Source organism: Scomber scombrus, chromosome 12 (assembly GCF_963691925.1).
Source record: "Scomber scombrus chromosome 12, fScoSco1.1, whole genome shotgun sequence".
NCBI classification, from domain to species: Eukaryota; Metazoa; Chordata; class Actinopteri; order Scombriformes; family Scombridae; genus Scomber; species Scomber scombrus.
In genome coordinates this window covers 6992961-7272722 of record NC_084981.1, presented here as the reverse complement: position 1 = coordinate 7272722, position 279762 = coordinate 6992961, and the positions used below count along the sequence as shown (strand labels likewise).

Sequence of the window (279762 nt, the reverse complement as noted above, 5' to 3'; positions counted from 1 at the left end):
CTCTCCTGCCTCATTAAAATCCTGTTTCCCCTGTCTGACAGTCACTGCACCCTGCTGTGACAATAAGGTGCAGCAGGAAGGAAGAAACATATTCTGAAAAAGAACAATGTGGCCGTAATGCACATGTAATTAGTTCTACATCACATTTCGTTACGTTTGCAGCTCAGACTTTTTCTTTCTTCGGGCTACAGCAAATTGTATTCGTTTGCTTATGTGAGGAGATGTTAGATGATTTTTGAATGGATCAGGCTTTTCTATGTAACGAGTCAGGACTATACTGTGATATGTGTTTTATTGCTGGAGCTTTCAACTATTTAAATACGTGATGTATTAGTGTCATACATGCCACATAATACACTTACTTTAATTAATTGAGTCACGTAGGCTAAGTAGCAGTCTCATGGGCAGTTCTGCCGCACCCTGTGTCCAACTCATTGTTTGTGTTAGACTGTTGTTTTAAGCCCTCTATCAGTTATGAGTTTGACAGGACTGACATCTTAAAACCAACACTGTATAGATGTGTATGTAGAGGTAACATGTAAGGCATTGTTTCCTAAACTCATTATTGTTTCTTAATCGTTCTTAAACCTGTCTTAAGACCTCTTTCTTTGCTTTCAACAGTCATCATAAGAAGACGTGACTGGTGACACTGTTGTTATTACTTATTTGTTTTCTGTGCAGTGTTGCTACGTGTATTCTGTTCTACACTTTCATTCATTTTCTTTTGATTCTCATTATTAGGTCTGTATTTTTTAAATATTTTTTTATTGCAATTCTCAGTCTCTATAAAGCACTTTGGTCCACAGTTGTTGCTTTTAAATGTGCCCCTATGGATCATTTGACTTGATGTGACTATATGGGCATAATCCACGTTCCTTTCTTTCAAGTTTATGTTGATGGAAACTATAAAAAAATCATAGCTAGGAAAGTGTTGCGTGGAAGGCCTTTAAAAAAGGTTCCCTCATAAACCAGTATCCGCCGCTTTACTTTGATGCATTGAATATTTGGAAACAGCGGTGAAATGCATGTTGTTGTAGTTATGGTAACCATAGTCAACCTGAAAGCGTGAGTAAGATTTGGACACAATGCATGACTCCCCGTCAACTCATGAATGCTGGGAAAATTCAAGCCAGACAGATTACATCAGTGAACTCTCCGTGACTTTTGACTTTGTGGTCTAATGATTTCTTCCTTCCTCTCTGTCCTCCTCTGCTGTGACTCGGGTACACAATCAGTCATGCCATCAGACATCATGCATTTCTTTGAGATGCACAGATACACATCACTTACATAACAAATGTGGCTGATTTATCTATCTCTTACAACAACAAAAAAAACATCTTTATTTTTCTAAAAAAATGGAACAGTTGATACAAAAACACGATTCTCAAACAAAACGTTCAAAAATAACACCAACACATTTTTCTGGCCTTGAACGTCAGACTTCCCTCCTCCTCTCATACTGGTAAGTAAATACATGAGCAAATAACTTATGTTGTCTCAGAAATAAATGAACTTTACCCACTAAATTTAGTTTGAGTGATAAAAGTGTGTTTTCCAGAGTTGGTTAATGGATAACTTTTGTGCTACAAGTCACTGACACTGACTTTTAAATTGGGTGATATCCATTTTTAAGTTACATGCAGAACATGGCCAGCAGGTGGCGCCTAAAGAGTTAGTATTGAGCTCATCCTGTGTGCATTGAGCATGTGAGGAGCACAGGTACAGGACACATTATAGAGATGTCATCCTCACCATCCTTTTTATAGACCAATTGGATTTCATCACTGCTTCAACCAAGACACAACAACTCACTGTGGTTGTGGGTGCAATAAGCCAAAGATCAAGATAAGCTGCTCTTAAATGTGGTCTTGTGCTTTATATCGACGGCTCCAGATACATTACATTACAGTCTGCATCTCTGCACGTGAAGGTGAGGAAAGCATGAGTCACGTCTCCTTTGGCAGTTACATTATGTCTTGCTCTCCTCGAGTAGACCAGACCATGATAATTATCTTTATAATCAAACTAGACTACGTGACAGGTGGGAAGGAAGATAAATTGTCTGATATACCGGCGCTTTTGTGTGAGCACAAGTCAAAAAAGAACAATCTGTGTGTGTTAATTTGACGTAAAGGCTTCAAATCTCCTCTAAAATCTGTATTGTCACATATAATAAATCAGAAGGCAGCAACTTCTATATTCTATATAAAACATTCTCAGGCAAAAAGAAGAAAAAGACTCAAAACGACTACAGAATCATTGTTGTACATATTGATTTCAAATGAAACTTTGCACAATAAACTGAAATAAAGTTGAAACTTGCAACATCACAAAGACAAAGGGATAGGTGTTATTAAAAAAAAACAAAAAAACGTGAACCTTACAAGCAAGATGCATGGAATAAAAGCAGCCAGAAAGCCTCTGTAGTATAGTCTCAGGAGACACTGCTGTTGAATTTCCATCAACTTCAAACAGCATCTGAATTTGTTGGTTCTTTCTTCATTTTCTTTTGATCAATGTTTAATCTAGTACTCTGAGGTAAAGCTTTGGTTTGATATGCAGCAAAGTCCCTCATAGGAAAGTAGAAAAATACAAGCGAAAGTGCTGAAATGTGTCACAGAATTCACCGCTTTCAATGATATCTGTGTTTCTAAAAGATCTCTTCCATACTGATGAAAAATGCAGGTACAGTTCAGAAGTTCATTTACTGCTAACTGTGACAGAGCAGACAACGGTGAAGTCGTTCTCATGAGGCAAACTGCAGAGGGGTTGTATCAGCAAGACAAGTTCACTAGGTAGTTGAGAAGATGGTTTATTGTACGTGATACGATGATCTGCCCCAGCATCCAGCACGGATTTGTACTGTCTGAGGTCAGTGAGGCCGCACAGAGGACGTGTTGTGTTATTTCTAAAACGTGAGCTAGTAAAAGTTGCCGGAGGAGCACACGGGGGCGATATAATGGGAATATAAATGCTTCGTGAATGCTCAAAGGAAGATAAACACTCATTGTTGTGTAGAACATGTGGCTGTGTTGCCATGTGACATTACAACTAACAGAGGGATTATACTATGTACGCCTGGCAGCAAAGATACTGAAACATTTCAACTTCATGAATTGCTACATCAGCAACAGTACATTAATGTTCAGCCATTGTGTGATGGCTGAACAAAGGTGCAGAAAGGTTGAAAGCATCGGTGGTGCCAGCCCCACCAAATGACCAGATGTTTGACAAAATTCTGTCTAATTTACTTTTTCGGCTGCTGTTTCTTCCTTTCTGCAGATGTGTTTACTTCTGCTGTTATTGCATCTTTTTCTGCAAAGGGTCTGCTGCATCTGAGTCATGCCGAATGATGTGATTGTTACTATTATTACTTCCCTGCTAGTTTGTTCTACTTTTGAAACATCAAGAAGTATACATGTAATACACCGTTGTCTAGCCTTGTTAACTCATAGATTTACTATAAATTCCAAATCCCCACCAATATGGTCAAGCAAGCATGAATCTGTAACCATGGATGAGACTTTTGACTTGTGGTGATGTTGGCACACACGAGCCACAGTTAGAAATACAGGTAGTCACATGATCCCCTCTGGCCCCCAATCAATATTAGCAAGACTGTTTTTGTCTTTTGTCTTTTTGTCTAAACATCCCTAATACTCCACATGGCTCTTATCAAAATTTGAATCATTAGACCAAATAAGAACCAATTGAGGAGATTATTTTCGTGTTATGTGTACAGACAGTCAGCTGGCTGAGCCAGACACTCTAATGCTCTTTGGGCCTCAAAACTTTTTCTTTTTTTTTTGGTAAATGCGCCAAGTGACCAACTTTATGTGACTGAATACAGGGCCACAAAATGCAGCTGTCAGCTGTCTTTAAAAAATCCATGATTATTCCATTCTTGATAACTCATTAGTCATACCTGAATATTCCCTATCGGAGACCATACCACATACTATGGTGTCAACTCTGCAAACAGTATTATCTCCACTGTGTGGGAATTCAACATGACAGACAAAAAATAGTGAAACCACTCACTCATAAATGCATTATATATATAATGCATTAAACTGATAATATTCAGGTAATAATTATTATAACAGCAGGTAGTAACCAGCATAAAAACTGGGTAAAATAAAATACAACACATAAAAACACCATTGATCAAACACTAGTACCTGTGTAGAAATTACACATCAAACAACCTGCAAGATAAAGTGCTTCAAGTGCATGAAAAACATCTGCCCTATTGCAGTAATATGATGGGAATAAGCCAAAAATCATTGTCTCCTATGTTCTGAAAACAGCCTTTCAACCCTGACATGTCTCCATATTTCCCCCCAAAAAGAAAAATATTGCCAAAAAGTCTTAAAATCACAATTAAGATTTAACCTGGGTGGTGCTTCCTTAAAGGATCATACTGGATTATTACAATTTGGGTATTATTATTGAAGGTTTGGTCATCATTCATTCCAGTTATAATAACACTGTACTCACCAAGTTAATTGCTGAGATGTGGGAACGTAGCGACACCGCTAACAAAAAAAAAGTCCACCAGGGCAAAACATGAGAAGTCAGTTTTAACAAACCCCCAAAGAAGAGAAAACAAGGGCAAGCTGTAAAATTATTATCCAATGTGTATACAGATACACCTCCTGCTTCAATTTTGACCTTTGACCTTGCCATAGTTGTATAGACTGTTTTCGTGTGCAGTGAAAGTGGATGCACTTTTAATTTTACCTTTAAATAAAATAGTTTATTACTAAGATACTCTTGTAGCGATGTTCCTCTGCACATCAATCCCAGCAATAACTTTGGTGACTTTTGTTTATCATAGCCAATAGAAATGATGGCAAAAACAATAAAAATGAGACCCAGGTTGTAATAAACTGGAATTATCCTTTAAACAAAGGTGCCTGTGATGCTATAGCCAACGTATTGTGAACTGGATCTGGATATCTTTGTTTACGCGAACGCCGCAGCCTCTTAAATCAGCTCAAACACCATATGATTGCAAGAGGTCATAAAGAAAACAAGACAAACAGTAAACAATGTATTCCCCCTATTTGTAGCCTAAAGCTTTCAGTTTCTCATGTTTTTCTCTCTCAGGCTTTATTTGTGTGGTTGCTGAGTGAAAGCCACCACAGTGGCAGAGAGGCCCAGAATAGCCGAGGGTGGGGAAGGCCAGGCGGACTTGCATGTGGGCTGCTGAGCTGTGTGCTCTGTAGTGTCTCTCAACCATCCGCTGGCCTGTGGAATGGAGGCTGCTTCCTCATGCATGCCAGTGGTCAGAGCCGGGCCTACACACCCTCAACTATTTCTGTCTTCTTCTCTCGCTCTTTTTCATTTTCCCTCTCTCATTCTGTCCCTCCGTTTCTCACATGCAGCTGCCTGTTAGCGTTATGAAAAATATTTAGACACACAGTGGAAGCACACAGGAAGAAGAAAATTGAGTTTAAGAGGGAAAATAGAGATTCACTTTGTCCTCTCCCCCGTGCTCCTGTGTGACGTGACTGTTAAACATATATTTTATTATACTCTTTTATTTCCACCATTCCCATTCTATAATTTAGTATGGGGTGACTACATGTTTTGGCAAATGCTTTTGACTTATTTATTCCATATACTGTCAGTTTTGAACCATGCACATCTTATTTTTGGCTGCTTTGCTGTAATTTAATACTGGTGATGGAATATTTATCTATTTTTTACCTTGTCGTAAACTGCTCAGGGGAAGGAAATGCTTAAATGTAAATGTAAGTGTTAAAAAATAGCGCATGCAAGGAGTTAGATGGATGATGCTATTTCTGGATTTGAAAAAAAAAGAGTAAGCAGTACGGGAAAAAGGGATAAACACACCCCCGTGGCGTTGTTAATCACAGCATCAGTCATCAGAGTGAAACGCACGTTTAATGATAACACTGACATTCCTGGGGCGTTAGTGTTGCTGATCACACTATTATGTGTGGCCTGTTAAGTCTAATTCAGTGACTAATTAATGTTTAGCTCCCTCGAGGCAGAGCAGTATAATCTGAAAAAAATGTGAAACATTCCTTTTGTCCTGTATCTGAATGTGTTGGTGAACTGGCCCGCTGGGAAATATAAATTCAAAACAACGTAATGACGGGCTATCAGGGAATTCTTCAGCCGTACAGAGAGTGCTATTGTTTTAGGGAAGGATTTAAGTTAACATTTGTTATTGTCCGGCTCTCTTTCCTGACTTAAATGTGCAGTATTCACCGACACAAAGGACCATATGAGTGAAATATTGCCTGTTTGTCCAGATACATTCCAGGCACCTGGTGAAGCACAAACACAAAGACACTCACTGTAGAAGAATGCGTTGAACATTGTATAAAAAACGCTCTTATATCTCCCAACTCTCCCTCTATCTCCTTCTTTCTCTCCCACTCTCCCACTTACTGTATTTTAGTGTCCTGGAAACAAGCCAGCTACTGGATTTCTCTACTGTGCATAACATACATGACATTCAGAGGCCCACTTTTTATGATTTAGTGACCTAAATTGCCCATGCTGTCAAACCCAACACTTTTCAACTCAGAGTTGTAAAGAAATCCCCCCCTTGCCTAACATCCCCTTATAATACACCCCAGTCTTGTCTTCACATCTCTTTTTCAGACTCTTATGTCTGTGTTAGAGGCTGAAGGCTCTGATTGACGGTTAGCCTTGGCTCCAGAAAGCAAGAGATAAGCAGGCCCAGATGGGGCAAGTTTGGTGTCTGCCCACATGATTTAACCCAGAGTCTGGGACAGTAGAAGGGACTGGCGGCGAGCTGCGTCCACCCTTCCCCCCCCCCTTCCACGCCATGTCAAATACATACCACATGGGAGAGGTGTAGATCACCGTTTGATCCGCCCTGTGGGGGGGGATCAGGATATCCAGGCGGAGTGGTGCGTTACCCTGTCCTCAGCCTCTGTGTGACCCAGCTGCTACGGGCAGAGAGGATGAAATATATGACTACTCATTATACCACATGCAAAAAAAGCTGATGGGCCGATCCTGTACTTAAGTCTCATCACTTTACAGTCGTGCGCTCTCTCTGTGACCCTGCTGACTGGTAAGGTTAGGAGGTAGCATTACATCCTGCTTCAGCAAAGCAGAGTAGGTTGAAAAATGTCCGGTAATCATGCCACGGAAGGTGAGTGATGGCGCAGTAGTGGTAGCAGATGTTATCTGGTAAGAATAAGGGTTTCTGTCTGACCTGGATGAGTGGAAGGTTGGGAGATCATCATCCATTATTTTGCAGTAAACTGTAATGGATAACAAGTCAGTGTCAGTGAGAGGAGTGGGGTTAAATCTGTGAAACATGATTGTTATGGATTTACTTCGTTATACGCCTCCATACCCTACTTCAACTCCTTCTTTATCGCTTATAACTGCCTCACATGCCTTCGCATTTCACTGACTGCAGCATTTCAACATATTTCTTCTTAAAATATTACAACACGCAATTAAGTCAATATATTAGAGAACTCTTAAAGCGAGGTAAGATAACTTGTAGCCAAATTGTAGTTCTACATTATTTCGGTCCAATCTTAATAGTTTTGCAATAGCTCAGAAAAAATCGCTCCAACAGTACCTTTCTGCTTAACTGATGTTGAAGGAGTTCAAGCCTAAAGTGGTGATTTACACAATGTTTTAGCCTGCGAATTGCACACAAGAGGGAAGTGAACCAAAAAAGATTACTCACACACAAGTAACACTCGCCAAAAGTGAACTCAATCAGAAGTGAAATGACTTGCTGTTAAAATGTAGAAGAGATATAAATAACTGGGTTTTTTTTATTATTGATCACTCCCAGGTTTACTGACTCACTACTCCCTGTGTTACAGACAATAGTTTACTCAACAGTGAGCGGTAAATTAAAGATTTTAGGCATTTACTAATCATCTTTTGCGTCACCATTGACAGCTGTGGAGTTGCACAACTGTAATTCTTGCATCTAAATGTGAATTTCTTTTTCAGTTAAGTCTGGATTTTTTTTACTTGTGGATAGATTTACACACAGTAGTTGGACACCTAAATGAAATGGCAGAGGGTTAAACTGTGCACTACAGAGAAGAAAGGGAGTGATTTCAGACACAGCCTCAGGGTTAGGGTTAGGGAAGCTGCACTTTGGCACACAGTGTTGTTTTGGGCTAATTGCCACTAAGACATTTAACTAAATCCACAAATGTCAACCTCATAGTGGTGCTAGTAGTCAGAAGGAGTCATCTTCTGGAAACCATGAATGTTTAACAAAATTGAACAGCGATCTAAGCAATTGTTGTTTAGATATCGAAGCCTGGTCCAAAGTGGTGGACCAGCTGACTTAAAGGCTAACAAAAGGAAAAATGAGGGTAAAAATGCAAAGTAGGTTTCTTTCTTAAAAGGAGAACTTTGTCAAATGTTGGATTAATTTGAACCCAGGTCATTTTAAGTAAAACTAAAACGTAATAAGTTAAAAAAAAAAAAAAAAAAGAAAAAAAAAGATGGATTCAGGTACTGTAAATGATGGTCTGTCAGTTTCCAGTGATTTGTACTTTTTAACTAATACATTTATATGCCTTTGACAACAAAGTGCAAATACAAAACCAGCCTTGACCTCATTTCAAGGTATCCTTTGTGATCTGAGGGCTCAGATCCTTCCAGGACTTTCATTAACTAAACCTTTAATCAAGAATATTGGATGCTTACAGGCAACATTAGATCATAACCTCAGTTAAATTGTGTTCTGAAACTACTAATTTGTTAACTGAAAAGATCTTTGAAAGATGCATTTGTGCGTTAATTATCAGTTTGGCTTTCAATCAACGACCTCTTTGATGGTGGCGGCGTTGACTCCGCACACGGTCTGTGTACGAGCTATCAAATGGCCTTCCTTTCACATGATCAGCTCTTTTGTGGCCTCTCTGTACCACAGTCTTTTTGCACACGCTCAGTTTCATCGCACACGCTCGGTGTCTCAATGCTTCTGGACACGCTCACTGGCTCTGAATACAATAAAGGCTGAGGTATCCGTGGTATTTGTCTAGCCCCCGCAGCAGCTCCCTCTGCCTTTGACACACACTGGAGTTTGTGAGGAACAGGCCATTATTAAAGGCCTCCGCACAGCTCTTTCTGTGGTAATTCCAGTGTTTGAGTTGAGAAATGCAGAGTGCGATGCTGTGTGTGGTATGGATTGATGATACATGAAGCGAAGGGTCAGTCTGTGAAGCTGAGCAGAGGCCGAGAGGAATGTCTGGGACAGTGAGCTTCATTTAGTTGGAATAAGTGAAGAGGTGTCAAGTTTAACTACCTGCAATGTTCTTCACTTTTGTGGACAGGTTTGGACAGGTCGTCCACTGTGTTACCACTGTCAGCTTGTAAACTACAATGTCAGCTTTACTTAACAGTCAAGGCTGTAGAACTGTAGGTTAGAAGTTCTGGGAAGAAAAATATTTCACTTCATTTCCTCTACTTCCACCACTTGTATTTGTTTTTTGTGAAGATTTTTTTTATTTTTACACTATTCTTCAGTGAGGCACTGTTAAGACGGATTGCATCTTCAGATTTGTTCATTTTAGCTCGATTTCCATGTGACTTTGGCATCAGTTGCACCTCTACTCAAAATGTTGCAAAATGCACATTTATACTCCTTCAAAGAGAACTACCTTGTTCCTACATACTTCAAATAATAATTTACATATTGAGAAAGTCACTAATTTCACTTCAAGTTTCACTAATCAAAATGTAGTGTTAACAATGGATCAATTTCAAATTGGTTGCTTCTAGTGACAAAAGAGAATTAGCATCCTACTCTGCAGTTCCCCTCAGTCCTGCTAAATATTTTAGCATCTTATCAATTTATTTGGTTTTAAAGCAGACTATTTACCAGTTTTTTTCAGTCCTAATACTCCCATAGCATTGTTTTCAGCAAAATGAGTTCTGATAAAATGACTGTATGATCCCTACTTACACAGCAATGAGAGACAAACAAAGTTAGCAACCAGCTGGTTGCCAAAACAGAGCTAAAAAAGACAATAAATAATTTATTTATTTTTGTCATGTGGCCAGAAACATGACTTCAAATGAATGCTTTGTTGCTCTGTATCTGCTGGATGTTTAAATAGGCAGGACAGTCAAGGTTTGCTAACACGTTGCCATGACAACTTCCTAATGTGATAATATGTCCGTGTTGCTTGTTCTGTTGCCTTAAAGTTGTAAAATATCAATTAATGGAGCTTTAAAATGCAGTGGTCAAAGTAATTCCTAACAATAATAACCTATTATAATTTTAAATGGTGCTTAGTTTTGAAAATGTTGAAGAAAGATTATAAACTATCTGGTGAAGGTGTGTTTTTCTGCTAAATTGATCCCATAAACGCCCATTAAGTGAACAAAGTTGGTGGCATTATTCTACGTCTTGGTTCTACAGACTGAATAAGGAACCACAAGCTTCTGTGACCCTGTTGTCACATGAAAAATATCTTATTAAAAGTTGCTGGAACTTCTATCAGTTGTCATTTTGATATAAAACACACACAGTACTGTATGTGGACATGACGTAGCCTACACTGTCAACTGGCACAAGCCTTTATCTAATGTCTTCTGGGAAAAAAAGGAAAGCCAGACACAAAGATAGAACTTAGTTGTATTAACTGTTTAAAAAAAGTATGAAATTCCCAGATTAAAACTGTTGAGATACAAAGTGCAGCAGATGGTTTCTGGGTATCTTTAAAAGTCCTGGCTCACATCTTCCCTTGCCTTCCTGCCTTTCCGTGCTCAGCCTGGTTTTGAAACCAATCATATTCTTTGCTGTGGGATGCTTGCCATACAAAGAGCTGCCACTAAAATGAGCAACAATGCCCAAGAAATCCTCAAAAATGTGTTTCTTGTTTCAAACAACACAATTAAGCAATTTTATAAGAAGTATGAATGCAATCAACTTAATCAAAGTGTTTCTAAGTCGGCAGCTGGAAACCTCCAACGTTCCTAATGAACTGAGCTTTCGGAGATAATCTCACCAGATGTTACAAAGCACATTGCTGTTGCTGGAAATGAAACCACACATACTTCTATTTAAAGCTGGTAGAAAATGTAGCCAACACACACTCACTCTGATAATGTACAGTGCTGCAAAACACTCCCAGAGATCATAAATATTCAATATTATTATTGGCATTGTCAGCTCAGCTAAATGAAATCAAAGACATTTCTGACCGTAATTTACAACTTCTTCTTTGGTAAAACGTCCAGTAGCAACATAGTCTGTTTTTTTAAGTGTCACCTTCGGGCGGACAGTTTTTGTCTTCACCCATGGAATGTTATTTACTGACCAAACAGATAAGACTGTCGTAAACCAAACTGGAGCGACACATGATTTCCCAATGGACATCTGAGAAGGGCATGAAGAAAAACAGGAAGTAAGCTTTCAATCAGATTGGAGGTAACCCGACAACGATGTGTTTTAGCTGAGGTCGCACCCCTCCCTAACTTGTCATGCAACAACCATGTAATATACTCCAGGTTCAAAAATAGAACTGAGCAGCTATTCACTCAGTATCTCGCTGGTATCTCACAAGGAGCGCTGAATGTTTTTCTTCGTCCCCTTGTGACCAGTGACATACATCTGCTGAAAACTGTACTGTCAGGGTAGTTGCTCCGTAATTGTACCCAAACATCAGTTTACTCACATTATCTCCTCATGAAGAAGCATTATATAACCAGTGCTTTGTACATTCTCCAAATTCCAACATGGTGGAGCATGTTCCCGGAGCCCGAAACACATTTCTAATGAGGAACAGACTCTGCCAGGGGCCGAAGAATAAATCAAAGATCCGCTAAGGACATATATGTACAGCACACTGTGTCCCTTAAGCTAATCTAAAGATCTCCACCAGCACATGTTACATCTACGTTATCTCTGATATCCCCCTCCCAGAAGATGATGTGAACGCTACTCAGGTTGAGGCCTCGAGCTGGCCTCAGTTTGACTCTAGCGGGTGTCCCACTCTGCTCACCGCTCTATGATATGGGCGAGGGCAGCCTGCCAACTCTCAAGGACATAATCTCGCTTTGGATGTGGACTGGGCAGGATGTAGACTGGTGGAAATGGAAAACCGCAAGCTGATTGCAATAAGGTGGCTTGTGGCACAGCTACTGGAATTCCAGTGGGAAGACTCACTCCTTACCGAGTGATGTATCACTTGCTCTCTTTCCAATGGTGTGTGCCAGACATCGACACACTAGCGTGGATGTGGTCAGATAGTCTAATTGTGGAAGAGGGAGTTTGTCTCTGCAGGTTGAGACAAAAAAACCCTCCCCTAGGATAGTCTTACACTATAATCAATCTAAGACTTTTAATGCATTCCAGGAGATATTTTGTGATGAGATGCTACATTAAATCACTTTTGCTTGTCGTACATTTTCCTCTCAAAGTTGCCTGTTTACATCTTCCAGATAACATGTTCAATTTGCTGCAATCAGTTGTGGTTTACACTTGGAGATCACATTGGTGTGGAGTAATGATGGTGGGCAATAACATTAATGAGCGAATGCTGGCAAGTTTTTCCTATTTACAAAATTGAAGAGTCACGCCCCTGTACTCCAAATGCAGCGTGACTATGGCTGCATTGCATTCTGGTCTACTGAGGCCAGAGGTCTGTGGAAAAGTGGTAAGGTTGGTTTCTGTGCGGCTCTTGTGATGATCTCTCGCTGTTTGACGGTTTCAAGCAGCATGTTTGATTTGTTAGCCGAGGCTGATGGGAATGTCATGAGTCCTGCAGGTATTTGGTGGTAACAAACATATTAGACAACGTCATTGCAATTCATCCCGATGAGACCATGTACCAAACTTTACATCATCCATTAATTATAGAGACATTTCAATGAAGAAATGAAATGTCTAGAGGAAAAATCTGAGTATCACCAAAGCCATTAGAATACATCATGCGGAAAGAATGAATGCACCAAATTTTTATGTCAATCCATCCAATTGTTGTGTTAACCCACAAATGTCAACCTTAAAATGGAGAGAGAACATCAGAAGTCATCTACATTTGGCCAATTACACATAAAACATTCCAAACATAGTGGTGTATAATTGTAAGGAACACTGCTTGAAAACTATTTGTTACCAGTGTTGAAGAATTTAAGGGTGAATGTTTCCTTTTAAAAGTTTGAATCCCACTTGAAGCTCATTTATTTTTCTTAAAAAGACAAAAAGAGGTTTAGAACTTACCTTGACTATAAATTGCCAAATTGCACATAAAAATGAATGACTGAACATAGTAAATGCACTGACAAGTTACGTAACAAAGACAGATGTGGACAATATAAAATTGAATTTGATTGTTGACCTCTTGCCGTCCTTGCTGTTGAACTCCACCTTTCACCTTTTGTTCAGTCACTAAAATAGACACCATAGCTGAGGTGCTACCTCTGGTGTGTGTGGTCTGCTGTAATTCAGGATGGTGCATCGCCCGCGCACGCACACAAAAAAACATTTTGGGATACGGCCACAGAGCAAGACAGTGTTTAGACTACCCACAATCCCCTCCTTCTCTCCGCTCGGCTACACATTTCCTGCATCCAGAACATTGGCCAGTGCCCTGAGTGTCGGGTCCCTCCCTGTGTGCTGCCTTCAGGCCTGAGAACATTGTGAAATGTTTACTGTCAGGAGGGAAAAAAATGTGCACGAAAGGGCCGACAGTGAAATAGTGCGAGCCTGAGAGAAAAGCTTTGATAAGAATGTAAATGGAGCAGTTATAGACAAGCCTGTCAACATGTGGCGTCAGGTCTCCAACTGTTTACAAAGCATATTGAACATGCATGCAGAACATGTTGACGAATGCCATGAAACACTCTCCAGGGAGTAGTAGGGAGGAATTTTGTTGTTATTGCTACATATATCTTTATTATTTTTAAGTTGTTCCTTTTGGAAACTAAACCTTTCAATGCCCCTCTCTGATTTATTCACAAACATGAACATTTACAAGATGACATTACTCTGTGTCTACACTTGGCCCCCGAAAACGGCGGCTGCAGTAATGGCTGCAATTATTAAAGCGCCCGCAATATATTTTTCCATATCCTCTCTCCATGTTGTTTACGTCGGTCACGTGACAGATGGATTACATACATACATAAAGACTGGGCAAACTTCCATAACACTATCACCAGTTTCAAATAACTGCACTGAAAAGCCAACAGCAGCAGCTTTTTATGAAAGATATTTACTCCCACTCTTGAAACTGGTGCTTTGTGTTAGTATTTCGTGTTTCTCACCTCGTTCATTCAACTTCCCTCAGACACCAAGTGATAATGATGCAGCCTATTCCATAATGGGTGTGAACACTGTGTAGGAGCTGGAGGAGGAAGGGTGGAGTTGGCTGAAATATCAACTGAGGTGTTAACATGAGATTAAAATAAAATCTGTGAGACAGAAAAACGTCATCAGCCACGCATGCTGTAGAAGCAGGTCGCACCTCACGAGTTACAAAAAGCGAGAAAGCGGCAAATATTGTAGGTCAAGTGCTGAGAATGCTACTTGAATACTGTTTTTCTCAGTTGATTTCAGTAAAGGCTTGTTGACCTGAACCTAGATCAATGTGTGGTGTGTCACTTGGAGAGAAGTGACCTCAGTGGAACACTTTACACTTCAAACTGTAGACAAACCTTAACAGAGAGCTCTCTTGTGTGAGGGTCAAAGCAGACCAAGGCAAATTAGTTTTGAACTGGAATAAAATATAAGTCTAATTCCTCTCCTAACACAAACCAAAGCACAAAGTTGTGATGGAAAAAAAACAAAATAGGTTGACAAGCATATTCCTGGCAGACAGTGAGCATTCAGCAGGATAGAGCATACAGTACAAGCTTATATTGCTGCCTCCAGTTTGGTGAAAAGTATAACTGAGAGTAGTCAAAGAGGAAAATTCACCAAAACACTACAAATGGGGCTCACCAAGGAAACTGAACTGTCAGGGCTATAAATATCTAACTCTGGGTGGTTGGGACATTTTAGAAAATCATAATAAGGCATCATTTGGAAAGCATAAACTGAAACTAATAGCTTTATTAATGGTCAGGAAGTAATTTAATAATGCCACATAGATCAGTACTAATGAGGACTAAGTTTGGTTTGCTTATCCAACTCCGTCCCTATTAAAATGTACACCTGCTGAGTTTATGGGTTATTAGAAAGTGAGATTTTATCATGATTTACTAACATTAAGTAAATAACTGCAGGTATGATGGCTTATTAGAAAGAAAATAAAAAAACTGAGAGGAAGAAAGTAACAAAAATGGTTGAGTTTCTTACTTTATAATAGATCTGCAGTTACACGCACATAGTAATTATGATATTCTAGTCCTGAATTAAAGGTTCTTCTACTATAGTTAGAGGAAATGATAAAAAGTTACTTATCAATGCATTTTCAATCAGACAGACTTTAATTTAAAAATCCCTGTTAATGACTTAACTGACCAATAAAGCTATTGATCTATTAACTCTCCTTGCTTAACACTGCTTTGCACAGCTAATGGGTGAAACATGCAGTTATTAACAGTGTGTTATTATATGTTCTTTCTTGCTTCATATTGCTTTGCATGGCTACATATTCTCAATAGTGGATGTTGCTAGAGTGCTATTAATAATGAGCTCTGCATGGCTTGTGCAATATCTCAAGAATTCTGATTTTGTTATGGGTGTCACACTGTCCTATGTTTCTATTTCTGAGCCTGTCAGTTAATGGGCCTTTTTCCCAGAGGACATTTTGACATGTAGCAGCAGGAAAAGCTCAGGTGTAAATAATACAATTAATTATGAGTGAATTACATTTAGCTGCTGCAGTTTTAGGGTTCCTGGTATTGTGCATGCTGGCTCACTGTCACACTGTAATATGTTACTGGAACACGTGAATCATACGGAGCCATCGTTAATGTTATTAGTAAGACCTGTGCTTTGTATTTTCTCATTAGGACCAGTCAAAATGTCTGCTGTGAAAAAGAACATCTTGCCAAAGAACTGCAGTTGAAAATTAGCCAGCTGGCTAACACAGGTACATTTCCAAATGTGTTGATCAATGTGCATCCGTGTAAATAAGTAAATAAAATAATCATTTGTAAAGCAATTATCTACAACTTATAAACATTTTATTCCCATTATGCCTTATTAGGAAGTGGTATGAAAGTTATCAGTGACTAAATTTCCCATGTCTCTACTACAGAGCTATTTATCTTGTCGGGGGAAATTACTTGCGGTGCCTTTTTCAAGCAGTAACTCTGGAGTTTCCAAGGTTTAACGGTCTTCCTAAATGAGAAGACAGTGTTGTGTGTTCCACTTACAGATCATGTGCCGGCCACATGGACGCCGCGATGACATCACCCCAGGGCGACGCGACAAACACCACGCTAAAAGGGCTTCATTCACAACTGCTGTTTAACTGGTGCTAAATAACGCCTGTGTGAGTTAAATAGAGGGTGTCTCAGCGACTGTAAGCTGTCCACAAACAGACACAACCCCGCATTCAATTTTAAGTGTAAGACTTTGCAAAGCATTATATATGGCTCGTTATTACAGTCGTGCATCGTGAAATATAACAGCGGGGAGAAAGCGGATTAAGGAAAATGATCTACCCAGGCCAAATTTACCGAGGAGGAGGAGTGGGAATTTGTGGTGTTTGCAGAAGGATCTGCTGCTTGGTAGCTTGGACAAGGCAGGATTATTGTAAAAGTACTAGGCAGGCTTGTGAGGACATGCATTCACCCCTTTTCCTACACACACACACACACACACACACACACACACACACACACACACACACACACACACACACACACACACACACACACACACACACACACACACACACACACACACATACATACAAGCACCCATCCCCCAACAGTTATCTTCTTTCCCCTGCTTTTGCAATACACTGTACACAGAGACACACACCTCTATTTTTCCCCAACCTCTTTCGGGGGGGAACTACATAGAATTGAGTGACATCACCTCTGAGCTGCACTGGTTACCAAGGTGATGAGATTTTTTTATATACAAGAATAGAACTGGGGGAAAAAAAGGGCTTCGCAAGGCAGAGGTTTGCCATGTCCTTGACTTCAGGGCATCAGGTTAAAACCTTCACACCATGTCTCATGTCTGTGCATTTAAAATCACAACAATTCCCGGTAAGGAGATCTGTTTTGGCTGCAACTACCGGTCCATTAGCCTATTTGTAAATGCCCTCCACATGTGGTGCAGTGCTGCAGCATTCTGCGGTAATTAGTTCATTCACAGTGTCGCCTCAGCCTGCTGCAGCTTTCAAAAATAAAGGACTGTGCATATGATGAGTAAAATAAGACAGTAAAGATACAGAGAGCAGGAGCTGCAGTTTGGGAAAATAATGGTTGTGGGAGTATTCTCCGTGTGTGATAGACAGATAAGGATAAGAGGCTCAGAAGAGACAGAAAGAGTCCAATCAAGTGTCTCCGGGCTGCTGGCTGAATTTACAGAATAGCTCTTATCAGATGTGGGTAGTTGCAAAGTCAGACAGGGTGAGGCACAGACACACACACACACACACACACACACACACACACACACACACACACACACACACACACACACACACACAGACACTTCCTGTACATATGAAGGACTGTTTTATAGAGGAGGGAAAGCCAGACATCCCATGAGGCATCTGCCATTCTCCACACAGAGCAGGCTTGTTGCGAGAGCGGAGCTTGTGATCAGTCATCACCACAGCTCCAGCAAGGCACAGGAAGCACGGAGAATCCTCAAACACCACAGAGCTGCTTAAAAAAATCTGAGCCCTGGAGAGGAGAGAGGACAGACATGCACAGGTGCTGGTAGAGAGAGAGAGAGAGAGAGAGAGAGAGAGAGAGAGAGAGAGAGAGAGAGAGAGAGAGAGAGAGAGAGAGAGAGAGAGAGAGAGAGAGAGAGAGAGAGAGAGAGAGGGAGAACAGAGAGAGAGAGAGGAAGAAGAGGGGGAGCGCGGGAGGTGTAGGAGGAGACTTGACTGCTTCAGAGGGGAAGAGGAGCCGGAGAGCAATTCCAAAACAGCTGTCCGGCAGACGTCCCAGTCGACAGAAGTGCAGCCCCAAGGCAGAGACAGGAGGCAGGGCAGTGTCAACAAGCCACAGGAGCAGCACAGCAGCCACTGAACACACACATCAACCTGGGTCAGCGATCAGGAGAGCCACCAGAGGAAGGATCAAGATCTCCCCATCGATATATATCTGAGGTGAGCGAGAGCAGGAACATGTTTTATATCACACTCTGCTGGTACAGTCATCTGAATGAGAGGCAGGGACAATGGTGCTGCAGTGTTAAGTGTTGAGGATATTTTTCATCAGTCTTGGTGGAACGTCTGTAGCAGAGATTTCTCAGTAACAGTGAAACGTGTGAAGGCGTGCATGCGTGGTAAGTTAAGCTCGTACAAGAGCGTCTGTGCACCAGACTGTCTCCCATACATGTAACACAAGAGCTGAACTGTTAAGAGCAACATGATACGCTCCCGGCTTTCCAAGAGAGAAATTTTAGTCCGTCTACACACTTAAAGCATGCTCCTCTGAAACGCAGAGCCGACTTTGCCTTTATCTCTCAAGGGGAGCATATTTCGGAGTAGGGTTTTTTTTATGGGTGACCCCGGGGGGGAAAGGACTTTTTTTTTTCTTTTTCTTGCCTGTATGTGTTGACATTCCCTTCATGTTTCGTACGCTTTGATTTGGTTTCCTGCTCATCTCTGCCAAGGATAACTCTGGCAAGTGCTGGCCATGCTTGCGGGTGGCACAAGGGGAGCGAGAAAGAAAGACAGAACAAATACTCCACCCTGCTATTCGACAGAGTCCCGGCATAGCCACCAGGCCCCTCGAGAGTAAGGCCTTTGCCTGTAATTGAGGTTTGTTTTTTTTATGTAACAAACAGCTCAATCTATTCTGTAAGGCTACCATTACCCTCTGTGGTATGTAGATTTTTTCTTTTTATAAAAGCCCCAAAGAGAGGGTCTTTCTGCTATTAAAAGATGTGACACAAGTCAAGGCCACAGTTAGATGTTAGAGCGGTTGCCTTGTAGGTGCCATTATGTCCCACAGTAGGCAGATTAGAAGTTTGTCTCCCACGCGCTGATGATGTTACACTGACCGCTAGTACTAGAGAAATGCAGAATACCATGCTATTTTTCAACAGCTCTGATGTGAAATGTCAGCGCAGTAATCCCGTCACGAGAGGAATATTTAGGGGATGCATGGTTTCTATTTTAAAGAATGAGGAAGTGATGTACAGGTCATATTTTGAACAGCTGTTCCTCTGAGTCGCACTCTGACAATCCTTCATCATCAGCTTTGGCGCAGTTTGGCCTACGATGAGCTTCAAAGCATCGTCAAGCTGCAACATTTGTTTAGACTACAGCAGGGTTAAACTGCCACTAAGAATATACTGACCCACTTGTATCACACGTGACATTAAGGTGCCCAGAAATACCCAGACAAACCACAAGCCATGCGCTTAATTACCAGATACCAACCCGCTCATTTATCTGCCCTCACGCTCAAACTTTCATCACCTCGCTCCTTCTGCTGCCCCCTTACTAATAACTAGCCCTCTCAACACGAAGGGATGAGGCAAAGCTCCATTTTTAAAGAGGTTGGAGTGGCTCCATATCACTTCATGCCCAGACAGATAACTGCTGCTGACCCAATGACACAGTGGTTTTATCTTGCAGTCCTCATTGTGACTGGATGGCTGCTCAGGCAAGCAAAAGGAAGGTGCCATCAGATCCCCACTTCCCCTGAGGTGTAAATGAAATCTGTGACAGCGTTCTGCAAGGGTGCTGCTGTCAGGTTCGGACCGGTCGACACGTAACATGACACCTCTTTTTTTGGAGCAGCTCCAAAAGAAACTGCTCCAAAAAGATGCAAGTGATTTTAAAGGAAGGTGCCATCAGATTCCCCATTTCTCCCGAGATGAAAATGAAATCTGGGACAGCATCCTGCAGCGGTGGTACTGTCGGGTTCGGCCTAGTCAACACGTGACCGCCTCTTTTTGGAGCAGCTCCTAAAGGAGGGCTAAAATCTAGGCTTCGCTTTGAGCTATACCAGAATACACCTGCTCAACTAATAACAGCCTTCAGAGACACAAATGGATTCATTGGGTCAATAGGCCATAAGGGTCCATCCTGGGATATCCTGAGCTGTTGTCCTTGATTCATTTCCTCTTGGGTCAAAACCCAAGCTCAACTAAATTTGCTATGACTCATGAGATTCTCCTAGTTTACATAATCAATGCTAATTTACTTAATCTTTCATTGATCTAACCCACATTCTGGTTATGCAGTGGACCTGTGGCGGCCGAGACCGAAATGAGCATATTGTTTTCCTCATACTTTGCTGGTGGCCTCTGGAATTCCTCTCATGTTTGCCATATGAGCCAAACTGAGCCACCAGCAGGATGTCTGACGTGAAGGTCAGACCGGCAGGCTTTCACTGCACCAGCTGACTTCTCACGGGCCATAAGTATTGACCTTGGGTAGGATGCACAGCAGATGCCCCCACCCCCAAGTGAGCTGCAAGAGTTGGGTTGCTCTTCTGCGAGAGGATTTCCTTTAAGTTCTGTCTATACTATTGATCCCAACCAGCATTATCACCTATAATTAATGCCCAGTCTGCGTGTTTTTCATGCCACTGGAGAGCAGAGGGTCCACACAGGCCAGGCAGTTGTTATATTTTCATCAGTGCAGACCGATAATCAATAGGTACCGTATGTTTGATAGCAAGTGTTGCAGCCAGCAGTGACCTTCTATTCTTGGAAGAGCGCTGCAGAAGTTAACACAGATATAGATGCGTGCACCCACAGGAAACAGCTTTTGGCTTGGTGGAGCATTTGTTTCACTTCCTATCCAAGCCCAATTTCCCACTGCAATGAGCATCAGCTGTCAAGGTCAGAAAGGATTGAGGAGCGGCGAAAGGGAGAGATGCTTTAAAAAAAAAAAGAAAGAAAAAAGAAGTGGGACAATGAGAAGGGAGAAAAAAAAGAGGAAAGCTTGAGCTAAACAAGTGGAGGATTCTGCTCTGCCCCCCCCCCCTCCTCCTCCTCCTTCATCAAACACTGCAGCATTCCTCCTTGCCCTCCCCCTTCTTTTTTTTTCTCTCCGTCACTATTAACAAACAAACACGCTCTCCTTCGCACACATGCCGTGCATTCAAAACTGCTATCTCTCACGAGCGCAGCCAGGCACCTCTCGCAAGCACTTGAACACACAGGCACCCTTGGAGAGCGGTGTTGCCATTCACCACACTCACACATGTTCTGCATCCCTCAGTGTTTTGTCATGTCTATATATAGCTCCAAAGCGCTCGCCGGGTGACAGGCTTATTTGTGTCATAATGGCATTCCCCCCCCAAAGTGAGAAGATTTCACCCTGTACCTCATATCCACACTTTATCGACGTTTTAGCTCTTATTAGGCTGATACTGATGGTGAAAAGGATGTCGAAAATGGATGTCAGCGCGGCGGATTCCAGCCTGCTATTTGGATCCAAATACGCAGCAAGTGTCTGTCTCTATGGCTCCACACTAATGTGCCTGCTGAATAAACATAGCCTACTTAAAGTGTCTCTGATAAGGCTGATGCAGTGTGTCTCTATGGGGTCTGTTGCAGCAAGAATGTGGATGTTTTCTCAGTCAAATCTTTTTTTTTTGATGGGGGGGGACTTGACCGCCCAGGCACTTTTTTGTAGCGGTGCACTCTGTCAGACGGTCACTGCTGACAGACCTCTCATAAGTAAATATGTCTATAAATGGGCAAGCTCTCTCTTCACTTGTGCTCCCTCCCGCCCCCCCATCACACACACACACACACACACACACACACACACACACACACACACACACACACACACACACTGTCAACTCCCTTCCTCCACGGAGTGTTTTTCTCTTTCTCCTTGGTTGCTATGTCGGTCAAACGGAGTCTCTCCACTTTTTACAGAGTTCATCCTACACTAAGCTGGCTGCCAAGGCGGTGACATTTTCGGTTGGGTTTGTAATGGAAAAGCTCTGAGAAGGCAACATACAATCAGGCACCTTTAATCAAATCCAATACCACTTAATGATGTTAACCCATTCCGAGGTATCGAGGAATCTATTTGGTATCTCAGCCGTTATTAAACCCGAAGTCGATCCTCTGTCCATCAACGCCAAATCAACTACCAAACTGCATCACCTTCTTTCTCAAGATTCACTTGCTCTGTAATCCCTCTCTATCTCTCTCGCACAATCCCCCTAAACCCCTTAAACCCCTTTCCTCCCCTCTTTCTCTCCTCTGGTCCATCTCTGTCTATCTCTGTGCGTGTCTGAGCAGTAGCTCATTCCTAAAACAGGCTGCCCTGCTCTGATCCTACTAAAGTCCCCCTTTGCTTCTCTTCTCCCAATCTGCGGTCCAGCTGTTCCACATTAGCACATCCAAAGTTGTGGAGGCCAAAGGAGGCTCATGTGTGGAAATGTGAATAGAGCAGCAAAAAAACCTTAGACCCAGGCCTCATCCACCTCTGCTCTGGCTTCTTAACTCACCAGATGCAAGAAGAGAATGATTTTTTTTTTTCTTGCAGGATTCAGAGTTTATTTCTTGGACTTGTTGTTGGTGTTCAGATTTATTTTACTCTATAGTAGGTCAGGAGGTCTGTATCAGCAGCACTCATCAAAAGAACTTTTATCAGTGTTGTCGGTCATGTTTTAGAAGAAATGCTGACCTATTCTCTATTTGTCTCTTATTCCAGGAAATTGGAAGTGACCTTTCTACACTGCCAGACATCACCGGCCGAGCTTGGAATCCCATTTCCTGATCGATGCCACAATTCGTGAAATTATATTTGGAGTCCTGTCTGACCAGTGTGTTACTGAGAATGTAACTCGAGCCTCTCCCCTGGGGAACTGTAACGTCCAGAACTTATAGAACCCTTCCGACTCTTCTGTCCTGTATATTTGAGTTCTCCTCTGCAGTTACAGCCATGCCAGCAAAAGCACCCATATACCTGAAACCCACCAATAATAAGAAGGGGAAAAAATGTCGCCTGAGAGATATGTTGTCCCCAGACATGATCAGTCCACCGCTCGGGGATTTTCGCCACACCATTCACATCGGCAGAGGTGGGGGGAGAGATGCATTTGGAGACATGTCCTTCCTCCAGGGGAATTATGAGCTCCTACCAGGGAAGGCAGACGTCCACCCTCAGTATGGCATCCAAAGTGAGTTTATGCGAGCAAACAGCACCGGTGATGCTTCCTTTGCCGAGACCCCATCTCCTGTGCTCAAGAACGCCATCTCCCTCCCGACCATTGGTGGCTGCCAGGCGCTTACACTCCCCTCGATCTCCTCCACTGTGTTCTCCATGCCCCCGGAGTCCTTGGGGGACATAGTGGGGCCTACACCTCCAATGAAATCTGACAGTGATGAGGAGGTTGAGATCCTGCAGATGGATGCTTTGTTGCGCTCAATGGACATCTTCAGCAGCGAGCCTTTGTCTCCCTCCACAGATATCCAGTCGAAGCCGGACGTCCTCCTGGATCTGGTGGACAACACAGATAAGCCAACCTCTAAGGCAGTTGCCAAGGCTAACAAAATAAACAAAAGTGAAACTCGGTTTGACAAGCCATCATCCTTTTACATCAACGGTCACAGCAACAGCATCTACAAACCTAACGGAAGCCTGAACAGCAACACAAGCACCGAGAGCTTTGACAGCTTTAACGGTAAAGAGGACTTCAAGACCAAGATCTGCAATGGCAGCGGAGGTCTCAATGGCAATGGCAACTGCAATGGCTATGGACACTTTAACAATGACATTACCATGGGCTTTGAACAGGAGCTCTCCAAGTGCAATGGAGAGTGGGTGGACAGAGACAGTGGGGTGGAGGAAGGCCGCATCTGTGATTTTGAGTTTGAGTTTTCCAAAGAGAAGAGCACATCGCAGGATTCCCTCGCCCAGATCACGGGGTCATTCCTCTCCCTCGAACTCGATCTGGGCCCATCCATCCTGGACGATGTGCTCAACATAATGGATAAACCTGCAGCGAAGAGCAGGCCTTGAGCTGCAATGAGGCCCCGAGAGGAGAAAGGGAATTATTAAACTATAGCCATGAGGAGAGAAAGACTCAGAAAGCAATCAAAATGGTGTCTGGATATATCATTGTGATGAAAATGAGCTACAGTAGACAGAGCTGCTTATGTTTTTATTGTCAAAACATATAACTATTTCTAGCTTCTATGGAGTGTCGGTTCTTCTTTCTTTTTGTTTGCCATGCCAGCAGCATGTTCATGATGCATGTGCTATTGAGTTACAGCTAAAACACAGCCATTGTGCCTTTTGATTTTAAATTACTGTAAAATGCTACATGATAGATTTGTGTTCTTATATTGATTTCCACGCTATATACAAAATAACTTAACGAGTATTGAGGTCATTTGTTTTTTTCTACACAGTCGTGAGTCTCAGGCTCTCTTTGAACATATTGCGTTTTGTGACTATTAGCGTGTTTAACAAAGCACTATTTTGTTTGTCACATCATTCATTTGCTATTTCAAACAACAGAACTCTATGCAGATTTGTGTTTTTAAAATTGTAACACAAATAAATTCATTTTGTCCTATCCGGCCCCATTTCTTGCAGGGAATGTGTGCATGCGATGGATTCGAGAGTCCTTTCCAAAAACGATTAAACAAGTTGACTCAAGAGAGGCTGAGAATCAGAATAACACTGGAAAAAGAAGTAGCACGAGAGGGAAAAGGCTAACAAGGAAGATACTAACGGAAGAAAGAGCTACAGATTGACGGAAAGAAGGATAGAATGGATTTATTTTCTCGCCTCTGACATTCCTTACATTCTGCCTTCCTGCCCTGCAGTGGGAGCACCGGTGGGCCTTCATTTGCCCAACCAGGCGCCTGCTCCATTTGTTTGCGTGTGGACGGGACAGGCAGAGGAGGGGTCTTTGAAATTCCCTGCATTCCAGCCACAGAGCACAAGTGTCCAGGACCAGACATAAATCAGCTGTTTCAAGTGAGGAGGGAGAGCCTTGGTCTTAGAGCCACACTATCCATCAGTCCGACTGTATAGACAGATAGGGTTATAAACCACACGCTTACAGCCCACAGGCAAACTTTGTTCAGTGCTGCGTGATAGATGAGTCCTCTCCTTCTGTCTAGTTACAATAAAGAAATGTTGACCTAGCAGCATTGTACAAAACCTAAAAGAGCAGGACAGACGTTATTACCCTTCCATGCAGCCTCTTGAACTCAACCACCCCTCAGCGGTGGCTTTCTCAGCCGGATCCTGAGTCCCTTTGGACCTATCAATGTAGACACATGAGGGGAAAGTCATAACAAGACCCCATCAAGGCTTATGGCAGGCTTCTTCTTAACACCCATGTGCTACTCTGCGTTTGTAAGGAAAACCTTGATTGTGTTAGTAAGATAATTTCATATGCAAATAATTATACGGGTTCTATTGCACTTCTGTCATTGAGCAAGCCAATGTGGCAAACCTCTCCAAATCCCTGAAAGGCCTCAGAATGTCCATAAACAAACGCAAACAGACCAAGGCATCTAAAGCTGTTGTAAAACCAGTAGTGTTTTTCCATTGGCACTTTTGGCCATAACAAGACAAACCATGCTGCATCGATTTGTGTTTCTATTACCAATTAAAACACCAAGTCGTGCCGAGTCGCTCCCAACTTCAGAGTTGGGTCAAAGTAAGCCCAAACCGGGTCCAAGCAGGTTGCAGTTATGTCTTGCTGGCAGAGCCCATCGTTGCCAACCCGTGACGACCCCCCTTCTCTTCCTCAACCAAGTTTTGCGTTGCCAGACTCAACTCCAGTCTGTGCAGAAGACCAGAAAGACAGATGTTTTTTTTAAAGTTCTCTGTGTGTTCAGCTCTTAGTACTTTTGTAACTTCTAATTGAATCTTATGGGTTTGAAGTTTAGTTTCTCTGATGTGTCCCTGTTTTTACTTTCAGATATTTTATTATTTTATTTACTGTTTCCTGTTTGCTTTCAGCCATATAAGAGTTGTGTTACTGCTGATGAAAACCTATTTACTTCTTTTTATTTTTGCTTCATATTAAGTTTAATGGGGGATTTATATAAAGAATAATTTGTAGGAAAATAATTTACTCATGGAATAAGCCAACAGATGTTAGAGGAAACATGAACATTCCCCAACACAAGAAAATCCATGTCATGGCAAATGCCCCAGCCATGGAAAATCCCAACATTAGTGCTAAACACTTTGCATATGCTGAGCTGAAGTATACAACCTCCAAACGGGAGTAATGAAAACCTTTGCTGTCAAGGTAATTACTATTTTCATACCTGCAATGGTACATCATTGACTTGATGACAGCCTTCATTTTGACAGGCGTGGACCCCAAGCAAACTCCCTTTAGTTTACAAAAGACGCCGTGACCACAGAACTTTAGCATGTTGTGTAACATAGAAGAATTTCTGAAGGGATGCCAAAGACCTAGGACACAAAATACCAGGAAATACCAGTGTTTTGTGAAATCCAATACAAATACTCGACATATGTTAGACTCTGAAGACTCCCTCTATGTTCTCTGACTCTGAGTTCAGTGCTCCTCATAGATACAAAGTGAAGGGATTTATATTTGTTTGTTTGAAGGGCCAGTTGGCTTTGAGCCTTCATAGTTCTAGAGGTTTGTCCTATGTAAGATTGATGTGTCCATTATGCCAAAGACTAGATAACAAATCACTGCATCTGTATTGCGCAACTTGAACAATGTACTGGCTACTGGCAGATGCACAGTGTCTTGTCTCGTTTCTGGCTGTAGTCTCTTTTCTAATAGCCTGAGGGAAGAGGAGAAAATACCAGAGACGGTAGGTAGAAATAGTCCTGGTAGACTGTTTCTCATTACCACAGGGCCAAGGTGGAAGTTTGACCTGAAGAAACCCTGACTCCAACTGCCTCTGATATTCCAAGTAAACGCCACAAAGATGCCATAGAGCAACACAATCAGGCAATTTATTGTGCAACACCCACAGTCTCACAAGCAGCACAATGATCCACTTGTTTTTACAGTCACAGCTTAACTTAGCCTTTCCGTATTTGCTTGATTTTTTTAGGAGGAGAAATAATTTACTTGAAAATTTAACATTTTTCTTTAGAAAATCCTTGATCACGTATTTTGTGTAGCTAAACTAGTGTTGTTGAAAACAGGGGAGAGATTGCCAAACTGGTGCATCAGTTGAGAGAGGGAGGAGACAAGGGTGTTGCCACTACCTGCTGCCTTGTAATTTCCCAACTTGTTGCCTTCTTGACAAAACAGAAAAAAACCTAATTACAAAATTCTCTCTCTTGGACTTTTATGATGTGGTTAAGTGCAGTGGTGCCAAGGGGGAAAAGAACATACCCCAACCTTTTAAGCATGTTCACATGTTTTGGGTTATGCTAAACAGGAAATACATGTTTGATGCATTTTGTGAGGAAATTCTGTCATAAAAAATATTAGAAAAGCAAGACAAAAAGGCTACTTTTTCAAAACATTTGCCTTTTGGTTACAAATAAATCATTGGAGCATTTCATGACTGTTCCTCCAGCAGATCGGTGATCCGGGGGATCCAGCTTTTCAGTTTCCTGGGCTAAGGTGAAGCTGTCAGTTCACAGATGAATAAGCTTTGGCCCAGAGGCTACTGGTGCCAAAGAAAGCACAGCTCAGACCCAGCAAAATTTTCCACCCAAGCTCCACAACAGAGCAGCATAATGTGCACACTGTCTTTCACGTAGAGGTGTTGGTGAAGGAGCCCCTCATAGCCGGACTTGAGTTGTGTAAGGCAGATGAGAGGGGAAATTTTAATAAGATGTTTCCCTGCTCACTGGCCCTAGATGGAGACAGCAGAGACTTGAGCTGCAGGATAAAGATCCTCTTGTATTCACCTGCTGTAAATGTTCTACCACACAAATTGAGCCCTAAACCCAGATAGAGTACTTTCCCTACAGCAAAAAAACATTGGCAGAAGGAAATATCTGAGGTATGAGCACAGCTTTTCTCAGAAATATTATTGTTAAATATTTCCTCTGCTTGCTGGAGCGATATCATTCATTGTTGATACATACTGTGCGTGGTCCAAAATTGAATGCCATGTCTATGATAATCGGGGCCTGAGTAGTAGAAGTTTCTTGGAAACATTTACTTTGGGATGCTGAGCATGGAGCTTGGACTCAAGTGTTCTTCAGATCTGCTGATTTAGCAGCATAGGGCCGCAGCTCCCTTTCAAAAGACAACAACAGCAGAGTGTAGAGAGAGCTTATTCTCAGGGGTGAATAAAATGAGCTTGAGTAGGGGTTGATGCAGTGCAGATACGAGCGAGCTCACATGCAGTTTGGTCTGGCAGGCAATGGATATGTTAGGTTCACTGCACTGTTGACTGTTGTTTGGCTGACAGTAACCATAGCGAGTCCAGTTTGTATCTGCTGCACGTGAGAGCTGCACTGAAAGGAGGGCAGAGAGGGGGCAACAGTTAAACAGAGCAGTGTCACCTCAGAGGCACCAGAATACCTCCATGACAAAACCCAGGCACATTTAATCGTGGTGCCATGCTATGTACAGCAAAACAAGAGCTACTGTACAAAGGCGTGGGCAATATGGCAAAAATATCGTATATCAATAAAGATCCTTGAGACTATATTGTAAGTTATTGAATAGTACTCAATATTCAAAAAACGTTATTGTCTATCCAACAATAGAAATGTGGGGTCATAAACAACATAAACATACACCCATTAAAGATTCACATATTACCTTAAAACACAATTCCATAAATAAATAAATAATGAGTCTATTTGGCCTTGTTTAAAATGGATATTGCAGTGTGAAACCAAACTGACAGTAAAACCAAACTGATTTCACAGCTTAAAAGCAAACAGTTGATGTTGTGTAGAAGCCTAATTTCTGATTGTGTACCGTTCAAAAAAGGCACCAGCTAATACAGTCAGCCCAGGTGGGCTTAACATGTAGGGCCCACAAAATGTGCCCAGTTCAAGCCCACATATCCCGCTTTTAACCCATGTGGGGCCCACATGGACATACTGGCTGGATAATTGCTGTCTTGAGTGGAGAACAATATCTTTTAGTTTACAGAGTATGCAGTATGCTAATTTCCATACCAGCAAGGTACAGAAATACACAGAATTTTCCCCTTTTTTAAAAACATATTTTAAATGTCATTATAAACTGTGCTTTTTTAATTTTAATTTTTTTTTAAAAATATTTAGTTCATTATTGGCCTCCAAGCAGCAGTCCACAAACCAATAGGTGACGTCACGGATGTTACGTCCATTTCTTATATATAGTCTATGAGTACACCAGAGCTGAAATCATGTTAGTTTGCAGCATGGCAGAAGTTAATGCTACCAGTTAGCAGACGGGCTAACCGCTAAATGGTGGCATTTAAAGGTAAATGTCAAGACATAAATTCCCCAGTTAGTGGAGTTTGTCCCCACCTATTCCATTAGTAGATCAAAGCAGAGCTAAAGGAACAGCAAGTATTAAACTGCATTCATCAGAGTGAAACACCACTTGAAATGAATGCTGTGTGTGTCTCCTGGATGTGAAAAGAGGCAACTGTTTGCCAACACATTAGTCATATTAAGCCAACTTAATGAGGTGATTTTATTCCATTTTATTTTTGTGCTTTTAACTTCTTGTGTTGTCCAAAGTGTCAAAAAAAAAAAAAAAACAGATTAAAAAGTTATTGCAGTGTTACAAAAATATTCATTATTCATTCTTATGTAGGCTACAGTTTAAAAATTGGTGTAATTTGTAATTGAAAAAATGTATACATTTTCAATACAAAGTAAAGAAGTCAAACCGTTTTGATACAGACAGTTCACTGTACAAAGCGACCCTGATAAAGGTTACAAGCTGAAACAAATTGGTAAAGACCCCGACTCTCTAGTGACCTGCTGCCGCCGCTTGAGATGCATGGGGTTCTCCAACGCACAAGCACTGCTGATGCATCCTGTGTGTCCCAGCCCTTACTTTGTCTGGTATGTCCAGTCACTTATGGTGACTAATGTAAGCTACCTTAAAATAGATATTGTTGTAAATTACATGATTGACTTAGTTTGTTGGCTCATTGACACTTTTCTACTTGTGCTACTGTTTTACAATATGTTTTAGCAATTTCCTTTACCATATTATTATTGTTTGGCAAATTTGCATAGTTCACAAAACTAAAGGAAATCTACCTTTTGAAAAAATGGTCATGTCTGATACCAAAACTGTAATGTATTGTCCCCCTAACTCAGATACACTGGTGTTTGATTATGTCCTGCAATTCGAAGCCCATCGTCAGATATAGCATATTTTTCTACATAGCCTCCAGATTCTGCACATTACTGTGTTGCACATACAGTTCATAGGCCTACAGCTTGTAAACAGTGACATTCACTGTCCTCCTGTCAGCTTTATGATAAATACTGCAAGGGTTCTCTGAGACATCAGGGTGAGCACGAAGTCAGCTTAATCGGCTTAATTTACAACAACCCCCACACTCCAAACAATGCATGAATAATTCATATTTATTCATTTTGATTCCAGTTCAGGAAGAATGGGTCTGTGACTGAGCCCAGTAGGATGGGACCGTAATGTATGTATGCTCTTTGTCCTTCTAAGGCAGTGCAAGGGAATGAAACCAAAGGCTGTGATCATGTGAGTCTTTTTAAGATCACCCTTGTCTATTTTTTGTCACTTTTCAAATGGCATACCCCCAACCCAGGGCAGCAACTGCCCATATGGGTGCTCTCCTCTGGTGCTCTATATTCACCCATAGGAGGTATTTATACATTAGCTCTTCATTACATTTCCTCCAAACAACCCTCTGGGAATTCCTTCAATGCCATGCTGAGGGTGTCTCCCCTTATAGATGTAGTTGACATCACTTGCCATCTTCTCCTCTCACAGATCAACAACATCTCTGTCTCCCTAATGAAATGCTTGTACCCAATCACCTTTTGAGATACATTAATGAGGTCAGGTCGTTGAGTTGCACTGGGAGTGGTGTTTATTGGTGGATACATGTGACTCCTATGAATAGGTTAAAGGTTGTTCATAAGATTTAAATGTAAAATAGTATTTATTTTAGTACTATGTAGTGTATATGTGATTTTTCAGTGTTAGCACTTTTAATATATAGTATAGTCTAGTATATGCACATGAACCAATATCTATTGTTAATACTGTCTTCATTGCAACATTAAATGAACAGTTCAGTAGTACATTTCACTTTATTTCCACTATCATCGTAAGTTCATTCTAATTCTTCCTAATTCTTAGTTATGTAGTGTTACGAATTTGGAAGTTTTCAAAAACAACTGAAACCAGTTACACGTAATGTCTATAGCTTACAAGTGTATTAATGTTAATATTGGATTGGATTTAGATAACTGTTATTCATTTCAACAAATAGAAGATATTATTGATGTCAGAAACTCCATTCCTGTCCTACAAATAATTACAACTCAGAGGATGACATGAACCGTTTTTAAATCTGAGCGCAGTACAGAGCTGGATCTGTACTCTACTGTAATCTACTCAAGTTGCTAAACTGATAATGGAAGCTGCATGCAACTGTGCATTAGTCACGCTGCTCATCTCTATTTTTACGTGGCTGGTCTATTTTTTTGTCTTTATACACAGCTAGGCAGCCCTCCAATAGGTGAAAACTACATAGAACTAGGTAAAAAACTGTTTAAACTGTATCTAAATCAAATTAATATGATCCTGTAGTTAGAACAATCTAGTCAAATAATTAATTTCAATTTAATATACAACCATACTTCCAAACCCTTCATAACCAACTTAATTATCATTAGGCAAAACTCAATATGCATGTTGCGTCACGTAAAGTTAGCTCATAGACTGTATAGCCTAGCATAAAGGTTGGATACAGGAGGAAACAGCTTGCTCTCTCAAAACTTCCAAAATTACATATTGAAGACAATTTCTGGTCAGAGTTACATGTTGAAAAGTAACAAAAAAGAACTTACCTATCTGCCCGGAACTAATGTGTGGCATTTTCGGCGATATGTGGATGACTACCTACTGTTGGTGAGTACCGTTTCAGTGTAGGGCTCTGCACAGGGCTGATGTTAGCACAGCTTGCTACTTCACTGGGACAAGACTCCAAGAAATCACTCCACCAAATTGTTTCTTATTGTAATTCTGTGTATACTTTAAAAAACAAGATAATGTGTTAATTAGTGAATTTGCTGTTGGTGTATGTTTGAACTTTGAATGGGAAGGTGATTCTGCCTGCCTCTAGTCTTTCACATCAGCTAAACTAATTGCTTCCCAGCTCAGACATTAGAGTAGTATCAACTTATCATCTAATTATTGGAAGAGAAGCAAATAGACACATTTACCAGAATGTCATTTTATAAAAGTCGTATCTTCCAGAAAGGTTGCTCCACAGATAATTAGCAGTGAACTGACTGTTGATTCATGAGCTGTTCATATGGGCTGTTACACCCTGATGAGCATTATTTAGTGCTTATAGCCCTCTGAAGGCCTTTGTAAAGCCTACAGCTCTGAAATAGCAAAATGATACACATCGCCAGAAAAATATCTTGGCTCCAGTAAGTCAGCCTCCTGTTCTTTTTCAGTGGAACTGCTCCTGGTCATGTCTCTTGATAACATGCTGAATTCTTGGCTGTCTTATTTCTTCAAGAGGGATGACTCAATACTGAACTGTCCAAGACTATGCAGTAGTTAGTTACAGTACATTTTTAATGTGGGTTTTGAATGTCTTTCCTTACTGAGGCCAGGAATCTGCTCATATTTTATTTAATCAGTGTCTGAATGTTATAACAGGGGATTTGTTCTTCTACCTGTATGGCATTACACAGCTGTAGAAAGTGAAGTGCATGACAGCACAGAGGACTCGGGTCAGAGGACTACATTCTTGCTGTTATGGTCTACTGCTTTCAGGATTCTGCCTTTTAAGGTAAGACCCCACTCTGTTTCTGCTTATCCCCATGCAAGCTTGATCCCTCTGTCTCCCTGGGGTTCACTGGGTGCCCAAGAGTGTCCTTTTATAAGTTGTCACCAGCCAGTCATGCGATCACATCTGCAGGAAATTTCCGAGCAGGTTCCTTCTCTACAGCCCTAAAAAGAAACAGCAGCTGGCTGCCATTCATTTTATGCTTTGTTTGGAGGAGCTTTTACACATCAGGTTTGCACAGTTGAGTTACGGCCGGGCAGTAAAATGGAACAACACACAGCATGGAGAGAGCTGGAGAAAGCAACACACAAGATCTCCAAACTTCCAATTTTAGGAAAAAAAGGGAAGTGTTATGAACGAGTGCTGATGATATTCTCATTGTGCTGTGACCTCTGTCTCGCTCTCAAGAGCTGCATTGTGCTTTCACCTGAAACACACCAAGCTGTGTCTGCGAAATTCATCTCATTTCCATTTGACACCATGGGGAGTAAAGCAATAAAACAGCTTATACTTCAGCCTCTTTCACTGGATTGTCAATCACTGTGAGGACTGAGGAGCCCTGGCTCTCTTCATAACCCCTGTCAACATTAAGAATGTCTTGGCCGGAGTCTTGGTATGCATTCAGGACAAACATTAAATGACTACTAAGAGTTTTAACATTGAACAATACAATAAGAGTCAGTGTCTGGACTCAGACATCTCAATGGATGATTCAATAACTCAAAGCAGAGACATATTTTATATTTCTCTAGAAAATACATACCTTAAAAATGTCTTCCCTTCCTGAGAGGCTTATGATTAATGTTATCAATTTTTTAACTGAGGCTGGCAGGGGTAAGACAGTAACTCAAGTGAGCCATCTATAGGCAAGTTGTACCATAGCACTGAATTGCACAGTATAATATTATTTTGAAAGTTTACTTTCCCAGCAATATAGCACAGGTTTGCTTTGCTGCTGATGGCAAGACTTCTTTGTTGCACAACAACCCCATTAATCCCTCACGCCAACTATAACTGACGTTTCCCAGGGATCACAGGTCACAGGGTCTTCTTCTTGTGAGAGGGGAAAATACCAGCAAAGAAGTCTCCCAGATGCAAACTTTGTTTTTCGGCTGTCAGCGGTTTGAGGCACATAGCATTTATGTAAGAGTTAATGACCTCTGAGTGCTCATGGCCTTCAGGAACTGCTGTCCAGATTTTGAAAAATGTCCATATGTGAAATTGATGAATTATTGATAGTTAATCAGAATAAGAGAGCCCACCCACATGAGAAGGGGTAGTTATAGAAGTACTGCTAATGCCAAAAAAAAAAAGTAGTAATGCATCAATGGTCACAAAACTGGAAACACATAAATTCAAGGTACAACCAAACAGGTAGCTTCTGTTTTTGGAAGCAGAAATTAGCCTTAGTGTTATCACAGTTAACCATAAACTGTAAATGCACAGTCCTAACCAGGCTAGCAGCTAGTGTTAGGTTGAGCTCTACGCTCTAATCCAAATATAGTCCTTTCTGGTTCCAAAGATGGCCTTGATCTAATCACTAAACTCAAGGCTTCAAAACAGCAGTCCACAAACCAATGGGTGACGCCACAGTGAGTAAGTCCATATTTTTTTTTACAGTGTATGAGTTCAACAAGGACACTGTTCACACAGAGACACTGTTAGACACTGAGGTTGTGGAAAAAACACATTTTTATTGAGTTTATTATATTAAATATTGCTTGAGAAGTTGGGAGGGCGTTATTAATCTTGACACTTTATTCACCCTGTTTGGCACTATTTAAAAGTAATTAACATAAGCATTTAAGATGAAGGTTTTAAAGCTTATGTGTCCCAGTGATTTAGTGGTCTAAGATGCAAATCATGTGACTGCAACATCTCTGATTCAATAGACCTGTTTAATGGTAGACTTGTCAAAGCAGAAAAAGTACAGGTGGAATTAATAACATTAATGAGCCCGTTCCAGGGCTCTGGTTATTGTGCATGCTTCACTCACTGACATATTTACTAATACACTTAATGGGATGGGGCCGTTGTTAATGTTATTATTTACACCTGTGCTTTTCCTGTTTTGACTATGTCTGCTGTGAAAATGGTCTATTCTGGCTTTGGATTTTTGTTATGCATCATCCCTTAAGCTCTTTGCTCCACATTTGCTTACAATCTCTACTGTCATATGTCAAAATTCAGGCAAAAACTCCCCCCAAAAATGATGCAGAGTGGATCCAGTAATGGTTAGGAATGTATACTTGTTATGAGAGAAAGGAAAATACTCTTTATCCCTATTGTAAATTAGTGGATTACCTCAATTACATGAATCATTTAGGCCTTAGCTGCTTCAGTTTTGTAGTCTTGGTATTGTACATGTAAGTTCATTGTCATACCGTATTAGGACACGTGACTAAAACTCAGCCATCATTACTGTTTTAGTAACACCTGCAGTTACTGTACATCTACTTCACTCATTTATTTAATGATCAAGCTGCTTTAAGTTTTTCTCTGTGCCATTTTCCCCCTTCTCTGTCTCCTTTAATACTTCACAGTGCTTTCAGTGATATCAGGATGAGAGAATGGTAAGCAGCACCCCCTACTGTTATCACATGGTGTGTCCAGACCATCTAACCTCATCATTAACAATCTGAAGGCAGACTCATTTAACAAAAGCCCAGAGATTTAACAATCATAGCTCTAACTTTATTAAGAGGATTTTACCTTTTTACGGCACATCGCCAATCGCCAGACCACCCAGATTTGTCTCAGCACTTGACTAGAACATTCCACACTTATGAATGTCAAACACAATTAGGGTCGAATGTGTCCTCAGTTGTCCCTGGAACCGAGATCTCCTTAGTTTAGAGAGATTAAAATGTCTAACGGTTCTTAAAATATACATCAGATACAAGGATCCGTTAAATCCATATGTTCTTTAGTGTTTGTCCTGTCAAAGTTAGGTCAAACCATTGTTACTGCTCAAAGAAGGTGTTTTAGTGATCAAAGCATGTAGATGACAATAGAGATCAACATTTTTTGTGCTTTGACCACACAGATCAGAAGATTTTAAGCAGATCATGGCACCTCATGGGTCATCCAAGAGCAGGACTGCATCACATGAGTATGATATATAATTATAAGAACGGTAATCAGATTTTATTCAAATTTAAGTTAAAAAGCAGGTGTGTTTCAGGCTACCGCTACTGAAAATGTTCAGTCAAGGGTTACTCGAAAGCTCTTTTACAAAAGTTATGTTTTACTAATGAGATTATCTGCATTTGCACTTCCCTCAGAGGGCAGGGAGAGGGAGAATGAAAATGACTCAACTATTTTGTGGTCTGGCCCCATCCCAAGTTCTTTTGCATGCAACCCGCTAATTCGTCCAGCCAGCTAACGACCTGCTTGCGTGCCAGTCGATCATTAGCGCCCCATCAGAAACAGTCACCAAACATGTCACATGCCCCATGGTCAGTCTATTCAGGGCCGACCGCTGTTGGCCGTGCGTGAGCAGAGGTGGCCACGACACACACAGCAAAGACCTTCAGAGAAATAGAAAATGAATTAGCAGTGAAAAGCACATGGCTATTAAAAGCAGCTTTAGTGTTTATATGATTTTTTTTTGCCTGTTTTAAACAAATTAGAAGTGCAAATGCAGTGCTGCCAGATTCAAAGCACCTGGTGGACTGTGATTTACAAAATATCTGTTGGATGGACAGATTGAACTTTAAGAGGGTCAAAAAAAAAATTAAAAAAAAAAAAAATATATATATATATAGTATAGTTATCCCAGAAAATCTTGTCATTGATAAATTACAATAAGTATGTCAACATAACCACAAGGTAATGTCAGCTACTGCTGAAAGCCAACTCCTTTTTAAATGTATCGCCATAAATCATAAAAGTAACTCTAGAAGAACTTCAGTTAGTAAAAACAATTGCTACTACATGTATTTGAGACAGGCTGTAGCTCAAAGGCAGATGTAAATGAGAAAAGACAACAGAAGGAGGAGGGGGCTGTGGCTTGGTGTTTGCTACCGTTTGCAAATCTCAACTGTCTCTCTGATGCACTGTGAAGCTGATTGGTGAGACTTTATACTGAATGTCAATTATTCTCCGTCTGGGAGTCTCTCCAAGAAAAACTCAATGTAAAAAGTCTATTTTCTGTTTTGCAACATGAGAGGAAAGAAAAACAGAAAACTCTCCCTCAGTGTGGTCAAGACAGTGAGTTTGAAATCTGATTATTACTATTTTAAAAGCTTATTCCACAGACTTTCCTCCTTATCATATGTGAAACTGAAACTTGTTTTTTGAACAGTAATTATTATTATTTTTTTGTAACAAGCTAAAAGGAAATAGTACACCTATGTCTGTACACTATGTTGGGTTGTCTTTTAACATGTGGAACCACTGGGTGGCACCCTGCCATAACTGAGTTCTCTGTAAAAATGACCACAAATTATTATCTATGCTGTCATGAAATCACACAGAGCTGTGTTGTCTCAAACACACATAATCCAAAACATTGTGAGAGTTAATAAATGTCTTAGCATCGGAGGAGGACTATCAACTCCTAATGGTGTGTTTTGAAGAAATGTGCATATGCATATGACTGTATACATGATCATATATCTCTTCCAATTATAAGTGAGGCAATTGTTAAAAAAAAAGAGACCCCTTTACATCACTGATTAAAAAGCTCTCAAAAGTAGCACCAAAAGCGAGTCAACGTCCTCTCCATCATTTAAACATATAACAAGCTGTATGCTCTTTAACTGATATTGCTCTATAAGCTATATCAAAATAATGTTTTTGCAACAGTGTGTGACCAGTTCTCTATTTGTCACATTAGCTTTATCCATCAGAATTTATCCATAAATACATAAAGGTACCTTTGGAGGTTTTGAATAATGACTAATATGAATGGGTCCCCTTTTTCGGTTCTCATGCATGTACACAAAGACAAACATGTATGCAAACATGGGTGATATAATACATACTCCTGCCAATGGTATCACTATTCAGTTGGTGCAGTAACACACTAAGAAACACAGCAATGCTCCAACAAACGCTGGAAAGAAGAGGACTGCTAACTAGCATAAATGGAAATAATGCAAGTTTAAAACTTTTCAAAAAATCTGCTTTGCAAATGTTTTATGAAGAAGGGAACGCATCCAACATATTTGTTAGATCTCAAGCATACACAGTGTATTTTTGCGAGAAACACAGGATGTTAACATCTCTTTTGTTTGTTTACAACGAAACCATGAGGCAGCTGCTTTCTGGGGCAGTGGTTGCCAACTTTCTGAACTTGCGACCTCTTATCACAGCGCCCTGAGTTGGATTTATAGTTGTGTATTACGGGGTGATTGGCTCCAAAGCTCTGCCATACAGAGAAACACAATTGGAGCTGCGACAAATATGACTGGCTGCTTTTGTTTTCTTCTTATCTCTACTAGTTTCAGATGTCATCATCCTCAGATATCAGAGTAAATACAGCTTGAAGCAAGCTATCTTCTTTTATCAATAACAAGCATCTATCAAAGCCTTTCGGGCGGACCTTCCCACTATCACTTCTATCACAAAGTAAACGACAGAATGTAAACAATGTAATTAAAGTATGATACTTTCTGATAATGTATGATACACCCTTTGTGATATAACTGGGATTTTTGCTTCACATATTGTGTTTCCCCCCTGTTTTTATTGGGTTATACCAAGGTCCATACAAAGTAACCATTTTCATAGGCCTTAAAGTAAATTATACATACAGCTACACAAATAGAAAAAGAAGGGTGAGAAAAACAACAAACGAGACAAAGAAATTCACACTAAACAAATGATGGTAAAAAAGAAAAGAAAAAAATTATTTCCATTCTAAAAATATCATAAATAATGGCCATCCAATCATCAACTGTGGGATTTTTTTGGTTGTAGCCACTTCAAGTAATGGCTTTCCTGCCATCTGCACTTAGAATCTGAAATAGATATCCACCATAAGACTGATGACAGGGCGCCCAAATACAGGGTCTCTAGTTTAAATGGAATATACACCTGGAGTACTTTTTGCATAACTTTATAAACCGAAAAGGAATTAATAATGGGCAAAACCAGCATATACGATAATGATTTGCCTTGGAGAACCCACACTGTCTCCAGCAATTGGAAAATTTGGTATAATTACTCTTTTGAACCAGAATAATGAGAAACTTTATGTGGTTTTTCCAACAAAACTCTCCCCATAAAGCTGAACTTGAAGTTTTCCATTGTAGCAAATAAATTCTCCCATGTCTCTTCCATCATACCTAGGGTTCCTTGTAGCTTGTATCTGGGGTTTGGCTGCATCAATCCTTTCATCCCAGTTTTATTTATTAAGTCGCTAATTCCTTTTGGCCTCTGCCTGTCATCTTTCCTAAGCCAGGTCAACCTGAAACCACTGCTCTAGGAAACTGATTCCCGGTCTAGGGGTCCCAACCCCCATTCAGGATGGCCAAAGCTTCACAGGGGGTCGCAAGCCCTTGTTGATTTTAAGGCATGTAAGAAATATACAGTAAGGCTATATCTCAGCACGTCATTCATTTCTATGAAAAAAACTAAATAAAATTGTTATTTTTAAAGTTTTAATTATTATTTAGGATACAAACTTAAAAAGTGAATCTCAAAAGGATAAGGGCATGGTGAAGATCTGAACACAAAGACTTACCTTTGCTAAAAAGCCTTATCCTATATTAAAAAAGTATGCAGTTAAAAAAAACCAAAGAGCTTATAGAACAACAGCTGAGCATCAAGGAGAAAAACACACTGTAAGTATGCATGTATTAAGTATCTATTAAGTATGTATGGTTGTTACATATTGTTTAAAAAATACTTAATACAGACAGATTTGTATAAAAATGAAAACTCTGTGAGGAAATAATCTGCTCAAAATGTATTCAAACCAATTTTTTTACACAAGCTTCCTGCAGTTATTCCGTTTACTATTTGGCTCAATTGTACAGTTCATCCATTTTACTGTAGTGTTATTGTTATGCATTGAAGATAATATGAAATATCCATAAAATATGTAACTTAGTCAGGAATTATCAGTTTACACAATGATATAAAAGGGGTCACTCGAGGAAAAAGGTTGGGAACCATTGCTCTAGAGATGAGTAAAAAAATATCACCATCCTATTGACCTAAATCAAACTGTTTTTCTGTTGCTGAAAAGTTTATTCTGCAAAAGAAAGTAAGTTAAATGTTTACTTTCTGAGTCGCTAGTTTTCCCCTACGCCTGCGGTATCTGCCCTGGGAAATCTTCTCCACCCTCAGGAAGAGACGAGACATAAACATTGGATCTCATTCCTCTCATACTGAAGATATTCAAGTGTTAACGGTTACTAAAGTGTAATAGTCAGGTTCACCAGGGAGCAGTCATTTCATAGTGTTTTACTAAACTTAAAATTCACATAGTCAAGTTTATGTTATTTTGAACCAAACTGTTTGAGTTCAACACCATCTTATGTTCGTATTAGCAAGGGCCCCCTAGCTGGCAATAATACTGATAATTACGAGGGAATATTCCAGCAGCTTAATCCTTGCATGCTAACTGATCCATTAAAGCCCTAAAATGATCCGATCCAAGTCAGCTTTCCTAAATTATATAAACCTTCTTAGAAGAGTTTAACGACTCAGAAAGTGGAGCAGTAACAATACAGTCACCATATGACATGAAATCTCATTTGTGGACGCTGCAAAATGATGTTGTTTTTGAAATATGCCCTGTAATCACACACGAAAACCCTTTGTTTCATATTTAAACCAATTGCAATGACTTAGCAAGCCATGTGGAAAGTTTTGGTTTGTTCTTAAGTGGTTGCATTTCAGTTTTTGTATTCAAAACACTTCAGCAATTTATGTTTTTCTTCTGTGTGTGTGTGTGTGTGTGTGTCTGTGTGTGTCTGTGCATACACTGCACTGCATGTATTTGTCCAGTATTTAAATGTGTCTGTCATAGTGCATCAGAGAAACAGAGCTGACATTTGACTTATGGCATGACTAACACATATATAACTGTGATGAAGCCGTTATGTGTTGTGAACAGACAGTTTGTAAATCCACAAGTTCAGCTTCATCTTTCAAAATGATGAGATCAAGAAAAGCTCTTCAGAGCAAGCAGTTTCAGTGTTTGAAGTATTGCTTTCCTTCAGCATATAAAGGAAAAGTAGCTGAAGGAAATCTGAGGGAGTGAATGTATCACAGTGAGAACCTTCCAGGGAAATGGTCATATTTACCATATTTACTATTTCTCACAGCCAGATGGTGTTGATTATTAAACCTCATGTGCCATCTAGTGTTCAAATAAATATGGTGCAACACCAGCTACTGCCTGTATAGCACACCAGTAGACAAAATGTTGTAAACTGAGAAGATTCATGTAAATGGTAAATGGCCTGTACTTATATAGCGCCTTTTTAGTCTTTTCGACCACTCAAAGCGCTTTACAATACATTTCATTCACCCCATTCACACACATTCATACACTGATGGCAGGAGCTACCACGCAGGGTGCCAACCTGCACATCAGGGGAAGCTAATCATTCATACAGATTCATACACCATTGGCACAGCAACGGGAGCAATTTGGGGTTAAGTGTCTTGCCCAAGGACACATCGACATGTGGACTGGAGGAGCTGGGAATCGAACCGCCAATCTTCCAATTGGTGGACGACCGCTCTACCTCCTGAGCCACAGCCGCCCCACTATCATGTGAGTTTTTAATCAATCAGGTGCTTTTGGATTGAACTGGAAGCATAATTAATCATGTAATGTAAACTCTAATTAATGGCTGTTGTTTAAAGGTGAAAAACTCAAAACATCTTTACAATGTAGCAGTAGGCTGAAGATGAGAAAAGGCTATTTAAAGCTGATATTAAAATTATAAACCCAACATTAGTAGGTTAAATAATAATATTAATGTCATTATTGTGTCAACACTTGACATAGCTTCAAGTCCCTGCCATGCATTCCCATACATTCCTTATTAAACACCATACCATCATCACACCTCATAATCAACCCATAACTGATATTTGGCAGTCAGCAATAATATTTAATCTCAGCCAATTAGTCAGTAACTTGTGTAACAGGAATTACAAGCTGTCTGGAGGTGTGGTTGCATGTGTAGTGTGTTGGCTTGTGTTGTCCCTGGTGACTTTTCATGACAACAGCAACTTGCCTGCCATACTGATTGGGATTAAAGTCAGGTGTTTAGTGGTGCCTTGCATACAAATTCGCCATCAATAAATAATGACACAGTGAAGGTTACACAAACGAGGAAAGTTAACGACTTTGCAGAGTTGGATACAATGATGGGACTTTAGTCTGTTGCCATGAAAGTGTATGTAACAGGATGAATACAGGTATATGTCTGTTTTTAAATCATTGCAGGTCAATTAATCATATATGTTGTAAAATGTATAATTAGTATGCTTTGTATATGAACCCACACATTTGTTTCATACTACATAGTATTATACAGTACATAATATACTGTATGGTGGGGAGAGATCAACCAAATTTGGACAAAAAAATTCAGAATTTTAGACCAGCTGTATCATGAGATGAAGGTGCTTCCTCAGCACATTTCCATTGTATAGCCTCACCACTGATAGACAGGTGATGGCAAGCATAGAAATACACAGATAAAAGCAAGGAAGAAGAATACTGCAGGTTATAAACCATAGATGTAAACAATGCAGGATATACAGTATTCAAATAATCTGCAGCTGACTTCCCTCTCTGTGCCACAACATGAGCACTGATCTCTCTAAATGCCTTAATGCATCTGTCAAACCCCAGTTGGAAATACTCCTGACCTTCTATGAGCCAAAGGTAATTATACATGCATTTAATTGATTAAATGTTTTACTGTATGGCTTCACCCTGTGTTATATCTGACAGCTGTAGGAGGTCATCACGTATTCCCTCTGCACTGCTTCAGAGAAGGTCATTAAACATATGGTTGCTTCGCTATAGGATGGAAGGTAATTGCATTAACTATGTGGCTTAATTCAATTAAATGCTTTTAAAAAGGCCAGCGGGGGAAGAGAGGGAGCATGTTGAAGCTCCATCACTCCAAGGTTATCTATCAACCTGCGTGTAGCAATAATGCAAACTGTGGTAAGAGGTTACTACATCCTCCAGCAAGGACTCACAGTTCCCACCTTCACTGCTGGGTCACCCTGGAGTCATCAATCACTCCACGTCAGAAATGATACACGCTAATATATCGTTACACCTCTTCCTTGACTGATCGTTGAATTAGTGAGGGTGATGTCCTTTAAAGGGAAATTCTGTTTTTAAATGTATTTATTTATATATTAAACTTCGGATGCCACAACTTCGGCAAAAGATTGTATAGCAAAGTCGACTTTTAAGGAATTTAATAAAAGGTATTAGTGTATTTTCCAATAAAGCTGATTCTGAAAAAACAAGATTGTTACCATGACAATAGATGATGCTACATGGATGGATGCTGCTTCAAAGAAGCGGCAAATTCTAAAATGTGGATGCTTCACACACATCTTCAACCCGGCAGCACTGAAGATCTAAACAACCAATCTGACTAAATGTTAAATATGGTCACAATCTGCCCTTCTGTTCCTGAGTTATAGCTGAATAATGGCCAGAAAAGTGTTTTTGCAGAACATTATGATGTAACAGTGAAGTTGACCCTTTGGATATAAAATGCTTCATCATTTTGTCCTATTAGACATTTGTGTGAAAAGTTGTCGTAATTACTGTATGAACATTGACCCATGAGCACCAAAATATAATCAGTACAGAGGACGTGTGTGCCAAATTTGAATAAGTTCCCTCAAGGCTTCTCTAAAATATTGCATTCACTACAATGGGATGGACAGACAACCCAAAAACAGAATGCCTCTGGGCACAGCCATCACCAGTGCAGAGGCATAAAAACACTTTCTCTGAGTCAGACTGAAAATAAACACAGGAAATTGAGCACTGGCATAGCTACTGCTACTTCCTATCCAGAGAACAACTGATGAGCCGGAGTACGTAGAAGTAAGAAAAATAACCAGCCAACTGAAGGCTTTTAGGACATATTTTGTAATATCTGTTTAGAAATGGAAAAGGAATAAATGTCCATTATCACTGTTATCATTAGGTAGATTTCTTGTTGGCTAACCAAACAGCTCTAGGTTGCCCCTGGAGTAGATCTCTATGCCGTTAGCAAAAAACTTAAAATAAACAATGTGAAATGATTTTATTTATAAAGTTTTAGGAGGCTGGTGCTGCTTGACATGATTTAAGATGTTCAGAAGTTTTCCCAAATCTGTAGAAGTAGTGCAAAGTTAGATAGACTCATATTCAGAACAACCACATTCATGAGAATAAGACCCACATTTAATTTCCCATTAAATGTTTCATATCCTTGTGTCCTATTTGATTATCTACCAGTGCTGTACAAAAAGCTGATTTCCGCAAACGGCTGAATACATTTTCCCCCGGATGCTTCTGTCGAGTGTCATCCAGCTTTGCCCGCTGGCCAAGTTTTTTTTTATTTATTTTTTTATCACTGACAGGTGGAGCTGGAATGTGGCTGGAATTACGGATAGTTGTCTGCACCAGTGAATCTCTGCTGTCATAGTGGGCCAGCTGCCTCCCTCAGGAAAAAAGCAATCAAAGGGACTCCCTCAGTGCTTGGGCCGGCAGCTGAGATTCACTAAAGCAGTGACAAGGCTGGGTCGGAAGCAAAAAGAGGCAAATGAGGGGAGAGCTGATGATAAAAGGAGTTCAACTGACTGCAATCAAGACCCCTCTTTGTTTCTCATCCAACCTGTCATTTGCAGGTGATTAACGGAGGGATTGTTCCAACAGACCCAAATATTTAGTACCGTGAGATGACCTAAAAAGGAAAGAGTAAAAACAACAAGACTAGTTGATTAATTCAGTATTTAACCCCCTTAATCCTCACACACATAAACAGAAATGCAGCAGCTCTAATATGCTATCATCATGAGGTCCACATAAGCACCCCTGTTGAATTTCAATCCAAGCTAGCCCCCTTCTGAGAAAATACCAATGAATGTTAATGTAGATGCTTAGTTGTCTGTGAAATAGCTATGAGGTTGTTCAGATATGACATGCTGTAATTTCATGGTAAGCAATTCCTTTGAGAACCTGTCCCACTATGCGGGAGTATGTTCTACCAGTCAATTACTACTCTGTGTTTATCTGCCTGCCACTCCACATTAAGGCTGTTTTTACATTTGATGAATTATGGATGCTTTGTTTAAACTTTTATCTTGTGTTTTCTGCACCTTATACTGTAAGGTGCAGCAGGGTTTCATTTTTCTGTATTTCAGAGCGAGCTGTCAGGGATGTGAGAGAGAGGATGCACAATACGGATTCAGTGACAAAAACACAATCAATAATCTAAAATTCTTCTCAAAACCTTTTTGAGCAACAACAACAAATCCACATCTATCCATCCAAGTTTGAGCATTTATTTCCACTCTGGCTTCTTGGCAGCAGGAAAAATGAGAAATGAGAGCAGGCACAATCCTCTGGGATAATGAGATATATGAGATACATCACTGCTCTGTAGGGCTATGACGTATCTGAGAGATGACCTCCTGAGCCATTTAAGCCTGGGCTGCACAACCCAAATGGCTCGGGCACTTAGAGTAGCACTTATAGTGATTTATACACCTGGGTTAAATTAAGGGACAGAAACACGTCTGCTGCCAGAGGCGCCATCATCGGCCTGTCAGCCCAGCACTAAATCCAGCACCTTGGACAGGAGTTTACCAGGAAAGACATTCAGCGAGACTTAAACTGTCAATAATTCAGTTTAGTAACGTATATAGGTGACAGTGGTGTAGAGCAGTGGTAGGCAAATAGGGGCCTGTGGGCCAAATCTGGCCTTTCAACAAAAACTTTTGGCCCCCTTAAAATGTTTCCTGTTTTAGATTGCATCAAATCTTTTACACGACTCTTCATAAATCTACAGTAGATAACAATATGAATATTAGACTATCTAAATCCCAATAAATATGAGCTTGCAACCTCCAGGGTTGGGAAGGTAGCTTTGGAAATGTAATAAGTTACAGATGACTAGTTACCTTATTTAAAATGTAATTAATTGTAATGTAACTATTTAAATTACTTAATCAAAGTAATGTAACTTATTGAATTTGATTACTTTTCTAATTTTGTTTTCAACTGTTAGGGTAAGTGTACCAATTAAACCCACCAAAAATGTTTTTCATGGATACTGACATGATGTTTGAGGGAGATCATGAAGATTTATCTCTCATATGAAAATGTATTCATTAGTTCATGTTGATTTTGGAAAATAAAATAAAGATATTTTATGAAAAAAGACAAAAGTCTGGCATGGGCTTAATTGGTACTGTGACACCATTTAAGCCCATGTGTTCTCCAAATAAGCCCAAATTATGATTTATTTACAAAATATAATATATTGCTTCCAAAGAATTACAATCAGCAATATATGTATTCAGTTACATGTTAAATATTAAATAAAAGGAGAAAAAACCCCTCCTGAGCAAAATCTTAAAGGTCTGACTTCAGATGTAACCCCCTTTGTAATCATCGACATTGTAACTATCATTTAATTACACTTTTTTCCCTCTGTATGACAGTTATATTTATTTTATAATTAAATTACGTTACAGCGTTACATGTAACTAGTCACTCTCCAACACTGGTAACCTTTTACACACCTTTACAGGTGTAACAACATAACTTGTCCTTTCTGTCCAGAACAGATTTGTGTCAATAACAGCACTGTTATCTGTTTAATACAAACAAAAACACATTCTCACCGTGCCAGTACAGAATCAGCCTCCATATAAACAGTGCTTAAAAAAATCTGGCTCACAGTTGAAGTAAATTGCTGACCCCTGCTGTGGAGACATTTGTTAACAGTTTCACAGCATCAATTTTGTACATCCATCAAAAATGAAACACATCACAGCTTTTCTTCAGTACACCATTTTTTATTCACTGAGCTTTTCTGGCTATCTTGCCTTCATGTCTTCAACAGGAAGTGAATTTGTCAAATCCTTTGAAAAGTTCAATGCCACAGTGCAGACTCACATGGACATTACAAATCCCTGCCCGGTCTGGACTTTCCTTTGATTGTCACCTCATTTAAATGCAGCACACCAGACGGCCCAGGATGCAACTTACATGTCGGCTTCTTAAAACCCGGCGAGGAAGATAGAGCTGACACAAAACAAGAGGAGGTCTGGTGGCTCCCTTTGTCCCTGCTTTTAATCATAGTGGTGTTTTGAACATTGTTAGGTTGCTTGTGAAGCTGATCTGGAGATGGTAATGATTGCTTTTTTTTCTTTTTTCTTCAAATCCCTGACTCTCACAGCAGGAAGAGCAAAAGAAGAGACTGAAAAAATGGGATAGAAACAAATTAAACTTCTGGCTACCATTGTGATCATTACTCTAATTGTCTTCCATTGCTTGTTCTTTGTGTTTGTACTCTTGTAGGATATTCAAATGTTGTTCATAATTAATGCTCATAGTGATTATAGTGAATTCATGTTGTTAGTAGTGAAATATTGGTGGATCTGCTTTTCTGGTAGCAGTAAAGTGAGTTTACTTGACTGATATATGACTCACTTGGAGTCTTATTTTCAACTGCCAATCTCACTCTCCCACACGTCCTTCACAGCTATTGCTATGGGGCTGTATTTCATCTGTGAAATAAATAAGATTAATCTGCCTCTCAGAGTCTCGTATTAGCTTCAAACATGGCTGTAACCAGTCAAACCTCGTCACTAATCCCTCTGACAACATCGGGGTCAGAGGTCAACATTTCCTTGCATGGGTTTACCGTACAGACATGAGAAAATAAGATGACAACAAGAAAGCAAATAGGTATTTACCAAAATGTTTAACTATTTATTTATACTATTCAACTTTAGTTAGTTTCATTCCCCTGAACTGTGAATGTTGTCACTTTTCGAGCTGCCTGGGTGTTTTTTCACTCTTTGAGAGCAGCCGATGAACTGAAAGCTGTGATGATTTTAGCATTTTTTCCATTTTCACGCTTTTTGTGATTTTTGAAGTGGACATTTCTCTCCCACCATGTCTGATGATGAAAGTGATTCTGTGCCTGAGCTGCAGCCTGCTCCCACACAATGATAAAGGTGAGTGGACGTTAAAAGGAGAAGCGCTGTCCCTTTTGCCCCACATACTGTGTTCAGTGTGCTGAAAAATGGTCTTCCGCCTGCTTTTAAAGGAGATCAGACACAATCTTTCACAAGTTGGTCTCTACGCTTTGAAGTGGCACTGCAGGCTACGACTTCACATGCAGATTCACTCGCCTGGCTGATGTTGCATTTCTATACTGTGACAGCCTGCCTCCTTTAACCCAGAAAGATGATTTAGTTAGGGGCAAACTCAGGGATGTTTTTGGGCCAACTTAGTTTCTGCCATTCGCACAAATGAATGATAATGCCCACCCTCGTAAACCAGGTGAAAGTTTGGATGTGTACAGTGCAAAAATCACTCATCTTGTACTAGAAGCCTCTCCCAACTATGACCTAGAAGGTGAAAAGTTCTACTTCTTTTTTGCCAAGTTTGAAACCAACCGTATACTTAATTTATGAAATAGGTGACTTTTGCAAAACTTTTTAAAAACTTGAAAAACTTTTTTTCGTTTTGATTTAACAGAAAGCAAACAGTTTCACAAGTTAAAGTCCTGATCGGTTCACATAGTGGTATGTGTGCTCTGTGACATCAGCTCAAGTCCCTTTGGTCCACATTTCAGTTTTGTCACATTCATGTCAAAATGTGAACCATCATTTTGTACACCATTCACAGATTGGGCCCTTTAGAGAACTTACAATAACACAAGCATCTCCTTTCTCAATATTGAAACAGACATTTAAAAGGGGGCGTCAAAAAACATCAAGTGCAAAAGCTGCCATTTATTGTAACAACCAAACAGACGAGGCATTCACACTGACATTCACTGACAAGCTGAAAGCTCTTAACATAGCACAACACTGCCCAAACAGATACTTATCTTAAATGGAAAACAGGGTTAGAGGATTTAGAGCATTAAATCCTGCTGATACAATCAGACTGTTGATTACTAATGTGAAGATTCACTCAAACTGAGGATTATATTGTCAAACAGAATGTTAATTCCAGTCATTTGGAAGGAAATTTGTGTTCATGAGGAACTCTTAGATAATATTAGGCAGAAGAGAGATAAACTTTAAACGATATCAGCAGTGAAAGACCAAGGAATGTGGGCTAAACTTGTCCGAACTGCTTGCAATAATACAAACACTTATTTTAGACTCAACCAATATTCTTTGAGTGTTAAAGTTCTTTCTGATGTTCATTGACACTAGAGTAGCTCCAGGGTTTCTTTCCGTGGCAACAAATATTTAAACCTCAGCTCCCCCAGTTTCTGACTAACTGCACTGAATAGCTTTTCAATACGTGGATCTTGTCACGACTCGATTTTGCTCAAGCTTAAATGATGAATGCTGAAAATGTAATGTTTAACTGTGATTCATCTCTCATAGTCAGTATGTAATCCCTGACTTACCTTGATAAATACAATGCAAATATGACTTTACCTCTAGGGGATCCAGAGATCTTTCATCTTTTGCTGTTCCTTCCTTAAACACAAATTCAAAACACAATCAGGCACTGAAAAAGGATTTAGGAGGTAGATAGCAAATACAGGCTGAGTGTAGCAGAGCTTAAGAGAGACTGACTTGCTCCCTTCTTCACTATATGCAATTAGAGGCTGGACTTCACAGCTCAGGGGATGAATCGTGTCTCAGACACTTTCAAAGTTTCTAAGACCACGTGGCCCCGTTTGGCCTCTGATTCCTCAGGCTATTGTCCATGTGAGCATTTATCTACACAAACACTCACACATACAATACATTTCAGTTCATAGCTTGACCCTATTGTCAGTCCTCCCACTCATCAGGTCAGCATAGGAAGTATAGTTGATGAGAAGTGTTTTTTGGAGAATAGAAGAACGTCAGAAAAAGACGCTTTGCACTTTATAGAAAAAAGATATAAAGACAGTCTCCTCTGGACTGCCTCTGCCTTCTTCTTCTGCACCCCCCCGGCTGGCGTGATACCTTTAGGGACCCACACCCTCCTTTTGACTTCCTGGGTGAGGTTTCATGCCCCGGGGTGGCCGATGGTGATAGCAGTGGTGCCAAGACAGGGGTGAGAGCCAGACAGACATCCCCCACAGTGAGCTGGCAGCGCTGCAGGCCAGAGATGAAAGAAGAACAAAAATATACCAACGGTGCGATTAGACACGCTAGGGGTGGTGTTGTTCCATTTTGGAGAGTTTACTTGTGATGAGTTATAGTGAGAAGTCTTTAAAGATTTCAGACCCTGTTTAAAACCACCCACACACCCAAGATACAGAGATAGCTTGGGTTTAAATGCAGTCTGGAACTCATCAGCTTGCTGTTCATTTAACACACATACTCTTGTGTATCTCAGTGATTATCATCAGTAATCATTTTTAACTGCGTCAAATATTATAATATCATGCTTGAGGAAAATGTCATGATCATAACACTGTCTTATGTGGTAATATGCAACGCTTTGTCTTGGCATCATAGGCAACAATGATCTCTTCTACTTTATCGTGGTCTGTGAGGTCGCTTTCAATGTGGAGCAGGGTCAAAATAAAGCAACATATGAACATTACATAAGATACTTGATTGTTAGGAGGTAGGAAATGTAAGGTTTAGAAGTAATATTATAAAATAGTGTAATAATGCCCTGAATCGACCTCACATTTACCTCAGAGTCCTTCTAGTCTCTGAGTAGCTCAGTCACATGTGAGTTAGAAACGAGGCAGTGTTGTTGTTGTTAAGCTGATGAAGGGTGGAGAACTGTAAAGTGCAGCTTAAGAAAGTTATCTATCTTCCTCCTGCTGTGTACTCATTAAGAGTGATCCAACCATCACATATCGAACACTCAAGTTATAATAATTTACACCTCCAGCAGTTACGGAGCAACATTATTATTCATTTGATTCAAAGTTGTTTTTTCTGTTCATCTGGTGAATGTATGTCCAATATTCACTCTATTTTAGGTTTGTTTTTGGTCTCCATCAACTGCTGAATAATTGCTATAGCTGCTCAAATTTCCCCTATGTTCACCAGCTAGTTGTGCCTATTTGGTGCTGAGCAGGTAGTGTAGAGTGGGTTTTTAGAGCTTTTTGTCTAATAACAGCTCTCTGATCCAGCCGAAAATGATGCTGAGAGTGGTGAGAGTGATCCATCCATCTATCTGATATTATACATATTTTTGTAAAAAAAAAAAAAAAAAAAAATACTGATTACAGCTGCTCTAAGAAGACCAAATTCTGATGTCCACATGTTGTCTGGATTGCCATACATAAGGACAACCACTCCCAGCCTTGTATCGAGGAGTGTAACCCATGCATCTTAATACAAATATTTTTGGCATATACGTAACCATATAGTACCATACTTCATATGAGGCATATAAGTCAGGCTGTCCAGATGCACAAGTCTGGGTAGCTCCTTATGAGATGATTGTGTTTCCTTTGTTGTCAGACTGTGAAGATTACAAAAAGGAGAAACATGCATGTTGTCAAAGTAGCTCTACAAAGTTGCTTTGACTTGTAATGTTCTACAACAGTGCATGTATTTGAGTCCTCTGGGGAAGACAGGCAGTGAATTTTTAATGATGATAATGATTATGTTGTGCCATCACCTCTCACAAATCAAAAATACACAAAAGGAGTTAGAAAAAGGCATTTGGTTAAAACAATGGCATGAAAAACCCATTTGATTGATCACTTCTAAAGCAATTTAATGAAGGCCTATTCATGGCTGAGTGGAATAAATGTCTCACTCCAAACAAAGGGTGAAAATTAGGGTCAAGTTAGATAGCTTGCTTTTGAGCTATGTCAACATAGTGAGCGATCATTCATTGGTATTCAAGTTTACTTTTTATTTTTTTTATCAGCCTTGCATACATCAAAGGGAAATAAAATAATAGATGTTACAGCAGCATAACTTTTAAGTGCTCTCAATTTAAAGGCTGTGTTTTTCAGGTTGGGCATGAATCGTATTGTGTGGATGTTTGACATGCTTAAGACAAGAGAGAAATGCCTTCTTTCAAGGTTACAAAAAGTCCCTCAGTGTCCTGTCACCAGCCTGCCAGGGAAACTGCAGGAGATAAGATCACTTAATCAGAGCAAGGCTGAGTCCTCTCTGCTGGGGATTCAGCTGAACAGAGATAACTCCGGTGTGATGGCTTCAGCAGCATGGGTCACAGGTTCACACAGAGTTGTGGGACAGTTGGTGCATTTACTGACAATTCAAGGGAAAGTGCTATGAGACCTCACTGCTGCACAGGACCACACAGAGTATATATGAAACACCCTCCTACCATTATAAAAGGTAAAAAAATAATGAAAGTTAGGTTAAAGTTGCATAGTCTTGTTGTTGCCCTGCAGAGTTTGCATCCAAACACTCCCGTCATCATTCAACTTGATGAATTGTCTACTATGATACTCCATGTAGTCTGCTAAGTCCTAATGCTAAGAAAGCATGAAGTTACAATGTTCACCTTCTTGCTGCACATTTTATTGATTTCTGCTACTGTTTTCTGCACTCAGCTAGTTGATTGTGCTCACAGCCAATAATACAGTGTATGTGCTAACTATTATTGAAATGCCAGATTCATAAAAGAATGCCAAGGCCATTTGAAACCATCACAATGAAGGTTTTGTTTCATTGTGGTGGCTTCATTCAACAAAAACTGCAATACACTTTTAACATATTCACTGTGTATTGAAAATTAACATCAAGTCAAAGGCTGTATAGCTTGATTTGTCCTTCACAGGCTTCCTGCACATGTCTGATTTATACAAGTTAACTCTTCTGTACTTTTTTGAAAAAGCGACTGTCAGCTTTAAGTGTAAAGCTGCATGTTGCTGCTTTAAGAATGGATACAAAGACTATTGAAAACAGAACAAAAAGTCAGTGTATAAATGTTTTGCTGCTAGGTCAGGATGAAAAGCCCCCCCTCTTGCTGTGAGGGTGTTTAAATTTGTTACAGTGGAAGGAGTGTGATCGTCCCGTATCTTCCTGAGCCAAAAGGTAGTTGAAAAATTCTTTGAGCCATTGAAGCAAAATTAGATATGCATAGGGAGAGCAGCCATGGCCATCCTATAATAAACTCCTGTGCTTTTGAAGTTTATGTATCAGTGAGTCCACTTTACTCAGTTTTAGAGCAGGCTGAGGACACCCCATGCATTTGGCTGAAGTCAGAGGGAATCTTTGGAGGTAACAAATACGGTCCCAAATCTCAAACTAGATCTTTCTTGATGATGGGAAGGTTTTGCTAGCCTGATAAGGATCAGTATATTGCCATTGGATTGATAAGTGTGGCAGTTTAGATTTAATTACATTTGGGAGAGTGATAGATGAGTACAATCTGGTATAATGTTATATGTGTATGTAGGTATGTTATGTGGGACTGCAGAACAAGTGCACAGACAAGGCAGGAATAAGGTAAGGAAGGTAGGAAAATATATTTATTGCAGAGCTTGGGAAATATGGGATGCAAGCTTGAGCTGGTAGCTCAGACCCAGGAACTGAGGCTGGGGCAGTTAGGGATTAAGGAAGAAGGTCCGGAGTAAGATCTGATGAAAATGAATGAATGGCAGAGTGTACGATCTGGCAGAGTGGAAGTGGCAGGGCCGAGTGTTTGTAGAGGCTTGATTACAGAGATCAGATGCAGCTGGTGTGGCTCTGCACGGACTTCGGCACACCTGCAGGTAGTCACACACACACACACACACACACACACACACACACACACACACACACACACACACAGGAAGAGAGGGAGCGAGCCACTGAGGGAGTGGTAGCAGGTTAGAGAGGCTCTGATGATGTCCCAGGGGAAGATATAACACTGTATTATAGTCTTTAAAGCTGCACTTATAAGTATATAGAGAGATATATGGACACTAGGTCAAATGACTAATGTTAAAGGGGTCGCTCATAGTCACAAACCCATTGCAAACTCTTACCTAACTCTGCTGAACCCCACAGCTCTACGGAGCATTTCACTGTCTATCAGCTCTTTCAGTTTTGGTTTCACGGCCAATAACTTTACATTTTTGGTTCACTCTCATTGTTTTCATCAGCTTAATTTCCAGATGCAGCAGGCAGCTGTTTTCAATAAAAAAAAGCTAGCCTAGGACCAAACGGCAGAAAAAAGTTATTGGCTCACTGGTGAAGATAGTGAAGGATTTAGCAGCTAAAGAGCCAGATATTTCTCTCTGTAGTTGGTGGAGACTAAAACAGAGCTAAAAAGAGACCGTATATTGGATTTACATTCATAAATGTAAAGCTGGGCATAAATATGACACCAAATTAGTGCTAATGTTGCTTTGTTTGTGCTGAATGTGAAAAAGCCTTGCCTTTCTAACATGTTCGCCAAAATGGAATGCCAGTGTTGTGTTTGCAGCTATTTCCACTGCTCAGGTCAATCAGGTTTTAATATTTAAAGTTAAAGAAATAAAAAGTTAATAGCATTGTTTTTACTATTTTTATGTAGTATTTTGCAAGTTAACTGGAGCAGCATGTGTGTGTCTGTGCACTTCAAGTCAGCTGTCAGCAATGAGTAACACCAGTGAAAAAACCTCCCGGAGCACAAAATGCACACAGGTGGCCAGACACGGTGGGTGAACAGTGTAAGCAAAGAGCTGCACCAGAGAGGCACAACACCTTCAGGGTAAGCATAGCTGTGGCTTGTCAGTCCACCACTTCTCAAGTAGGCTGCCGGAAGAGTGTTTGTATTGATCTTGCACGCACCACAGGCATCAGCTGCCAGTGCCCCGCAGTCCAAACACAAGCTGGCACCTTCAGCATCTACTCCCTCTGTTAGCTGCTCATTTTCTGCCCCCCCCCCCCCCCCCCCCATTTCTGTTTCTTTCTCCCATGAACATGAACCCACACTTTATTTTACCAGATGACTGTATTGTAGCATTTAAAATCCTGGACTTGGAATTGTGATGACCGCTTATTTGAATTTTAGTTGATAAATGACTTTTTCCAAGACAGTGGTTACATATTTTTGTCATCTAATCTACATCTAGACTAAACAGACAAAACTATCTCATGCACCAGGAACTACGCAGTTTTTGGTCTTGTTCAAACTCAAGCACAAAGCTGTGGTTTACATGCCAAATAAAGCTTTCCCTTAACTTACACAGGTTTGACATCTCATCTGTGCAGAAAGACAGGGCTGCCATAGACATGTAAGTCATAAACAATACAGTTCAGACAGGTACTTTGTGTCAGTTTGCGTGTGTGCGCATGTTTTTATGTGTGTCTGGGCTCATTAGAAGTGGAAAGCAGGCAGACGCAAGAGGCTCCTTCTCCTTTGTCTCAGCTGTGCCTTCCTCTGCTCCTACTGATTACCATCTCCACTAGAGTGTGATGAAGGAGGAGGATCATGTGAGTAGAAAGAAATGAAAGCCAAGGTGGCAAATGAGACGGAAAGCTAGACTCAGCTCAAAGGCTGGTAATGGAAGTAATGAAAGTAGATGAAAAATCTATTGTGTAGCCACTGACAAACAACAGAAAATGCAAAAACAATTAAAAAAAATGCTATATGTATGCTATCTAAATGTATGATACTGAGCTGGTGTTAAAGGTCATCAGTGTAGCAATGTAGGGAAGTTTCAACACTGTAACTACAAGCATATGGCACCTTAACTCATCTCAATGTTTGTTTATGTGCATTTTACTCAAGTTTTGCAATCTTTTTAACCAATTTTGTTTGTTTCTCTTACTGTCCTCCCCTTCCCCCTCTCCCGTCTCTGTCTTGCTGAACTTGTCCTTGAGATACTGTACTGCGCTACCCCTCACACACTCCACGCCTTTTCCTGCCATTACTTTAACACACATGCACATGTGTCCTTCCAAGCCAGACAGACTGCAGAGAGACCTGCTGGACTCATACTGATGTCAATGTCATTGGCAGGTATTCTGTCACTTTTTTCCCCAGGTTAACACTCCATTTATCAAACAGTGTGTACACATACATACAGCATATGCACGCTCATTTCATATTTATATTTAGTGTCCAAGGAGATTTATAACCATGTGTTCTCATGGCTGTAATAGCACTTTGCAGTGTACAGTAGAAATGGTCACTACATTAATTGGAGGACTTCAGTTTAGCAGTAGTAGCAAATTCACTGTGGTTCTCAGATTGTAATAGACAGTAAAAGCTTTGCAGTCAAACATCAGGATAATGAATGGGCTCCAATCAATAGTCTGTCTGTTGAGAACAAACCCTTAGAGAGAAGAAGCAAGCACTGTTGAAAAAGACACACCCTTATTGATTATCCATAAAACAAAGGTAACATTTCCACAGGATTTCTCATCATGCAACACACACTGTCTAGCATAAATGAAATAGCTGTTAATGCCTCATAGATGCTGCTGTGGACTCCACACATCCACCCGGATACATTGAAGATGCTGAATGTCAGGCTGCAAGACAGTATTATCTTTTAACACCTTGTTTTCATGTTTTGTGCCTGACTCTGACTTGATATGCAATTATTCATTCAGTGGTGGAAACACATCCTCATACATATATGTGATGTAATTTTATGGCACAACGCTATTTATTCAGAGGCTGTACTCTATTCTATTGGAAGTACAAAATAACACCCTATTTACTATACTGGGTAGCTCAATATATTTACAGGTTTTTTTAAACCAGATTCTGAACGGTAAATGTATACAGTGCCCTCAGAATTGGAGCTAAAAAAGGTAGTGTCGACAGTGTGTTCACAATACATGTGAGTGATGGCTGTATTAGTGAATGACTGAATAACGAGTGATTTTGGACAATGCCCATATAATTTGTCACAATGAATGACTGTTTTAAATTATATAAACCCCTCCTCTATTTGACTGTTTATTATTGATATCACTCTCATGTTTGTACAGTGAGGCTATTGCCAGGCGACAGTTAGCTTAGCTTAGGCTAATGACTAGAAGCAGGCCTAGCATGTAAAAGTACAACTTGTCATTTTCAAACTGAGGTATTTGTATTTATTAACCAAAGAGATACAAGATGTTAATTGTGTGAGCTTTAAAAGTGAGGGAGGGCAGATTTTTTTTGTAGCTGCTGTGTTACAGAGTTACTAAGTTTCCTCAACTTTTCCAGTCTGAAGGCTAAGCTAACGTCTTCTGGCTCTAGATATTTAGCGTACAGACATGACAATCATATCAATCTCTTCATCTAACTCTGCAAGAAAGCACATAAACACAATTCTTCAAATATTTAATAACTCCTTTACTCATGTGAACATTATTGAATGTTGCGAGGAATAGAGGGTGAATTAGATGTGTGTTCAATTACTGGGTTGAAGTAAATATAGAATATGAATCCCTGCATATAAAACTCAAATCAACCACATGGCAAATGGCACAAATATCTAAAGGGCATGTTAAGGTAGTGTAAAAGAAAATAAGGAAATTCACACAATATGATAACACATTATGGACTGTCTACAATCATCAGTCTTAACAAACTTTCCTCCTTAGTAAGCTCATAAACTGTCAGGAAGTGTGTGTATGAGGTCCGCACCCCTCCCTTTGCTAAGACTACATTTATGCAAAGCACAGCCAGACATGTTTGGATTAGAAAAGGAAAGTACAAATCAATTTTCAGTCAACACAATAATATTGTTCCCCATCATTGGACTGGAGATAGATTTGTGTGAAATGATATCAACAGCTGGAACTGAAAAGTTGAGGGTTGCTATTTTTGGAAGGTCATTGTATACAAAAGAAAGTGCTGTCTGTTTTCAAAATTGCAGAATTTCCAGGAAGAAACTATGAAAGTTACTGACTTTATTACTCACTTTACAAATGTGTTTCCATTATTAGGCTATATACAACGTCACATCATTACATCATTACATTAGTATTTTTCTGTCATATGATTACATGCAATAATCCACCCAGTAGATTACTACTCTCTCCCTCTACCCTCTCTGCTGCAGAGGAAATATAGGATGGTAGCACAGAGTCAGAGCAGCTTTAATTCTTATTTCAACCCGTACTGTATGCACTGTGCATTAGCCATGCATGCAGGTTTTTAAGAGAAAAAAAATGTACTGTGTTGGATACTGCCCACTAAACCAAATCATCTTATTTTCTCCCACTTCCTTTTTAAACAATCCCCCCTAATTCCAGACATCTGTAATCTCCTGACTGTGTGGCTTCTCTGATCTAGTTCCAAGCAGAGGTGCTGCATGGCAGCTGAACTTAATGCCTCAGTGGTTCCAGTTCACCGTTGATGGCATTTGGCTGTCAACCTTCCTAAGGAACAGATTGTGCTGCCTCACTTGGTGGCTGATAGTGACTCTCTGGTGTGAAGCAGTTGTGTGCTCAGTGAATTGGGACTGTGTACCATCACTTCACAGAACATTCCCCAATACATGTTTGTATTTTTAGTTTTGCCCTAAAAACTGCAAGGATTAAACGAATGAAGGACGGAATAAAACCCAGCACCAGATTTCTCACACTGATCATGAGAAAAACCAGCTGGCACAAATCGTTAACATTAAGTGTCTGATTCCCCTTATTACATCTAATGAAATATCTAATATTAATGGTGTCTCTGTTAGTTATTAAGTCCTTGGCATTTACTATCACACCTACCCTACTGCTGCAGTGACATTAATTGCCACAACATGTCAAATGACCTACCCCACAATACGTCATAATTAATGTGAGTGGAGCACAACTCTGAATCACATTTTGTGTGCCAGTTGCTATTTGCTTAGAGTAATTAGTGGATGCAGGCGAGCTGTCTGCCTCCGCCGTATTTGAAACCAGTGTGGGAGTCAAGTGTAACTGCTGGTGGCTTTAAATAAAACTAAAATCATTTGTGCACAAGCCAGGATGGAAAAATGCTCCCAATTTCTGATCACAGTAAATCAGTTTTTCCCAGTTGTGACAAACTGCATGAGATTGTTATGACAAGTTAAATGATGCTATTGTTGTATTGATGTAGGTGGGACATCACACCATATATAAATATGCATAATTTCATATTAAATGTGACATACATTTCACAATATATGCCAATATTGTACATCCTACGCACAGACACATACCCGCTAATCAGACAGGGGATGCATTTGTTCTCCCACACATGCTATTCAGACATGATTAGAATGACAATGATACAATCACAAACACAGCATTTGCAATAGTAATTCATGATAATTAGTTTCACAACCATTTCCACATAGTGTGGTAACTATAAATTACCCTTGTGGTATTTTATAATCCTATTTTGAGGTAATGGTTTATAGTATACAACAGAGACAGGTACGCTGGAAATACTGTGTAGTCTAAAATGGACACTTTTGATTCACCTTAAATAAAAATGTTCCTGTATGTAACACAATTGACACAGTTTGCAGGAATGTTAGCAAAACAAAAATCTGTCTCTATAGCATCTGTAATAGGTAATGTCAAAAAGTTCCTAAATGTAAATATGAAGAAGTCTGTAAAACATTGACGTGACAGATCCAGAGCAGCTTTAAGTGAGCAGTGTTTTTAAAGATAAAGAAAGTAACTGTTTGACAGTTTACTCCAAAAGCAGCTTGGGAGACAAGAAACTCAAACACTGAGGAGCATAGAAATGTTTAATGGTGATGATGTTCATTATAAAACAGAATTCCCAAATGTCACAATACTTCAATGGTCATCAAAGGTTAGCACACAAACACATAATAATTATGTTAATGGAATTTTAAAGCAAGACTGTGACATTTAAAAGAAGAAATAAGACGTTGAGAAAAGTATAAAATACACCCTCTTAATTAAATGCCCTTCAGTAGTTTCCTACTACAGCCTTAAAAAAGTTATACAGTTAAATGTTTTAAGAAACCGTCTATAAGTCTTTTAGAATAATGCTTGATTTAACAAACGTCACTGGGAAGATCTGTATAAATATAATCTCTGGTCATCCAGTACAGATATGCATCTAGGATATTAATAATACACACGTTTAATTATTCAAAATGTGTAATGGTCAATCTCATGTAATTTTATTTATTTTTTCATTATTTCTAAATGACTTCATATGAGTAACAGGGCTGAGTTTTTAGCATAGCATAATACATGAAATGTAGCCACATGGCATCAATACTAATAGCATGAGAACTTAGCATCTTCAAGTGGTTTACCACAACTATCCTTAAGGATTCTAATCATTATATTTCATGGCTAAGTGTGTTAAAGGGTGGGGACAGGCTAAAAGCAAAATTTGACATTTTACATGATGTGTCTTCAAATTGCAATTAGGACAAAGTGCAGTGCACACATTGCTTGATAATAAAATGTATTATACAGACACTTTTCATGCATATTTATGCATGTAAATGAACTGCAGATGGAAAAGACAAGAATTCGGCAGGATGCACCATAAATATTCCTATTTCAAATCCAACAAGTGTAGTTTCCAAAGGCACCCCTCACTCAGGGGCTAAAATCGAATTATTTCTAAAAATAGGTATTCTGCAAAGCATTACTATAACATGTCAAGAGTACAGCACACGAGAACACAATATAATGAGAGGCTTTCAAAGGTTAGGCGTTAATGGTCTCCAAAATGAAGACTGAAAGGTCAAAGCCACTTTGAGGACTTGTGATGCTATTACAAGCTCACTGGAGTCGCCTGCACGTGTCCATTCCCCCAGCTCGTCTGCTTCCCCAGTGTCAGTGAACTAACTTTTATGACTGATTATTATTCAAAGGCAGAATAAAGAGTCCACACTTCAAAAGGAATCTGACTGAATCTTTACTTTGAGAAATACATTTTATGGCTTTCTTGCAAAGAGTTAGATGAGGAGATCGATACTCTCATCATATTTCCCATGATGTCGAAATACTTTAGCCAAGTGCTGCCAGTGTTTAACCATAACCATAAAAAAAAAACAACATCGTGCTTTAGTTGCTATGAACAGACATTGATGTTGTCAGGAATACATAGCCTATATCATATGCTGTCAGTCAGCAAGTGTTCAATATGAACTTTTTTGCCTTGCTGATATGATAATTAAATATGTTTCCTCATTATATTGATTAAAAGTGATGAAGTCAGGATCAAAATGTCAATGTCAATGTTACAGCTTTCCAGACATTAGACATGAAGGACTTTGAACTGGATGAAAGGCATTAATTAAAAAATGACGTGCCTACAAGCACTGCAGTCATTTGAGGTTGATATATACTGTATCTGTGATGTTTTTCAATCAATAAATAATGACCATATTGTGACAGCTCCAGTGTCTCTCCTTCTCTTCCTTCGTTGTGGCCTACGAGCCGGTCATAACAATATCCATTTGAGGGATTTATTAAAGCACCGGGCAGATTTATTGTGGTTGGAGATGCTCTGCCATTGACAAATGTTGATTTGCTTGTCAGTTGATGCAAATAAAGTCTGGAGTTTAAAAAATCACACTTGGTATTTTCACACGTCAAAATCAGCAGCGAGCCCACTAATATCACATGTGTGTTGCATGTTGCTTATTAATAACACTGTGATCGCTGCACAGGGAGGCAACCTGAGGAAAGTTAGTATTGAGCTCTGAAAAAGGGGATCCAAATACATTGATGGATGAATGTATGGGTTGATGTATCACAGAATGACAGCAGCAGAGAGGATCATTAAAGGTGTTACTTGTATCCCTTCAGGTAGCTTCAAGCCTGCTGACAGAACATGACAGATTTCCGCATGCAGATCATTTTCTCTAATCTTTAAAATTAATTCTGAATAGCAAACAAGATGTGCAATAAATAAGTAATCCATGCTACGGAAACGAAAGTTGTTTGAAATGACGAACAGTCAGAGCATCATGAGATTAATCTCTATGTAGGATATAAAATGGAAAGAACTTGGGTCGAATATTCTCAATGTCATTTTATTAATATGCAATTTTGGTCGTTTTTACCCAATTTCTCATTTGATATAGATTTTAAAAAGATATATATGAATCATTATTAAACTTGCAATACACTGGGAAGGGCCAAATTTAAAGCAAACACCAGTGTATTGCACTGTAGTATATGTGTATTTAAGAACAAAAGGGTTTCCAAGGACAAAGAAAACATTCACTTCTCCATGATCACTGACATCACCCTCAACATTTATCTTTGAGATATAACTGCACTGCATGGACAAGCAATTTCCAGCACAAACAGCTGGTTTTTGTCAGAACATAAATAAAATATATTATCCCCTTAAAGGTTTTCCATCTCAGGGAGGCGTGACTCTGACAGTAAGCAGGATGTAAATTCTACACCTCACACTTCATCCCTGTTGTCACAGCAAGATACAAACACCTGCTGTTAGAGAGTACGCTATTACCACAACGGACTGTGCCATTCATGCATGACAGAATCACTCTAATTGAGTTATATGTATCTGTGTGTAATATGTATCTGTGTGTTGAGACAGAAGTGTGTGTGTCTCACCCCCTTCCCCACACACAGGTGGGGAAGGGGGTGAATCTTATTTTTGATTTTTTACAAAAAGCAAGAATCTCCCCAGTGTTATTAATGTTTTCTATATCTCCTCCCCTCTGCATATGCCAAAAAAGCACCTTTATGACCTGTGGGTCATGTGTTTTTTGTATTTAACTATTTTATTTTTATTTTTCTTAACAGTACATTTTCCAAGGGATGAATGAAACAAAATATAAATGTAGGATGCAAAAAGTTTATAGACCCTCTCCTGACCATGACAGGCCTCTTGTGTCTGATTGCTACTTGCAAGAAATCAACTATCACTAGTTTGAAATGTCAGCCAGCCACAGCAGGGTTTCAATAGCTGTAATCATACTGATGAAAGAGCCTCCACCTGGAAACATCACTAAGTGGAGGGCTCCTAAAAGAAAAAAAGAACAAGTGGACAGAGGGACGATCAGAGGGGAATTAAGGTGAGAAATGTCACAGAGGATAAAATGTGCTTGATTTGAAAAGGGCACATTCTTATCTGTAGATTTTCTTGAAAGAGGCTCTGCATGGCGACATCAAACATCATGTGTGTGTGTGTGTTTGCGTGAATGAATTAAGAAAAGATGGATTTGCAGCCACAATGGACCGTTCAGCTGGCAAGGAACACACAATCCCTTGATGCGAACATCAAAAAGCAACCAAACCTCCTCCTTTCTTAATGTCTCAATCCTCACAGACGAGCACAAGACGAGACCGCATTCCCCAACAGCAAACGGATTCTTAATGATGTTAGAAGACTTCAAACGGATCTCTGACTCAGCCCTGCTCCCACAAAGAGGAAGGGTAATGCATTAAAGATGAGATGAGCTGATCGTCTTATACCTGCCTCCGTTTTACTTTGGCAATGCCAGACAAATTCAAAGCCATACACTCACGCAATCCATGTACCTTTGTCTCAATTGATTTCCTACAGTATTCTTAAACAAAAATCCAAAAATGGGGCTTTAGAATGATCAATGTTTGCGTCACATCTTTCTAAAAATGTAAATAGAATTGGCAATATTGTTCTCGAAACGTTCATGCCAATAAAGACAATTGAATGAATTTAATTGGTAGGTAGACTCCAATATATGCTGTTGTAGGCTCAATTAGTTTTGCTATTTCATTTGGTCACAGCATTAGGGTACTGTTGACAGATCAGTGGATGTGTTATATATTAACAGAGCATATGCTATATTGATTGATAGTTGGAAAACTTTTCAGTTTGAGAAATGACATGAGTGTGGATAGGGTAATAGGCACCCTGCATATTGTAGGTAGACCACTGTTGTCTTGCACTTATTCTTTGTGTGCCATTCTTTGCTTATTTATAGACTGGGCAGATACACTTCAATAAAAACACAGACTTCCTTTATGGGCAGGGACAGAGTTATTTACCTTTAATTCCATATAAGCGGCACCGCTCGCTTCTGCAGTCTCCACTCAGGGCGTGCACAGTGAAGAATGGAAGCAACTACTCGCTTAGCCAATGTGACATGGATAGCCTCTTAGCTGCTAATGTGAAGTGTGGCAATATTGAGGTCATGTCCATGATAAGTGATGATGATAAGTCGATGTATAGACATAATGATGTCAATAATTACGTTATTGTACGATAAGTTGATAATTATTGTGACAGGCCTAGATGTAGCTGTTGTTCATAATGTTGGAAAGTTAGAGTTAATATTAACCTAGATAGGGAGAAAAAATAAATTTTTGAAATGAAAATGAAAAACAGAATTTTCTATACATGAAAAGCCCAGTTTTTCATTTAATGATTTTCATTTCATAATAGGAAACCAATTGAGCTGAAGGTGCACAGCTTCACACACCTTTGACCCAGCTCTTTGTTACCTGTGGACAGAAGGTTATACAAGTGTCCTCCAAATGGATGAACTTCTTCAGCCACCTCTGCTCCACTGTTGCTCCAGCATTATATAACTGAGGACAGATTGCAGTTAGATAAACATGACCAATATAAACATTACACAGACTGCTGTTATATTGATTTTGGTTACCACACTGCTCATTGTGTGCTGTTGAACTTTACCCACTGCTCAAGACTCGTATTTCCCTCACTGCTAACTGAAATTCAGTGCTACGTAGATTTCGAGAGGTTTCCAACTCTATTACTTCAGATGGTTAAATAATTAAAGATAGTCAAGCGTAACAGAAGGATTAGAAAATATGCTTTGAAGCTCTCAGGTTCACTTAAAGGAAGACTTAACATGTTCAAATTGTGCACCTCTTGAGCCATTATTTAAGGATGATACATTTTTATATGAATGTCTTTTTTGATGCTGTAATGTCAGTTGATGTAATAATGATTCAACCCATGCCCAGCTCAGTGAAGCACTTACATCTTTTCTAAATAGATGGCACAGTTTGTTTAATAAAAGAGATCCGGCCGTTAAATCAGCTGCAGTATCAGAGGAAATGAATTTGATGGATATTTGATTTTTCACAGACGGGCCACAGCTGTCAGGGTTTATTTGTATTTGTTGTTTTTATTTCGGTCTGGACCAAAGTGGTAGAACGACTATCATGTCACCCCAGCATGGCTAAAACATTCACACAAACATTAATGGAAGGTTTTATCCATTAACACAGTCACGTATGGCAGCTACTCTGTGTTACAAATGATTTGACATTCAAGAACATTTTGATGCATTTAAAAGGACAACATTAATATGAAATTTACATTGAGCATCAAGAAATGAAGTGACTGTATGTATAAATGACACATTTTGGAATTGGTCCTTTTTAGACTTGTGGGTTGGTAGAGTATTTGTTTCGTTTTAATACGGGGCTTCCAGCTGTGAATCATCTCTATTTCCCAAAAAGGAACACTGAGCTTATATTATATGTACATTTTATTAACCCTATCTTCGAGTCCTCCCTTTTCCTGGAAAGAAAAGCTCTCTGATGTGGGTTGGGATTATGAGGAACGCAGTTACTGTTTCATTGATGCTGTATGGCACACTGATCTATTTACACTGAGCATCATCCACTCGCAATCACTGCAGAGCAGAAGAGCGGCCACTCAATTGACTAAGTCTTCCTAGAAAGGGCTCAAATCAACTTTAAAAAAAAGTCTCTCACATTTCTCTGGCTCACTATAAAACAACACACACTGCTGAATAATTCACAGGAAGCTAGAGATATGGAGTCCAACAGGGAATATTGTTTTCTCATCACAGTACCCAGCCAGAGAGATGAACAGATCAATTAGAAGCAACATTCCTACCCACAGTATATATAAAGACTGGGTGATATTGACATTTGAGTAATCTGATCAGCAGTGGGAAACACAATGCACAAATACAGCACACACACTTGAATTAAGGTGCTCATGTTTTCTAATGAAAAGTAAAGCGGTGCATTTCAATTATCTTTGACGCTTTCAATAACACGGATGGCACAGACTCAATCTTCCTGCAGGATATGATAACGGACAAATTCACTCATGCTGCAAGGCTGGTATGATTGGCGTCAAACCCAGCAAGATGTACTCATCCATCACCACAGCAGTACATAATGAATTTTTCTCTTTGAAGTTTGATTACTAGGGAATCATGTAGGAAATTCATAAATGGTTTTATCTTTTTAATCTCATAGCTATAACTAATAAATAAGGAAATCATTAAAAATAATTCTTCATATTTTGAAGCATTGCTCTACTTTAACATTTTGTTTAGAGTCACTGTGCCCAAAAATGATTCCAGCTCACAACTCCCTGTAAAACACCTCTGTACAGATATTAAAAATGAGATATAACGTGTTGGTGAGCTTTAGAGGTACTTGTAGGTAGGTTGTACATACACACATTCATTTATTTAAGCTGCCTTGAATTGGGGTCATGTTTACCGTGTTCTCAAGAAGAATCTAAAGTGGAAATTTTCCCCGAGTTCATGATTGACGTGTTCTTGGTGATTTCAGAAATGACAGAGGCCATGAAATTGCATGGTAAATTAATATATTGTAATTTTTGTCGTTTTGAGTGTTTCTTAGTAATTGTATAATGCTCCCAGACTTTCTAGCTATACTGAGTGACAGTTTAATTTAATATAACATTTGTCACCTTCGTCGTCTCATTTCTAGTTCCTCCGCAGGGCGTTGAAATTCAAAGTAAGTCAACATCTGATGAAGACTGACAAGAGAACAAGGAGTCTTTTGGCGTCCATTTTGCCTAGCAGCAGTGTTCATGGCTTAACCACCAATAATATCATATACACAACACAGAAAAACTTAAAGTTCCATTTGAAGGTAATCTTACTGTTATATCGATCTGTTAAAAAGTAAAGTGCAACCAGCAAACAGTTAGCTTAAATTAGCTTAACAGTTAGCCAGTATCCATGTGTCCAAAGCTCACTGATAACACATTTCATTAGTCTAATTTGTGCGTAAAAACAACAAGTTGTGGTTTTTACAAACATTATCATTACAGTATTGTTGGGTAAGGCCAGGCTAGCTATTTCCCCCTGTTTCTAGTATTTATGCAAAGCTAAGCTGTAGCCTTAGTGGAAGGGCATTCGATTGGAAATCTTCTCATGTAAATTGTCATAATGCCTTGAATTTAGACCCAACAAATGCAGAACACTGACTCAGATAGTTCTTCCCAAACCAGGTTTATTTCTGGGCACAGAGGTCAGCTGCAGAGGGAATCCGGAGCGGAGGAAGCCAGGTAGATGAATGGAACACCGTCCAGTAGAGGTTCAGAGCTGAGGCCCAGGGGGGTCCGTGGAGGCCACTGAGAGCAGGGGGAGATGTACTGGAGAACTAGGGCGGAGCGGATTTCAGGGATCTAGGTGTGAGGCAGGATGGTGGCTGAAGCCCGGGATTAAAAAAAACTAATGACATTCCCTCCCATGTTGTATTTTATTTAGCGCTAATCAGAAAATGTTAGCAAACTGAACATTGTATCTGATAAACATCATCATTTTAACATTGTCATTGTGAGTATAAGCATCCAAATGTACCCTTCATCTCAAAGCACTACTTTGCCTAAGTACAGCCACACAGAGCTACTAACATGGCTGTAACCATTTACAAAGGTGGCTTTTTTACAGAATGACACCATGACGCCATGATTAAGCAAAAAGTACTTCTTCCAAAACAATGCATTAACAGTATTCATTTACCTACCTGATTATCATACTGGCTGTTTGACTGTGAGGATTGGTAAGTCTGTGCACCCACCTGGGGCACACAGAGGTAAGGGATATCAAGTGCTGGAAGTCATTCATTACACTCAACACTGGTGTGTAGTTTGTCAGTCAACACACAGTCTCTGCAGCTGCAAACAATCTTCCACCTGGAGTCCGTCCACTTTAGAACTGGCCAGGACATAGAGGTCTGTTCTCACTATGAGGAGATTATCTGAACAGTGACAGTGGCTCTAACAGGATCAGATGGCTTGTGGCCTCCAAGTGCATTCTCTGCTTTCACCCCCAGCTGTCTCTAAGTTTTCAGCCCCAAGGGGTCTACAGAATAGGACTGTAGGTCTGAAGCCTAATTCTTTTCATTGCCTATCATCAGCTTTTCCACAGGGGCAACACAGTTGTATCACATGGCAGACTGGTGTCCATTTTGGCAGTTAGAGAGAACCTCTTCACTCTTAGAAGAGATATGTTAAAAACAACACAATGGGCCAGATGCAAGAATATGTTCGTATTTTTCTTCTTAAATCTGTCGTACTTTTTTCGTGAGGTGGAATTTACGAGTGTGCCACGTCGGATTCACCAAACACTCGTATCACCAGGAAAGAGTCGTAAATGACCTTCGTAAACATGATGAATCCCACCTGTTCTAAATGAACGCGAGTTCCCGAGAATAGTAAATTAACATGAACGACGCCCCCAAAATACCATATAAGGTCAGACGACCAGCAGGTTGTGGAGAAGCTCCATTCATGAAAATGGCACTAAAGACTAAGAATAAGAGCTTTACGAGCTCTCAGACTGAGGTCCTGCTCTCAGAAATAGATCAATAGAAACACATATTATTATTTAGTGTTAGTGGTGGAATTAAAGGTCCTGGGAAAGACAAAGAATGAGGAAAAATGACCCGTGCTGTGAAGGCTGTCTCAGCTGTTGCGCGCACCGCGACACAAATAAAAACAAAAATGACTGAACACTGTTACTTCGATAAGAAATATTTCAATGAAATGAATACAAGTTATTAATAAATAGTCAGTTTATATTGTGGAAAAGTAACTGTGGAAAAGTAGCTGTGGACAAGTCGCTTTGTAGTTTCGGCCGGTAATATTTATATTGTAAGCTTGCATTATATCATAGTTTCAATTGTCAATTTAAATGACTGATATATCTACCTAAATTGTATAGCCTACTTCTTCCTTCTTCTTCTACTATATTAAATAACCTAATAATTTTACAAACAGAGTAATGTCATCATGATTATGGATTCAGAAGTGCAATTTAATGAACGGGACATAGTATACACTTGCTCATTGCCTACATCCCTAGTTCACACCAATTACTCAGGGGTCTCTAAAATACTGACAATATAATATACGCTCAGCCTGCGGATCGACATTATTCATTTCTCTGTTAAGTGGTAGTCAGCATACAGTGATGTTAAAAAGAATATCCAAGTCAGTTGACTCTGACGCTCAACCGCTGCTGCTGCCGGATTGCTGTCAGCACAGACCTGCTAACACCCGGGATGATAACGCAGCACAAGCCGGCAGAAGAAGTTGGAGATGAGGGTAACAGTTCAACAGCTCGACCTCTCTGTGTCTTTTGTGCTGATAGACTACAGTAGGTTACATCACTCTGTAGAGTATAGGTACCGTATCGTGCTTGGCTGTATTGTATCATACAGTGTTGTTTGGTCTTGATACCCGTGTGGAGGTGTTATGTGTTCATTAAGAGATTATCATGTCTTGTTTATCTAGTATGTCACCCCCCTAAAATATCTATTCCAAAAATAATAATGTCCAGACAGACAATACATGGCAATGAAAAACGTGAAACTAATTGCCAAAAATGCTCATCTTAAGTGCCTTCAACGTTCAACAATTGTGTAGTTCCATCCGAGGAACAGGCGTAGTAAACATAACATCCAAGCTATACAATATTGTGCCTTGGGTTTAAATACAGTTCACTGGTATCAAAGCTTGTCATAATATCTAAATATCCAAAGATCTGAAGATCTGAAGTTTCAGTCATTGTATGTAGTTAATATTCTTTTATTTTTTGTACTGCATAGGTATAAAAATGGCCATCAAAGCACTTGACTTTTGGGATCCTCACACACATGAGAATTAACTAATTTACTGCCTATGGCAAGATATGAATGACTTCACCAAACAAAGTCTCTTCTCTGTGATCTGCTGTCAGTGACAGTACAGAATCAGTTCTAAGTCTGCCCATACAATCAACACTGTGAGACACAAGGATGGTACTAGTCAAAGAAAGGTCAGTTTCAAGGGTTAACCACAAGTTGTCCAACAAAATATTTGCTTTTTTTAATCACCCCAAACTAACAAGATATGTATTTGGTCACATCTGTTGAACCTGGTGTTTAAAAGTCAATATGTTAGACATATTTTGAAGTTACAAACTGCATGTGTTTGGTTTCAAATTGCACGTTTAGACAAAGGTCCAAACAAAAGCCATCCACCTTGGGTAATGTATCATAAAATGACTAATGGGATTTTTGTCAAACAGCAGTCAGAAGACTATGATGCTCTTTTATCAACTCTTTTAGGAATACAGTAAGCCCACTTCCTGCATATTTCCCTCCACACCAATGTTTACTTTTTCTGTCTAAAAGATCTAATAAAAAATGCAAGACTAGTAGAAGGCACCACATTTGAGAGGCTGTCTGTTTTTACTGCTCACTAAGTGGATCCCAAGTAGGCTTGTTTCTCACATTTGTATATCCATACTGAAAACTTGACTTCCAGTCATTCAGCTGTTCCAAAGTCATCAGCTTCTCTTTACAAATGAAATGGTGCAGCATTAATTAATTTGACCTCTACAGGCTTGCACCTTTAGGTATATCATGCATGATATCAACACTAATGTTCTCTGTTTCAAAGAAATACCGAAGCTTATTCAAACCGGAACCCTTTTTCACAATGTTTGTTGATGATATAGAATGAGCTCTATGGAAATTCTCTGAAAAAACCCATACACAATGTACAAAGATGCCAAATGAGGTTTTTTCACCTCTGTGAACACAGACTGGACAGGTGAGCTTTTTGCTTTATTTACATGCTTTAAGCTGTGAAATCAGCTCCAGTACTTTTGTCTTTTCTTTGTGTGAAGAAAGGCAGGTTCTAGACAGAGCTAAGACAGCACACGTCAGGCCATCCTCCAGAGGAATGATAACTTTGTCATTCTTAGCAACAATGACGTACTGCCTGGTTTTGCTCTTCAGATCACTGATGCATATCAGCTGGGGTTGGTGAGTTGAGGTTGATGCTGCAGGATTATTGCAAAAGATTGCAATATTCATGTCAGGCTAGGAGACAGGAAATAAATAGATACATTTTAGTGAAGTGATCAGCTGCGTTTAGACAAATGCTTTCCTTTAGTAAAGCAATCTGAAGATGAGTGATTACATACCGGTGCAAAATTAAACAGGTGTGTTATTGCACATATTAGAGGTACCAAGCTGGGAAGAGCAGGTGTGTGAGCAAAATAAAGGTAGTGTAACATGTAACATTCATCAAAATATAGAAATGTGTCATGCAATAAATCTTGTGCCACTGAAATGACTTTTATTGTCTCAACTTGTCATGTCATATCAAAGTTTTTAATGTCATTTGTTGAATTGTAGAACTGTTCAATGACCTCTCTGGTGGATGGTTACTGTAAAATCTGAAATGTATAGACTAAGATGACCTCATTTGGCTTCAATGTGAAAAACAACTCCTTAGCTAGCAGACAGAGGATTTTTGCAAATATCCAATACGGCAATATTTTTCAGCTAATTTTGTGGACATTTTATTTATTGTGTTTTCCCAAAGTGCTGATGCGGATTGTCAAAAGTCATCACCAAGGAGTCACCCAACCACTAATAATGCAGAGGAGAAATCAAATACACTTCCTTAAAAGGAACATCCCCTCTCAGCAGATCAATCAATCCACTCAAAAGGCTATATATACGCTGCCTTCCTCCTCTTGTTTGTTCTTTTTGACTCCAGCCATGTGTTGTGAGCATCATGCGAGTGAGATTTATTCATTATTTGATCTAATTCAATACTGGTTCTGTTACCAATCCTTAGTTGTTTCATGTTATAATACTTTTTGTTCTCTTTGCAGAAATTAAACCACACACAAATTGAAAAAGGATATAAGAAATAATAAGAAAACTACATCAAGTTACATTTAAAACATGCTTTAACAGGCTTGGGTAGTGCTTTCTCCTTGAGACAATCCTGACAATCCTGTCCTCAAGGAACTATGCAGGTAAGTGCAGTGTATAATTGTGCAGCAATTAAAGCCAGCACTTCAACATTCACATAAAATGAAATATTACTGCCAGAGTTTTAACAGACAACCTGTGGTATGGTGCAGTAATTACAAACCATACCTCTCCACTAAATCTCCTATGCAAATCTTCACAAGGAGCTTCATCAATGGCGCTGACAGGATGCCTGTAGTCTCTGACTCCTGGAGAATTTGTGGTGCTTTTGTCTTAATGGCGACTGTCAGGACTGACTGTCTACTTCTGTGTTAGAGGGAACAGTAGACAATTCATCTTACTGCAGTCATTTTCAAGGTCATGACAGCCCGTTTCCTCAGAACTTAGAGTGGAGGCATGCATTTACTCAAGAATACTAATTCATATCTTACAGTACATAGTGTTCTTTCATCTGCTACTTACTCAGCTGCTTGACATGACCAGAAAAGATCATATTAATGTAGTTTAACATTTATACAAGAATACCATTATGCTTAATTTACTACTTCTACAGTGTGATATGGTTTTAACAATCATTTGCTAACTGTTCCAACAGGAGTGGCTGACTCTACATCGGGCTTACAGTAGAAGGTATTAACTGTATAAAAACTACAGCATATACTGTATGTGTGGGTTGCTTAATCATCATGATTACGATTCAGTAACTGAATGATGAATGAATAATAATGAAATTCATTCCCTTGTACTTGCTATTTGGCGAATAAATTGGATTCTGATCAATAGATAATAAGTGTTAAAAATCCATTTTTTGTCTTTGGAAACTGGAGTAACACAAGTCTCCCTTGGTCTCCCCAAGGCATGTTTCCGTCTGGGGCCCTCTGGCTGACAGGAAGAAATTGAATCTATAAAGTCCTTCACGTCTACATTGGTGTCAACATCAATACATCCCATGAAATCAGTGTCATACTTTAATAACCTATCAAGCACGCAGAGTGTTAGCTGGGCTAAGCTTTGATCTCTGAGATACTTGGCACTGTTAACATAGAGAATTTTAAATTACATTTCATCTTTAAAACTGGTTACAAGGACTTCAATAGTTTCCAGCTTGTCATACGGATGATAAGAAAAGGAATACATGACTAAATAAGCAAGGTAATTTGTTTAGATAACAAAGCCTACAGACAAATCTATATTTAAGCTCAAGTTTTTTAATAGCACTCTGACTATAATTAATCACTTCTGCATTGAAAAGAAATGCAATATGTCAGGGTGTAGCAGCAATATGCCTTTAGACCTAACTACACCAAAATGGGTTTTTTTTTTACACTACACACTTCCAACAGTACATGTATTGTGTGTAAAAGCTACTTTCACTGCTCAAAATTAGATTATTTCCATCTGCTTTGAGATGTAATAGGGCAAGACTGCGAGGTATATTTCATGTCAGCTGTCCCCAAGTATAAATATATAAAAACCTACTTACTCAAGCCACACTGTGTGCGTCACACAGAGCTGCTGGTAGCATTTATAAGTCTGATAAGAAGTGACATTCAGTCATTATTGCTTTTCTGTGGCAGTAAACACAACACATGGTGCCGCTGATAACTAACTGTACTATATTCAGAGCTTCATAAGATATTCAGGGCTAGTGGCGGTAATATTAAAGGTGGAATCAGTGATTCTGGGGAAGGAGCGTGAGACGGAGAAAAAAAAATCTGGTGTTCATACACAACACTGCCTTTGTAAATAAGAAACAAACAACATAATTCCAGCCTTTCAGCAGGGGGCGTTCATGCTTGTAAACAGGACAGGGGGAAGTTATCAGAGCAGCTGATTTGTGGCAGTATACTCAAAGGTTTCTGTATTGTTACATGGCTCCCTTCAGAAGATGTTGAAGGTATATGGTGTGATGAGGGGAATTTCTGGTGAACCTGGATGTGTTGTTTTTGAGTTTGTCTATGTGGTGAATTTGGCTGTGATGGATCAGCCAGAGGAGAGGTATTAAACGATTTTCTCAATTTGGCAGAAATCCTCTTCACTGGCTTGATGTAATGGATGAGGTGATCAATGTTTATTTGATTTTTCTTTTTCCCTTTTCAGACACCAGGTTAACACTCTTGCCATCAAGGGAGATTATTTTGAGAGGTCCCGTCAATTCAGCTTCCATCTCACCCCCTTTTTCTGTTCTTGTCTGATGGGTTTTTGTTGTTGTTTTTGTAGGACAAGATCTCCCACCTCTCTCTTTTTCCTTTGCAGACTTTTCCCTGACTTTTTAAAAATGTTTTCCTTCAGAAGAGGACATATTCCTGCTCCTTGAGGCCTACACAAACCTCCTCCTTGAGCAGAACTTTGGTGACTTTCTCTTCTGTAACCTGCTAAAAAAACACTGATTAAAGTAAGGAGGACATTAATGGAGTAACTGGAGGTGTAACTGAACCTTTTATGGTGATATCGCCCCTCCCTCCTAAACATAGGGGCTGTTTTATGTGGTCCATTGTGTTTTGCAGAGACCAAACATTGTGGACTGTAGGAACCACTTCTTTCTTTAGGTTCCTTAAATTGCTCAATTCAATGAGGAGGCAGAATACAGTTATAGTTCTAATATATGGAAGGTAAACACATCAGAAAATACTTAAGAAAGTATCATTACTGATTTCCATTTGTTTGGGAATGATAGGGGAAGCACAGGCTTCTTCTGATACCCAGCTTCTCACACAAACCATAGCTGACTTTCAGATGTTTAGTTTCAAGGTGTTATGCCTATTTTCAAAATCCTCCACAGTTCCCAGCATTGGTTTCCATCCCTAGTCATTTTCACTTAATTGGATAAAAATGACCTGTTTTTTTGAAACTAGCTGTGTTTCGTATCTCTCAGCTTTTCATTAGGCAGTATTATCAGCACATACCTGTATCATTTAGCTCTGTCCACTATTATTTTCAGTCCCGATAAGATGTGTGCTCAGCGCTAGGTTATAGTGACCTGGTTTCCCATTTTGCCTTCCAAAGTAACCATAATTGCTGGAGCTCTGACAAAATACATAATTTTTTTTTAATGATTTCATGTCTTGATTGTGACCACATAATAACTAATACTATGTTGATAATGTCTCAATCAAACAAAAATATCTATATGTAGAATCTATACATCTTTAAGTATATTTCATCACCCTATCATATTTATCACCAAGAGCCTGCATCAGTGTATCCCAATTCTGTCATCTCTGTCGTAGGTTTATGTGGGATTTTTCTACATTACATTAAAGTTAACAGAAATTCAATGTTTATTTTGTTACATATTAACAATAATAATTTCACCACACCCACCACTGATCATTGTCAATATAAATAACCTCAGGCACCATACAGCAAAGGTGATACATGCCAATATTGATTAATAAGCCTGTATTTAAACCAAAACATCAATACAAGTAATGAGATATTCTATGAGTGTCGCCTGTGTCAATACCTGTCCAGGCCCAGTCCTTGTTTGACATTTCCGTGACTTTTAAAGCTCCAGTGCATCACTTCCACTTAAACCATGATTTCCGCTCTTCTGCTTCCTTCTTTCCCCCCCTGGTGTCCTGGTTGGAAATAATAATTTTTTTTATTGTCTGACGGTGAGGTACACTAATCCTGGATTTGCAGTCCCAGTGCTCGGCTATTTCTCATCTCCACTGCCATGACCTTTTGTCTTACGACTGCACAATGCTGCATTTGCGATATGGGTCCACTGTGACAACTTTAAAGTATGTTGTAAATGGGCATGCAGTGATTGCTAGAAGAGGCTGAAATGTGTTATCATGCCGCCCTCCATAAGAGCAATGGAGGCAAACAAGCAAGGAATCTGACTGAAACTGGAAGATAAGACAACAAATTGGCACTTATATTGACCTTCCAAATTCTAATTATCATAGCTTTGTTCAGTACATATTTGTGACTGGCTAATTAATGTGGTCTGGTTTCTCTGAATACATTGTGCATCTCATCACTACCAAGTACTGTTTGTAGTTCAAGGAACCTGGAAAACAGTGTTGGGAATTACTCATGGGTTACTTTTTCAGTAATGAGTACTGTCAGGTAATACAGTTTGGATGTGTCAGTTTGGAGCAGGGAATGAAGGTTTGGGGAGGCTAATTAATCTCTACTAAAAGAAGAAAAATGGAAACCTTATTTACATGCATCTTCTTAGCTGATGTGCTAACATTGGCTCCTGCTAAGTTAATATCCAAGAAATTTTAAGTTGTGTGAACACCACATTGTTAAATATAGATTTTTGAAGTCGCCAGGGCTAAACTCAAAAATCCCCTCCAGACATGTATAATAATACTTTACTTGGAGCGTGTGTTCGGCTGCTTGTTTAATTTTCTATTTCTACATGTGTTGTACAGATGATGTGATACTTTAGAATGAGGCATTGGTGTTGTTTAAAGATGGAGCTGATTAACAAAAGTAAGGCAATGAATTACCTACAGGATTAATAATGTACTTACTTCCTCAATTAGTAACAGATACTTGGTGACTGATAACATTTTTAAGCAACTTGCCCAGCACTGCCAGCAAAATGGGAAACCAGCCACTACAGCTACGGTGTTGTTATTGTACTCCTGAGTTGAGCTCTATGGTTTCACTTTCTCAAACACCTGGATTTTAGACTATTTTAGACTATTGCTGTCTTGGGGTAAAAAAAAGAGAGAGAGAGAGAGAGAGAGAGAGAGAGAGAGAGAGAGAGAGAGAGAGAGAGAGAGAGAGAGAGAGAGAGAGAGAGAGAGAGAGAGAGAGAGAGAGAGAGAGAGAGAGAGAGAGAGAGAGAGAGGGAGATGTAACATGCAGAGAGTCCTATGAATACAATAAACATGTCAGCTACTAGGTAATTATGATTAGCAAAAACACCCACTCCCTTCTCTGTATGACGGAAGTGAGAGGAGGAAATAAGTACCAAACTGCTGCAGCATCTAAATACAGCTTTCTCATTGCATGTTCAAAGATGTGTAAATATAATTGCACAAAATGCTTGTATGGAATATGTGTCACATCACAACACATTGTTTCCTCTGACATGCACACACTGCTGCTCAGTTCTAATCAGCTATATTATTTATTGCAAACTATAATTCATCTTGTATAATTAAAAACATGTTGTTTTAAAAAATCAATGTCATTGAGATGTGTAGTGTGCAAGTAGGCTTATGTTTGCACAGCTGGACTCAGTAATCATTGGGCCCCTCCAGTCTGAACAATTACAGAAGTACAAAACAACAGGACTGCTACACAATTCTTTATAATAAGTATGCACTCAACTAAGATATGGGCTATTCTGTGTGACAAAGGAACATTTGTATGTACTGTATATGCCCTTCAGCTCATTTCCTTTATCTGTTTGAGCAGTGAATACTCATTTGAGTCGAGGGACACCTGAGGGAGCTCAGAGCTAATGTGTCGTTGGTGAGAATGTGTCAGTCAGAGAGAAATGTGTGTGACCTTAGAGAGTGTGTGTAGTGTCTCCTCAGCCTAATCTGGTTTGTCACACAGCCAACAGCCGAGGCCGAAGCTCGAGCGGGAGGTAAAACGATGAGGGAGGTTGCTGAGAAAGAGAAGCGAAGGCAGCCAGAGGAAGTTTAAAAATGTGGAAGCAAAGTGTGACAAAGCTTGTTTATATGATAGATATGATAGAGTCAGCGCGTTGTCCGCATAAAATAATAGACATCAGTGGGGGGGGGGGGGGGGGGGGGGGTTTCTAAAGAAGTGTAACTCAGTCACAAACCACAAGATAATGGTCATGCAACACAATGATTCACTTATTGCGCTAGCCTAGCTGAGCGTTCATCTCAAGTTATTGGATCTAAAATTACTTCTGAACACACTGCTATGCTTAAGCAAAATGTAAATACACTGCGCAATTAACTTCACAGAAGGATTAAAGAGATAAAAATATCTGGCATTTTGGGAAATACACTCATTCGCTTCATGCAGAGAATTAGTTGATAACACTAAACATGAATCTAGATCCAGGACATGATTAGCTCGCTTTGTCATAACAGATGGAAGTGGGAATTAGCTAGCCGGACTCTGTCCAAAATTTTCTCTAAATTTAGTCTAAATTTTATTAATTAATATCTTGTTTGTTTAATTTGTGTACAATAAGAAATGTAAAAAAAAACAAAAATGGGGGGGGTTTATGGGGAACAACTGGAACTATTTATGCGCCAGGTTGGTGAATTTCAGAAGTTTCCACAAGCTAACTGGCAATGAAGACAAAACTGTGGGAAATTAGTACGCCAAGTAAGGAAATTGCTCCAATAGTTTACTGTTCTGTACAAACACAATGTATTGGTTTCAGAGGGTTTTTTTCATGGATTAAGATATGATGTGTTACTTAGTCAAATTTGGAGAAATCTTGTAAGCTGATTCACCAATTAGCTAGAACAGCTATTTAGTGTATATCCACATCATCTTTTGCCATTTCAAATGCCCTAGAAGGATGTTTACTCCCTCTAATACTGTTTATTGTTTGTTTGTGTGTGTGTGTGTGTGTGTGTGTGTGTGTGTGTGTGTGTGTGTGTGTGTGTGTGTGTGTGTGTGTGTGTGTGTTGCTAATGCGGATATATTGTATGCTATGTGTCCCCCCAGGCTTGACAGTGATTTTATGAGAGTACGGCAACATTAAACCAGCAATTCAACCCTCGAGCCTGTAGGATATTATAAGCTAATGTAGCTATACCATATTGTAAAATACCATTTATAATGTTTCCTCTAAATTCATGTTTATTTATATGTCACTGTGTCTGTATATAGAGTCATGTTTCGTAAGTTGCCTTGAAGTGCTTCAGATACAGTAAACCACATCTAACATGATGACTGGAGTGTTGCTATTGTGTGATTTGCAGGACAGAGCATAATTTAGATGGACATTAATTATGTAAATCAATTGTGAAATTGCAATAAATTGATTTTTAATACCCACGAATTCTCAGGGGATCCTCCTCCGCACTCTCTTTGTAGAGTTTAGATTTTTGGCCTCTGCTAAATCCACCCACCCGCCCACCACCATTCCTGCTTTAGAATTTGCAAATGACTTTTTGTAAATTAGGCCTTGAAAAGATGCTTAATATAATAATGTGCATGTGTGTGTGTGCGTGTGTGTTTGTGTGTGTGTGTGTGTGTGTGTGTGTGTGTGTGTGTGTGTGGAGGACATCAATCCAATTAATACGATAAAGGAGACCACCAGTTGTTTATGAATCAGCATTTCTCACCGTGACAGCAAAGGACATTAAAGATGACACTGAGTTTTGCTTGCAGTGCATATTTCAGAGTGAGGTGACGGGACATCATCGGCAAAGCTGTTTGTTATATAATGATGACCGCTGCTGAGAAGTTAGAGCCACAGATAACCACCAGAAGACAGGTTGATTGAGTTCTACGGCAGAAAATAGACAGCTGACACTGACACGCCCCACTGGGTGCCTGTGATGAGTACTTTAATAACCACAGGCACATACACTCATCTGTGAGCATTGCATCTGCAGGGACAACTAAAAACTAAGATAAAACTAAATCAATGACAGTTTTGGCATGCAGTAGTACATGAGTCAGTCAAAATCTGCATTTGTGCAGGAGGTATGTGTTATATTCTGTGTTGACTTAAAAGGAGAGTTTGTATTATTTGAAGTTGGGTTTTATAAAGTTAGTGTATTACCTGCAGCAGATGTGGGTCAGCACGCTCACAGTTTGGAGAAGCTAAACAATGTCCTTCGGTTGATGAGGCAGGCATGAAAAACATATTTCAGCCACCTCTATAAATGATCCAACCTCCAGAAATGTCAGGCACATGAAAGAGAGAGGTGAAAACACCTTGGAGAGAAAGAGGGAGCGTTGGTGCTCAAAAGAGATATCAACAAAAGTAAGAGCTGCCACACAAACATTCCAGCATCAGACAGCCTTTATGAAGAGAGATGTAGGTCAGGAGTCTGACAAATGTAAGTGTGTTTGTGTAGAAAAAAATAAGTAAAAATCTATTCCATCTCTTTGAAACACAAAAGTAGCTCAAGGCCACTGAAAACACACGGTTACATGAAGCTTGGAAAATACAGCTCTGGTTGTCTGCACATGTCTCTGGATTTTCAATGGGAGCATTTTCACATTGTTTATATATGAGTGTAAGTGAAAAAAACACTTTGAAAAGTAGCACAAACATACAGTACATTATACACATAGCGTAGGTGGCAGTTATTATCCTTAAAGGGTTAGATAAATAATTATAAATATCTTCTGATATTATCATGAACTTTTGAAATTAAGGTTGCATTCATTTATATTTGTTCTCTGTTTTTGGTAGAACAAGTGGACATATTGACATATTATCACCTTAGAAAGTTGACATGATAAACAGTTGCCTATTTACACATCCAGCATACACACAGCAAGGCTGGTAAGAGCGGAGTCGTGAGCCACAAAACCCAAAACAACAAGATAAATTAGGCTAAAAGGCTTTTTAAAACTGAGGGGAACTCTGTATCTGTGGGCTTGTCACTACAAACAACACAGTCCCATAGTCAATTGAGTCATTATACAAAAACAATATTGATCGGCGCAGCTTCAAATATACATGTAGCATTTTCGAAATTACCTTCTCTGTTGCTGCCCCCACCCTATGGAATTCACTCCCCCCTCACATCAAAATCTCCCCAACCCTCTCCTCTTTCAAATCTGCACTAAAAACACACCTTTTCATACTAGCCTTCAACTCCTAGCTCCCACTGGACTTGTCATGTTTTAACCTTTGTTTTTGTCTTCTTTTGTTTGTTTGTTTTTTAACCTTTTATAACTTATAAACATTTGTTTCATAGCTTTAAATAGGGAAATAGGGAAATTGTAAAGCGTCTTTGAGCACCGCATAAAGCGCTATATAAGTTTGATTTATTATTATTATTATTATTATTATTATTATTATTACTTCTGGATCCCCCTGCCAGTCACGTGTCAGCTCTTGAAAACAGTGGTGTAACCCCAGACACGGGCATGACAACAAAACTTCTTGGATCCGTGCCTCCACTGGAAGGGAGAAACCTCCAGGGGTGGAAAATAGATACGATGCATCCAAGAATACCTCCACTCCTCCTCTGAGGCTCTGAGTAGAGCAGAGCCTCTGTGTCAATAATAACCTTTTAACGTGTCTCACTATGGTATTATCATGTTCACAACACAGGATCTAGTTTATATTTGTCACACTTAAAGGGATACTTCATATTTATTTTTGGAGTGGGGTTATATGGGGTAATTATCCATATAGTCTGTGTATTTAGTCAGTTGCAGAACTTTCTGACCCAAACAGCTCATCTGCGGGGTAATACATTGTGTGGCATGCGTAGGATGATGGAAGTTCTACTGTGTAATGCAGTGCCAGCAAGGTAAAGCAGAGAAAATATTCTCAATATAGCCTACACCTAAACTGATAGTTTTTTTTTCAGGTGGGCCTTTTTTTAGGTGGCTAAAATATGTTTTGCAGCTTTTCCCCTCCACAGCAGTACATTGCTTAGCTTCCATTCCAGTACTATTGTCTGCTTCTCCAAACTGGGAGCATGTTGACCAACATCTATTGCAGGTCATACACTTACTATGGATAAGTGCCTCATTCAACCTTAGTTAAAAAAATCTTAACTTTCCCTTTAAGCTCTAATGTAATGCTTTTTCACACATACACACACGCGCACACACATCTCTCTGATCCAATTACTGCAGGAGAAAGATATGGTTTACTGTTATGAATTATTCATAACTCAATAAAGATGCACCACAAAGGTTAGCATGTTAATCTCGAGTCTGTGCCTCTGAATCCATTTAAAAGATAATTTCTTGAATTCGGCCAACATCATGGCCAGCCATAATTAAGTTGCCTTGGGTCTGGTCTTGTGAAATGTTAAAACAAAGTGATTAAAAATATCCTAACATTATCTAACCTCACTCTAATCATGCATGTCATTTGAAAAGTGCCAATATTTACTTTTTCTTCACATAATAAAGGGCATTTTTGAAATTGCTGGTTGTTTTCTCATTTACATCTCAATTTGATCTTACCCTGTATCTTTTAGAGTTTCATACATTTTTATTCCTCAGACAGACAGTAGAGTCCCTTTGGCATTTTCTCAGACACTTTGCAGTGACAGTAAAGAGGAATGATGATGATGATGATGATGATGACGATGATGATGATGATGATGATGATGATGATGAATGTTTCCATCACTGAACACTAAATGCTGATGACAATGACAGTCGCTACCCTGAGTAAGAAAGACATTTTTAAAATTGTACAACACAGTTCATACAGCAGCAGGCCGGACAATTCACAAGTGTTTTAGCTGCTACACAAATCTGAGGACTGATGTGAAATGCTTAAAGAACACTCAGCGTTTTGTGACTGCTTCATTCTAGCAGCAGTATACACCAGTGCATTACAGCTGCAACATCCCCTGTCCTCAAGATCACACTCCCTGTTAATCCCTCAGAGAGAGCAGGGATGATATGACACACAGCGATTTTTGAGAAACTGGTTTGGGGCACATGCATTATTTCTACTTAGCATTTTAACAAAAGAGCAGGTTACAGCTGCTATAGCATTAAAATTGGTCTAAATATAAGACGGGAGGTTTCTACAGTCAGTAGGATGTGGCAGGGCTCTGTAGAGTCAAAATCTGGTAGAATCTGTCAAGGACTTTTGAAGTAGGTCATCATCACTGTAAGCACTTTGGCTGGGTCATTGTTTGGGTAATTTGATTCGACATGGTTTTAACAATTAATGAACAAAATTAAACGTATCTTAGAAAAAACATAATAAACCAGATTGGGGTCAGTTAAGGCACATTTTAAGCATAAAAACTTAAAAAGGAATAGTTTAACAATTGGAATACACTTATGTGCTTTCTTGCCGAGAGTTAGGTGAGAAGATTGATACCACTCACATATTCGTAAGCTAAATATGAAGCTACAGGTAACATTAGCAAAATGGCTGCAACTCTCCCTAAATTCACAACTTGTCATGTTTACATTTTGAACAGAATAAACAAATAAGATATAACGTGTTACTTAATTAGCTTTAGATGTGCTGATAAGTGGATTGCCGAGCTAGCTGTTGCTGAGCTAGCTAGTTATTTCCACCTTCCTGCTAACTGGCTGCTAGCTGTAGCTTCAGATTTATCACACAGGCATGAAAGTGGTATCAGTCATTTCATTTAACTCCTGTTAACAAAAAGCAAACTAGTTTAGTTTCCCAAAATGTCAAACTATTTCTTTAACCAAGTACTGTTGGTACCTGCATGTCTATGTCTTGCTTTAGTTGCTACAAAGGGACATTGTATCGCAAGAGTTGATCTTGTCGGGAAAACAAATGTCATAAAATGTTAGTCAGCAATTTACAGCGTTCAGTGTGATTATTTTTGCAATTTTGCTGATAATCATTCAAAAAGCAGGCCATCTATTTCCACTGTTTCCAGTCTTTATGCTAAACTAACTGCCTGCAGGCTGTTCATATTTAGCATACTGACTTAAGCGCTACTGATCCCAACAGCTTTGTCATGTCTGAAGTGCTGTTGTTTGTGACATTAAAAAGACACTTAAAAAAGTCATTATGGAACGATTCAGAGTACGGGAACTGTAATTCTAAAGTAATTGCATCCCGGGTGGGGGGGGGGGGGGGGGGGCACAGCTGTGGATGCTTGTATATATGCAAGGAGAGGTGCTTTGCTAAAGAGAGTGGGCTCATCTGCTCAAAGATAACCCTTAATAAGATTCCACTCAATAAGACCTATCATGCTCAATGCCTCTTATTAACTGAGAGAGAGAGAGATACAAACAACTGGTAGGAGAGAGAGAGATGGACAGATAGAAGGACTGAAAGAAATGCTTTGATTGGAAGCTTGACCTAGTTGCAGAAGCTCTGACCAGAGCTAAAAGCATTAGAGGAAATTCAAAAGAGAGGGGCTCCGTCTTAAAGTACTTATAAAGATTATGTTCAAGGCAAATTATTTAGAATTGGTTTGAAAAAACACAGAAGAGTTGTGCCTCCACAGGATGTGCTAGACCTACATTTGATGGATGTGTTCATGTTCTGATGTATATAACTAATAATGGAAATCTTTTTCCTGAGGATATTTAAATGCTGTTGACCTATTTCTTAATTGGATTTTGCTTTTTATTTTTACATTTTTAATGCATACATACATCACTGGTGATTTTTACGCTTCTGTACTGCTGTAGCAAAGGAAAGAATGAAGCATGTGATGTGTGAAACATATTTCAGGAAAATGAACCATTGACCTCAGCACTTCCTTCGACAGCGCCCTTGGTGTAAAAAAGGGAACGCATTTTATCACAGTACCAGACTCCAGCATAAATCCTGTGACTCTAACTGTGAATGAACAGCACATGGCTGAGTCAGTGCTTGAACTGCAGCATGATTAAAACATTCCTGGAGTCTGTGTGTCATGCACTTCCTCATCGCAAACTCTCATGTCTTGTCTTATTCAAGCAAGATCTGCTATTTTGAATCAACCTGTAGGCACTGAGAAATGAGGTCAGACGCAAACAACGTCTCTACTGGAATACAACATTTGAACACGGTGACATTTCTCTGTGGACAAAACGTGACAGCTGGAGGAGGGAGAGTACCTCAAAATGTCACAGATATTACAGACACACAGCCAAATCAACAGAATTGCTGTACTGTCGTCATCTAAAGCCAAGTGCATGTGAAACTGCTGGTCTACTATTTGGGAAGTGCACGGCTGAACTACTGCAAAACACACACACTTTAAGCTTTGGATGAAAGTGTCCACAGAGTTTGGATAGTGGAAATTTATTTTTTCCTTTAGGTGCCCTCTCTATTCTTATTAGTCCTCCAATTTCCTTCCCTCAGATTTATTACTACTTTACTACTGTAATAAAAATGTTCATACATCATAAGTGGGCACTGCCATATAGGAGCATAATTAGATGTCATATCTGAGGTCCTGGTGAATAGCTGAGGTGTGAGAATCATGCATAATGTCAACTGGTCTGCAGGTGAAAAAAAGCATTTGTACAAAGAGATGAATGCTAAGCTCTGTGTTTCCAACAGAAAAGTCATCATTGTGTCATGTTTATAATTATTATCCATAATAAATTTCAAATAAATGCATTCTTACACTAAAACACAATTTAAAGATCCCCTCCAGACATGTATTAAAACATGTAAAAAAAAAAAAAAGTCTGCTTGGAGAAATATTATATGTCTGATATGAATTTTGTCTGACAAGAAAATCTATAATCACCCTTCAAAATCCTTAAAATGACATTTACTCCTTCTCCCTCATCAAAAACACAATTCTTTGAATAAATATTTTTCATTTCAGAAGTTTAACTGCTGCACACTGGATGTCTCACACTTCACTGTAAAGTCCATTCTCAGTGTTTTTGCACTGGAGGCTACAAATTTAAACATTACACACATTAGTTGAATATTGAACGATGATTGGCTCCAGACTAGTTGTAATGCCACAAATCATGCTTGTACCCACCCTATTAAAATCTTATTTACAATGAACATGGTGTAACTTTCCAAATTTAGCAGATGAAAGTATAAACAGCCTTAGTGTCAAACTCTGCACATACATCATTCTGCACAATGAAGCTCAAACATTCAATTGCAGGAACAAGAATACAAATATTTTTGAGAGGTTGGGAATTAGATTTTATAAGAAATGTAAAATATGTAGCCTATATTCAATCTTGATGTGCATTAAATTATTTCATTACAACACATCATTGCCTGCTCTATCAATTCACCCACAGTTAGACGAAATACGACCGGAGATTGGTAGGACCCTTTGAATTTCAAAATAAAAGTTTGAACGTTATAGTGTGTACCACATTAAATACTGCTGAAATACTGCATCAGTGGGTCTCAAAGGAAGCAACGGGGGAATCATTTATTTTCACTAAAACTCCATCCATAAGTAACACAATGACTAAATGTAGACTATGACTATTTTGGCTACGAGTTTCATACACTCTCTGTAATAAAACATCAAAAAGCACAAGTTTTATCACATGGGGGTCTGTTTTCTAATATGTGTCAGTTTAGGGGTCCTTGATGTGGAACAAGTTTGGAATCATTGTGCTAAATAGCCTATGAAATGGTCGGTTTTCTTATATTAGAGGTCTACTACCTCAAAGATGTTACTGTTAGATATTACATGTTTGTATTTGTAACTGAAGTGTTATAAAATTCATCGCAAAAGATGTAGGTCAAAAACTGTTTTACTGTGAAAATGAGTCAGGATGTGTAACGTATATAGTCCCCTTGACTTACTTCACACTGGTACATTGACCCAGTTTCAGCTCTCAGCAGTCTCAGGCTGGTTTGAATTAGCGGCGCGGGTTGCGCGTGGCGTGGAGCCCATAGTGTCTCGTGCCTAGGACGCGCGCTCACTCCCTCCGCGCAGCACAATGCTGGAGACCAAGTTTTTATCCGCGCAATGAATCCTGCCAACGAAACCAGCGCTGACAGAAGTGCAGAACAATATATTTTTGCAGTTGGCACCTACAAACTTCTGGCTTTTACCATCGGGACTATTGGAGTGTTTGGCTTCTGCAACAACGTTGTTGTCATCCTACTTTACTGTAAATTCAAGAGGCTGCGGACGCCCACCAATTTGTTACTGGTCAACATAAGTTTAAGTGATCTTCTAGTTTCTCTGATCGGAATAAACTTTACCTTTGCTTCGTGCGTCAAAGGAGGATGGATTTGGAGCCAGGCAACATGCATGTGGGACGGCTTCAGCAACAGCTTATTTGGTGAGAGAAAATAAAACGAGGAAACATTTAAATAAACATTTATTATTCATGTTTGTCACATAAACATGTTGCAGAATAATTCAGGACTCATATTGCTCGTGTCCTTTAATTATTCGTCTTTCTATTGCAAAAAAAGATATGTGAGCAAATGCATGAAAACAATTATATACATGAAATCCTAAAGTCAATGTATACCTTCGTATATATACATGTGTATTATATATATATATATATGTGTGTGTATTTCTATAGAAGTCAAGCAGGAAATATTCCACATTGAACTAATTCTGTGAAATACATTCAAACATACTATAGGTAAAAGCATAATGTATTGTTTTATTATCATTATTAGAATTAGTATTAGTATTATTATTATTAGTAGTAGTATTAGTATTAGTATTAGTATTATTATTAGTATTAGTATTATTAATAATCTCTTTTTTTCTTTTCCTTCACTAATTCACATCCTTCAAAGAAATTTGTGGCTGGTCAAAATATAGAGACTGAACCCTTCAGTCTCTTCCCTTAAAGAGCTGCAGTAAAAACCTAACGACCTTGAAGGCCTGATTTTATACTATTTATCTTTATTCATAAGTGGGTGATTTTTTTAAATGTATAGAAAGCATATTTTGAAGATAATTGCTTCATACTGAAAAAATGCCTCTGACACCTTCAGTGTGCCCACAGCCTCTATTACCACAGCAACATGATTGTCCGTTTATTACCAGCAGTTATGTGTTATGTGAGTTGTGAATGAATGCAGGGGGTCACTCTGCAGGTCCCACCCCTGTAGGAATTATAGCTAAGTAGGATGGATGTGTGAAAATGAGCTCATTAAGAGCATACCCTCAAGCCTTTATCAGTAAATTAAACACAAAGATGCTGTGGACAGTTGCTATGTTCTAACATAGTCTTAATGCCCTTTAATTGACATTGTGTTGTTTGCACATGATCCAAAGAACACTGTCATCTGCTTTTGTCTTGTAGCATCGCAGTTGGCAATGCTGCATATTTGTTTATCTGCTTTGCGCTGCAAACATGACACAAATAAGTCATGATGAAAAGCTTGCAAAGTTCAGATTTTTAGTTTATACTTTTCAACCAAAGTGTGCTGGACTTCTGTACTTCGTCACGGAAATGGCATTTAAACAGAAAGGATGTGGCGTCCTGTTGGTTTGGCCCATGCTCAGATAAGAAGACAAGCCTGGCAGATAATAGAGATTTCACTTCCAAGCAGCGCCACATCCTGAGAAACACCACGCCCCTCCCTTGTCACTCACACTACAGTGCTGCAGCTATAAATGCTCACATGCACAGCTTGACATGTTAAACCCCAAGGTCATGCAATTAGCCAAGGTGCGATTTGATGGCACCGTCGAAATTCTGGAGAGCCTGCCTCCCAGCAACTGTACCTGAGACAATGATTACAATACATGAGTCCCTGCTGATACAGTTTAATAAATCCAGTAGCTCAGACTTTCTCTGTGTGTCCTCTACAACGAAGAAAAGACAAATATGTCGTCATCTCTATCATATGTATTACCCAGTGGAGGTAAGTGTCAGTGTGACCGTCACACACACACACACACGAGCCACGGGGGACGCAGCAATAAGCCCTGGCTGTACTGTCAATGCACGTCTGTCCTGCTGTAACCCTAACCCCTTAGCTGTGCTTCCAGTGAGTGCACAACCTGGAACAACTATAGTATAGTGTATTTGTAAGTTGTGTGTCTATTCTTTGACACCGGTGCTGCGTTTCTCCCATTAATCAGGAGATTAATGAATCACAGACAGCATTGAAGAGGGTACTGGAGTATATAATTGGATAGATATATATAGGTTATATAAGTGTGTGATGCTGATTGACTAGAAACAATCAATTTTAGAATGTGTGCCGTGAGGAGTCAGATTTGCTCTTGGACTACACATCATATAAAAGTGTGAACGGCGTGATGTGTACAAGATGAACATAAGGAGAGACAAATATTTGAGTACACAATGTAGCCCAAACAGCATCCCTTTCTGTCCAAGAACAGGCTGTACAAGACAGATGCAGGTCTTAGAGGTGTGTGTGTGTGTGTGTGTGTGTGTGTGTGTGTGTGTGTGTGTGTGCGTGTGTGTGTGTGTGTGTGTGTGTGTGTGTGTGTGTGTGTGTGTGTGTGTGTGTGTGTGTGTGTGTGTGTGTGTGTGTGTGTGTGTGTGAGGAGTCCCTTTCTGTGAGTTTTCTAGGACTCGCAACGTAATGTTTAAATGTGATGTTCCGCACCAAGATGTTCAGAGTTCTTTATGAACAAAGTATGATGAAACTCATTTGGTCTGAAGAGACGCTGAGTCGCCGTTGACCCAGATCCTCCAGTCAGCGCTCCGCATTACTCAGTGTGTCTGTATCTCTCTCACTGCCAACTGCCAGGCATCGTCTCCATCATGACTCTGGCAGCCCTGGCCTATGAGCGATACATCCGGGTGGTCCACGCCCAGGTGGTGGACTTTCCCTGGGCGTGGCGGGCCATCTCCCACATCTGGCTGTACTCTCTAGCCTGGACGGGGGCTCCACTCCTGGGCTGGAACCGATACACTCTGGAGATCCACCGGCTGGGCTGCTCGCTGGACTGGGCATCTAAGGATCCAAACGATGCTTCTTTCATCCTCTTCTTCCTCCTTGGCTGTTTCTTTGTGCCTGTGGGCATCATGATCTACTGCTATGGGAACATCCTCTACACAGTGCAAATGGTAAGATATGCAGATGTGCATAATAATAAATTATGAATGAGTTAGAACAATCAATAGAATGAATTACGTAGGCTTGTGGATGGAGGGTTGCTGATTCAAATTCTCAGACTAGAATCTTGGAAGGAAACTTTAAACCAGGCAGCCGAAAATAACGATCGTTCTACTTCTCAACAAAAGATAATAAGGTACGACTGAATAAAATGAACACTTCGCTCCACTGGACTTAATTACAGATATAAAAGAGAATGTCTTATTATTAGTAGTAGTAGGAGTAGTAGTAGTAGTAGTAGTAGTTTAAATTGAGTGAATAATGAGCAGACTAATAATGGTAATGTGACACTTGACCTGATTTTTTATTTTTAAATCAATTTCATATCTTATAATACAACTGACATTTCAACTGCTTACAATGCACACACTTCAACTTTCTTCAGCGCTTCCACTTCAACCAAAATGTACCACTTTTTATCCAGTGGTTACACATCAACTCACATTTCAACTACTTTCAATTCTTTATCCCCAAATGACATTTCAACTGTTTTCAGTGCTTACAATTTAAATGACACTTTCAGTCTCAAACCCTCACCTTCGAACATTGACAAAAAAACATGTCCAGTTCTTGTACCTGCCACAACTTCCACTGTTCATACACAATACACTCCAACTGCTTTATATGCGCACACTTGCACCAAGCTACTTATTTATCATCTACACTTGGACTGATATTTCAACTCCTTTCAAGCACTTTTACTTCAACTGACACTTGAATTGCATTCAGTATACCTTTTAGTGCATACATGTAAACTTACAATGTCATTTCTTTAAGCCCTCACATTTGAATTGCCATTTCAAATCCTGTTAGTTTTTGTATTTCATCTGTCACTTGTATACACTTTATCAGAAAATGTAATTTTTTCTGGTTACAAAAAAAGCCTTTAGTGTTGAGTATTTACCACATACAAACATCTTCGTATTACTTTTGGCTGAAGACAGATTAGAGTCTGACCAATAAATAGTCCCGACCAGCATAGGCCAACATTAGCTCATTACGTATTTAATAGTATCACATATATTGTATGTCAGCATAACAATGACAATACATAGAAGTACAGAAATGCCACCACTGTTTTGAAACACTGTCACCAGTCCCATACATATATAAGATTCATATGTAAGATGTCCTGCCTAGTACATTTCTTGGTTGTAATTGCTATTGGGAACCTTATCACACGTTTATTTAGGTTATGGCTGTGTAAAGAAAATCAATATCGACCAGTATATCGTTATCACATTTTTTAAAAACACTAATATCAATATTGGTATTAAAAAGCCAGCATTAGTTGGGTTGTCGTAGCTCAAATACAAACTTAGCAGACACCTCTGGGTTTTCATTTTAATAAAAAAAAAGCTCCTTGACCTTCGCTGGCCGCCTTTCTTTCACCCATCTTTTATTACGAACTCTGTTATCATAATGCGCTTCTGTGCCTTCAGGGCTTGTCCGGTACAGTGGAAAGCTCATTGTGTGTCTTTACTGACTCTTTGAAGTGTCCTTAATGTATTATTCACAGAAGACAGCCTAGTAGTAAAGGACAAGTGAGCACTTTGTTACAATGATAGTTGAGTATTTGTGTTCACTTTAATGATTCCTTCCAAATCCCTTAACAGTCTTATTTGATAGAACTGAGGATCCACAGGATTCTTTAATATGTTTGTGTCTGTATCATATTCTTCTGTTTGTACCACTGAGCAGATGGGCACTTGTGTTTTAGAACAGGATAACATGTAAGCAAATGTGTAAACCAGAAAAACACCTAATAATTCAAATCAAATGACCCAGATGTCTGTCTGCAGCACAATGTGGTACAGCTGCTCGCTCTCCTTCCTTAAGTATTTGCAACAATCTAGGAAATATTGGCTGCTGCATCCTCACACTCTCAATTTTTAGCATCTCAAAACTCCCAGCCCCTCTGTAAGCCCCTGAATACCTCAGAGATCCGAGACAAGCTCATTACACACGTCACAGCAATTTGGGAGATGCTCTGAAAATCTTCAAAGGGAAGTACTCTGATCCTTACAGAGTATCTTTATGCTGGAACATCTCACTGTAGACATCTGAAAAGCTGGGAAACAGTAGAACATAAACATGGAAATAGCTTGTGGCTTCATTAGAAATGAGTTTGCAGTGATTCAGTCAGCTGTTGGAGACTGTCCTCAGGGAGAGTCATATGCTTTATCACCTCATCTATGAGCTGTCAACTCACACAAGATTATGGAAATAAAGCTGTAATGGTAATATTTATTATAGTATTAATACAGAATTAAATAGAAACATTCTCAACAAACTGTTGTCTCTCCATGTTTCTAAATCTATTGGAAGTCATGCTTCAAAGACATGCTGTCCATATAGAAGTAGAGCGTGAAAAGTGAAAGGATGTTTTCTCTGATCCAAAAGACAGCTCTTTTCAAGTCATAACAAGTACATGTTTCTTTGTTTCTGTTCTTCCACGTGGTTGTGTATGTTCTCTACTATTGCTTCTGTTTAGTTCCCCACCACAGTGCAAGTCAGCTTGGTTCAGTTTCAGCTTTCGCTTTATTTGGAGCGACAGCACTGAACTCGACTAGCTGAAGTCAAAATAAAAAATAAACTGCAGAAATTGTTGCATCAGTGTTGGAAGAAGTTATGTAAAAGTTTTAGTCTCTCATGTATACACTGCAAATATGAAGCTTCATATTTACTGTACAGACCTGAGAGTGGTATTGATCTTTCAAATGTGAATCTTACAAAAATCAAACCATGCCTTGGTATAATGAAAAGTACTTATTATACAGCAGATTGGCTTATTTCAGTCTTATATTATTATATGTTATAATATCAGATTGTTGTTAATGATGCATTAATGTGTAAACAGCATTTACCTGTCACAGCTTGCTGAATTTGAGCTCATTTATATGCTATTTGGTAGTTTTATAACAACATTTATAACAACTATTTTATTGGCTTATCATAGGTTTTGCGTGTAAAATCTTAATCTGTAAATTCACTTGTAGTTACAGTTGTCAGAAAAATGCAGTGCAGTAACAATGCAGTACAATATTTGCCTCTGAAATATATTGCAGGAGAAGTAAAAAGTAGTATAGAATGGAAATACTCAAATATAGTATAAAATTGTACTAATGACCACCTTTTATTTTGTACTACATGAATACTTCATGTAATACAACCAGTCAAACTACCAACATCCAAACCAGTGACCATCTATTCTGTAGACAGCCTGTCGAACTGTTAACTGGTCTTACTGGTGAATATCTTTCCTGTTTCTTACAGCTACGCTCCATACAGGACCTCCAAACGGTTCAGATCATCAAGATCTTGCGCTACGAGAAGAAGGTCGCCGTTATGTTTCTTCTAATGATCTCCTGCTTCCTGGTGTGTTGGACACCCTACGCTATTGTGTCCATGATGGAAGCCTTCGGCAGGCAGAGCATGGTCTCTCCCACAGTGGCCATCATCCCTTCATTCTTTGCCAAGTCTAGCACAGCCTACAACCCCCTCATCTATGTATTCATGAGTCGAAAGGTGTGTAGTCATATAGATTTTTAAAGAAAAACAGCCAAGAAATAATGTGACATCAGTAAACAGTGTAACACTTATTTATAGCTCTTTGTAGATGGTCAGGGTGGGGGCAGTGAAAAGATTCAGGTTACGTTGCCCTCCAGAATACACAATATGTTTAACTTGACAGCTGTAAATGGCCACTTCCTGTGTGTTCATTCGATTTTTTCCCCTTCAGTGAGAACAACTGACCTCAGAATTTAATATGGGAAAATAGGGCAAATCAATGGCGTCTAAATTAGGAGTGATGGTTTGCTGTCCTGCTGTGCTGCTTCATTTTGTGGTTTAAACAGAAAAGACAAGAGAGAGGTGGATTTATAAGTATGGAAACATTTTAATAGAAGTATTTTTAGGAATTTAATTGAATTTGATTTCCCCTAAAGTGCAGCTGTAACATCTGCATTATAGATATATATATATTCCTCTAAGAGTTCCGTTCATATTTCTCACCTTCTAATTGTACTGTATGCATATATAGTATGTAAAGGTGTGAAATTGTCACTTACACTTATTTAAGTTTGGTGTCACCCTGTGAGGCTGATATCTTACATCAGCATATTTAAAAGATAAATGATCGAGCAGAGGGTGCTATTTCATCCCTATGTTAAATATCAGCCTTTTATCTCTTCCCTCTGCTTCTCCTCCTACTTATCCTCTCTCAGTTCCGCCGCTGTTTGCTGCAGCTGCTCTGTTCGAGGCTCTCTTGGCTGCAGCGAAATCTCAAAGAGCGCCCCCTGGCTCCGGTCGAACGCCCCATCCGACCGATCGTCATGTCAGGCACCAGGGACCGACCCAAAAAGAGAGTGACCTTCAGCTCCTCGTCCATCGTCTTCATCATCACCACCGACGATTTCCGCCGATTGGACGTGACCTCCAAGGCTGGAGATTCCTCAGAGGTTAATGTCATTCAAGTGAGGCCATTGTGATCCACAGGGACTGGACTTCTCACCACTAACCACTCAGTATGCCTTAGGACCTGACATGTAACTTCAAGCCAAAATAGCTCTATCTGACCTCTCTCTGGATGTTCTTCTGCATCTACACACAGTTACTGACTTGTTACAACTTTATGTACATTTCCCTTTGTCAGCTGCTGAAGAACCCAAGATCTCAACTAAACCTATTTCTGACAATGTTTTGTCTAACCAGGAAGTATGAGTGTGACATCCTCATCTAACATCAATTGTGTTGATATCCAGTACATACATGATGATGTAGTTAACAACTAGTAATATGTTTCTGTTAGAAAATGAATCACACTTATTTGTCAAATGTTCCATTTATGTGACAACTGTAGGACTGTGTTGAGTATTTAAAGGCCAGTGGTGTTATGGAGTTTGGATGATAGCAGTTTTGTTTTTTTTGGTTGGTACCCAACTGCAATTGTGTAACATGGCAAATAAGCCTTAGCTCCTTAGCTATAAACCATAGTACACACACCGACATTATTGTGTATGGATTCAATAAAGAGTTGCTATTTTAAGCTACCTAGCTTGTGTTCGTTATCTCATTTTAATCTAAATCTCCAGTGTGACAAGAACAGTCACTGTGGGATGACATTTTGTGGAATTACATGTGTGAAGAATACAGGAGTGTAATTAGATAAGAGGAGATGAGACTGGGACCTTGGTATGCTTCAGTGAGACGCTCCTTTTCATAACCTCCTGGGCTGTCAGCTATGAATAGACTTGATAAATGGATTTCCATCGCTGTTAAAAACCTTGTTCAATGTCAGTGACTGGGTCAGTGACTGAGTGAGTGGCAATTATGTTTATACTGTTTATACAGAGTTCATTCTGTCCTAAAAAATTGTAAGCAGATGCTATTAAAAAGTGGAGCAATTGATAGATACTAGATCTGGGTAGTAGGATGCATCACAGCCAGCGCCATATTGGACCAGGGTCTAGCAGCTCTCTACAGTAGAGAATACCAAACTTTTGCGCTGTTTTGGCTGTTTCATAGAAAGAAATAATTAAACCAAGGCACAAGGTATAATTTCTGGCCAAGTAGTGATTTCACAACACTCTACTGTCTGAGCATGTTGAACTGAATGTACTGTTATCACTATAGGTCAAGTTAAGTGGCGATGAATCTTTGCAGTGGGACTTTCCAATCCAGCCTTACGAAATAGTCACGAAATGGACACGAATTTTCTCATTTTTTCGTGACACACAACATGACTTTCAAACAAATGAATTTCAATTGGAAGTATATTTCATTCATACATCCCTTATAAGGGATACATTTCCATGTTTGGAGGTGGAGGGCTAGATAGGTGAAAAAAAGAGGAATTTAGTGACTATTTCACAAATTGCTGTGTGACTCAGTTGCCCATTGCAAAGTTATGAGTGAAGTGAATTTGTAGCTTCAATTTTGTATTATTATTTATTATTACATTTATTGACAGCAAACCTTGATGAAACCACATGCACACATAGGAGTCAACCAGTGTCTAAGCACCAACAATTATTTTAATTTTTCTACTGCTTTTGGTTTTGTTTCGACAAAACAACAAATTTGTAACTGTTACATTAGACCAACTTGAACAACTCCACTTATTACAGTATATACCTCATATATATCATATTTTTCATGCACTGACATTGACATTTTTAATATTTATAACTATTTGAGAAGGTATTACGTCTTAATGCTTGAATAAATCCTCAAATAATTACAAAACAGAGGCCCGGCTTGAATTCTTGAAGGTATTTTGGTATGAAAATCATCAGTGTTGATTAACAATGTATTCTGTATCACAGATAAGAGTCTGGTACTTTATTGATACAATGACTAGCAGCAACCCAGTGTGGTGTCTATGTGCATTTATCTATGAACTTCTACATTATGTATCTTAGACCCTGTCTGTGAGCCTGAGTTTAATACTGACGGGTTTTTTTCACATTTAAAATTGTGCACACTGAACACATAGTGATTGATAATGTGCTTCTATAAGATTTCACCAGTGTGTAATTAATACTTGGTTGAGCCAAACGGTGGATCATGGATAATATTAATCTCATCTAAATCCACTGAATAAATCCAGAAAGTCATTATGACTGGTATAAGATACGACAATCATTATTACAGTATGTTACCAATTTGCCTGTCTGAATTAGAGGTTTTAATTAAAATTTGGACCCGTTCAGTTCATCAAAGTGTTTGAAGCAGCGATCTTTGCACTTCACTCTCAGATCAGACACAGTGCCAGTGCTCAAGTGGTCCAAACGGCCAAAAGCCTGTTCCACAGTTTCTCAGCGGGGATGCTAAGCTTGTTAATATCTGGAGGATTTTTCACAAGCAGGTAGGAGCCTCCCAGAAGGGCTCCTGTAGCACAGAACAGCAGACCACGGTTTATCACCTGTAAAAAAAAAAAAAAAAAAAAACTTCTTTAATTACTTTGGACTCAGTTCTGTCAGTTTTAATCACAAAATTATTTGTTTCTCTCAACTTCACACAAGACTTTGTAACTGTACACATCACTCAGAAGCATTAAGCAGATCAAAACTACAAAGAAATAGCCCTCCCATGAAGTATGTGGTATCTTTTTGATGCTGTTAGTTTCTTTGTTGGAGAAACTCATTGTTTCTTCAGAACAGTGGTTTAAATGGGATATTCCAGCAATTTAGTACTGCCGTTTAGTATATCTGGGGAATGAGGGAAGCACATATTACCGAAAAAAGGGCCAAAATCAAGATAGCAGGGGCCAAGATATTCTCACTTTAATTCCTAGCATGACTCAAGCTCCAAAAATGCTACATTTATACATACATCCCATAATGCAACTTAATTACATTTGATAGACACATTTCATTGCACAAATAACCTCACACTTTATAAAGCAAGCTTTCAGTTAAACATTTGAAGTCTCAGGCCCAAGCTTACGTATATAACCTTGAGGGTCATCATCAGGGGTCATCATAATTATCTGCACTAATTTTGCACATGGACTAATCATGTGAATATATGCTCATTGTTCAGTTGATGTACTTGCATTTAATTAATTGCAACTGAGGATTTTATTAATTGTGCAGCAAATCAGCTGAATATTCAACTCAATTTAAATGCGTCTACAGATAAACATATAATTAAGTGAATTGAGTTTGATTTGCTGTGCAGAGCGAGGTATGTGCAGAGTTTGACACTAAACCGTCATCCATCTGCTGAGAAGGGGAAGAATTTTTCACAGGGTAATGGAACTTTTTTTGGATAACATATCACACACACACACACACACACACACACACACACACACACACACACACACACACACACACACAAACACACACACACACACACACCTCTAAGACCTGCATCTGTCTTGTACAGCCTGTTCTTGCACAGAAAGGGATGCTGTTTGGGCTACATTGTGTACTCAAATATTTGTCTCTCCTTATGTTCATCTTGTACACATCACGCCGTTCACACTTTTCTATGATGTGTAGTCCAAGAGCAAATCTGACTCCTCATGGCACACATTCTAAAATTGATTACTTTTGTATGTATTAAAACATGTTGGGAGGAGGTCTTTAAGATTTTTAGCATTTCTTTCAAGTAAATACATCTGGAAATCAAGGTCATGGTTATTATACCACATGGGGAAATTCATGTGGTCTATTGCCCAAAATTAGCAACACAACTCATTAAATGGTCTCATGACATTCCCTGTTTTACTTCACTGTTTATTCTGTTGCTGTACTTTGGAGTAACCAGGGGTTTTCTCAGCAGATATTTTTGGATTATGTCCACCTTGCTGTTTACTCATAACCTATCATTACAGCAGCCTCCTCGCTCTTGACTATAGGACACAAACCTTCACGCTGTATGTGTCCATTTCAATATCACACAATTATATTATACCACCGACCATCATGTTCTGCTTCCTATATACTCCACACAGTAGTTTTCTCCCCTCCATAGAGGTTATTTTGCCCTCCGCTCACATCACTACGGGTTTAAACAATTTACAAGGAAGGCTTTGAAATCCACGCTGTCCACCTGACAGTGAACCATTAGCGCAGAAGCCATCAGCACAGGTCACATCAGACAGTTTGACATAGTGCCAAGGATTAACCGACCAAACAGCCAAGCGCAGGAAATCAGGAGCATTTTTCTCTGTTCAACAAAAGTTGTTCGGTGTTTGTGGCAGAAATAAATGAAATGTTTCTAAAAGGGGGAATTCACCCAGCGAGAGTCACGTCCGTCTTTCGTTCTCGTTGCTGATAATACAGCAGCTTCAAAAGAGTCCTGGATTACAATATTAACATGTTCAAAGGTATGAAATATCCTGAAAAAACATTAATTCAATGCAGCAAAGATGAAATGAATGAATCTGAAGAGAAAACACATTTTCACAAAGTGCCTTACTCTGTCTTGCCAATGCCAGAGCTCCACGGCTTGATGGTACCTTGTCCTGGTGAAGGTGACCTAGAGAAGGTGAGGGACAAGTAATTATATATATAGATTTTGTGTTAGGTCAAGCAATGTTAATTACAAAGGTACTTGCCATTGTGTAAAGTGGAATTATTGTCCCAGGCATGAGGAAGTGGAGGATGTCATCAACATTTTTTCGGAAAAGGAACCATTTGGAGTTGACATGTGCTCGCATCTACAAAGCAAATGAGTACAACTGTTAGTGAAGAAGTGAGCAACCCGTCCTTCATATTGCAATGTTCTAAAAACTTCACACAGTCTCCTCTACTCTCCTGACAAAGGGTAGGGGGATTAAGCTAAAACAAAGTGCTGCACATGACTTACATTAGTAAGATCTGTAAGAACAACAACAGTGCTGAGACCAGTTACTGGCATTATGAGTGTATGAATTTTAATGTGCAGATGGCTGCTGCACGCCTGTCAGATGTAACAGAGTGTAAATATCTACAGATAATTGGAGTCAGCACACTGAGAACCCGACCTGACTCTCTTATGCCTGTGAATATCCTTTCTTCATCTCATGTACAAACAGTACATGCATTATGAATTATTAACTTTTGCTAAAGTAGCTGACTGGCAATGGCATAAGGTTCAAAATGACACTGACACATGTTAAATCAGTCTTGAAAGGTAGCTTTTATCACCTTCAGTGTGAATTATTGTTAGTGTGGAGGAGACTGCATCAATTTCAATCAGTCACGTCTTTGTAACTGTCACCATAATTCTGAAATAATTAACAATTATGCAGAATGTTCTTGGTTGTTTGATTGATGCTAATTGATACTATAAAGAAGATGTAAAGGACAGAATGTCTCACATGTGATTATGACAGTACATCTACCACCAGGGATAAAATGTAAGAATTGAGTGGTACTTAACTTGTGTGTTTTCATTTTATACTAGTTATTATTTAAATAATTAATACTTAATTTATAAATACTGCACTTTTTACTACACTTCATTACATATTTGACAGCTATGTTTACTTTTCAGATTATAATTTTACATGTAAAATGTAGTTTATAAAAAGTAAAATGATGCATTTGTATAGATTAAACATCCCAGCAGCAGAAAGTTTAAAAATGTGCTCCAATTTGACAAAATTACAATATTACTCAGATGTTAATACATCAGTAATAGTATTCCAATAATATATATCTGATCAACGTGACACTCAGTAAATTAATTTTGCATGAGTACTTTTGGATACTTTAAGTCCATAATCAGGGTTATTTTTTCAAACTTTGAGTCTCCCTTAAAGTAAAATTTAAAATGTAGAAGTTTAATTAGTAATGGAGTGTTTTTGCACTATTATGTACCAAGTAAAATTCTCCATTCTTCATCCTATCACTACCTTTAAAATACTGGTACTAATCGGTCTCTAAAGGATGCCCTAACCTGGTGAGCTTGAGTTGGAAAAATCTAATATTTACTTCAATGTAGTTGTACATGGCCAGGTCTGCGATTGCGTGGTCGTCTGGAACTCTCACTCTGGTATACTCAGGCAGTACAGCACCTGGGCAGACATGAAAGAAAATGCTCAGATTTTCTTGTGATTTATTGCTTCATTCTGTGTCTTCTTTAACCTTTGCTCGTATAAAAAAGCACTTACTGAAATCCTCATTCAACTGATCCATTATTTCGTCAAAGACAATGCAGTCCTCAAAGCCCTATAAAGCATAAATGGATGAATGAGTCTCCATTAAAGTCTTTTCTTCTTTTTGTTTCATTTAGTGTTACTTACAGCGTTCATTCCCTGCCCATAGAAAGGCACCACTGCGTGGGCAGCATCGCCCATAAGGACACACTTGTCGCCAATGTGATATGGGGAGCACTTGACAGACACCATGGCCTGCGCAGGCAATCGGAAATAATCCCTCTTGAGAGCATCCCTGTGAGGCACAAATGGAAGTAAAACAATTATAAACTCATTTTGAGGTATTCGTTTTGACAGATGCATTTTTCTAAACAAGACACTCTGGGTTTTGCTTGGCTCCAAAGGCGTCTGTCACATGTGAATAAGTTGAAACAACCGTGATCTGTCTGCACTGGTAAAGTTGAACGTCAAAGCCAAGCATAGGAGTGAAAGCACACATTCAATTGTTTATGCATGAGCGCTTCAAATCAGGTCAACCCAGACAGGAAGTTAGTCAATGAAAACCTTGAGCGTTTCCAAAGCTCACAGCTCTCCTATCTTACCCCACAACATGTGGTTCACCTCAAATTAAATCCTCACAGCGCAAATCCATGTAACCGTAAGTCTGCAATTTCACACTTCGCAGAACATGGCTGCGGATGTGGCTGAAGTCGACGGAATGATGGGAAATGAAAGTGTTTCGAGGACAGATTGGTAGTGTTTGAGGAAGAGATAAGTGTAGAAGAAGAGCATAAAGGGGATGGACGGGAAGAGGTGGAGGGGCGGAGGTGAGAAAGTCACTTACACTCCTATTAGTGGTATGGCGTCAGGGAAGTATTTCTGGAAAAACTCCATGACTTCATCTCCTGTGGTGATCTTCTCAAACTCTTCAAACGGCATGAAGAGGGTACAGGTAAATGTCTTGTCCTAAATTGGAAAATAAACACAGTGCACAGTGATGTCAATTTGTTGTGGCACACTTCTTGTCAGGTTAAATCAAGTCATCTTTATTTATACAAAGACATTACACCTTACGTAAGGGTTCACAAAGTTAACTCGTTTTCACCTGCTGCTCCGACTGTGGGACACTAGCACTATGTAGAACTTTTAATGAATTGGTAGAACTACCATGAAAAGTTACTGTATTTTATGTTTCAGTAGATTAGACTCTTGTATTTTTTGTTATTGAGGCCATTTTCAAAAAGACTGCCCTGTAGTAATAAGACTGTATACAGCTCTGCTAGGTTGTTCTTAAGCAAAGCAGTAATTTATGCTAAATGCTAACATCAACATACTAACATGGCAACCCTAACCCAATGCTAACATTCTGCGTGCTATCTTAGCGCAAGGCTAGTGGCTACACCGCTAGTGGCTAAATAATACAGGGTACAATGCAGAAAACACCAATGAAATCCTGAAAATATGATGTCTCCCTACATTCAGAGCAGTCTGGCAGTTCAACAGTGGCATGCATCTTTGATATATAGAAAAAGTGTCTAATAAGCAAAAATACTGGGCGAACAATTAGGCAGATACAGCACAGCAAGAATTAGGCCAATCAGTTGAATAAAGACCAGGCACAGCACAAAAAACATGTGAGACACATGCACGTGTTTTAGTGGAATAATCTAGCTTTCACAAAAGTTTTAAATTTTGTACATGCACTCTTTATTTTCACTGATACTGTGGAACAAAAATAAAGTGATTGAGTTTACATATTTATTCCCAGAGCTTTGAGCCACATCCCATGCTATATCTATTGAGGAGGCCATGTGATATGGCCAAATTTCAGGGAACAGTTAAAGGATAGGTTCACAATTTTACAAGTGTGTCTTAAAACAACAGTCAGGTGCCTAAACAAACACTGAAAGAGGTTTCCCTCACTGTCATGATTCCTTCTGCTAATAATGGTCATTAAAAGATCCCATGAGTGCGCTTTCAATGTAAGTGATGGGGGGAAATCCACAGTCGTTGTTTTGTGCAAACATGTATTTAAAAGTTTATTTGAAGATTGATGGCTATATAATATGAGGCTTCAGCCACCCAACTTAGTCAAACCAAGTGGATATTTTCCAAATTTAGTTTGTGTGGTACCAAATTCCCTCTTTGTGTTTCCCTTTTGAGCTGCAGTGGAAGGATAGTAAAAAAGAAGAGGGGATTAGGCATTTAGAAGACTGTAACTTTGACAGATATCGAGTTGATTTGACTGATTTGGACAGCCGAAGCTTCATATTAGCTTCAGACAAACTTTTAAATACATTTTAAATACATTACATATAAACACAGAGGGAGGACTGTGGATTTTGTCCCCCATCACTTCTATTGAAAGCCCATTAAGAAGGGATCTTTCAATAGGAGGAATGATTACAGCCAGAGAAAACTGTTTTAATGTTCATTTGGGCTGCTGACTGTTGTTTTAAGACAGACTTGACAAATTGTGAAACTAATCTTTTAGCAAGTGGGTGTCGTGTTTAGAATAATTTATTAATAAGTGATGTGTTTCAATGGTCAGAATGAACACTCACATAAAAATAAGCATCCTTTAATATATGCTGCATTCTTTGTTACAATTTAATAAATGCTACTTTCCTCTGTCTGGAAAATCCTCCCTCCTGAATTCATGAATACAAATGTAAAAAGCAGACTCCTCCCAGCAAGTGATGGATGAAAGAGCACTGAGGTTGTGGGTGTGTCATTATCTGCCCATCTGAGCAGGTGCTATCTATCAACATCGCATAGTCCTCGCAGACGACCTTTTAGCACCATCTCTGTTACCATAGTATCCACAGCGGCGAGGATGTTTCTGTTTCGGGTTTTTTTCCCGCCCTCAGGTCTAATGTGTTCCTGGGAACTGGGGCAGTGAGTGACAGAGTCAATGCACTCCAGAGTCAGCTGACTTAACCTGGTCTCATTGAAGAAAGCTAAAACTGCCGTTGCTGAGTCAGCCAAGCAGAAAAAATCATTTTGGGGATTAAGAACAGGACAGGAGAGACAAAGAGAGAGCTGACCAAAAAAAAAAAAACCCAACAGATTGATGAGATGGAGGACACAACTGCTGTGTGAAAAGTAGGTTGAACCTCAGGGAGCTTAGACATTTTGCTGTGTAAGATTTCTGATGAATCGGCCTCCACTGGCTATGGGAGCAACTGCAAACGAGGCTAATTAACTGTGTGAGGACATCCCAAAGGACAATCATGGCCTGACATTTTCTGAATTGATTATGCTCGGGGCTCACCGCAACTGCTAGTGTTTACCAAATAATTCAAAGTAATAACCTCACAAGTAGACACACATACATATCTCAACTTGCAACTGCACTGAAGCAAAAACAAAAACAAAAGACGCACTCACCAAGTTGGGCAGGGCGATCATCATGAATGTGTTTCGTGGCCAGATGTGCAGATAATTAGGCTTCATGGCAAACTGCACATAATGATGAAAAGTAACATAAACACATAAACATGAAGATGCCCACAGTGGTGCCTGAAAATTGTGAGAGTAACACTAGCAGCATCTCAGCACCTTCACTGAAAGAAAGGTACTGTATAGAGAACTGACCTCTCCATTAATGGGTGGCATGGTGAGCTCCATGTAGCCATGGGGGATGTAGGTCTGGCTGTAATTGAAGCGGCTGCGACGAAGGAATTGCTTGCGGATGGCGGAGAAAGCTCCATCACAACCTACAATCAGGTCTGCCTTGATCTCCTCCAAGGACCCATCTGGCCTGAGAAACATACCAGAGGCATGACAAACGTACATATATTCTGACATCCATATGGACAGAAGTTCCACTCTCCTCTACACTTAATGACTCCCCCGTTCCCTGTCCATGGGAAGAGCTCATACTACACAGAAAGGATGCTGGCTCTTATCTGACTGTTCACTCAAGTGCAACTGCTAATGCATCTGTAACACTTACTTGTGCTAAGCACATCTGAATATTCTCTTGGCATCTCTTTTAATGATCCTTGCAGGATACATAATGATTTTTAGTGTTGCCAAATTGCTTTAAACACCATTCCAATTATTTAGACAGCATCAATATAACAGCGTGTAATTCATTTCATTAGTCTTTGACCCCATTGCTAATAGTAATGTATTCATCACTTTCACATCACATCCTGTATGAGGATGTGCATCATCAAAAACTCCAGGGTTACAGGTACGTCGTCAGGCCGAAGACTAAAGCATCGAACAGTAAAGATAAAAATCTGCAGATTCTACTATGATTGTTTCTTAAAGTGTGGAGCTCCATGTTGTCCCAACATTCACAAAACACTTGGATCTGCATTATTATCTTAATACAGAACATGGAGATTCCACCATGACAGCCTGAAGCATACAAGGCTGGATCTATCATACAGGCAATCTGGGTACCAGGATCAAGTACCCAGAGGCCCTTGAACAAAATATGAGTTACAAGGTTTCCAACCGACAGTGACGTTATCCAATCGGAATAAAATAAAAGTGCAGCCTTGTCATTTTGACCATTTTAGTCTTAGTGGTGACACTTTAGTATAAGTCCCCTTATTTAGCAATTATGAGCACTATACAAACATTTAATAAACTGTTTATAACACACTATAATAAATTCGGCTGATATAAGTGTTTTAGAATCTATATATAACTATAACTCATCCTATGGGCACCGAGAAGCTGGTGTAGGAAAAGCTAGGATAATAAATGACATTATAAGTAGTAGTAATAAACACTACAATAATGTTCTTATATCTGCTTATAACTACACTATAGTGCTTTTAAAACCATGTATAAACTATTTATGAATGCTAAATAGGGGAGACTTAAAATAGAGTGTTACCATATTGATCCAATCTTCATTTTAAAGTGAAGCTTGTGAAGACAGTCTTTCTTCTGTACTCTCTTGTGAGTCCTCCAACTTTATGAAAAAAAGTACATTTGACAGTGTCTGTTTTTCTCATCAAATGTGAGGATCTGTCACTGTCCTTATTTTCATAAGTTTCACCATGAGATGTTGATTTTATATCATGTCTGCCCACCGCAGTGCTTCCCTCCTTCAGACGACAATATTGACTCTGTTCAGTGATACTCTGAAGCCTCATTAACATGATATTGTTCCTATGGCGATAAAGTAGATTACTGTTCGATTATTGAACACTGGACTAAAAGAAGAAGCATGTCATGCATATCTTTTCATGCTGATGGCTATCTATACATTTCCTGGCTAGTATGGGAGGAAGCTGGTTATCACTGTGGCATCTGGCTCCTTGTGTACATTTAATTATACAAGCTGCAGAGAACAAATATGAGCTGTCACAGTTCAGCTACAGGGTAGAGAGAAAGGGGGGGGGGGGGTGCGTCTTTGATGTGTAAGGTACTTGCCAGGGTTTTTGGATTCAATGCATACTCATTGCCTTACGGAAAACCTGATTAAAGTGCTTTAAAGTGTTTGTGAAGTGCTTCAATAATTTCACAGTGACTCATTCTAATCCACAATTTAAACCAGGCTCACGCTGAGCCACCAGGCATAATAATAAATAAATACAGATGACAACATACACATCAAATGAAATTCTACACCTTTTAGATAAGGCGTAATTGAAATTGAAAAAGTCTGTGATCAAATTAAACAGTTTGTCCCTCTGTATACTGTGTTAATAATTCACTGCATGCCTACTCTAATTCCCACTACTGAAAAGACCTGGAGCTGTTTCAGTGTTAATTGGGTTGTAAATTGTATGTCACATTTACCTCCAAGGACGGCAAAGACAAAGCTACAAAGAAAAGTCACGCACAGAAGCTTAAAAGGCAACATGTTTATCACCGTCCCAGACCTCTGGCACTTAACATGCACAAGGCCACATGTGTTTACATGCAGGAACGCAGAGGGAACATGATCAATAAATCTGCAGTTAAAACAAAGAATCCAAATGAGCAGATCCTCCTGCTAGATTAGCCTCCATATATTTATGCGTGTGTGTGTGTGTGTGTGCGTGCATCTGTGAGTGTGTGAGACTGGTAACGATTTACCTGACAAAGGTCATTAGCCCTGTTTCAGGACTCCAGTCCTGCAGTTTGTGGTCGAAGTTCAACTTTGTGTTTGGATACGTCTCTGCCGCTGAGAGAGTAAATATGTTAGTTGGAATAAGTTGGAATATTTTTGTTTTCAGACACATTCCTCTATTCATTTTCTATTTATACACATCAGTAATCACCTTTGACCAGGTGCAATGAGATTGATCAATACAATTTTGAGAATATATACACTTTATCTATCAAGAATAAATCGCATTTTCACAATTATTTCATGGAAAAAAATGGTAAAAAAATATTTTATTCCAACTTTATGGGTGACCGTGTATATCACACATGCAGGCCTGACATAACAACAGCAGTTTCATATGACAGGTAATATGTCATTAAAAACACAGGAACTTTCACAATTCTAATAAAATGGAGCAAGGAAGTAGTAGAGAGATCTGTTCAAATCAAACCCACCCTGAAGGGGAACACTGAAAAGCATGAATCTTATGAAAAACACAACACAGCAATGAGTGTTTTTGGTTTTGTGGAAACTGAAGTTAAGGCTGTCACACTCTCAGAAATCTCTTTATCTCCAGTGTTCATTCCAGGAGTCTGGATCGGCTCTGATAAGAGCAACCAGCCTCACAATCAGTCTTTTTTCCCCTGGGCAATCTAATTAAAGACAGACCCATGTAGTGACACATTATCTCCAAGCGTACACCGAGGCACTTCATTAAATTTGAGGCGAAATCCTTTTAGCCCCCAAAAACACTAACACATCCCTTGATGTGCTTGTACAGTTTTAAGACTTGCGTGAAGCTGTGTAATGCACTAGGAGTATCTGCAGTGGGTAAGGCGCAGCTCGTTTAGCAAGCAGCCTTATTTAGGGACAATTGTTATAAAGAAAGAATGGGTCTTTCAACTGGGAGCTTTGTGAACAGTTCATTAATTAAGAAACGATTGAGGGTATAGACTTGAAACTTGATTAAGGCATTCAAGTAGAATTGAAGAACGTTAATTAGTATACTCTGTGATATGCTGTTTGTAAAGTTAAAATGACAATTTGTAACTTTTAAAAGGAGAGCTGATAAATTGTTACTCTTACAACTAAAACGTTGAATTCATAAGCAGTAAGATGCACTCTTGCTCAATTCAGTACTCTCAGGTGTTTTGCTGCTACAGCCTTTCTTGGTCTGCTATAATCAGCAGCTTATGGAGGCTAATATAGGCTAACAAATGTAAGATTTTTTTTAGGTTTATATTGTGGTTCGCTGACTTTATGACTCTTTTACACTAAATATCGGTATTTCGCATTATCCTATAATTATTACTTGCACCTGCAGTAACCATTGTTCAACAAAATGTTGATGGTCTTGCTTTAAAACTCAGTATATGTTTTCAGATTGGCAATCATCTGGTTATTTCTGCACACATCTTATGACATTCAGTGTTCAGTGTTAAAGTACTGAGACTATTTTGGCTCAGTTATGAAAAGAAACTTACCTGTTAGCAGCTCTTTGTTCAGATTGGCTCGGTCTACTGACAGGATGTACTGAGAGCAGAACAGTCTGTATTATAGCATCATTGTACAGGTAAGGCAGCTTCACAAACAGACACTCTAATGTTGTTTATTTAAAATGGGAACACGAAGCCTCTTGGGTTTATGCTGTGTCTTCCTACATTCATGACTCAATGTGCTTTCACTGTCTTCCCTGTACATTGTTGTTAAATTTCATTTGAAATGAACAAAGAAAAACAAAGAATTCCAGACAGACCGACCGTAAATACAAATAACAGACACATTTTATAATGACGTGCAAACTCAGATTACATAATTGTGACTTCACTTCACTTCTAGGCTGCAATGTTTTATTGTTTTGTGGTAAAAAAGTAAAGTCTACCCTAGTTGTCACTCATGCTGTTCATCATGTAGTGCATCCTTGAGTCACTTCAGCTACCCTGCCGGATCTCTGCATGTACACACATACTTTGGCTTGTTTGTGTGTGTGTGTGCGGCCAAGCACACCTTTGATAATGCATGTGAGGTCTAGCAAGCTGCAAAATGAATATTTAATCTGCAAACTGGCACAGTAAATGAGGCAAATTCTTACAGTATGCTTACCAATAACTAAACACTGGTAACTTGGATGTAGTGAGGAACTATTTCCAGAAATTTGGATCTAGTAAGAAATGGTGTGGACACTGCTGATATATCAAACCCCCATAAAAGAAACCTAAAAGTTAACTAAAGTCAAAATAACAAGATACAATAGAACTGCACAACCTTGCAAACAACAATTGAAACCATTAAAATATGTTACTAATACCAACTAATCCATAATTAGTAGTTAATTCAAATGTCGAATGTCATTCAAATGCTTGAATGTCTTCTTGCAGGACATCATCCTTGGAAATGACTTAGCCTATCTCTTAAATCACAGTGCTGTAATAATTGTACCATTATTTTGTACTTGACTCATGTCCTACAGCTGGTGAGAGGTCACTTTAAGTCATGTCCTGGCTTTTTCTGTGTTGTCGTAATTCGATGTCAATAATGATCAAATAACACTAATGAAAGACTTACCTGGCCTTTCTTGCCATAGGGGATTGGAGACTGTTTCCCATTCGGTGAGTGGATCATTCTGGCATTCATGGGGATTCCATTGGAGACAATCTGAGCGACAGAAACATTATTGCAGAAAATACTGACATTTAAATAAGAATAAATAATGATGTATGAAGTTTTACTTTGCACTGGGAAATCTGTGTTTTCAAATTATAAGTAGTACAGTGTGAACTGTGGGCTTGTCTGTTTGGTCAATCAATATCTATCTTTGAAAGTACACATGAAAACCTTGTGAAGCGGGCCTTGCTTTGTCATGCTGAAAAGTCATGCAAGTGTAAAAAAAAAAAAAAAAAAAGGGGGGCTCTGATGCAGAGCGGGCAAGCGTACATAACATGCTCAGTGCAGCAAATGTGGACCAACAAAAAAGACTGCTGACCTCACATACCACAATAAAACATCTTCAGTGGACTGCAAGAAAAGAAAGGAGGGTGGATGGATTCCCTGGGGGCATGGCCACATGTTTGGAATTCATAATTAGAAATCAAGCTAAACAAAAAAGGGTTTCCACCCACTCGCCTCCACTTCAGTCCATGATGTGTACTTAAATAAGATTTATAGAGTAAGAAGGGCTGGAATAATGGTCCCAATGATCCCAATGTGTTTCTAAGGCACCTTTTCGACCAATAAACAGCAAGATAGGGTCACCATGTCCCTGCAAGTCTGTCCTTAAACTTTATTTCTACATTATTAGTTTAACAGTGTAATCAGTGTACCTTATCCTCCATTCCAACACTTTTCAGTGACTGTCGACCTCTGTGAGATAAAGCCAGGTTGATGCTTCTCCCCTTCACAACTTTAGCTGTCCGGATATCTGACCAAAACAAGACGAGACAATGAAATCAGTTATTTTCATTTGTGTGTGTGTGTGTGTGTACTGTTCAGAATGTTTGAGTCTATTTCTCAGAGAGATGAGCAATGTGCCAATGTCATTTACTTAGCAAAGTTACAGAAAGAAAATTGAATACTACCATCCCGAGTTTCAAAGACCTCCACATCAAATCCTCTTTTGGCAAAGAAGCAGGCATTCAGTGCACCAACCTGAAGGGTCAAGGGGAGTCGGTTCAGTTCTTTGAAAATCTTGCCAAAATGTGTGTGTTTTACGCTGCCAGACAAGATTAATTATCTCTAAACTGCACAATATCAACTCCAGGCTGCATACTCCTGAAAACTTTTGTAGACTTTATTCTCTTTATGTCACACTTTTAAATGCAAATACACTTCTTTGACTTCAGTTTACAAAAAAGAAAGTCTTCTTTTTCACTTTCTCCGAAAAGTACTTTGTAGAACTGACATCCCCTTTTACAAGAGGACAGTTGCCTTGGACATGGTTGATACACAGTCAACAGATCAAGATGGTACAATGTATTAATAATTCACTTTCACTTCTGTCTTACCAATCCTCCGCCCACCACTGCTACAACTTTTTTCTTGTTTGGTCTGTCGGCTGATTTCTCCATTGTTCTCAGGGTTTTCAGGTGGTCTTACCCACTTGCTGTCCACTTCAAAGTGCTTCACAGGAGTAGTGGGTAAAGATTTAAAAGAGGAGGAGCAGAGTGAATCTCATGCATGTCATACAGACCAGTTCCCCTTTCAAAGCAAACACAGCAGACAGATAACAAAGGGCTTACCAAACAGCGCCTGACAGTCCTCTGTGTCTGAGTTTCTAAAGGCCTACAGCAAACTAGATATTTTTTATACTTTCATACATATTTATTGGGTGGAATAAGCTATGATTCAATGTTATATAGTCTAAAAAAAAATCACTGACTACATGTCATGGATATAAGGCCAAAACAATGTACCTGTGGGTTGTCAAAAGATCTCCTAAAATTAGCTGTGTGTTGTTGTGTTTTGCAATAAGGATGGCAGGATGATATTCACTTCATGTATTGTACTAAAAGAAAGGGAGAGGTGATCGGTGGATTATAGCTTCCATAATATCTCCAGTGACATAATGAATGTCCTTGATTAATGTAAGCAAAGAAATCCGTCTCCATCTAGTGGCTGAGTGATGACATACACTGTCTATTTCATTTTACCAAAAGAAAAAATAAATTAAAATGTCAGTTATAATTATTAAGAATTTTTTTTTTTAGAAACTCGCAATTTTTTTTTAGGATAAATGTAATTATCACAGCCTTTCCTTTTATAATATCATGCTGCAATGTTTAAATAGTACTTGGCACAATTGTACAAACTGACTTCAGAGCGAATCGATTTCTTTTTTAAATTATTATTTATTATATTATTGACCATGTACAGTGATAAGCGTAAATATTCCCATTTGATGAATTTCCCAGATGGGGAAAACGGCATTTTCTTACTATACACGCTAGATATGAAATAATCTGCAAAAAGATCAGATCAGATGGTATCCACTGATGAATTTAAGAGCATCACAAAGAAAATGGTGACAGATGCATGTTAGAGGCCACTGCATTTGAATAGCTGTTGTGATTTCTTTGTATAGCCTATCATGTTGTGTGTAAAACATTTGAATATGTTTTGCAAGGCTACTACATTGGCCAGGTCTTCCTTACAAAACTCTTTTTCCCTTTTCTTTTAAAACAAATTTCAATGGTACTTCCTGGTAAAATAAAGGTAAAATAAATAAACAAAACCGAGTTGACTCATAAAATAATTTTCATCTGTCCATTCATAATTCAAACATACAACAGCACAATAATAAAACAGCAAGAAGCAAAATAATAACACACCCACAATATCAGCAAGAGATGAGAAGTGTATTATTGGGAAATTAAACCAAGGTTATTTGCGTAGATTGGAACTACATGAATTAAAATGTAGAGTCAGAGTTAGAGTTGAGTAGCTTTTAACAGACTTTTTATTTCGACTTCCTATACTACCAGAATAAAGTCCTGTTGCTTTCGAAACAAAGAAAAAGTTGAAACAATAAATGGGAAATATATTTTAATTATACACAGAAATCAATGCGACACTGAGTCCAACCGGTCTAACACGTTTTAGATATTAAAATAGAGACGAACAACTTAAGCAATACATCCACAAACAGCATTACCATTGCATTACATTGCATTCGTTGCTGACTGAGTAGCAAAAAATAAAACATTAAATAGTAAAATTAAGAATACAATAAATAAAGAGTACATGAAAAACAAAGTTAGTAATAACAGTAGGCTAATTATGGGATTGGTTTCTTGTTATTATATTATATAACTTGCAATTATGAGGTATTTTTTCGTCGCCTCAAAGACGACAGTCGTGACGCGCCAGACAAAGCTCTCCTGTGAAAATCCGCACGCAGGCTTTCTAATCGATATCAGATACAATGACGCACCGGTATTTCCATAAATAAACTCAACAATTTCGCAGCGTGCGAGTCGCGTTAAGTCCAATTATTTGTCTCATTTATAGCCAATAGCTGTGATCGTCATAAAATGCATCTACCTGGAGAGTTTATTGCAAAAAGCATAATTCACTACGTTGAATCGCACCCTGTTCTGGGTTCGCTTGCTTCAGTCTATACAAAGATGGCGCTGTGAAGGTTTGTTTTCCATGGGTGCAAAGTATGTTTAAGTACATTAACCGGACGGCCCAGTGTACGAGACACCTCCAGGCAGTAGGAAACCGTTGCGGTCAAAACAAAGACTTTAGGTAAGCATTGTCTGGCTAATGTCTTTACTATTAGATAAAAATAACTTGCGTTACTTTCACACCAAACGACAGGCTACTTAAGTTAGCTATTGAACTAACGTTAGCTGCAGGAACCGCTAAAGCCGGTTGGTTTGCCAAAGCTAGCAGTTAGCTTAGTTGGTACATAAGCAGCATAGGCAGCTACAATACGTTTTACATGCGGGCCCACATATAATATTAATATTGTAATAATAATTATTATTATTATAATGATAATAATATGTATTCTTGTTAACACTTAGCAACAGCGGGAAATTAAATGTAACCACAGGACTACACGAGTCAGGCTCTTTTTGATGCTAATGTAGCAAAGCTAATGCTAGTGATCGTCTGTGACTGGGATTATTTCATGTCCTCTACAACTGTGGTTCTCAACGTTTTTAATGTCAAGGACTCACAATGTGATATAAACCAGGCAGCGAACCCGTATTTGATAACATGCAGTGTGAGGGATCTCCATCTGATAAAATGTAGTTATTCCATGACTGTCTAAACGGTAGATTGGCAGATCAGCAGTGAAGAGCGTGAAGACCATGAACAGAAGAGTCATCCTCATACATCCTCTCATTGACTTCTAGTTAATTCAATAATAGTGACATTTAAATGTACACAATTTTTCTGGTGAATTGTGAGAAGTATTTTGTTCTAGTTTTAAGAAAATACGTTTTGACTAACACTGTTGTGTGCCAAAATGTATTACATAATATAAACTCATTATTATTATTATTATTATTATTAGAACTAATTAACACGTTGGTTTGGGATATTTCAGAAATGTTAAAAATAAACTTTGTGGAGTTAATCAAATGCCACATATCTAGAAAGGTGTACTACATCAACTACTTTTGGGCTGGGAAACTAGACTTCTGTCATGTTTTTTTCTGTTAAACTGGTATTTAACTTATTTAAAACTCAAGACTAAGACTTAAAAATAATATTTTGAATTGAAATCTTATTGTTTTTTTTACAATAATTGTCACAAGAAAATAAATACATAAAAAGCTTTGAACAAGGCGCTACTCTTTTTAAACCAGCTATCTGCTGTAAACTATTTTCAAACCTCACCTGAGTGTCTGTCACTCTGTTAGTTTGTTGAGTGATATCTTTAAATCATCTCAAAAATGTTCATTCAACTCCAGATCTTACCTGAGAAGCTGCAGCTCACCTGTTTGTGTGTCTGTGCTGCTGGCATGATTTTCATAACACAATGTGTCCTGACATTCTCACACAAATCAGCTGGACTAGCTGTGGCTCATTTATATTTTTAAGTAATGTTCATGTCATAAATTACATATTCAAAGATAAGATGTACCTTGATTAATCCCCTGCAGGGGAAAATGATTATTTATTATAATAGACATAATAACTGCTATGGGAAGAGGGAGGGATGGAGTTAAATACTTCTCCTCATAATGTCAAAGAAGATAATTGTTTGGATTGATTGCAGAGCATTTTTATTATCTATGCTTAGCTGTTATACTTACACTTTGGTACTTCTCTTTGAACCTGAAGTCTTATCACTTGGGAGTATTTTCACCTGCATTAATTAAATTGTTTAATAAAATTACATCATGTCTTAGCAGTGATCACAAATGTGCTAAAACACAACTCCTGGACTTTAAACATAATAACTGATGTTATATTTGTGCAGGGAAGAAATTATTTAATTCTGTGATGTTTGAAACTTTTAAATAATAAAAACTGTGGCTTTAGATTCACCACTGTTCCTCACAGACTCCACTAGTGCCGGACTGCAGCTAGTCAAAAATGTGTAACTCTTAACTGCAACATTATGTGTTAAATAGGCAGGATTGTTTGAGATTGGTAAAAATATCTGTACGGTCAATTCAGCACCGCCTTGACATACCTAAATTTACACCTATGCCAGGTGCATTTCACTGCTGCACAGTCTGAGTGAATGTCCATTTGACCAAATTGTGGCATCTGTTAACCCTCCCTGAAAGTCAATGTAAATCTCAGTGAGTGTTGTATAAGTTGTGAACCAAACTTAGTATATGTCTACACAGTCTTTGTCAACCTTCACAAAGTAAATCTCCCTCGGCCTGCATGTCAGGTTCAATCAGAATATGGACTCCTCGACTAACTGCGCTCCTCTTCAACTGTACATTTGATTTCCTCCACTGCAGGCTGGTGTCATCCTTGCCATTCAGAATGACCGACCCGGCTGTGAACAGGGTGGTTGGTGAAATAATTCGCTCTCCCGAGGACAAGCGGGTTTACAGGGGCCTGGAGTTTACCAATGGCCTGAAGGCCATGCTCATCAGTGACCCGACCACAGACAAATCCTCAGCTGCTTTGGATGTCCACATAGGTAATCTAGTATAATCTTTTATTATTGTTATTTTAGGATAGATAGTCTGTATTTTTCATGTGGTTTACCAACGTACAGGGATCATTATTCATCACATGTAACTATTTTTAAGTTGCATGTGATGTGTGTAAGTTACATAACCTTTTAAGTTGCAGAAGTTATCAACATTTCCATAAGATGCATAGGAAACAATGTTGTGCTTCCCAGATGTACAGAATAACCTCAATACTGCCCATATGTTATCCAGTATTCCTGCCACAAATAAACCTGTAAACATAATATTTCTACCACTAGTGTCCATTTCACAGAGAAAATGGTTACTCATCTTAAAATGTTTTCAAAGTCAACCATAACTCCTACTCTGACAAAGCAAACACTAGGTTGCTTTAACAGCAGGATGAGGAAACGATCATGAAATGTAATAAATGACTTCTCTTTACTAAGGATTTGTTTTTAGTGGCCAATTAAATTTGACCCATAAACTGTAAGTCTATATGAACTGAGCTAATAAAAGTGGCACAAGTTAAACCGCCACAATAACCTGTTATCAATATTTTAGTCATACACAATTTCATATCAATTTAAAAAAAACCTCAAACTAACACATACATCATACACAGCTCCTTCCACTGAATTTTTATGACGTCTTTCACTTCAAATTCACAGGTTCCTTATCGGACCCAGGCAACATCTCAGGACTGGCACACTTTTGTGAACACATGCTGTTCTTGGGAACGCAGAAGTACCCCAAAGAGAATGAATACAGCCAGTTCCTCAGCGAGCATGCGGGCAGCTCCAATGCCTTCACCAGCGGAGAGCATACCAACTACTATTTTGACGTGTCCCACGAGCACTTGCAAGGAGCACTAGATAGGTACATTCATTGTTCATTTGAATCGGATTAAAGTATTTGTGTTAAGTATTAATGTTTATTTTTTTAGTCATTATTAGCAACAAAGGAAATGAAACAAATGAAAACTTGAGTTCCAGTACCAATTAGTCTCCAAAATGACCATAGAGATGAAAAAAATAACTCTCTGACAGTGTTTACATAGATAAACATGATAAACCTCTCCAAGACAAGTTATAAAGATGGATACAAAGATAATAGTAGAATTTGAGACAATATATAAAAAAAACAGTAATGAAAAATGCTTGTTTTTTTTCTCCCGTTGTGCATATACAGCACCTTTGTCAAGTTAAGGCAGATGACATATGTTCACCTAAATGGTTATCTTATCAGTATACGCAGTGCTTCTGTATTTGGTTACCAGACTCAGCCTCGCCCCCTCCACTCAGACCAGAAACCTTGCAGGTGTACTGGTAAGCCTCGCAGGGTGGCGGGTGAGGACGGGGTGGGGCGGCTCTGCTCACATGTCAGCTGCGGTGGTTCGTAGAGGACAGGTCGCACGGTGTCAGAATCGAACCTTTCGGGATAAGCTTACCTACTTTATAAATGAATGATAGTCCGAGCATGCACCTGTTTCTGTGTCATAGGCTAATTGTCCCCCCCCCTCCCACATCAGTGAATTGTGAAGACCATCTGGACTGTAGTGGTAGGAAAGGACAGTGTAGGGTACGCTGAAATATTGATGATGTTGCCTCTTTGAAAAACATTGTGTCTGAAAGGATTATTCGTGTCATTAGCTCCTTAACTATACCCTTGTTATAATAATCAGAATGACTAGATTATACAGTCCACAACTTCTGGGCAGTGTATAAATATATTAAACATGGTTGACTATCCAATAGTAACAAAATGTATCTACAGCAAAGCTACAGTGGTTTTAGCTGCTGTCATTTTCAGCTAAAATCTTTTTTCTAGACCCATGATGGGCTAAACAATTACACTAGAGCTAGAATGCACTGGATATCTCACTGGAGGGAGCATTTTTGCTAACAAACAACTGCAAGCACCCCATAATATAATCACATTTCAGTAACATGGCTCATGGAGCGATTGCTTTGTGAGATCCTTTTTATACATTTAAACAACCAGCTACTGTAACAGGTACATTTTTAGTCAGATCCAACAAGGTTTTTGGTCATGATTCGGTACTGCATGGAGCCTTTTGCATAAATCTTCCAATCGACAACAAAAACTAACTGGTGGTGTAGCTTTAAGAAACATTCAAATGATATGTGGGCCAATGATTCCCTGATTTGCATGGCAGTTGCTCACTTTATACTCATGCAAATGGATTTCTGTTTCTGCTTTGTGTGTCCTTCACATTAGACACTTTGTTTTAACCCAAAACAGCATTAGGCTACCACTCAAAGCCCACATTTAAATATGTTTAAAATGATACTGCTTTAAGTTTTATCATCACATGCCTACATACTATCCTGTCTAATGTTCACTTTATTTTCATTTTGTAACATCTGTAGGTTTGCTCAGTTCTTCCTGTGCCCACTGTTTGATGAGAGCTGTAAGGACCGGGAGGTGAATGCAGTCGACTCTGAGCATGAAAAGAACCTGATGAATGATGCCTGGAGGCTTTTTCAGCTGGAGAAGGCAACTGGCAACCCAAACCACCCCTTCAGTAAATTTGGAACAGGTAGAAACTCTTCAGACTTATCACCAATCCTCGCTTAAACACTACATAATATTATTTATCATGAATTATAGCTTAGGTCTGTCACATCTATCTGTCTTTCTCCATCTAAATATACATTTAACACAACTGGAGTAATATAATTTAGAACACTAGATCTTTGGCGTAGATGATCTGATTTAGATTTTGGACCAGCCTACTATAATTTTTGCATATCAGTGTTGAAGTAAGTTTTTTTTTGGTCATATTTGACTATATAGAGCTTGCAAACAGATTTATGAATGACTGGTTATTAAACCTAATTATGATAAATAGTGTAAGTTATTAGGCAGCATATGTCATTCAATTTATGTGGATTTTGACAAACGCTTTTTTTCACATCACTGCAACATTCATATAAACCTGTAATAAGTTGGAATGAAGTTGGCTAAAAAACACAGAAATAGGAAATAATTCATACCTTATGCATTATAAACAGTCAAACCAAACCGGGTCACTTTTAACCAGGAGGACAAAAGATGCATGGTCAGGAGGGGTATTTGTGACAATTTTCGCACAAAAACACATACATGAACCCTTGCAGGTATGACCCAATAAATGAAATAAAACCAAACATTCTGTAGAATGAGGTAAGCATTGGCCGAGGTTGTGTTAATCACTATACCTTTTTAACAATAGCACTTCCCAGTGTAGAGGGAAAGCATTTTGCAGCATGAAAGGAGCTTACTCTGCGTTTCGGGTGAATTGCCAGGTCAGAGTGAGACGGACTTGGAGCAGCTCCCAGCTCAAAATAGCCACCTGATGGCAGTCTTGAATTATAATATCTTTATTCCACTTAAGAACAGAAGAGGATCAGACAGGGTCTTGAAAGTCCTGCAGTCTGAGGAGACTAACGTAATCCTCCCCAGATTGCTGCTTATTTTTTCAAATTAAAAATCCTCAACCACCAGCACTTCACAGTTCTTATAGGTTTCATTAGTGTGTTAGATTTTAGAAGAATTCACAAATGGCAGGGAGCTTGTTTATGATCATAAAAAAGTAAGTTAACTATCGTGTTCTCAGATCGTACTCCTCACAAGGTTTCCTGTTTTAGTCCTTTTAATAGTTAATGCACTTCTCAAGAAGATCACTCGGATGTTATTCTGTGGCTGCGTTCTTGGTAGTCTGAAAAGAGGAACTTCCATTCTTCAACCCTGTGCATTGATCCTTATCTGTCCATTTTTCATATTGCATAAATATGCTGCTCATATTCAGGAGTCTATTTACTGAAACCTCATTAATAATTGCAGTGGGATTGATGAAGATGAACCTGAAGGATTTGATGAGTTTTTTTAGACAGGCGAATGCAGATTTACTTAATATGTTTTATAAAACTCTCATCCACTGGGCTGATTTCTTTCTTTTTATAGGTAACAAATTGACCCTTGAGACCAGACCCTGTAAAGACGGGATCGACATCCGCCAGGAGCTCCTCAAGTTTCACTCCACGTACTACTCCTCTAATCTCATGGGGCTCTGTGTGTTAGGAAGAGGTAAGAAATGTCATGTTTGAATGTTACAAAGACCTCAGAAGAACTCAAGAGGCATGACAAGCCTTTGTACTGTCTGTTACTCAAGACAAGAAAGAGGAACAAAGGCTGCAAGTCACTGAAGGAGTTGGTGGACATCGCCTAAAGATGTTTCTCACGATATATTTCAAGGTCTATTGCAAGTGATTATACAGGATATCTTTGTCAAATCAAATGAGATACTGTACCTTGGTATAACCACCCTAAAACAAATGACATCTTTGGCAAAACAAAGTAGCTTCTACCTAATTACAGTTGTAGTGTTTGTCAAAGGTTAGTCCATGTATCGTCCACACCTCTTTTCTTCCTGTACTGCATGATTGCCTTTCTATAGCTGTGGAGTTGAATTTTTTTTTTTTTTTTGTAACATCACCTTCCCATTGGCTCGTCTAGTTTCACTCTTTGTTATTTCTCTGTAGCTGTGAGAAACTCTTCTGCCTGTGGTGAAAGAACAGCACCCTCTTCCTGTTCTGCCTTTTTACAACAGTCTTCGCTATAGAAGGACCAATAAAGCTACTATTATACATTCTAAGTGACTGACAACTGACAATCAGTATTTAAGCATGATTAAGTGTCCAATTTAACTTAGAAATAATTGTATGCATTTTTCATTCCAGGTGTATAATTCAGTTAGCTCTTATTGAATAAAATGTCACTTAAATGTTCATGTTTAGCTGACATGTTGCAACTCTGTCATTCTCATTTGGATTGTAAGTGACCGAGTGTGACAGAAGTGCTTACAAGAGCAGGATTAAAAGCTTCAAGTGGCTCTCAAGTGACAGCTGCGAGCATCATGGAAGTTGATAATTAATAGTCAAAATGTGACAGCTGGTTTGTTTCACTTGAAGAGCACAGCCAGAGATTACGCTTTCATTCACTCTCTTTTGGCAGCTACTTTTTGCCTAATGACTTTGTTGTAAATCTGAGGTCAACTATAAATGTGTTTTCTTTCTTACTCTTCACCCACAGAATCACTAGACGAGATGACCTCCATGGTGGTCGAGCTGTTTGGAGAAGTTGAGAACAAGAACGTGCCTATCCCAGAATTCCCAGAGCACCCATTTCAGGAAGAACATCTTAGGGTGAGCTTAGTTTATCTCCCCCATCTTGCGCTTTATGTTAGAGCTGTGATGTAAATCCATAGCCAGTAATACGATCAGTTTTATTATGACCTGACATGTTCAGCTCATATATTTAAAATTTTCTAGATTGTCCTTAAATGCTTCCTAAGTAACTTGATTTTCTTTTTTCTTGTTTTCCATCACAGCAATTCTACAGTGTGGTGCCTATTAAAGACATCAGGAACCTGTATGTGACGTTCCCCATCCCAGACCTACAGAAGTACTACAAGTCAAACCCAGGACATTATCTGGGACACCTGATCGGTCATGAAGGACCCGGAAGTTTGTTATCTGAGCTAAAATCCAAAGGTAGGTCACAAATTAGAGCTTCAAGATAGTCGACAATGTTAACACATTTTTTTAAATATACAAATTAATATATTTTTCCAGCATTCAAGGAATATTGTAAAAGTTATTCAGATATTCTGTTTTCTATCATAAAGTAAAACTATGTACTGATGCTCAATTGAAAATGACCATGAATATTATTCTTTCAGGCTGGGTGAACACACTCGTTGGAGGGCAGAAAGAAGGAGCCAAAGGATTCATGTTCTTCATCATCAATGTGGACTTGACAGAGGAGGGTCTCTGTAAGTGGCGCCTGCTACATAATTATAACCACATCGGTGGTGTGGTTATAATTATTCCCCAGTGTGGTCAGATTTGTGTATGTGTTGGTAAATGAAATAAACGTAATGACACATCTTCTACATGTCACCTCAGTGCACGTCGAGGACATCATCTTCCACATGTTCCAGTACATCCAGAAACTGCGTACTGAGGGACCTCAGTCGTGGGTGTTTGAGGAGTGCAAGGTAATTAAAGTTGTCTGTTTAGTGGCAATATTTCAGTCAGGAAGGGCAGGACAAACGTGACCCTGATTATTTGTGGTTACTGGAGAAACTAATAGAGCAGCTGAGAGATTGACAGGCAGTAGACACTGATGTTCTCCATTCTACCTGCTGACTGTAAAGTTTGACACGTCAAACAAACCTCATTTAGTTTGTGGATAATACTACATTTCAATGCAACATAGAAAAAATTACAAAACTTGACTCTAGAATCTGTCTCAAAATCTGAAATGTGTGGAATTGTTGCATGTGTTTGTGACGTTCTCTCTCCCTCTCTCTGTCTCTAGGATTTAAACAAAGTGGCCTTCAGGTTCAAGGACAAGGAGCGACCCCGTGGCTATACCTCCAAAGTTGCTGGTTTGCTACATGTAGGTCCACTCTCCAACTGCAAAGGTTGTTTCCAGGTCGACACAACGCAGCTCATTGCGTCTGTACCTGCTCTCGTCATCGGGCTGCCTGGTGCTACTTTTGAATCTGTTGCAAAACTGGAGAATGGAGGTTTTCCAAAGCCATAGTCAAAATTAGGTCAAACATGTTTTTTGTTTTTTTAACCAAAGTCCTGTATTACTGTGGCAGCCAGATTTGAGTACATCATGGCCTCTTTTGCACTAATTACAGGCTTTTTTTTCTTTTTCTTTTTCCCTCCCAGGTTTTGCAGTGCAAATAATTGTTTGTCACCTTCCTATTTTAACAAAAGCAGGTAGTCATCATATCACAGTGTAGTGTAGCAAGCATTTAGTCTATTCTTCATTTTCTTCTTGCAACAGTTTGCTTTTTTCCTCTTAGTTATTAAACTTTGTGTGTGCGTCAATGTTGACGCTAATGCTTTCTGTGTTTTTCAGTACTACCCTCTGGAAGAGGTTCTAGCAGCAGAGTACCTTTTGGAGGACTTCAGGCCAGATCTGATTGAGATGGTGCTGGATAAGCTGAGACCAGAGCATGTCAGGTCAGTGTGAGAACGTTTTCATGTATAGAAAACTGATGCCATCCATATACATGCAGCAACACTCAGTCTCCTTTTTTCAGTTCTTAAGTATGACACAGTTGATATGTACTGGTTGACTTGACTACTATCACAGAAAACCCAACTTTAGAATCAATGTTTGTGTTTTTTTGATGATCATTTACCACAGAGCCAATAATAAGTTGTTTGTCTTCCACAGTAACATTAGGCCAATGCTGTAACACACTATTTAACTAAACAAAGTAACATTTGATCAGTTTGCTTAATTGCAAACAATAATATTTAAAGAAAAATGTTTCTTGAATTTGTTGTCTGTTTTTTATTTAAAAATTGGTCATTGCAAGCCTAATGCAAAAATAGACCCATTAAATTATATATGTATATACCGGCAAAGGAATACCACAGGAAGTCTTTGAAACTGGTGGTTATAATATTTTTTTTGTTGCCCACCAGCTGTGATAAAAAGTGCCGTTGACCCACTTTGATATTTGTATCAAACAGCTTTTTCAAATTTCTGCCTTACAGATTTGATTATCTCTGCAGCCTTGAAAAGGGCCTGTTTGTTATATGAGGATACGGATACGCATGCTGAGGAATGCATTATTAAGATGTGCATTTTGAATTGGAAATGCAGAATTTCAGTTATGAAATATTTTCTGACTTGTTATATATGTCCCATGTTATATAAAAGCATCAATCTATAAAATTGTATTTGAGCTTCACAACTTGATTTGCTGCAGACGTAGTTAGTCTTTTTTTTTTGGTCCTCTGTCGAGATGCTAAATAGGTTGAGACATTTTTTAGGAGCTTTTTTTTTAATGCAAGAGGATTACCTATCAGAAACCATACTCCACATGAGAATAATGTTGGGAAACGCATATTTGGCAGGAGTAGCACAATCTTCACTTTTCTTGCGGTTCTGCATAATGGTCTTGTAGCTTCAACACGATTTTTACGGGATGCTACAGTTGTGTCAAGCAAAGTGCAGGCTTGTAACTGCTTCCATTTCTTAATGCTCACCAAGGAAGAAATTGCATGCGCTTTTTGGCTGACCCTGGCGGTTTACGTGCCAGTCTTCCTCTTCTACTGAAGTGGCTATTTAACCTTGGGGTTTTGCCAGCGCTGCTTGGAATTCATGACAGCGTTTCCTTTATGGATCAATCTCACCCCAGCAGCTGGAAGTGAACTTAAAGCAAGTTAGGTTGCATCATTAAAGCGATGGAAATGATCATCACACAATTTGGTTTTAGTCTTAGTTGTTTTGTATTAAACAGAAACCTTCGGTTAGCACTGTGATTGAATAAATAATGTTTAGTCTCCAGTGAGACACACACACTTTAAATGCAGCACACCAAGGGCTCCAACTTTGCAGATGTATAGGAATTCTAAACAAAGCTCATCTGTTATAGGCGGACAATGTGTCAATGGACGTGATCCAACTTGTGGAATACTAATAGAAAAGCGCTCACATCTCACATTGTATAGCAGTAATAGAGTATCTAATCAGCTCTCACAGAGAAGTTTTTGTATTAATGTAACCTGACCAGGTTCTCTCTTTGTTCTTTCTCAAGAGTTGCAGTGGTGTCAAAGTCATTTGAAGGGCAAACAGACAAGACAGAAGAATGGTACGGCACGCAGTACAAACAGGAGGCCATCTCTGCTGAGACCATTAAGGTGAATCACTGCTGTTCTCAACAAGTCACACAATACTAGCAGTCTGGCTGTTCAGCTCGTGATAAATACATAACAGCAGTGTGAATTTTATTATAAGATTCTAGTCTCTGATTATATCTTTGTGTTCCAGAAATGGGAAAATGCAGACCTCAACGGGAAGTTCAAGTTACCAATGAAAAACGAGTTCATCCCCACCAACTTTGAGATCTACCCTCTTGAGAAAGACTCTCCGTCCGTGCCCACTTTAATCAAGGCAAGTGTTTTTGCGGCACCGCTCCACCATCAAAGTCACTCATCATTACAGGACTAAGGCAGTCTTTGCTTAACTGCTTATTGGGGGGTGTCATGTTTTCATATGATAATAAGGGACTGCTTTGATTGAGACAAAGCATTTAGCACTGTTGTCGCCATCATGTCAAGATCAGAGGAGCTGAGCTGTTAATAACAGCGTGCATGTTTGATTCTCTGAAGCAAAGACTGACTAAAAGCCGCAGTGCCCTTTTGTCTTTGTCAGTGTTTCTGCTGAGTGCAAAGAGCACATTGTGATCTGTGGACATCAAAGTCATTTCATTGCATTTAAAAGCAAATGCACACTAAATGCTAGTTGAGCTCCACTTGCTGGCATATTGTCACACCATCCATTATCATTGTGCATTAAGAACCTTAAATGAATATGAAATTAAGAACTGCCTGTATGTATTGTTCATTTCTTCCAGGACACTGCTATGAGCAAGGTGTGGTTCAAGCAGGACGACAAGTTCTTCCTGCCCAAAGCATGCCTGAACTTCGAGTTCTTCAGGTACGTAATTGACTCGAACCATTTATAATCCAGTTGGAGTTTTGAGCACAACGTCCTACCCTTTAGCTTGTCACTATCTATTGTTTGCAATATAAAGTCAGCTGTTTCTTAAGGTAGGGTGATGCTGGTGACGTCAGAGGATTTCAGGGTTTATTAAGAAGTGCTCAATTCTACAACAAAGAAAAAAGAGGACTTAAGCTGACTTCGTGTATATTATTGCTATAACTTACTAGGGAGCCTTAAATGCTTCCAGAAACCACAACATGAGCTGGGCTAGTCTCTATCAACAACGTTTAGGCAATAGTTGACGACTGATACACTGTAGACTATTAACACTGCAATTATTTATTTCATCACAAATTGCCAAATACCTCTGCTGGAATGTTTGTGGTACTGTTACACCCCTAATAACCACGTTCAATTATGTGTATATAAAGTAGAATAATGTATTGAACTCTGTCCTCTCTTTTTAAAGTTTCTATTGTAAAAAAAAATCCCCCCCCAAAAAAACAGCTGAGACTAACATCTCTACTCTGCTTATGGTTTGTTTGACCACTTCCATTTTCTCTACAGCCCGTTTGCTTATGTGGACCCATTGCATTGTAACATGGCATATTTATACCTGGAGCTCCTCAAGGACTCCCTCAACGAGTATGCATATGCAGCCGAGCTAGCCGGCTTGAACTATGACCTCCAAAATACCGTCTATGGGATGTATGTAAGTATTCAAAATTCTCTCCCTGTCGCCCTCACGCCGCATCCCAAACCGAACCTTTTTAGTCTCCCGTACCTTTTTTTTTATCATCCTTGGACTTGGCTATTGTGGCTCAGCCTGGACTGGGTTGATGAGTACTTTAAAGACTTCAATGTGTCTCTATGAGGTTTTTTTGAAATTGAACAACATATTGGATTTAATAAATCATTGTATTTTATTTAACACCCAAACATTTTAAAACATGTGAATTGTCTCATGTGGCAACAATTTATGCCCAGAAACTTGCTGACCCAGACCTGGCCCATCTCAGTCTAGCCTCTGTTCCATCTGCATCTTCCTCTTCATTCTTCATCGGACCCCCCCCCCCACCCTTCTTTGCTCACTCGCCTCCCACGAAACCCTCATGACTACTTAAGAGTTGTTTATTTCCTTATTTGCTCAGGCAGATTGGATCATTGTCATTTTTGTGTCTTTTTAGATTTATTAGATCCGGTTGCACACCTGTCGTTAACACATCAGGTGAAGCTGGCGTTAAACCGAGCACGAGTCCTCCGTAGAATACATTTCAGTTTTTTACGGGACAGAAAGCTGGTCACGAGGCTGCATATACATACTCTTCTTATCATTTTTCTCATACTTGTGTTGTCTTGTTTTTTTTTTTAAATTTTTTTTTTAATGTCAACCCCTTCAACATTCCCAGCAACAAACATGTATTTGTTTTTTGTTTTTCCCCCTCCTCCATTAGTCGCTACCTATACGCAGATCCCCTGCACTGCAACATGACCTACTTGTTACTCAGGTTACTGAAGGATGATTTAAAAGAGTATACATATGCAGCCCGCCTGGCAGGGCTGGTGTATGGCGTAGCCTCAGGGATGAATGCCATCCTCGTAAGTAAGCTGTTTGAAAGTCTGAAGGGATCGAGGGTGGGGTGGGGGGTGTGAGGGGGCGACAGTGAAGGGTCGAGTGTGCACATGGCTGGTTTTTCATCGCACAGTTGATTATGTGTGTTTCTTTTTTTCTCCAACCAGAAGGATTTATAGGAAGTCTGTGCTTGCTTCTGCATTCCACATCAACTACATTTGTCAGCTAACTGGAAGATGGCTGATTACAGTCCTCTGGGCATGTCATATAAGCATGATTAAGAAATGTACCTTTTATCTCGAGAGAATCTGTTCATTGTATAGCCTCAGTGGAGAAAACATTTTTTCATATTTTCTTCTTTTAAAAAAATTCTTTGTTACAAGTAGGGCCTGACCGATTGGCCAATACCAATATTTGGGAGTAAAATAATTCCAATACAGATATATCATTCGATGATCTTATGTATAAAGTATGTACATAAAACCCAATTTTTTTTGTAACAAAGATATGTAATTAAGGCATGATATTTTAGAGTTTAACTATAAACTTTATTGTATAAAATGACACCAGTGAACTGAAACGGTAAACTTCACAGGGAATTTAATAATTATAAATGACTATAAATAATAAAACGCATACAACAAACGATACATATATAGTTAACTTTAATTAAGAAAAAGGATCAAATATACATTAAATGCTGCCTATATAACTATTGGTGGACTGATATATCTGTCTGGCTTACAAGACAGTGATTAAAATTGGTGTTGAGATGCAGTGATTAGCTAAATTGGATCTTAGTTCACTCCCGTAGGCACTAAAAATAACAAATTCTAGGTTTTTGCAGACTCCTGGTGTTCACTGTTACTGTCCAAAGACGCATGAGTGACTGAAATTATAGGTTCACTCACAAAACTCAGGGTAATGCTTAAGACGGTCAACACACAGCAGAAAGCAGTATGTTCACATCACGGCATGTTAACCTCCTCTGTGATCTTTCTGCTTCCATTGTATTAGTGTCAAAGAGATGGTACGAGCGAGAGATGCGAGGAATACAGCCAAATGATTCAGATTCTCTGAGATATTTATAGTCGTATTTCTGCTGATGCAAACGCAAAAAGCAAGTTGGAAGTAGATGTGTATTCAGAAGATTGATGGATGTAGTTATGAGCAAACTTTGCCCCAACCTTCTTTGTTTCCCCAGTGTGTGACAGCAGTTTGTTAGTGTGTGTGTGTGTGTGTGTGTGTTTGCGTGTGGGAGTCTTTTTCTGGGATTTAAAGCTTTCCCATAAAGTTAACAAACTGCTTGTGAATGAAACTGCAGTGGTGATGCTGCTTTCCTCTTTGCTTTCATCTTTCTAACTTCCTCCTGCACCCTATGTCATGTGACCTAGTGACCTGTATTCATCGTCCTGGTATAGATACTTTTATAGCAAGTACCTTTTTTTACCATTGCAAATTCACCATCCTGTCCCGTCCTCAGGGATGGAGATTCAAAACGCCACGATGGAGGCTGTGCGTAATTGATTTGAGTCAGCAGTATCGGTGCAGTTGGCCGGGCGTTCGTGAAGGTTAATGATGTTAGGAGAGATTACTTTTAACGGGGTGTCACCGTGGGGACTTACCGACAGAGAGAGGCGAGGGAACGGGATGAGTCTGAGAGCAAAACCATGTAGCTGGATGTTTTTTGCTGAATCATGAAGGGCCATAAGGTGTGGATGACACAGCAGGGCGGAGGCTTTAAATAACCTCAACTGCTCATTTGCATAGAAAAACTTAACCATCAACCGCTCAGTTCTGTTCTGTGTCTGTGAGAAAGTACAGTGAACTTTGTGTGCACTGCAGGAGATGATGAACCGATACTTCCTTTTAGATCAGTCATTTAGACCCTGTCTTATAGCACACAAACATGCGCACAGGATGTTAAGGATGAGTCTCTTAAGCTGCTGGGTGATGGGTTTTTTCTTAACAGCCACACATGATAAATAAATGGAATCAAAAGTATCAAGTAATTAAAAGTAAGATCTATAAAAATGCTTCAGGAAGACCACTGATCATGCTCGACTCTCATCTTTCTGTTTGCTAATAATGTGCCACCTCTCCTCTGTCACTGTCTGCTGCAGCTGTCTGTTAAAGGTTACAGTGACAAGCAGTACATCCTGCTGAAGAAGATCATTGAAAAGATGGCCACTTTTGAGGTCAATGAGAAGCGCTTCGACATCATCAAGGAAGCGGTAAGCTCTGAGAAGTCACAATCAGTCAGTTTAAGGACTCTTAGAATATTATGGATTGATCCTGAACCTTTTTATCCTGGTTTATAACACAGAAAAGGAAAGTAACTTTTTTTTATCTAGATCATAAAGCGTTGATGATCAACTGACTTTTTCTTTTCTCTCTCTCTGCAGTACATGAGGTCTTTGAATAACTTCAGAGCCGAGCAGCCTCACCAGCACGCCATGTACTACCTCCGTCTCCTAATGACCGAGGTTGCTTGGACCAAAGATGAGCTCAGAGAGGCTCTGGATGGTGGGACATTGCTCTTTCTTTTAATTTCTCTCTTTCTCTCTCTTTTACTTCTAATACAAAGTCCCAGCCATTGTGCTTTAGACGCTCATTTTCTACTGTGAGCCAAATTTGGAGCTCACTGCAGTACAGAATAAAAGCAGCCTCCACATAAGGAGTTTTTTCTGTTTTAACCTCAGCAGAGGCCAACAAAAAAAAAACATACACTCTATCATTGTTGATTAGTTATAATAAACAACATGATGACAATAAGAAATGTCACTATCTCTCAGTTTCTAGGCTGAAGTTCCAGGCTCGCAGTGGATAGACGGCTATTCTCTCTCACTCCTCCTTCTTCCGTAAATCCTCATTTGAATGCAGAGGCTGTCCTCCAGCAGATGCCTCCCTAGCTGCAGTCTTCCCCTTTCCGCAGTGCCAGTCTGGAACCTGAAGGGCAGATTGTTGTATTTTTAACGGCAAGCTTACACAGGCTATCCTCGGATTCACATGAGACTCAATTAACCTGCCAGGTCAGGGCCTGCAGCCCAGTCACCAGGGCCTCCAATTACAACAGGCTGGTTTCCCTTATCAGTGTCCTTACGCTCCCCGCTGCCCCCCCCCGTCTGGGGTCTGTGAGACACTTTCAGTCTCGTTTCCTAGATTGTGTGTGTGTGCATGTGTTGCTGTGGACAAACAATCATTTAGATAAATGTGTGTGTGTGTGTGTGTGTGTGTGGGGCTTTGCTCCTCCTTGAATCTGGGTCAGACGTTGCTTGAATTCAGATTGGCCAGCCCACATTGAGACAGACTTAATTTTTGTGCATGTGTAAGTGAATGTGTTGGTGTGTGTGTTTAAGCAGACTTGTGTGAATGTCTGTCATGTGACTATCGCTGAACGCCGGAGAAGCCACACACACACACACGCACGCACACACGCACTCCTTGTTTTTCTTCCTTTTTTTCACTGATTGTGTCTTGATATCAGCTCAGGAAATTGCTTGGGATATTGCTCTCTGATTGATTGCTGTTGTCTGTGATCTGTATTCCAGATGTAACTCTCCCACGCCTCAAGGCCTTCATACCTCAGCTATTGTCCCGGTTACATATTGAAACCCTTCTCCATGGCAACATCACCAAGGAGGTTTGTCACTGTTTTTTTTTGTTTTTTTTTACAGCCAGCTTGAGGGAATCTGAATTTTGTTACATCTCTACCTCGATGGATCTGTAGATTCACAACAGTAATACTCTTCACACATTGAGGCCACAAGTTTTTAAATAAAAATATGTGTATGCCTTTTTACTCATGAACTATATAAAATACACCTTATTTTATTCTCAAGTTACATTTCAGCCTTTTTATCTGGGCTTCAAATCGTATCACAGGGGATTATTGTGGAAAACCTCTTATAAGATCCTGCGATCAAGTCACACTTTATACGAGGTCCCAGCTGTCACGGCACCCGGCTTTACGCCCTGTAATGATGACAGCGTCACAGTCTGGCGGAGACAGAATTGGATTCACCAGCGAGAGCAATGATCCATTTCGTCATCGCAGAGCAGCGGCGTAGGCTCGCTTCTGTAACACCAGAGCAAGAAGTGACCCACGTAGTTTGACAGAGACTGTGTGTTGTCACGTTTTGATGAGAACTTTGAGGAGAAAAGAAAAAAAAGATTGCCTTAAAACATGTTTTTTTAAATACCTTTAATGTGTGTCCAGTTTGTGATTTAGTGGCAACAACAGCTAAATACTGTTGCCATGCAGGACTATGAGATATTTCATGTTTCCATATTTAAAGCTTTGCTCCTCAAGCTCAGCTTTTTTTTCTCTTCCCCCTCAGTAACTTTAAATGCTCTGTTAATCTAAATTAGAGAAAAAAAACCATAAACCCTCAGTGGTTGTGACTTATCTACTACACAGACTTCTGCTGCAGGAGGATAATCCATAGAACTCATTATTTTCCAACTATTTTCTGCAGAAGGTGAAGAGTACTGGGGGAAAAAAAGTCTATAGTTGATGTCTGTGGATTATCCTCAGTACACTGAACTTTGTTTCTGGAAACATACATCACTGTAGGAGTTTTGAAATGGATTTTTGTTGTTGCTTTGAGGCACCACAAACACCCTTACATTCACCCACACTTCAAATATCTCATGTCTCTAGCAAATAAAACTAAATATATCAACATGATAAGTTAGTGAAGGAAAAAATATACACTGAATAGGAAGCTTGCTTTACTGTATTTTTTTTTTTAGGTTTAGGTTAAGAGAGGCAGTTGAGAAGTTGGCTGCATTGCCATAGCTAAACAACGTGATGGAAAATGTCAAGATAACATCATTCTGGTCACGTAGAGCCCACCGCTTAATGTAACTTGTTAGGGGCTGTCAGAAGAAATTCTGGTATATGTGCATAAAAAAACACTGAAATATAACAGTAATATGTGTCTGGTTAAGGGAAAGCGTGCATGGCACAAAGGTAAATTGCAAATCCTCTGCACATCTTGCAGTAATATGCAGCTGAATCAGGTTATTCTCAGGTCAGGAACTGCACATTTCAGAGGAGAAAAAAGTGGAGAACACTGATGAGCAGCCTTTAATAGTACAAAGAGACCGATATTTCGACACTGACTCTGATGAAAACATCAGTAGTAGAGTTCTATGCATGCTCCAGTCTGCTCTCATCTGAGTAAACTGCAAATCCTTGCCAAGCTTGATGATACATGATGTTTTTTTCTCAGAGTGGAATTTTCCTAAATCAGATCTTTTGTCAATTAAAAAGTTTCTTTTTTCCTCCCCTGTCTGTCGTCTCCGTCAGTCTGCTCTTGGCATGATGCAAATGGTTGAGGACACGCTCATTGAGCACGCTCACACAAAGCCCCTCCTCCCGAGCCAGCTGATTCGCTACAGAGAGGTGCAGGTTCCAGACGGTAGGTCCTCTCTCACACACACATACACACCTCGTACATGCACCAGTTAAGCACTCGTAATCATCATCCGCCAGTCATGACTGTCTCCACGGCAACCATCCAGAAGGGTACTCACCCAGTGCTCTTGCCCTCGTCATCAGTGACGCCGTCTTGCGTTTGTAAAGACTTGATTAAATGCGGTTTCCCACATTTTCCCCCAGAGGAACAGCATTGTCACTGAGTGGAAATGGACGTCATCGAGCGAAATGCGTACTCTCCTTCCTCTTAGCAGCTCAAAGACGAACGCACACGCACGGAAAGAAAAGCGAAACACCTGTGCTGCCTTTCTGATTACATTTTGAAAGTCGAGAGTTACGGAGAAGAAAACCAGAGTCGTTTGAGGGCCACCTGGAGACATCCTGCGTCCCACCGAGACATTTTCCAGGCTCGGCTCCAGACTGCCAGTCAGATGCAGACGTAAAGGATGTAAACACAAAACTGGCTCGACAAATGAATGATTGTCTGTCCAAGAAACACATTATTACTCTTGCTTCTCAAAGGTGATACAAATGTGTGGCCAGTTACGCATTCCTCTTAAATACACAATGTGATCCAAATGTAATCAGAAAGAAAGTTCATACAATTTAATTAAACACAATTTTAAGTTTTAATACAATGACTAACAGTAGAAAACAACCAATCTAACATGCAACTTAGAAATGTTTATATCAGTCATAGTTCAAAATCAGTTGTGAAAGACACAATATGCTTGCATATCTGTAATATAAATGTTTAAAAACTGAACGATTGAGTATTTAAAGCATTATGTTGTGAGGCTCGCAGCTGTTTAGCAAAAATATCTCTCACACTAACTTGCTGTGACAAAACAAAATACACAGTGGCACACAAGCCTGACATTTCCACCCTTCACATAAATTTGTTGATTAGACCCAGACCCAGCTGCCTCCAAAAAGTTTTTGATTACTTTTCAAGTCAAGTTTGAATCGGTAGACTTAAGAAAACTTGTCATGTTGAAAAACCGAGGACATGACACTCCCGCAATGCACACAGCCAGAGTGCTCCGTCAGCATGTATATAAAGGTAGCTGCATTTTTACCCGGCCTCAACTCCCATCACAGTAAGCTTGATCACAATGGACTCAAATTGGAGCTGAGTGCAAAAAAAGGGAACCGAGTTTCCTGATGCTAGAACGGAGGGCTCCTCCACGTCGCGCTCAAAGGGAACATTTATGGTACAGATGAAAGGCTTCAAGAGTCCAATTTGGAGCCACTCAGCAAAAAAAATGATGTTAGCTTTCAGCAGAATGTCTTCACGTTTCTTGAGAGTGTCACCACCGTTCGAACATTCCTGCTTTATTGTGTCGCATTCATGTGTGCCTCAAGCGAAGCGCTCAAAAGTAACTGCACGTCAACAGCTTCTCTTTTTTTTTTGCAGGCAACACTCGTGCACGTTATTGTATGCAGACTGGTCATTTTTGAAAGACCCGATCATACGTACAGGATCTGTGGGAGTGAATTTTATATAAAGATGTTCAGGAAGGCTGGCAAAATGTATTTCTTAGCTTATCTGAGTTCAAGGATCACCGGGTCAACAGAAAGGCTTCATTTTTTACATGTTAAGTGTGACTAGGTCTAGTCACGTTTGACAGAATCACTTTGAGCTTTTCCATTATTTCTAATCATAATTAAATCTGCTCACACACACTAGAAAAAAATACTAATGTTTATCATGGTCTGTTTTCTGTTACTTGTTCCACAACTGGTTTTATATTTAAAAAGTGGAGCTATTTAATGAGATTTGGAGGAAAAGGGTCAATATTATGGTACAGATTCCTTCATTACTTGCATTTAACACATGTATAAAAATGCTGAACCTGTTCATGATGATCAGCTTTCACTTTTCTTCCCTACAAGTGAAAAACCATATGCTTAAAGATAAAGTAGCTGCCTAGAATGAAAACGCATGTCTGTTTTTTCTCTACCGTCCCTGCTTTCAGTCTTCAATTGAATAAAAAGTGGATTTTTATTTCAGGCCCAGCTTGAGACGCTGCGCCCCCCCAAACATAATTTCCCGTCTAATGTATTTATTATGGAGTTATCATTACGTGAAGATGTGGAACAAATATTCTTTATTTTTCCTCTCAGGTGGCTGGTACGTTTACCAGCAGAGGAACGAGGTGCACAACAACTGCGGCATTGAGATCTACTACCAGACAGACATGCAGACCACCCACGACAACATGCTGCTGGAGCTGTTCTGTCAGATCATCTCTGAGCCCTGCTTCAACACGCTGAGAACCAAAGAGCAGCTGGGTGAGCCCACAAAATACAATCTGCGATTGGTGAATGCAACTCGTCTAGAATATTCCAGAGACGGAAAAAAATCTGCTGAATTTGTGTTAAACTGAGATTTGTTTATGTTTATGATTTATTTAGCCTTTTCTCTTTGGGAGATGTGCGGCTTTAGTCTGCCATCGGTAATTAGATGGTGCTTTAAAAAGACCTGAAATCGTGGAAGTTTGTAAAGTGCTGTCAACCACGATGATGTTTAATAACTTTTGGGCTCAAGTTCACCACATTGCCGTTAGGAGTGCTGTAATAATAGTGCCAGACCTAAAATTAAAATCATGATAAATACAGAGAGTCCCTTCTTCTGAACAAGCTACGGTGCCTTCTCCATTAAGCTCTATTACATGAATCTCTTCTCCTCTGCACACCTCAAGGCTACATCGTGTTCAGCGGCCCCCGGCGGGCTAACGGAGTCCAAGGCCTGCGTTTCATCATCCAGTCGGAGAAGGCGCCCCACTACCTGGAGAGCCGCGTGGAGGCTTTCCTGTGCACTATGGAGAAGGCTGTGGAGGAGATGACCGATGAAGCCTTCCAGAAACACATCCAGGCTTTGGCCATCCGCCGCCTGGACAAGCCTAAGAAGCTGTCTGCTGAGTGTGCCAAGTACTGGGGAGAGATCATCTCTCAGCAGTATAATTTTGACAGAGGTGAGACCCTCTGACAAGTCCTCCTCACCTTACCGCTAACTCTTCATTCTGTTTAGGCCTCAAGCCAAAAACACGTATATATTTGAATATTTTTTTACAAAGCTTGGGAAACTTCGAGGTTTCTCAAAATATTGACAGAACCCCAAAGTGAGGAGGATGGTTTTTCGGAGGGGGGGGGGTTGCACAAATTGGGATCGATTTAAAGCCTGAAATAATCTGCAGCTGTAGCTCACCTCTATGTTACAGTCCTCTCCTGTGTGCCATAATGGATTGTAATGGGCTTGATTCACTGGTAATCTGCCTAAAGCCCTGAGTGATGGCTCACTGAAAGGCTGCCAAGGGAGTGGTGGTGATTACTGATACTAGCAGTGTTAGGCTGCGTTCACACCAAATCTGGCAATGTGGCACCTCGCCACAGGTTAGTGAGGAGGTGTGGGCGTGTTTGTTAACCGCTGTGAAAACCATCAGAGAATAATGTTTTATTTATCTGATTCACGGCTTTGTTCATACTACTGCCGCTCCCTCTCTTCATTCACTCTAAAGCTCACTCAACCACCACTGCTCTCTCTATTTCTCTTATCTTATTTTAAATGAGGTAAGAAGCCAACAGCAAAGTCTAACTTTACTTTCAATATTCTCAATGAGGAGAAATGTCCTTCCCTCGTCCCAGTAACATTTTTGTCCTCCATGTCGGGGTTGTACAGCTACATGGTAAATAAGGTTCTTCTTCCTGTTGGTGTCTTCTGTCTGATCGCCAGCCTTCAGCAAAAGTTGATTCTAGTTTATTCAGCTTCTTTTTGCATGGCCACTGGGACTCCAATGCAGTCCTGACTCTCACAGCCTAATATTCACTGGTGTGTTTTTTTTCCCCCTGCATTGTCAGAATTGGTGTGAATGCAGCCTTATGGGAGGGAAGGCGATATGAGGGTTATGAGGGAAACTAACATGCTCAATGGCAATGATACGAACATTGACAAAAGATTAAGTGTAAAGGAAAGTTAATTTTCAAACCACACTGCCATGAAGTGAAACTACTAAAAAGTGCAAAATAAGCAATAGAAACCATCTGTACAGTTTGGCCAATGATTAACAGTAATTTAAAGTTTCTATGTATAACAGTATATGGGCTATAATCTACTCTAATGTGCAATCCAGTGTCTTTCAGCTGCTTTTCTCAGGTTATAAAACATTACAGTATCAACGTGTCTGAAACTTAACGCCTACATCTTTCTGTTGTGTTGCAGATAACATTGAGGTGTCCTACCTGAAGACTCTGACAAAAGAAAACGTGATGCAATTCTACAGAGTAAGTAGCACAGCGTCAACCCTTCAGTACACAGACAGCTGTCATGGAGACACATCTGTGCATTCTACTGCTCTCTCTTTCTCTCTCTCTCCCCCTCTCTCTCTCTCTCTCTCTCTCTCTTGAATAGACATCATTATCTACTAGTTTGAAGCACCGGTTCATTTAACTTTTATTTCAGAAAAATCTTCCAAAAAACCCAGTTCTGAAACAGAATTCCTATTATGGGACATTGTGGAATCTCTATAAAGACAAGATGATGAAGGTGCTGCTGGTGTTAGCTGGGAGTCAGTTTAGTTTTATGGCTTCCTTTTATTAATGTCAGATATTCTAATAATCAATGAGTAGATGTTGAAACTATAAACGCTGTAATTATTATTTCATAAGGAAATAATGATATCATATTTCAATTAACAAAGAGAATGACTTCCCAAACTAACATCACCCTAACAGCAGCCTTAAATGATGATGATGATGATGACTGTAATTGTGGCTCTTTGTGGCTCTGGTTAATATTGCATCAACAGCAACAGCAGAGGTGTCATTATATTATGAGGCAGCAACATAAATTATGGCAATAATCACACTTTTAATGACATGTTAGTGGTGTGTCAGTCACTGTTCATCACTACTTTGAGCTCTCCGATGATGAATTCTGTAATAGTAAAATTGGCACTGACACAGTCCAATATTAATATCTGAAGCCTCTGTGTTTTGACATTACCCTAAACCTCCAAAAACCCTAAACTGGAAACCAGATACTACTTAAATATTTCACCAATTATCACCTTATGGACAGATGACAGTTAAAATAAACTTATGTTGTCCAGATGTTTTTTCATCGAGCAAGGTAAAGAGAAACCTGGAGCAGATTTTTCCATCTTTGTGTCTAAGTGACTAATGGGATAACAATTTTTTTGAAAGTGGTCCAGTATTGAGCGAGAGTCGGTCCGCAGCTGCTAAACAGGCCGCAATGTAATCCAATGAGGGAATAGCGCTCCCTTCAATGTACGTCCAATAAAAAGTGTTTGTTTTTGCCACTGATGGGCTCAGATAGTAATAAGTGTCTGACAGCGTTATGGAAAAGAACCACACAGAGAAATTAAACCTTGTTATTTACTTTTCACATAATCCGATCTGTTTGTTTACTGTGTCTAAGACTCTCAAAGAGAAATCTCATTCTGAAATCTCATGAGAGTTGTTGTCAGAATCAGTTAAATATTCAGAGTTAAAGAGTGTTGGAGAACAGAAAGTGTAGATTGTTATCTAATAGATTTTCATGTTTTCAAGTCATGGCTGAATATTTAGCTAATATTGATACTGGACCTGTCTCAGTAATAGTTTTTCCCCATTAGTCACTTAGACACAAAATGATGGAAAATCAGCTATAAATACTGAAGTTTCCCTTTTAAGGACTTTTGAGTTGAGATTCAGAGACTGAGAACAGAATCTTGACTGCAGCGTTTATCTACAACTTATTAAAAGGTGGGGAAACTCAATCAGGTGATGAAAACTATGTGATATGATCATAGGCCCCAGAGCAGCTACTAAATAGACCTCATAGTGAGATCATCTCTCAGCATTGTATGTGTCAGGATGCCACTGCACTCCGTAGTTAAGTTACACTAATGCACTGGACTCGCTGAAGTTTAATTTTCATTACTATTTCATATTATTATTATTATTTTTATTATTATTGTTCTTAGCAACAGATTTTGAAGTGTTCATTGAGACCTACTAGATTAAAAGCCTTAGTTCCCCAAATAATAGATGAATAACAAAAGTTTCTGCCAACAAAAAAAATCTATATTTCTTCTTTTTTTTTTGTCGATGTTGCTGGTAAATGAACAGCTGATGGTACTTTTGATCGATTGTGATTGTATACCAGGGTTTTATTGATCAGCTGAACAACATTTAAAAAAAATATCATCAGTCAGACTCCATTCACATGAATATTCATCATACGTAGCACACAGCAGTGACGGGATAATAATTACATTTCTGATAAAAGGACAGTGTTGATATGAGCAAAACCACCTACCTTTAATCTATGTGTGTGTGAGAGAGAGAGAGTCCACACACACATGCTTTCACTGGATTCACTCTGCCCTCCTAGCTTTCATCTCCTCCCTGCCTCCTGCTTCTATTCATAGCCACGGAGGTGACACTGACACAGGACGCACAGAGCATATCAGCCGCCATAATGACAGCCAGCCACCCTGCTTCAAGGGGGATAAAGGGCCCAAAGACACACGGCCGCTTGAAAGAATTGGCATTATCTCAGCCCAGCAGAAACCATTACAGACCCCATGCAGAATAAACCTAATGCATTTCTAATGTCATATCAGCAGCAATCGCACAATCATTTTCATTTCATTTCTTCTTCTTTTTTTCTTTACTCTTTTTTTTTTTTTTTTGGGTGGCTGGAGTTGATGCTGTTTGACCTGCAGATGAGCCAAATCTGAGTCTAATATAATCCTCCGTTCAGAGACGGTGACGAAGCCTGACTGTGCAGCTAAATCTCCACAGGCCTGTCAGAGCTGATCCCACACTCACTGCGAGAAACACACATCCAGCCAGGCCACGACCACAAGCTAACTCACTACAACATATTTAGTTATTTATGTGTTCATTTTTTCATTTAAATAACGTCTCAAACTAAATAAGTCGAAGCCGAATGCTGATTTTTATGGTAATGACGCTGTTTGATGTTGAAAAGAAAACCCAACCAGACTGGAATCTTTCATCCGCTCACCCACACCTGTCCGTCTGTGTCCCCCGCAGGAACGTCTGACAGTCGAGGCCCCGAAGAGACACAAGGTGTCCGTGCACGTCCTGTCCAGAGAGATGGACTCCTGTGAGTATCTGCGGTCACGTGTCGGCCGCAGCAAAGTGTATTTAGACCCAGTTTGAGGCTGAGCTGTACATCACTGTGTTTGTTTGTTTGTGTTTACCAGGTCCCATAGTGGGAGAGTTCCCCGCTCAGAATGATGTCAACCTGGCCCCCGCTCCCTCCCTGCCGCAGGTACAATAATGATTCATGCCTCTCCATTCACGCACTGCTGTTCACTCTGTTCACATTTTATAGTGTTTCTCAAACTTTTAATTTCTTTGAAGTTTCATCAGTTAGTGGCTCCAAAATCCAGCTCCAAATATCAAAGTGTTTGTACATCAGTAAACTCCCAACAGCACGTCCACTGTGGCTGTTTTACTGCATAATAACAGAAGATGGATAGTTGTTTTTTTATTTGTTTTTTTATTTTTGCCAGAAACTGACAGTGTCCATATGTGACAACAGACAACAGAGCGTGAACCACAGAGCTACTTTAACCAGATGTGGCCTCACTGACACTTAACATCTGTGATCCTGGATAACTGCTGTTGGCTGGTTATCAGCTTGGCTCACTTAACTCCGGGGGGGGTTTCTCTTCAGCTACGAGAAGATCCACATTAATAAGTTAACTTAATAATATATAATAATTAATATATAACTTAGTAAATAATAATTATAACTTAATTACTATTCAATCACCTGCTACATGAACACAACCATCACTGGAGATTTACAGCAAGAGCTGATACAAACATTAAAGGCGATTAATATGTGTGGGAGTTTTCATACATGAAGTCGTTTTGAGTGAGTAAAGTAAATACATTTATTTACATCACAGTTATTAAGTCATATGAGCGTTTTTGTGCCAGATACATTCAGAAGCCCAAAGTGACGTCTATATTTAAGGACTTATCAACAACAGAAAAATAACAATATGATCAATAAAACTCTGGTAGTCTATATATCCTGACTACTTGACTGAGGCTGCCTCTCCCTGTACTCTGATAAACTGAAAGTCAGACAGCACAGCAACATTTCTAACCCATCATCAGAGTTAAGCAAATGATTTATTGATCAGTTTCTCTTAAAGGTGACTAAACAGTTTTTAAATTATAAACCAACATCTGGTTTTAAAGTATAAAGATAGGGGAACAGTGCAAATCTGTGCTAACTGACCCGATGAGGTGCAGAGATGGAATAAGAGTGTAAAGTTGTCCTTTCACTAGTTGTTCAGCAGTTAAATGAACAATAATTCACCCAAATGGAAAAAAACCTCACTGAAGCCAAAATGAACATAATGAAGTACGTTCACTTCTCTGTGGCTTTGAACATGATTTGACTTTCCTCATACTGGAATATTGATCGTTTGAATTTTGATGTACCCAGAGTCACTGGTTGTTACCATGGTGATCAGCCTCTATTAAAAAGTGAGCCAGCTTCTAACACTGTAAAACTGTAGTTGAGTTCAAAGATTGCTGATGTGGCTTCATGATGAAGGTCAGGGAGAAATGAATAATAAGGAAAGATGGTCACATGTTCACAGTCTCATTTAAACATGATGGGACGCTCTTCTCAGTTACAGCCTCACTCTCTAAGTGTCACTGAGATAAGGTTGAAGATTGAATGCTAAAACACAGACTTTAAACCTCCATAGGAGCGGACGAATCAGAACAGTGTAAAGATTTCACTCCTGACTTAATGTCTCCTTTTTTTTCCCTCTTTTTTTCCCCCCTGGCAGCCCTCGTTGGTTCAGGACATGACCGAGTTCAAGAGGAGTCTGCCTCTCTTCCCTCTGGTCAAGCCTCACATCAACTTCATGGCAGCCAAACTGTGAGTGAGGCTGGCAGGTCGACACGCAGCAGCAGCAGCAGGAGGAGGAAGAGGAGGAGGAGGAGGGAGAGCCCCACTCAGTTTCCCACCTACCCCTCCTGTCAGGAAGACTTTCATCTGACCGAGCCTGCATGAGTGCGCGCGTGTGTGTGCATGTGTATTTGCGCGAGTACATGTGAATGTGTGTGTGTGTGCACGTGTGGCAGGCTGGAGCCACTAGAAGAGATGCTTGGAAACTTAATGCGTGTATTTGAATCACAAAGTTAGCCGTCGGTCGTCGACATAGCTGTGATAAACGGTACAGGTCACACCTGAACTCACCTCATGTTTAAAGTCTCTAAAAGGAGACGCAACACTTACACGCATCACACCACCGTGTAGGCTGTTGTAGAGGAAATAGAAAACCTTTAAAAAAGAAAGGAAAAAAAAAAAAGACGAGGGTTCAGATCCCTTTAAAACGACTTCAGATTTACTGCAGAAGCTTCACAGTAGGAAGCGTTTTATTTGAATAATTCAGACATGCTGCTTTGAGAATGGATTGCGGGTTAATTCTGATGAACTGGGGAGGGGGAGGGGGGTGCGGGCGGGGGCTCCATGAAGGTCTTCTTTTGTTTTTTTTAATGTTGTCGGACTGGTAGATATTTGCAATGTAACTCTCGGAGGCACCACACACACACACACAAAAAAGACACACTCGCTCACAAAGGAGTGTTTTTATTCAAATTTATGCATTTCTTGAAGAATAATAATCTGCCTTTATAATTCTGGTTTGTAGTCGGCAAAAGGTTTTTTGAAATGTTTTTGCTTGTAAAACTGGTAAAATGTTGGGACCCTTTGAGGAGCTGTTTTTAAAATAATAATTGCTGATCACGAAGAACCACGCCCATGAAGGCTGTTTTTGTTAATTTTATTGCATTTTACAGTGTGTAAGTAAGACATCTCAGGGGTACCTCCATGCTGTTTTTCTTTTACATTCAATTTTTATTAGTGATTGATTCAAAAATAAAAACACTTTTATTGATCTGTCATCTACATTAGTGCTTTGTTCACTTCACTAAATGTGATCAAATCCTTATTGATCTTATCTTTTTTCTTCTTCTTTTTTTTTTTTTTATAAAAGTGATAATTAATCGCTGTTGAGATGAACAATTTTTTCTTCAGGATTGTCTTTCTTCTTACTCTGTGTCTGCATGTGAGACTTTCTGCAGCTTGTGCCTTTCCAGGTGGGGCATGAGTTAAGTTGAGTTAGTATGTGTGTGACTGCACTGAAACTGCTCCTGGTCCTGATTCAGGGCTGAGTCCTGGAGGAACTTAAAACCCCCCTCTCTTTTTCTAAATTGCTGGACTGTGCCCCGGCTCTTACAGCATAGATGTCAAAAAAACCAAAAGAAAGCAGCTAGTCCTTTTTGTTTTTTCTCTGAACAGAAACTTTGATGTCTTTGAGGAGGTTAGTCGGAAAAAACGCTGGATTTCTTTCTATATATGCACTTGTCTCACTAAAGCAATAAACTTAATGATGTGGACCTGAGGACAGAGCGAGATGTGGCTCTGCTCTGCTGTGTAGCTGCAGCATGATGAATCCCAACCCCCTCCTTCATGCCATACCTGCTCTCTCAGGTGCTAACCAGAGCCGCCAACAACCACAACAGCCACAAAAAAAAAAAATCAGATTATTTTCTTTTCCTCCCTTCCTGCTCTCAGGCCTGGTTCACTGCTCTCACTCATATGATGCTGCAGAGAAAGTCATAAGTAGAACCTTTGTATGATTGTACTGTATCAACACAAAAAAAAAGCTTCTTCAATGTTTTCCAGCATTTTACTACGTCTCAACCAGATCAAAACCATTTCAGTGTTTTATTAATTAATTTAATTTTACCAACAACAAAGGCCCCCGCTTCATCATCAGCTGCCACTGTGTTAAAGGGGCTTTAAAGCCTCTTGTGGTCAAAACCCAAAGACAACCAGCATCAGCAGCATGCCTTAGGTAGACTCTCACTCCTGCAGGCAGTAGCTTGACTGTGTTTTATTTTTTGGGGGGTGGGTGGGGGGGTTGGTGATGAAGCTGTGTTCATATGAGACTAGCAACATTACATATCAGGCTTGTGGGTTGGCCACGCAACCGTTTACCTTGTGAATGAACTAGTGAGTGGTTTACATTTAGAAAAATCTGAAGCGTGTTTTTCATTTCAGGATGTCTTTAGTGGCAATATATATAAATATATATATTAAAAAATTAAAAAAAGATTTATCAACTGGTTGGGTTCATGGGCCGGAGATACCAGAGTTTTTGAGTTTGTTCTTTTTATTGTCTCCTGTATGTTTCTAATGAATAAACAACTGATGGGAAACAGCGTGTGTTTCTGATGGAAAGACGCACAGCCACAAAAATCATTGGAAAAATACATTTATTCACAGAACTGATACCATGTGACTCGGTAATAGTCAGAAGCAATATGTCTGTACAGCACAGTTTCACACTTTTAGCTTCACTTGTCTCTTTTTTGGCGGAGTGGAGACTTTACAGTGAATGTAGAGGGATAGAGCAGAGAGAGGAGGAGGAGGCGGACACCTGGAAAAGCAGGCACAGTTTTTCTACGTGCGGGGTTAAATATGCAGAGTGGTCAGTTTGAAGTCATGCCCGTTCACAGGAAGTCACATACTGAGTGTTTTTGTTTATGGTTCAGTTTTTTCTTTTGCTCTGTGAACACAAACATTTGCCACATGGGGAAAAAAAGGTGAAACTGCAAATCATGCTCTCAATTTAGTTCTATTACTTACTATTTATGGCTATGTTTAAACGGACTGCATTTATATAGCGCCTTTAGTCTTATCGACCACTCAAAGCACTTTACAACACATGCCGACATTCACCCATTTACACACACACACACACACACTGATTGCAGAGGCTGCCATGCAAGGTGCCAACCTGCTCATCAGGAGCTATAGGAAAAAAGGATCAGTTCACCTACATTAGAAAAAGGCAGATTTGTTATTTGTGCATTTTTTTTAGCATATGCATGTAATGCTCAAATCATTATTTTTTAACTAACATGACTTCCAGAAATGTTGTACCACTCTTAGATTTTACTGTCTACATGTCTTGGTAACAACTTTGTTAAAAAAGTAGCTCCAAATTTCATTACATTTTAAATATGGATTTTTTTTTATTTAACATTTTTATTTAAAAAGGTCATTTTCAATGCTGCCAAATTCCTTTCATTCTCAGCTGAGTGGTGGAGGCAGAACTCCCACACAGATATCTCCAAACTGAAGTGGGAAAATATGTTCTTTTTGTCATTTGGGGTGAACTGACCCTCTAATTTGCACAAAAGTTCTGCCAAAATGCTCCAATGACTCATTTCCAATTGCCTGAGTCCAAGTTTCACTCATGTCTGCCTGGTAATTACCCACACAGCCACAGACTGAGCTGGACTGCAGCAACAATCCCATCACTTGTGAGGGGGAGAAAAGAAAAAAGAATCCCCACACTAAGTCCAAAAAAAGTAAAAGTTCATCAACTTCCAGCACAGTGCTGCATCGAGCTTTGTGTGCAATTCACATAAAGTTTTTTTTTTTTACTGCAAAAAGATCTGAGCGCATCGTCCACCTCGGACATCTGATAGAGACGACGGGCTCCTCCTGCGCGGGGGAAGAGAAGGGGGGGGGGGGGGGTGATGATGGCAGATGATGCTTTTAAAAAACATCACGAGAGCATTTTAAAGAATCGAGATAAAGCTATAGAATCAACGAGAACACTGCCAAGGCAAGAGAACAGAGAGATTAAAAACACCCATGAATAAAACACACACACCTCTACTTCAACTCATGAGCAGTGGTCAGTGTGTTACTGGAGAACCTTTAGTGGCGTCCTGCTCGTAGTTAATGGTACTGCATTATAATTCACAACTGTCAAACACATTTATTTATTTAATACATTCCATACACTGAAATTATTCGTCATTCAATAGAAACCCCTAACACGCTGGCACAAGGGGACGTCTCAAATCTGCAAAATAAACATTATAAAACCGTCATTTATTCTTCTTATTATAAAACTTTCTAATTACACATGCCCCGCATCTTCTCTTCTTAAAATACAATAAGTCTACAATAAGTATTAGTTGTGATTGTTCAAACATCCTCCCTCCAGTTCTTGGGAAAGATTTGTGTGTGTGTGTGTTTGCGCTCCTTGTGTGTCCACACGGCTTATCCGTCTCCTCCTTATCGAAGCGTCAAAAAACATTTTAAAAACGTTGTGTGGTGGTGGCGGCGGTGGGAATTCTTGCGTGAATGTCAGCGGCGGTGTAATGAATCACTCCAGAACAGAAGGGGTGAGGAGGTGTTGGAGAGGCGGTAGTAGAGGAGTACATGACGATGTTGATGATGATGATGATGATGATGGCTTTTGACGCTGATTCTTAAAGTCTGTTTCACCAGCACTTTCTTTGCTCAGAGACTGACAGTTCATCTTCACCACCATCACCCCACCCCTCCTCATCCTCCTCCTCACCCCTCCAGCAGAGGTGTGTGGTTCTTCTTCTTCTTCTTCTTCTTCCGGCCCGTCCTCCCTCCGGACTGCCCGTGCCTTCCTCAGGCTTCCTCCTGCTCTGGGAAGTTGAGGATCTTGCGGTGGGCTTGCCTCAGGTACTGCTGCTGTTTGAAGTAGACCTTAAACGCCCCCTTAATGGCCACGAAGGCAATGCCTCCCTGTGGAGAGAGAACAGTGTTGATGGGATGTTTAAATACACTGCAAAGCTTCTTTTTTTTTTCCTTTACCCCACTTACAGCTTAAAATAAAATCATTTCTGTGCTGACTCACACATACGCCAACACTTACCATCCCATAATAAACTGCAGAGTCACTTATTGTCCAGCTATCACTACAGGATATTATAGAACATTTACTCATCTGTAAAAGCAGATTTCTATCTAACATTATGGTTGGTTCCTTCCGCATTGTAATAGCTCTTATGTTCTTTTTTTTAATTAGGCTGAAGAATATTTATAGTTGATTTACTGTTTTTTTTTTAAACGATTTTTGGAGGTTCATTTTAGTTTTTGTGTAATTAGAAAACAAATCCAAACTACTAGTGAAATTAAACTGAGATTAAACCTTACATCAGGGTCACATTTCAGTCACCTTTACATTTGATAGCTGTAAAAACACCATATACACATTTCTTTTAGCTGGACTTTTCCTATTGTGACCCACAGTATACAAAAATAGAAAATAAAATGCCTCTTTTTAAAAACATTTTAATATGCAAATTTACATGTGTGGCCTATTTTTTGCTATTTTTATGACTGATGGAGTATTTATAAATGTGAATTGGTGTAGAGACTAATTATGAGTTAGAATAATGATCAGTATGTAAGGGTTAAAAATGCAGCTCATGATTCATTTTTTAAAATGATATTTCTCCTTTTATGGAGACATTTCCACCTGGATTTGACAGCTGCATTGAAGCCACATTAAACTATGTTGGTAAATGTCTTAACCGGCAGGCTGATGGTTGATGCCTCTGGACTGGTGAACTCTTTTGTTCCTCTCTGTATGACAGCTGAATGTAACGCTGCAGCTGCACTCCTCCTCTGTCCTCTTTCAGTGGGCAGCAGCCTCTCTGTCAGTCAGACAGCTGAGAGGACGAGGACACAGTGTTCAGAGGTATCGCAGCAGTCGGGGTCACATGGGCCACTCTGGTTACCTTGCTGCCGTCACCGGTAGGTGTGCTGGTATGTAGGGGCTTCTCCATATACTAGCACGCGAGCTAAACTGGGATCATGTATTCACCCATTCTGTGGTACCTTCATTCACAAGACACGCTCGTGTATATATTTAGCTCTATGTTATATAAATGTGTGTGTGTGTGTGTGTGTGTGTGTGTGTACCCACCAGGATGGTCCTCTGCAGGTTGGAGTTTACGCTGCTGAACATGAGCTTTCCCACGATGGTGGCGATGGTGGGGAACACCAGGGCGCCGCACAGGATCCGGGTCGCTGACACGTGGTCTGCTAGCGGGCTCGCCTCCGCCGGGATGCGGGGGACCGGGCAGCCAATCCCTGCAGAGACACACAACACGGTTTCATTTAGTGACAGGATGAGCTGATCGATTCTAACAGAACCCTCTCCTGCTGTTTTATGTTCATTTCAGAAAGTTGCACAGAGTTAGTGCGTACTACGATGATTCAAATCAATAAGCCGCAGTTGCTCATCACAAACAGTAGTGCAGAGTAACTAACACTGGATCCACTGTTTCACATCACAGCTGGTTGTAATAATAAAGCTTCTGACTCATTGTCTGGATCCATTTTCAAACTACCTCTGGCTTGAATGGATTTATGATATTATAAAACTGCTCTGCAGAGCAAGTATTTGTTTATGCTTTTGAATATCTGTCTTGTTCATTTGACAGCATTCTCCAGCTGTGCAGGCTGCTGCTTCTATTCACGTCGGCTCGCCATGAAAAGGAAAAACTGAGTAAGATCAACATTTAAAAAAGAAAGGACGGCATCATATGAACTGATTAATGTAACGTTTTAAAGGAAAGATGAGTGTGTGGGTGCTGGGTGTGTCCTGACCTGGGAAGATGCTGTTGAGGATCTGCAGTTTGTTGGAGTACTTCCTCCACAGGCGCAGCACGTAATCCTCCCAGCGGATCATCTTACCCAGGATCAGCATGACGGGGATGGTGGGCAGGCCGATGAGCAGGAACAGAGGGTCGGCCCGCTCCATGACGTCCAGGCCCTCCTTATGGCCCACCACCTGGAGAGCAGAGGGGGACTGTTAGGAGTCAGGCTGATTCACTTTTAGAACGAAGTAATGGAGGAGCACAAAAAACCTCTGAGACCTGCATGACGGTGACGGCTCCGTAGGTGACGGCGGTCCAGTAGATGGAGCCCACCATGATGCCGGCGGCGGCGAAGGGGCCCGCCTTAGAGATGAGCCGGTCTGCCAGGTCCAGCACGTAAACCACGGGCCCTGGAGGAGACAAACGCACACTGTTAGGAACACTGCTTCCTTCTTATTGGCTTGTTTTGATAGAATCTGGGCACAAAAACTTTCCGTTAAAACAACGCTGGAACCTGAACCTGAAGGTCTCATCGCTCTCTGGAGGAAGTCTCCATTCCTAGCATGTTCCACTGTTATGTAAAAAAGTGAAGCTGGCAGGTAAAGTGACTCAGGAATTTACCCGCAACACTGGACCTGTGACCGCGCCTTTTCCTTTAGTGGCTGCAGGCTGCTTACGATGAATCATGAGTGAGAGTGAAACAAGTGAAGACATAAGGAAGCTCAGGCGGAATAGACATCATGTGGTTAGGCAGTCCCTCCAGAGCACAAAGGAAAAATGACAACAATGCAGATGTGTGAAAATTAACTTCCTCCACACTAACTGTAAGAGCAGGTATGTTGGTGTAAACTGTAAGCAACACCAGGAGGGGACTACTTAAAAAAAAAAAGAAATCCACCAATAATAGGAAGATAATCATGTATTCTCAAGTGCTCCTGAAGTTTTGCGGCACCATCTTGAGTGTTCTTTTATTACATGAGTATTTTTTGGTAAGTTTATCCAGCAGTGTGGTGGAATGTCTTCTGAGATTTACTCGCCAAACGGGAAATGTACCCGCTTGATGGGTGTTAATTTCAGCGCCTGTATGCTTCACAGACAGGTTATACCCAGATTAAAAAGAACTGAGTCGAGGGCTCGTCAGTCATGTAATGAGGATTAATCTGGAGACCAAACTGGCCTTCCGAGCAGTTAAGTCCCTCTTTGACATCGGGAGTGGGGGACCTAAAAAATAAATTTAAAAAATAAATTTGAAAAAAAGTTTAAAAAAAATAATTCTATGCTCTGGAATTCCGGGCTGACTCGAGGGAAATCATGCAATATTTACAGGAAGGCAACCTGATTTCCTCACTCAGACAGAGCCATCCGCATCCTATTAATAACCCAGCAGTCAGTGGGAGGAGGAGAGTAGAGTGTGTGTGTGTGTGTGTGTGTGTGTGTGTGTGGGGGGGGGGACGCCACCACAGGGACTGAGCACAGAACACACCAGCGGGCCTCAGCATGCTGCAGTGGAACCAACTTCCAGACTCCCAGAAAGATCCACAGAGTCTGACTTCACTCTTTTTTTTTTTTACTGTAGTGGACACAAAATGTTCTGACAGAGGAGGAACAGTTATTTTATATGAAATATTTCTATAATTATTATTTTTGATGTAAATGTTCTCACTGGTTTGTAGTGGTTGGGGCATGGTTGGACAAGCTCATACCCACCAATCAGGAGTGTTAAATTCAAATGAAATAACTAACACAGTTTACCGAATTTTAACTTTAATTGTCGCTTATTTCTAATTTGCTTTTATTGGTATTGAATGTCACAAAAATACTATTGCCAAAGCACCAAGAGTCAATGAATGTCAATTAAACTAAATAACATTAAGAATAAATATATTTAATGTTATAGAGGAATACTTGCCACATTTTCTGGAGCTTTTTAACTGCAGTTAGAGCTGTTCAAACTCTTTTTCTTGATACATATGATCACGGTTTATCTGTCCACATATTTATAGAAGTGATTTAAAGGTCATCTGAGCCAGCTTTCTAAACGAATGCAACTCTCTGGAGATGAGTGACACGTTTTTAAAGCAGTGATTTTGACACATGTCCTGTCGAATTGAGAAAGGAGGCAGTGAAGTGGCGTTCAAAGTAGCTGAGTCATCGGTGGTTGTGAAAGCGGGACTTGGTTCAAGAACACTTTCCCCTCTGAGCGTGTCAGCAGCAGATTGATAAATATATTATCCTGTTCGTTTAGCGCTACGGGGGCCGCTGTCGAGTAGGAACCGCGTTGTCCTTGTGAGAGCATGCAGAGCTACCATTGCTTAAAAAAAAAAAAGAGGGTAAAGACACCTGCTGCAGGTGGAGGAGGAGGAGGAGGAGGGAGGATTACTGGCAGAACTGCAGATCCGTCTCCAAATCATCATTGAGGAAGTGGACGGATTTAAAACAAACGGACACACCTGAGTGCATTCGTTTTTAATGAGTCCTGCAGAGGAAACTGAGGCGGTGAAACCAAAATGGAACATCTTTAAATGGACGTTTTCATGAGCCTACACATCTCGTGTAAAAACAGAAGCAGCTTCCGAAAATAATTTAGAGGCTCGCTGGTTATTTCTGGGGGTTGTGGGTTTCTTACAGTTTTGGACATAAGACAGACTTTATTGAGCTGTTTGTACAGTCAGGCCACCGTGAGGCTGCTACACATAAGCACTTGCCACGAGTTAGTATACAATTCAGCCACTGTGAGCGGCTGAAGACATTTAGCAGTATACAAGCTCCCAGTTTAGACCGCACATCTAAAAAAAGGGTCTTTCTCTACGAGCCACTTGTTGAGGAAGAAACTCAGCAAGCAAGAAGCACTTCTTTTTTTTTTTTTTTTTAAACTACTTGACACACAACAGAAACATCACACTTCTTTCTCAAGTAGTTATAAACACGGTGGCTCCGTCTCGTCGGCTGCCAGCCTTTTTGAAGCTGCCCAGAGCTACGTTTTTACTGCACCTGCGTCTGCCGGCCCGATTGATCTCGGACCGCTCGAGTGCATTAATGTGGCATATTTTGATGACAGTGTTGGAATCTCTTCCGCTTTCTCCCTGCCTAAGCATTACACCATTGCGGGCCGGAGGGAACTGGGTCACCCCTTAATGGTCTGCTGGCAAGGATGGAGAGCTGAGCAATTCATTTCGGTGAGGGGAAGCAGATTCTGTAATTAAGATAATTAAAAAGGAGGGAGGTGAGGAGAAAGTAAAGGAGAGAGAGTGAGAGAGAAAGAGGGGGGAAAAGTGCAATTGCAGTTCCTCAGTGGTGGGCACGCATGCTGGCACGCTGCTCCAGCTGGCTTGTTTACTCTCTAGGCAAAGCGTCGGTGAAGGAGGAGCGGCAAGGACACGCCATCCTCGGGAGTTATATTGCCAGTCAAATTAGCATGATAGGCTGGCTTTGGCTCTGCAGCAGGTGCTGGAGGGAATACGGCCAGAGGAGCATCGGAAAAAAAGGAGAAAAAAAAAAAAGCTACCCTCCTTTTTGTGGGTTGCAGTCTCGCTAGCTTCCGTGCCAGAATTCAGTGAAAACAATCAAAACCTGGGTTAATAGCGACGGTGATCCGCGGCTCTAAATCGACCCCCAATCTGATCGGCGACATGTGGAGGTCCCCACCCACGAGCCGACCATGAGTAATGCCTGTCAAGCCTGCAGAAATTAACTGGCCTCAGCAGTAACCCTGAGAAATAACTACTGCGGCAGCGCTCCCCTCGTCTCTACCTGTCCACAGTTTAGCCTTTATCACCCAGACTGAAATCTAGTGTCACCGAGCAGTGAAATATTAGTCTGAGGGTGAATTAAAGCTGCTTTTAAATACCACAGCCTGTGCAACCAAGCCACCAAAAATTACACTAAAAAAGATGGAAGATATTATCTGTGTTTAAACTTCTTTTCTTTTTTTTAAAGTAAGGAATGCAGGGTTGGAATAACGGCAAAGACACACTGCAGCAATGATGCAGCAAAACAGACAATTCTCCTCTCCTCCTACTTTGAAGTGCACTATCGCCCAGCATATCCTGCAGCAGGGACTAGAACTCCTCTGATGGTAGAAAACTATACAACACAATATACCCTTTAAATTTAAGGCTGAAATAGTAGTAATACAGAATATAGAAGCTTACAAATACAAGTCTCTGCTCTACTAATAATTCATTTGACCCTGACAGAATAACTTGCATATGTGGTATTCTAAAAAGGAGATTAAATGCATTACCGACATGTTATTTGCAAATGTGAGAGTCCACGTCTGGTACATTCAGTGCCAGAAATTCAAAATTAGCAAATCAGCATGCAACGTCTGCATGCTGAGCTCTGCTGGGACGGATCGTGCCTGATGCACATCCTGCTCTGTATGGTCTAGAAACGTCACCGTCACCCGGCCGAGCTCTAATGATGTGTGAATGGGATGTTAAAAGTCATGAGGAAACACTGAAGGACAGCTGTGATTTCATGGATTCATCAGCAGAGCGGTGGCGTCACTCCGCTTTTCCCTTCTCTCCTATTTTTGCTGCTCTGTCGGTCTTTGATGGAGCTGCTCCGTCGGCTCGTTGCGTGACCCAATTTCACTCCTGCTCCCCTCTCTCTCTCTCTTTCTCTCTCTTCCAGACACATCCAGCATCTCTGCACGGCTCCCTCACCACCTCTGTCTGACACTCGCTAATGGGATTAGGAAAAGAAAAAAAGAAAGACACTTTTCCCTGTAGATGAGGATGAGCCTCTCAGGTAAACTCAACAGACTCTCTGCATATCCGCTTCCTGTTCAGACACATTCAGCTGCTGGATGGAAAGTGGATTCTTTTTTCAATTAAAAAAAATAGGATGAATCTCTGAATCATGGTTGATTAACAGACAAATCCTGCAACTACATGATATAATTTCCTCTATCCGTGACTGAAGTGATCACATGGCTTGATTAAGAGGTTTAAAGTCAACAATCAACCGAAGCTCCTGACAGTGCTCTCTCTGTCTAACAGGAACAGGAACATTAACAGGAAGTGGGAACAGGTGGCAATAAAGGTTAGCGCTCTCGCAGCTCCATCCTAATCTCCAAGTATTATATCCTACCTCCTCAGCTCACTACCCCCTCTTTAGGGCTTACTAAATAAATCCCTCTTTTTTTTTTTTTTTAAACACAAGATAGATATCCCACTGATTCCCAAAGGATCCTGCTGAACCTTACCAGGCCTCCTCTCACTTAGAAAAATGCTAAACTGACAACAGGCAGTCAGTCGTGATGTGCAGCATCCTCCCACACATCTCCTCAGGCTGTCGACTAAACTGAAGAGAAACTAAAGAAAGTTACACACATCTGAATCTGAGGTATCACAGGCCTCTATCTCTCTCTATATATATATATGTCTAAATAAAGGATGAGTGATGGTGTCAGAAAGCCTGCTGTATCATTCTCCGAGGGCACCATTACTCAGCAGATCAGCCGGAGTAAAGAGGAAGTTCCCCTTCAAAATAAACCACCGGCCCATCCATCACAGCGTTTTGTGCTGTTGGCGAAACCGCTGGAGCGTTGGAACAGTGAGTTTGGAGTGGGTGTGAGGAGCTGATGAGCTTTGGGGTAAACATTTTACCTTCTGAAGAAAAACTCCTCGCTGGCTGTTGTTAAAAAAAAAAAAAAAAAGAGGAATAGGGCTGCCTAGAATAACTAACCGCAAAAGAAAAGACATAACGATGTGCTGCACTGCAAGACAACACTGACACATTATGTCTACATGATGCATGACTTCAAAAGCTGCTATGAGTAACAGAGACTCGATTCATAATGTGTCTTAAAGCTGGAGCATGTGAGTGAGACGACAACATTAGATAACACAAACATAGTCGTGGAAAAAAATAAGTCAAATAAGTGTTCTTGAACTCTATTAGAATTGATCTGGATTAAAATTTGCTTGAGTTTCCATAATTATTTGGTCTTCAATTAACTGAATATACATTAAAATCAAATGAATCCCTTTTTTAAAACACAGTAATCTGTTTGGATTAATAAAACCACATGAGCAGGATGAATATGAAGTGTGGATTGTGAGAAAATTTGTTCCAATGTAGCATACAGTACTTCTTTTTACCATGTTGCTTGGCAACTGGTCAGGCATGGCTTCACCTCAATTTCATTGAACCACTCACGCTCCTTTGTGCTTCGGTATACATCGATTACATCCTACTGTGATTCTTTAGCTGCACATCAAACACTCGGTGTGCGTAAGCTGTGAATGCACAATTCTTCATATACTTGATGGACCACCTCATCGTGACCTTGACACAACCTTGTCAACTGTCCTCATTAGTTTAGATGCATCTTTCACTAATTACGTTGTTTCTCAGTTTGTGTTACTTTTAAATGAATCATGTATTATCGCTGAATATGTCATCATTTCAATGTGTTGTGGAGGCCTATGTGTCTGCTATAGAGGATTATTTATATCTGCCTTTGAGGATGAATAAAGCAGTGACTAACAGTCCTATTGGGAAGTGTGAGCCAATCAACACAAACTTTAATGTAAAAAAGGAAAGAGCATGACAGACACATATTAAGTGCCAATAATCACTCTCACAGGTAGATACACACATATGTTGAGTTATTGAATGAGGAGGAGGAAGTGCCTAAAGAAGCCATGCTGAACCTTCTGCTTATAGTGCCAACGTGAGTGACAGCACAGCCTTCGTCCCTATAAATATACATGAACCTGTTTACCAGCAGAGCCAGCCATCCTGCAGACTAACATTTTCTTAGGGCCAGCTACTGGCTCAAATTGCAACTTGTCTCTCTTTGAGGTTGAAATGGCCAGTGGCTGATGGGTAATCTGGAGACAGGTGTGCAGTATTCAACTTAATATGTGCAGGTTTTGACATTTGGCAGTGTGGATTTTATGAAGGAATAAAACCAACGTTATTGTCTGTGCTGTACCCAGAGTGCCTACCTACCAGGTTCTGGCCAAATAAGCCCTGTTGTTGTTCACTAGATGAGTCATAGCTGGTGTTTGGGAACAACTGAAGCCCTCGTCATTCTGACGTGTCGGGATAATTGCGGTAGCCGCTTCTGTAAACTGCTGCTGGTCAATCAGCCAGGAGCTGATCCATACAACAAGTGAGAACCCTTCTGTTCCTCATCAGGCTCAAGGAAATATTTACCCAGATCACCACAGAACCTATGCTGGCTCTGGAGTAAACAAACATGCACTCAGGCAAGACAAACTGACTAGCTCTCAGAGCTTAGAGTACAGTTACAGGCAGCCACTATTATGAGTGCCCTCAGAGGAGCTTCAGCAGTCTATTTACATAGAAAGCTGCTCCATAATGCTGCTTCATTGTTGACAAATGGTGGAAAATGAGAGTTGTCTGACATTTTGACAGTACAACTAATTAAATTCAGATTTATGAGTTGGAAACTTCTGGCAGTTTCTCAGTGCGTCTTAGTGCTTTACAACAACCAGCAGGAAGGCCATTTTTCACTCTTTTATAATACCAGATCTTAATTTTGCTAACTGTCACATAAAAAGACCAGTGTGAAAGATTATGGGGAACATATTAGCAGAAATGGAATATAATATTCATAAGTATATTTTAACTTCTGTATAATCACCTGAAACTAACAGTTGTTGTGTTTCCATTACCTTAGAATGAGCCCTTTATATCTACAGAGGGAGCTCTTCCACGGATGGAGCGGGTCCACTTCCAGACTGTCATGTTGCACCACCATGTTCTACAGTAGCCCAGAATGGACAAACCAAACACTGGCTCCAGAGAGAGCCTTTTGCACTTTTGCAAGTTTAGGTTCTCACACATGATTGAAAGGGGAGTGGAAGGGTATTCAGTTGGTTGCAATCTATAACCTCACCGCCAAATGCTACTAAATCCTACAAACTGCTCCTTTAATAAGCAGGAAAAACAATCTTAGTTCAAGAATCTAGCTAGGTATGAGCAGTCTCGGATTTACCTTGGAAATTCTCATTAAAAAGAATATCTGTCCCCTTCACATTTCCACCAGCACAGAAACCTTGCTCTGAAATATGCTGATCAGTAACTAGAAGCTGAGCTAGTCCCTCTTCAAGGTCATCTTGTTATTTCTAAGCCTCCGAGCTCATTTCGGCGGCTCTGCCCGTGTGATGTAACCCACCCAGTTTGGGAAAGACGATGAGGTATTCTGCGTTGCATTGTGGGCAGGCCACACGCGCCGTGCTGTTGCCCCGCTGCTTCTCGTCCACCCAGCGCTGCAGGCAGGCCTGGTGGACCCACTTGGTGGAGCCACGGCAGCGACACGGACGCACCCACTCTGCTGTGCGGTCGTCCTCGTCTGTGGCGAAGCACACCCAGCAGCTCCTAAAACAAACACACACACACACACACACACACAGGTAGGATGACGACAATAAAATAAACACACCCTGATAACTAGAAGAAAAATACCTAAATGAATGAATCTTTTTATAGTTATTAGATGAAAATGTGATGCTTTTGTGTTTTTGTGCTTGTTAGTCAAAGGTTTCAGCTTGGATCAGATTTATTTGGAGTTCTTGTTGAGCAAAGTGTTGGTGAGGCCATTTCTCACCTTTCGGGGATTCATAACGATAACACCAGTGATAAAACTCTGTCAGATACACACATGAATCATTGTGGACTCTGCATGAAATCGCCCAAGATCAATACATGCAGCCTATAGGCGAACGCGCTGTGATGCTGACTTGCTTGTCACGCATATCTGACGGCACCGCAGGAACGCCTCGATGCTGACTCTCGCTCAAACAAACAAGCCCTTCATCTTCCCATCTGGACACAAGGAAAGAATTTCACATCAAAACTGCAGACACCGCTTCTTCTTATCAAAACACAACACTTATGACTGATACATTCCAAATAATCACAACCTTTTTACTCTTGAACTCGTATTCTTGCTTTTTACCGAGTACGGCCGCTAGCTTTTCCTCTAGTTTGAGCTTCATTCTTCTGACAGTGACTTTCAGGGCTGATCACATCGCTGTGTGAGCTTAAATTCACCAGAGAAATCTTGTGAAGGTGAACAAAATATTCTGAAAAACCACAGTTTGGGTGTGCAGTGAAAGCAGGAAGGAGGAGGGGAGGAGGGTGCAGACAAACTGAGGAGACAGTCTCCCCTGTGTGTGACATCCAGACAAATGCTGCGTTCTGGCCTCAAGCCAAACCATATTTTAACACCCCCCCTCTTCCTCCTGCCCACAAGTATCCCAACACATCCTCCTCCTACATTGTATCCTTCCACACACACTGAAAGACCTTCAGAGTAAATACTTCCTCCCTTTAAAAAGGGGGGGGGGGGGGTATGAGTCCACCTCCTCAAACTTGTGCCTCCTTCACAAAAAATGGAGTCATTAGTATGTTTGGCCTGTCTGCTGCTACAGTCTTCCAATTAAATCGGCCCCTTCTTTTGTGAACAATACAACACCCTACCACCCTCTTGCTTTTCTTCTCTTCGTGTCTGTCCAACATCTGGGGGGTAATGTGATATCCGAGTTCCCTGACCTTACCACAGTACATCTCCAACTGTGACATTATATTGCTTTTCCATAATTAATCAGCAGTGTGCGGCTGGCTGGGAGGGTGGCTGCCCCCGTGTCTCTCTGCGTGTGGCCAACTTCAAGAATCTGGACCGGTGACATTCTTATTTAAGCAGTGAGCTGCCGGTGAAAGTAGTCGCAGGTTAGATCTGAATTATTGATTTGAAAAAGATCAGCGACACAGAGCCATCCTCCAAAACTATGACTCAGGGATTCTATCAGCGCTCATGAAACAAGTGCTTTTTTTTCTCCTTTTTTTTTTTTTTTTTTTTACAGCTTGTGTGATTATTGCTGAAATGAAGAAAAAGCCTCGTTCACATTCGGTTCACTCTGAGACTCGCCTGCTGCTGAGAGGATCCGCCGTCGACCCGTTTGCCGGCCTATCCCTCTGTGACATTTACGTTCTCATTTTCATAATTACACTGAAGCCTGAACAGTTGGCATTTTGCTGGATGAATGAAACAATGATTAGTGTGCACACACCTCCTATAAATCCCTGGCATAAATTCAGCGAGGAGAGGCGGACTGTAATAGACATGATTGTTTTCTTCTCGTGTTGCGATCATGTACACTTTGGGTGTTTGTCACATAAAGACGTGTGCTAATGATTTTTTTAAAAGCTGGCAGATAAATGTGAATTAAATCTAGAGAACAGTATGTATGCATAAATTATCACTTTTATGGTTTAAAACTGGACTCAAGACAGGTTGAGAGGTATTAAACAGGACAATCTCTTTTCAAGTTTTTATACTAAGTCTTAACTGCTAAGACATCTACACCGTTTCCTGCTGTTACAGACAGGTATGCCTGGAATGGAGGAAACCAGCAGCCTTTTTACTGTCTATAGGAAGTAGGAAATGTTTCATACCACATCACGAATGGCAGAAATATCCAACTGTGGTATCAGCTGTAGCCATTATTGCTACACCCATGCCCAGAATGAAGCCAGCACCCTTTGAATGCATCTGCAGTACGGTGGTCTGGTTCTTCACCTGTTTCACTCGCATGTTGATTTACTTTGAAATCTATAGAGACTGAGGACGATATGAACATGTATAGATACCTATGATATCATCCATTGTTTTTTTAAGGTGGTTCATTTTAGATGGTTTAAATCTAAAATGTATGTTGTACTGCTGTTCAACTCCAGGGCTCATTGTTGAGACATTATTCAGCCAAGGAGAGGAAACATGCCCATAAAAGGCTCTTCTTTTTTTTTTAAATGGAAGACTCATTTTTTGCTTTTTTGGAGAGGTTGGTGGCTTTCCTAAGTAGCACTTTCACATTGGCTTCAGCATTTATTCAGTAGTTGACTCAGTGAATCCCCATAGAGCTGCATGTATATTTCAACCTTCCTCCTCCTGCGGTTGAATAATGTATGTCAAATCTCTGGCTGCTCTGTCATCATCGTCCTGAGGTCAAGGTCCCCCCCCCCCCCCCCCCCTTCACCCCCAACACCCCGAGTCCCCCTCTGTGAAAGACTGTGGATGGCCGACTTGGATTATTTGCTCAGGTTGCTGCCTGTCCACCTGCGATGGATGATTTTCCAATACTCCCCCGGTGCTGAATAAAACATGACGATGCAGGAGAGGAGCCTTCGGGGTCGGGGTGCTCGGGTGACACGCGGATGGGCAACTTGGTGGTGAATCTGAGTGTGACAGGAAACATTAACCCCCTCCATTCACGCTCCTGTCTACTGTCCTCACAGGGTCCGCCCCATAACCTCCCACCTCCTCTGTGCGTCTGTCAGCTGTGTGAACCTGCAGCGTGCACAAAGCTGCTTGTGATCATTCAGTTATCACCATCTATTGCCCTGTGAACAGAGTGCAGATGAGTTTTGGCGCTTACACAAAAAAGCTGAAAAAAGGTCCCCGCGTCCTACGTTTGGGGGCTTTAAGACATTTGGGAGATTGATACTGAGGCAGTGTTAGAACATGAGGATGAAGAACAGTGGACAGACGTCTCTGCAGCATCACAACGGTGTAGAACAAAACCCGGCGCTCCCTTAGAGTCGCCGGGTCCTGTTCCTGTAACCCGGCCCCTCAGCATGACAGGACCTAATACAACACCGTCGAAACGCTATCCTCTGTGTGAAACCTTAATCTCCAACTCACTGTCGCCTCAACCCTGTTTAACACAACTCTTGTCCTAATAAGTCTACGCTGCTGCTGCAAAACGATTGCCTGCATAAAGAACTCTAGTTCAAATTGATTTGACTTGTAAACTCAAAATGAAAAACAGTCAAAACAATGGAAGTAATAAAACTATCTTCAATCATAAATCCAGATATAGTAACATATTCATGAAAGGTGCTACTCCAGCTGCCACCTCTACCCGTCACTGATTTAAACATCTGGAAGGTTTCCATGAAAATGCCCTTCAAGAAAATGAGATCTGAGCAGCGGTTATGGAAGGTGACCCGCCACCTCAAAAGCTTATTTTCACGTGGAACGGGCAAACCCGAGTGGGACTTTGCCGTTTCCACGGTGAGCTTTAATCCACCTAATGCTGACCGACTGCTTTGAAACTTCAAGGGCAGGTGAGCGGAGGTGTATTATCCTTTTTTTACTTCCTTCAAGCTACCGGGATCAAAAGAGCGGGCAGCGGTGAAGGACTGTGGGCCGACATCACGGATCCCACCTTGGCTGTGGATCTCATTTTAACAGTCAAAGAGTGCAGACAGGTTGGGTACTGGGTACTATTCACGTTAGAGGGATTGGAGCCAAATTTAGGTACCTTGAGAGCAGGTTTTTCTGATAAGATTACTTATGAGCATTTTGAAAAATAACTCCTAGTTTCCTGCTTATTGCTCGTGTCTCTCTCTCTCTCTCTCTCTCTCTCTCTGGGTGAGAGAGTACACGTTAAAAAAAGAGAGAGAGTGAGACTGTGTTACCGCTGCTCGAAACCTACATCTTTTTAAAGTCCAACACAGTTAGGGCGATGCCGAGCTGAAAACGGTCGCTTACACTTTTCCAAACTTGATGGCAGAGACGCTCGCTGCAATATTTGTGATGTGAAATGCAAAGTGAGCCAAGAGAAACATCTGGTTCACTGCTAAAGTAGTTTGTTTTATAGTGTAAGTAGTAAATACCTTTATTTGTTATTTAAATATTTTAACCTTGTCCATTGCTCATTTGTTTGTTTTAATCTAAATACCTAATTTTTTCCCAACCACACTAGTAAGTAACCTCGCTGCTACGACTCCCAGATGTTGGGAATGATATCACGTGTGCTTCCTCTGAGACACAGACGACAACGTTCTCACGCTGCGCTCTGTTGACTGTGACAGACTGGAGGTTGTAGCGATGGATTTGGCAGGGGTTTTTTTCTTCTTTTTTTTTCTGGTGATTTAATACAACAAAATGCTCTAAATAATTAACACTGCTGATATTGAGAAGTTTTTTTTTTTTTACACAACTGAAACGACATTTTCGTGTTTCATGTGAGTACCCAAAAAAAATCTGTGAGTTCCTGTACTGACTTTCAGGTTCCTGTACTGTATGTGTTCAATGTGAGCGGTTCCCGTTCTGCATCATAAAGACTCAGACAGAAAAAAGCAGGGTCTGGGTGTGGTGGGCTCTACAGGAATACAGGACGGTGCTATGATTGACACTTGTGTACAAAGATGAGTGTGACAGCGCCGCTTCTTTCACATCGTCTCACAAGTCAGGCTTCCCGTTCTTAAAGGAGCGCATAAGCCACCCCACAAAGGCTCCTTTCACTCCGCGGGGGTCACATGACTGTGGGAAAACTGGAGGTTCCTCGGCACAAAAGGCGGAGCACAAGAACACCAGATTCTGGCCTGCAAAGATCTGAAAGGAAGGTTAAGGCCTGAGGGGGCTTCTCCGTGTCGAACTGCTTCCACTTGATAACAAACTAGTCTTGTCCAAGTCAGTTAAACAACACCCCAGGGTGTTTGCCACCCTGGAGGAGTATCTTATCCAATTACCGGAGTGTAAGTCAGCGAGTGTCAGCCGCTGGTTAAATTGGTCTTTGGCAGATAAACTGGTGACTGTCAATTGCAAGACCGACTGACAGGGTGACATTTTTATAGTCTCGGGCATTTTTCCACGAGGTCGACAAAAATAACAGGGTGTCCTTACAATGTTATGCAATCGAATACAGAAACAGCAACTCCAAACTCAAAAATAACCAGATCTGAATAAACAACATTTTGGCAGTCTAAACAAAAACATTTCAGCCCTTATTTCATGTACAATGTATTTAAAAGATTATATAATAGTTTAAATTCTACTTTAAATTCAAGAAGCTGATTCAGGATGTGTTGATGCTGTTTATCAGTCATTAACAGGTAAGTAAAGTTTGTCCACAGTCAACTAACACAGGAGCCTCCAGCTTGTATTACACCTTCAGGGGAACCCAAAACAAATGTGTGTACTTGTCCAACCAGCAATATCAGCGCTGTGACCTTTGTGTCGCTTTAACACGAACACATCCAAGAAAAAGGCTTTTGTTTGTGCTCTGATTGGCCCACAAACGGCTGGCTTCAAAAGTGAAGAAGAATATGATGAGCGGTGGATAAAAGTGGACTGATTCAAAGCTTAATTTCTTATAGAAGTCACTAGATTCGGCTCACGTTTCATAGTTCACATGTTTGTGTTTATCTTAAGATTTCTATGTGCAGTTTGAAAACATGCACAAAGTGAAGAGTGTGAGGGGTCAGATGGCACTGAGTTTGACACTCACAAAATGAACAGGACGGCCTTCAGTTCGAGGAGCCCAGTGGGGTTATGTTTGTTTACAGTGTTTTTCACCAAAATACAAAAGCAGTTTCTTCTTATTCTGAAACGAGCCCCGAGGAACAGCGCCGGACTTTGAAACAATTTTACATATTGGCCAAACTGTGTAATTACAACATCATGTGACGCTGTTTTCCCCATACACTTAAAGTGTGAAAGAGACATCTGTAAATCAGCAGATACATTTTTCTGAGCATCATAAATCCCACAAAATTACTCGTTTTACTATCAGAATTCAATCCGTTTGATCTGACCCAGAAGAACCGAGCGTTTAGATCCGTTTTATCCTCTTTCAAGTTAGTTGGAGGGCTACACAGGAAGTAGGCGGCTCCGTCAGGTGAGGTCACTGGTGCACACTGTGCTGCAGGTTGTAAAGCAATGATAGGTGAACTCCTGACCGGCTATTGATTTACTTTGAGAATAAGTCCAATTACCTAAAATGATAGGTGGTAGATAAATGACTAAATCACACATCAGTCACTCAGTAAGAAGTGATAACCAATAACTTGCTGCATGTTGTTGTCTTCAAAAAAAAAATAAAACATTAAAACAGCTGAAAGTGACACACAGCTGAACTCTAAGCTCTAAATTATACATTTCATATTTAACAAGTAAATTAAAACTATAAATGTGGATTTGACATACCAAAACTTCAACAGATCATTACTACAGAGCTCAACCGTGACTTCTGACTTGTGTCAATCATTCAGCCCTTATGTTTACCCTCACAGCACATTTATAGACCTGCTCATACAGGCAGCGAGACGGTCAGCAATCTGGGCAACAAACAAGACAAGAGTAAAACGAAGAGGTAATGTGAGGGCCATTAAAAAGGGTCAGACGAGACTTACAAATGTGTCCCCCCTCACACATCTATCTGAAACGCTGCATTGCAGGGGCAGCTGGCTGCTTGTGGCGGGCCCAGATAAGAGCCTGTGGAGCCTCATGTTTGCCCACGATAGAGGCCGGGTGCACAACTGTCTAGGGGCGAGAGGACATGACATCTTCCTGCTATCGGCTCCTCAAACAGCGTCGGGGTTGTTGCCTCTGCCGTGCAGCACGCAGCCGAAGAACGTTTCACAAAGGCTCCCGTGCCCTTCCTTTTCTTTTCTGCTACTGGACCATGTTCTTGGGAAATTGTTTCAAAGTCCAAAGTTCAATATTGACACAAAGTGCTGTGTCAAATGCCTACAAACGCCTTTTAGTCCGCTCTGTAAAAAGCTATCGAATGCCAGGGACTATTTTGAGGGGAAACGGCACACCAACGTGCTTGAAACAAATGTTGAAGCATCTGCTCGCTGCCTCTCACACATGAGATGGAAAATTCTGGTCAGACGTGGAGCGTGATGATGCTCGGAAAGCAGACACCCTGGTTTTGTTCGACCTAGAAACAGCTAACGAATCTAAGAACATTTGGTATATTATAACTATACACAGAATAAAGCTGAGCAGAAATTAGCCTGAGGTTAAAGTACTGCTCCCTCTTTACTTGGAAGACACTTAAATTAGAGATGCTGAAAGCCCAAAAACACTAAACTTATTATTGACCACCTGCCGATCCGATCATAATGATTATCTTACTTCAATTACTCATCTCCACAATTTTAAGGAGAGTCAATGAGTTGTTTTGTAGAGTTTTGGACCACTACTAGTAACACTGTGGAGTGATATTTTATGTGTGTGTCCCTGTTTTGTTTGTGTCCTTGTGCACAAGACAAAATCCTTCATGCCAATGTCAATGCTAACAAGGGCAGGGAAAAAGAACACTGCTGGAGAGTAAACACGGATGTATTTTATAGGCCTGGGACAATCTACTTATCTCCCAGTTAGATACTATCATTCCTGGTTGCTGATTCAATTCAGAGTCGATTCTCGATTTAATGAATACAAAAAGGGGGCACATTTTCAGTTTGGTCTCATATTTAGTGTAGTTTGACCATCACATGAAGCTATCCACTTTTTTCTCCCGTACAAACCGAAGCTTAAACACAAAATCCTTCAGGACAGCAGACCAACCCCAACAATCAACAGTACTAAATCATTTTTGTCATACACAGTTATGAGCTGGCCTCAATAGTATGGCTGATCAGTGTGACAAGATATTACATGACATCACACACTGAAGCCTTTTGTTAAATTATTTTATTGGTTAGATTCTTAAATTGTGTTTTATCACTGTGAAAATGTGCATTCCTATTTCCTTATAGAGCAGCATGAACAAGAAGCTACATGACAAAGTGAAAAACAACAGTGGAAATGTTCACAGCTGAACTGATGAAGGAAGTCAAACACAAATGCACAATAATGCTGCTCAGAGTGTGAATTCAACAGGGATTACCTGCTGAGTATCACAAAGACTGAAAATGAGCAACCTTTCAGACATTCATCTCAGGCTGCAGTGTGCTGTCTGGACTTCACATCTAATGTGACCAACATGATCAACTACACTCAGATCAAGGTTCAGGACTGCTCACTGCCTCAGAGGAGCTGCAGAGCTTCTGACTGTGTGCTCTGACATCCATGAAACCTAATGAGGAGGATCATATGTGTTTTAGCCCTGCAACTATCCTGATAATCATATCATTGTTAAGTTTTTCTTTTAAGCAACAATGGGAAGAAATGCAACCTCCGGTTTCTCAGATGTGACGATTTTATGCTTTTTTTTGTCATAAAAGACAGAAAACACAGAATATCTTTGGGTTTTGAAGTGTTGTCCTTGGGCTGGAGGGGGATTATACAATTATACATTTTTCACTATTGTCTGACATTTCATAGATAATATGACTAATTGAGAAAATAATTGGCAGATTAAGTGATTACAGCCCTACATAGCTGATAAATTAGTTTAAAAAAAAATTCCCACCTGTCACAATTTATTCTCCCTCTAAATGACCATGAAAATGTTCAGTATGGCATGCTGCTTTCTGCCATGCAAAACTGTCCTGAGTGCTTTCCTACGTTTCAATGCATGACGCAAAGCTGAACACGTTTGATTAAATGTACATCACAAAAAGTTTTTTTAAAAAGACATTTGGGAGATTGATACTGAGGCTCTGTTAGAACATGAGGATGAAGAACAGTGGACAGACGTCTCCGCAGCATCACAACGGTGTAGAACAAAACCCAGCGCTCCCTTAGAGTCACCGGCTCCTGTTCTCTTTTACGTTGTTTCTAGATAAGCCATGTTTGTTGCCTTTGCACATTCTTCCTCCATGATGCTGGTTGCTTGCATGATAAATTTGTGCCCATCATGACGCTTTTTAAATCAAGTTTGAGGTGTCGGAAGCTAAAACACACATTTGAGAGAACAAATCACTCACAGCGCAAAATATTATGTTTAGTTTCTCTCATTATCGTCACGTTCTTAGCTCGTGACACATATGAAACTTGCTCATACTTCCTCTCATAACTTTTCCAAATATGTCAGCAACTTAAGATATTATTCAAATCTGTATACTAAATATAATTTTACCTCATGTACAAATCTGTGTAGTGCCACTAACTCTGTCCATACACCCAGTTCAGGCATCTTATCAACTAATTAAGGAATTACTTAAGTTTTGGCTATCCTCTGCACACCTGTGTTAAAATAGAAATTGTAGTCAGTCTCCTATGTAACAGAAGATGAGCAACAGTTCACTCTTTCTGTGCCATAATCATAGTTAACTATGAACGTGACAAGTTCAGAAATGTTACTGAATACAGCGTGTCTCCTGGTGTGAGGGTCAATATTTAACAGGCCTAATATTTGGAGGGAAAGTGGAAGTTGACACATATGACCTTTAGTTCGTTTTACGGGTAACAAGGTCAGTGTCACCTTAACTACATATTTAACATTAAACAGAATGATTTCAAAGTAAAATGCAAGCGTTAAAGTTACGTAACGCAGCAACTTGTTATAGCTTTTTAGTGACAACAGTAGCTAGGTGGAGGACGTCCTGTAGAAACACTGCAAGAATACACTGGTTAACATTAATGCAATCCAATGCAGAGTTTAAAAACACTAGTCGGCATAACATGTATTTAAGTTGACATGTTTCTGATATTTTTCACAAAAACGAAGCTAACTTTCCTTCATTTCTGTCAGCGGTCGTGATTTTACGTGAGGCTACGTAGCTGTAGCTGTCATTAGCATGTTAGCCATAAACTTGAACTCACCTGTCCAAATTCTGCTGCATGACCACCGCACCCTCTTCCGCCATTATCGTGGAGAAGCACAAAAAAACCACAAATGCTTTCACGTTAGGAGAGCAGACTGCTTGCTCTACAGATAAAACATTAAATACGGCGTGCCTTGTTAATTCGCTGCAGCTGCTGTTGGCTGTTTAATCACTTGCTAGCTAGCTGCTAGCTACGTAGGCCTTTTGTGATGATACGGCACGTTAGCTGCAAAGGAGCCAATGATTAAGCATACAACTATTCCTTCGCGGGCATGGCAGTCTAAATAATAGCTATCTATTCTAGTAAAAATCCTCTTTACATCGGCTACGGACTAGTCTGTCACTAATATTATAGCATCGCCGTGACCGCTTGACTCCATTGACTGGCTTGTCTCTGAGGTAACGCAAAATAGAACGGCTGTGCGTAGTTACGTCATCAAAACAAAGGGACATCACCGCAAAGGGACATGGGAAGTGTAGTTTCGTGAGCTTTCCCTCCCACATATGGTCAGAAATATCAATTTAATGTCCTGAATCCACTCACGACACATCTGCAAGGATAGGCTAAGGCTTGTTTTGGAGAGACAATCATCATGAAGATGCACATATGGCTGCAGAACACGTCTTCTCATTGTGGTAAACCCACACCGTCTATCAAAGTTGCTTTTCCATTATATAAATATAATGCTTTCTTGCAAAACTGATGTCAACAACTATTTCTATAACTTAATAATATCCATTGCCTTGCATGTTGGCATTGCGCGTGCGTGAGTGTGTGTACATGTGAATGTAAGGGGAAAAGGAAGGCAGAGAGATTCATGTCACTGTCAGTCATCACTATTTTTTAATTATTTTTTATTACTGCTATGAGTTGATTCGTCTTGTAACCTGACGTATTAGTCAGCCTCACCGCAGCAGTCAAGAAGGAGTATATGTGTTGACCAGCCGCTGCATAGTAAGGAACTACAACTCCCTACTGCCTCCCCGGCATCATCCATGCGCCGCAGTCAATCAGCTGTTGAGGCAACTGCTGACTATCTCGGCACAAGGGTAGCTCGTTTGTCATATCTAAACCCCAGACGAGGCATACAGAAATATCTTTATTTACAGAGTCCCAAAAAGGTGAACGATTAAGGTAATTCAAACTTCATGTTAATGCAGTGAAGCGACCACGCTGTGTGTGTTTGTGTGTGTGTGCATGCTTGTTTTTTGCTCGTTTGTGTGGAGAGGGGGGACACATATGGATTAAAGGGGGGGTTTCAAGGCAAAACAGCTTCATGAAATGTGTCGGATGCCTCGATCGGCGCGATAAAATTGGCAGTTGAGAGGTCAGGTTTTGGGCAGTGTGTTGAGAGGGGAAAAAGGGCCGGCGAGGTGAGCCACTGTGGGCTGCTGATTGTGCTGCTTTGATGACCTTGGAAGCGCAGCTCTTGGAGGAGAAAACACGGATTAACCGGTGGGGTGTGTGTGAGTGTGTCTATGTGTGCAATGCAGGATATTGCGATTACCTTGAAAGTCTAATTTGTACCACTGCCATCACACTGCTGAAATGATCTGTAGTGTTATTTAAGTATACTGACTTATTATTGAAAGGCCTCTGTGCTGAATGTAAGCTCTCCTGCAGCTGAGTTCCGACACTAATCTAGATGTAATGTTTTATGCGTTTCAATCGAGTTTAATATGAATCTTGGAAGATGTGTCACTTTGTCATTACCTGTGGTTGTACCTTGACAGTGCTCTTAAGTGAAAGAATATGCTTTATTGCTCAGTAGCCTTGTTAATCACGCATTGTTGTGGTCTATTGACATCATAGATAGTTTAGTAAACGCTCTTTGTTGAATGTAATCATGTTGTGTGACTGTGTGGCTTTCTGATCCAAATGAATGCAAAAGTGCCGTCACGATAATATTCCAGGGAGTGCTTGTGAATTAGTCTTTAGCCAAGGCGTTGTCTGTAAGAAAAAAGAAAAAAAAATGCAAAGAAGTCAAGGCTCGTTTTTGCATGAAAGATTCAAGTTTGAATAGGAGACACTATATGATAGAAGTTATTCTATTTGGATAATTACTTAAAGTACAATTTTACAGAGGCGCTGCTGCTGTCAGTGCCAACCATTGACTGTCAATGCGGACCTCTTTGCGCTATAATAAAATCCCTGACTAATAATCATGTATCATTCCTGCTGGGACTTTGTGTACAGTCATGACTTGTGTGTATATATGACATTATTTTCATTTTATACTTCATAAAATATCATAAGACTTGCATTTATCCTCATCACAAGGGATAGGTGTGTGAGAGATTTTTTCGCTATAATAAAGTGTTCCAGGTGCGTCACTTTCTGCATTAAAAAAAGGGGGCGAAGTGCGCCTTTTTTTCTGCTGGATTCATTTTCGTCTCCAAAAAAGCTCTGCGATCGTGAGTGTCGAAGTGCTTGGGTCAAGGTAGAGCTGTCTTTTAACCTTGTTGAAGGACAGCTGTATTTACTGACGTATGTAAATGAATATAGGGGAGGTCCTTGGGCAAAAAAAAAACACACACACACACTGAATCAGTTTCACATTGCAGCTCCGGAGTTCTTGCGTGGAAGGGAAAAACGATACGTGGCGAAAAATCTGGTGAATATCTACAGCCATATGCTCCGTGTAGGCTATAATTAGTGGGATTTATGAATCATTCTGATATAGTCTTGGGAAGTGCGTGTTTTCTCCTCTTCTTTCTTTTTTTCGGCTAAATGGGTGATCACGCATTCGCTTTGCAGTTGCCTGGTCCCTCTAACATCATATCCTTGTCGGAGTTGTCCCACTTCATCAGACACTACAACAGCAGCCCGGTGTATGATCTCCTGAATTGCAACAATAAGATTAATAATAATAATAACTCCTCGTCTCTGTTTCCCCTCGTTGCAGCTCAGCAAACCATGCAGGATGATTTACTGATGGACAAAAACAAAGCCCAGCCTCACCATCAGCAAGATCCGACGCAAGTAGACCCTCCTCCCTCCACCCCGACCCCGTCATCGGAGCCCACTTCTTCTTCATCGGAGTCGGAGAGCCCGTCAACCGGGAGCAATCAAGCGGCTTCAGCGCTGAACAGCAGCAGCAGCAGCAGCGGCAGCAGCAGCAGCAGCAGCAAGGACAAAGTGCCGATGGAGTCGCCGATCCTGCCCGGGTTGAGCTTCCACCACCAGCCACAGGAGACCGGCGGCTCTCTTTCCTCTCCTTCCTCCTCTTCGTTTGGGAGCACTTGGTCCACGGGAACCACAAACGCCGTGGACGATAGCTTTTTCCAGGGAATACCCTCGGTGAACGGGACGATGCTTTTCCAGAACTTCCCCCACCATGTCAACCCGGTGTTCGGGGGGAATTTCTCCCCTCAGATCGGTCTGGCTCCACAGTCCCAACAGCATCAACAGCAAGCCCAACAGCAGCAGCAACAGCAGCAACAGCAGCCCCAGCAAAGGAGATCTCCTGTCAGCCCCAGCCAAGGCCCCTTCCCCCAGAGAAACGCTTATCAGACCATCATGAATAACAGCAAGGGGTCGTCATCGTCATCTTCTGCCTCGTCGTCCGCTTGGAATAATCACCAAAACGCCGCTTGGAGCACAGCCTCCAACCCCTGGAGTGGCATGCAGGCAGGCAGGGACCCGCGCAGAGCTGTGGGCGTCGGGGTAGGGGTCGGGGTCGGTGTCGGCGTCGGGGTGCCTTCACCCCTGAACCCCATCTCCCCTATGAAAAAGCCCTATAGCAGCAATGTTATAGCACCCCCAAAATTCCCAAGACCTGGTCCCCTCACCCCCAAGCCCTGGATGGAGGACAGCGCCTTCAGGACTGACAACAGCAACAACATACTGCCTTTCCAGGTAAATACATTCCCCACTAACAGCAGGCCCGGGCCTAGCTTTATTGCTTCAGCCTGAGCTTTAAAAAAATATGATCACTTTGACATGTTGTCAGTTTAAACCTGCCGGCTCATCTCTTAAGCCTTAAGTCATTTTTAATGTGATCTGTACAAAATATCAGATAAAAAAACAACAATCTTTGAGATGGAAATAGGCTACAACAAAGTAGGCCAATCTATGATAAGGTCACCCTGAACTCATCAGCACCACCGATTTATTATAGATCCATAAGAATATTAGTGATTTATTGGTTATTTATGCCATTTTTTAAATTGAGAAACCATTTGAAATTACACAACATCAACATGTTTTTCTGGTAATATCTATGTTTTCCCACACAGTCATATATTAACATTATGAGGCGACCTTCAGAGAAATTCATTTATATTGATGGAGGTGATTCCTATAAGTATAAATGGCACCGCGGTTTTGACTTATGTGGCTTTAGTTGAATTTACAAATGAGCGTCGGGTTTTTGCCGGTTGCTGTCAACATTTTTATGCTGCCGGTTAGAGGTCAAATAAATGGATGAGTCCTCTATGCAGTTCTATGAAATCCTCGATCGTGGCTATTTTTACGCATTCAGAGGCAAACACACCGAGTCAGCCCTCTTAAAACAGTCGTTGTGCACGGTTTATTGCACTAAATGGTTCATTTTCTTCGCTCTGCCAGCTCACACTCCGTGGGGTTTAAAGGACACATGACGCATTCAGGTGCGCCTCGTAACATCCTCTATTCAGACTGAGAAGCCCGATACATGCTCACTTTATTCATCAGCAATTTACTCTAATGGTCAGGAAATGGTTCTTGTTTTGAGTCATTTCATAAAAACACATACCATTAAGTTGTCAAATAGAGTTAGCCACAGAAAATGTACTTCTTCAATTTATGTGGCCTATTTACTGAACGGTTTTGTGTAACCACATGACAACAACTGAGTTAATGCTTATTGCGTGTAAGCATAATACAAAGTAACTTAATTTAGCCGTTCACTAACTCTATTTGATAATATGTTGGTATGTCACATACAGTCTATGGTATGTCATGTGCGCTCACCTTGTAATAATACGATTTTCGACGGTACATGAAGTCAACATCAATACTCTTATATTATTGGCTTGGAGTAGGATGGTGGGCGGGGTATAACCTGTGATGGAAACGAGGCGCAGGTCCAACCTGAAAGGTAGATGAAGCGCTTTCGCTCTCACAATTTACAAAAACCAAGTAATCCCACTTTCCAATAAATCCAACTTTACATGTAAACTCTGACTGTGAGTTTTACTAAAATATTTAACATAATACATGTGCTGACATTGACATAATGTGTGTGTTTCTGCCAACATTTGTGAGCTATAACAACACGATACATGTAAACAGAAGAAAAGGGCAAGAGTGTCCTGTTAGTTGTTTGAGTAAAGATTAAAATATGAAGAATAAGTTATGACAGTTTCAGTCGGAAAAAGAAAATGTGCTCCACACTGATATTTGAGAGGGTTATACACAGTATGTAAACCTGACATTGGGCCATACATTGATAGAAATAGTTATCTGTTGTATTTATAATATTTTCATATTTTATATTCGAGTCTTCTATCTATCTATCTATCTATCTATCTATCTATCTATCTATCTATCTATCTATCTATCTATCTATCTATCTATCTATCTATCTATCTATCTATCTCACTCACACTATAACTGTGTCTGTTTCATGCTGGTTTAAATGTATTAAGGTGGGCCATGTCTCCCTGACTGACATGACTGATTAGAGTAACAGTGTCAATACTGTATGGCTTTTTCACATGGCCGATCATGTGTTTCCCCCGTGTTTATTTACACTGCTTGAAAAACAAGCCAGCATAAGAAAAAAAAAAAAAGTAAGTCAAACACGGAACACCCCCCCCCCCCCCCCCCCACCCCCCACCCACCCCCTGAAGTCAGTGGCTTACTTAAAAATGAGCACTTGTTCACTCGATCAAAGCGAGCACTCTGGAGAACGTAGCGAGAGCAAAAATGTTAACCTGTTACTGCAGAGAGGACAACATGCTCAGATGAAACACGGCCCGGCACGGGGTGAAATTCCAGCTGCCTTGAAATGTATAGTCTTTTGAAGAGATAATGATTGTGTGTGTGTGTGTGTGTGTGTGTGTGTGTGTGTGTGTGTGTGTGTGTTGTGTCAGTCAAGCCTTCTCAGGCATTTATTACCCGATTTCCTTCGCCGAGAGGCTCTGTCTCTTCCTCTCGACTTGGCCGGCTTACAGCTCGCAGCAGAGTTATCATCAAGACAAGGTCAAGGGGCCACACGTCATGCTGTATAGAGTGGCCTGTTTACTGAAGTGAAACTCAAGCAAATGGCAGAGATGAAGTACAAACACTTGTGTCTACTCTCACGGGGATAAGTGGTGTCAGATGAAAAACTAGGGTTAAAGTGGCTTATTGGTCCACTGATGTAGTATACATACCATTACTGTGCTTTATCTAATTATCAAATATCAGCTTCACATGTCATTGCTAATAATGTGTAGGTTTCTCTCTACAAAATGACTTCTCATTGCCACACAGAGATACTTTATTACATTACCATATTAAAGGAGAAAAGCTGACCTAATATAATTACATGTGCCTTGAGGCTAATAGGGATGCCATTGGTTTTGCAGGTATTTTGTCATAAACCAAATTACTGGACAAATTTACATTTTGTCCTTATGACACTTGATTTTTTTTAAAAAGCCACAAGATAAGTTAAGCCGTGGGGGGTGACATGAATGTATGTGCCAAATTTCACAAGGCATTTCACGCAAAACCACTTATGTCAATCTGCTGGTAGCGCCAGAGGAAAAATCAGCTCACCAAAGTCATTATGATTCATCCTTTGGGCACCATGAATGTCATCACGTAATATCATAGCAAGCCATCCAGTAGTTAAGATATTTCAGTGTGGACCAAAGTTGTGGACCAACACTGCCATTTCTAGAGCCAAAGAACGGTCAAAACAAGCTTAAATGCTAGAAACTACAATTCCCATAATGCAACCAATATCGTCTTTAATTTGAATCTCCTTGTCTGTTTAATGCCCTCATCTTTCAAGCAGAATATTTAATCTCTAACTCTTGAGTTGACCCTCATTACATCATCAGTGTTATCTACTCAGAATTTAGAAAACAGGTTATCCTAGGCTGAATAGACTCATCTTATTATGTGTAAATCTGGTAGAGTGCCTTCATTTATATAACAAAAAAGATCTTATTAGTGCCAGTAATTATTCTGTACATCTGCAGGCACCCTTAACCACTGAGCAGTATCTATTAGACAGAGAGGTTATTTTTAAAAGGCTGTGATGTGATCCCGGCCGTAGCTCACACCTAACTGCTTAACAATTACACCCATAATTGGAGAAGAGTTATCACCAAGATGCGAGGTCAGGGTGCCACATGTCAACCGGGGGCCTGTTTACTGAAGTGAAACTTGCTGAGGCGAGCGACAGCAGGCAGGGCACGCACACAAGCATCCACCCACCCATCCCGCACCGTCATATGGGACAGCTGGTGACAGGTGTACCACTTGTCATCCCGTAGATCAGTATTCTTCAGATGCCCCAGATGAAGAGCAGGGGTGAAACCGTCGAGTCCCCGCGCGCTTCCAATAATGCGCTCGTACTCGCCTGCTGTCGACCAGCCCCGGCTCAGAGGCAGAGGAATGTGTGGAATTCAACTTAACATGTCAGTGTGAGGCTTAAGACACAAAAGTCACATGAACGTCTCGGGGAGATACCCTGATTTGAAGAGATGGCAGCGGCGATGATTGTGCGGTCCTTTTTTTTTCGTCATCGTAATCACTTCACATCTCATCAAGAGGTTAGAAGTGTCAGCGGCGCGTGTGACGGTCATGCAGAACAACAGGAGCCTCAAGACGAGTTTGAGGCAGAAACCAGTGTCATTTAAATGGAGAACTTGATGTGCTTTAGTTGGTTTCTGGTAAGGAGACAAAGTGTTTGCTATATTTGTCTCCTTAACATGCCAAAGTATTTCTGTGGTCTTGGGCTTTCAGATAAATTTAGATAATTTAGATGAATATAGTACATATTATGGTTAGGATTGAAGCCCCAGCCAACTGCTCGGAGGTGTCAGTGAACAGAGGGCACGTTAGATCACGCCCTCTGAATGGGAACATTCACATTAGCGCCGAAAACAATCAAGCGGATGAATCACGCGGTCGACCGACAGAAAACGAACCGCCATCAAGTTTGATAATCATCATTTGGAAGTCATTTATCAAGCTGAAAAAGGGCCAAACATCTGCCTTTTCAAGCTTCTCTAAGGATTTGTAGAAACAGGATTTGATGTGTTTTGAATTCAGTCATTGAAAACCTTTTAAAATTGATGTTTTTTGACTCATTTGAGACTTATAGTAGACTTAACAATTATTCAGTGAATTGAAAAAATAAGCATCAGTCTAATTGAACTGATAAAACTAATAATTATTCATTTGCAGTGATTCTGCATCTTTTTGTTGTGGATTTTTGGATATAAACAGGCTTTAAATCCATAATTAAATAAACAGTTGGGCAGAGTCAATGCAATATGTTATATAAATATCAACTGCTGTTTTGCTTCAGGCCTTTTCCCATTGATTCATTGATTCATTGATCGTGTGGCTTTGAAGATCATATTAACTTAACCTCAGAAGAATTCATTGCTGCTTGTACTTTTTACAGCTTTATAAAGATAAAAAAATCAAAAACAATAGACGATTCACCATCTGCCTCTGAATCTGGCAGCACTTACGGCGCAGACTTTATTGATTAAAAGCAGGTATTCATGCATATCTTAAACTAGTCTGTTTCTAATAAGGGTCTCGCTCATAAACGCCCTCCTGTATCGTGTTAATGCTTCATGAGGAAAGATGAGCTGCATTAAAGGCAACAGTGGAGACAGGAACTACTTCAGCCTGCATTCCACACTCTGGGCATCTTTACTGTATGTGATGTTCTGTATTAAAGCAACAGAAAAAAAAAAATCTGTTTGGGACTTTTGTGTATATTATCTCTTTAGGTCATTGGACTACAGTGAGCTCTCCGACCCCCTCCTACCTCCCTCCCTCCCCTCCCTCCCACCGTCCCACGCTGTGTTCATCCACATGTGTCAGAGAGGAGGGGAGGGGAAGGAAACTAAAAGCTCAGCGTTTTAAGTGTTTACCGTTTGTACCAAGTGGGCAGATTTTTATCTACGTGGCGCTGTCGGGTCCAGAGTGGGGGGAATAACACATTTGAATGCTCAGCCGAATGGGCAACAATAGCTCTGGTGTGCAAACAACGCGACCCCGGCTCGGCCAGCGGACACAGGACACAGCTGCCAAGCCCGTAGCCTCCAGCTAGGCGCACTCTCAGGCCTCACCTTTGGCACACATGTCGTTCTCATAAATTCATTCACAAAGAACGGACTTCTGAGCGTTTCATCAGCAGCAGCAGCAGCGAGCGGTTGGTTTGACCTCGAGGCGTTTGATGTAGTATTGACCGGTCCAGTCCAAGTGAACCAATCTTGCTTCACAAGATCAGGAAATGAGTTAGGAAAGGTTTTGTAAATCAACAGATCAAAAAATACGGAACGAATGATAGTCAGCTGTACCTGCTGCAGCCAATCATGAAGCCACATCACCCAGTTTCCAAAGCAGCTGTATCAGGTAGAACTGGGTCAGATGGATTTTGTGCTTTTTGGGGATGGCAAGTTCCCCACTCAACCTAGATCAACTATGCATTGTTTAAAAGCACAAAGCCTCAGGATTTTACTTGTAGGTCATTGTAAATACCAGCACCAGTATGACAGCAGTTATCTCTATTGTAATAGAAGGGCATACACAACAGACCAGTAAAAGATCCTTTTCCCCACCATTTGTACCTTTTGTAAATGTGGTTCACTTGGACTTTTTTTAAAGGTAAACTTCAAAGAGCTGCCCTTTAAATGAGACCACGATCATGGCTGTAATTGAAGATTTGAGAACAGTAACCTTTTTTATTTTGGATATGTCATTTCTGGCCTTTTTGCACAAAAAATGGGAAGCTTGTTAAGGGGCTAAGGGACCATACCACAATATGTGAATGTAGAAGTGAAGGTATTCTTCACAGATCCTCTTTGTTTGTGTGAAAGTGATATTTGTCAAAATGATTGAAACCCCCAAATGGATATTGTAGAAACTAGGTCTCACGAACCTCCAAGGTGTCACCAACAAAATGAGGAATACTTCAAAAATGAAAGCTTATCATAGCTGTCCACCTACAGAGTTGACAGTTAACCTCCAAAATTATATAAATCCATGCAGATGGGGTTCCTCAGGGCAGAAACTTGTCTGTACTTTCACTGTAGCTGTTTGATATAAAAAGGCTTTAAGAGCCTCTGACCAAGATCCATATCTACTTTTCAATATCAGCCGCCTTTTCCATCATCCCCGAGGCTGACACATACCTTCAACCTTTTCTCTCTCTTTTTATTTTTTACCTGTAATATCTAGTCCGTGGCTCCCTAATTTATTTTAGTCCAGATTAGCTAAGAATGCATCCCGACCTGTCTTGCTGTTGTAAGAAAGGCGCTGCCGGCACATGCAGGTTGTTACTAGTGATCTGCCCTTGTGCAAGATAACCAACCAGAATTTCAACAGCGAGGCGTTTTTTAAGGTGGTGTTATGGATCATCTACTTTCATACAGTTATTTTTGTAGCAGTTTCCCAAATCTGCTGGTAAATCAGGAACTACATGTTATTGACGTTTTTGTTTGAAAGTAAAATTAATTCAGAATTACATGCTTGGCCTCCTAACTGTCAGCAGCTCCAACTGAAGCTGTCATGATAACATAAAAATCCGTCCTTCCCTGTGTTTGTTTTGTATATCACAGACTGCTGAATCTAATCTGTACCCTCTTCCTGTTTTGCTGTGTTTTGCAGGACCGGAATCGGCCCTTTGATGCTTTTAGCTTGCACTCTTTGGAGAGTTCCTTAATGGATATGATAAGGACTGACCATGACAAAGGTAAACCACACCCTGCCGGTGGCCCACCAATGACTATCGCTGATATTATATGGAGGAATCATTTTGCAGGTTAGGAATATTCATACGTCCATGCTTATTTGGGTTGTTTGTTTTTTTTTGTTTTTTTTGCTTCATGGGCTTAAATCATCTATGGGTACTTTTTATTTTTATTTTGCAATATTTACCAATCAATCCAGTATGGATCATCATGCTCTTATTTTGAAATTTAAATGAATAATTATCTTTATAAGCCTTACCTGCAAAATCTTGCACATTTTTTGTTTGTGTGTGTTTGTATATGTGTGTGTGTGTGTGGTGGACCACATGTGCAACAATGTGCACTAATGTGGTCTTTCTTTTGAATTGTATTTTCCTTTGCCGTGTCTTCTTCTTTCTGCTGATCGCAATCACTGAATGCTGAGACAATGTCACATGACTTGTGCTTTTTTTTTTTGACTAAATATATTGTGACTATGAATGTTGAGTGATTGCGTTTGTTTAATGACAAGTTACTGTTATTCTTCCTCAACGGCAGGATTTACGATCCACATGTGCCAGATCACCCTAAAGCAGAATTCCGAGATCATCCTTTGACTTTTGTGTTTTTTGTGTTTGTGTGGCTTAGACATGTCATCACCGAGTCACAGCCAGAAGATCCAATCAGTGTTTCCAAGAGACCTCGATACACAGATGCAGCTTTTCAAAACAGTGAAATGAAAAACAAATCGCATCACACAGGTTTTATGTGTGGAAAAAAGGATGGCGGACTTGTGAAATCTTTCTTCGTTCTTTTTAAGGCCGTTCGATGTATGTCAGGCCCTTCTAAGCCAATATTTTTGTAGCCGAAATCACGTGTCCATTGTAAAAACTTTGGATCCCAGATGGGGCCCTGTCAGGTTGGGTGAAGGGGTTTTTATGCTCCCCCATCCTCCCATCTTAACAATGGAAAGATTGGTGGGAGGGGTATATAATGAGTAGAGCATGTCGCTTTCTCATGCGTGGAGTCTGTTTTCCCAATCTTGTGCTGAGAGAGCATTGTTACAGCAAAGCGGCCCAACTTCACTGCAAAGGTGTCATAATGTCCTCCGGGGACTTCCCTCATCATTGTTTATCAATGCAAAACAGAGACAGTGGAGATTACAGGGAAAGACCATAATGGTGGTACACGGACACGGCTGTGCATTCCTTCCTCCTCTTTGCTTGTTTACCCCCGTTCGTCATCATGTAGACGGCATGGGGCTGCAGTAAGCTACCATGCCAACCACAGAGCGGCTCCACCCTGCTAACATATGTACTCACTGTCTGAGAAGGACCATATGCTTCAGTCCTCCGTCTGCTTTATGATCGACAACAAAAGGCTTAGTTCCTGATGTCTTCAAATCCAGTCAAGTCTGCGCTCAAATGCTTCAGCAGCCTCGGTTAGCTAAATCGAGTGGTATGTTCCGAAGTCACTTCCTGTTTTGAACGTAAATTTGGGCTCCGTTTCTTCCAGTGTGGTCACGTTGCAAAAGAATAGCTTTAATTGTGAAAGCGACAAAGACGTACATGGAAAATCAGTGTTATATTTTGACAGACTTGACCTTTCTTTTATTAGCATTGGTTGCTAACTTGATGAATCACTTATCTAGGTCAGTATTCCTCAACTGAAGCCCACTATAAAGAGATTAGACGATTAGACAAGAAAACTTTCTTTTTAAATCTCTGGTAACTTCTCCTAAGATGGCTACTGTCTTTGTATGTCTGGCATCCCACTTTTAGGATACAAGCCACCAGATGAGAACCACCACCAGTCAAAGCTAATTAATCCAGTAGGCCCGGCTTTTGCATTCGCAACTGAATGGAACCCACCCACATCCATCCCATCACAGACATTTCTCGCATACTTCTCATTGTGACTGGAATAGTTGTTTTTCGTTCAGCGTTTTATGAGTCCCTGCACATGTGTGAGTGTGTGTTTTATTTAAAGAAAGAGAAGCAGTCGTACTGTGATGCGAATGAGAATCGGCGGGTCTTCTAAAGAGAGTGTGAGGTGACCCACGCCCACGCCACTCTTTCTCTTCGTCAAGACAAGGGAAGAGGGCGAGGTCGTCTCGATTCGACCAGTTTTCCTCAGAAACGCTCATTCGGGAAAAGAGTCAGCTTCAAAGGTTGTGTGTGTGTTTGTGTGTGTGTGTGGTTGTCTGTGAGAGAGACTCTTCATTCTTTCGATCCTCTCAAACTTTGTAAAAGCTCTTCTCTCCCGTGTGAGGGGAACAGGGCCACAGGGACGTCTGAACAAACGGGTCCTTTCTGCAGCCCCCCACACACATACACACACTGGACTGGATGTAGTTCCTGAACTGGGTCAGCTGAGCTAGGTGCCCCCACATAAACAACACACAGACCAGAGATTCTCCCCTTGGCCTGGAAAAACACCACCAATTTGACAACAGCCACCGCCAGCGTCACATGAACTCACACATACACACACACACACACACACACACACACACACACACACACACACACACACACTCACACACACAGGATACACACAAGCAAATTGTTTCTGACATGTAAATCAACTGTGACATTCCAGGCAAAGCGCACCTCACACACACTTCCAGGCTGCCGCTCATCCTTGTCTTTGGCTAAGACGACTCGATAGACATGATACTGTTTCTTCAGCACTCAGCCACTCCCCATGTGCACACAGACAGGCTCCATGTTGTCACTTACCACTCGAGACACTCAAAAACATTAATGAGTCCCCTAAGTCCCCATGGATCTGTGAAACCCACCCCACCCACATGGTCTCTCTCTCTCTGAACACAAACACACACACACAAACACACACACACATACGGTCTCAGCTGGTCTGACTCACATGATCTTACTCAAGCGTCAGTTACGATTTGCATTGTCTCTTTGTGCGTGTGAGTGCAGCTTTTACAAGGTTGAACTCCATTGGCTTAAGTGCAGATTTAAGCAGAGCTGCAACTTGTGATTAAGCCAGACAACATATAGGCCATATATAAGTTCAGGCATATACCCGTGTGCACAGTCTGTCTTATCTGTCCTTTTGTCCCAACCCTGATTCTAATTTATTGATCTGTTTGTTTGAACATTGTTTTATAAGTCTAAGCAGGGATGGGCTGTAAATTTTCTTCAGCGAGACGCCCTAAGTGCCTTACTTATTTGTATGTTTATCTGTATGGTCCCTGTTGAATAAATACATATATATATATACATGATTACTTTTTCCAATTAGTCATTTAAAGGAATGTTTGAATGATTTGGAAACAGGGAAACAGCTAGCTTGGCTCTCTCCAAACGTAACAATCTGGCAAACAAATGGCTCACTAATCAAAAATGTTCCATTGTATTCCATCCATACAAAAACCGACCTGTAAAAACGCCAACTTGCCTCTTTACATGGTTAAGGGGCTTATGTGATGGACTTTTCTTTGCTGGGACCAGTTGCCAGGCAACCAGCAGAGCCAAATTACTGGCCCCATCGAGCTATTTCTTTAGCATTGTCGTTGACTATTTGCCGAGATGATTTGTTAGGTGTTTTAATTGATTTTTACCGTCTGTTTTACCGTCTGTCACCTGTCATGTGTTGGTCACGGTCTGTATAAAGTATAGTGTTGTGGTAAAAGATAGTAGTTGCCAGTAGCTATAATTGTAGTTGAGATAAAGCAAACACGGGTGCTGTTTGACTTTGTGTGCTTGTTGACAAGAACATCGGTCAATGGATAAGAGCTGACACACAGGCTTGTATCAGTAGCAAAACAAGAGTTGCAAGCACAGTCCAGGTCAGATGAGATACAGTATGATTAGGCAAAGTGCGTCAATTATAGGAAAAGGTGGGTGCTTTTCTTAAAACAACAAACATAGAGCTCAGCTGTTGGTCTTCAGTAAGATTTAAGATAAGAGTAAAAGTTAAGTTTTTGGTTAAATATTCAGCTTTGACAAAGAAAAGAAGCTATCTTCCTGTCCTAAGCTGCCCCTTAACATATCACATTTGTTAGGAAGAGGAAGTCGATGGGGGCTCTTGTCTTTGTACAGGATCAGAGAGGGGTCACACCGACTTAACCTGAGGTGAAAGGTCAATATTTTGACCACATGGTTGGAAAAGGCTTTTACTGACAAGCTGGACTTGACCTCTTAACTTTATCAACTCACATAGCTGACATCTCCTGGAATGATCTCACTCACAGAGGGATGCCCCCCTGTACTTTAAACATCCTGTAATGACTGTTCAGAGATAAGATTATGTGTTTGTTGGATGTGTTAAAGGTTAAATCGCACCTTGCCTCCAATAAACTACGCTGTCAGAGTGCTATGTTTTGTTATGGTGGAAAATTCATGACTCCTGAAAGCATGACTGAGCTAATCCAGTCCAGGCAACACAACAAGTCTGGGCTTGTTTTGTCTATTAAAATCATGGTCTGTCCAGATCTCACAAACCATGAAATACTATTCAATGCATGACTATCACTGCCAAGTGGTGCATCAGGCTTTACTGGATTCTTGAAATCCTCTATTATTGTGGGATATAAAGGCATTAAATCGTTTTATGATTATTACTTTTACGAAACATTGAATGACTGGTTGAAGCAACTTTGGCCTATTTTGGGGTATTACTTTAGAAATGTGCTTCTTGTGTGCCCATTTGTGTTTTATATAGTTCTCTATTGTTTTACGATATTGTTTGTTATGGCTTGATAGTTGAAGGAACTTTGCCCTTTCTTTTCTTAAATATCTTGTCGAGGGTTAGTGGGTTCAGCCTGAGCTGGTATGAAGGAGAAGAAGTAGGCCAACACACCAAATAATTATCTCAGCAAGTTTCCTTTCTCAATTTTTCCAGTTATCTGTCAGGTGTGTGAAAATCACATGCCCCTCAGCGGGTACCGTCATCTTTTTGTACCCCCTTTTCTGCTAGTGTTGTGTTGATAATTGAAAGTTACTTTGCAGATAGTCAGCAGGAGTGCAGCTTTGGGGCACCCTGCTGTAGAGGTGTTTTTTTTTTCACCAGGGCTAACATTTCCACACCTTGCTGTTGGCACACCCACTCTGCTTTCATAACTTCTGCTGGCGCTTTCACCTAGAGCTGTTATTGGGGGCTTCACTGTGTGCTATAATGCGGTACAGAGGGAACAAAACATGGTTGAAGTAGTTGAGAAGAGCTCCAGGTGGGACACAGCTGGCGGTGATCCGTCGCACGGAACTTGAAGCACAGTATTTATGTTGATATAGTCAGTCCCAATCCTCTTTTTTCCCCCCTCCATGCACCTTAGGCACATGCTGCGTCAAACACAATGATATACTGTTTCTGTGATGATGGACAGGGTTGTTGATCATCCAGTGACTCAGCAATTACTTCAAAAGAGGATGACATTTGTGGTTGTCAAAACTCATTTCTCTGCCCAAACTGTAATTACCTGTGCTCTCGTGTGTTCTTAAAAATTGAGGATGATGGCACTGTGAGTATTTGTGTCCTCTAGCCTACAAAGCGTATTAGAAATCATTGTTACCAACCATTGAACTATAGAACCTGCCACTTCACTCGAAGTCTGTAGAATATCTAATTCAGCGGACCAAATTCTCAGTTATTGACAGATGTAGACAAGAGACCTAAATTTGTTGCTTTTAACCTCATTTGTCCTCTGGTGTCTTGCAGTCTTTAATCTGACTGCTTTTCTTAAATCTCTTCGAGAGCTCAGTACCCCCTTCACACTGAGAACTTCGGAGCACCCCCATTGGGGCACCAGATCCCAAATTGATGGCTAGTGGCTATGTCCAGCTAATCCATCCCTTACTCTTTATCCCATTTCTACCAAAGCGGTCACGGCGAGGTCACTGTCCAGTCTGCAGATTGTCAGAAGGGGAGGTGCTGTTGGATCTGTTCCTAAGGAAGTGGATGGCTTCTCTCCAGAGTGGCCGAGCTGCTGCTCAGACATCACGGGGAGGTTGAGAATAGCTCAGGCTCTCGGTGAGGAAATGTCACCAGAACAGCAGCAACTCAGGGGCCCCTCAGGCTCTGCCACTCAACTCCTGGGGGAAGCAGATGGCACATGCCCAGAGCTATTTTAAGGGCTTCAGGAGGGCAACTGTCCCCCTCTGTCACCCAAAATGATTAATGTAGACAGAAAGGCAATTGCAGACTACAGTGTTTGTTGTGACTTTTGCCCTCCTATCAGCAAAGTCACATCTTTGAGGATGTGTTCAATACAGCGTCCTAGTCTCTTGGGTGGAATGTAGTACTTTACTGATTCTTTCCTCTTTTGCTCAACCAAACTCAGTGGTACTGGGTCAAAGTGCACGGACTGTTATGAAGAACCAGCTCTCTTGCTGAAACGGATGCTCTCTCAAGGACACTTTAGCCAGTCAGACATTTGAGTTTAAACCCTGTAATTTGGTTGGAGGACTAACAAATAGACCACCCACACATTTACCAATACACAGGATTTCATGCAGTTATCCCTTGGGACTGTTGAACTTGGATGAAAGCCTGGCTTGACCATCAGATGCAAGAATGTCGAGATCGAAAAAGCATCGTTCAATTGGAGAATTTTCAGGAGGGTTGAAAACGCCTTACAACACTGGAGGTTCCTGCAGTGTGTCAAGTCTTTGCCAACAAAATGTTCATTTTCCACATGATAATTGGTAACAGCAAAGATAATTGTTATGCTAGGACACATAACCATGCATTTGTTACACATATCCACTTGTTAATACAAACATGTTTGTGGATGTATGGGCTTGTCATACTCCATTTGCCCCCAAGCTCTAGTGTTGCCTGGATTTTGACTGGTTGCCCCCATGTCCTCCCCCTAACCTGCCTCTCTGGTTTTCAACCAGGTCTAACTGCTAGTTCCACCCTTGTTTGCGAGCCAGGAAGAGGCCCCCTCTCTGTCCCACTATCTGCCTTCTGTGGCCAAATTTTGAAACTTCTGACATGTCATCTTGTTTGCACCACACAAACTTGCAACATGCAGCTGGTCTGTCTCTCAAAGTCCATGTTACATATGGGGAAACCTACACTAGCGGTTAAAGCAAGGTATCCGTTGCAGTTAACCCCTGTAACCCTTTATCCCCACAGCTGCCCCAGTGATAATGTTGAAGTGACGGCCTCTACACAAGAGGATGGGCAGGCTTACAAAGGCAGCACCTCATTAAATCCAAAGGTTACTTTCCAAATATCGATGTGCAATGTATCCCAGTGTAAATGTTGCTTCACCTCCTGTCTTTCTCTAATGACTCTGGGTAGGCTGCTAAAAAGCCGGTGTAGGCGGATTTTGACAGAGGGCCCTAATTTTAAGTGGTTAGGGATAAAGGGTGTGCCTCTGTGGGTGCCTCTGTAAATGATGTCGACAGTGAGGCGGCAGTATTTTGTCCAGGTATGCTATTTTTGCCTCGGCTTATTTGTGTTTTTGTTGTTATCGGATGTACCGGTCGGATGACTGAGATGGAGATAACCAGGAAGACTTCCATTTAGGCGTCCCACATCACCCCTCTCCCCATGATGAAAGCACTGACAGATGGGCCCTTGTAACATGCAGACATTGTCACCATAGCAGAATGCACGCTCTGTTGAATTCCTAGCCTTATAGTTGCCTTTGTTAGCGTCTGTGTGTGTGTGTGTGTGTGTGTGCGCGCATATGAGATATGTGCCAACAAAGGAATGCGTGTTTCTACCTCGTTTTTCACATCTGTTTTCTGCTGTCGTCTTTTCTACCATTGTATCACGTTGGGCAAATGTGTTGTTTATTCATTTCATGTTAAACATTTCATCACGGCTGACATTTCCCCACTGCCGTAGAGTGGGGAAATGTGGGAGATTAAAATGAATGTCTGTCAAAAGGGTGGCTTTTATCAGATATGTCCATGTTTTCCCTCCTTTGTAAAATCTTTTCTTTTTTTCCCCCCTTCACAGGACGTATGGGCATCAACTTTCATCATCCTGGAGCAGACCACATAATGCCATTGAATAGTAAGTCATATTTCATTGTAGTTCCCATCATCTTCTTGGATTTAATCAGAATTGTTTGATTTGTTTTTTTCCAGATAAAAGTTTTTTCTGCTGCTTTTTGTCTTGTGTTTTTTGGAAGAAAAAAAAAGAAAGAATGAAAAGTATTTCGTGGCTTCTTCCCATGAAACACATATGCTTTAGCTACAGGGGCCCATGCCAGTTTTCACTGGGCACACCTGCCTACCCTTTGCTAAGGCCTGGATTCCCTGACACCATAAACCTAGGGCAGACCTCTTTGCACAGTTGAACTGTGAATAGCACTCCCAAAAATACCCCAACATGTAAGACTAGATTCCCCTCAGTGTCCCACCAACTGGCAGATGATCAACAGTGAACGGAGAGAGATATTGGGTCTTATGCTGCTGCATGGATGCCACAAAGTTTTCTAAGCGGGCCCTACCCTTCCAAATGGTCTGTTATTTGTTCTAAATGGGGTCAGGGACATGATTTCTTTGGGTTAAGGCATTCTGTTTCCCTTCTTGGGTACTTCTTTTTGTCCAAACCTATGAAAAGTATTGGACTGACTTGTGATCAAACGAAATCTGTGAAGTGCTATGTTGTGTGCCCGTGTTCAGTAGGCCTACAGGGTATAGAAATGAGGAAAAGCAGGATGTCTAACATAGAAAAACTTTCTTGGTGAGGCAGTTTCTTCTGTCACATCTTGACAACAATAGTGCCCCTTCCTCATTTTGTTCTTTTCATCCTTCATATCCTCGGAGAACGTGTCTCGGATTGATGTTAAACTGTTGTGTCATGGGATTACGCTCAGGCAAGCACAGATCTGTCCAGATCTTCCAAGTCTGTCAGAACTGACTCTCTCGGCTGTAGCCTGTGATGTGTGCAGACAGGGAAGCTTTGGTTTCGACTCAGAAGTGTTTTACTCGGTGTTTCTCCTTCATTTCGTCCCATTAGCTTTGAGGCTTCACACTGTGAGAACCTGAAGGCTCTACGGATGGTGTTAGCAGTTGAAGTGAGGAAGAAAGGGGGGAGAGTGGTAAGCGTAGGTCAACTATCTAGATTTATTGGTGTTGTTCACTTGACAGCTTAGTAGAAGTGTCTGAGGCTTTCTCTTTGCTGTGACTTTGAAGCTAAGCAGAGCAGGAAATATCAAACTCCTCGTGCCCAGAGGAATCACCCAGCTTCCTTTTAAACACTTTCTTTCTCCCGGACTCCACACAGTTAGAAGTTAGTACTTATGTTTAACCCCTCACTTTTCTCTTTCCTCCTCTCCCTTGTGGGTTTTATTCTTCCTTAGTAAGGCATCTGACAGTTTCCCAGCGCAACGTTTTCTTCATTTTGCCCTGGTTGCTAGGTGACTTTGTTTCTGCCAAGGCTAGACGGTGAGAGGGCAAAGCTGCTGAGAGACTGCCCAGGTTTTTTGGATTGGAGAAGCAGATCTTTTTAATGAAAACATAGCAAAGGAGAAGAGGCTCAGAGACAATATATTCACAGAGAGAAGCCGGAGGGGCAAGTCACACAATGGGACCCTCACAATGCGAAGGCCCATATTGGTTTTTGAAGCGACGAGTCTGCTTTGTGACCGATGAGTTTTAGAGGAGGCAGAGGATCTGTTTTAGTCCCGTGTTACCCCCTCCTGCTGTTTACTGAAATTTGCAAAGTCTTAAGCCACATTTTGCTTCTGCTTTGATTTGCATTTGCAGCCCAGCGAGATTCAAATTGAGCTTGTTTGTTGGAACATGACAGAGTCTAGGGAAACACTGGAATTCAACACACAAAACATGAGCATGAGTTCATTATTAACCTCAGAAACAATAACAACAAAAAAAATCTTAATTCAGTGGATACTTTATAGCTTTTCATTAAGCTTTCAACCATATATCAGTCTTCCTAAGCTGGTGGAGATAGCATGACCTTAGCGTTGAACTTTGGTAATACAATTGGTCGTATATAATGGGAAGATGGTTGAAAGCTCTGGAACTGCTACTAAGTGAACCGTGACTAGCTGGAAATAATGCTATGGAATAGCAATGCGAATAATGAAGCACTTAACTACTTTTTCTTTCAACCAAATTTCCTGGTCTTCCTCAGCAGACGGACTTTGCTCAGTTGTAATGGAGATGGCTCAGGTGTCATCATGTAACCCGAGTGTGAGCATTTTATCAAGTATTAACAGGTGGTTGTATATTGGAGGACGACTGTGAGACGTGGTTGATAGTTCTGGAAAAAGCTACGAAGTAGACCTCGACAATCGTCCAACTAGCTTTTTCGAGAGCTTTCTTCTAGGCAGATGAAAAAATGGCTAAGTTGACAAAATGTCACCTACAATAAGTATTGAACACTGGTCATGTGAGAACAGTTGCTCATTCACTATATGAGGGAGAAGACACTTTATTTGGCTAACTCAAACTACTGAAACATCATATTCAAGGACTGCTTTTACATATATCCTGAATTATGAAGGGTATCTCTTAATGGCCAGATGAACAGTAGGAATGATTAAAGCAAGCAAAACCTGTTTCGATGTACATATGGGCACCTGATTGTTGTTTTAAGGCACACTAGCTCTAGCTCTTTCAATCAAATTTCCTGGTCTTCTATAGTTGGTTGTGAATGGGAGAAGACTGTGTAGTAGTTGAAAGCTCTGGAAAAAGCTAGTGAGTGGATCTTGAGTTCAGATTTTTGTTAAAATAAGCTACATTGTTTCCTGTTAATCAAAAAATGAAATCCTGAGTCTTTGCAGTGAAATGAGCCCTACACATGTGAAAAAGATAAGGTGGCACATGATGAACAGCTGATTAGATAGAAGTGAGATTTAGATCAGTTCAGCCATGACACCATAGCTACCCCTCCACCCTCCCCCCACCCTTCCTCCTCTCTGCACATTACCCTTCCCTCTCCGAGCCCCGAGGCTGTCAGCCACCTCCAAACCCTCTCCTTATCCTGTGGGAAGTTTCCACTTGCACCTGGCCTGCCATGCCTGACCTGAGAGCAACTTTCAATATTTCACCAAGGCCATGATAATGACTAACCCGCTGTACCTTTAGTCCTGCGTGAGCTCTGCTTTATGGCCTCATTTGTGAATATTCTCAGAAGATTAGCACGAACGCGAGCCATTGCGGGTTCATTAAACTGAGATTACAATCTCCGGCGATGGCGTGTCGCATTATGCTGCTGAATATCTCGGCCATTTCCGTGAGTAAACCTCACCTATCCCCCTTTCCCCCCCTCCTCCGTGCAGCATCTGCATGAGTCCGTTGCCAAGGCAGGTGCAGCACGTTTACTGTGGGCCGGTGCCAGGCTGTAATAATCATCCTCCTCCTGTTGCCGAAGCTTAGGTGTGGCCATCTGTGGTTTCACTGTTGCCTTAGAGATGTTCCTGGTTTGGTTTTATTTCCACAAAACCCATGTCTCTGTATCTCTTTCCTACCCTTGTTCCTGCCCCAACCCACCCTCTGTCTCTCCCTCTGTCTCCCTCTCTCCTTCCCCCACTGTGCTGACAAGCAGCCCGGAGCTATGGCCGCAGAAGAGGTAACGTGTGGCATTTTCTCTGGGGGTTCTGCTTGCCATGCCGGCCATGTCTCTCAGAGGCTGAGGGGGGTCTTAGTGTGGTGTCACTCTCTGCTTTTCATCTGTGCTGTGATTGGAATGAAATCATATTAATTTCGACACATTATTTTCCCACATTGTTCATTTAATCAGGACGGGGCAAGGATCCACCAAATCTGTCAATATGAACTTTTGTTTTGCTTGATGGTGAAAGGGAAAAAAATCTGTTTGCCAATTTAATTTTCTCTCTATTCTGAGTCAGTGTTCTACCTGTAATGTTTATAATATGCACAATAATGCAAATTATGGATGTTGCTGTGTTGCCTATGCATCCCATTTTAAGAGAAAAAACCCAAATCCACCTGATGCGATATATTTCCCGAATTTAACAACATGGATGCACTTGTTTGCTCCAGAGATAGCGTGATGTTGCCACAAAATCACACTCAACCTTTTCAGATGTTTTGGCATGTTTGGTTGGAGTGCTTCCCAAAAAATGAATCTCGAGGGTTCCACTGACTCAGAAGTGAATCATCATCTGAATGGCAAAGATGGGTGCTTCGAATATGAATCATCTCTGTTTTGATGTGCTTTTTAAAAAACTAATCCTGTCTTTCTTCAGCAAGGAGGAACACCGCTGTGTGACATTAGTAAGGTCACTCAGTTCTAATGTTTTAGCGACAGCGGGGGTGAAGTTGATTAAGTGGAGTTAATAATGAACAGAATGAAAACACACCGCAGTGTTCATGGGGGGGCTTTCATGAACACACATAGGAAGAAACGCAACAACATAATACAACATAATAGATACACTGAAATATTGTTAAGACTAGTGGAGGCCTCCCAATGGGAGCTAGTTTCGACTTCCATGGAAAAGGTGTGTCTGCTAGGAAAGAATGATCATGATTATGCATATTACTGGATGATCAACAGTCATTCTCATTATGCGCTGCAGCTCAGCATGTAATGAAAATAAGGACAGCCAGTCACCAGCCATTTACACAATATTATGATATCATCCTTATAAGGTTAGAAACAGTACATATCCGAAAGTATGTGGACACCTAATTATTACACTTGTATGTGATTGTTTAACTCATTCTAAGAATCATGGGAATTAATATATTTAACCTGGGAATCATTGTATGTGCGTAGGTGTTCACATACTTTTGTACTTTTTGTAAATCATGTTGTATATTTGATTTTTTTCCTTATCTTTTGCATTCATAATCTATTAAATGATATTGGAAGATTTTCATTTATAATCCAGCCCTCGTGGTAGCAGGCTTTACATAACATCCTTCCAAAATAAAAGAATTGGACTGCATGTGTTAAGAGGTTGAAGAAAGGCCCAGATATCCAAACTGCTCCTGCGGCTATAATGGGTTCCAGATGTGATTAATTCAGTCTGTCTCTCGTACCCTCCCTCCCTCCCCTTTTTTTTTTTTTTTTTTTACTTCACACTCTTTTACCTCTCTGTCCTCCCCTGTTTACCCTGTCTGTCTTCCTGGTATTCCTCTCTTTTCCTCTCTGCCCAGGTCGTTCCTGTCTTTTTCCCTTTGAAGATGGTTTCCTCGACGATGGCCACGGTGACCCCTCCTTGACCCCCGGCCTGAACTCCCCAACCCGCTGTCAGAATGGAGAGAGGATGGAGCGCTACTCCAGGAAGGTCTTTGTCGGAGGCCTTCCCCCTGATATAGATGAAGGTAAATAAAAAAACGTTTTTACGTTTATTCAGAGAAGGGTTTTCACTCACCATCTGTCTCTTTTTCCGCCACGCCCTGCTTTTACTGATACATATTGTACAATACATGTACAGCCGCTTCTCTTTGGCTGCTTGCCACTAACAGTTACACTAAACTATTTGAGCATTGCTTAAAGGCACCTTAACATATACTTATTTTACACTCATTTTAGACACTGTAAACTTCTATTGCTAAAATAAATCACTAGGCTTGAGGTACAGTTTGATACTTTTTCAGTGACAATTCTTACTCAAAAACATTTTTTCCCCTACTATATAATTATAAAGCAGGGGAAGGGGTCATGCTAGTAGCATCTTTATGTCAATGAGCCACCATTTCAGGCCCTCCCAACAAATCCTGAACACATAAACTGGAGAAAACACACTAACTCTACAATTCATTACTACATAGTTAACAGTCTTTTCACATTTTCAGCTATTATGTAGACATGTAACATGTTTAATGTGTTAAACAGGAAATCGCTGATTTTCCTTTACAGGGAATTTAAAATAAGCATATTCCAAGTCTTGAGTGTAATGTCTGGGACTACCAGTCATGTCATGGACCTGCAATTGTTTCCACAAACTCAGGAGTTTGCCAAGGAGATTAACTTTAATATGGAATATTTACTTTCATGTGTCTACAGAGTTGAACAAGCATATGTCAAGTTGATGGACAATACGTGCCCTTAGCTGTTTGAAAAATTAATGAGTTTCCACCACACGAGTCAGCCCAGCGGAGACTGGATGTGCCCGGCCCCTGTTCCTGTTTAATGCGGTGGCTACCTCTGCAGCAGCAATACGGCAAAAAATAGAAAGTGTGCCTCTCTCAGCACTAAGTGTGGCTCTGTGTGGTGTCCTTCAAATGCACCCGTCAACAACCATGAATGTTATCACTTCATAAACATGACATTAAGTCTTCTTTCTTCTCCTCTTTTCTTCATTTTCATAGATGAAATCACCAACAGTTTCCGTCGCTATGGACACCTGGTGGTAGACTGGCCCCACAAAGCTGAGAGCAAATCCTACTTCCCACCTAAAGGTAACAGCTGTTTCTCGGTGCATAATCTAGTGTTTTCCCATCAGACATCAAAATCTACACCAATAAATATCACCTCAGGTGTTTCTCGCTGTCTTAAGTTTTGTAATGGATCATATTACTGAGAATTCGTGGCTCAAGCTGGGCGAGAATGGAGGTGTCTGTTTATCTGAGCAACCTCCTGTAGTCTCTCACTCTAAGAAACACACTGTATATAATGACTCCATCACAGGGCACCGAGTTCTGACCGAAGAACTGTTTGCTTGAATGAGTACCCGAGGAGTGTGAAAGTTTTCCTCTTTTGCTGTGCATCCTCTCAGATGTCACTTTGGGGCAGGTGATCAGAGTAGCACCACCCTCCTCCCGGCCTCTACATCACTCCCTCTGGCCAGGGAGCTGCTGTGTGTCATATTAGGGAAGCTATTAAAGACACTGGAAATAACTGACATTCCATAGGCAGATGGTAATATGCTGCATCTGGAGGACCTGCGGAAATATCCGCCAGTTTCTCCCCCACTCTCATTTTTCAACATCCCCCCCCTTTTTTTTTTTTAGCTTGGGAGGATTATTTTGAATAGGCTTGGCTCTACTAATGTCCAAAGCCAGCAGGAAAAATGCAGCATCCTTTTAGGGGAATGAATGAGCTTACGGCGGCTGGAGGATGCCGCCATGTAAGGGGAGGAGACATGTGGGACTAGTGTTCTGTCACTCTAATTTAAAAACCCCACTCCATTCTCTTAAAAAAGCTCCAAGGGAAACTGCTAAAATATCCTGTTTATATCACACTCTCCATATTAACTGGCAAGGGAGCTTGGGACAGATGCCTGGTGACAGAGTTCTTAGCACTAATAGCTTCAGGGTTGAGAGCAAATGCACATCTGCATGTGTGTGTAAGTGTGTCCTGCTGTCGCGTGGACTGTGTAAGGGCTGATTTATAAATGTGGGATACGCATCAGGAGGTCATCGGCCTCTCCTCGTCCTTCCAAGCTTGACAGAATGGAAGATAGTTGTCACTTTCCGTCCTGCTTCGCATTAAACTGCTGGCGGTGTGTGTCTGTACAGTTATGAAAGTGTTTTGGTTGAGGGATGACTCATATTGAAGCTCAGCCTGATTTCTAAGGGCAGGGGAAGACTTATTTGGGGCTGGGAGAAGACTGGCAACTACCAGAGGAAGTACGAACAGGCACCAGCGCTCTTTGCTCATACTTTTTCACCACTCAAATTTTCAACAGTTTTTCCCATTTTATAACAATACCTTAAAGTACATTACCATACTCTCCATACTTTTTTGTCTGTTACAATGGAGAAATAAGTTGTTGTGTTGCTGTGTTTTGCAGTTGCTGTGGTCTTAAAACTGCTTACATATTACCACAGTTTGTTGCAGATCTGACCTTTCATAAACCAACCAATTCCACATCACCACAGTTTAAAGATTAACTTCACAGAAGAGCCAGCAGGAATGTTACTTTCACTTTGAGCCATGTTTGCCGCTGCTGTATAAAGTCAGGGCGTAAATACGTGCACATTTGGCCTTATCATGAATGTCCTGTAAAGCTATTAAAGCTGCATTATTCAGTATGGTCTCAATTAACAATGGACCAAGACAAAGAGGTCACTCATAGTGATAAACCCACAGAGAATTAAACGCCAATTTTGGTGTTCCCCACAACTCAACAGAGCTTTTCAGCATCTTCCAGCTCTTTGTTTTGGTTTTATAGCCCGCAGCTTTACAGTTTTGGTCACTGCTCCATTCGACCCTGTTTCTAGTTACAGCAGGCAGCTATTTTCAGCTACAAGACTAGGTCAAAACTTAGTATATGGTTGGACCACATATGAAACACTTGAGGGGGTTTTAATTTGTATGTCACCTGTTTACCATCATGGACATTGCAGCATTTTCAGTTTATTTATTTGTATAGCACTTAGTCATACAGTAATTCTAACTCAAGGTGCTGTATACATAAGAAAGTCATTAAAATACTTAGAAGACATTGCAGCAGATTTTGGGTGTAGAATATGTGCTTCTGTTGTAAGAAGGGTTGGATTCAGATGTAGTTTTAACATGTTTTATATATTACTTCACTTACCCACAACCCTGGAAAATAGATTTCATGCAGTAATTATCAAGTTAATCATTTATACTAAGTTTTAATAAGTGTATGTGTTTCACTTGTGTAAAGTTTGCATTTGTAAATGTCTTTTTATATTGCTTTTATTTTATTTTTAACACAATATTTTAAAGAAGCCAGGTGTTAAACAGGTGTTATTTGGATAAACTGACCACACATTGAGAATGTAAATGGTTACTTTCTCACCTGGAAAAAATGTTAAAGCTTAATAAAGTTACCCTACCATTGGTAGCACCAAATCCATTCTGGGATATTATACTTTGGCAGACTTTGGTTGACTAATGGTGTAACTTCATCACGCAGTCAGTTATTCAATCACAGTTATAATGCGGTTGGTTCTGTTTGCTAACAAACAAGAGAAAAATGTCTAAAAGCTGCAGTGTGGTGGGATGCAGTACCAACAGGGAAAAGAACCCAGAAATAAGTTTTTATAAGCAGCAAAACCGAAAAACTGAGCCTCAAAGAAGACACAAGTGGATAACGTTACAGGGCTCAGAAACCTCTGTAAACATGGCACATATACATAGACATATTGTTAGTCACAGAGAACACACAAAGTAAAAACAGAACAAATGTTTAAGTGAAATATAGTATGCTGTGTTTGTAACAAACATTTAAATCACAGAATAGCTCATCCACATTCAGCTGAAATGCTAACCGTATAAAGAGTCTGACTTGGAAATGATTGCATGTTTGTGCCTGTAATTTCCCCCCCCTTCTATCTTTACAAACTGTAGTCACCATATCAGCTGTGAGATGTGTCATGCAGCCTGTTATGTGGTTGAGTTTGCTATACAGTGGTGCTATTTTTACTGCAGACGTGATGTCAGCCTTTGTACTCATGTATTGCACGTTAGCATATACAATGTAACAGGTTTCAGTATATGCTATAAACTACATTTTCCTCTTAGGTAGACATAAGGCACTAATATAATCCTTTGACATGCTGAAATCTTACATTTTTAGCTAGCTACAGGCTTTACGTTAGCGCTCTTTTTTTGCTAACGTGACTACTTCATGAGGTGAAAATATCTACCTGTTCTGCCAACAAAATATTGAATGCTGCTTTAAATTAAACCTGTAATATAATTTACAATTAATACAGTTAATACTTAAAAAAAAAAAAAAGTGTGTTCTTACTTTTAAAAAAGAAAAAAAAAGTGTTGAGTTTGCTGCGGTTGCCTGTCGCACCAATGAGCTCTGGTTGCCATGGTGCTGTCGTTCACGTCCTCCCATCTCACACAGCGCTGGCGTCACCAATGTTGGAAATAAGCTGGAAATGTTAGGGAGCTATTTCTGTCCGTGATTGGGGATAGAAGGGCGGGGGAGGAGGCGATGCTGTCAGCCCGAACGCTGGGAGCTATAAACTGCTACAAATGCTAACGCTCACATCACGCCGCAATAACAGTGTGTCACACTTGTTTGAAGGCATCAAAAGGTTACAAATAAAGTTTTGCTGTACACTGCAGCCAGTCATTATCAGCTTTTTTACAATGTCGTGAGGAGAAATTATACATTCTAAACAGAAGTCCATATTTACTGTCTTGCCTGTGTGATATACGAGTGCAGCAAGGCCTAAATAATGGCAGCAGCAGTCACAGTATTACACTCCGCCGCCTTTCTCAGGCCTCAATTTATCTTTTCACCCTTGTGGTGGGATTATATCCACTGAGTGACTTCCTCAAATTGAAATGATTAGCGACGCTTAATTTCACCACTCCTCTGCTCTATCACTGACTTCTCTCCAATAGCTTCAAAGCCTCAGGGCCTGTATTTGTTTTTAGGAAAGCAGATGTTACTGTCTCCTTCTATCCACCCTGCCAAGCCCTCTTCTTCTTCTTTTCTTCCTCTTCACCTTCTCTCCCCTCATCGTGTTAAATCGCTGTCAGCAGTCTGTTTACATTTTGTGGTAGAGTTACAGCCCACTGTAGATTTCTTTTTCCTCTCTCTCTGCTCATTGGATATATGGTATACATGGAGGTTTGGCTTCATTTATGCTTTCATGGAAAAGTGCCTCAAGACGTTTGGAGTAGGCCTAAACATGTGTGTATGTGTTTTTGCAGCTAGGATGACATTATTTTTGAAGGTTTGTTCTCTTGTCTGTTGCCGAGTTTCGGCGATAGGGAGTGGCTGATTTATTCTTTGGTCGTTCTTGTCATTGGCCCTATTCCAGTCAGCGTTCTTGCCTATGGGGAATAAATCTGCAGACGTGTTAGTTTGCTCGGTATGAGAAAATGAGACTGGAAGTAGATGTCATAATTAAAACCAGAGAGATGCACATTGTGACTATGCTCATGTAGTTTATCTTGTCATCGCAGATTGGATTTCAGCAGAGTCAACATGGCTTTCAGTTGATGAGGTAATGGAGGCAATAGGGTTGCAATGCGGGTCTTTCATATAGCGCTCGAGAGGCGTTGTGTACTACTTAGTGACTGACCGTGCAGTATCAGTTCCAAGCTGAAGTATCAGCTAGCACCAACTGCAAATGCAACACTTTCACTCTAAAGTGTATTTTTAGACCATTAATCTGGAAAAGTGAGTGTGAGTTAAGCATTATCTGGGAGTTCCTTTGTCTTGAACTCAGGGTTCTTGAAATTGCTTATATTGTGTGAGTATTCTGCATTAGAATGTCTAAAAATGGCTTTACTTATGTCATATATTTTGTTCAGTTGTGTTCTAACATTACTCAAATGTTTCTGAATATTTTCACACAGAGAGAAATCTGTAATTTTAATCAAGCTAACGGTCTGTTTAATTTGGTCGCCATGCTGTCATGCCCCTCAACCAAAGAGTATACACGTCGGCCCCCAGAGTAAAAGACTTCTGTGGATAATTCGGCTTAAGGTAAAAACCTCCTGAACGATAAAGTTATTCTAACCGGAATAAGCCAGTTGTTTAAAAATGAAGACAACAACTCCCATGATCCCACGCTACTTCTTAACGTCATCAAACTCCATCTTTTAGTTATTGTTTTGATTCAGAGACACCTAGCGGCAGAAATTACATATTGTGCGTTTAACGGAATATTCTGACATTTGGGGAAACTTTTTTTAGTCTTGCCAAGAGTCACATGAGTAGATTGATATCAGTTTTGTGTCTCCATGGTAACTATAAAGCCACAGGAGCTGCTTAGCTAAGTCCAAATACCAGAAATGGGGAAAACAGCTAGTCTGGCTACCATGCTACCATAATTAACATACATTATATCTTGACAAAAAGTGTAAAAATGACAACATGTGGTTTTATGGGTTACACCATGCAGTTTCTTGGCCGATTATAGTGATACAGTGATAGCCTAATATCATTTTTAGGTGGCAGTTTTTTGGGTAGGCAGTTGCAGGTTGTCAGTTAAAGCCTTTGTTTTTATGGTAATTTGAGTAACTGTCGTCAGGCTGCTTGTTGAGGTAACCGTTTCTTTGCTCCATGAGTCAAACCGCTGGCCTCCAGTACAGGAAAGACTCTGTCCTGAATGAGGTTATTGGTTTGACTGCGTAACCTGCGAGGCATTCTGCTTATCGTTTGTCTGTAAACAGCAACTCTTTAGGGTGGAAAATGCTGCTGGGTGTACGTATTCCCTTCCTCCCTGGACAGTGCTGGGAGCTCAACACAGCAAAGCCCTATAAATCTCAGGCACGAGCCACTGCAGATCTGCGCTCTCCTCCCATGGCGTAAGCCTCTGCACTGCGCAAAGCTGATGGAAAAAGAGACGGCTCCTCGGCACCTTTCAGGACAAAATATCAGAGCATTAAAGTGGCATGAACAGAATATGGCACAGTCTGCTTTCATTGGAGGTCTTAGGTGGAATGCCTCGCCATACTCTTTCTAACACGTACATGCTGACTGAATGGAGCATCCATATTGTTCGGTATATCAATCACCATGACAAACTGTGTCTTAATGGAACCTCTTATGCCAGAAAGCCTTTCTTTTACAATTTGATACAAGTGATGCATCATTATTTTAGGCTCTTATGCCAATGATCAAATCAGAATCAGACTAAATTATGGCTGTTAAAAGTGTTCAGGATTGTAATAGACAGGTGCCGTCATGGTAACCTTCTTATAGGGTTGAAAAAGTGTGAATTTTCTTCAACTTTAAATTGAATTCTATTGGTAACACTCTGAGCTCTACTGAAGACATGAAGTGCACCTGGAATTTGGTTTATCCACTTGTGAATTTTATAATAGAGGTTAACTTTGGGGTTTTTACAGCATTTGCAGTGAGCCATGGAGTGTAGCACAAATGGAAATGGCTGTGTGTCTGGGTTTCAAGGCCTCTTGCAGTTTTGTAACTTTCTAACAGGGTCCATTAAAGTACCTGTCTCTACAGGCTTTATATCCCCCTCTGCTGCTCCTGTTCCTCATCCTCTCATGAGCATTTTAAAACCTTGTTTGTATGGCAGTCATTCTTGCCTCTTCTCTCCTTCTCTCCCTACCTTTTCTCACTTCCCCCCCTCTCTTTCCATCTGACTCACTCCTCTCTCTCTCTCTCTCCCCCCCTTCTTTCTTTTCTCTCTCTTTCTCTCTGTCTCTCTCCTGCCCTGGGTCATGGAACACGTTGTTCCCTCCTTCAGACTGTATGAGCTGCTGGCTAGCTCTGCCTTTTCATGCCGCTTTTTTGTGTGTGTTTGTGTGTGTGTGTGTGTGTGCGCAAGACTGCAGTTGTTTTTTCACTGAAGGGGATGTCAGCGCTTAACCACATGATTTCCCCCAATGACAAACCCTCTTTATGTAACCCGGCAACACAGGCAAGACAGGGGTCTTATGTCGGGTGATGACGAGGCTCGTGGGGAAAGATGACGGTGCAGAAATATCCTCTTCTTAGGTCCCGTCTAATTGATTATTTCTTGAGGCCAGTACAGAGAGGAGTCGGCTCTGTGTCGACCAATTACAGAAAGGCAGAGATTAGCTGGTCACTTAAAGCAGCTGATTACAATTAGTTTTGCATTGTGAATGTGTTGTTGTGCCCGCGATGTTGCAGCTTGTTATTAGAGAAAACATTATAGCCCCACTGAGGTTATTACCCTGTTCTATGAATCTTCATAACTACAACCGCTAAATAAAAACTTTTAATTAGTAAGAGCCTCTGTGGTTACTCTGAATAATACTGGATGCATTGTGTCTGCTAATGTGTTAGCATGGAGCAATATTGATCCAGAAGAGACACATGGATAATTATGGTGTTTGTGTTTGTGTAGTGATTGTATCAATCCTCATAAAGACCCCGCTGCTCCTTTCTTCTGTTACACAATTGTTATCATTATAAAATGATGCTTGTCTGTTGATGGTTTATTTCTTTTCAATGGGCTTCTTATGAGGTACTTGACAGCACATTGATTAAGATTATTATGGAGAGCACTATTTTATTGATTACCATTAAGACTTTAAGGATGCCTGTTGTTACCAAATTTCTATTACAGCAACTGCTAATGGTTCTTTAGGGCTGCAGCTAACAATATTTTTATTATCAGTTATCCATCTGACCACCATTCCAGAACTCAAAGATATTAATTCTATTTTTATATGCAACAAGAAAAGCATTACATCTTCAAATGTTGCTTGAAAGATAACTGTAATTATTAGAAAAATAGTTTATATTCCGACAATCAACTACGCTTTGTGTTTTATGGATACAGTAAAAATGGTGTTTTTGGTTAACATTTGTCCACTTGCCTGTGTTTTATAAGTCTTGTATTATTTCTACCTGGTTTTTCCTTTGCTTCAGAGTAATCAGATTGGAATGCTGAAGCTTCATAAACCGCGTGGTCATCTACATAAATGTCAGCTTACTCACAGACTAATGTCAGATAGATGCAACTGTCATCACCGCTCTGGGCACGATGCTGTCACTGTCAGACGCATCAGGACACACGTCACACATATATAGTCTCACACACACACACACACACACACACACACAGACAAAAGCCATCTCTCAGGGCAGCAGCTGTGTGAGTGCTCGTGAGGACACACACACATACACACACGCCTGCTGACACACCTGCTTTTCCACTTCACCTTTTGATACTCACTGCTCACTTTTCTCTCCCCTTCATCCCTCCCCCTGCCCTGACACACACTCAGACGTATCCACATATTACAGTTGACTGGGTCTGCCGAGTCAGACTTTTTTTTTTTTTTCTCCTTTCCCCTCATCTGCAGCAACTCCGCTCAGGAATGCTAAAAGTGAAACATGACAGTTGCACATTCCTCTTTGCTGTTTTCACTCATGCATTTTTCTGCGTAAGTGCACGTGGCTAATTTTGTGTGTGTGTGTGTGTGAGAGAGAGAAAGTGAGGGTGATCCTGAGTGTCTAAAATCAGGCCTCTCAAGAGACACTGTGGCTTTTGTAGTAGTCTCAAGAGACTCTACAAAAGAAGGGATTGGAAGTTGCAGACAGAGTGTACTCCAGTAGAAACCATCCTAAGGGTGTGTGTGTGTGTGTGTGTGTGTGTGTGTGTGTGTGTGTGTGTGTGTGTGTGTGTGTGTGTGTGTGTGTGTGTGTGTGTGTGTGTGTGTGTGTGTGTGTGTGTGTGTGTGTGTGTGTGTGTGTGCCATCTCGCTTGCTACACTCAGACGGTAGCTCATATTTCCCTGACTCATGGGGGCTACAGGTGGTGCTGGGCTTCTGCTAACATAATCAGAGTGATACACCAATAATTCATCGTCCCTTCAGAGATAACTACGTGCACCAGTATCTGCTGCTTTTTGGATTTACAATGTCTCGTATCATGTATTTATTATTTGGCTGTCAAGAAGTGAGTTCTGTGTTCTTTCTCGGTAAGCTGCCTTCGTTTTACTTGGCCTATAAATCAGAGCCCCGCTCCTCACTGGCCCCTGTAGCATTGTGTGATGGATGTAGCCTATTGAGTTAGCTTTCTGTCCCTCCCGAAATGGCTTAATAGCTCTGACCTTGGATAAGGTCTGTGCTCTCAGTGCTCAATAATTCAGTAGTACAGAGTGACTGTCTGAATTGCGCTTTTCTTTCTGCCTCGCGAAGACATTATCAAACTACTCCAACTGACTCAACTTTCAAGGAAGATCCGCAGTGTGTGTTTTGGGCTTGATCCATTTTGCATGGTTCCTTTAGGAGTAGGAGTCATTTAATCAAAGGCGGCGCAAGGCAGCGAGGTGCTGGGTCTTATGGAAGGAGGGAGGACAAAAGAACAGGCCACAAGGTTATATGCCTGTGTGGAGACAAACTCATCTGATCCCGTGAATAATTACATGGAAAAAAGTATGGGGCATAGTCATGGGATTGTGACTTGTACAATGTAGACACTGTCGAAAATACTCTAATATCTATGAATCCTTGCCTACAGGACAGACCTTAAAGCGTCATGATCACGAGGTTGTGACTATTAACTGCAACAGATGTAGTGTCTGTTAGAGATTGTTTGCTAAAATCCCCTTTCACCTCCCTCCAGGCTACGCCTTCCTGCTGTTCCAGGAAGAGACCTCTGTTCAAGCCCTGATCGACGCCTGCATCGAAGAGGACGGAAAGCTCTACCTGTGTGTGTCCAGTCCCACCATCAAAGACAAACCGGTAAGTGGACAGGCATTTATGAAGCAAACAAGAATGTAGATGTATGTCGTCATAATCATTTCAATTGTACACAGTAAATATACTTTAAGCGGGCAAGGTGAAATACAGCAAATGATTGTTTTTTTCGACTTTTGTACGCAGGTCCAGATCCGTCCCTGGAATCTGAGTGATAGTGACTTTGTCATGGATGGCTCCCAGCCTCTAGACCCCCGCAAGACCATCTTCGTAGGGGGGGTGCCTCGGCCCCTGCGTGCAGGTAAGTCGACTAATATAAATAGAATCTTTTTTTTCTTGCGAGGCCCCCAAAAGCCTCTAAATGGGCTTCATAATGTTGACTGGCATGGAGTGCAGAGGCCGGAGGGCTATAATGAAAGTTCTCCCTGTGAGAGAGAGCAATCCTCTACTTGGGTTTCCAGGAAGCTGGCCAAGTGGTCGTCATGTTAAGTATTCATGGTGTAATGGAAGGCTCAAGTCTTTCTGTTCTTGGGATAAACATCACTGGCTTGTCTGCAATGTGACCCCTACTAATTATACCAGCAGTTTGAGACTGCTGCCCTGATGAATAGTGGAGTAGGACAGATTTTTACATTAGTTAATAACAGCATCAATCACAAACGTCCAAGTTCAACCTTTTCTCTTGGGTTTTTTAAGAGAGGCTGAAGGCTCCTAAATCCAGAACAAAAGGTCATTAACTGGCATAAACTCTCAAGAGGACTGGCTGTTAACACTAATCATCTCTTTCGCCCGTCTCTCTTTGCAGTGGAGCTGGCTATGATCATGGATCGGCTGTATGGAGGTGTTTGCTACGCTGGCATCGACACCGACCCAGAGCTCAAATACCCAAAGGGAGCCGGTCGTGTGGCCTTCTCCAATCAGCAGAGCTACATTGCTGCCATCAGCGCTCGCTTCGTTCAGCTGCAGCACAATGACATCGACAAAAGGGTGAGCGAGTTCATGCGTTTCATTCACAATATCCGTCCTTTGAGAGAAAGCAGCGTCTCGACCACAGCTGAGGTTTTTGCAGTCATTCCTATGGCATGCTGCAGAGCTGAACTCTGCTTGAGCCCTCTCCCATGTATGAGAGCTTTCATTATAGAGGGGTTTTCAGCCAACTGCTCAGCACAGCCTACAATAACCGAAGGCCTGCCCTGACTGTGTAATCACCGTAGCCTTTTGCTGCCGGAGTCCCGACAGATGTTTCAAGTTGCAGACACATAGGGTTGGTTTAATTATAGTAGTTCCCTGTACATGTATATCCACTCGGGCTGTGCTGCAGCCTGGTTATTTTAGGCACGTCGGCCAATTGCAGTGGGACAGGCTGCGACCGAGAGAGACTGGTTGTCAGCCAGGAAGCCAAGCCTCTGTAGGGCGGGGCTGTCCACCCCACCTCAGCTATCACAATCTATCTTCAGTGAGGGTTTAGGATGTCCTTATTGTGACTGGAACTCAGTTGAATACAAATAATGTTTGAGAGAAATGATAGGAAATAACACTTAGTAGAGCCGCAAAGAACATAGACTTATTAAAAAATTTGATGTAATAAAAAAACAGCCTTTTGAACTAGTAAATTAACATCTAGGAATATTTATATTAATGTAAATATCTATCTGCAACAGAAATGATTCAGGGTGACGGAATAAACACTTCTGTATCCATTGCAGAGAGTAAGGGCACATCCTTAAGAATGAAAAGTTAACTTTAGTTTAAAGTTGAGGTGTCTGTTGTTGCCACTTTCCTTTCTAATTTTCTCTTTTCTCGCCTTCAGCGGCCACAATTCCATTAACTGTAAATGGTTCTTGATGATAGGACACAGAAGCTCATTACCCTTGGTCAGCTCCATGTCCGCTCAGTTGGTATTGGTATTTAATAGCGTGCCGGCGTTCCTCTCATTTGTTGTGCTGAAGGTTGTTGCTCACAGCGGTGGATATTGCATTGTAGCCGCTGTAGCTGAGAAGGACCGCCTCATACTGTTTAGGGATTTGATAACCTTCCATTTTGTGGCCACGCTATAACAAGGGTAGCATCCACCCATCCTACTCGTGCACTGAGGCGTCTCCATGGCGACTGAGCACTCATTTCTTGTCTCCTGGCTAGTGGTCAAACTCATTTCACTGGTGGACGGGAGGATACCTGCTTCAATCTAGCGTTGTTTTATTTGAGATTGGCTTGCGTTTGTTGGTAATGGCTTGAAGAATAGAACACACCTGGACCGACACAGCTGGATATAAACACATTTACACACCATAGAAGTTGGTTTTGCAGATTGGACATAGATGGATCAGAAGATGATATCAGTGTGGTGATATTTGTTTTTAAAGTGGGAGCATGAAATTAAAATGGATGATATCTAATCTAACCAAACACCTCCCGATCTACTTTTTCCCAGGTGGAGGTGAAGCCGTACGTCCTGGATGACCAGATGTGTGATGAGTGCCAGGGGGCACGCTGCGGGGGGAAGTTCGCCCCCTTCTTCTGTGCCAACGTCACCTGCCTGCAGTACTACTGCGAGTACTGCTGGGCCAGCATCCACTCGCGAGCTGGCCGAGAGTTTCACAAGCCACTGGTGAAGGAGGGGGGCGACCGCCCTCGACACGTGTCCTTCCGCTGGAGCTGAGGGGGGGCTCACGAGTCAGCCCTGCCCCGGTGAAACCCACGCCTGACCCCCACCAACCCCCTCCCCTAAAAAAAAAAAAAATCCTGCACCCCCCTGCTACACCTACAGTCCGGGACAGTGCTGCAACACCCCCCAGCCCCCCCCCTCTCCTCCCTCCTCCGGCCCCACGTACTCCACCCTGCTCCCCACAAACACCTCATGAAAAAAGCAAAAAGGATATCATCAGACACAGTACACGGGACTTTCTTCATACCACACGGCTCTGAACTCATTGTCTAGTGTTCCCCTCTGATGAAGCATTGCGGGGAAATGAAATGCGGAAAGTCTATCAGCTTAGAATTTGCACTTTGGCACAAAATCTCACTAAACACACACTCTCTCACACACACAGGATGGTATGCTAGACACCTGGATACTTTCAGTTCCCCGTTCTGTTGACTGGGTGGTGTGGTACGTCCTGTCAGGACCCTCCCCCCCTTACTGAGGCAGAGGTGGGACCATACAAATATTTTAAAAAAGTATATATTTTTTGTTTTGTACCTATCTATACATATATAGATAATTTAAATTTAATGTAAAAGGAGCATGCACTTATTTTCAAAAGCTGTAGTTATATTGCCCCTAGTAAAAAAATAATAATAATAATAATTACCAAAGGCAAATGAAATTAATGCATACAGAAAAGCAAATTAGGTGGCATAAGATGTAGCAAGATTTAACAACTATCAAGTAGTGTGGGCCTGTAACGCCCAGAGTAAAAATAACACGGCTATATTTGCTCTCAATTCTGACTCTGAAAATATTAATACCTCATATGCGCAATCAGATTAGTTTGCTTTTCGATATCTAGGTCTTTATTTTTATAATAACATTATTTTTTAGTGTTATGTAAATGTAATGCTGCAATAGCTTTGCTGCTAAATCCATGGTATAAACGGATACCATAAGTACTTTATTCAGGCTAGGGTGTAAAATAATAAACAACTGAAGCACCTGGTGTTTTAGGATGACGAGCTATCATAGGGGGGAGGGGGGCGCCCCTAGACAAACGATGGCTACCTTTTGTGGGGGGTTCGGGGTGGGTGGCCCCTTAACTGCATGTTTATTTCAATCAGGTTGCTGCATGCAATAGACTTTTTCAGTATCATGTCTACTATTCGATTCTGCCCATGTTTGCACAACACACTATAGACGTACGTTCGACTCGCACAAAACTGGACAGACACAGGGAAGACTGGTCAAAGGAATCATGGCGGCGGGTCGCTGACAGAGCAGTCGGTTCCTGCAGAAACGGGCAGAGAACACATCGAGACGATGAGGGGGGAAAAAAATAAAAACAACCTTAATAATCACAAATCAAATTAAATGTAGGATTACCATTTAAAGCTGTCTATAATAGGTGAAGTACTTTTTTGCAGTGATTGTTGATATAATTGTGCAATTTTTTATACCGTATGTAGTTAGGTCTGAGTATGCCTAGAACTGTGATTCGCTTTAACTGTCGTTAATGTCCGACATAGAAGTCCTGTGAAACTTCATAACTAGTGTATGCACACGTATATATGTTCTCTTGTACACACACTTGCACCAGTATACACAGAAGCCTCTCGACACACATGAACACACACATACAGACACACACACAGACATACAGATACACAAACACACACACACACACACGGACGGCTGTCTTTCTTACGCACACTTAACAGGCCTACAAACACTGAGTCTGATCGGAAGAGAAGACGCAATAATGTGAGCTTAAACTGAGAACTGAGGGTTTTTTTTAGTTGTTTTTTTTTTTAAAGAGAATTTGTTCCACCGTTGTTGACAAAAGCGCACGTTTACGTCCCAGAACGCAACCAAAGAGCTCACGTGTTCGACTTTTGACACACCACCTATATAACACACAGAGCAAACAGCCACCCGCGGAGGAGGCTGCGCTGCTCCTGCGGCCTCCTTGCAGAGGAGCTGGTGGTGCAGCGGTGCAGTCGATTTTTAGATGAGGAAAAAAGAGGGTAGTTGCGAAGAGGAATGTGGGAGGGGGGGAGGGAGTAATAAATTGACACATTGAAGCTACTGGAGACTTGAGGTTGATAAACTGAGCTCTGCACGTGCTCTCTACATGGCTGGCGTGGGTGGATGGGTGGGTGAGGGTGGGGGGGTGGGTTGGGGGGAACAATATTGCCAGAACATGCAAATGTGCAAGCTGTGGGGGGCGGGGTGGGGAGGGAGGGTTACCATATTTATCCAGATTTTTTTTTTCCTGCAAAGCTTGAAGTAATGGACCTGCTAAAAAAAGGTGGACTTTTTTTTTTTTTTTTTAATCAAAAAAGGTTATGGTGCGCAATTCAAACAGGCTCGGGTGGGTGGGGAAGGGGAGACAGAGAGGGGGGCTCTAGAAACTGTACGTACCGGCTGCTGAAGACAGGGCGGCTCTGGTTTTGGGGGTAAGGGTGTGGGGAGGTCGGGCGTGGGGGGCCAAGTTACACTGGTTTTAGCAGTTTTGTGGACAATCCGGACGGGAATCCTACATCACTGCAAGTTAATGTGTGTCGTCGTCGTCCCCCCCCCCCCTTTTTCTTTTTGTTCGGCCGCGAGTTGTGATTGTCCCGTGCTGGCACCCCGCAGTCCCTCTCCTCTTTCTCGTGTTAGTCGCAAACTGTTTTTTTTTTTTGCTTTAGGATAGATGTTTTTTTTTTTTTTTTCTTGTCCATGAAAAAAATGAATTGAAACTAAGCAGAAGATACTTTTTTACTGACTTAAAAAAAACAACACGAGGCTAACCATGAGTAATAATAAGTATCCCTATGAAAGTGAATTCTGGGTGTTTTTGTGACATTTCTTTCCCCACCCAGACAGGTTTTCTATGTTTGTTCCTTCTCTATGATAGATATTTGTTATGCACTACTCTTTGTATCTGAACAGTTTTCGACAGTCAGCAGTTCTTTTTGTTAAAAGAAAAAAAAAGACGACAAAGCGTGCTTTCTGACTGACAAGATCTTTTGCAATACCTCAATTTTGAAATATATTAGGAGAGAAACTGATATTTTCTAAGTAAGTTTATTCAGATGAAAAAATATATATTAATTTAATTCTTCAAGAGAAATGATTTAACAGATGGTTGATTTTTTTATTTTTTATCATGCTTATTTGCTTTTATTTTAAGAATTTATTTTTTTGAAAAAAGACAACAACTGAAGGAGCTAGAGCTTTATAACTAATATAATGATGTAGTTAGTGTGAGAGTACAGTCTACTTTATTACAGTGGAGGTTAGAGTCAGAGTGTCCCACTGGTGAAATTGGTTGAAACATCACCGAGAAGAGCTCTTTAGGAAAAAACAAAATATCAGGTGCTCAGAGAGAAAACTGAACATATTTCCCACGTTTTGTATATTTATAATCAATCATTTACTATGCTGACCAGAGTTGTGAAAGAGATCTTCTGTTCATTATTTTTTTAAGAGAAGTTTTTTATGTTTCCTAAAAGTATGTGCTCCCTTTTGTTTTTGTAAAAAAGCAACGTGACCCTGATTTGTTAGCCTGACTTCGCCCGGAGAAAAACTGAAAGAGACTTGTGAGAGTCACTGAACAGCTGGAGGTAGAGAGAAAAGAATGTTATTTTTAACACAAAACAGACACAAGTGTTTTCACCTGTAACTTGATCGAAAGCCCCCAAGGTGCATCAATTGACTGGTGGCCTTCTATTCACGCAAGACTTGAATTAGTCCCATTTTTTAAGGCTAAGAACCTTGATTATTTGTTGTAATGTGCAATACTGTTTGTACTGTTTGTAGAAAAGAAGAAAACAAAAAAAAGAGGCATAAATCTTTATTGCAGAATTATTTTCATTGCAAGCATTGTGATTCACTAAAATCATTTTCTACTGTGTATTTACCTACTCTACCTGCTAGTACCTTCCAGTAGTAATGTAGCCTTTGTACTGAGAAATTTTCATTATTTTTAGAAAGTTTTGCTAAAAAAGAAAAGAATTTAAACATATTTACATATTTTCATTTTTATTTCGTATTTTTTCTTTACAAACTTATTTCTCAACCATTAATAGTTATTTCTGGGGGAGACTTTCATATCTGGTCAATGTCATTAATATTATTTTGTATTTTTACTTGGAATAAATTAATTTTATGATGCTAATTCTTTAAAAGTTTATTTTTTCGTTTGTTCACTTTTTTTTCATTGTTTTGAAGCTGAAAAAAAAAACAACAACTTTGTAATATTGTTACTAAAGTGTCTCGATTCTTGAAAATGCTAAGCTTTATGTGTTAACTCGCTGATGTTGCTTTACATTAGTGTGAAAATGATCTACGGAGAAAAAAAAAACTCACAAACAACGAGATTGGTGGTTGGTGATGTTTAAGTGATTCGCAGTGTAAACAAATGAATGGGCAATACAATAAAATGGCGGAATGGAGCATACACGTAGTACGTTGTGATGTAATTGTGGAAGATGGACAACACCACTGACCATTTACATTGCTTCTGCTACTCCAATACTACTACTACTACTACTATTACTATTACCACTGATTACAATAACTCATCCTCACTTTGTGCAGTGGAGAGCAACACTTCCTCACATGTGAAATATTCAACAGCTCCTCCTAAAGGATCATATATGTCACATGGCCGCCTCTTTCTAGGTGGCTCGACCTCTTCAGAGTGTGCACCAGTGTGATTGTATTTAAGTATGAATGTAAATGTTGAGATGCACTGTATAGAGTTTGGGTACAACATGTATGAATTGTAGTATCTTAATTATCCAGAGGAGGCAATGGGCTAAACTGTTTGTTTTTTTTCTTCCCCTGGGTTTAGCGTGTTTCTGTATATTTTCCCCCCAACGTTTTACATTTCCCCTACTTATCTTCTGCCATAAAAGAATAGATAAAAATTTGGTAAATATGCTTATTTGTTTCTTACCAAGACACAGATGAGAAGATTGACACAATTCTAATGTTTGTACTCTTAATATGAAGTTACAATCTGGAGTTTAGCTTAACTTTGTATTAGCACCCGGCCAAAGAATAGCCTAGCAACCCTCCCCCCCTTGAAACGTTTAACTATAGCTTGTTGCTTTATGCTTCAGGTTTTACAGGTTAAGCAAAACATATAAAACACGTTAGTTAGCTTACAAGGTGCTTGTAGTTGGCTTTTCTTAACTTTGTAAACAGCCATGCTAGCTATTTCCCTCTGTTTCCAGTCTTTAAATTAAGCTAATCTAGTTTAGCTCAAATAAATTAAGCTAATCTGCTGCTGGCTGCATAAGAGGGTGTTATCCATCCTCTACCGCTTTTTTGCTGAAAGGACTATTTCTTGGCCAGGAGCAGTGACTTACTGAAGTGTCATCATTACCTTGAGTTTAATTTCATACAAAACCCGAACTTAATGTTTTTACATTTTGTTTTTAATACAAGATTTAACGTGGCAATTGTGAGGTTTAGAGGTGCTGGTAGGCAAAAACTTTCGGACAAGCTAGGTTAGCTGTTTCTACCTGTTTCCAGTCTCTATACAAAGCCATGCTAACCAGCTGTTGGTTTCAACTTCATATAATATATCTCAGTTGTTTTATCCATTAAAAAAAGTGTGAAATAGTGTTTAAGGGTTTATGGCTGTAGCTATATTTTGAACAAATATGCGAGTGGTATTAATATTCTTGTCAAGTTCATAAGAAGAAATAAGCATACTTACCAAAACTAATTTCTAAAGTCAGGCTGAAGCTCCATCTTGAAATGTGTTGGCTGTCCCTTCCTCTGCTGTCTTCATCCAAAAAACTCTGATGCTCATGTGAGAATGTTATTTCTAGCTGGCTTTTTCTACCAGTTTATACAGCCGACGCTCATGTCAAGTCCCATGTTATTCTCTCTCTCCCATGGGTCAGTATTATTCACCACCATACCACCAAGTATTTATTCATCTTCAGGCCTTCTTCAGTTTCTTCACTTAGCAAAACAATTTATACCTGAACTATAAAATACTGTGTATGTGCAAATGAAAAAGATCATGATTTGGATGATGGAAACCATTTTATATATTCCTCTATATAGATATACGTATGTATTTCCTGTAACTAGACTTGGATAGTATACTGTATATTCACTTCTGCTTCATGGGCGTTCTCTGGGTAGGTAAACACTGTAGGTCTCGTCATGTTGTGATCTCAAAATAGATGAAAAAAAAAGATTGGTAATGTGCTTTTTTTCACAAACATCCCACTAATTTTGAAATGTACATTGTTTTCTCTTTTTACTACGGCATCTGTGTTTTTATTTTCAAAAAGTTCTTATTTCCTGACTTAAAAACACTGGTTCTAATCTTGGCAAGGCTTTTCGGATTTTTGGCTTGGACCTATGGTTGTCTAATCTTTTGCAGTTTAACTGTGATTTGAAAACATGGAGCTCAATGCTGCTAATGCTTACTACTGCTTCAGAGTTTGTAGTTCCCACCTTAATTTTTCCTTTTTCTGTACTAATAAGCAAATCTTATTAAACGTAGTTGTATGACGCTGTGAAACCTTGTGGTCTTTTGCATGGCATCCTCTCTGTCCCCTGTTCTGCACCAGAACTGACCAATACTAACTTGCATTATGCACTTTGGCAACTCACTGTTCTTATTCATATACCTGTCCTCAATCTTTAAGCCAACATGGATGAGAATGCTGTAAAGTGCTCAGGAAAAAAATGACTATTGTGACCCTATTTCAGGCCTAAACAGTAGTATTTTTTCAGGATGGACAATCACACCATCTACTGGCCATCACCAGTAACATGCAAGGAGAGAAAAGATCATATGTAGTTCAAAGGTTTTGTAGAATTTATTACAATTCCACGATCATAAACAAAAAGCAGCAATTACAGAAATATGTACAAGCCTATTTTTCTTTTTAAAATACTTGTGACAAGTTTCAGGTACCAGTTTCAGCTTGGCCCCAAAGTTCAGTCTCTGTAATGCTGCTTCAAGTGCAGTGCTGTCACAGATCATTTTACACCACATTTGGAGAAGCTGGACACAACACATCTATCATTCCTTCACCCCCCCTCTCCTTGGGGGGGGCAAGTATAAACTAGCGCCATCTGGAGGCTGGGGAGTCATCTTTGTCTTAGCACAAACAGTTCCTGAGCTCGGCCCAGCAGTCGCTGACGTGCTATAAAAAGCTGGTACACTGTGATGACATCCTGTGGTTTCTCCAATGCGAGCTCGTCACTCTCGCTCTGTTTCCCTTTGTCTTACAAAAACATGTTTGTATCCCATCAGTCAGAGAGGTGATGACACGTTTGGCTGGGTATAGCAGTGCTTTTAAGACTCTGTGATGAGTAGGGGTGTGGGGGTGGGGTGGGGTGGGGTAGACACTCTAGGGAGGTGCAACTGGGTGATGGTGTCTGAAGCAGTCAACACTGTATACTCTGGGGATGCAATGGAGGGAGGTGGGCAGCAGGCTGCAAAAGTAGCACCTGCTGCTATAACTATAAAGAAACTACATTTAAGATATACTGTATGCTTGAGAGGGTACAGCAGCATCACTGCACACAGTGGTGGAGCTGCTGTTAACTATGGAGATGGTGTAAAAACAACACTGGAGATATTTGTCACGGATGGTATATCATCATCATACCATTATATTCTGTTAGCCGTTTAGTAAATGACTAGTTGAAAACCTGTGCGGTTTGGCTCTCAAGCAATTATGGGATGTCTAACAATGTTAAGAAATTCTGTAAATATCAGAGGAAAATGCTCTAATGTGGCTTACATGTCAATTAGAGAGCGTCCTCATTCTGGCTGTGTTTTAGTTATTGCTTTGGGACATTTGCTGTCACTATTTTTAAAATCAGTGACATGTTTAGGGGTGTGATGGTGGAATTTGGTAAAGGGGCAGATAATGGCAGCAGCAGGATTCTCCTCGGGCTCTGACCAGGTCCTGCTTGGCCAGCAGCAGACGGGATGACGGATGGAGGATACGTGGCGTCATACGGTACTACTGCAGGGAGTGCATGAAGCTGTCCAGGTTGTACTCTGTGTCGTACTGCTGCTGGTCCCATAACTCTCCCAGGCCGTCCAGCACAGACTTCATAGAGGACTTTCCTGAGGTTGACTGAGACTGCTCACCCCGCTCGCCTTTATCACCCTAAAGAAACAAAACAGAAAACACGCATGATAAATGTTCAGCTTGACATGCTTTAAGTTCAACATGTACACTAGTACAACACATACTTTTGGACATGTCTATGTCAGGATTAGTGGGGAATGTGAGAAAACAGGCTTTGCTCATATATGTTTTTCTAATCAGGACTTGGGTGTAGAAATAAGAAAAACAATCTGTCAGATCAAAACAGTACAAACACTGCCAGTGTTCTACTCAGGAAAGGAGGTGTGACGGATTAGTGTCATCTGCTGAGCTCAATCAAACAAATCCTGATGCTTTTTATTTCCTGAACATTTACATCAGTCGCTAGGTGATGGTCTAAACAACAGCCTTACTTACTGAACATGCAGCCTTTATTGTATTGTATAGCCTCTTTGAAATGAACACATAACATTTAAGTTCAAGGCAAAAGATCAGTCAACTGTCATAATATCTTCTAATGTCAGCAGTGGCAGTATTTGTTTCCGGCAAGGCGCCTTTTGTTACAATATGCTGTGGAAAACCCTGACTACTACTGTCTATACACAAGTCATTAAAAAAGCCAGTGACACGCCTTTGGTTTCCCACATTGCATCATTTAGTGTGAGAGAAACCTCTCTGCTTTTGGCAAATGACTGAAGATTTCAATTGGTTTGTTTAATGTGGCCACATTAATAAAAAAACAAAACAGGTTTAAGATACTTCAGTATCCCTGAAGTAATAACCAGTATACACAAGAACAGGAAATACGCTCAATGTTAAGATCCATTTAAAGTTTTTTGAATGTTGGGTGCTGTACACTTTCATTATAGTTAAAATGCAGCCATTGTTGTTTTTATATCTATTGTATTGTATTTTATTAGTGTGTGCAACTACTTGTTGGATAAGGAGCATGGAAGTGCTTTTATTTTGTACATTTACATACTGCATGAATGCATTCAAGTTTGAAGTATTAACAAATTTCAGTAGTAAACACCTGACCCAAATCAAGTTACAGCAGATATTGTGGAGCTTTAACTGGTGTGTGTGTGTGTGTGTGTGTGTGTGTGTGTGTGTGTGTGTGTGTGTGTGTGTGTGTGTGTGTGTGTGTGTGTGTGTGTGTGTGTGTGTGTGTGTGTGTGTGTGTGTGTGTGTGTGTGTGTGAGAAAGATTTGGAGGCCTCACCTTGTCCAGAGTGAAGAGGTTGAGGAGCTGGTCCGTGCCCATGCTCTGCAGGCTGGCGTTGTCTTGGCTGATGATGGTGTTGGCGATGCTCATCTTGAACTTCTGCAGACCCATGATCTTCTCCTCCAGAGTGCCTCGAGTGATGAGCCTGTACACGTTCACCACCCGTTTCTGCACAATACAAAAAACAATGAGACACATTAGGAGGAGGTTTGAAATGAGGAAAACATGTCTCCACCCTGCCAATTTAATTTGACTTGGGTCATATTGCATGAATGGTTTCAGACAAGAGCAGCAGTGTCATAGGATCCAAAGGCTTATCAGAGCAAAGGACATATTTAATAATGCATCAGAGAAACACGTTCAAGTTATATCCAAATGTGGGAGCCAGGAGCATCTTGAATTCATTATCAATTGTCAATTGGAATTTATTAAAGGAAGTAATGCTCCACATGTGATTGTGTTTGGATGTGTGTGTCCTGTATTCTGCTGTATGTGTGTCCAACATCAGTACCTGTCCTATCCTATGGGCTCGATCCATAGCCTGCAGGTCTCTCATGGGGTTCCAGTCATGTTCCACAAACACCACGGTGTCTGCACCAGTCAGGTTCAGACCCAGACCACCAACATGTGTGGTCAGCAGCAACACGTCAATAGATGGGTCATTGTTAAACCTGAAACAGAGGACAAACAGTATCAGTTTCAGAAAAGTATCAGAAAGTGTTTGGTTTTCTAGTTAGAACTATATATCAATATATGGACTTCAGTAGCTGCTCACATTTAAAATAATGAATCTGGGATCACTTTGCTCCACTTTTGATTAAATAACCACATGAAAACTCAACCCACTGACCTGGAGACGATGGAGTGGCGCAGGCCGGCCGGCACGCTGCCGTCCAGCCTCAGGTAGGTTACACTGGGCAATTTGGGTTTCAGCAGGTCGTGCTCCACAATATCCAGCATACTCTTTAGTTGACAGAAAATGAGCACACGATGCTGGGCCACCACTGCTTCAGTGCCTCCCTCTGATCCTCCACCACCACCAAGACCACAGTCCAACAGCAACTATAGACAAAAACACACAAGCAGCACAGTATGAGACAGTGTAAAGGTTGACAGTACAGTTCTGTTTTTGCACTGAAAAAAAAAAAAAAAAAAAATGTAATATTTAATTCACTTTCATAGAAAACACTACTGTACTCTTCACCAAGGAAACTTAAAACTACATTCTTATTATATACACACAACTATAATACTTTCATTAAAACTTCCTATTATTAAATCCTCATTATCATGGATTATGTGTTATATATTCCTAACTTTGGCTCACCGAGCAGAAATGATGGAAAGCTGACACTGTGGCAGGTTACCTGTTTGAGAGCAGAGAGTTTGGGTGCGTGCTGAATGTCCCGCAGGTTGGAGTTTTGACATGACAGCTGCTCAGTGATGCGTTTGTACTCTGGATGCTGCGCCGTCAAGACCAAGCTCGGGTGGTTACACAGCTTCCGCAGGTACTGCAGGGCCTGAGAGAAAGTAGACATGGAGGTATACATTACTGCATGGAAGGAGAAGATCTATGGTTACATAATAGCTGAACTATTTTTAGAACAGCAACAGATAAATGTCGGGAAAAGTTTAATGTGTACCTGGAAGACATGGCCTGTAGCCTTCAGTTTAGGTTTTTCCTCCTCTTCTGTAGAGGCCACAGAGATGCTGTCCTCCACACTAGCCTTGGCTCGAGACTTTGCAAAGTCTTCATACAGCTGAACCTGCAGGCAGAGAGAAGAGAGAAAGTTTTTAACTGAAATTCTGCCATTATCCATTTGCACTATCAACAGAAAATGGACACATCACTTCAACCTAAAATTATGTCAGCATATAAGGAAGGCATTTAGCTTTTTCCTATAATCTTTCTGGATGCTTTTAGTAAACACTAAAGAAGACCCTTGAACATCCCAGATCACTCTAATTACAACTAATGGCAACAAAAATGATGACTGAGAGATAAGGCACTCAGACATGTGGTAAAATATTCATAAGGTTGTTGTTAAGGCCTGAAGTACCTGTAGAGGACTCAGGTTGCAGTAATAATCCTGAATTATTTTAGGAGGAAGGTCTTGGAGGACATCCTCCTTCATCCTCCTCAGGAGGAAAGGTAGCACCTGTCGATGTAGGGCCTCCATCGCGAGGACACCTAGAGGGAAAGACCTTGGTTTGTATTCTAATCTTAAAAGTCTTTGACATAAACGGAATACAAGAATTATTTAAAAAAACAGAGAGAGGGAGCCAACAAACCTGCTTCCTGTTCCCTTGAGGAACTTTTGGCATCACGGCTGGCCAGGATTGGTTTGCCATAACGAGCAGCAAACTGACGCTCTGTTCCAAGGAAGCCCGGCATGAGGAAGTCAAAGAGCGACCAGAGCTCCAGGACGTTGTTCTGTGGAAGGAGAGCAACAAAATTCATGTTCCGAGTCATAAACATACAAAAGAAACTGAATTTCACAGATCAACAAACAAAGACAGGCCCTCACCTGAATGGGGGTTCCTGATAAAATGAGTCGGAAGTTGGCAGCCAACTGCTTGATGGCTTTGGAAAGTTTAGTTTTCCCGTTCTTGATGACATGACCCTCATCAAGGATACAGTAATTGAATTTTATATTTCTGCAAAAGAAGAAAAAGAGAAATCCGGATCACAAAAAGGTACATCTACCTCCAAAACACACACACTGATTTATAATTTGAACAGTACTCACCTAAAAAAGTCGATGTCGTTTCGTACAACATCATAAGAGGCTACTACAAGATTGTGTTTTTTCACTTGGTGTTGCAACCTGGAAACAAAGATGTTTATCAGCTTCATAATATTTTTTCATGATTCTTAAAAATGTTTCTATTAATAAACAAAAAAACTGATTGAACCATAAAATATGTAGTCATAGTTATTTTGCTTATTCTTTATAGGTAGTTTTGAAAGTCTACAAATTTAGGACAAGGCCATTAATCATCCTCTCCTTACCGCATTCGTTCTGTAGGGGGCCCAGTGTAGTGCAGTGGGTTGAGGTACTCTTTGGAGCAGAACTTGCCCACCTCATCCACCCAGTGGCCAGTCAACGTGGGGGGACACACCACCAGAGAGGGCATGGGGCTGCAGTCTGCCGCCTTTGTCTTGGCATAATCCTGTGCTCTGAATAAGAATCACACAATGCAGAAAGGGCTGAGTCAAGAGCACTTATACACTTAAATATAACAAAAAAATAATGATCAAGATGAGATCAGAAACTGGGATACATCACTTGAATGAAGAGTTCTTAGCAGGTTTTACAGGTGTAAAGCTCTAGTGCTAACAGCTGTACGAGTCATGGTGCAGTACATCTTGTCAACAGCAGGCGACTCCATGTACAGACACTGTACAGTTGAAAGCGAAACACAATAATAGCAGTAATGTTGTTGCTCAGGCTTTGTACCTGAGGTAGTGATCTCCTGCCAGAATGCAGATGGACTGCAGCGTCTTGCCAAGGCCCATGTCGTCACAAAGGATCCCGTGCAGCTTGTATTTGTTCAGGAAGGACAGCCAGTTCACTCCATCCTGCAAGAGGAAACAAAGGCATCAGAAAAACCTGATCGGCCAGATCTGTGGTCATCATGTCACCTTAACGTGGGTGATAAATAGTGCTAAAGTCTTGACAAACAGACATTCCCTGTAATTGCAGTTGGTTTTACAGCCAGACATTTTGAGTGAGTTACGGTTGAGAGGCTGGAGATCCGTGAGCAGTTTGTTGACTAATAGAAACGACAATGATAGCAGCGTTTGAGCTGGATGGCTGCTCCGCTCCATTTAAGAGTTAGATGACTTGTCTCAGCAGGACTGCCAACTACCAACATTTCTAAAAAGGAACCAGCACTTAGTCGCCATCTCCATTCCACTGCTATAAATTGCCTGTCAGGAAAGCTATTTGCTGTCAGCATCTCTGTTTTCTACATCATCGGCCTGCAACGTTTAAAAGCAAAACTTCATTCCTAAGATCTGGCAAAAAACGATGGGCCTCTAGGTGAAGAGATGGCTGAGACACAGAGCGCTGAAGTGTTCCTAGAGTTGTTAAAAAGGTGTTAAAACACAGGCTGGGCATCTTTCATCTGATGCTTGAGGAGCTACTGAATAGAAGTGGTGGACTCTGAAAAACCATCACACACACCTGCTGATACTTTCGGAGCTCAGCCTTAATGGGCACAGGGATCTTGTAGTTCTCTAACTTTCTGCCATCGAGCAGTTGCTCCAGGAAGTGGCGTTCTCTGGCCTTCTGTTGGATGAGGTCAGCGGACATGGCTGGAGGGTCTGGTATACCTGCCTGGTAATCAAAAGAAGCAAACAAAGCACTATATTATTATAATATCAGTGGATTATCAAGTGATTTCATTTTTGCCATTTGTGTGGTTCTACCTCTAGTGGCAGCAGGCGGATGAGTGTAGCAAAGCACTGTGTGGCCATGAAACGGATGCTGTCGCTGGGATCGCTCATACGGCCCAACACTGGTACTACCAGCAGCACAATGTAGGGTACGATGTCCACTTCCAGCTGCTCCATGACACCTGGATACATGTTGGTCAAGGACAATCGACTCCAGATATAACACAGAGCACACAATCCTTCATAAATGTAGGTCTCATACACACATACATCCCCATATGTTTGTCACATAGAAAGACTACTCCAACTACTACATAAGTGTTATAAATGCATTGTGCCATTACATTTCCACCCTACAGATATTTGAAGATGCCAGTGTGTGAAGGATACAGGCCAAAGACTCGATGGCGCCTTCCTGTTTGGTGCAGTCCTCGATAGCTGCTAACCAGGGTAGCACGGACTCAAGAAAACTGTTCATGGTCTCCAGCGTTGCTATCTTACTGAGCACGCCCACGCACCGCGCCGTCATGTGACGCACCGCTGTGTACGGATGCTGCAGGCAGGTGAACAGATGAGGGAGGTGCTCCAGAAGCTGAAGTACAAAACGAACAGAAGAGAGACATTCAATTGTTACATTTCAATTGCTGTTTTGATTAATTGATTTTCTGGTACTGACATTTACACATTTACATTAACAGTGTAGACAAGATGCTATTTTCATATAACGTGATCACAGCACTAGAATTTCAACCAGGTGACTTTACTAAAAGTGGTGTAATAGTATAATAAATCATACCAAAGGTTTGAGTTCATGAGCCATGGCTCCAGCCATGACTTCCAGCACTTGTAGAGAGTTGACCAGTTCCTGAGCTGCAGCGTCTCCCCTCTCCAGCTGGACCTGCCTGTCTAGAACACACAGAGACACACAGAGCAATTCAGTGGAACAGTTTCTAAGAGTCCTAGAAGATACCGAGTCGATAATATTGGTTAAAATAAAGTTAACTGCATTGATGTACACAGATTGGGACTGAACATCGATACTTGACTTTCTTTCAGTAAGTTTTAATGAAACCCTGAGAAAACTGAATTCTGAGCCTATGAGTCAACACGTTTGCACCTTGAAAAACAGCCAATAAACTACACTTGCTCATCAACTCTAAGGAGTGTTGATCTGGGTGGCTGTGTTGGCACAAATGTAACTGACAGGTGTGGAGCTGTGCTGTTATCAGTGTCAGAGACTGTAAATGGGTCAGCAGCTGGCAGACAAAGTAAATCGACATACCGATGCGTTGATTTTCATTCACCACCGTCCTCAATGGTCCCACTGTGTTCTCCCAAAGGTATGGCAGAGACTTGGTGAGGTCTGAACCAAAGTGCCTGGCAACAGTTGTTAGGGAGTACTCGGCTCCTCTCCTCTGAATTAGAAATGGCTTCTTGCTCTAAAAAAAGCCAAGTTAAGAAAAAACCGGGGTAAACACAACCTGTTTGTCCATATGAGGACGATCACGATGACGTAAATGCGAGCCCTGCATTGTCTCATAGCGTCTGTACCTCATCGTTATCTGTGCTGATGGTGCTGCCAGGAGGAAGCTCTGTGGTGGGGGTCTTGGGAGCTTTCGGAGCTGGGCCCCTCTTACTGGTGATTGCGAACGCTGCCCTTTGGTGACGGTACAGAGTGATGATGCCTCGAGTTTTGTTTACCATGTGATGCATGCCTTCTTTCTCCAAACCACTGCCTAATGACATCAGAAATAAGGAAAGGAAAAAAAGGGTGAGTGCCAAAGAAATGTGTACACCGAACATTGTTTATGATGCAGAGATGGAGAGAGGGGAATATTTTCAGGTTGTGATATCTTTCAGGATCAGCAGAATGCTTAAAATGTCAATGAAGGGCTACTGGCAGCTTGCATGGTGATAAGAATATATACATTTAAACTGTTACCTTTAGCAGGTTCCTGTGCGGGGGTTACAGGACAAGCAGATGAGGGGGTAACTGAGGAGTCCACGCAGGATGAGGCACATAGGTTTTTAATAATCTTGGGGTTGGGGCACGGGGAGCGTCCAGCACACTGCTGCAGCAGCTTGGCTATGAAAGAAGCAGCGTAACCCTGAATCAGGGTGTTCTCTTCCCGCTTGATGGCCTCCATCAGAGGCCTGACCAGAGGGTTGAGCTTGTCAGGAAGCACCTGAAGGTTAATCACTGCACAGGCGACGAACATGTGGACGCGGAGATGCAGCTGCTGCCATTCGGTGTTGGTCTCCATCACTGTTGCTTGAGCCTGCTGTCGTTTACTGTCCAGCCCCTGCCACTCATTCGACTTCACGTTCAGACCCGCAGTGGCCTCTGTGAAGATGGTGGTTACCTAGGGAACAAGCAGGAAGGAGAATGTGAGTGACTGGAATGGCAGCGGTCTGTTACATAGTGCAGTACCCATTAACCTCTGGAAATGACAGTCAGCTGGATACCAAAACCATTACCCAAACTGTCAGTTCAGGAAGTGAAGACCTGGACAGGAAACAAATTATAGTTGGACGATGATAATGGAAGCCAGATACCTTTAAAAGGTGTAATGTGATGATAGTGAAGTGCCAAACTAAATTTGTTTTTTTAATTTAAATAGAATAGTAGTATTATTGGTGGCCTGCCCAGCAAAATTTGTTCTAGCTAGAGGTGTAATTGGATGCAAATTTCACTGCTCAGTACAAAGTGCAGCTCTAAAGGTCACATTTCTGTATTTTGTCAGTACAGTGTGGAAGAGAAATTAAAATTTTCTACAATTTATTTTATAAAATATCAGCAAGGCTCAACACCCATATGAAGATGAATCTTTGCAAATGATGAAATCGCCTTTTTCACATCCCATTAGTGCACCCACTGGAAGAACAGTGTGTTACACAGGGTCACTCATTATAATATGTAGTTTATTTTTGTTCACTCGTCTGTTTCTAAATCATGTTTGGTTTGGTTCAGGGATCATCTCGCCCTCTTTTCTTCTACTACATCTTATTCATTTAGCAAGTGGCGAATATGTTTCTGCTTCATCTAATCAAGTCAAAGATTTTTTTGTGTGTACCTGGACTTACCAGTTCATTGGCTTGATCAATAGTGAATACACTACAATTGAGGCGGTCTTGAAGGTCTATTTGGGCGTCAGCTAGCAAGGCGATGAGCTGCTTGCACTCGTTCTGCATGCGTGTGAAGGGGATCGCGATCTCATCATAGTATAGCTGCTCTGACAGAATGGCCAGAAGACGAGGCTGCACCATGGATGACACCACCTGGCAATCCTGATACGGGAAAGATTGGAAAAGTAAGAAGAGGTATTTCGATTTAAATGCCTGACATTGGTATGCAATTTTTAATTATTCCACAAAAAACAAAGCAAAACATAAATAAAACCCTTAAAGCCCTAACTATCATTCACCTTCTGCAACGCAGCCCACTCACACAGCACCAGTGCCACAGCTATGCGCTGCAGGGCAGACTTTGAGTTGAGATGGAATAGCAACAGCTGGCCCAGAGACTCAGCTGGTCGGATCTCCTGAGATGCAGCGTTGAGCTGAGGGTCACAGATACACCTACACAGAGCCCCTAGCAATCTGGATGGCAGCCAAAAAAGAGAAAAGAAAACAGTCAAGACTTTAGAATTTTGAAAGCAAACTGCAATTCAAGTTTCCTTTGGAATAAAAAGAGAAATTGATGATTGATCTGATATAAACAGTCACAAGTTGACTACAAGATGCTTCTCAGTCATCATCAGCAGAGCAACATACAAAGGACACTTGAATGTATATAACTGATGGGCTACAACCACAGCTTGAAATTGAAGCCAATGCAAAAGTTCCTTAAAGTGCAATACCACTGACGGCCACAAGGTGCTGGCTCCTTTAAATCCCTGGCTCCAATAGACTACCTTTTAACTTCATTTAAAGTACTAAGTCAATACATTTTCTTCAGCGAGTCATTATGATCTCAATCTCTAAATTCAGGTCCTCTAATAAGTGTGATGGTGGTCATTTAAAAAGTTATTCCTCCATGAATAAGATATAAAGATAAAAATTAGTGTGGGCATTGACTGACAGCTGTGATTGACAGTTTCAAACCCCGGCTCCCGGACTCACACTACTTCAGACTATTGTCGCAATATTTTGGCCAGTTTAATGTTACTTAATAACTATACCCGCCATGTTAGTTAGTTAACATTAGTACAAGTGTGCACCACTCTGTGTTCCCGGTTAGTTACCGTTAGCATGAAAGGAAATACGTCATGGATCCAAATGGATCCATGACGTATTTCCGTATTGGGCTTCAAACTGGCATTGGAGCCAGTTTGAAGCCCAATGGGTCATGTCACGCTACTACCGTCTTTAAATACAGTCAATGTATATAACGCACCCCTTGGTTATGTGTGTTCAGTACTAGCACAATGATTTCTTCCATTTTTGTAGCACAAACATAACTTACCTGGCAGCCATGAGGCGAGCACGGACCACAACATAGTCTCTCGTCACAGGGTCATCTGTCACCGTCTCGGCACCTGCTATATACTCCTGGACAGTTTCCTTCACCTGATTGGTCCCTAGGCGAGCCTTTGCACCAGTCTTATCCTGTTGCATCAACACAACACTAATCAATAATGCTGAATCGTGCATCTCTTTTTCAATGAATAAAAAAAAAAGTTTGTAAACTGTCCAAATCATTCAGTGCAGCAGTTTCATTGTTGGCATCTAGTTCTAGTTTTTCCGAATGAATTGTGAATATTTGTTACAGTTAAATTAACTCAACAAATGGAGCACCGAGTTGACTTCTTGTGGTGTAATAAATGTCACTCCGGGCAGCAAAGTAACACACAGCCTGTTGTCATCACTAAATTAAACCTCTCACTCTGTGCCTCAAATCCACTCACCCACAGCAATAAAGACATCATTATTTGATTAAAAGGCTGTGTTGAATTAAAATTGGTGCCACACCTGAGTGAACACACTGAAGTGAGTGTTTTGTTGAGCTGAACACAGCGTTGCTTCTCTGCTGGGGTTGCTGAAACCCCTCTGGCTCAAACACACACAGACTGCGGCTGGGGGAATTGTGCGTTACCTTCAAGCTATATGTCTTGCGCAAGTCAGCTAGACTGTCGCCTAGCAACCTTGACAAGGTGCATTTGTTTTGTGTAATGTCTTCACTCTCTTGCAAAATATATCTATCCATTTCAGTTGATAAAACTGCACCAACTAGCAGTTATTATTAGGTTTTATTTTAACCATTTTACTGTCATTTTTTAATTTTTAGTTTTACATTTTGATATAGAAATGCACAAACCTTGGAACGGGCCTTCACTTCCAGCAGCATGTTCAGGTCTATGGGAATGTGTGAGGCCTGCATCATGAGACAGAGCCAGGCACCCATCCACGGACAGCTGGCCGCTACTACGTACTGATGGGGGGCTTGAGACAACAGCTCCATCCACACCTGCACACAGGTCAACACATTAACAAATACAAGCCAACATGGGGAACTATACGTATCCAATAAAACAATAAAGCTAATGATGGGAAAAGCTAAGATTTCAGTATCTTTTCACTTGTTTGCAATATAAAAACTTGACATGTCATCTTAGTAGTTTTACCCTTCAGATAGCACAGCAGTGTGGGTCACAAACCTTTTGAACCAGTTCAAGGATTTCCTCATTGCTCTCCAATATGCATGACTGGAAGATATGCCGGAGCATATCTTGTAGGATGGGGTTGATCCACATTGCACAGCTCTAAAAAACAAAACACACAAACCACCATCATTGTCAGATACTCAAACACTAGCCTGCAGTCTTATGAATAAAAATAAGGCAACTGACTACTTTTCTAATACTTTGGCAAATACTTGTTCTACTGGATTTAACACATAGGTTACATGAATATCTAAATATTATCCAGTTGTACCTCTTCAGCTTTAGACAGCAGTGTAAAAAGGGTTTCCAGAGCTGCCCGCCTTACGGATGATATAGTGTGTCTCAAAAACGGCCAAACCCGAGGGACCAGGACTGTTAATGACTGCTGCATGCTGGAGTGGACAACAAAAGTGTGTCAAAACAAAACAGGCAAATACAATAAAGTAATGCCTCTCTACAACATAACTTCTGCCTGATTGCATAGGGTCAGTGCTCATCTAATTATGCATTTGTAGCAACTTAGCTCAGTGGTGGGCATGTGTAGTCTCATTGTTTTTAAAAAATCTAAATTAAGTTCAAGTGAAGTTCAGCCAACGTCCTGGCCCAGTGCTCCACTTTACACGCAAACCACAGAAAACAGAGGAGACAGTTTGCCTACTTTCAGCTAAATGACAGAACAGATGAGCCAATAGACATTAGTGAGCTTCTTGTAACGTTAAAAAGAACCAAGCGATCATCATTTCAGTAAGCAGCTGTTATTGTGAGACTGACCTGCACTGCCGGACCTGCGGGTATGTTAGCAGCGAGGACAGCAGCGTCATGATGCTGTTGGTGGAAGCGGTGAGGTCGTCCAGGTCCAATAGAGAATCCCACAGTGTGTTCACTATGAAAGGGACCTGAGACAAACACAAAAACACACAATTTTCACTACTAAATTATGGCAATGAAGAGAGGCTTCCAACACAGACTGATACTTGATGAGGATATTATGTTAAACGGACTAGTATTGCCTCTCTGACCTTATTGGGCAGTAGTTGCACCAAGCCTTTCACCACAGGAATGAGGGATGCAGCTCCCACGGCCCTGACATCATCATCAAGGTCCTGTAAGCCCACAGTGATGGCAGGGAGCACCCGTGGCAGTAACACAGAGATCAGGTCCTGAGACACGGAAGAACAGACAGATGAAGATTAATACAGATGTAAAGCCCTGAGTTGAGAGAGAATTGTGTCCGAAGTGACATCGCCCTACAAGGACAACATATGCTTCCAGACCAAAATAAAACCCCCCACCTCCCCCAACACAATTTATATTCATGACCATATGGCGGTTAAATCAAATACACTGTAGAACCCTGCTGTGCTTATTTCACAGCTCATCATATACACACACATACGCACACACGCAAAGAACAGGTGGTACCTGCCGGACAGCCAGTGCGTACTTGATCCCCAGCAGGCCTCCGTGCCGGACCTCCCACTGGTCTTCCTTGAGCAGCTTCAGCAGGACGTCTACTGTCATGGAAACACCGGTTTCATTCATGTGGCGAAGGGCCACGCCGAGCGTCTGGGCACACGTCTCCCTGACAGGAGCCACCACCTGGCAGAAAGAAAGAGAGAAAGATATAATAAATGCATAAAATAAAATAAAAACCTGAGTTAAATGGCTAATTGAGTGGTTATGTACACACACACAGCAGTTTACCAATGTGTGGCTAATATTGACCTATTAAGCTAGTCAGGCTCCATTAACGTCAGTTGTGATGCAGTTTATTTGATCTGTAGGTGGAGATTTATAATAGTGTCACAGTATCTTGAGTCTCAGTAGCAAATTGTGTACTACCTCCAGTAGACATACAGTGTAGCAGTATAGGAGGCTGTCATTAAACAGCCTTTTAAACCAATAAAAACAAAACAAGTCCATTAACAGATAACCTCCAATATGAAATACAAGGCCTCTAAATCTACTTAACTCTCCCTTAGTGGTTGTATGGTAATGTAACTCCCCTCTATATTCAGTTTTGAGGCAGTAATTTGTGTTTTTTCACATTATACTATGAGAGGTTCGTGTCACCATTAAACTGGCGAACATGAAATGTAAAACACGCCACAGTTATGAGAGTAAACTGCTTCCCTCTGCTTTATCTTGCTATATAAAAACTGTTTCACTTCCTTAACACTTAACTCACTGCTATCTAGCACTGTTGCCATAGTGATGAGAAGGAAGAGAAAAAAAACTGCTTTATCCAGAACAGTCAAGCTGTGTAAGACGTAATTGCAACGTGTGCGAGAGATTGAGTGTCAATGTGAAAAATCATTGCTCTCAATGGAAAGAAAAGAAAAGAAACACCTCTCACACAATCAGACGTTATGAGTCACTGACAATCTACCTACAGATATGAACAAATCTGACAAGCAAACAGTGAAGATATTACAAGGCCAAATACATATTTCGCTGTATGATAAGACTGCAATAAATAGACAATCTAGTCTCCCGTGTTTCATGCCCACACCTCGTCAGATACAAAATCTCCAAAGCGGTCCAGAGCGAAGACGCAGAGCAGCCGTATGATCAGGTCCTCGATCCACTCTTGATGCTGTCGTAACATCTAACCCGAACCAAAAGTCACAGTTAGTGTCACGTTGGAACTTTCACAGAAACAATAAAAATCCAAAAAAGATATGATATACCTGTTCAGCAGTGCTTCCCACGAGCTTCCCACCTCCAGCACCCTGAGACTTCAGGATTTCTCTGAGGCCTGTGCCTGCGCCATGACGGATCTGTAAACAAACAATACAATTTTGAATTAATTTTACACTGATTATAATATAGTTGTACTATATGTGTACAAACAGCTAAAATTAAATGCTTTGTTTTTACCTCCCATGAAGGATTAAAGAGGTCATTGCAGAGCTCCTCACAGAAGCTCTCCAGAGGCCACTCGTTTATCTGAAGACAAAATAATGAGACATCAGCACACGACTCAAGAATTTACAGTTTCAGTTGAGCAATTACAGCGTTCAAGACGTGACACAGAGTTACTAACTAGCCGTTTTGATTCCTTACCTCCTCTAAAAGACTGGAGTTATCTGGAACGTTGTCAATTAAGACTTTGTGGTCTGTAGCCGGTTGGTCAATAACTATATTGGTGGTTTTCCTTCGCTTCTCTTCAGGTTCACCTTCAAAACTGTCATTACTGAATTTTAAAAAAAAGGAGAGATCATAAAGTCAATTATTCCAATAAATTATTAAACATTCTTATTTTAAACATGGACCATATGCAAGCATACACAATAGTCAAAACTCAAACTTGTTAAAGAAATAACCCACATCCCTCACAGACAATTAGTTACATTGACGCAAAGGAATACACAACTGAATATATATGAAGGAATGAATGTCTATAAGGTTTAATATGTTCAATATTCTTTAACTTAAAGATATACTATGCAGGATTTGTAGATTAGTGTAAGGTGTTGGCGCCTCTTCCCTGGCTTGACACCAGAGCAAGTGAACAAGAGCAGCGGTGGTTGAGTGAGCTATAGAGTGAATGACGACAGTGAGCAGCGCTGGAGAGAACAAAGCCTTGAATCAGATAAACGTTAGTTTAGATTGTTTCCCGGCGGTTATGCTCTAAAGCTCAAATAAAAACACACCCACACCTCCACACTACCCTGCAGGAAAAGTGCCAGATTGCCAGATTTTGTGTGAATGCAGAGCTTCATCCTGTCCGCTGTGGCCTCTCTGCTCTGTGTTTATACATCCATGAAACAAAGATAAAGAGCAGAGGAGAGAAACGGAGACAGCGATGTAACCTGGTCGCTAAGCTTTGAGTCCTGACCTCACACCCTGTGTGCTGTTATTGGCTGGAGGCTAGACACCCACTGCCCAAAGTCTTTGTAGATACAAGACCAAACACTTCTAGTGGGCTATAAATGATGATTGAGAGGGATTATGTTTGCATGAGTCTAAACATAGTTTGAGGTTTTTGTCTTTCAGGAAAATCTTGCATAGTATACCTTTAAAGATTGATTACGATTCCTTCTATTTGGATCTGTCTTTTGAGAGGTTGAGATGACACATAAAAAAATGTCTCCGGGCCTAAACAGACAGGGGATGTTGCAGTTATATCATATGCGTATTCTTACCTCTTCTCATTTGGATCCATGTCTCTGGATCTTTGTTTTGCCACTAGCTTGGCCATCCTCTTGGCCTTATTCTTCTGACGATTGCTCATGCCTGGCCGGAACTCTGAGTCGATCAACTCGGCAGCTTGAATGGGCTGAAAACAATTGGTCATTAATTGTAAGTTTAACTGCACACACAGATCATTAGACATTACAATTGAGAGCAAATTATGCCGGGTGAAAATTCTTGAATCATTTAACAAATTAATTCTCGAGCTCAAATCACAAATCTCCAAGTGGTGCATACTTCTTGAAGTAAAAAACAGCTCTTCTAGACCAACTGCCCTCACACACACACACTCTGCAGGCACAAGTTGTCAGTAGCATTGTAACTACAGATGCCAGACAAACCTTAATAGGTTTGTATGATTTATGGCACATTTCACACTTTGCATACCCATGAGACAGAAATATAACAATGCATTATGTAAGTGTAATACCACAATGACAGTACTGAGAGATAATTAAAATGCACAGACAGATAAGGCAGACAGGACACTGACTGCATGACACACAAATGTTCATGTTTGACTCACATACAAAAAAGGAAGAGAAAAGAATAGTACACCAAGAGAGGCAGGGAAAAAAAACAAAAAAAACAAACAGTGTCAAGCCAAAAAGTAGATGATTTGGGTTGAATTTAATACATTTTTCTGAACAGATATCCTGTCCAGACAAGCCTTCCTGCTCCAACTCACAGGGTATACTATAAGATAACATGATGTCACTGACTCGTGTGAATAGGCACTGCAGAGATCCTCGGCAACAGCCCCTTTCATTATGAGACAAGTTAGGGCCTGCCTTCTTTCTTTTGACTAAAGCACGGGTACACGCTATGCGATTCTGGGCTGTCTGAGACGAAAGATGACCAACGTGAAATACGTGTGATGATATCTTGGGCTGTTGTTTCAAAACGGTGGCCCCATGTCAGACTGTGAGAGGACGTCAGACTATTGCGACCAAAGATAGAATGGGACAAATTCTGACAGTGTCAGAAATTTGAGATAACCATCTCACAATGCCACTGCTGCTATGACTAATGTCTACTAACTAATCACTACGAATGCAGCGTGAAATAATGCACTGATCAACATGACACTACTAAAAAATACTTAACATTACCCACAAGTTCTCTTTGCAAAATTGGCATCGAAGTTGGCCTCTTTTCACACAGCCACAACTGGATCCACATTCACTTTCGATTTTTTTTCCATATACTTAAATATCACTATTGCATGGCCTTGCTACCTGTTAACCACTGTAGCACTGCAGATGGATGACATTTACTTCTACATTGACTTGTGTTGTAGCCTACGATATAGTAGGTGTGATCACTGTACTGTGTATATACACACACATCAAACTTGATGTCGTACCAAAGTTTATTAGGTCCATGTCGCACGGTGTGGCTGATGAATTTATAAGATTGCTGAAAACTCTGTAGGCACCATAATCTAGTTTGACTTAGCCCAGTCATTCAGGTTATGTCCTCAGGTCACAGTACAGCACTGAGTCATTCAGAGTCTGACTACAGAGGAACATTCAACTGCTTTAAGAAGCAGCAACAACAGATCCCCAATAAACAGCAATAAAGCCCTCAATTTGTCTGACATATTTAAAGTGTCAGTAAACCAAACACAAAGTTCTGATGAATGGTGAATCAAAGCTTGGAAGTTAAAATAAGACCCACCACGTGGTTGCGGGAGCTGGATCCAGCTGTAGTCTTGCTGCCATGGGCTCTAGGCCCACTTGGTTGGCAATAGTCTAGGTCTTCATCGTTGAATAGCTCCTCTGTGTCCATGCCGATAGCAGCACCCATGTCCAGACCCAACTTCTTCTGAAGAAGCTTCCTCTGGCGGGCCAGACGTTCCTTAGGGTCCATCTCACCTGAGAACAAATAACTGGAGGTCAGGTGGAAAACTTGACTAGATGGCGCAGAGAAATAGAGGAAGACTATACTGTGGTTGTGTGAGGAATAATGGGTATGTGAGCTAAATGCTACTAGAAGGCAAAAAGGACTGGTGTTAAAGCCATGAATAAATACAGTGACAATACCATGAGTAACTCAAAGTCACCAAGAACTTGCTAAATTTAGTTAACTTCAACAATACAGGGGACCTTGAATAAGAAGTGAAATCAGGTCACAGGGCAGTGAGGACTGGTATAACAACAGGATGCAGAGTTACAAATAGACGGGAAGTTCAGATTCAAATGACCATCAGAAGGTAAGAACGAGACGCTTTCCCTATTCAAATTGCATTCAAATTGATGACTTAGTAGCCTAGCTGGTTCTATGGTAAAGGTTAATGGATAAATAGACTGCATTTCTAATCATCCAACCACTCAAAGAGCTTTTACAATACAAGCTAAGCACACACGCAAACTCAAAATCTCTTTCAAAACACTACCTAAGATCACTGTACTCTTATATTGATCACTCAAATGACTCCAAATTTCCTTTCCACAAATCTGTAAAAAAAATAAAGCCTGAAAATGTATCAGTGTAAAGGTTACTGCAGGTGATAAACAGAAAACAAAACAAAACTTCTGAATCACTACAAACCAGTTTTGTCATCCTGCAGCTCAAACTCAGCTCCGGCAGATCCCAGCAGAGACGCCCCGTGTTTGAGTAGGCGGGAAATGTCAAAGTGGTAGAAACTCAGTCGGTCACAGGAGGAATCCTCTGGCGATAAGTCTTCAGAAGACTCTACAGGAAACAAAACAGAGTCTTGTAAATGTGCATTTGTCATTCTAACTATTTAATGGATCTGAGGTAATGTCTGCACTAATGACGAGGCATCTTTTGCCTCCGGTTTGACCTTCCATCTTAGACTCTTGTGTGTGTGCTTTCCACTCAAGGAAACAGAGCTTTTCTAGAGCAAAGACATATGCCTGATGATATACAAATGTCAATGAGCTAACTTTTTGTGGCTTACACTAAATCTGTGAGCACTTGCTTTGTATGTAAATACAGATAATCACACAACAGAGGTGCTTGTGGCGTAACAGAACATGGTTAATCCCTGATACTAACAGATTGCACCCCCACAGTTCACATGACTCATGTGAACCAAGGACTATTTTAAAAATGTAATGTCTCATTACAGACTAAGTAAACTAACTGCTGTAGTTGCAAGTCATGGACATACAGCGTGTTGCTAACAGAGATTTTAAAAAGCAACGACCAAACAAGCATGTAATGAGTCTAAAGTGACATTAGCAGGTATGTTTAGGTGCAGTTTAATGTGCTGCAGCTGATTAGCTATCTAACTGCTAACTGACATTAGCGGTCCACCTTCTCAGTGAATGTTTGTTTTGGTGGCTCGTTCAACAAGCTGCAGGACAAGACATATTCAAGTTTTGATGATATGGACACAGGTTAGCTTTCCATTCCCTACCATATTTAAGAAGGAAAAGGGTATTAAGCCTCAAATTGCACTTTAACAACTGAGTATTTAATCATTCATATATGTTAAGTTCCTTGTTTTAAGTGTTTTACAAAATGAAAATATACTGGAGTTTAACAGTTGGCATTTATGAACCTCAATTAAACTGCTGAAAATCTCATAAAAACATGTTTCACTAGAATTGTGTGTTTGGTTACACACAAAAACACAGTGCAACTGATTATTGAGAGAGCATCAGAACAGCTTTAACCTGCTGAGACCAAGTGGAGTATTTTGGGTTATTGCAACAACAAATGTGTATCCTTTCAACCAAAGTCTTTACCTGATGACGAATATAATGCAAAATTGAATTATTTTGTTTTAAGCATTTTTCTTCTAATGTTGTTTGTGTGTACATGTTTAATTTTTACAGCATGGTCTGAAACTACAGGTGTGAATGGAACCATGTCAGACAAAACGCAGCACTGGCAGATTACTTTTCCCGTAGTGTGCACATAGCCCAAGGGTCACCATATCATGTACTAAAAAGGACCTACTGTAGATATAATATATTACTATTCCATAACTAACAGTCTGCATTATGTGTTTGAACAGCGAGTCCTGCGTGTTATCGGTTCATCTCCTAGCAAAACTGTTGCTGATCTTTCAAATATATTTTATGCTACTAAAAAGAGATGCTTCCTACTATCTCTTTATCACATCATTGACATTACATGTATTTTACCTAAACCTAAAGTAAACATTAGACATCTGAACCTTTGCTTGAACAAATATACTAAATAAAGCTGCAGAGTATTTCACAGAATATCTTACTGCAAATCCACTGTTGAATAGTTTGTGCATAGCTGATGTGACAAAGTGTAAGTATTTAATTGAACCAGCCTAAGAGCTCACCTTCTTTAGGCTTAGGGGCCGGGTCCCACTCAGGAATATTCTTCACGATGGCCTCTACAGCTTGGCCTGCTGCTATACGAGTGTCCCAGTTGGGACTCCTTAGGTAGGTTAAGACCTTGTAATTGAGAGAAAATAGAGCCAATTTACTGCATGTGTATTCTCAATTGAAAGTGTCTGACATATAGAGAGCAGGAAAGAGATAAATTAAACACTCAGCACAAATTACAATCTGTGCCCTTGATTTCCCCCCTCTCTGTCAATTAAGGTCATCATGATACACAAAAATTAAATCCAGGTACTAATATATATTACAGCTAACTCAATGACAGTGAGTGTTACACTGTTATGTATTTTCATTATCTTATGTCTGACCGGAAGGACAGCCCAATGTGCCCAAGTTGATGTGGTTATTCAGGGTTTAAAGCAAGAAAGCCTGAGCCTGAGAAGTCATCCAGGAGGAAATGTGTACAATGTATTGAATAAAGTATTTAAAACTGCTCTGAGAACTGAGAACTTTAACCCCTGAGTTATCTTTTTTTAAGGAGATTTGTGTTAACACAGGACTACCAAACTCACCTTTGTCAGGAGGTTATTGAGTTCATGTGGGTGGAGTTTGACCACTTCTCCAAGCTGCTGGGCTGCTGCTTTCCTGGTCACTGGCGTTGTTCCGGTGTCAAGCAGGATAAACAAACGATCAAGTCTACAGACAGAGGTAATAAAATAAAATATAATGTGGTAACCTGACACACTGCAGATCATGAACATTGCACAGCAGACATTACACTGGTTCCTGATTTCAACTGCTATTCAAAGACCACTTCTAAGCGTCTAACCTCATCAGAGGGACAGCATATAGCAGCTAAATGTTAAGGTTGTGTACTTGACTTTTTTTTTTTCCACATTAAAATTTTTCAAAAATATTACAACTTTACACAATAGTAAATGGCAACAAGACAACATGCGGACCTTGTTGACAAGGATAAAACCATTACAGGTTATAAATGGTTTGGCTTTGCACCAAGGTAACCTGCCTAACCATCAGGGTGTTTCACTTAGGTCACTGGCGATCTATTAATAAAGCGAAGTGGATTAGGGATGTACGGGGCGTGACATTAGGTCCCGCTAATACTTAAAGCTGAACTACAGATTGGTGTACTTTGCTATGCAAAAGCAGACCATTAAAAACACCACGTGGCATTATCATAACAATCACAACGGAAAAGCACGAGTCAATCCTTTAAATGCAGATCAAAGCAGCATTAGTAGTCGATGACACAATCAAAAGTGACGTTAAGGAAATAGTTTGTTTGACAAGTTGGTGTCCTCCCATGTGAATACATTGTGTCACATTCACGACTGAAGGGTTTTTCCGTCTTCATTATTTTCTGTATGTCTTTTATCCTATAAATACTGCAGCCCTTCGAGTTTCACTGTGAATTTAAAGTTCGGAAGTTGCAAATTCAATGTATTATATCTTACTATTAATACAACCCTTGAAACATGCAGTTTGTGTTACTTAACGTTTCTCATGTTCGCCAATTGGATTTCCTGACAACTTCACAATTAGAGTGAACCTGTGCTCAGCAGAAGACTGCGAAACACGAACATAATTAATATTATTTAAGTCCAAACTTGAGTTATGAGCCTATTTGGTGACGGGCCCTGCAGTAGTGACTAATTTAACACCATAACGTTATCATGTGTTAGCTGACTGGCTCATGTTAGGGCGGACGTCGCCATTCTTTGCCAAATGTAAAGCTAGTTAGGAATGAGTAGGTTAAAAGCTCCACTCAAGAGTAAGCCAGTCTCACCTTGATACAGCCATGGTCCGATGTCGTACGGCCTCTCACGTCCCACATTCAACAGGCACCCAGTAATTGGAGAGTTTTGCCGTTTAACGTTTCCAATGCGGCGGATAACAGTGGCTGAAGTCATGGGCTAGTTAGCATCTGCCGCTAACTCGCCGAGGCCCGCGCTGTCGACCAAAGACACCGACTTCACCACCGATTCATGGCTTCAAAGTTGTCCCTCTTGTCTCCTCGGTATCTTCTCCCACGAAATATCGCCAAGTACCGTACGCATACCAATCTATAGCTTAAGTTACCCTTCAGAAGTCTTTGCGGACAAATATTTCAACCTAATAAGGTGTAAAGAGTTATTTTGTTGCACGTTGAGGGCGACCCAGAAGACTGTTTTTATATGAGGAGCCATCTTGCATTTATTCCTTCCTCCATAGCAGGCGGAGGCTGATTGGCTACAAGCGTCCGAGGAGAGCCAATCAAAACGCACGTTAAAAGAGGATACGAATAGAAAGGGGGAAAAAAAAGGAAAAGGAACAGTTTACATTTTCCTCATTTATGTCTGATGATACATTGTTGCACTTAACGTGGCCCTGGAATGTCTAAAAACTTTTTTTTAATTATTATTATTTTTAAAATAACGTAATTAATTTGCTTATGTGTGCATGCGTTTATTCTATATACCCAAGCCATATATAATTTAACCACATCATTAAGAATTTAACACTGGAGCTCTCTCTATCTATCTCTTTTTTTTTTTTTACATTAAAGACCCCCTCCAGACTTATGTTAAGACATAAAAAATACTGTGCTTGAAACAATAATACAATAATGCATGTCTGACATGTTTTTCCACATTAAAAGTAGAATTACCATTTAAAAATCCTTAAAATTACACATTCTTCTTCTCACTCCTTAAAAGAAATGTCACAAATTTCATGTCAGAACTTGTGGACACTACTTCACTGTAAAGTCCATTGTCAGTGTTTGCACACCCGGACGCTTCAAGTTTCACACTTGTGTAAATTGAATATGTGCACCAGGATTAGCTTACACTGTATTTCTGATGTCACAAGTCATGCTTGTAGCTACATGCCTTAAAATCTGATTTTCAGTAAGCACAGAGAAACCTTCTCACTTCAGCAGATGAATGTAAAAACAGCCTTCTGGTGTCAAATTCTGCACATACACCATCCTACACAGTGAAGCTCAATCATCCAACTGAAGGATCAAGAAGAAACACATATTTTGAGTGAAGGGGGACTTCAACAATTTACACCTTTGTTCTGATGTTTTATGCATACTAACTACTTTTTGTTTCCGTTAGTTTCCGCTGCTTTCAATTCAATTTGCAGAGCTGACCATGGTCCTGAAAAGCCAATGGATAACCTTCATCATGTGAAAATAATCGTAGGTTAATAATTGACATCGATGTTGTTTTAACAAACACTAATAGTGGCATTCAGCTAAAATAATCATGCTCAACGTCCCAGATTACTACAGTTCAGATGGTGTTAAGTAGGATTAACCGGCTGGGCAAATATGCAGACATTTTAGTGGACAACAGTTGTATTGCTGACATCCAAAAGTTATTTGCAAAATGCAAATGAAATATGCAGATTGTGTCTTATTATAGAAATTATCTAACTATTAGCACTATGACTATGGAGCTGCTAAGTAACCTCATAACTGTATTTCAGATCATATTTGCATTAATTTTACATATATGAATCACCTCAGACTTTTTCCTTTTAGAATGGATCACTGCAAAGGTCAGCATATGAGGTCAGCACATGGTTACAGAGGGTATAATCAACACACTCATTATTCAGATCATGTAACAGAACAAACTAAAACTCATAATAAAAAATGCTGTCATAATAAGCCTCAATGAAAGTTGTGCTCCTGATTTCGTGACTAAGTCATCACATGTGTCATACTTCCTCATTGTGATATATACAGTATTCTTCACACACTGAAGGGCTTTTGAGCATGCAGTGTTTCCAGAGTAGCTGATTTTTTTTAGCATTCAGCGAGACAGACAAGGAAAAGAAGCCGTGACGTTATGGGTGCCCTTTCTCAGTCCGTCCTCATAATATTTCATGGTCTTTTAAATTGGAAGACTTTCACATCATCGCCTTTATTTCTTTCTCAGAAGTTTAAGTATCCCGAAGGTGGAGTTCTATTTTTTCTGACATAAATCTGATGATTGAATATCTCAAGTGCAGTGTGACCGCTATAATTTGAAGGTTTATTCTTCCCCTTCCTGGAAAGTTAATTTCAAAGCTTAAGTTTCTTCACACCAAACACTGCTGGGGATTTTTTGTAGCGTTTTCATATGAACCAGGTTTTCATTGAATACACAGGCTGAGGTTGAGAGTAGCATTTTAAAATAATATTCCTTATTATAAAGGGAATTCAAACAAAACCACACAGGAAAAAAAAATCTGAAGCTGACATATTGAGGAAGAAGCATTGCGTGCATGTGATCAACCCCACATGAACCACAAACAAGAAGCATGACCCTTAGAAGGAGGCAAGTTTGGATATGACAGGGTTGCATCTAATATCTTGTGCATCAATGCAGAGAGCTGCTGCATAGAATTTGAAATTGAAATGTTATCACATAATGAGCATCCTGTCTGTTTGCAGTATTTTGGTTATGAAACATTGTTATGCAATATCTAAAATAAGCACAGTGTCTTTCAGTTTGGAGTACTATGTGTGCTCACATTCATATCACAGCAAATCCCTGAGGCTATGCATAGTATAGAATCTAAATAGATTATTGTGGAAGTAATCGTGACTGTAGTATTATTAAATAATCTGCTCGGTAGGTTGTGTATGTGTTGGTTTTATCTATTTCATTGGTTTTATGTAAAAACAGCAAGAGAAGTGAAAGTGTAAGGAGTATGTCGGGGTACTTTAAAGGGAGACTTGCTATAAGGTAGTTGTTTGATACTTAAATTTCATTCCACCTATTTTCCAAGTTCACAAGTGATCCAGATGCAAAGGCTTGATTTGAACATACAGAGGTTATTGTTGCCTACCACCCTCGTTTCAACATCATTTTGCCCAGCACAGTACAGTTTAGTATCAGTGTTTAAAGCTGTCAGGTACAATTAATGCATGTATTAATCATTTACATTAACATTGAGCACAATTCTTTTTGAACTGCAACTGATGAACATGTGTTTCTAACCGAACTATGTTTCACATAACGATAATAAGGCTGCAGACTCATGAAACAGCTGAAAATCAATGTTTAAAAATAGACAAAGATGAAGAATCAAATGTGTTGAAATGAACATAAGTCATTATTAACTGTGGCTCTTAACTAGAGAAAGGGAACAACTTTGTCATATGAAAACAATGACTGGCACCTGATCAAACTGAAGCCATAAAGCAGGGTATATTTTAAAGAGATGAAGAGATGCTCATAGTGACTCTATTTTCTCAGAAGACTCAGCAGCCTCTGTTAGTCGGCAGATTTAACACAACTCTTGGAAATTGAGTTTTAACTTTCCATCTTTCTGCCTGGTATGGTCACCTAAACTGTATCTAAAATGAAACTTCCCAACATTGTGTTAATGGCCAGCAGAATAGCTGGTAAACCCCAGAAGCCCTCGACTGAACTTTTTACAGAGAGGATGAGGAAGAAGGCGAGGAGTATCCTCCCATTCTCTCTTCAGCCAGTTTGAGCCTTTGAGCTATGGGAGGTGCTAATAGAGTCCCTCTGGCAACTAAAAATGTTTTCAGTGTCACCCAACGCCCACAAAATGACCCGACTCACTATTAAGATTTGATCCATTCAGTCTGATAACATTTGGAAAGTCTATAAGAGCCACACGATTAAATTATTCCATCCCTGTTCAAGTTAGCAGAGAGCTAACTGGAAATGATGCAGCTCGGCCTGCAGAAGCCTCTAGTTCAGACTCTGCCCATAGAACATAGGCAGTATGTATTCATCCAGCCATTCAAACCACACACCAGATTAGAAAGTCCTGTACAGAGAGATTTATTGCAGTGATAGGCTTAATCAGCATTGTGTGAATCGTTTGCCAAGGGCTTGAATGTAACAGACATTCGTTTATATGTAAAAGTTCTGCAGGTTTAAGAAGTCCTTCATCCTAAGTGCCATCAGTTTTTTTTTTACTTTAATAAGTGACAGACAAGATTTAAGCCACAGACATAAACAAGATCTGTTAATGTATAATGTGACCTTGTCTATGTGATTGCTTTACTAACTGCTTGTCTGTCCTTACGCTGTTGTTTCTTGTGTTTGGTGAGCCGAAGACAAGTTTCTATCTAAGCGGACAATAAAGTTTTATTCTATTGTAAAGACTCCTGTTCTATAGATGTTGCTGTGTGTGGCATGGCATATCAGGCCTCCTCATCTCTTTTGAATATACTGCAGCATTCTCAATGGCATACTGTATTCTGCCTTTTGAACAGAGTGAAAGCAGTGATAGAAAAATATATTCTCAAAACTTTCTTGGTAATATGTCATCATATTTACCCCTCCCTCATAAGGCAGAGAATGTGTTTTTCATAAGCCGCTTTGTGTGTGTAATGAGCTCATGAATCTGGAGGAGGAGGATGCATCAGTCCCTGCAGTACAGCATAAAAATGTGTTGGTTTTTTTTTCACCCCTCCATGTGCAATGTCCTGATTTGACCTGTGTTTAATCCATGAGTAGGGTAGTCACACCCAGCCTTGGCTGCCCTCTGTCATACTAACACTTCAGAATCACCATAAAAGCTCTGTATAATACTTCATGTGTTTTATGACATCACATGCTGAATATCTTGCTCTGTTGGTGATTTAAAGAGGTTTAACATTATTCATATAGCATTCTGCAGTCTAGATCAAGCCATTTCCTATCAGCTGGAGGTGAGTTCAGTCATCATCCAGCTGATCGTCAATATGCAGATTGCAAAAAGTGAAGGGATGTGGGATAGAAGTAATATGTATAGGGATATGACAGAAAAAGCCCAGGAAAATGCCTGATCTGTAGATGACGAAGGTGTTGCTTCTGTCACATGTTGCATTCTGACTTATTAACAACCAATCAGTATTCATCTTGACTCCTTCAAGGATCCCTGTAGGTTCTTAAAAAGGTCGTTATAAACAGTAGCTTAACATTAAACTGAGTGTCTTGAAAGTTCATGCACATCTAGCTACCTATATTTTTCTCCAATGTCAAAAAAATGCAGGATCAAACCCATCATATTGTGACTATTTTCAATATTATAGCATCAGTAGGTGATGTAATAGTTGGTAAATCTTGTAAGTCATCAAGATAGTGATTTTTATTATAATCTTTCTAGATAAGAAAGTGTGTTTTTGGGCTCAGCAACATGAAACACTGAAATACCAAAGTGTCCCTTGCAGCAATCCTCACACCAGTTGATGTCTTGTGAACAGCAACACAGAGGAATGGTTTTGCCCTTGCACCAAAGCAGCAGTTTGACTTGACAGTAGAAAAACAGCGCGTCAAGTCGGACTACTTTCAGCCTCTGAAGTTTATGAGCTCTCAGTCTATAAACACAACTTCATTCAAGCCCTTTCCTCACTGTGTGTGTGTGAGAGAGAGAGAGAGAGAGAGAGAGCGAGAGACAGAGAGAGAGAGAAAGACATATAATCAAAGTCAGACATTTGTTATTGCTTATTTTTTAGGTCTTTTCATTTCTCCACTGTCATGTTCTTCAAACACCCACTGTGAAATAATTACTCACCGGATTTGGTCAAATTCAGTTCCTAAAGGGAGTTATTTGGTATTTTGAAGTGTTAAAAGAGAATGTTTCCCCCCCCCCAGCTGTTATCACATGATACATGATAATTGCATATTTCAGAAATTCCAGTCTGTTTGCAGGAAACTCTAGCACACTGAAGAGACAGCTGTAATCACAGTCAAGCCACCATCACTTCACACCATCTTGTGAAGTGACCTTTTCTTCGAATTAAGATATGGGTGACAAAATCCACACACCTCATTCAGTGCAGAAATACAATCTTAAATTCAGCTAAAAACAGTGTGTGGGGTACCAGCAGTTGAGGTTAGTCAAATCAAGGGTTTCATTTAAAATTGACAGTGTTTACAAAAATGACTCTTGTGTTTCTGTTCCTCCATTTCAGCTAAGCGAGGACACACAATTTTGGGGAAATGCAAAGACTGTAACATTGTAGAATACTGTATGTCCACCTGGCTGTTGAAGCTTCGTGTTAGCCTGAGCTCAACTTGCCTTCAACTGCTTTTGCACTGAATCAAGACTGTGGATTTTATCCCCAGTCATTCACATCAATAGCATTGTGCAAGAAAAGGATCTTTTCACAGCCACTATGGACAAGAGGAACTTACTTTTTCAGTGTATATACATGTGGGTATTGTGTTTAGAAAGATCGGGACCTACATAATGTTTAATGGAGTATCTTTGTCATCTATGCCTTCCCCCTTTTTCACATACTGTACAGTACTTCACATATCTAATGTGAGGTGTCACACAAGGGTCAGTTTTAGGTCCACTTCTGTTTTGAGTCATATGTTCCTCTTATACTCTGACATTTGCGGCAATAATGTCCCTATTGCTTTGCTGACATTACAATATCTCAGGCACTAGCAGTCTATCCTTATAGTTTGTCTATCAAGATGTTCCAAAAATATCTTACAACATAAATAAATCCTAGTTTGAAACTGCGTAATATCAGTAGTTTCATTGTTACTGGGTGTAACACTGAAGGAAGTGAGAATGACTTTCATATACCTAGAATGCTACATTGTATTTCGAAGTAAAAAATACTGCTGTAGTGAAAAAAATCCCCAGAAAATTCATGGAGTACTACCAAGAACAAGTTCCTCTCAGCATTGCATGACTATACCCATCTTTCTTTTCACTTGTCATTTTTGATTGGATGGTTCATAAGTAGTGACAGGTTTACTGCTGTTTTTGCTCCTCATGCTCAAAAGGCCTGCTGTGTTTTAGGCTGAGAATCCTAATTTATGATTACTGCATTGCGTAAATGTACATTTTGAACATGAAAAATGTAATTAACACAATTTTATTAGCGCTTGTCTTACCAATTACTGCATAGTAGCAGATGGATGGGCGGGTGGGCGGGTTTTCCAGATACAACATCATAGTCGGGATGTTTTGGCAACCAGACAAAACAATGTGAAAGTCATTTAAATTACCGCTATTTCTTCCACTGTTTTCCATTTAAGAATTTCCAATGTAGTAAATATGATCTGTTATTCCTGGCATATAAAGACCAAAGCCAAGAACTTTTTCTGGTAAATGAAAATGTTCATATGGTATTGGAACTCCACCTATGCTTCCACACGGGATGAGTTTACCTATTCAATATTCACATGCCCATATGTTCTGTCTAGGGAAACACAAAGAGGGAAATGTTGTTCTAAAATACAGTAACAGATGGAAGATAATTGATTTCAATAACACAGACAACCTCATATTAACTCCAGATCAACTTTGGAATGCATTTCTGGAAAGAAGACGGTTGTGGATTTTGTTCCCCATCACTTCTATTGGATTAGAAAGGGATTTTCACATAGCCAGGATGAACAGGAGGAATGATAAAAGCAACCAAAACCTGTTTCTGCGCTCAAATGGACACGTGACTATTGTTTGACTTTAACATATCCTTTAATTCCTCCACCCTTGTTCTAGTCTTCTTCTTCTAGGATTAACACAGAGCTCATGTGTGTTTTTGAAAGGTGTGTAAATTCTGCTGCCTGCCTTACGTGCACACAGGAGCATGTAGCGAATAAATATGTGGTAAAGCTGCCTGGCCAGTCATAAATCATCATCAACCTACTGGTTTGGCAGCTGAACTGATATCCACAGTGAGTGAACAGCTTGTTTGGGAGGGGAAACAGCCAATTTCAAACAGCAAGAAGACTCTGGCCCTCGCCACCAGCTTCATCAGTCTGCTTCCGCCTCCACAGGAAGCTTTCTGCAGCGTATAATAACCCCCAGAACGGAAACCCTATTTTAGTAGCCACATCATAACTTTTAGCTTTACTTGGAAGTGTTGTCTCCACCAAGCTTGACCACATTGTTTTAAAACAGGAACTGTTAGAATCTATGAAGACCCCTCCTGGGATTTCTTTAAAAGTACAGTCGTGATTGCAGAGTCACAATGTTAAACGTGGAAGATAAACATATGTATTTGGAGTTTTGGAGTGTAACCAAGGTAAGGGGGGGTACTTTTTTTTTTTTTTTTTGACAAAATGTTCTGAACGTGTACTTCACTGCTGAGGATGAGGGTAGGGACATGTGGCTCACCTCATTGTTAACTTATCAGAATAAATATTTGGTTTACTCCTTCCCATTATTTGTTCAACCAGTGACATTATTGCAAGTTCAGAGCCAAGAAAGTAAGTCTAAACTGAGGTTAAATGTTGACTGTTACAACATAGATGCTACACAGTTTATTTTCAATACTTTCCAGAGAGTATAGGAGGGATGGGGATTTTTAAACCTGGGCACGGTAGCACTATAAGACAAATTTTGAAGACTGCTGACATTTATATATTACATTATCCAGGCCAGTATGTGAGATGAAAACTCTAGTAGGATTTTTTTTTTCCAGGGGAAGACAGCACAGATGTAAGAGTGAAGTGGAGCCAAGAAACTACACAGGTGAAATGTGGGACAGAAATGTGGCAAATACTGCCCTCTACAGACTGTGGACTGCCATTTCCCAGGATATGAGATGTGCTCATATATGGCTCAATATCAAACAAAACTAAAAAAAACCCTCTTAGTTGGGTCATTGAGTGTTATTCTGAGTGTTTCTTTTTTCTGTATTAGATCCTGGGAGGCATTTAATACAATGATTCCAACAAATCACTTTACGCTCAGCATGGAGTCACATATTGGAAAACATTTCAATAGAAGAACATTGCAGAGAAATTGATAATTTACGGTACATTTGCAACCTAATGCGAATAATCCATAATTCAGAAAAGATTAGTTTCTGTCATTAAGCAAGGAAACATTAAAGTCCTCTTCCAGTCAAGTGTCCAAGAAGGCTGTTTTCACTTTTATCTACTAAATAGGGAAAGTCCCTGTGCTAATTTCACATTTTGAAGTTAAGAGGCATACTTTGTCACATGATTTGTGACATCGCAACTACTTTTGAGCACATCATGGCCCAGATTTTTTGTGAGGTACAAGGAGAAGATGTCAGTTAAAGGATTTAAACATGGTAATGAAGCATCTTTTGTAGAAAAACATGTCTGACACAGTTAATGAGTGTATGCAGAGGATTTTTATACGTCCTAAAACATGTCTGGTGAGGGTTTTGAAGTATAATAGTAGAGATAACAGTATGTAAAAATACTCCATTACATCATGCATTAAAAATGTACGTAGCTACTTATAGAACTAATGAATGTATTAGTAGTTAAAAGTATTCATCAGATTATTGGGCAGATTATTATTTACTGTTGTAGTTGGAGCAAATTTTCACTGTTTTATACACTTACCGGTCACTTTATTAGGCACATCTTTTGAGTACTCACCTTCAGAATTGTCTTAATTTTTTGTGGCATGGATTGAACTAGGTGTTCAGAGATTTTGGTCCATACTGTCATGATAGCATCACACAGTTGCTGGCATGCCAAGAGAATCAAGACAAATTGAACATGTAAACTCCGGATTGAACACACACACACACACACACACACACACATTTCTCCAATAAATCAAAGATGACCTTTAACCTCCCACACAGTGTTCCAATGCTATCAGCACAGTAATTAAGTTCCTTGACTCAACCCAACACTATATGACATTTATGTCGTTTGAATATTCCAGTAGATGACACTTACCACACCCCCAGCTGGAATATCACCACAGGCCATATGTCACTATGCCCTGCTATCCAAGGTTGCTGTGCTATTAGGGAACACTAAGATATAGGTCACATGTCAATACTAAAGGAGAGTTTCATTTTTATAAAAATCTAACATATTGTGCTTGTGAATATTACATTTTTAAATTACTGATTGGAAACAGTTTTCCTTTTTATAATGCGTTGAATATGCCAATGCATGTGTGTGTATCATGTCATTGAAATTCCAATGGGAAAAGTTCTGGGACTTTTCGTGGAGCTACTTGGGGACTTAAACAATGTGTCAGAAGTGGAGTTAGTCAATGGAAACACACAGATTCCTTTTTAGCATCCTTCGTTACTGAATAATACATTTTTTATTCTGAAATTCCACAGTGAATTGACAAAAGGCAGGATGGATGCTTTCATGTTTCCGTCAAATTCTGACCCTACCATATTAATGTTGTTTTTCCAATCTTCTATTGTCCACTTTTTGGGTGATCCTGAGCCAATTGTAGCCTCAGTTTCCTGTTCATATCTGACAGGAATGGCACCCAGCGAGGTCTACTGCTGCTGTAACCCATCTACCCTTCAAGGTTCAATGTATTGTGGATTCAGAGATGCTCTTCTGCCTACTTTAGTCACTGAAGTTACTGTTACCTTTCTATCAGCTCAAACCAGTCCTGCCATTCACCTCTGACCTCTGCCATCAACAAGGCATTTTTGATCAAAGAACTGCTGCTACCTGGATATTGTCATTCTTCTTCTAGGGGAGAAAACAAACCATGCCACATTCAAAGTCACTAAAACTCCTTTTCTCCCCATTCTGACGCTTGGTTTGACCATGACTAAATGTCTAAATGCATTGAGTTGCTGCCACGTGATTGGCTGTTTAAATATTTGTGTAACAATCAGTTGAAAAGGTGTACCTAATACATTGTCTGGAGTGTATATTGCTGGGTAGTTAAGGCTGTAGCAATGTATATCTTATAAGCTGTTTGTAAAACTGCAACCTACAATGCAGCCTGTAACAATATGTATCACATAAATGTAATGTGGTGAACAAGTACAGTATTCACCTCAGAAGTAGCATGAAATAACAGTGCCTCAAAACAATGTATTTTGCATTTCACTAATAGTTTCAGTAATTTAATCGGTCTCCACTGCTGCATGAATAGCAGCTTCGAATAGCATACAGCTGAAAATGATGTTTTTCATTAGCTGCCTGCTCTTGCTGCTGGCTTCAGGAGCTCATGTGCAACTAATTCACCAGCTGTACAAATAGGATTCTGTACTTTGAGAGCAAAAAGGTATACACACTACCAGCAGAATTCAACATGCACAGTATCCTTCCTATGTTCTGACAAGCACCCAGGAAGTATTTACTAGCTATAGTTGGTTTAAGTTATATATAGCAGGTCATTGTCTACAGTCTACATCATACTGCTTATTAGATGATTGCAGGAGGATTGTTTACTGGTACCCAAAACCCAAATCCTGCCAATGTGTGTTCTTCTGGGCCACACATGGTCAAAAAACAGCTCAGTGACTTCTTTATTCCAGCAAGAGAAGATGATCGAGGTGCTGAGGAGATGAAGTCAAAATGATGGCTTTAGCAACCCTTCACACAGATCAGGGGTGTTAAACTCATTGTAGTTCAGGGGCCATGTACAGTCCAATTTTATCTCAAATGGGCCCAACCACAAAAACCTTTGCATAATAACCTATAAACAAAATATGTAATATATATAATACATATTATAACTTGACTATAATGAACCCTCTAGGGGTACCCTGGTAAGAGATGCTTATAAAAAGGAAAAATGTGTCCTTCAGATCTGAATCACATTGCAAGTCAGTTATCTCAAGTTAGAAGATCAGAAGCCTGGACTGTGAATGATGAGTGAAAGTAAGCTAAGGATTACTTTTCTGCAATTTTCATACTTTGCAAAGTTATCCAGTAGACCAGAGTGGACCACTTGATGGGCCAGTTCTATGTTTGACACCCCTGATTTAGATTATCAAAGAAATCAGATGGACAAGTGTCTCAGTTCAACTAACAGAGATTTGTATTTTTATTTAAAATGATCATTATAGTGCACAGCACTGACTGAAATCCTCTGTGTACAGAAGAGCAACAAATGTCTCTGCAAATAAATCGTGACATTAGAGGACTACCTTCTTTCCTACTTTTACAAATGACAATCATCAACAAAAAACAAAACAAAACCAAAACAAGTTCAAGGCATAGAACCATTACACAAACTGTGCTCTCTTCTTTCTCATCCACCAAAGAATTTCGTTAATCCCTTCTTGTCACTGCCTTGGTAACTTAGCGTAGTAAAGGACATGCGGCAGCCACATGTATGTTCAATACTTCTGAGGTAATTCGGCTTAAATAAATACAAGACTTTTGGTCTGTAGCTTAAATTGTACAGTAACACTGGTGGTACAGTAGTGCAAACTCTGACTCTAGACACCTCACAACAACATTCACACACCCGATATCTCAAACATCTTGAAAAAAAAAAAAAAAAAAAATCTTCATGCCGGCTCTCTGCAGGAAACTGACAGCAGAGCATGCATATTGCACATTGCGTACACTTTATAGTTTAAAGTGCTGCACCAATCTCATTATAGTCTCTTCAAATTAAAAACACGCCTTTTCATTTACTGTATTCTTTTCTGTTCCCCAGAGGAACGGCTCACATCTCTTCCCCCCCCCCCCCCCCCCCCCCCAAAAAAAAAAAAAAAATTACTAAATCCTGAACAGCCATTATCTGTCAAAGCACGGGGCAGCGCAGGTGTAATGCATGCTGACTTGGTAAGCCCTGTTGGGAATGTTAGACTTTGGATCTAGCGAGGTTGTGATGGCCTGAGTGTTGTTCGGGGCTTGCAGGCTGCTGGAGTGGCTGAGGTAGGAGGCAGGCCTGTGGTTAAGGGCCAGGCCTTGCTGAGGAGCCTGCTGGGGGTATTGCATGCTTGGGTGGTGCAGATACTGGGCAACAGTGCCTGCCTGACTTGAACCGTGGTACACTGCCTGGCTCTGCTGCTGCTGCTGTTGTGGTGGCTGCCCAGGCTGCTGGCACTTCTGCTTGTTGGCCTCTTTGACATCACTGTCATGTGCACTGTGGGGGGAAAAAAAGGGACAAAGAGTTCCACTGTCGATTAGTGAAAAGATCCAGTGCTGTAAGATGAGCATTCACGTGTGCCTCTTGTTGAATGTATAGCCTGAAATATAAAGGCTTCTGTCTGCTCGCACTGTGTGTGAGATCCTATTGTCCTTGTGCAGCGTGTGTCAACGTACGCTGTGAGCTGTCGGCTTACATCTGCGTCAATGCCACCAAGATAAATTCCTGTACATTTAAATGCGCATTGGTGATTTTTTTTTATGAACAAGCAACAGACAGATACACACATTAGCATCTTCTCGGCACAGGGGACCAGGTTCTCCCATGTGTAGCCTGTGAGGCACTGCAGACGGGGGGGCCACGTCGGGGACAGGTGGAGGATGAGACGAGAGGCGGCGACACACGCAGCTGCCACCAGTGAGGGGGCAAAACACAAAAACACATGATCTAAAAAGGGGAAGAAGAAAGAAAACCGCAATCATCAAACACATGAAGCAAAGAAAAAAAACAAGTGAACTACATATTTGGTCAAAATTGAGTTAGGACTGGAATCTAATTTTCTGTTTTACCACATATAACATAAAGTTCACTCTGGCTTGCTAATTAGTGGGCTGTCAAAGCTGCTATCACACTTACTGTCTCCCTTGTAACAGAAAGAGAGTGCTGTGTGAAGTGAAAGCTATCTAGCGAGGCAGCCACAGCTAACCTTAGTTAAAGCTAAAACTATAAATTTACTCATGATTTGTCACCATAGCTGTTATCTGTAATGGGGAAAAAAAAAGATGAACCAGCATCTCAGTTTATTTCAGGGTGTTTCCTACCAATAACCTTTTAAGGAACTCAGAAAGTTACTTCCTGTGGCTGATTGGTTGACACAGAACTGTAAACATTCAGTAGGCACATTTTGTTGGTATGTAATGCATTTCCCCTGTTGCATTTTAGCAAAGGTTATCCAAATGAAATGCTTTTATTTGTATGCATTCTGCTGTCTAACATGAAATTGTGACACCGAAACCTTCGTCAATTGTATTGTACACATTCTCTAATATGTATAATCTCTTCAATTTGCTTCCCTTAACTCCCGACTGAACTGTTTCAATGGACTGCAGCTCACCTTGCAGGGAAACCTCCATAAAATAATCAGCATACTTGTCCATGTACAGTTTGGTCTTCTCCAGGCAAGTCATAGGCCAGCCGTCATGCAGATCTCCCTCTTGGACAGCGATGGACAGGTAGTACTCTATGAAGTGAGCGGCTGTAGGGAGGTACAGGTTCCACTGGAAGGTTTCCAACAGGAGCAGCTCCATGTGTAGCAAACCCTGCTTAGTCAGGACCAGATTCATAGAGCTCATGCATCCCAGACTGTTCAAAGTATCCAGCTTAGGCACCCGGTCCTCCCTGTCCTCAAATTTACCTGCAATGAGGAAGGTGAAGCTTTTTAAAGAACATGACAGTGAAGAGACTTACAAGTTACACACTGCAGATTCATGTAATCTACACACTTACTGGCCAGAAGAAGACATGATAGTGAGACCATGTGAAGCTGCTGCACAGTCACATCATAGCGGTCCATGAAGAGGTCCAGCAGGTAGACTGCCAGGTGTCTGGCTGCAGGACACAACCTGAAGCGGTTGCTGACGATGGCGATCAGGTCTGCAAAGTATCTTCTGAAGTTGAGCTGAGGGGACTGGCCTTTGAAGGAAGGCAACTTGAGCTCCTGTGTTGGAGACAGACAGGATGGACATTTTACACAGCGTGAAATGGAAGAATGCAATTGAAGCATGGCACAAGATTATTAACACTTAAAAGTAACCACTCAATCTGTGACGCACTCACTTTGTATCGTAGCTCCTGGTACATATCTGCAGCTAGTTGTCCTTTCCACCATTGGTCCTCTAGCTCCATTTAACACAGTGCTTTGGAAAACCTTTAAAAATGTAGAATGTATGACATAACCTCAATCAATTGCTTTTTAATGCCGAAGCTCCTCTAGAAAGTAAAAACACTTAAAGTTAATGTAGGGTCTTGCACCAGTCATATAAATGTTCATGTTAGCAGGTCAGCAGTGGGCACCGCGATGAAAAGCCCCTGTCGTTCATTAGTTTTTTGTTTGTTTTTTTCCCAAACGAGGAAATAAATATAGTTAATGTTGACTGTTGTAAAGTGGAGACTCACCCAATGAGCACATGTGGTTAATATTACGGCCAGTTTCACTGAAGTAAACTTTAAACTTTAAACTAGCTGGACATGCTCACTGACTACACTGTTGCAGTCAGCAAAGCTGTTCTGCTTAGCACGAGTTCGGCAAACACAACTGCTGCCTTCACGTGCTGCCGGAAACACCGGTATCCACTTTAGGCTCGATGAACAACAAAGGGAAATAAGGTCGACAGAGCTGAAATATGACGTTTAACGAATGAAGACTGTCAAAAATTGGTTTAAAATTGATTTATAGACACAATTATTTGCTACTAGGTTTCATTTGACATACTATACATATATTATTGGCAGCTATTTTTAATTCTGTTCGTGCTCCTAATTATGTATAAACTAAACTGTCCTAAAGTATGATTCTTTGATTACTAAAATACGAAAATTGACTCAACTACAACTTTTGGTAAAGGAAAGGTTTTAATAACAAGGACTATTTTTGACCGAGTTTTAGTACGTCTAAATAAAGCGAGACATTTCCTATTTGTAATTGAAATCAGCACGAGTACTGCCAGCACTATTAAAGCACACAGGGCGCAGCCAATTACAAGTAAGTATGGAAACTCTCAACATCCAATCAGCGCATAGACTAAATAGCTCTCAGCCACATGCAAACAATCCCCAGTAAAACAGAGTTGTAAAATAACTGAAACTATAAGAATGCAGTTATTTACAGCAAAATATGCCCACATGTGTCTTGATGAAGAAGTGATATATGTCTGGAATTTTACTGGAAACTAAAATGATGCTTGCTAAGCATGAAAAACAGCCTGAGTACAAGATTTTTAAATTTAATGGTATGCTTTCATTCACTTTGAGCACTCAAATGTCTTTCAATAAATCTCACTAGATTTTGAGAAATAAGACCTATGTGTCCCAGTCTGTGGTACCACTCGAAAGTGATAACATGATGACTAGAAAAGCTTTACTAACTGGACTTACTTAAAATGCATCTGGTTAACCCTTCCAATAACATATCTGAAAAACAGTTGTCATGTTTGGACAGAATGTCAATCTGTAACATTTAAGATATCTGTAACATTAAGAAAAGCGGTTATTTTGAGATTATTACACTGTGTTGCAGGTTATTCCTACATAACCTTGCCTTCTGTTTACTTTCTTGTTAATGCTCACAGTAATCAGGTCAGTTTGACCTAGAACACTTTGGGGGTTTTTTGAATCAAGAGGAAACAAAATCTCTGTAGAATGCTTAATATATACTGTATTGAATCTGATTTAAAATAATACGTTGGAGAATATGATATGCTTGGTTAAAGACAGCCATTTACCCAAGCTAAATCACACGTAGCGACAAAAGTGCCATTTACCTTCTTAGATGAGGTGTAATTTCAGTAAATCCATTTCTAATGAAGACCTGAGTGGCACAATCACAGTCATCCTTGAAAATATCCGCAGAGACACTTTTAATGCCTATTTGTTTTCAGTTGATCATCTCATTTTCAGAGGAAGCTGTCTGTTATTATCACTATTAGTCTCGCTCTCTTGCATTGTTAGTGCCAAGGCCCTCTGAGTATCCCTAAGCTCATCTCATTGTCAATTTAGGCTGTTTTGTCCCTCTCTCTCTCATGAAGTACACAATGACAAAATAGTTAGGAAGGAATAGAAATACACAGTAAACGAACCCAGACTGTTGTGTGCTCCAAGAAATGTGGTGCAAATTTGATGAGCTGAGATTTGTTACATGAGGTGAAATCACTTCTTTTAAAAAAAAATCACATTTACTATGAAAAGTCTGGTTTCACTATTCCATGTCAATACTCCCATTAGATCAACTATAAACATGTTGTGTACATGCTTAATGAAGATGTACACCTGCATATTCTTTCAAAAACATAAGCCATGCATGTTAACTTTCATGTTGACAAAGTAATTCACTGTGTCGTATGTGTTGCACTAAATCAAAATGGGTCAATTTGTCCCAGCTGCACAGCACAATTCAATATGACCCAAATAAGTTGATGCAACATTAAAGTTGTCTTTTGAGAAATAAAGAAACTTATATTGAATAATCTTCAATTTGACGATGACGCAGAAGAAAACTGTCTGTATATATAATTAAAGAACTCATCAGATTATATAGCCTACTCTACATCATATAAACACATGCAATATTTAGCAGTGATGAATATTGAAGCGGTGAGGGAGTTTCTGGAGTTAAAATCTATGGAGGACAGTGTGGCGTGTTGAGCCAACAGAACTAGGAGAGAATCAGGTCTATTAAATATTTCCTGAAAGTAAGACTAGTGTGTAAGCTTTTCTGGGGCTTTTAAGCAGGCACACCAATGGACACAATAGGACTGTGTAGTGTAGTCATGTATTGTGTATGTGTGTGTCAGAAAAAACTGTACTAACTTTTAAAAGGACACCATAATGGTCTTTAAATAATTTAAAAAAAGAGCAGTGCAGAGATTTTGGGTGCATGCAGGGGGTACATCTTAAGAGGATTGGAGATACTAACTTCCCTGTGGTGGAAGCTGTTGGGGTGGTGGGTAGTCTTGTTCTTAATGGACTGGAACGGTCTCCCAGAGGAAACAAATGGTGTCCCGGGTGGACAAGGCCGGTGGCTTTCTTTTCTGTGCTTTTCTTCCTCCGGGTGTCATGCAGCTTCTTGCTGGAGGGCCGCTGACGGCCATTGACCTGCTCAGTAGTGTGAACAACCCACTGCTGTTCTTTCTCCACACAGATGGATAGAAATACCAAACTGAAGGATGTTAGTAGTCTTTCAGCTATTGATTTTACACACTGAATATAGACTGGTGGGATAATGCTCTCATAGGGTTTGCAGATGGAATATCATCTTTTGGACCTGTCAGTGTCAGAAACAGTCTGGTCGAGGGTATTTTAGGGTATGAATGATGACAATTATCTTGAATGACTCAGCTGGTTTCTCAATTTGAACAGCTGATTCTCTGCTATATGGTCAACAATATCAACAGTTCCTTGGCAACACAAATCATGTTCATCTTTACCTGATTTTAGTTTTCAAAAGGGATCTGTCCAGGTTGTTAACAGCACAAAGGTTCCTCTGCCTATATAAACTCATTCACATATGATTCAGTGACGAACCACCTTGCAAAATGTGACATAGAAATGTGACAACAGTGTTCTTAGTACTGAATATGCTCAATAAGCAAATGAAACAGCAGTAAAGACTACAATACTCAAGCACATAAGTCAGAAAAAATATAAGAAGACATTCTTAATTTAATCTACATTAGGTAGAATATAAAAATGGCTTCTACTTGTCTCTACAACAACAGTTAACAGTTTCTCAGATTCATCTTAAGGAGGCTCATTACAGATCACTAAAAGGTCACTGTGTGCATTAATCTACTGCATATCACCTGCATGAAATATAGTGCCACACATTTACTGAATTCAGCCCCAGCGGACTGTTTTTATGGCTGTTATTGAACCGTGGGGAGTAGAGCTTTATTGCGTGTTAATGTGATTTGTGAACTGTTTGACAGACCCAAAGGGCGCCCGGCTTCTAGCAGAGGTAACTTACAGCTTATAACTTCACAAGTGTTTTGCGAGATAATGGGTCTTCAATTATTCTCTACCTGCCTGGAAAACCAATGAAGCACACACTAGCAGGAGCAGGAGCGAACCGAGCATGAAAAAAGTCAATATCACTAAGCTTGTTTTATTCTCATTAGTGTTCCCTTGTTGTAATTAATGCATGTGTCATTAGTCTTCTCTGTTCATTTTTAAGCATATTATTTTAGTTTTTATATGAAAAACAGTATACTGAAATGAATGTGTTTTTTTCTTTTCAATAAGCCTATTCTAAATGTTTGAATGTTGTTCTGCACATTAACACTTTGCAGTTGCCTTTAATTGTTTTGGAATGAAAAATAATTAAGCATTTAAGCATCACTTGTCAACCACATTGTACAACAATTAAATGTACCCTTTTACATATTGTAGGTGTTTTAGACTGTTTTGTCCATCATCATTTATGAGACATTGTAATGCAAGTATGTGGTGTTGTGACCTCTGTGGGTGGATGTAAAAAAAACAACAAAAGACAGGTTTGGGCTAGCCCTGGGGCAGCTTTGACTCACCAAATGGGATGCTTTGGATTCATTTTGCAGAATGTTTCAATAGTTTAACATGCACACACCAGTCTCTTCGTTAGGTAAACCTGTGCAATCTAATTCAATCCAATACAACAGCTATGCTATAAATTCTACTTGAATTGTTTTTTTTTAGTTTTTCTTAACATTGACAAAAACATGATATTTTACTTTATGTTTAATACTAAAGTCATACTAAGTGGTGGTGGCATACTGAGGTGCATTATACTGAATGGTGTTCCTCATATTTTGCCCATGTCATGTATTTTATGTAATAGGGTTGACAAAATATGAGGAGGGTGGGCACAGACAGGCGTAATAGACACCACCATAGATAGACAGGGCAGGGGGGCAACAAAGGGGTTATCCTACATTTAGTGAATGTGGTAGTTGAATTTGAGATATTAATATTTCAGTTGGAGTTGCAGTGTTAGGCTGAAGAGATTCATTTGCACTGCTGTAATCACCTGTAGAGGTTAATTCAGTCACGATTATTTTTAATGCGGGATTAGGGTAATGTGGGACATTGACTAATGTGGGACAACTAAACTCCAATGCATTTATCTCTTCTTCTATTCAATTATTTTAAAGCTAACTAGTATATGACTACTGTGTAAATTATATTGTTTAAAATGACACCTGTGAACATACAGACTGCTAGTTTTTATCCTAAAAATTGTAGGCCTAATTAATTAAATGACCAAATATGGGTATGCACATTTCAGAATGTTTTGGCAGATAAGGCTGCTTTGTATAAATAAAAATATTTCTAAACCGGAGTGTCCCAGATTACAAAATCTACAAATTCGGACTTCTGATTTCAATACCACAAATTGTCTAATGATTTAACAAGGAAACATCTTTCATAATGATATTAGGGGTTGATATCATGTATGGATTCATATGTAAATAGGGTAAACAAGTCAGAATTTGCAAAAAGTGTCCCACATTACCCTAATCCACCCTATAAATACCTTTCTTTAATGTAATTTGGCACCATGTGAGGGGCTGTTTTATCTTATAGGGACATAAAGTGTTAACATTTGAATCATTCCCTACATGAATGCACTGAGCAGTGTTTACGGAGCAGTGGGCCCCTGGACAGGACGGGCTCTCAGTGGGTCGGAGGCACCAGGCTAAAGGCTAAAGGAGCTCAGAGGCTGTAATCCCCGGATGCAAAACCATCATGGCTGCCACTCGCTGAGCTGTCAAGCTCTCCACAAAAGAAAAAGGTAAAAAAAAACCCGACACAACTGCACAAATAACTAGTGGTGTGTTACTCATTTCTCTCACAGGGCGGGTTTATCGGCACTAATAACTCGATGCAAGGTGAAAAAACGGACGTGGCGTAACTTTGCTAGCACGCTTTATATTCTCCAAGTTATTTCGTCTTCGTAAGCTCTTGTGCGTCACGTTAATTCAAATCACTCAAACGGTAAAAACGTTTCAGTAGTTAACTCGGCGGCTGCGGGACGAAACGCGTTTTCAAGCTAAGTGGAAAAAAGACAGCGGGATAGTTTTATCACAACTTCCCAATTCCCAAGGCGTTTGCAGCTCGGTACAAAGGCAGTCTCATCACTTTGTTGTGGTCAAGTCAGACTACACAATGGCCGCACGCACGACTCCCCCCGCCGATTAATCTGCGACGAAAAAGTCATTCCTCACGTTGTTACAGACTATTTACTGGTGCATTTGTTAGTTTGGGTTTGTGTGCATTTGGGGGTGCCTTCGTAGCGTGCTTAGTTGTTTTTTTGTTAACGCAGGGATCAAGTTCATAACTACTATGAGAGCAGGTGAGTGTAAGTGCAGTGTCCTACAGCTGGTGGTTGATAGTGATCTGAGTTCCCTGTTTTTAAAGCAGAGTGTGATGAATTAATATCCGTGCAGAAGCAAGTTGAACCATAGCCAGCAACAGGTGTGGGACACAGTGAATGCAGCCTCTCTTTTATTGCTTTACTTTGCATAACTGCAGTATCAGCACACACACACACACACACACACACACACACACACACACACACACACACACACACACACACACACACACACACACACACACACACACACACACACACACACAGAGAGCATGCTGGGTCTCCTGAAAGCATTTCATAACTGATATAGACGTCACACACACATGTGCATTTTGGATTAGTTGGATTCAGTTACGAGCTGTGTTATTTGTGTGTGTTGATCTCTCGTCTTTTTTGGCTCACTTTCAGAAAACCGGACGACCCATGGATTTGGTGGATATGTGCGCAGCTGCCTCCGCAGGAGATAATAAACGGCGTGTCAAGAAGAATAGAGTTTGGCGCAAACGGCCCCACCTCAGGAAGACTGCCGTTCAGCCCCCGACTATGCAAAGTGAAGATAAGCATGGACCAAAGAAGATAGCAGAGAAGAGGGAGCAAAGCACAGCGTGCCCTTCATCAAAGAAGCCCCCCCAGGAAGCACAACAGAGTCAACACAGGACAACTGATAGCAGGCACACACTCAGGTTCACATGCTCACAATGCAAGGACAACTCGGAATATCTTCCCAAAGACTTAGTAAAACACTTTGAGGAAAACCACAGAGGGAGCCTGCCTGTTTTTTCTTGTCACATGTGTGCTTTTAATGCACACGAGTTGTCCTTCCTTCAGGTTCATCTATTAAGCCACAAGGATACTTTTTCCAGCTGCAGCATTTGTAATGACGATGTTCAACGCACATGGTCTGAATTGAGTGCACATTTGACAATGTATCACTGCCAAAATGGCAAATATTCATGTGAAATGTGTCAGAAGTTCTCGACAGGGGACGTTGGAGTGTTTTTAGAGCACGTGTACTCACAGCATTTTGGCCTGGATGGTGCTAATGAGATTAATCTATTGCTGCACACAAAGGACAATAATCAGTTTGAGTCTAAAACAACCACTCAGTCTTTATGTTGTCAGCACTGTGGCTACGAGGCATCTCAGAAATGGTTGTTGGCTAAGCACATTAATGCTCACCATGGTAGCCAGAATGGTAACCAGAAGAAGAAGAAGAAGGAGGTTCGTTCCATAGCAATGAAGCCAAATGACCCTCTCCCAAAAATTAAGCCTAGATTAACAAGAAGTGCAGTTAGGGAAATGTGCTGGCTGACACAGGACTGCCTTTCTCTGCCAGGGAGAGAATTCCTGGATAAATACTGCCATCTGTCAGATCCACAAACAACACTAGAGGAGACTCAGCAGTTTTTGATGAAGTCTGTAGCGGGGGAAACCGGTGACCAGAAATGGACCAAGGCTCTTAAAACGGTTCTGTCAAATGTCCCTCAAGACGTGAACCTTCACCCGAAGTCAGAGAACGGCATCATGTCCAACTCTGCCGACCTCACGGTCCTCACGGTCAAGAACAAGATAACGGTGGCCCAGAACGGTGCCACATATGCCAAAAGGCTGAAAATGATGGCGTCATCAGAAAAGGAGACCCTTTCCTCTGAGAGCGCCGCCGATGATGCGCGCTGCATAGTCGACCAAAATGGATGTCAGTCAAATTTGAACGATCACATACAGACCGAAACAAAACTAAATAATGATGCCTCCATGTCGGCCCCGAACGAGCTGTCTGAATGCACTCGGATGCAAGAAAACAGAGAGAATCAGGAATTAAAGACCAATCGAGATAATGAGGAACATGCAGAGCCTAAAAATGCACATGCCCACGAGGATGGAATGGATCTCTTCAACGAGCTCAAGGTTACAAATGAGAGCAAAGAGCAGACATCCGTTCGTAAAGCTCAGCCAAAAACTAGGAGAAAGAACCGAAGGCGGAAAAGAAAGCGGAGAACTAAAAAGAAAGACAAAGGAGACTCAGGTGTGGCCTTAAAGATAGTGTTGAAGAAGAATCCTGTGAAAGAGATGCAGTGGGTGTCGCAAAGCTCTCTGTCTCCATCAGAAGGCGACCCAATGGGTGACCACATTGGACTGCCAGATGCTCATATGTCAACGGAGGAGACGGCACAGGTTCTTCAAAACGCGCTGTCAACAGAAGCACAGCAGAAGAAATGGACCAAAGCTTCCACGACTGACCAGCACGACCCCTCTGAAGCCATCACACCCACCGCACAATCAAAGCCAGGGGAGGATATTAATCTACCTTGTGCCGCACAGCCGACGAGGTCTGAAAACACAGTCGGAAGCGAACCCACGGAGCCCGAAGCCTCGCCGTCGACGAATCAAGAGAAGCGGGATGACGCGGCGAAGTCAAGGCAGTTCATGGAAACAGAAGTTGACAGGAGCGGTTCAGCCGGAAAGACGTGCCAGTCAAACGGGATGGCAGCAGCGACGGTGGAGACGTGCCCCGAGAACTCGCAGCTCAGACCCCCCGACGACCTCCGTGTGTCTGCCGCCGATGGAGTGACTTCTCAGAGAGGCTACACCAAATCTTCCCCTGTTTCCCAACCTGTCACTACACCGCAGGGTAAGACTGCAAAGTATAGTTTCCACGTAACAAGAATGGTTGAGAATTTTCTGTTGAGTGTTCTCTTTTTATCTTTTCAGGTAACTCGGAAGATTTAAACCTCGCTCTTTCTTTAGAGCAGAGTGTTGAAGAGATAAGAGTGCCTGCAGACGCCCACCCAGATCTACTCAGCAGTATCAGTAGCAGCAGCAGCACCAGCGACTTGCCTGCGGGGACAGCCATCCAACAAGAACCCTCACCAGCCTCGGCGCACCGCTGGCAGCCGCTCCCGAAAAACCTGGAGAGGACCCTGAAGTTAGTAGCAATAAGTCCCTTCCAGCCGGTCAAGCGTCCAGGGAGACACCAGCCCGTCGTGGTGCTCAATCACCCGGACGCAGACGTCCCGGAGGTCGCCCGGATCATGGAGGTGGTCAGCAGGTACAGGGGAGAGGTGCAGAAGGTGGTGCTGTCACGCAGGACCCTGAAGGTCCTCGCAGCCATGAGCGGAGAGGCCATCGAGGCAAGCGACCCAACGGACGGGGAGGACGACGTAAACCCCGTACAGGAGAGGTTCATCTTAAAATTGAAACTTCGCAGGCTGAGCAGGAAAAAGTACGAAGTAGTCAGCGCCGTCTCCCCCAGCAGGGATGCCGGCGCCACCACCACCACCAATTTCTGTTGCTGGTTTTGCGGCAGGGGGTTCACGAGCCAGGAAATGTGGATGCTTCATCGGCAGCGACATCTGATAGAGTGGAAAAAGCCAAACTGTGAAAACGCTTAAACGTCGCACACACTGGATAAGAATAAAAGTAGCCTGGGAAAAAAAATGTCTTTGCAATACAACAAAACAATAATGGAAACGGTGACAGTCACTATCCACAGTGTTGTTGTTTTTTTAAAAAGTCTTAATTATGAATGGTTGTTTATGAGGAGAAATAGAAAAATAATGGTCACACTTTCTGGAGGGTACACATTCTCAGGGTAACATTTACCTATTGTTTCTCTCCCAGTTTGAGTAGCTTGATACAAACTATGTTGGTTAGTGATTATTTGTACAACCACGACGGACGTGGCTTCGATAATATAGTTCTTTGTACTGTTTGTACTTTGTCTACGCAATAGCTTTATTTAAGGTGATTTAAGTACACTGTCATATGGAATCTTTTATAGAACACTGTAATATGTATATTTGCCATACCATCTGAGTTTTATGGATCAGTTTATATACGGGTAGGATATACAGTGTGGTAGCTATCATATTTATGTTTTTGGAATGGGACGTAGAGACCCACAAGTTACTCAGATATACCAAAACTGTGTGTTTAAAAAACAAAACAAAAAGACAATAAGCTGTTTTATTCAACATTTATTTATGACTCTTTCTGGTTAAGCCTTTATATGCTTTTGTTTATGCTTTTTTTTTTTTTTTTGGGCCATTGGAAGAATCTTTGTATCTGTAAAAAAAAAAAATTTGTATAAACTCCAAATTATGTTCAAACCTAGTATTATCTGTAAGAGGTATAATTTCATGCATTCTGTGAGCGGGAGCAGATATCCAACATGACACGACACATTTTACAACCTAAACCTGTGTCATGGGATGTCAATATGCAATGCTAGTGACATTTTTACTTCTTTTGAAATCTGAATTTTTTTTTAAGATAAAGAGGCCTAGATAATTGGATCATGTGGTGTTTTTCTCTCTCAATGAGTTTCCTCACTTTTGACTTGAAAATGATAATCGTATCTTTTTAATTGCACTATGAAAGGAGGATTTCTATTTCCCGTTACCTCACCGTTTCAGGCCGAAACCTATGACAATCTCAACCGGTGTCCTCCTGTGGCTCAACGTTTTCCTTATGCAGCCGTGATCCCTCAGTTTTCACGGCGGGGGGAGGGGGGACTGGATCATGTGTGTGTCAGTCGAGGACCATTGGACAGATGTACCGAAATTGTGTTTCCAGAGTAAACACTTGAGTGTCTGTAACTCTGTAAATATATATACTTTTTCAGTTTAGATAAAAGATTTATAATTATGTGTGTACATATATATAAATATATATATAGTCCAGCTAGAGGTACTGTAAAATATTACCTGAGAATTTTTCACCAAGTGCCTAGGATGTTTTTTTTTCTTATGCAACAAATCTACATGAGTATGATAGCATTACGTGTTGAACAGAGAATAAATGAAAGTGTTTGTCAGTTCCTGGTGGCATTTTGTGAAAACTGAAGATGTGAGTTGTACAACACACACAAAAAAGAGTTTTATTAAAACGAAATATACAACCTTGCATTTTTTGACTCCACAAAGTATTGTCGAAACAAATTGTTTACCTTCTTTCTGCTGCTGCAGCAACACAGTCTCATTCCTCGCCTTAATATGAATCAGCTGTTTATTGCCTGAGCATTTATTAAAAACATCTTTATAAAAAACATCTAGTGAAAGAGTCTTCTGAGTCAGTGCTGCTTCAGCTCTGCATGGCCAGCACTGCAGACTAGTCTAGTATCCGATCCTGCTGACAGGACCTCAGATTAACAAAGATTAAAAGAGAGAGTGTCAGATAATGAGTTCTGTGAACACAGCGGGACGGGGGCGCACCAGTCCAGACAATCAGCTGTTCTCTGTACTCAATCAGTCAGGCTCATCTAGGGCTTCAGGGGGTAGCACAGCTTGGCGGCGTCCTTGGTGTTACTCTGGCTGTCAATCAGCACTAGAGGGTTCCTCTGGTGGTTATCAATGATGTGGGAGATGCTGCTGAAATACTAGGGAAAAAAAGGGATAATCAGTATTTCCTGAAATTACTCTGAACTTGACAAATCAGTTCTTGGAATATTGCTCCCAATATTTTTAATGATGTTTAACATGGAGGTTTGAGGTGTGCTATTGTGATATTACTGAAGTGTGATGCCTAAAATGATTGATATCATTTTTTATTGCATTTTTACAACTGACTGAAGCCATCAAGTTTAGAATTGTAATTAAAATGAACCAACATTTACCAGCATTTATTTCTTTTTCTTTTTTTACACTTTTTTATTCAAATTTGATCATATTATCTGTGTATTGCAATCCACTCACTGACACAATGAGGTATTGCCACATTTTTTAGAATGAAAGTGTTCTTAAACAAAAACTAAAATATGATCTTCACACTTAGTAACAGAGAGCAACAAACAGAGAGATCAAAGTAACAGGATAGAATATTAATATGGCTCATATTAAAAGTGAAACTGTCCTGCTTATTGTTTCCCAGAACTGGTATGCATGTGAGGCTTGTATTTACATGTATTTACAGGCGTCCTGAGTGTCTGGTAAAATTGACATCAGTGTGAGCTTTTAAATGTAGTGTTTAGTGTCCATGTTTCAGAGGCTTTTCTGATTGCTAATTATTACAAATCAAATATAGCTGCATAATGACAAACAGCTAGATTTACAGCCCACGCAGATGTAAACATGGATGTTTTTACAGTCCTTAATCATTAAAGACATATAGGCCACAATCCGGATGAACCCCAACTAAAGACAGCAGTATGAACACAATTAAGAGTCATGCACTGTACCTCCTCTCCTTTTTTCTCTCTCCCCAGTGCGTACTGCTGAGTCGTCTGTGTAAAGCGGACGGGGATGTTGTACACTCTGCCCTTATAAAACACCACTAATGTGTAGGGCTGCTGAGCGTCCTGACCGGAGCTCTTCCTCACCATAAACGCGCCGTCCTGAAACAGAAAGGTTATGGGCGTGTTGGTAGAAAAATATGCCAAGTGCTAATTTGGGTAGATGTGTAATAACAGTGCTGACATAAATAATGACATTCTCACTTTATTCGAGCGAAACAAGACTTCATCTGCAGTCTTGCGGTCACATGAACCGGCATACCACGGTTTCTTATAGAGGTCTGCGTCCTGAAATAAAGTCAAAGAAGAATTTTCAACCTTTACTCCAGATACATTGTGCATATACATATATACACAGTATATTTGTTGATTCATTTACTGATGTGCACGATATAATGATATAAAAGGTTAACCTTATCTTGATCTGTTGACTCATTTTCAATAGAAGCACTTTTTCTGTCAGCTTGTCCTGTGACAACAGAGACACAAACATTTGTAATTAGCTTGCAATAATGTAGCTTTTAATATGACATTTTAAATAAATATAACATATAATGTAACAAAAATGCTAAGAGTTTGTTTACTCCTCTGCATATGGTTGTTAACCTGTGATGCACTAGTGAGAAGCATATTTTACTTACTGGGGGACGTAAACTGTGGAATAGGAATCCTGCAAAAGAAGCCACAAACAGAGCATACCACAGTAAATACATAGTATAAAGCTGTGGTTGAAGCAATTTAACTCATTCAATGAGCATTAAAAATGCATCTGCACAGTATAAACATAATGCAGTGAGTGTTGCATTACTTACTTGGGTCGCTTCAGGTCCAGCGTGAATGCTTTTGGTGGAGGTTTCTGCTGAGTTTGAATCACAGGAAGCGATCGGCCTGTGGAAATCCACAAATGCTGCTATTAGCATGTTTGCTATTTAGTGTTAAATATAATTTGAAGACAAATTCCACAAATGGATTCTGTAAGTAAGGTTTTCAGTTGTTTCAAGGCTCATGCATCTGCTTTATCTGTTCATCCACATCTCCATTGTATGGAGTTAATGAGGGAAATCTGTAATGCCTAATGTACGTATCTATGCAATTACACCATAATGGGATGCTACAAGTCACTTTAAGTCTGCAACAGCCTAGAGCAACGAGAATTAGTTTACCACACAATTCAATTAGTAAAAAATGATGTCAATGTGCACAGATACATTTCAATTCAGATTCAACGTTGGTATACAGGAAAAACACTAAGCAGCTCTTTTCAATGTTAAATACTAGCTCAGTCTAGTGTGACTAAGAGTGGATAGGAACACTTACTTTCAAATTCTCTCGGTTTTAAGTCTGGCCTCTGCAATGAGATTCACATTGAATGATTTTCAGAATCATAAACATACTGTATAAGCACATCATGTCAGATATCAGAAGAAATATTTCATAATGCAAAGTAAAAACTGTAAAGCAATGATTGAATGTGTCATGTAGAATTAGTATTTAAAAGTTGAAGCAGTTATATTCATACCAGCCGTACAGGTGGTTTTGGTGACCTTCTAAAGAGAAAAAAAGAAAAAGAAAAAACAGTCATTGTCTACTTTCTACAGTGTGTATAATTGGAAACGTGTTAAAGAAGTGATACTTACTCTCTAGGCAAAGGTTTAGGTAGGAGTCGGGAAGGTCCCTCTGAAGATTTATCGCTGCAACCTAGAGAAGTGCACAATGCAAGAATTAAGTGATCACTCAGTTTATGTTTCGCTCATTGCACTGGCCGTCCTCTAGATGGCGCACCGTGCTGAAGTGATTCATGGTAGGGCTCTTTTCTGAGGTAAAAAAAAGCAAAACATGTGGACTGAATAAATACTCACTATCATCTGGATCACATACTTCATATTCATCACCGCCTGCGGGCTCTTGGACCTGCATCATGACAAAACCAATGAATCAGTGTTCTCGTGAATGTGGAGCTTATGTCAAATCAAATCTTGTTCATTTGTCATCACTTACATGAGTGGGAGATCTCCTTACATTCATTCTGAAAAAAGAGAAATATTAAAATCGTATCTGGACTTTCATTTTAAATAGAGAGAGAGTTAGTCACACTTGAAATAAAATTCTCTTTGCAAATAAAGATGTATCTCTTAAGCCTCTGTGTCAGCAGTCCTACCTGGGGCTGGGTTTTGGTGGTAAAGAATGTGATTGCGGCTTGGGGATTGGACACAGTCTGTAGGGGTACAAGCGAGTATTAGTCTCAGATTGTAGTGAGCATTAGTTCTAAAATCCTGTGATTATTGTATGAGAACCTAACATATTGTAAGAATGTCTCAAACTGACCTGCTTGTTGGAAGAGACAAAGAGTTTTCCTGTAAAGATGCCATGAAACCATAAGTTATAGCATTAAAATTCTTCTAATGTTGTTGCTGCTTTACAGTTAGATAAAGAAAAAGGCTTACCTCTTTGTCAGGAACTTCATAAAAATCTGAAGAATAACCAAAACCACAATTAGACAGTAGATATTAGACAGTAAAACCACAAAAGCCTCTTTTTGGTTTTGTGATGCATTGTCTAATTGCACAAACAAATCACTTCAGAATGCAACAATGCCTTTCTGGTTAGGTTGACTGTTTGATGTGGGACATATTGTAAATTAGTTCATTACTGTCCAGTGATACATTTCTGTAAAAAATGGTGTAAAAGTAGCACCAGTGTATAAGTCGCAGTCTGTTTTGGGGGCTGTCATGCTGGGAAAAAGACTGGTTTATTTGAATGCACCAGTAAGTATTCATTTATAAACACATATGTTTATACTCCAAAACTTTCTCAATTTACTTTTATTTGAAACACATATGAAACACCCATATTATACCTGAAACAGTGAGTCAGGTTAATGGTTAATGGTCCGGTAATGATTTGCTTAACTGAACTGGACCGGTATATTAACTCTGACTGGGTTCAGGTTAGGCTATGAGTTTCAATTAAACCTTTTAAAAGAACACAGTAAATTTACATATTTAATACAGTGTGCACCTGTGTGTTTACTCAAGTCTCAAAAACTCTTCATCAGAGCTGTGGCTGTGCGCAAATAGATTACTGTACCCGAGTAGCGCTTTTGCACATTGCGCTATAACATCAGTTTGGTCTGTAAATAGCCTACTGAAACACAGCAACTAGTGTCTGAAATACTTTTGATCAACACACTCCGTACAACCTACAGCATTAACGGGTCTATTTTTATTAAGCTCGAGTGCAAAATGCGTAAGGTGGACGCTCACATCATTATCTTCACTGTATTTTATAGTTATTGTTCTTAGTGTGGACGGCCTTTTACAGACCTATAATCACATCCGGATCCAACCTTTCTCTGTATTTCACTGGTGAATAAGACACACCGGTGTATAAGACGCACATTTAACGCTATACTTTTGCGTCTTATACAACGTTTTTTACGGTATGTGTTTTTTCTTTGGTCCATATATATCTTAACAACTATTAGATGGACTACCATTCTGTACAAGCTGCTATGGTTTCCACAGGATGCAACCCAATGACTTTAATGATTCACCAATTTATTTTGCTCCATGACGTTGACATTTTGTAGTTAGTAAAATGTCGCGACATGTATTGAATAGATTTCCATGTCACTCATGCCCTCCACATGATGAAGTCTTAGGTGACATCATCACATCAAATTTATTTTGTCCAATACGACCAAATACCTTCAGAACTAATGACATTCCCATCAGCCTCCGCTGTACTTTGTGTTTAGTGCTAACTGGCAAATGTTAGCATGCTAACATGCTGAAGCTAGTCACATATGATAATAATAATATGGTTTGTATGGTACCAGTCAATGGTTTGTACACACTTTTTCATTCTTGAATGGGACTGGTACTGCGTAACATGGTAATACTGTTAAGCATCACCTGCTCTACAGCATGTTAACATCATTGTCATTGTGAGCATTTTAGCATGCCGACATTAGCATTTTGCTATTTAGACTGTGCCTGTAAGTACATCCTCGCAGAAATGCCAGCATGACTGTAGACTCTTTGCCTAAATAAGACTTTTATCTTAGTATAAAAAAAACATATCATAACTATCCATTTATTTCCAAAATGTCGACTTTTCATGCACTTCATTGCACATTTTAAAATAAGTGCAAATAATGCATTGGGGGAAAAAAATCTTTCAAGCCACAACCCAAGCTTAATTAAATCTAATCATACAAGTAGTGCGTTACTTCTTGTTTAACAAGTACATTTTCAGGTAGTTTTTAAGACAGAGTGTAATTGCATGAAAGTTATGCTGTGTACAGATGATTAGGGCCAATGTAGAGGTTGACCCCTGGTGACCTGTATAGCATGTTTAGCCTGTGACATATGGTTGTACTTACCAGGACTGGGTGGGCGCTCTGGTAAAGGTGTACGCATCATGGGACGGTCCCTCCCTGGTCTGTGTCCACCATGCATTATAGGATCTGAGGAAAGCATTAATATAGCTTTTTTTTATTACAGTGTTTTGTTTATTAAAAAATGTTTTTTGGGAGTATTTTTGCCTTTATTAGTAAGTTAATGGCAGAGAAGCCAACAGGAAAAAAGGGTAGAGAGAGAGATCGTAATGACATGCAGCCAAGGTCCCTTGCCGGAACCGAACCAGGGACATTGTATATATACGACGTGCTGTAACCACGGGGTTACTAGGGTGCTACTAGAGTGCTCCATTACAGTGTTTTTATGGTAGTAGTACTATCCATATTGTTGTTTTTTCCACATATTGTATTTCCAAAGTCTCTCTTCTCTATACTTTGATCTGTATCTTACTAGGAGGTGGATTCTCTGAAGGTTCAACGTAGTTGTCATCATCATTACCGCCGTCTGGACTGATGTAGTCTTCCTACAAAGTAACATAATGCAAAAAATATACTGTAAGCTGTCCACTCCCATTGGGAGGTATTAACCAATACACAGGATATGGTGAAATTCACAGAGGCACGATGCACGTTACAGGCTGTGGAAATATGAGCACAGAGGCCTGCAGGACAGTATGTATGTGAGTTTGAGGCTTATAACTTAGGTAAGGAATCAGAGTTTCTTTACTTCATCACTCTCCACATCGGTGGGTTCAGGGGGCAGTTGTCTGGAGGCTTTGCCTGGGCGGAAGGGCTTCCTGGGTGGCCTGTCGGGCCGGTTACGGCAGCTGTCTGGAAAGGAGAAGCAGAAGCAGAAACAGAATGTCAGCATTTGCATGAACCACTATCCTGAAGCCCACTGTGTATTGCGGTTTGGCTCAGCAGTGTTTCAACTAAAAGGCTGAAAATAAACCAAATCAACTTATGTAGGAAGAGAGTGATGGCAAAGACTGCATGGGAAAAGGAACTAGAACATGCATGAATTTTGAGTTATATCATAAGAGGAACTAAGATTGTTGCTTTAAAAATCAGAATGCCATCACATATTTAACCTTTTATTGTGAGAAAAATAAGTTTCAGGAAAAAATGACACTGACCAAGATATTCCCCCCTAGGGAAGGAAGCTGAAGAAGCTGTGTTGAAAACCTTGTGGCTGGGAGGAGGCTCGTAGCTGTCATCATGGTCCTGACATGGATCCTCATACGTGTCATTATCCTGGAGGCAAGACACATTCCCAATATTGTTAGATACAAATATCTCAGAGGACACTTTAAATCACTTTGATGTTCAGTTTTTCCCAACTTACGTAATCAGGGTCAGAAAAGTCATCACACTCCCTGTCTTCATCTGTAAACACAATCATTGAAAGGGATTTCATGAGAAAGAGGGGGAAGGAGAAACTGTGATGAGTTACTTCCACATAAAAAGTAAAAGTAACACATCTAATTCTGGATTTCATAAAAATATTAACCACCGAATATACATTCATCTGAGCAGGTGTCAGAAAAATGTGTCTAATTTTAGCCTTGAAGCCTTGTCTATTAGTCAGTTGTTCCATTGAGGAAGCAGTGGAACATGTAACCTCACCTTTTGAACTGTTGAATAACCTTTCAACAAATGACTTTGTCCCACATTATTGCTGTTTTTGTGATGCAACCTCAACAGAAGCACAGTGTGTTTCTTCAAACATTTGGAAACAGGAAAAGTCTATCTTGTATGTACTTTTAGCACTTGTTTTTGCAGCTGCTGTGTCTTTACATGGTATGTTTGTACAATCTGGACATTTATGAGTCAGAAGGTTTCAACGTCGGAGTTTATGTACTGATGTGAAACTGGACTGGATGTTCTAGTCTAGTCATGTCAATAACTTAATGCAATTACATTTCTGGGAATGAAACGAACAAGTTATGTTGCTTGGCAACAAGGCGGAAAGCCTCTCAGGTACAGACAATTGCAGCAAAGTTAACAAGAACCAGAACTGGCCACATTACTCTAGCTCTTAAATCTTTACCTGGCTTCCTGTTAGTTATAGATTTTAAAGTGCTGCTGCTGCTGCTATAGATCACTTAATTCTGACCATTTCTTGCTCGCTTGATCAATATAAACTCAGTAGACTTGCAGTCAGCTGTTAGCATCTCAAGTCAAAACCAGCTTTTAGCTATTATGCTGCACATATGGAACCAACTTCCTTCTCCAAATCTAAATTTAAAACGTGCTGTTCTGTGCCTTTGATTAATTTCTCTACTGTATTTTATGTTCTTTGGGAGCAACGTGTAATGAACTGTAATGGCACTCTAACTGTATTACTGATCATTTGCTTTTATTTGATTGTATCTTATCTCAATGTTGAATGTCATTTTAATCTCTTTTAATTGATTTATTTTGCATCGCCTTTTTACAGTGTTAAACGTTGCTCTAATGCATTTTTTTAAAATCTTAAGTAATGACTTTGATTTGTTTTTAAAAGGTGCAGATAAACTGAACTATTAGGGAAGTTTTAATAGCAAGTGAATAAGAAACCAAGTAGGCCTTCACAGAACAGACAAGGAAAGTTCAGATAAATTAGGGCAGTTATGACAATTGCAAACTGTGATTATCATGGGTGTCATTATCTGAAATACATGAACAAGCTAAAAGTCAGCAACTAAAACAACTAAAAATACAAGTAAAAATTCAACTTTCTTAAAAATATTGACTTTTCAGCATCTTCTCCCTTTATGAACGTGTTTTTAATGGAATGCTGGTATGCATGTTGTCCAAATTAAGGGTGATAAATAATGATGAAGACAAAACATAGCTTAGTTATACTAAATATTGCCCTACTTCTAACCCAGAGATCAATGGGGGAAAAGCAGGCAGTGAACAGTTTTTTTCTTCAAGCGTGGTAGATTTATATAGCGCACCAAAGAAATGAGCTACCACAAACCTTAGATAAATAAATAGAGTACATGTGGTACATTTACATTTGCTCGGTTTGCATAAATCATATTTGAAAACTGTATGCTTTTGCTGTGCAAGGAAAACTGGGGGTACAATAAATACCAAATCATCTGCACCTTTAAAGGACAGATTCACATATTTTCATGACTGTCAATACAATAACTCAAGTACCCATATGTACAGTACATTGCAAGAATTCATTTTTGAACTTTAGCTTAAAGGAAACATCGGTTGTTGTGGGGGTGGTGGTGGTGTTAGCAGTGGGGGGAAGGGGGGGTCTCACTTCACTCGGAATCTGTGGAGCGAGACTTCTTCATTTGAAGGGTTTCGTGTGAAACCAGGAGTAAAGACACATTACTTACGTCTGTAATCTCTCGCAGGTACTTTTGGCACCGGTTTGCTTTTCAGTCTGCCATGTAGAGAGAGAGATTGACAACAGCAGGTGATAAATGACATAACAGTGATATGACAGAGGTTTTACAGTGAGAACACTCACTATTAATACAAGATAAGTGCTGATAATTACAGTATTAAAGTGGAATTATTTGACTAATAATTATTTGTCTTCGGTGACATAATTCCTGTGCTGTAGAAGTGTGGAAAGACTATATTTACATATCTGAATTTAACAGATTCATGTACATATTTACGTGGCAGGATGAGTATAAATAGATTCTGTTATACGTGTGTCGTTATAATAGCTATCCTCCTGTGTCTTAAGGGGATTCATCTCAGGAAAGGAAAGTGAGACAACAGCCATCTGTTTCAGTTATTTTTGGTCTTTCTGTCTGTTATTCCAACGGTTGTGAAAGAGGAATCAACATACACCCACTGATGTATATGTCTATATATACAGACACCACACACACAAGATTACTAAACTTAGAGATTTACCTCCTACTTAATAATACATGCATATGTCGCATATGTCTCATATGTCTAATACACTTTAAAAATGCAGTATAGATGTGGAAAGTTTAGAGAGTTACCTTTTTAGTTTATTCAGTAAGCTGCCGTCATTTTTCTTGATGTCCTGAACGATCTTCTGAAGCTGCCTGGAAAACACATGATTTGGTTTTGAGTCACAAGTTTTTCAGCCTTATATGCTGAACAAAAGTGTTAAACACGTGGTTACTGGTATTATTTCAGCTTATCCATAAACAAAAACACACTCAGAATCATTTGATGTTACTCAGATGGGTTCATTCTCTATAAATCCACATTTCTGATAAGGTTTATATTAAAGTTTTGATTTATATAATGGAAAAAACACTCATTTTTACACTCAAAATGATCAGGACACGATAAAAAATGTGTTGCCCAAGTTTTAACCCTTTTGCAGTTTGCGGAGTAAACAGATGGTAAATGGACTGTACTTATATAGCGCCTTTCTAGTCTTTTCGACCACTCAAAGCGCTTTACACTACAACTCATTCACCCCATTCACTCGCATTCATACACCGTTGGCACAGCAACGGGAGCAAATAGGGGTTAAGTGTCTTGCCCAAGGACACATCGACATGTAGACTGGAGGAGCCGGGAATCGAACCGCCAATCTTCCAATTGGAGGACGACCGCTCTACCTCCTGAGCCACAGCCGCCCACATACGTGTTACATCTGGTACCCCTGCTCCAGGTCCGGGGAACTGTTGCCCTGTTCTTAGCTCATAAGGAGTGAACCCTGTAATTGAATTCACTGAGCTTCTGATGGACATTAAGGCTAAAGGCAGAGCATCCACCCAGCTTAATTTAGTTTGAGCACACACTTTCCCAATTTTACCTTTAATGGACTGATTCATTCTTAATACTAATCTGTTTACTGACACTGTAATGCAAACGAAAGGAAACTGTGATTTTGCTGTCAAATTTGGCCACAACGTAGTAGATAATACTGCTTTCATTTCATTATATACTATGTATACAATTACTGTACAATGTATCATAGCAAACTTTTCTATTTTACCACTTATTATTACTTTTATTTTATTGTATTAGGCTCCATTGTTGTGTGCAATGTGCGCTGGAAAGTATTTCTTATTCTTATTACAAAGCATAAGCCAAAAGGTCAAATAAAACTCAAAGTGCTTACCGAATCTTTGCCGCGGCAGGAGCAGCGAGTTTACCTAACGATTCCATATTCATATTTAATTCAAGTGACTACATTTTTCTAGCGTCATTCCCCTTATGCTTTCAGTCTAGTGCTAGTCACGTCTTTGTCATAAAGGGGTGGGTATTCGCTTCTGAAAGAAAAGTCACTTCTCTTTTCCACTCCCCTTCACCCTTTATACACGCAAACACACACACAGCAACACATGCACACACACACATTCAACAAACCTCTTGCATCATTAACACGCCATCGTCTGCAAAGAATTGCGCAACTCTCTTTAAAAGGCTCTCTATAAAGATTTATTACTGTTACGTGACACATCTTGGTGGGTGTAAACAAAAGGCAGGTACTTGATAATTCGTCGCCGTTTTTAGTCTGTGGGTAAAGTCATGTGTGATGTGATGTGTCGTGGAAAGTACGGTGTTGTAATCTTTAATGAAAGATTACAAAGCAAATGAAAATGATCGTGCAGCCCGTCCTGTTAGTTTGTGTGGAAACCAGGAAGCTGTCTGTGGTGAGAAAAACCCACACTGCTCAAGAATTAAAGAGACAGTTTGGATCTTTAAGGAACCAGCTGTGCATAATTCATGATGACAAAAAAAGAAAGCCTTTAGTCAGCCTTTATTCATCATTCAGTCTGGAGCCGCTCAGCTGGAAGTTAATGTGGAACCACTGGGGACACTTATGGGAAATTCAATTCAACCTCCTTTGTTTTTTCCATTCATTCTCTAAGAGCTGTACATCCTTGTGTGTTATAACTGACCCATTTTATGTAATGTATGAAACTATCATTTCCAAAGCAGTTTCTTTAGCTTTGATGTATGTAGATATGACTACTTAAAAGTGTTTATATGATTGTCTGCAGTTCAGCTGGGGACTGTAGATTTGGCACCAGAAACTTTTATGTATGTTCACGTAAAGTTATATTTATGAACAAAAAGATAACAGAAGCAAAAATGGACCCTGGGAAAATCACCAAAATAACTTGGAGCATAAGTATGCAGATTACAACAAAATGAATAAAAAAGACATGTTTTATCTCGAGATGTCCACTTATTCAACATTTATATTCTGTGTGTGTGTGTGTGTGTGTGTGTGTGTGTGTGTGTGTGTGTGTGTGCGCGCGTGCGTGGCACATTTCATTTTCATGCAGACCCCAACAGGTACAAAAAGTAGGCCTACTTGGCAGCAACTGAAGATGAAATATAAAAATATAGTTCAAGTAAGTTATAATTTCATTACAAGCTATTGTGATGTTGTTTAGCCTGCTCTATCTCATTAAACAGCATTCAGTGGCTACATTCAACATGTGATATATTTCAGTAGTTAGTGAAATCTTCTATGCAAAAAAATGTCAATTTTCAGCCATCCCAACACTGCCATTATTTAATGAACTGAGAGCATGTCCACGATGTGTCGTACAGACGATACAAGGGCTGATAATATTGTTCAGATAAATTATCAATTGTACAAAAAAACCGAAAACACTCAAACAGAAAATCATCAGAGAATGATAAAACATCCCAGCGGGGTCTGATCACCCTCTGACGGAGATTTCTACAGAGTATTTGTGCTTCAATATCAACTGGCTCTTTAAGAAAAGGACACACCATGTCTGACAGCTCCTTCAATCTGCAGGCTTCAGCTAAAAAGAAGGAGAAACTCAGGGTTAGTTGAAGAAAACTTGCCAGCGAGCAGGTTAGTTTTCACGGAGTATGTTGCCAGGGTAACTGACTCAGAGTCAAGCTGAACTGGCTTTGTGAAACCGAAAACCGAAGTATCCTTCAATTCTAAGTCAACTAACTCAGAATTTTCACTAAAACTGCTTTCTGAAATAGGCCCCTGCTCCCTGTGTAGATATAAACAATTCATTATGAAGTAACAAAAACAATTCTTATTTTCACACTCATTAAAACGTAATACTTGATGATATTCCATTTTTGCCAAGTCCGTTCTGTTACTGCTGACAATCCCAATCTAATAAAGGCACACAAACAGCTCATAATTGCAGGAAGTTCAGCCAAAAGTTGTTAACCACAGAGCACAATTTTCTCACACCCTAACAATGTCCGGTTACTCACTGGTAACCCTTCTAACAGATCATAAAACTGTACCACACATAACCGATGCATTCAATTATACAAATGAATGGAAACATTTGCCTGAAAATAATGATGATTTAACACACAACACAGAAATAATGTTGGAGAACAGGGCTTAGTGAAAAGGGAGAGGAGCAGCCTCATATAAAGGTTTTAAAAAGAATGAAGTATTAAAAATGATGTTTCCAATGTTTTTTAAAATGTTCATTTAATAACAAAAGCAAGTCAGTTTTTAAAATGACAGATATTTAATTCAAAATATAAATTCAAAATGATGCTGACATGAAGTTTGAATTTGAATGACTGATTCTAGTTTATTATTGTCACACATGCACACACGCTACTCATACACATGCACATGCACACACATACATACAAATACACACGCACACACGCATACACTACACATGGGGATACATGAACAGGAACACATCTCACAAACAAGAACAAATGTGCAGGTGCAGTCAGGAAGACAAACAACCCTCTCTCCACACACACACACACACACACACACACACACACACACACACACACACACACACACACACACACACACACACACACACACACACACACACACACACACACACACACACACACATATCCAGCTGTATATGTGAACAAGTACAAACAGGCTGATGGCATGTACACGCAGACAATCTTCTTCTTTGCAACTAGTGGAACACTGTTTATGTTATTTCTCCGGTCACCTCCTACTCATAATAATAAAATAATAGAAATAATAGAATATCTGACTATCAGTGGATGTGAAGAGGATTCTATGTTTTGTCATGAGTATAACTTCAGTGCTCCTAAAATGTTTTAATTTTATGACGAATGAAAAGGAGATAAAAAAAGAAGAAAAAAAGACAGCGGGTAGGATGAGAGGAAAGGAGAGTGATGGTTTGAGCTTTGTGATGACAGCATTATGAAAGTGTCACTTACGGTTGGTGGATGAGACTGAACTTGCTCAGGTCGCTGTTAGACAAATTCTGTGAAAGCATGAGAGAGAGCACAAATGTAACCACATGGTGACAAGTTGGAAAAAGCAAGAGAAAAGTAGACAGTTCATAGATGATTGTAATTCCTCATTCCACCTTTACTAAATACATGCATTTGAGCTGTAATGCTGCACACTTATCTACAGTCATGCACCAGCTCTTATATAACAGGAGATGGCAGCATCTCACTAAAAGGCACAGTTCACACTCAAGTTTTTGTCTAAATTGCACCTAAAGAGAAGAGAGTGTTTATTGAGGGAAATTATAGGAGCTTCAGGGTCACCCATATATTACATTCATGCATATAATAGCACTTAAATCTCACAGTTGTCAGTATTGATGATCAGTTGGGGGTTGGCTGCCTTGCTCAGTGACAGTACACACAGTTAGATGGAAGACTCAAATCCAAATCATGTTATTTATGTAATGTAGGTAGCTCATTTATTACATCAATGTTACCACAAGTGATCTAAAAACACACTCAGTTAACAATTCATAAACCAATATCATGTAGCACACAAAACAGTGAACAGTGAAGTAGATGTTTAAAACAGTTTTTTTTTTTTTATGTAGTGGTGGTTGATTACCCTTTTGTAAATTAAAACTGTCTACCTTCAGGTGAGGAGCTGGCCCCCTCCAACCACAAACAACAAACAACAACAACACTTCACAGTTTCATAAATCATCATAACACTGTAAAAATAGAAAAAGAAAAAAAGTTTATCCAACTGCCCGCTGCATTGTAATTTCTTTTTCTTTTTCTGTGTTGCATTTTAATGTGTGTTTTGCAGTAAGGCAATTGTGATTTGTAAATGAAAGGAAAATGATTACCATAAAATATGCAACAAATCCTTCTAAATTATGTATTCCCCTCTTCATTCATAATTCATTGCTCCAGGTCGTTACTTGCTCTGTCTCTCTCCTGTTTTATATTTGTCGAAATGTAATGAAGATCCATGACGAGGATTCATGACAATGTCTGTGACAACGATCCGTGCCGGCCAAAGTTTGGAATTGTTCGTTCGAGTCTGTAAGATGTCAGATGAACAAACACAGAGAGGCTTGTGATAAGAGGCACGTGGCTTAGATATGGGTCTAATATGGATAGTTAATTTTAGCATGAATAATGTATGTATGGCCCTTTATCTGTGGAGTCTCCTGTGAAACAAGTGCAGTGATGTACGGTTAAGATTCCTTCAGTAGTTATTCAAAGCTGTTCATGATATATATAACATGTTCCATAGTTTAGGGCTTGATAAAACAACTCACACTACCTTAACGTGTGCAAACGGGAAGTTTGGTGCAACAAAAGGATGTATTACCTCTAGGAATAAACCCATAGCTCAGTAAGAGCCCTTTAAGTAGAGCTTGTAATTTAATAATTTGTAAATCAAAGAGTGAGATCACTTAATATGAAAGGCTTTACCTCCCTCAAAGAAATGAACCTTGGCCTCACAGATACACACTTGATCATCCCACTGGCTTACAGGAGAGAAAAAAGTATCTGTATAAAATCCGACTTAGCCTTTTGACACCGAATAAAATATCAAATAGTCCGCCCCAGTGGATACTCAGGCACTGCTCCCACATTGAATTATTTATAGGAGTGTCTGTGCTCGTTCAAATGAGACACAACAGCTCTACAAGCTGCAGCCTCTCCTTTGTATCACAGACCAGATGCCCTCACTCATATTGTCACGTCATAATTTCTCAGAAGACTTGAAAATGCACGTACAATTGAATTAACATGTGAACAGGCATCTAGCTTACTGCTTCCATGGTCCAATGTTTTTTTGTGTTCACTCCTTGTGGTGTGATTTGTGTCAATGTGTGTTATGAATGCTGCATGTCAAGCTCTGAGAAGTACATTATCCAAATGAATGCTTCATCAGCTCTTATAGGATCACAGCAGTATTATAGATGTTATCACTCTAAAGGCTGTTAAACAAAACAGGAAGTGGACCAATAAGTAATACATAACCTTGGTATTTATTCCTATTCTGTTTAAAGGAATTGTTTGACATTTTGAGCTTTCTTAACATGAGTTAGAAGACTGATACCACTCTCTGTTTTTTAAGTATATAACGTTAGCAAGAGACAGGAGACAGCTAATTTAGTTTAGCACTAAGATTGGTAGTAGGGGGAAACAGCTAGCCTAGGAATTCACTGCTAGGTGTATAAGAAATAGCCCCCCCTTAAAATTACTAATAACAATTTTTACTCTTCAATTTCTCCAGTTTAAAAAACCTTACATGAAATGTATAAATGAGACATATATATACCTATAAGGAATTCATAACATTGATATTTGTTGCTATTTTGTTTAAAGGAGTAATTTGACATTTTGAACTTTCTAACTGAGTTAGAAGATACCACTCTGTTAATTTGAAGCAGGAGACCGCTAGCTTAGCTTAGCACTAAGGCTGGAAGCAGAGGGGAACAGCTAGCCTAGAAAGTCATTGCTAGGCTAGTTTTAAGAGATAGCCCCCCCCCCCCTTAAAATAGTTTTTTAATATTAATTAATTTCTTCATTTATAAAAAAAAAAACAAAACAGATAAACAAATGAGATATACTGTTTATTTGTATGCTTTCGGGGTGCTAATTGGACAAGCTATCAGTTTTTATGCTAAGCAATGCTAACCACATTTCCCTCCAGCTTCATATTCATATTTAACACTGACAGACAGATATGAGAGTGCTATCAGTCTTCTAATCTAACTCTAGCCACCATGTGAAGGTTTTTGAATGTCTGATATTGGTGCCATACGTGGTATTAAAAGCACACAGACTGGGACAATGTTTCCATAATTCTAATTCTAATTTTTTTCACAAACAAAACTGCTCCAACTACTGCTCCAGCGCTTCATTAGAAGTGTTGCAAATAATTGTTGTAAACAATGTTATAGCTCTAAGACCTTGCAACTCTTTCATTTTTAATTTATTGTAAATTTGTTTCTCATTTTTAACCTTACTGAGTGAATTTCACAGGAATTCTAATATGCATGTACCCTGTGCCTGTGCAAATGGCAATAAAGTCTCTTGTAAAACTTGATATGATATTGAATTAATATAATCTTGTGAAAAAAATCGACATGCTGTATAGTATAGCTTTAAATCATGATGCCTAAAAATAGTAAATAATATAAGCTGTATGCTAAACATGACCATATCTGTAACTGATCTGTGGACTCTTAGTGGTAGATGTTTTACAAGGCAGCTCTGTGTATACAGGTGCCAAAGTTGTAGCTCACAACTCTGCAAATACCCACGTTTTGTAGCTCTTTAGCATGAATTGCATCTGTGTGAAATCTCAGTTCCACCAAAAAATAGGCACACAGAGGACCACTTTTCTTTCCGTTCACACGTGGCTTGCTGTTGGAGTGGCATGCAGCAAGCGGAAGGTGTGACACAAGACATTTGTTAGTGGTTTAAAAAAATAGTTTCATTTCACAATACAGAGAGAACAGCTTCACAGCTACATCCCCACAAAATTACCTGTGGTTCTTTGACTGCAGCTGCACGAGGTCTCATTACTGTCACTTGGTGCGAAAACAAATCTACACTACATTTTCCAAAATCCCCAGAGTAACAATATAATTCTGGTTTAAGGTGTTTTTCCTCCTTTAAGGCTCTAACACTTTGTTTTTTTCACCCTCTATTATCCATTACAAGGAGAAAAACTTGATTTAGTAAGGATAGAATTGGATTATATTACAGTAATGCCTGATCTCTGCTGGATATTATATATTATATTCACTCAGATTCTTTCCAATAATACCCTATACACATTTTACAAACCTTCCTTGTAAATCTCATACCATTTTTATACCATTTCGGCATGTCAATGTAGATGTTTGATGCCAACAACATAGTAACCGCATGATATAGTACATTACCACTGATTTGTGCATGAACTGTCCTTTACCTCGAGTGGCCTTTGTTCATAGTGCTGATGTCATGCACAGAAGTTGAAAGTGACTTCCTCTCATCGCAGCCACACACAGGCAGCGTCACATGATGGAGCCTGACAGTCTTTTTGATCTACTACATATCTCCTTTAACCTGTCTACCTGTGCAAGCGACTATGGCATCAAAAAGATGGAGATTACCTTTATCTGCAGGGTGCTGACTGACTGTCAGTCCCATCTGTATTGTAATATACAGCCACCCACCACTCAGACAGATTTAGATTGTTTTTCTTCACCCCTCATTCTTAAGCACTGAATGATGAAGAGACATAGTGGGTGTTATCTGAACAAGATGCATTTCAGACCTGTGGTTGTTCTTCCTTGTGCTCATTTACTTACAAGATTTCATGACCTTTGCTTGATCTATTGTATAAAAATCATATGAATATGCAAAGTGAGCCCAAGGCAGCGCTCATGACATTCAGGCCCTCTCTGCCCTTAGACACATGCTGAGTTCCTGATGAGTCAAACATGAACTATATTATAAACAGTCTGTATTCCTTCTCTGCTGCAGTTTCTGCCTTACATTGGTTTAAGAAAAGAGTTTGTGATCATGCATGTAAGATGAATTCACAGGAACATCTCTTAATGGTACTGGTGCAGAGACATTATAAATTTAAAGATCCTCCTTTATACATGTTTTAAGACATATAGGAATACTCTGCTTTGAATAATGACATGGTTTTCCCACAAAAAACCTCAACTGCTTCGCTAAAAATTATTAAAATGACATCTTTTCCTTCTCCCTCATTAAAAAGATCCAGAATATATGAAAATGCAAATATATTTCATTTATTTTTCATTCTCATACTGGACCATGATTGATTTCCATGCTAGATAAAATGTCACAAAATCATCTTCTACACACCTTAAACTCAGATTTCAGTTGAGCACAGAGAAACGTTCCCCCTTGAGAGCAGATGAATGTGTAAACAGACTTCTAGTGTCAAACACATACATCATCCTGCACAGTGAAGCTCAAACATCCAACTGAAGTAACAATAGAAAAAACATATTTTTGAGCTTTAATGTCTTGAAGTAAAAACAAAAAAGAAAACAAAAAAACATGTAAATATACAGGTATGTAAGTTTGTTTGATTTGATACTGCATCGTACCACACTAGTGATTCAATTGACAGTAAAGTATCAAAGTTTTTACAGTCTCTCTTGAAAAAAAAGTCCTTTTGATACAGGAAGTGACATTTCACAGCCAGAGGCAACAGCAGGTTTGTCAAAAATAGAAGAGGAACTGGATGCTATACTGAACAAAAAAAACGTATTAAGAGCACTACCCCCAGAAACTCATTTTAATAAATTATAATAAATAATATAAGGTAATAAAAGATAATAAATGTCTTTATATTAAAGAACCTGTATGCAAGATTTTGTAGCATCTAGCAGTGAGTAACTAAATAGCCCTCCCCCTCCCCTTTCAAGCATGAAGGAGAGCCTATGGTGGCTGTGAAATTTGTGAAAAAATGTTTGTCCAGAGAGATTTCTCTACAGGAAAGATTGCCAAAAAATAGTATAGAAAAAAATAGTCTGCAGAGGAAACTTTTCTGTAACACCACCATCAGGCCATACGTTACACCTGTACACCAGTTTGCTGTCAGGCTAACACTTCTTGCGAGTTGACCCCTTTCGTGTTCCATGTCTAACTACAGCTATAGGCCATGGACGTTTTTTTAAAGGACCAGTGTGTAGGATTTAGTGACATCTAGTGGTGAGATAGCAGACTGCAACCGACTGAATACATCCCTCCCTTCCAAGTGTGTGGGGGAAACTACGGTGGCCACAAAACTTGCAAAAACTGTGAAAAGCCCTCTCTAGAGCCAGTGTTTGGTTTGACTTTTCTATTCTACTGTAGATATAAAGGGCTCATTCTAAGATAACAAAAACACAACGATTCTAATATTCACGTAATTATACACTAATTAAAACATACTTATGAATATTATATTCCAAGTCCGTTCTGCTAGATGCCACTAAGTTATACATACAGCACCTTTAACTATGTTTGTAGAGCCAAAAATGCCAACACTGAAATCCACCAGGATGCAGAGGGCAGATTCAAATTTAACAATGGTAACACAGGTAGAGAACATGGTGAGGACAAGGCACAAGGACAAATAAACAAATCCTCTTTATAAAAATAGAAGGTTGTGCCTTTACACGGCTAACATATCTATTACCATACGTATTGCTTTCCCTTAATTAGTCACTATAATACTCCATTCAATACCAAGGTACCTCCACTAACTCCTAAAGAAGACTGAGAGTCTACGGCCATGCTAGCAGCTCTGTGAGGCTGTATTTGGGACATTTGGGGTGCTTTGAGCTAAGTGCTAACATCAGCGTGCTGACCAATGTGGTGGATCAATTGACCACTCGACCACTAGCATGGCTAAAAATCAAATACAACTAACAAAAGTTGACATCAATAAATGTATGACTGGGAATGTTTGTCAGACTCTGTAGTTTTGAAGCCAGTGGAACTGAAGCGTGTGCAGCCAGCTGTGCAGCCGTGCTTAAATATTCTTGATCAATATGAGAACGGGTTTACCTGAGCCCGATCTATTGATATGGGAAATATCCGTCAATACACATACTCTATGCACATGTATTTTTCAGATATGCACTGGTAACTTGTGCACCAAAACCTCCAGCTCTTGAATTATTAATAATTTCAACTGATAAAAATCCACACTGAGCCTATTTGGGTGAAGATAAGCATGGGAGATTTAGGGGTATTTTTAATGATGCAATATCAGCTCAGGGTCAGCGGCTAATGAATATATTGTTGCTCTCATTTTTATGTGTGACAAGGGCTGTTTGTCACTAAATAGCGGTGTATAAATGAATGCTTGCATGCCGACACACATGTATTAGGATCCTCAAAATACTAAATACGAGGAAGTTAAAAACCCATACCTCAGCTATTCGAGTGCATAAAATCCTCTTTAAAAACAGTTTCCCACCTTCATGACGTGGACAGACCTAATGATACTTACTCAAATAAGCAGAGATCACAGCTTTATTAGCCCCGAGACTCGTTTCTCACAGTCTCTCTCCCACACACAGACAGAGTTTTCACCTGCACTCAGTCTGTGCGCCTCACAGAAACATCACAAAGCCCTCAGAGATTATACACAAAATGTGGATGAGGGTGACAAAGCAATGAGACAGTACAGTGACATCAAAGCAGAAGTTGCGAATGATTCAGTCACTTCCATGTTGGGGGTAGCCGATGATTACACACTGTGAGA

At 40.3% G+C, this 279762-nt stretch overlaps 10 protein-coding genes across 15 annotated transcripts; 5 read left to right on the top strand and 5 right to left on the bottom strand.

Moving 5' to 3' along the window:
* Nucleotides 1-18131: 18131 nt before the first annotated feature.
* cdc42ep3 (CDC42 effector protein (Rho GTPase binding) 3) lies at nt 18132-24645 on the top strand. Its single transcript, XM_062430660.1, has 2 exons — nt 18132-18254; nt 22785-24645. Exon 2 carries the CDS (start codon nt 23016-23018, stop codon nt 24093-24095), a length of 1080 nt encoding a protein of 359 aa, XP_062286644.1. The 5' UTR covers nt 18132-18254; nt 22785-23015; the 3' UTR covers nt 24096-24645.
* Nucleotides 24646-86440: 61795 nt separating this feature from the next.
* On the top strand, nt 86441-94669 carry opn3 (opsin 3). The gene is made up of 4 exons (XM_062430590.1): nt 86441-86860; nt 89271-89590; nt 92916-93167; nt 93866-94669. The coding sequence occupies exons 1-4, from the start codon at nt 86542-86544 to the stop codon at nt 94127-94129; spliced, it is 1155 nt and encodes a 384-aa protein (XP_062286574.1). The 5' UTR covers nt 86441-86541; the 3' UTR covers nt 94130-94669.
* Nucleotides 94670-95903: 1234 nt separating this feature from the next.
* LOC133992002 (kynurenine 3-monooxygenase) lies at nt 95904-110450 on the bottom strand. Its single transcript, XM_062430640.1, has 15 exons — nt 110296-110450; nt 109870-109939; nt 109615-109712; nt 108860-108949; nt 107779-107827; nt 106282-106369; nt 103831-103996; nt 103624-103695; nt 101078-101199; nt 100381-100528; nt 100249-100306; nt 100070-100152; nt 98710-98811; nt 98571-98630; nt 95904-96564 (listed from the first exon to the last, which is right to left on the bottom strand). Exons 1-15 carry the CDS (start codon nt 110356-110358, stop codon nt 96418-96420), a joined length of 1416 nt encoding a protein of 471 aa, XP_062286624.1. The 5' UTR covers nt 110359-110450; the 3' UTR covers nt 95904-96417.
* Nucleotides 110451-112427: 1977 nt separating this feature from the next.
* ide (insulin-degrading enzyme) lies at nt 112428-141427 on the top strand. Of its 2 annotated transcripts, none has more exons than XM_062430639.1 (25): nt 112428-112537; nt 114724-114908; nt 115575-115782; nt 117297-117466; nt 118873-118995; nt 120001-120113; nt 120299-120461; nt 120650-120742; nt 120876-120967; nt 121291-121371; nt 121846-121949; nt 123539-123641; nt 123772-123894; nt 124358-124440; nt 125901-126045; nt 128143-128253; nt 128425-128545; nt 129571-129662; nt 131334-131445; nt 133590-133757; nt 134168-134440; nt 135685-135746; nt 138528-138600; nt 138701-138768; nt 140315-141427. In XM_062430639.1, exons 1-25 carry the CDS (start codon nt 112452-112454, stop codon nt 140408-140410), a joined length of 3048 nt encoding a protein of 1015 aa, XP_062286623.1. In that variant the 5' UTR covers nt 112428-112451; the 3' UTR covers nt 140411-141427. The 2 variants fall into 2 exon arrangements, with proteins under 2 accessions (XP_062286623.1, XP_062286622.1); XM_062430638.1 differs by lacking the exon at nt 125901-126045 and adding an exon at nt 125014-125158.
* Nucleotides 141428-142691: 1264 nt separating this feature from the next.
* Nucleotides 142692-165858, bottom strand: marchf5 (membrane-associated ring finger (C3HC4) 5). 2 transcript variants are annotated; one of them, XM_062430642.1, is made up of 6 exons: nt 165466-165858; nt 155134-155336; nt 147258-147388; nt 146989-147190; nt 146303-146469; nt 142692-145116 (listed from the first exon to the last, which is right to left on the bottom strand). In XM_062430642.1, exons 1-6 carry the CDS (start codon nt 165507-165509, stop codon nt 145000-145002), a joined length of 864 nt encoding a protein of 287 aa, XP_062286626.1. In that variant the 5' UTR covers nt 165510-165858; the 3' UTR covers nt 142692-144999. The 2 variants fall into 2 exon arrangements, with proteins under 2 accessions (XP_062286626.1, XP_062286627.1); XM_062430643.1 differs by having other exon boundaries at nt 146989-147172.
* A 639-nt stretch (nt 165859-166497) lies between these two features.
* cpeb3 (cytoplasmic polyadenylation element binding protein 3) lies at nt 166498-207416 on the top strand. 4 transcript variants are annotated; one of them, XM_062430672.1, is made up of 11 exons: nt 166498-166602; nt 168374-169326; nt 176299-176452; nt 184305-184361; nt 187866-187889; nt 189446-189613; nt 190604-190693; nt 200246-200364; nt 200506-200620; nt 201125-201306; nt 202751-207416. In XM_062430672.1, the coding sequence occupies exons 2-11, from the start codon at nt 168385-168387 to the stop codon at nt 202976-202978; spliced, it is 2079 nt and encodes a 692-aa protein (XP_062286656.1). In that variant the 5' UTR covers nt 166498-166602; nt 168374-168384; the 3' UTR covers nt 202979-207416. The 4 variants fall into 4 exon arrangements, with proteins under 4 accessions (XP_062286656.1, XP_062286657.1, XP_062286655.1 ...); XM_062430673.1 differs by lacking the exon at nt 166498-166602 and adding an exon at nt 168038-168082 and having other exon boundaries at nt 176299-176383; XM_062430671.1 differs by lacking the exon at nt 166498-166602 and adding an exon at nt 168038-168082.
* A 2374-nt stretch (nt 207417-209790) lies between these two features.
* btaf1 (BTAF1 RNA polymerase II, B-TFIID transcription factor-associated) lies at nt 209791-232989 on the bottom strand. The gene is made up of 38 exons (XM_062430669.1): nt 232645-232989; nt 231410-231533; nt 230834-230948; nt 229096-229239; nt 228223-228419; nt 226494-226627; nt 225412-225541; nt 225226-225294; nt 225036-225125; nt 224858-224953; nt 223768-223944; nt 223365-223505; nt 223117-223241; nt 222617-222737; nt 222340-222444; nt 222000-222149; nt 221148-221290; nt 220108-220282; nt 219767-219970; nt 218625-219045; nt 218234-218418; nt 217965-218121; nt 217479-217588; nt 217073-217274; nt 216716-216864; nt 216471-216623; nt 215742-215863; nt 215294-215461; nt 215031-215108; nt 214809-214938; nt 214573-214714; nt 214341-214471; nt 213924-214046; nt 213648-213800; nt 213131-213342; nt 212792-212951; nt 212278-212448; nt 209791-211116 (listed from the first exon to the last, which is right to left on the bottom strand). The coding sequence occupies exons 1-38, from the start codon at nt 232656-232658 to the stop codon at nt 210967-210969; spliced, it is 5571 nt and encodes a 1856-aa protein (XP_062286653.1). The 5' UTR covers nt 232659-232989; the 3' UTR covers nt 209791-210966.
* Nucleotides 232990-245266: 12277 nt separating this feature from the next.
* ccnj (cyclin J) lies at nt 245267-247891 on the bottom strand. The gene is made up of 6 exons (XM_062430652.1): nt 247797-247891; nt 247458-247548; nt 247128-247338; nt 246736-247035; nt 245909-246068; nt 245267-245618 (listed from the first exon to the last, which is right to left on the bottom strand). The coding sequence occupies exons 2-6, from the start codon at nt 247524-247526 to the stop codon at nt 245267-245269; spliced, it is 1092 nt and encodes a 363-aa protein (XP_062286636.1). The 5' UTR covers nt 247527-247548; nt 247797-247891.
* A 5215-nt stretch (nt 247892-253106) lies between these two features.
* On the top strand, nt 253107-257138 carry LOC133992173 (zinc finger protein 518A). The gene is made up of 3 exons (XM_062430878.1): nt 253107-253164; nt 254155-256378; nt 256459-257138. The coding sequence occupies exons 2-3, from the start codon at nt 254170-254172 to the stop codon at nt 257136-257138; spliced, it is 2889 nt and encodes a 962-aa protein (XP_062286862.1). The 5' UTR covers nt 253107-253164; nt 254155-254169.
* A 1847-nt stretch (nt 257139-258985) lies between these two features.
* Nucleotides 258986-269482, bottom strand: blnk (B cell linker). The gene is made up of 22 exons (XM_062430879.1): nt 269404-269482; nt 268304-268369; nt 267677-267723; nt 265681-265721; nt 265472-265589; nt 265063-265166; nt 264787-264859; nt 264360-264443; nt 262420-262445; nt 262301-262329; nt 262134-262190; nt 261974-262001; nt 261835-261886; nt 261613-261673; nt 261495-261522; nt 261293-261323; nt 260788-260863; nt 260617-260645; nt 260389-260444; nt 260180-260263; nt 259922-260077; nt 258986-259123 (listed from the first exon to the last, which is right to left on the bottom strand). Exons 1-22 carry the CDS (start codon nt 269454-269456, stop codon nt 259007-259009), a joined length of 1416 nt encoding a protein of 471 aa, XP_062286863.1. The 5' UTR covers nt 269457-269482; the 3' UTR covers nt 258986-259006.
* Nucleotides 269483-279762: the final 10280 nt, after the last annotated feature.

Bases quoted from the DNA above. Each gene is read 5' to 3' on its own strand.
- LOC133992173 (XM_062430878.1), top strand. From the start codon at position 254,170: ATGGATTTGGTGGATATGTGCGCAGCTGCCTCCGCAGGAGATAATAAA. The intron at 256,379-256,458 runs GTAAGACTGCAA...TTATCTTTTCAG, and splicing joins ACCTGTCACTACACCGCAGG to GTAACTCGGAAGATTTAAAC.
- blnk (XM_062430879.1), bottom strand. From the start codon at position 269,456: ATGAATATGGAATCGTTAGGTAAACTCGCTGCTCCTGCCGCGGCAAAG. The intron at 261,887-261,973 runs GTAAGTGATGAC...GTCATGATGCAG, and splicing joins TAAGGAGATCTCCCACTCAT to GTCCAAGAGCCCGCAGGCGG. The intron at 261,523-261,612 runs GTAAGTATCACT...TTTTCTCTTTAG, and splicing joins CCTAAACCTTTGCCTAGAGA to AAGGTCACCAAAACCACCTG.
- cdc42ep3 (XM_062430660.1), top strand. From the start codon at position 23,016: ATGCCAGCAAAAGCACCCATATACCTGAAACCCACCAATAATAAGAAG.
- ide (XM_062430639.1), top strand. From the start codon at position 112,452: ATGTTTAAGTACATTAACCGGACGGCCCAGTGTACGAGACACCTCCAG. The intron at 121,950-123,538 runs GTCAGTGTGAGA...TTCTTTCTCAAG, and splicing joins CTGAGACCAGAGCATGTCAG to AGTTGCAGTGGTGTCAAAGT. The intron at 128,546-129,570 runs GTGGGACATTGC...TCTGTATTCCAG, and splicing joins GCTCAGAGAGGCTCTGGATG to ATGTAACTCTCCCACGCCTC.
- LOC133992002 (XM_062430640.1), bottom strand. From the start codon at position 110,358: ATGGAGAAATCAGCCGACAGACCAAACAAGAAAAAAGTTGTAGCAGTG. The intron at 106,370-107,778 runs GTAAGTTTCTTT...TTACTCTCTCAG, and splicing joins GAACAAAGAGCTGCTAACAG to CGGCAGAGACGTATCCAAAC. The intron at 100,529-101,077 runs GTAAGTGACTTT...TGTGCCTCACAG, and splicing joins GCCATACCACTAATAGGAGT to GGATGCTCTCAAGAGGGATT.
- marchf5 (XM_062430642.1), bottom strand. From the start codon at position 165,509: ATGGCGGAAGAGGGTGCGGTGGTCATGCAGCAGAATTTGGACAG. The intron at 147,389-155,133 runs GTGGGTTACATC...TGTCTCCTCCAG, and splicing joins CATCGTCTTTCCCAAACTGG to GGCCCGTGGTTTACGTGCTG. The intron at 146,470-146,988 runs GTCAGGACACAC...GTGTCTCTGCAG, and splicing joins CCTCAACAGCATCTTCCCAG to GGATTGGCTGCCCGGTCCCC.
- btaf1 (XM_062430669.1), bottom strand. The intron at 228,420-229,095 runs GTTTGTAGTGAT...ATTTGTTCTCAG, and splicing joins GCTGCAGGATGACAAAACTG to GTGAGATGGACCCTAAGGAA. The intron at 217,589-217,964 runs GTATGTCGATTT...TGTGTGTTCTAG, and splicing joins GAATGAAAATCAACGCATCG to ACAGGCAGGTCCAGCTGGAG.
- opn3 (XM_062430590.1), top strand. From the start codon at position 86,542: ATGAATCCTGCCAACGAAACCAGCGCTGACAGAAGTGCAGAACAATAT. The intron at 86,861-89,270 runs GTGAGAGAAAAT...GCCAACTGCCAG, and splicing joins CTTCAGCAACAGCTTATTTG to GCATCGTCTCCATCATGACT. The intron at 93,168-93,865 runs GTGTGTAGTCAT...ATCCTCTCTCAG, and splicing joins ATGTATTCATGAGTCGAAAG to TTCCGCCGCTGTTTGCTGCA.
- ccnj (XM_062430652.1), bottom strand. From the start codon at position 247,526: ATGGAGCTAGAGGACCAATGGTGGAAAGGACAACTAGCTGCAGATATG. The intron at 247,339-247,457 runs GTGAGTGCGTCA...TCTCCAACACAG, and splicing joins ACCAGGAGCTACGATACAAA to GAGCTCAAGTTGCCTTCCTT. The intron at 247,036-247,127 runs GTAAGTGTGTAG...TCCTCATTGCAG, and splicing joins ATCATGTCTTCTTCTGGCCA to GTAAATTTGAGGACAGGGAG.
- cpeb3 (XM_062430670.1), top strand. From the start codon at position 168,199: ATGGGTGATCACGCATTCGCTTTGCAGTTGCCTGGTCCCTCTAACATC. The intron at 200,365-200,505 runs GTAAGTGGACAG...TTTTGTACGCAG, and splicing joins CCACCATCAAAGACAAACCG to GTCCAGATCCGTCCCTGGAA. The intron at 201,307-202,750 runs GTGAGCGAGTTC...ACTTTTTCCCAG, and splicing joins ACAATGACATCGACAAAAGG to GTGGAGGTGAAGCCGTACGT.